The sequence below is a fragment of the Pholis gunnellus genome (genome assembly GCF_910591455.1).
Source record: "Pholis gunnellus genome assembly, chromosome: 7".
In the NCBI taxonomy this organism is placed as follows: Eukaryota; Metazoa; Chordata; class Actinopteri; order Perciformes; family Pholidae; genus Pholis; species Pholis gunnellus.
The window spans coordinates 20440138-20674792 of NC_136533.1; the positions used below are offsets into that span (position 1 = coordinate 20440138).

Here is a 234655-nt window from a genome sequence, read left to right on the forward strand (position 1 = left end):
CTGTATTAAAATGATCCTCACATACAAGTAACTAATATTCATTTAAAATCTCCTTTTCTGTTCTCAGTCTTGTGTTTGGTGCTTTCATCCAAAGCAAGCCGCTATCTGATATCTGCAAATAATGAACGTCCTCTAAATCATATCTTCTAAACATAATAACATTAAAGAGTTTCTCTACATTGTTCGACTTCAGAAAAGAACAAGATTTCATCATTCCCTCTCAGTAGTTTGATTTAATTACTGCTGTGATTGTAGTCTGACTCTCAGGAGAGCCCGTGGATTAAGCATCATAAATAAAACCCACAAAAACAGCTGCTGTGTCCACGAAGAATAGTTAGAGCCAAAGAGCAAAACTGCAGGGCTTAATTATGCAATATGTCTGTTTTTAGGTATTCTTGTAATTGATTTGCATACTGTGTTCCTGCAAAGAAACAACTCATTTCTATTCCGATATCGTCCAATTAAATTGAAATAGATACCTGTACACACTTCTCAGAGATAGTTGGTGCTTGTTGCGAGCCATTAGAGTAAACACAGATGAACACGCATACTTATATTATTCACACTGCCGGTATGTATAGCACTTTGGGGCCAGTGTAGCCACTTTAACAGATTTTTCAGAGCTAACTTTTGACAAAAATGTATTCTTCCAATAAGATGATATGACATATGCTGCACATTCCTCGTGCAAATGAATGCAGAGAGTAAAAGAAACATGTTGTCGTCTCTTTATGAGGCAAAGTGGTGCAAAACGCCTCAACCAAGGTACATGAGCCATGTGCTTTTAAGGAGAAAATAGTATAGTATATTATGTTTTAGCATTTGATTCAACTTGCCGGTGGCCGACCTAACTGATTTTCAGAAGCTGCAGGCTCAGTTTTAAAGGAAGGTACTGGTATCATATGAAGTGAATCGAAGGAATCCATCGGTACAAACGATGTAACTCAAGTTTGTTGTGAATTAGGCTAAATTTTGGCAAGGGAAAAACTGGCGTGACTGGAAATTCTTGTGGATCCAGGTTCCCCAATTCTCTTCATGTGTGATGATATTAATCCCAATATTAGCCATTTCATGATAGTGAGACCATTCAGTCTCAATCTTCAGGTTCCCAGCTTTTAGATGATGTATGGGTCTACGATAGAGAGGGGTAGAGAAGAAGAGCTCAAGGGAATCAAATTGACTTCAATATTTTACAGAATATACTATATAATATATATTCAATTTCACATTTCACAAAGAAACTGCTCAACATATAATAATTGCTTAATTTATTACTGTAACGCTAATGTAAAGATCTCTGTCGGCATGTGTTATACGCTTAACAGCACTTTGCAGGTATCTAAAAACCCAAATTGAAGTGCTATTGTATTGTTGCAGGGCACCAGGCACATTTTAACTTAATATGCAATCCTAGGAATATTTTTAATTGCTTTACTTGACTTTATTTTTTATTCCTTGGACTTTTAGAAAAATTCTCTCTCGCCTTGTGTTGAAACAAGTCCACCACAGATGGTCTCCTCTTCTCTGCACCTACCGACGCAACTTCAAGCAAAAGAACCATCAAAACAAGGCTCTGGTTATGGCACGAGCTTCAGCTAAATATAAAGCCTGCCGTGCAGAGCGTGAATATGAAAGAGGTGCTGCTCAGAGCGAGACTCCTTTCTGTTCCGCGACATTTTCCACCACAATGCTCTGGAGGAGGCCAAACTGCACTATCTCTCAATTAAATAGCCCGCAATCCAGGAGACCATGCTGCTGTCCGCCTGCTTCACTTTGATCATCACCCCGAGGGGCCGGATGGCCATGAAAACAGTGCAATCAGAGAACATGATTGCCATCATGCAACCACCTCTCTGGGTGGGACTGAGCGCCGTGTGGAGCTGGTACGTGATGACATTGTCCACAGTCATTATGGTGAAGAATACACTACATTTGAATGGAATGAAATTGCCATTTATTTTTGTATCATCATGTGATATTATTTTTCTAGATTTAACTGCTGTACTCTCCATTTAGACCGCTGTGGATTTTCTAAAAGAAACAAACCCACATTGTTATCAATTATAATCTTTATTATTTGTGAGGTTGGAAATGGAATGACATTTTTTATTCACACCTTGTTTTTATTTTTTCCTTTTTTCCCCTGCTGCCTCGTTTCTGCAAAACCTGCAGGCTCTCATCAGGATGTAGTGGACTGCTGTAGGTCCAAACTTCCTTTCTCAGCATACAGCAGCAGCACAGCAGGATAACAGCAATCAAACACATCATTTCAGGAGTGTTTTTCTCAGGAGGACTGTTTGATTGCTCAGTGAACCTGGAACTTTGTTTGGCTAAATTGGCAATGACTGAATTGACTGTTTTCTCTACCAAGTTCGACAAAACATCACAATTGTATTGATAAGACAAACACTAAACAAGTAGCATTTCTATGATTACTTATAGAGTACAACTTTGAGCACTTTCACTGCATGGCGTTGCAACAGCTGCAAGTATGTTTTTGTACTTGCCATGTGTGTTTTATTTTTTAACTGTTATATTGTTGAGGAAAATGGTAATTCTACTATAACGTAGGATATATCAATTCCTGCCATAAACACACAATACCACATGTAAACACATTCAAATTGTTAGACCATGCCAAAATTGCATACCAGAAAAAAATATCCCCTTACAGTGCCTGAATTTGTTTCGAGATTTTTGTGTGTCGATGCTTGCTAAACCATATTAGGCAGGGAAGAGGAGAAAAATGATTAAACCTCCAAAAGGTTGGGCCATGTATGTCTGTGACCACATTTGCTTCATTCCCTCTTTGACGCCATGTCGCCTGCGAAGAAATACATTTCGTCTTTTTTTCCTCTTATCTTCAACATAATTATTTTCTCTAATCAAAGCCAGCCTCTGTTAAATCCACTGCTGTAATAGACTTATTATATGGGCCCACCAAGGTGGGGAATACTATTTCAGGCTCTTCCTGTGAAATTCACATTCATTAATCAGGACCTTCTTTTGAGGCTTTAGAAATATAGGTGACTTTCACTGAAACAGCAGGCACGGAGGAGAACATGTGGCTCCTTTAATTGGATAAGCCGGGACACAGGAGATGTCACATAGACACAAGGATCACTTATAGCAACATGCAGTTTATAATTAGCTTAATGTGTGCTCACAAAAGGAAAAGGAATGTCCGTGACACAGGTGTGATAAATATTTGTACTCTCCATATTTACAAGTTAATGCATGTATTGCCTGGGAAGGTTACTGGTTGTTGTTCGGGACTTTTTGTCTCCATGTGTGACTCCTCTCGTTGCCCCAGTTGCTGACCTAGATCACTTTTTGTCTTTTATAACACAGCTTTTCTGGCAGCATGTCCAGTAGAATGTATGTCACTCATCGATGTGCAACAACGTCAGGTAAAATTGAAACTCTCAGTTGCAGAGTTGAGGACATTTCTCCAGTGATCCATGAGGCTCCTTGAGTTCTACTCGCTGGGTGAGAGGTTGCTGGCATTTAAACCTCTGGGGAAGTTGTTCACACCAGGAGTTCACATGATGACAGCCGCCTGTCACGTAGACGTGCATCAGGGTCAAGGTCGAGCTGTGAATTGGTGTGCAATAATCTGGAAAGCAGTGACAACAGAAATGTGTGTGTGTGTGTGTGTGGGGGGGGGGGGGTTCTTCTGGAAGTCCACTTCCTGGGTGATTGTCCTGTTGTACCAGGCTGGTTGAGGAAGAGCGGCGAGCCTGTAAAGAAAAAAAAAAAACCTTTTCAAATTGATTTTTATTTATAGATACTGTTTTTCCCAGTGTTATCTGTGGCAGCCTAAAGGTGTCAAGGAGCACTGGGATACGACTGCATCACTGTGCACAAGTTAATCAAGTATTAATTGCTGTATTTCCTTTGTACAGCACATAACGCCCCTTCATGTTGGTGTAATGTCAATTCTCTCATTCATTCACTATTAATATGGAGACATAAGTGTCGAATGTGCTTTTGCATATTGTGACTGTTACTCATTGGCAATAGGCACTGATCGCCCCTCCTGCCTGCTGATAGTTATCATAGGTCTGGTTTTGCCTTTCTCGTGTATATCTGCGTCAACGTGTGCTAAACAAAAAAAAAAAAGCTGAAACACTAGTCTGCTCGTCTTACATTCCACCATTAACGCGCAACATCGTGCCTCCTTTGTTAAGAGTCTGACTCCAGGAAGGCTGCGACTCCAGGAAGCAACGTTTGAGACTCGGCCCGGTGACCGAGGTTTGGGGCGTCGACTAAGCTTCACTCAGACCAATCGGAGTTCACGGTGAAACTTTGTAAACAACTCTCACGCTGTTTTAAAGCCCCTCTGCTGTATTTACTACGAAACGGCGTGACGGTGCTGCAGCCAAGTGAGCCCAAAGTGCCCGAAACAGGTGAGACGGAGTTGTGTTTGTCCGCTGTTGTTTATAAAATGTGTATTCATGTGCGCTGTGTGTGCGCGAGCGCGCGCGCGCCGAGCGTTTGCATGCGTGTCTTCGTGACTCGTAGTAGTAGTAACTGTAGCAGCAGCAGCAGCAGCAGCAGCAGCAGCGGTGCTGGTGCAAAACAGCTGTCATGTAGGCCGAGTGACACAAGTGAAGAAGAGCAGTGTCGGTTTGTTTTTGTTTGTTTGTATTTATAAAACCAAAAAGAATACGTAACGCCACATTTAACAATGTAGCCCACCGAATGACGTCGCCACTGTACATTACAGTGGAACGCTAAATTCCCGTCTACCACTTCATAAGTCTCTGTTCAGCATTACGGTCTGGTTTGCTTTTAGTTTGGCTGGTGAAAGATGCGTCACCCTGATTGGAAGGGTAGATAAGAATTGAATTAAATTCGAGATACTTCTAAGGGAGTTGTGAAGGGTATATATATATACTGTATACTATATATATATATATATATATATATATATATATATGTTGCTTTGATTGAACAGTTTTTATGTTTTCAAATATTCATATTGTATCCCCTTTTGTGTATGTTACCAGGAGACATGTGTTTGAGGTGGAATGTATAACTTTAAATGTAACAGCTGATTTTGTCACTGGGCCTGGTGTCAATGAGCAGGCTGAAGGTGGAGCGGAGCTCATTAGAAATCACTCAGCATTTGCTCCCTGACTGAGTGACAGACCTGTTGGTTGGCAGCTGCGCAGAGCCTCTGCATATATTAGACAGACACCTACCACTTGTCCCCACTTGTTAGGTATCAAGAAACACCCAAATGTGAGACAAGAAAATGTGACAATCTATCCACCCAGCAGGTAAAAAGCTGACAGGAAAAAGTGTTTATGTTGAAGTGTTGAATTACGTTCTAAACTATTACAAAATGTGTTAATGGCAGCTGTTGTCCCCCCCCTCCCCCCCCCCCCCTCTTCAGATGAATAAATGCATTTCCCAGGGATTTTCTCTCTCTCACCAACTCACTCACAGATGTGAAGTTTCTGTCTGGCCTAAATAAGCCGTTCCACTTCTTCTCTGTGAACTCCAGTGGTGCTGAAAGTGTACTGCACTGTAGATGTGCCGTGTTTGGCTGCCTGCTGTTTTACTGTTGGTCTGAACAGCCTGCTATAGGCCACAGAAGTCTTTATTATGAGCGGATGTGGGCACAACCTTCGTTGTGGAACGTCAACATCTGCATGCTCTGTGTTTCCTCAGCACGCCCACCTCAGCTGAAGGAGGGGTTGAGGAAGAAGGGAGGGGGGGGGGGGGGGTGAAGCTTCCTGTCAGATTGGCTGAGACACTGAAGCGGCTGAAGTCTTTGGCAGAGACTCAGGCCTGGTGGGGGGGAGTGACTGCACGCAATCATGAGTTTCTTTTGCTGGAACTTCTTTTGAAATGTGACGCATTTGTGGCTTTGGACAGTTTCATATGTTTACTTCATCTTGATTGTATTGTCCTCTTTGTTATTGGGTTTCGACTTTGGAGAATTGTGTCTCTTCTCCAGCAGTCGCTACTCTGTCACTGTTAGACAAACAGCTTTCAGTAAAAGTTTAAAGGGCGGTATGTTCTCCTCTCCAAAAGTCCCTGGAACACGAAACACTTAGTGGTATTTTTGGCATTTTGATATTGTTTTGGATGTAAACTGACACTGTGGCAAAGAGGTTAAAATGTAAAGTCTGAGCTTTAACTGGGAATTGGATAAATACATGTGTGTGTATATATATATATATATATATATACCTCAACAAGGTATTTTTTTAGATTAATCATTTATGAAACATAAATATCTCAAATCATTTTTGTCTGGATACTGAAGATCGTTGATGCGTGTAATTACTGTGTTCCAACTTTTAAATGCAGTGACCAGTTCCCACAAATTCTCTATAGATTCCTCCACTGCTGCTCTGTTGTGAAGTGCAAAATTGATACATTCATATCATGTCTAAGAAGGAAACTCTCTCCACCGTTCTCTTAGCTTTGCTGATTAAGGTCATTCAATATAGTAACACGTCATCGACCTAAAGCCCCCCCCCCCTGGTGACTGGTCCAACACACATCCGATAGATCTCAAATGAACCTCATTGGATGGTGAATTCTGTAACAACACATGCACTTGCAAGATGAAGTGTGCTAACTTGAACACAAACATATTCTTTTTATAGAATCACATTTTCACATCTGGTCTGATCATATTGATTTTCCTGTTGTATTGTTTTTGTATCGCAGTTGGAGTTCAGCTGGAATCAAAAAGCTGTAACCCTGCGTGTCAGTCATCTCACGTAGCGATGACACCTCGCAGGGAGACCAGATTTGTTTGTTTTCACGTTGAGCTGCTCTCACAGCCACCCGAGTTGCCGTCGTACATGAAACGCGCTGACGTCATCACTTCCTGTCACGCTTCCGAAACACAAACGAGGCGTATGTCAGCGTTGACAGACTCACCGCTGTGTGTGTTGGTGGTTTTGAGAGGATGCTGGAGTTTTCAATCTCTTTGGCTTAGTGCTGTTCATGTTACAGGAAATACAGAATAGAGACTAATACATGTGAGGAAAAGGTGGCTAAGCTTTGCTGAGGAAACACCTTGAGACATTACATTACATTACAGTCATTTAGCAGACGCTTTTATCCAAAGCGACTTACAATAAGTGTATTCAGCATAGGTATTCAAGAGAACTACTAGTCATCAGAAGTCATAAATACATCTCCTTTTTTAAACAAGCATCTAAGAGCATAACCCAGAGCCAAAGTACAGTGCAGAAACAAACTAAAACAATAAGTGCAACAAACTAATACGAATACAATAAGTGCTAAGTGGAAGGCTCAGGGTAGCACTTCTTGAAGAGGTGAGTTTTCAGCCTGCGCCGAAAGCTGTTCTGAGGTCAGTGGGGAGTTCATTCCATCATTATGGGGCCAGGACAGAGAAAAGCCGTGACCGGGTCGATCGGCCACAGGGACCTCTGAGCGACGGGGCAACCAATCGCCCCAAAGCAGCAGAGCGAAATGGTCGGGCGGGGGTGTATAGGGCTTGACCATGACCTGGAGATAGGAAGGAGCTGTTCCTTTCACTGCCCTGTAGGCTAGCACCAGAGTCTTAAACTGGATGCAAGCTCTTACTCGCCAGTGTAGGAAACGGAGAAGGGAAGTTGTGTGGGAGAACTTGGGGCGATTGAACACCAAGCGAGCTGCAGCTTTCTGGACAAGCTCCAGAGGTCTGATGGCCGACGCCGGGGCTCCGGCAAGTAGAGAGTTGCTGTAGTCTAGGCGGGAGATGACAAGAGCCTGGATGAGCACCTGCGCGTCTCGTCAGTGAGGAAGGGGCGAATCCTCCTGATGTTGTAGAGCAGGAATCTGCAGGAGCGTGTAACCGATGCAATGTTTGCGGAGAATGACAGTTGGTCATCCAGGGTCACACCCAGGTTCCTCACAGTCCGAGTTGGTGTCACCACGGTATCGTCAATGGTGATGGACAGGTCACGGTGCGGGCAACCCTTCCCCGGGACGAACAGTAGCTCGGTTTTGTCCAGGTTGAGCTTGAGGTGGTGTGTCGTCATCCCCTTTGAGATGTCAGCCAAGAACGCAGCCGATGCGTGCCTCCACTTGGGTGTCACTGGGGGGAAATAACAAGACCAGCTGGGTGTCCTCATCGGCATAACAATGGTAGGAGAAGTCATGCGAGCGAATAACAGAACCCAGAGATGTTGTGTAGAGCGAGAAGAGAAGGGGGCCTAGGACTGAACCTTGTGGAACCCCCGTAGTCAGCATGCGTGGTTCCGACACGGCCCCCCTCCATGTCACCTGGTAGGATCGACCTGTCAGGTAGGATGTAAACAGGGAGAGTGCAGAGCCTGAGACGCCCATCCCCTCGAGGGTGGAGAGGAGGATCTGGTGAGGAGGATCCGGACATGAGATGAAGGCATGTTCTATACCAGTGGTTCTCAACTGGTCTGGCTGCGGGACCCACCATCACCCCTTAATGACAAGCCGCAACCCAAATTTTCAACTTCTCAGATTTATTTAATGAAAAGATGGTGCAGTTTGAACCTGAGCAGAAAATGTCCTCTGCATTCGTAGTAGTAGGGAGCTCTGTTGTGCAGAGAAATTGTTCCTGTCAGTCCCCGTCCCATCACATCTTTCACGTAAACGAGTAAAACGGCTTCATGCTTTCTTGTGCCAGAACCTCGCAGCACAAAACACACTGAGGTTTTTGCCTTCTTTTGTCCTCAATATAAGAAAATCCATATCTCATGTAGTCGGTGTCGTAATTGCGTTTCGCTCAATTAGCATATGAAAACAAACGTTGTGGGTGTTCTTCTATACTGTGAAATGGCGGGTGTCTATTAGCATTACCAGGCATTAACGGCAATACTGTTAAGGAGTGTTTTTCAGGCAAAGGTCCGCGACCCACTGAAAACGGGTCCGTGACCCACTTTTGTGTCACTGTCACTGATACAGTCTTTGGTCTATAGAGGGGAAAAAAGCAGAACTGTATTTATTCATGCATTCAACCTCTTTTAGAGGAGGTGCACTTGTGTTTGTGACCAGGTGTTCACATTCAAAGTACAGAAGACAACAACATTGCGTTACTCACTACAAGAAACAACTTTAGTGATAATCATCAGTTGTTGCTTAACAACGTTACATTTTTTTCACTTTTTATTCTGTGGTTCCGCATTTCGTGATGAGAATCAGCCTTCTGGGTATAGAAACGCTTCTCATAGTATCGCATGCGGCCTGTGTGCACCTTTTTCAGTATTCAAAGTCGATATATTTCAGAAAGGGCTCATCGTCCATGTGAGGCAAGTAAGGGGGATTTATTTTTCCTCCAAAAATCTGTGTCTGAAAAACGTAACTCTGCAGCCAAACCAAACTAAAGCTGTAGTTTTTTTTTCTTGCTTGCTTCTCAGCGTCACTACGTGTGGGATGTTGTGCACTGAGCCTCCCTATGAGACACAAAGAATACCGACAATGGTGAATAAACCCGACAGTCTATTAGAAGAACTTTGAGACAAGGTTGAAAATGAAATGGAGGAAGAAGAGGACTGCCAGCATGTTCTTTTAGTGCAGCAGCAGGAGGAGGAGGAGCACTGACAGAATATATGTACGGATGTGTCTACTATAGAATTGGACCAGGATCAACTTTGAGATTTGCAGCTGCTCTGCACAACATCCTGGCTTGGCGGAGCGGATTATGCCAACATAAATACTGTAGGAATGCAGTTACATGCTACACATTAAATCAGCCGTGTCGAATGAACTGTCGGATGTTCATTTCCTGCTGTTTGTGTCCATATTAATCTTCAATACAGCAGTTAGGTGGTTGTCTTGACAGTCCGTGCATTAATTAAAGCACCAACATCTAAAAAAACAAACATTTTCATAAATGTATATGCATCAGCTCACTGTTGCAGAAGTATGTTACACTGTCACCCCACACATTTTCACAAAAAATAATTGAACGCTGTTTCCTCATAAATCTATGATGCACTGACCACAGCACAGCTTTTAACTGGTGCATATATTATAGTTTACTCTGATTCACAGCTTTGCATTATTAATAAAGTAGCACAATGTGTGCTTTTTGCCTGCTCGCTGAGGCTTGTCGTGTTTTGTGAAGTAGAAACTTAACATATTTTTTTTTTTTTTTTTTGCGGTCGTCCTTACTGACAAGCTGGCAGCTTTTGGTAGTCAGTACAGTGCGTCAGACATTTCAGATGTGTCTTGTTGTCTTGAGAGGTATATCAGCTGCCGGCACAGTTATGTTGTGGTAAAAAAATAAATTCCCCAGTGGCAAACTCATTTCCCAAACGTACACTTTTGTTGTGTCATGAAGTCTGCTGGATATTTAAAAAAAAAAAAAAAAAAATTTTTTTTAGGTGCCAGACATTGCCACTTCTCTTCGACAGATTTATTTTAAAATTGAAACGTATCTTGCAAATGATCTCAATGTTCTTTAGAAACACTACATGAGATGTGGATACACACAAGTACAATAACACTTAGCGCACACACAAGTTTGTTTAAAAAAAAACGCATTTTTAAGATTCAGTCTTAAAAAAGTACGTGGGAGATTTTTTTTCTGAAACTGTTTCTTGTGTCACACACTTTCTGTAAACAAGTACTATTTATAACATGATAGAATAAGAAGAATTTCCTTGGTAAAATGTTTAATTAGCTTTAATAAAAATAGGATATTAAGACGATAGTGACTAATATCTTTGCAGTAGGCAGTACATCATCACTTCATAAAACATCATAAACGGCTTTGGCTCCTCTGCCTTATTTGTTCCAGGCGTTCCTAAACCCAAGAAATTCTTAGTCGACTAAACCATTAGTTGATTTAATCGGCAGATCTATAAAACGTTATATTTTTCCACAAAGAAACTCGCACAAGCACCACTTTAAATCGTGTGTTTACCAGAGATGTGCTCATAAGTTCCCCTCGATTCTCATTCTTCTGCTTTCAGTTGTTTGTGGACTCCGTTGGAGGGAGTGTAATTATTGTGGCGATGGTTTCTGTCCACGGTGTAGTTCATATATGGTGAAACGCTGGCCTCTAGTGGGCAGGAAAGGTTGTGCAAGTTAAGCCATCCCGTCAACATCTACTGTAGTATGATTGAGCATCTATTGCATCATTAGAGAAGTATAACTTTATTAACCAAGCAGTGCTCCCTGTTGGTGAATCGCTAATGTATATTTAAGAACTCATAATAGACTCACATCTGTCTGGCTATCAACACAACAATGATGCAACAATATGCAAATGCTTACTGGCTTTCAAAAGTAGGTTGATTTATGATTCCACACACAACAGTTGTTTTTTTAAAGCGCTTCCGCTGAATTCAAATTACATAATGTAAAGTGACCCTGACAGATTTTGCATACAACTTTAATATGCTATCATATTACCAAATAACACTTATCATTATACTTGATCAGAAATGACATTTTATATAATATTAGTATGCATCTAGAGGACAGATATGTGTTTTTGGTTGAATGGCCTCTAAAGCATATATGAGGTGTATAAAGTACTGTTATGTATGGATCAGATATGATATCTAAATGTGAGTGCAAAAACACATCCCCTTTTATAACAATATATGGATTTAATATTAATGTATGACAAGTAGAGCCCTCTCTTTCATACTTTGATAGAAATGAATTCCTGAGGATTCTGGGAAAAAATCCAATTCAGATATTTGCATGTTGTCCTTTCAAATGTCGCAATCATATTTTCTGATGTAGTAGAATGCTCTGGCAGTGAAGGAAAAAAAAATTGAACAAAATGACAAACAATTATTCATCATAAGCACTTTCATGTGCACCGTCACTGCTGGAAAATATTGGCGTTGCCCTTTAATACAGATTAAAAAGTACAGCTGTTGTTCTCGTACATCACCACTAGATAGCAGAAAAGTCATGTTGATGAAATCAAAAGCTGAGGACTCAGTAAGAAACATGACCTCAACGTGACATGCCTGCATGTACATGTGATGAGAGTTTCAGCTTTAGCTATAGGACTAAACAAGAGTTTTTTACTTTATTTACTCTGCAACAAAATATTGCTTTTAGGGATGTGCATTGTTTAAAATGGTATAACTGATATCGGTAATTATATTCTTCTTAAACTTTAAGAAGAATGCACATATTTTGTTCTGCCAGGTACGTTTATTTTTTATTCATTAAACAAAAAAGTTCTTGAAATATTAGATATTAAATCCTGTCTAACATTAAATAAGTTTTTTTTAAATTTTTTTTAATAAATGCAGTCTAAAATTTGGAAAATTGAAATTCATCAAAGCATTAGTATACAAGATAATAAAGCTCATAAAGCGTTTGACGCCACATTTTGGTTGTCAAAAGCGTTGTGTATTGAAGGCTTGATACTCAAATTCGATATTCAGAGCATTAATATAGCAACAAACAACTATTTGCTATGTAAAGATATAGTGGAGCGACGTCTACCTGAGCAGAGAATGAAGTCACTCTCCCTCTGTGTTGTTTTTAGAGCCTCTCATTGCTGTGTTGACATAGCCGAGCTGCTGGCCTCACGTGCTTTTAGTGCATGTAGCTCATGGTCTCCTCACCGCACTGCTCTCATAATGTGGTTGAAGACGGTAACGCCGTCCCGCGAGCGTAGCACCGACCCTCCGGTTCCCCCCTCAGGTAAATACTGTGAGCTCTGTCGGCCGTGGTTTGCGCTGTTAGCTGCGAGACGCCGGCTCAGCCGTCGCCATGTTGAGAGCCGTCGAGAGGCAATATAAATGTTTGTATTAAGCACTTTTTAAAGAGCTTTGCCATGGAAAATGCCTCACACTATCAGAGCATACATTCAATTCCAAAGTTATTCAAACAACCAATCAAAGAAGATAGATGTGTGTTTTTTTAAATGATTATTTCATTGCATGATTTGCAACTCTAGTTTGTGCAGAAAAGACATTTTGAATGCTTCCGCCAGCCAACAGAGCCTTGACTGTCTTTAACAATAGGACACAGACGTGTAGGGGATGTGAGAACTAGCAGATAAAGCCCTAACAAGCTAGCTCCCCTGCTTACGCCTGTCTCTCTTTGAAGTCGAGCTGCATGGCCCTCCGTAGGCCCCTGTGACCCCAAAGTCTGACCTCAACTTGGAAGTTTACACTAGAAGCAAAACCAATCTAGTGTTCTCCACAGAGAGGATGGATGTGGATTAGATGGGAATGTAGCGGGCATGGCTATGTGTGCTCGTATGTGCATTCACATTGTGCACGCCATTGCGTGTGTGTTTGTAAGAGAGAGAGAGAGAGAGACACACACACAAACACTGATATAAAGGTAAAAGACGCCAATTAGAGACAGAGAGCCCTATTCAGAATGCTCGTGTACTGTAGGAAGGATGTAGTATTTTGAAACTCCAAATATTTCTCCGAGTGAAACCCCGCGGTGAAAAGAACTGAGCCATATTGTTGCCCGGTGTTATTCCTTCATCTCCCCGTGTAATGTGGTGGATGGCTCAGGATGCTTGGGAGTCACCTGAAGGTTAGTGGCTGTGTGTGTGTGTGTGTGTGTGTGTGTGTGTGTGTGTGTGTGTGTGTGTGTGTGTGTGTGTGTGTGTGTGTGTGTGTGTGTGTGTGTGTGTGTGTGTGTGTGTGTGTGTGTGTGTGTGTGTGTGTGTGTGTGTGTGTGTGTGCGCACGTTTTTGTGGCGTATTTTAATTGAAAGTAAACTTCCCTTGTCGAGGAGTTTCTAGTGGAAGGTGAGCTTTGTGTAGTTTCGGCGACATGGAGGAGAAACTCCAGACTGAATTGTATCATCACATAATGCTGGTGTGTGTGGGCAGGTAATGAACAAGAGAGGGAACCTTGTGTTTGAGGAGGATAGAAAGTTATGAATGACTATGGCTGCATGGGGAGTGTTGTGCTTGTATGCATCCTCGTATCGTCAGTAATGGTCCAGCTTCAGATCTGCAGCTCAGTAGCGCGCACACACACACCCACAAACTTGCAAACGATACGGTACACACACACACACACCCACGCCGCCTCTGAAGCACTCACACATAAGCACATACAGACTCTCATCACTCCACTGTATATTATGCACAGAGGTTCCAGTGTGTGGGATTACAGGAGGCGAAACAATCCCAGTAACCCCGCTAGCGGAGGTTTATCAGGACCGGCAGAGGAGGCCTCTCGCTGGGCTGCCTCAGTCCACGTCCGAGCCTCTGTTGATCTAGTCATTGTGGACTGTTTTCAACCCCGGGGGCCATGCGGTAGTTGATTGGATATATATCTTTTCCTCAAAACTGTGTGATCTGTATGGGTAGGAGGGCACACGTCAACATCAAAGTCAAAATCAGACTTCAGTTTGGTTTTTTTGCACATACACAAGTTTAATCTTGTTAATTGGTGTTGACACACTCAACACGCGAGAGTGCGAGGCTAATAGGCACAGGAACTCATTCACTGTACAGCGCAGTCAGTACTGTAGAAATGAAATGTATAATACCAGCAATGACATAGATCGTGGCAACACTGGAATATGAAACTTCGTGTATACATACCATGAAGTACATTCTCTTTTGAATGTGTGAGTGTAAATGTTAACCCTCTCTGACAGACTCTTCACCTCCTGGTATTTAAAAAAATTGCTCTTTTTCCTGGGGGATAATTGGCCTTTCCTCCTCCGACTTGTCACATCAAGATGAATGACTTAATTTGGGAAGGCATGTGGCCCTAACCCGCTTAATTAGAACAAATAAATCCACCAGATTGGGGAAAGGTCACCACAGAAGGTAGCCATTACTACAACTGGCATCTTGAGTCAATCCGATTGATTGACTGTGAAGCTGTGGTGTCCCTATTTTGCACCATTCTCAATACATCTGGTGGATCAGTAGAGGCTTCGGCCTATCTGTTTGCATGAGTTTATGTGTGGGTTGGGGTTTTATTAGTATCACAAAAAGACATATTGTAAAAATAGACTTCCAGATCTGGGTCTCTATATTTGTCTCTGGGTGTTAAACCGCAGACGAGGCTGTAATAATGTTTTCCGGTTTGAAAAGGATTCTCCACACAAATAACTTTTTCTTTCACAAACTTCAGTGCTCTTCTGTCCGCCTGTCTCCAAACACTCCCCATTTGACTTCCTGCCCTACTGTGGCAGATCCATCCGCTTCGAGCTGACCGCAGCAGTTTGACCCGGCTGAGCAACAGCAAATTCTTTGAATCAGTCGCTGCCGGACTACGAGAAGACACATCAGCTCTTACTCTTCCATCCATTCTCTAAACACATATCAGCCCCCCCCCCCCCCTCCCACCCCCCCCCACCCCCCCCCACTCTCTAATGCAACCCATAACTTGGCTCGATCCTGCACGATGCGATCAGTCCTGCGTAATGATGTCAAAACTGTGCCCCCACCGACACATGCACTTCATTCTGCACTGTGGCTGGCACTGGTCTCATACTTGCTGATTTACAGTAACTCCAAATCGCAACGCCATTTCCTGGAAAGTAGGGCAAAAGTCAGCAGAGCTTTATGTGTCTCTAGTGTGCATCCTTGAGTGTTTATTTGTGTCTGTCTGTATATATGTGAGGTCTGGGAGAGAGCGAGAGAGACGAAGAAGAAGAAGCGAGAGCATGTGTGAGACACAAATGGGAGCAGAGGGCCCAGCCGAGGGGTACCCCGATAGGCTCCAGAAATCCCCCGAGCAGCACCCAGCGTAGAGGAACAACTATGGCCTTTGTTGGTCACCCCGTGGATCTCACACACAGTTAATATAGACTTTTCCCACTGACTCTGCCAAGAGTCTGAAGTCATTTAATGAAGTGGCGGCTGAGTTTAGAAGGAGCCAGTGTGCTCGCTGCTTGCGCTGACAGAATGGAAAATGTCTGTGTTATGCAGAGAACAGCGAGTGACAAGAGGAGTGTGTTCTGATACTCACCTCTCTGGACACACACACACACACACACACACACACACACAGGCATACAGATACATATGACAAAGCGAGACGCTGCGATTATACCAGTGCACATGCATTTCTCCTGGATTGTTATGGCTCATTCTTTCAGGGATACTTCACTGATTCAGACAGGTTTGTAATCGGCTGTGATTAGGTCTAACACCATACCAATGTCCCCTTCTGAACTCCTCACAACTGAAATGTTTAAGTGACATTTGGTCTCTGTTTTGTCTCCGTGTGAATGTGAATGTGTTTGTATACATTAAAGTGCGACTCTATGGTAAATAAAATTTCTCAGGGCCTAAAAGTTGCTGAGCATGCTTGTGGCACTCTGACTTAAACCGAGAAAGACTAATTGTTTCACACATTCTTTGTAGTTATCTCTTTGTCTGGTTCATTTATCAGAGCAAAACCTCACCTTTCATGTCCATTTTCACGGCTGTCTATTTATCCACTTCTGCTATTAATGGACAGTATCTCTGTATGTATTTGGTCGCACTTCTATTCAAGTCCCTGTCTTTTCATCTATCTATGGGCAGATTGCAGTCTGTTTTGGTGTCCTATTGTGCAGCTGTCAGTTATTTTCAAAACACTCGAGTGTCATTTGCTTCAGATTCCATCCCTTTCAATTCACGCTTCTTTTCTATGGCTCCGCTAGCGTACATCTCATTGAGCGTGCATCAGCGGGCAGATTCATTCTTCTCTCATTCGAAAAGCACATTTCTTTTTTTTTTTTTCATAGCAGCCATAAGCCTCCTTTTTAAATCCACGGACAATGTGTTTTTGTCCATCGTCCTCCGTCCTTTACAGTGGAGAGTGCAGGGATTCTCTCTGACTCTCTCTCTCTCTCTCTCTCTCTCCCTCACTCGCTCTCTTTCTGAGGGGCATCTGGGGGGGGGGGGGGGGGGCGACCCCTGAGCGTGGTGCTTCTCTTGAAGCTCAATTGTCCATCTGTAATGAACCATGATGAAAGATAACAGAACGAAATGTAATAATTCATGCGAGCCTCGGCGAGGAGCACGTGGCTAGCGGTTGGCCCGGGCCGTGATAGCCTCCTGCTCGGCACCCAGGACAATGTGCCGGCCCTGCCAGCACCACTCACCCTGCTCCGGTCCAGCAATCTTGTTCCTCTGTCCTCTCGCTGTCCCCTCGCTGCTATTCAGAATCACTTAGCGCTGGGAGGCTGTCTGTGATCAGTGGCATGCCAGAGCATCTCTTCGGGAAACAAGGCAAACTGTCTCCTTGGACCCACTGTCTTCTTGGAATTCCTTCATTGGTTGCCCCTCGCCTCTTGTTTTATATGTTTGGGCTGTCTTGTCAGGCTTTTGACATGGAGTTGAGTTTGTCAGAAAAAAGGTGCACAATAAATACCTCCTGTCAACTTCTGTCACCGTATAATGTTCCTCCTCTTTTTTCGATTGTCCTAATTGTGTTTCTTTGCCTGGCAATGTCATGATGGTTCCAAGCACACAGGGATGTTTTATGCGCTTTGTTTATCCGGGAACAGTTGAAACAACACGCTCAACTCTTCACCGGCAACCACACACCTGTGGAGCTGTGCAGCCTTCTACTTTTGGGCACTGAGCTCCTTAACAGGGATATTTGTGGATTCGATGTCTTGCTCAAGGGCACATGGAGAAAAGTTTTGTCATTCACTTTCCCCCACCACATTTCTCCAGCTGCTCTAGGGATGTGAAATAACATTTCCCCTTTGGTCACAAGACCACTTCTCTAACTTCTGTCCTAGTTTCATGGCACTATGGCCCTGATTAATGCACTGCATCTATCTGGAAGCTACTGTTTGCTTGCAACATTGGCAATCAAGGCATTTCAGAAATGTTAAGAATTTACTTCTTTGACAAGAGTTTAAGACAGCCAGTGACCTTCCCACTCTGCCCCCTTATTCAGTAACTTTCCCAAGAGAAGACTGAGAATGGAAACCAGTGAGGCCCAGACTATTCAGTGTACTGTATTTTGTATAGGAGTGAGTACCTGATTTTAGTTTAAGTGCACTTTAAAGGCTACTTGTCTGGTTTTAGGTTGTGCTGCTCCATGACAAATTATGTGATGTGGATGTTGGTGGTTGACGATGGCAGTGGAGACTAGGAGGGTGAGGAGAACGAACAGAGACTCGATTGAGGCTCCGGACCAGCAGCTTGGGGTTTTGACGCAGAGTAGTTGTGTGTGTGTGTGTGTGTGTTTGATGGCCTTTCTTGAATATTCCTCTGCTAGTTCTCATGAGAAAAAGACAATAGTGCGATAGAAAACACATCTTTCCCATTAGATAATCCTCAATAACAAACCCCAGCTCCTCTCTCAGTTGTGCCAATTGTTTTTGCCATGGTACCACACATGTGCATCAGATACAAGGCTAAATCCATGTGAGTACAGTCTATGTGATGATTTAGGATGCTGAATGACACCTGGAAGTGGGATGTGTCCTTGTTGGTACGCTTCCTTCACTTCCTTAATATTTGCCACGTGCGACATGGCCCAATCACGTACGATACATTCGTCTGGTGTTGCAAGGGTGCCATTCATGGGTTAAATTGTAAACTAATGATCAAAACCTACTATTTAGATTAATATGTTGGGATTCTCATTAACCCCTTAGCATCAAGCATAAATCCAGTGGTAGGTTGACATAGACGTGATTCATTATAGATGTCACAAACTCGATAGAAATTGAGATTCAGAAAATGTCCGACCGGTTAAGCTCATGAACCTGAGGTCTAGATTATAAAGTCCAAGTTTAACATTCAACGAGGCAAAACGCTAGAACAACTTTCCCCAGGGTCCAATTTGAGTCCTATTACATAGTTTAAAGTCCCCAAAATCCTGGGCTTGGCTAATAACAACCTCAGGTTTGGTGGACATGGTGAAGACAATAACAACATTAAGGTGTAAGTCCAAACCAGCCCACAATACTATAAGTATTTTATTGTTCAATGTCTACTGTATGTCACAGAGGGAGAGCTGCCAATGTGGATGTTGCGGTTATTTATTTAGATAGTCTGATAACACACAGCAAGCTTTCACTGCAAGGCTAGCTGCCATGCAAGAGTTAGTAGCAGGGTCAATGCCAAGGGCATAGATCATTTTCACTGTGTGTGTGTGTGTGTGTGTGTGTGTGTGTGTGTGTGTGGTCTCAACTATACACGTAGCTCCATCTTAGCTTGAAAGTTGCGTTGACTAACGCAACACGACCTTGAACACAACACACCCTTTAGAGGGATGGACAGAGAATGAAGACAGGGTGAAAGAGAGTCTTACTGTAAGCGTGCTTCGAGTGTGCCAGTTCACCAGTTTGGTGGTCTTCCTCTGAAGGTTGTTAATTAGTGCAGAATGTAGACTACAGTTCTACTGCCAGCAATGATGAAAAGAGGAAAGGGAGAGAGCGAGAGGGAGAGAGGGAAAGCCGCATAGCTGCCAAGAAAGAGGAATTTGTGATAGGTCGAGAGTGGTTCCAAATGCTGGAGCGAAGCATGGAGACTCCCTGAGTTTCTGCCTCCTGACCCATGTGTTTGCTGCGGGCCCCTTAGCTGCAGAGTCCGACAGCAACTGTAGAAGTAGATGCAGTGAGAAATGGCGGCATTTAGACATGGTTTCATCTTAAGTCCGCACTTGAACCATGGTAATACCTGTGAGTAATCCTACAAACAACGGTGATGCGGCGCAATGTTTCCTCCGGTCCTTTTTGTGTTGTTGAAGAATAAAGACATGTAGGCAGATGTTCAAAAGGTCCTAAATCCCTCTAAAGTTATCGCTCAACAGGTGTTGCTTTGCACATGCGTTATGTGCTGTATGAATGGCTGTAGGTCAAATCAGGTGCCCGATTTAACGTGGCTTCATTCAAGCCGTTCACACGTGACAACATGTGCAGCTTTCACACAAGCTTGCCCGAATTGTTGCACTGCAATTCTTAATAGAAATAACCACACAGCCACACAAAAGGGAAACCAACATCCCAGACAGTCCAATCTGGACCTGTCTGTCTGTCACTTTGTGAGGCAGTAACTCCTCATCAAACAGAATATAAAGCAGGCTTGTGGATTGAATGAGCATTGCTAGGCTTCGCAAAGGTGGAGAACACACAAGTAAAGACTTGCCGACTTGTGTATTCTGTAAAATTAACAAAAAGGTCATTATCCAAATGTACCGGTGTGTCACTACAATTATTCAACCTCCCACGTACAAAGGCAACCACCACACCTTCAGCACTGTATAGATCCTGGGAGCGGAGAAGTTGGATGGAAAACAGCATTATGTCATCCCGGTTGCACCCACCGGGACTGGCCACACTGTGGTGCTTTGTGTGCAGCAGACACAGGAGCTGGTAGGATGGATAATGTGATGGATGCCTCACTGTAGGTCATGCAATAGATACTTTATATTATACAGAGATGTAGAGCTGCAACTAGCATGTTTCAAATATTGATAAAAAAATTAATTGAGCATTCATTTAATCCATATATTGTAAAAATATATATATATAAAGGAAAAATGCCAATCACAAGGCGATATTTACAAATTGCTTGTTTTGACCAACCGACCGATAAAATTGAAAATATAATCCTCACATTTGCAAAAACTGGAACTGGCAGCTGATTTGATATTTTTCTTGATTGAGTTATTCGTTTGATCAAAAATTGTTGCAATAAATGTTCTGTCTGTCAACTAATAGATTAATCGACTAACTGTAAATCAAATAGTCTCTGAAAGTTCAACGGTAGCATGTAAGTTGTGTTTATGGTCCAGAACCTTGTAATAATTTTCCATCTCTCTCTCTCTCTCTCTCTCTCTCTCTCTCTCTCTCTCTCTCTCTCTCTCTCTCTCTCTCTCTCTCTCTCTCTCTCGCTCTCGCTCTCGCTCTCTCCTAACATCTGCTCCTAGCCAGCCACCTGTCTGCTGTCAAACGCAATATTAATGTACGCCATACACTTGTTAATTATTTCCCCTGAATGTGGCCATGTCAAGCCGAATATGCATAACAGGATTGTAAAGAACCATTTTATTAGAGGTGATCACTCTCTTTCTCCCTCCTCTCTTTCTTTCTCTCTCCCTGTGTCCAAATGCCGTTTCTCAGGTCTTTCACTCCACTGAAGTGGTATGGTGTGTGTGTGTGTGTGTGTTTGTGTGTCTGTCTGAGCTCAGCGTGCCTTTATACACCAACTAGAGCTTGTTTCCCAGGAGACGCACAACTGCGTGTGCTAGGAGGGTGGCAGAGGGATGGTCGAGGGGGCGGGTGGAGGCGATGGGGTGATGGAGGGGTGGCATGTCGAACCGGGGATGGAAAGGGGGACTGTCGAGGGGTGAAGTAATGAGAGGTGTTGTGGGAGGGGAGCTGCGGAGGGGGTGGCAGCAAAGCGAGGCGAGGCCAGGCGGGTGGCATGGCAGTGGGGCCTCCTTGTGTCCTGGTCCCCCTTGTCCCTCCTGGTCGCTTTTGCGGACAGCATCTGCAGCCTGCTTTACATGCAAAACACACCCTGCAGAGAGGGCGTCTACACATGGGGCTAAGGGGGCCAGAAGAAAAGCATTCCTGAGGCAGTGCTGGGAGAAGAGGGAGGTGGGTCTCCTCAGCAGCCTCTCTCCACCAGTGTCTCTCCCAGATGAAGCCATGGGGGGATGCGGTAATGAGGGATGAGAGGATAAATACATTGCAGATTATTTTTTGCTTTGGGTCCGTCTTGAGCTCATTTCCATGCTATTGTTTTTTTTAATTCCTTCATTTAAACCAGACCTGACACTATCTTCACCAACTTCACACTGTTTTCCTGTTCAGTCTTAAAGCTGTTCTATCTGTATAGGTGGAACATGTGCAGACAGCAGAGAGGCAGTCAGACTTTTACAAACTGAAACAGCAGAAACTCAAGTATCAGCTGGCTATGATTCTAGTTTTTTCCGCCTCTTTGCTGGCAGTATGGTGTCCCATTGTTAATAGAGGAAAAAACATTAATGGAGAACCGAGGCCTAATATTGTAATCGTGTATTTTATGCCATGGCTTTCTCCTTTTCCCTTTTCCTTCCATTATGCGTAGTGTTAAGTCACCGTGCTGCCCCGAACAATGTATCCAACACTAACCAGATGTCACGGCATGTGAGTCATCTCATGCAGAGGACACTGAGTGTGTGTGTGTGTGTGTCCTCAAGGGAATGACACCTGCCAAGGAGAGCAGGCACATGTATACACTCCACGTCCACACACCTGATATTTTCTGATCGTATTTTGCCATATTTGCCTTTGCGCTGGTCCCACGTCAGTTCTTTCAAGTTAGGACAGAGTATGCCAGCTGACAGTGTGTATTAGTAGCATTAGAGAGAATACCACAGAGACAGTTTAAGGCTTATGTCTCGCAGGCATTGTAGTCAGCGCTGGATTGTCATTGTATGCCTTCATCTCTGGAGTCAGTTTGAGGTCACCAAATGTCTTGGCTTTATGTACTCTGCCAGTGACGGAGGTAAGGTATAATTGACTCATTGAAGGGATTTAGGAAACTTGAGTGACATTTGGTGGTGTTTCATCTGACGCAGGATCGGTTGTCTTTCTTTGTCGGCCCTGACGGGAAAATGGGAAGACATTTTAAAATGTGGTTGTGGTGCCACTTGTCTTTGTCAGTCAATCCGTCTACTGTGAGATGCCCTTTCATCTTCAGTCTTTTTAGACCGACTCACAGCAGATGTCTTCATTAGTGTGCAACTTTAACATACTGTCCTCTAGTCCGATAATTGTTGGATCTGTCATACTGCTAAAGGTTTGGCAGGAAAAGCGAGTTAATCGAAACAGATTTGGCCATATTTTGACTCTTTCCTTACATCCATCTTCCTTTGTGTCTAGCCTTACGTCTCCCCATATCTAGGCATATTAAATACGTGCTATGATGTGACTCTCAGGCCCGACAGGCTCAAAGTAGTCATAATTGTCTTTTCCGTTTATAAAATCCTTTCTTCTCCATTACTCTAACTTCTTTCATACTCTCTCCAACAAAGACTGCCGTATCCCATCAGAATTCTGAATCAAGTCCCCATGAACATGCAGCAACGAGCTACTATTGCAGCCCTGTCTTCCATTTTCAAATGGCCGACCGCGCTGCTTTGACTGTCGGTGCTTGTCCTCTCCATTCCCACAGAAGGAAGCTTCCTCTTTCTTTTTTCGATGCCTGCTGCAGAAGGGACTCGTGTGAGATTGCTCTCTTTGTGTAACTAGTGTGTGCAATAATAAGCTAAGGAAATGAGTGCTATTGCCTCACTTCATGTTAACATTATACATACATCAGGAGGTAGATTGCTGCCGGCTCAGGTTTCAGAGCGCAGGCCGTCACAAGCAGTAGTTTATGGGAGAGATGAATGAACTGTTTCCATGCCATCATGTCAATCAAACCACAGTTCGACCCCCGTCTAAATGAATACGTCTTTTCATCCACCGGAGTGGAAATTGTCTTGGGTGTTTTCCTTGACTGAACACATACAGAAAGTGTCTGCAAAGGGCATAGCAGGAATACACTGTAAGTCAATCAGCACGTTTGACCTGCTGGGAAATACAAGTTTAGCAGCCTGCAGCTCCGTCTCTCTTTTTATGGCAAGAAAGGATCCTCAGGCTTCCATTTCGGAACAGCAGTGCAAATTCCAAGAAAGTTGTCCTGCATGATGACCAGATACCACTGTGTTCCAAACCTCTGACGCACATCAGGACGCCCCACACAAAACCCCTTCTAAAGAAGAATTGCAGTGCTCAGTGTTGACATTTTTGTCCTGCATAGAATATGGTGTTGGTGTGAGTTAGGTCCCACGTCAAGCTTTATCTCCTTAAGAGGGATTTTGCGCCATGCTGCTTTCCAAGGAGACACTTTTTTTTTTTTTAAAGCTCACTGCAGATGCAGAGGTTGTGATTGGTGGATTTCTGTGAGACATTCAGGGCAGGTAAAACTCATTTACACAGTCGATAATCATGGCTTCATGAAATATGGTCGTACAGAATCAATTGTATACAGCCCTAAAGTTTCGATTGTGCTGCGGTGAAGTCTGCATATAGATAGATAGCTAGCTCATGCGGCCGCTTGCACATGCACTGCAGTCTCCAAGAAGCTGCTGAGAGTCCTCAACAGCACTAGTTGCTGCAGCTGGGGCTGTTGGGCTGACTGGCTGATTGAATAGCTGGCTTGCTGGTCCACTGCTGTGATCTGGGCCAAAAGAGGAACTCCAGGACTCATCTTTTGTGTCCTCATCCAGCACATACCTCACATGCTTGCACACTAGAAAGGAAAAGCCCGCATTTACCAGTCTTGGCGAATCTTCCCCAGTTTATTTCTGTGCCTCCTTTGTTCGCTCTTTCACTTTCTCTCTCTCCCCTGTTTCTCTGCGTCTAACTGTGGTAAAGAAAGCCTCTGTCATGCCCAATTCCAGATGTTGAAGTTACTCTGAAGGGAAGAGGCGAACCATTGTATAATTACAAATGTACACAATTAAGATCCGGTTTTAAGACCGGCTCTAATCTTAGTTGGATGCCTCTCTTGGCCGCCCAGAGAGTGAGCTTTATGTTGTTGTGCGGAGCGAGTGCACGGCCGCCTGCGTGGCGCCCTCAAACAGAAAGCCCTGTAAAATAATCCAGTCTTCTCTTTAAAGGGGGATGTTTTACTCTGCTGTTTTGGAATTTGTGCACTTCACAATCAATGAGGTCTCCAGTGCTCACACCCTCATTAGGAATGCTGTGTGTGAGCATTCTTGCTTATATTTCTATGTGCTCATGTGTGGTGGGGTTGCATCTTTATGCCTATATGTGTCAGAAAAAGCTCCAGCAAATTCATATGTATCTCATTATTGCAGACGACAACACCCCCAGAGCGTGGAAAAAAAAAACAAACAGCAATAAAAACAAGTACCAATACAATTACAGTGAAGTTCTTGAATGGTGCCATTTCTTAAATGAACAACAGAACCCGTTCATGGGACCCCAACGTCATTTGGTTACATTCATGTTGTGGTGGTTTACATTAAATGTTTGCTTTGAGTTTGTTCTTTGGATGGCGTTTTTCCATCGCAGCTATTAATTGTTGGTCTTCTATAACCGTGAGTGCAGATGTAGCTGAGTAAAGTCCCTTTCCATGGCCTGCATAGTGCCTGTTCTCTGCAATACCTGAGCCGTCTTTTCCAGCATCATGTGTGGTAGCCTGCAACTGGCTCGCACGAGCACCCGTACGTTCATCTATGTTCACGCTCCGGGAAATTGGAGGCTTGCTGATGCGCTGCCGAGTTAAGCTTCATTTTAACTTGATACCTTCCTTGAACTCTGCCGAAACCATATATGATATCCCTTTTCTCCTCTCTGTGTGCTGAGCTTCAACAGCTCAGAGCTTTCTCCCGTTTACAGTTGTCGAAAATAGTTTGTCTCCTTTCATCCGCCTCCCTTTTAAGTCACACTTCTCTGACACCAAAGACGAGATGGAAGCCACAAGTGTTCTCTCCCTGTAATTTTCCATGTCTCCCGAAGCACAGAGCATGAGCAGATGGAGATGCAGCTCTCTGTCCACATGTGTGCACGCACACGTAATTCTGTGTGTGTTGCAAAATAAATCCATCCAATAACTTTCTGAATCCCTACTCTCGATTTTCCTCAATTCCTTTTTGGTACCCTACGTGTCATAGTGCGATGTTGTAACATCTGTTCACTGAAATCTCAAAGCCTGAAATGAACTTGATCACTGACTGCAATTCCTCAACCTCACCCCTCTCCCATACACCCCCCCCCCCTCTGTCCCCACCCATCCCGTCCTCTCAAGCGTTGGTCAGGGGGACCTGGCAGGTGATCCCTTGTTACATCCCTCCTATACTTTGAGAGGACAAAAACATTTCCTGACCCCCTTCTATCCAGTCTCCCCTCCACACACATACCACCCCCCAGCCAGACATCCCTGTCTTGTCCCAGCTAGCTAGCGGCTGCAGAGCGAGGGAACAGGAGGCCCCACCACTGGGCCAGCTGTTCCAGACCCACTCGCCGCCCTGGGCCCCACATTCCCTCATTCAAGGGAGCTTTGTAGTTCTGACATCTTGGAACAGTTGAGCAGCTCAGCTTCTAATGCTGCTGTAATGGTGAGAGAGAGAGGGGGAGACAGAGAGAGAGAGAGAGAGAGGGGGGGAGGGAGGAAGGGGAGGAAAAAAGAATGAGGCAGGCTTTATGTGTGCTTGCTTGTTACGCTCAATCTCGCCACTCCTCCCTCCTTCTATCCCTACAGCCCCCTCATCTTGAATCCCTTTACTGTACTTTTACCAGGCAGCTACACTTGGGTGTTTTGGTTATATCCCATCTAGACTCCACTACAGAGCATTTGATGCTGTCCTGTGTCCATACCATATTGTCTTGACACTTACGCAGTGTAATAATCGTTCATTTTCCATGCAGTGTATCGTAATGTTCCATACAGTCTTGTATCTGTTAGCTGCAGTCTGTTCCTAACCCAGACAGTCTGAGCCACACTGTGGTGTACTGTGTTTGTACCAGGCACCTACTGTATTTGTAGGAGTCTGCTAGACTCCTGGTTAGATCATACTTGACTGCACTGTGCCGCACTGTACTTTGCTGTGTAGCTGGTGTATTGGCCAGCAGTGGCATCCTTACCCTGTGCAGTAAGCGTCTTGTGAACTGCGAGGATGTCAGCTTTTGGGACGTTAGCTAGGATGCACTGGTGTTGCGGCGGATCCCAAAACTCGGATTGTAGCACGCTTTTGAGTCACGGATCGGATTGGCAGAAAAAAGAAAAACGGGCGCAAATATAACTTATTTTTTGGCTGCCAATTCCAATTGCCTGTTGTCGATGAGCCATATACAGATCGTTGTTGTTGTTGTTGTTTTGTTATAGCTGCTGCTTTACAAGGCTCCAGCGTGTATATTTTTCACCGCCGTCTCAAAAACAATCTCAGTTGTCAGAAAAGTCATAAATTCTAAATGTTATTGTTAAACTTTTTTATATGATAATCTATATTGGTTATTTACACAAAAACACTTGCATCAAGTGATTAGGAACACAGATCAGCAGAAAGCGAGATCACAGTAATCAGTTAGATTTCATTGATGAGGAAAATATGGGTAGAAAGAAAGATCTGTTCTCTGCAGCTTGTTTCATGCCGCTGAGAAGTTTTCATCTCATGCAGCCCTATTGAGAGTGTTATCTGCAGCCTGAAGTCTGCTGCTGAATCAATGATGACTTTCTTCCTCATGTTTTAAGCCTTTGGATATGCATTAAGTTCGGTATCATGCGAGTGCCAATGCTTTAAGCCAGTCAAGAAAAGCGTGCGCTCATCTTTGTTTTGGCAGACGACGCCTGTCACCTGCCAACGGCGTGCTGCTGTTGTTTGCACTTAAATGGTTTCTGCTTGTTCGTTTGGTATGCCTTTTATTCCCAGAGCTATCTGATGTCACAACTTATAATATGGATGATTGGCATAGTTCCCATGGTGCTGAGTTTTAGCTCGCTGAACTCCAGGACTTTTGCCAGCCTTGCACTTTACATGGCCTCATTTCTCCTCAATGACATGCCATTCAGGAAAGGCCAGTTTTATGGGGTAATCTAGAAGGTTTATCTGAGGTTATGGAATTGTAGATCTCAAGACCAGACTAATTGCTCTCTCCACTCCCTTGTCACAGTGGAAGGGCTATTTGCTCAGGCCACTTATCCGCTGCAATCAGTTCAAGTCACTTTTGCTCCACAAAAACCTTCATGGGAAACTCTGTCTGATCAGGTGCCAAGAGAGGTTTAAACAACCCAACCCAAAACAGTGCGCTGCTCACATGCCTGTATTTGTGCATCTATGCATGAGTACATGTGTTTTCCTGTCTTTCATGGCGGCTAAAAGACGTGTGCCTCAAATAGGGCTACTCAAAGTTCAGAAAATCTTGATTTGCAACAAACAAACTGGGCTCATAGCTTGCAGGAACTCTCTGGTCAATGACATGCAGACCTTTTAAATTCCTCTGAGTGCAACTCCCTCAATAGTCGCACTGATGGAGCTTTCTTACGCAGTTGATGCATATTTTTGCTCTCTCATTCCAACGTCCTGCAGATGCATGACACACATACAATGAATATCCTCTTGTTTGAATTTTGTAAGCAGCAGAAAAAGATTGTCTGCGTGTGAGAGAAACAGAAGTATGAATAGAAAAGAAGGACCAAGCGTGTAAGATGTTTCCTTACATGTTGCAGTACCTTCTGGTGACCTTAAGATGGAACTGCTGCATTCATTTTAATGCTTTCCTTACTAAGAGTGGCCACATGCCATAGTGAGTATACTGGTTTATACAGTCGGTCAAGTAGTGTGAGGGTAAAATCCCCATATGTACATGCTTTACAATATGCTAAATGAATGAATAAATGGGATGACCTCAAGGCTTGAACAATGTGATCTAAAATGTGTCATATTATACCACCAACTGATTTAAACAACAGTGACAGCACAGTTGCACCATAACATGCTCAGGGGCTTGCAGGGAATCACATGTGTACAAAAGGCTTATAGTGACTTCATAAATAGAAAGAGACGTAATCAACTAAATCATGGTGACACAAATATTGCAGTATTCTTACTCCTGACAACAACTTGTTTCTATTTTTAAACCTAATATTAACTCCGATCCACACAATTAATGTCTTTTAGAAAGCTTATCATATTATCAGGAGACTTTTTTTTTAACAGGAAGCCCGCGTTACGGTGGAGTGTGGAGTTTGAAAGTTGTGAGCATTTAGGAGTCTAATGGCACGTGCTATCCAATTTTATTATGGGAAATGTAGGATTCCACACTTGAGACTAGAAGTCAGAAGAGCCTCTGCTACTTTGTATTTAAGAAAACTTTTTGTTTTATCTCAGCCCCCCAACTTTATGGAAGTGCAATACTAAATCATTGGACTGACCCTTAAATGACACATAAAAGCCAGTTGCATGCATTCTTTTAAAATTACAAGATACATTTCAATTGTACTTAGCGTTTTAAACATGTTACAATATATGAAATATGAGCAGTTAAATTATTTCACATGATTTCTGAATCATGAGCCAGCATAATAAATTACTGAGGATTTGAGCATTAGTTTAGATGAAACAATCAGCAAGAGTATCTGACGCATGTTGATAAAATGTATTTACATCTTTGATGACTATACGGTTCATCTCACACCGACTCAACCCGCCATTTCTCAGATGCTGTGATGCAGTTACCCTCATCATCTTTACCGTTTTACTAAGTGGAGTAAAACGCTGGCAACCTATTAGTGATGTACTCACTCCATTGAGACCAATTATCTCCACACGTTGTAGCAGGTGTAAAAGCACAAAGAGTGAGCTCATAAACGCTGGGGCAATTTAACTGTCCAAACATAATTGATTTTCTTTTAATATTCACCATGATCGGCTGAAGCCAAATACAATACATACATCTTAAATTCCACCATATGGCACAACAGCTCAACCACCTGTGCTGCTTCTGAGTCATCTTTTGATTGTGTTATTGCTGGTGGTGATTATAACGACACAAAGGATGAACATAGCGTCAGACTTATGTAGTGAATACAATGCACAGAATAGAGTGTTTACATTTGACATATGTATGTATTGAATTTTACAACAAAAGCTATGTTTCAGCAGTTGGGAGTTTTTTTTTTTTTTTTTTCCTGTATTGGTGCAAAAAGAAAACAGGGGAGAAGTACCCAAGAAAAGAATAAGAAAACAAATTGACGTACAGAGATACATGATAAGTAACAAATAAACAAACTCCAAAAAAGGGATGAAATAATAGTCACAATAATTCTAATAATATCATCTTGAATAATGAAAAAAGAACAATTAAATCATTATTATCAATAACTATTAGAAATTTGTATGAATATAATAAATACATATTTTAAATAACTAGGTGGTAATAATAAGGAAGGCATAATAGCATATAAATAAATAATGAGTGGTTAGATAAGCGTCAGTTATTGTAGGAAGGAGAGTCCTAACAGGGCTAGGGGAAGGTTGTTGGGGTGAGGATATGTCCATGTTTGTTTGTATGTAATGATTTTTTTTTTAACAGGAAGATGAGTAATATTCATAAATGTGGCCCGAAAATTGTGAAATCAATCTATTTGGTTGGTGAGAGGTTATTTCTGTCTTTGCAGCGAAGCAATATATAGATATTTGTTTCAAATGTTAAGGGGACTAGTATGGGTTGTTCATATTTCAGTGGTGGTTCAACTGAGGAAAGGAGCCCTAAAAGACATACAGAAGGGGAAGCTGGAATGACGCGACCTACAGTTGAGGATTTTGTATCTGTTTGTACAGAATGTTTGAATGATTGGGCAGAGCCAGGTGGCATGAAAATAGTCATCTGTAATGTGCAGTGTGTACAGATGTTGTTGTCCGTGAGTCCCATTTGATGTAGTTTATATTGTTTGAGGTGAACTATGTGTAGAATTTGTAATGACTAAGTTGCAGTTTGGAGATATGGGTCATTGAGAAGGTGTAATTGTTGACGCACATCCAGGAATTGCTATTGATGCTGACAGCAAGGTCTTTTCAAGAAGCTGTTACTACCAATGTCGTATCTCCGTATTAGTGTTTTGTATGGAATGACTGAACCTTGATCAAGTAAGTGTTACATATGTGTAATTCCTGCTCTTTTCCATGAATTGAATGCAAGTGGTTTATTTTGATCTCAAAGTCCAGGTTGTGCCAGATTGGGTTGAATTTATTTGTCGTTTTGGGATGTCCAGTTCGTAGGTTGAATTTCCACCAAGCTGTCAGAGCCACTGCTACTAATGGATTTTTGAAATAATGATGTTTTTAATTGACTGGGTACGATGATTTGCAAGGTGGTTGAATCAGAAATTTGGGACGACTAGAGCTCCGTGGTCTTTGGGTTTTTAAAGAATATTTTTGATAATGATAATTTGATTTGTGGTTTTGAATGTCTCTGGTATAATTTTGTTATGAGAGTCTAAAGTTTTGAACTAATGTGATGCAGTTTGGACAGAGTCATAGAAAACAATAAGGTTTATTTTGGGTAGCAGGCTAATTTTTACTGCTGCTATTCTTCCAATTCGTAAGATGTACAAGTTTTTTGCTTTTTCGTAATGGAGCGTTATTCAAAAGCTTGATAGAATTATTGATACCAAGGTATTTAATGTTACCTGTTGTTATTGTGAGAGGGAGTTTTGTAGACACAATATTACAGTTTTCCTCGCAGTGGTAGAATTTTAGATTTAGTTCATGGAATAGTCTGACATATTTTGAGAAAGTGGAAATGAGATTGAGGACTTCTGGAAAGGCTGTTGAGGAAAGGTATAGTAGGATGTCATCTGCATATAAACCAATTTTGTGGTGAAATATCCTGACGGTATACCTGTGATACGTTCAATGAATGTGGCAAACAGTAATGGAGAGGGTGGACATCCTTGTCTTGTGCCCTGCTTCATTGTGAAGCGTTGAGAGATGGGATTGTTGGTTAGGACTACAGCAGATGTTGAGTTGTAAAGAGTTCTAATACACTGAACGAATGACTCTAGTTCAATGCTACCAAAGAAGGTATAGATGTTGGAAATAGTTGATATATGATCTGAACGATAGAGTCGTTGAGTTCAATGAAAGATATCCACTCCCTGGAGAGGAAATTCCTAAAATCTTATCTGCTAGAAGAGAAGTGCCACCTACTTGAGAGGGATGGGGCTGTTTTGTACTAGATTGATGCCGACTGGGCTATGGTCTAAATCAGTGGTCGCCAAACTACGGCCCGCGGGCCGGATGCGGCCCGCCTCCACATTTGGTCCGGCCCCCTGAACAATACCAGAGACGCATTATGATTTTTTTTCAGTCTGCACAATTAACCGAATTTTAATTGCGATCACGATTTTGGCTGCCACGATTAAATGAGCATGATCGTCTGCGATATTAACGTTTAAAATACGTGCTCTGCTACATATCAAATCAAACGCTTCCTGAATCAGCCAACCACCAGGGGGCGAACGAGATGAGAGCTGTCATGCGCGCACCCTGTAGAAGTAGAAGAGTAGAAGAAGTAGAAGAGCCGAGAGCTTGAAGGATGAGTACTTGTGCTTAATTTATTTACACGCTGGCATGTCATGTCTGTCACTACATGGTCGCGCGTTTTCAATTCCCCTGCTCTCTGTATCGCGCACGGCGGTGTCCCGCCCCGATCCGCGCGCACGATGCAACAGTCGCTCCCCCCCCCCCCCCCCCCCCCCCCCCCCCATAATCGGGCCCTAGGTCAAACGATATGTTCAGTGATGTGGCCCTCACAGGAAAAAGTTTGGGGACCCCTGCTCTAAATGGTCTGAAATAGCCAATATGAGAGTAACTTTTATGAGGGTGTGAGTAATAGAAACATTATTTGTTTAAAGAATTCCTAGATCTTCCCTGAAGTTGGAGTTATGAATGAGGGGCTTGGCATAAAAAAGTTTTTTCAACCACAGAGATGACAGAGTCAACACATTTTGAATATTTTTTTTTTCTAGACAAGCCTAGACACGTCCTATGTTTTCATGGGTGTAAAACCTGATCTGGAGTCATGGATGGATCAGTTTCCAGCGCTCAGAAGCATAATGAATATGCATCCTGGAGCTCTGGAGGTTTTCAGGGGGCTGGGTATTTTCTTTGAGGCCCACAGGTGTGCAACCGTCTGGGGTCTAACCGTTAAACCAGTCTTCCTTGAAAGATAGTCTCCTCTCTGCCAGCCAAACCAACAATTTACTTTGATACTGTCACACCTTGCGGACTTAAGGCGTAGTCGTTTTGATGATCCCAGTCCTCCTGTAGCCAATATGAATTAACTGTGCGTATGTGTGTATTACCTAAGGATAATTGAGGATGAGTCATGTGAAAGTGTGTTTGCAATGTCTATGTTTACATTTTTGTTTGTACGGTCGTTGGTAGGCAGAAGTGAAAAAGAGCGTGGGTAGTTTCCTTGACTTAAACCACACATTTCACTAGAACACCACGTGGTCAATTGTTAACTTTGTTTTGTGTATCAAAGTATTTTTTTAGGTCACCTCAGTTGTGACAATTATCATCATCGCAGTCCTTAATTTTTGTTCTCATTTAAAGCTGAATGCTTTTCATAGATCACCTGCAGTGCAATACTTGACGGTGACGGTTTTCAAAGCATGCATAGATATAATACCTTGCAGTTATGCAGAATAATGAGATCTTATACCAGTAATTCTCGCCCTCATGGTTGTCATGGTACATATAACCTAAAAGTTTGAGCATGTTGTGTGTGTGAGAGGCACCAAAGTAACCGTTGTCAAGCTAACAAAAGGCAGAATGGAAACGTAGTGACGCAGTGAAGACTACATGCACGTCCTGTTCTTGGTATTCATTTTTTGGAGGATTTCTAGGAATGTAAGGGAAACTGGTGTTTTTGGTTGGTGTTTTCTATTTCCTGTTTGTTTTTTTGTATGGCATAACTCATAACCATACACAACTGTTGTTGCCGCTCCTATTATAACGGCAGTCATAGGTTTAGGTTTGGTGTTGAAGGTTGCTAGTTTAAAGGGACAGTTCAAAAGTACTTATTTTTCCTCTTGAGTGCTATTTATCTATCTCCATTGTTTTGGTGTGAGTTGCCTAGTTTTGGATATATTGGCTGTAGAAATGTCTGCCTTCTTTCCAAAACAATGGGACTTTATGACACTCGGCTTGTGGTGCCTAAAGGATCCCAAGAAATATTAAAGATAATGATAATAACAAAACTAATAAGTAATACAAAATATATATTTGATAATAATAAAAGATACATTTGAAAAACTCAATAGCAATGTCTCTTTCCATAAATCATGACCTGGTTACTCAAGATAATCCAGATCTTGTTGTGAGCAGTTTCATGTAGGGCCTATGCTTGAAAGAAAATAGTTCCTGTTTAATGTACACTATCTACAGCAGTTAACATGTTAGAATTGAGTCAATATGTGGTTGTATAGCGGTGAACCTTTTATCTTTGAAAACTGTCATAATATAAAGAACACACTGCATAAAATCTGCATAAAAGAACTTTTATTTATGCAATCAGGACAGTGGAATCTGCATTTGCAGTCATCACAGTCCCTGTAACATCCAACATCATAGCACTACTTTTTGTGCAATCAAAGCCACTGTCTGCCAGGATGGTTTCCATATAAATTATGAATTAAAAATCGATAGTGTTTTTGAGAATCAATGTCGCAAACCATAATATCACCATTTAAGTGTATCTATATTTCTTACACCCCTAATGTGTGTGTTGTGTTTCAATAAATGAAAAAATTGACTCACCACTTTGGGAGAAAAAGCTGACCAAAACTGAAACGCTCACAAATGATCTTGGACGCTTCACCAGCCGGCTGAAACCACAATGAACAGAATCTCCAAAACCTGGAAAATTGGACTCAAATTGGATCTGGACTTCAGTGTGGGTCGAGGGGTTTGGGGAAGACAAGTTATAAAGTTCTCCTTCTTGTATTTTATTTCTACTATATATTGGTCATGAGGTCAACACCTTCTATTAGCATTGAACGGGAGGCCTCCGCTTGAGTTTAGTGACTGAGGGTTTGAGGTTCGGGCACCATCACAAGTACTGAAGCGTGGCCACAGGATACGGGTAGCGATAAGAGTATTATCTCCTTGGCTCAGGCCTACCATTTTTCACATGTTCACAGCTATTTTTGTTTGTTTCGCAAAGCATTTGTCAGTCCAGTCTAGTTCTGAGACAATGTATTTAGTGTGACATTTTTATTCCTTGGTAAATGACATCATAGGCAGGTAAACAGGTGATTTTGATCACTATTGAAGGATACACTCTGTCTTTGCATGGCGTTATTAGGTGAGGTGGGTTTCAGGAGTCACTTTGCAGGCTGTTTGTAATGAGTCCTGACATCCACCATAACCGCTCAATACCAAATGACTGTGGGGGCTTTGGACAAATCAATGAGTCAGTTGTCTGCATATGAAACATGAATTGGTGGTTGTATCAGAATATGCTAATGTTTGGCAGTTGGATGAGTGCCGGGAAGGACATCAGTGAGATTATTTCATAAGAGTGTTTCATTAGATATATTGCTACATATCGAAACAACACACAAAACAAACTGAACAGAGGAAATGATTTGGAAATAGTGTGTTCAAGTTTCCTGTTGGACACAACATGTACGATAGCACTTCACTGATGATGGGTAAATATTAAGAGTAACACTTGTTGCTGACTAAACAAGAACAGATCCTAGAAATATTAAACTTACAGGAGATATCCCTGCAAGCCTAAGGTGCTTGGAATGAGATGCCATAATGGAGTATTCAGATATTTTACAGATATCAATACTACATTATATAAAATACTCAGTTACAAGTAAAATACTTTTATTCAAAATCATACTTGTAACTAACGAATACTTTTACTTTTTCGAATACTTTTACTTTTGTAAAAGTATTCGCATCAACATATACATGAAGTATCAAAAGTAAAAGTATTCATTATGCAGAATAACTAATTTCAGATTAATGTATAGTATACTACTGAGTTATAATAAGTGATGCATTTATGTGTACATCACTTTAATGTTGTAGTTGGTTAGAGTGGAGCACATTTGTAGTACTTTAAATATTACTGGGTAGGCCTGTCACAATAATTACTACATTGACTGATTGTATGATATATGGACATGACCTCAATCATTTTTGCAGACGTTAATATTGGCAGACAACATTTTAGACATTATGCCAGAATAAACAGCAGGATTTTCTCTACCATTATACGACTCAGAACTTGTGCAAGCATCGCACATTTTTGTTAGCAGAACCTGTTTTGGGTCTGTGGTTTTATTGTATTCATGTTTTATTAATTTAGGATATTTTTTCATATTCCAATTATTACATATTATAATAATATAAAATATTCAAGAATATCTTGAAGAATTAAAAGTATATTGCTCTTTCAAAGGGTTACATTACTATTATATTATACTAGCATTATATCAGACCATAAAATGGTGTTAAAATAACAATATTTGTTATCGCAATTATTTTCCAGACAATATGTCCTCCAACAAAAGTAGTTATCGTGACAGGCCAGCTGCTGGGTAGCTTAACATCATAGTTCCTCTGTTGATTTATATCTTGTATTAATAATCTAAATCCGCAAAGTAGCGAAAGTTATCGAATACATGTGGTTAGATTAAAAAAAGCGAAATAAATTGTTTTTATTATTTTCTGGCAATATTAAGTACCTCAAAACTGTACTTAGTTATAGTACTTGAGTATAGTTACATTCCACCATTTTTGTATATGTCTGTTTATCGAGACTTTGTGTCTGTGTTTGCACTTTTATAAATTCAAAATACTCACCAATCCACCTGGACAGAGACCACCTATTGTGTGTTCATTTCCACATGATTTGATTTCAGGATAGCATTCATCCAAGAATGTGACTCAGAAATAAGACACCTTGACGAGCCATTGTGTATGGTGTAATGACGGCGAGCAAGAGGACTCGGGTTGAGCTGGTGACTGAAGGTTTGAAGTGTGTAGACAGTAGACGTGGTGGGATAAGCCAAGGATTACAGAGGGGGAAAGGGGGTTTTCTTCCCTTGACAGCATCGTTGCTGTATTTGTAAAAGTGGACTCTGTAATGTTAATCACAAATAATAAAACTTGCAGAGTTCTTGCAAACTTACAAATAATAAAACTCGCAGAGTTTTATTATTTGAGCTTATTTTGAGCGTAAGGCTTGGGGGAAATACCCGTAATAAGTTCTGCGACCAAGACCAACTATGTACTCGCTGTGACTTTGAGCGAAGTTGGTCCGCCATGCAATATTGCCGACTGAACCTTTAATTATTTGAATCTTCAGTGAGTCTTGGAATGAGAGCAGACGCTCTGAGACTCCTTAATCCTACCTTGTCAGTCAATGGCCTGACCAAAGCAGTCATTAGCAGTATTTCACTCTCCACTGCAAGCAGGGCTCAGGGGGAAGTTGAAAAGACAATCCACTGAATCAGATGCTTCAAAAAGTCGAGAAATGATCTTGTCAGTTACAGTAAAGCCAGCGTAATTATTTGAATAACCAACATGGTAGACATAGCACATCCATCAGACACTAAGTAGCTACTGACAGTTTCAGTGTTGCCGTTCAGACGAGGCCGTAGTGAAGATTATTGGAAGCGAGGCTGGCTTAATATGAAGTGAATAACTGGCGTATGAGTGGAGAGAGATTGTGGGAAAGAGCGATGTGCTACACAAATAATTTGTTACCGTGGTGATATCAGAGTGATGCATCGTTTACGGCCGACTTGTGTTCTTGGCAGTGTGGTTTATGACATACGGGTGTTCACACTAGGCTGTATGTAGCTGGCTGGAAGTCTGAAAACATTTGTCACTGTGAAGCGAATATTATTACGACGATCCAAGGTTCTCAAGCTATGAAGAAGCTTCTGAACAATGTTTTTGTAGAATTGAACACATGGCTTCACAACTTTTGTTTCTTTTTTTTTTTTTTTAAAGTTTGACGGATATGAGTTTTTGAAATTAGTGAAAAGTTAAACGGAAGTAAATTGGTCCAAAGTGGTGTGTGGTCGTCCTGTGACAGTTGCCGTGTTACTTATGTATCAGTCTGCTGCCCTTGTGAAGGGGGCTGAGGCAGGACCTGGGTCTTCAGAGATTTCCCATCAGCCGGCTACTCAGATTTTAGAGCCATCTGGCACACCAAGGCTGCGGCTGTGCAGCTACCTTGTAACTGTGGTCGGGGACGTTTGACTTGTGCTTTCAAGGTCATGACCCCCAGCTCATTTCCTTCCAGGCGGCCATTCTGACAGCAGGGTTAAGTTTATATGATACCCCTGGATAAGTGCTACTTGAAAGTGCCAAGTTTCTGGAATCGGCCCTCTCAGCTTTGATACTCTGGTTTCTGTTGTGACCCCACTCCGTTCATATTGGCCCTCTGTCCATCTGGACAGGCCCCACACACATTATTGGTACCTGGCTTCCCACCCCAACAGGAAGTTATTTAGTCCCAGATTGCATATTGTTTTTTTCTTATCATCTAATCCTGCATATGGCCATAAATAATCACCTCATAGCCTATGGCAAGCTCAGACTAACCTCTGCAGGTACTCACGGTTGATACTTTTTGAACCTTTTAAATTACATTATATTATTAATCTTATAAAATGATTGCCGTAAACTTAAGTGTTAGATATTGAGATACTGTTGCTAATTAAAATAATATTGTAAAAAATAATATGTAACTATAAATATAACAAGCATTTCATCCAGGCGTGTACTTCAGTAGAAATGTTTGGTCCCTGATAAGCTCAGTGAGTCTATAATTACCATTCTCAAACATTTGGAGGGGTTTTTTTTGTTCCGTGTGGCTGTTCACAAAGTAACTGTCCCCTGAGAGCTGCCCTGGAATTTGTTGAATCCTTGAACCCTGTGCACAGCCGGCTGGTTTCACAGGCCTGAGGAATCTTTCAGTGGCCGTTGGTGCCAGGAGGAGGGCATCAGGTGTCGAGCCAGAGCCCCAGTCCTGCCTGCTCTGGCTGCCCCGGGGTTTTCGAGGAATGAAAAAGCCAGTGAGATTTTTTACAAGCGAAGAGTAACTAACTGATAAGAAAACCGACAGACAATGGAACAGAATATATAACATCCTTTATTTATATTAACGCAGATGTTGTATGTGAACGTATTTGTGTGTAGATGTATGTGTTTCAGTGATTTCTGCCTACATACTGTAGTAGATTGGTGGAGGAGGTTCGTTACTTTCTCTCAGTGGTATGCCAGAGTGCTGTTGTCCTTGATACACTTGTCCCTCTGATATAAGTCAGCTGGTCACCAGAACTGAGAGGAGGGCAAGGCCGACCGCAGCATCCCCCTCACTGTGCCTCCCATTCCTCACGAAGGACGGCGAGCACTGGTACGGCAGTACATTGAACGGTTTGTAAGGGCAGATAGATTTGTGTGCGTGAGGGAAGACAGAATTGTGAGCGCACAACAGATTATCTGAGCCAGCAATACAGATTCTCACCCTTATAATAATGTTCGCGCTCACTTTTGGCAGTCTGAATCCACTGAGCGCAAACTCAAACTGAGAGCAGAGCATCAATTGCCAAATTTTACGTGCAGGGTCATCCTGTTAGACCCTTCCTTCTATTCTATTTTTTATTTTAGGGTTGTTTTTTTACCGCCAGATAGAGACAAAAAGCAGCATGTTGTGTCTTTAACAAAGACTAAATGAATGAAATCATCATAAGTTTGTCGGCAAGTGATCTAGTCTTGAAGCCACTATGGCAGAGTCATTTTGGCAGTCAAATTAGTTAACCATCATAATGTCGTAATTTTGCTCTTTACAGATTAGCAATATATTTAAAAGGTAGATATATACACACTGGCTAGTGAAGCTGAAGGAAGTAGAGAGGCTTTTAGGACTTACTGACTGAATAGAAGTCATACAAGCACCTCATCCAGCTGCAGAAGCACTGCAGTTCTTTCTACATGACAGTCCTGCTGCTGCTGCAAACCTGTCAGCACACCGTCTCATTTTTATCTTTAGAATAAACATATTTACAGGAGAAGTTCCTGTTTATTCTTTTTCTACTCTAGTGGTAGACATATTTACCTTGCCAAAACCGAGACACACCTTGTTTTGTCAGCTTCTTCTCTCTTTTTTCATACTGTTCATACGTCTTATGTGGTATCACTCGGGCAGGCAGCAACTAAAAATGGAAAAGCCCCGTTTGGTTTTGATTTGAGATAAATACAAGATTTGTTTTTGTGTTTGATGATAGTTTGGGCTGTGGCCCAGCAACCGTTTCTTAGAATTTTACGATCACGCTTTAAACAAAGGCTAAACCTCTCTTACCTCAGATTACTTTTTTTCCCCCCCAACACATCTGTAGAATGTATGTGAAAGAGCCCCTTATTTAATTCATTTCCAAACCAAACACGAAGAAGTAGAGTCATTTTTTGTATAATTATGTTTCACAAATGACCCTGAGCAAGTGGTAAAGCTGTTTGTTGTTGCTACAATAATCAGAAACATACGTACATAAAAAGAATGTAAACAAACATGCAGTCTATGTCTCAAGTGCAGCTAATATATAAAATAAGTCAGTATTGCATACAAATTCAGTAAGAAATAATCATAATTCGTAATCTCATAGTATTGATGTTTATGAATACATGAATAAATTATAGTTGGTTAAGGATGTGAATGTTTGGACACAAAGCCTTGTGCAGTCAGAACGCTTTGGTCTTAAATCATTTATTAGATTCCCGATGATGCACCTTAAGATGATGAGCGATTGGCTAAAGTCTAAAGCATAATATAATATAATATATGAATAAAAATCCCCTGAATTTCTTGTTTCCACATTGGTGCTGAACAATTAATTCCATATTTCCATATTGAATATATGTCTGGGATTGCTCGATTAGCTAAGAATAAAGAACAAATTGATGTAACATGATTTTTCACGCACTGGTCAATTTTGGATTTTTTTGCATCCATAACATCTTCTTTCAGACTAGTGGAAAGAAAACTTCCAAAATACATATCTAGGTGTTTATTTTACTCTACTTTGTTTATTTGCATCTGTAGATTTATCCTAAATTCATCAAAGTTAGCATTATATAATGCCTCATTTCGATTTTTTATTTCTATTCATGATCATTTGTAATACAAAAGTAGTTGTCTTAATGTAAGTAATCAACTGGGGAAGTTTAATGTTGATTGATTCATGATTTTACAACATATCTTTTAAGGCAGTTTTTTTCTTGTAATCTGAGCCAGAAATCTCTAACTCAGTAGCATTTACGTACACCAAACTTTCCAGTATCATTCCTATCGTTTTGTTCACGTCGTTCATAGCCTGATTTATATCATATTTTATTCCTAAAAAAAAGATCAAAATCAGGTCAGGGAATTAGATCAAAATTCCAAACAAAAAAACCTGAACTCTAATATGTCAACAAAATTAATCAAGAATTGTTAACCTGGCTTTATGCAATGTTCAGATTTCTGTTCTGGAAATACATGCAAATTGGCATTTGATAGGAGAATGCCTCACTTGCATATTTAAACATATAATCTTAAAAATGAATATGTTTTTCCCCAACGTTATATTGTTTTTTTATGCTGTGGAAGTTATTGATGATAACTGTGTTTAAAGCGTTAGTAATACTCTTCTCCCTGTCTTTTTTTCCCCTTGTGTTTTGATGAGGCCATGTGCAAACTCAATTATTATCTGATGGGAAGGCTAAGGCAGGGATGGTATTCATGAATGGGCTTGAGTGTGAGAGACTTGCTGCCGAGTTACTGGGAGTGGTAGTCACCTTGAGCACAGTGTCAGGACTTAGGAATGCTATCGATGATAGCTATTTTTACATTAAAGCCTGGAGGCCAAGGAGGAGGAGTGGGACAAATGGCTGGGCACATGGTTTTACCTGTTCGAACTCAACATCTTTGATGGGGATGAATGGTGTTCAAACATGAACGCTAGGATTATAATTATATTGATGATATGGCAGTTAGCCAGGCATTTGCGAGGGCGATCTTAAATGTTTGATCTTCAAGTTCCATGAATGCTTCTGTGTCAACAATGCTCTCTTATTTGTACTGAACATAACCTTTCATTAGATACAGTGGGCTATGGTTTGGATAGTTTATTTAGTGCTATTGATATCAAATTGTCCTGATGGAAATTTGAGTTGAGTGAAGAACAACAGAGGTTGGAGGCATCACCCTGGAACACAGGCTTTGAATGTCAAGCCTGTCTGACTTGGTCAGAAGTTCAGCCATTCCGCATTCTTGACTAAAGGATAAAGCAGACCTAATCCCCTTTACCAGGTAGCTAGAGTTGGCAGTGGAGCCAGGAATTCCTGCGGCATACCGATTTGGGGAAGTTGCTAGGGTTTGGATGGACAATTCGAACAACAATAGAGTACTCTCATTCAAAGAAAAATAGGGTTTAAGTTTTGTGAGAAAGTCCGGCCACCACAGAGATAGGTACCATGTGGAATGTGACATATATGCTGTGCTGTTGATTCAGAGACATTGGCCACTATTTAAAAAAAGTGGGCTGGAGGATTTAGGGAATCCAGAAGCAGGGTGGAGAGGTGAGAAAGAGAGCCGGAAAGAGAGAAAGACAGAAACAAATAGGGAAGGCAGGTGGTTATGGAAGGTAGGGATGTCTGTTGTTGATCTCATGACAGGCAGGCCATAGTGCGAGCATCCAGCCAGGGCAGACTATAATAACAGCAGGCTCTACAGCAGCTTACCTGGCCATCAAACTGAGCCAATGACCTGCCAGCCTTCCTTCCAATAGTCCGATGTCAGGGATCAGGATCAGCCCGACAAGAGTGACTTCAGAGACACAGAAGGCAGCGTCTAGCTCCTTTATCTGCTTCCATAATGCTGCCAAAGACTCAGGCCTCCGCAGAGGTGGAGCAGCATTACTGACCTGTCCTGCTGCTCCTCTCAGGCTCCAGTGGATTAGCTGTGAAAAGGCCCCTAGAGAAAAACGGTGGGTGAAATGCACTGGCCTGTTATTGTCCCGTCTGTCTGCTGGGCTGTGGAGCACTGACTTTAGCCCTCTTGTCAACTACGCCCGGTGAAACCCCTCAACAAAAGCCATTCATCTGTTGCACTGTACATGCCAAATGGCTGGCATTCCTCTTCACAAGTTGTTTTGTAAGCCGCATCTGTCTGTCTGTCTCTGCAATTACAAGTCTGTTAAGAGAAGAATGGCTTCTGTGCAGCTGGGGTTTTCTACGTTTGCTGAGTAGATCTGATTAACCTTCTGTCTGCTCATTACTGACCATTGGCCAGACCTTGTTTTTTGGCGATTCAGTCATTGAGACTCAAGATTAGGTTTTTGCTTTTACAAGAGCAGCACTATGTAAAGTCGCATACTCCGTGTGCAGTTCTTTGTCAGAGTACTCTAATTGTGATTATTTGTATCCGGTTTGTCAGCTATGGTATTAGACTTCTCACATTATACTTGAATGGCATTATTACACAGTTGAACTGTGTTTATATGATCACTTTTGTATTAGTAGAGAAGATACTTAATTATATCTTAATAATAGATGTTGTAGCTTTTTACATCTATTATAGTTTCTCGTTATTTTCTGATAAATTTCATCTTTGTGTTCTTATGAAACACATCATGATCTACAGCAGTATCAGCTTCAAATGCATTGAGTAATGTGCTTGAGTAATTATAATTCCTTTGATCAGAAAGAATGTAAAGAATTTGTCACATGTGACTTTCAGGCTTTCAAATTGTGCACCAGAGAAGCTGACACAGAGATTTATTGTCAATGAGAACATATGGCAGTAGTGGTAGTACAATATTTTTGCTAAACCAGATATAGGAGATGACAACTATACAGTGCAATCTATAAGAATTTGGACAGTGTCATGTTGTCCATTGTGCTCTCTACTCATAGGCATTTATATGGAATGTATAACTTACTATGAGTTTAAAATGCTGACATTCTCCTTTAAATGAGAGGGTGTGCAGGCTGGTGGTAGCACTGTATGGTTCATAAATTGAGGGGACACAAACGTACTTAAATCTGAAAGTCTGCAATTTCCTCAGTTTGGATTGGAAGCCAAACCAACACAGACGTTTGTCTGCGTCAAAAAACAATATCACTGACTTATCACAGCTAACTAGCTAGGGTTTGTTTTGAGAACTGGTTCTGAACTAGAACTGGTTCCAAATTGTATAGGATCCATGGAGCCAATGTTTTTCGATAAAGCTAATCAATAAGAAGAATTCTTATTTCTACTTCCCCATTTCCAATTGTGTGAACACTTGCATTTACAATATGATGGACAGGAGTTAACTCTGAAAAGTGTGGCCAAGTTTCACAAAAAACAGTTGTGATTCAGCAAAATATGTGATAATTTGTGCAGATGTAAGCAATTTCTAACTACTCCATATAAGTATGCAGCATTTTTGATGTCCCCGATCTACATCAGCTCAACAATTAGGTTCATTGGATAATTCTGCAATGGTTCAGTGTTTCCTTTATGTACTCAGGTAAAAAGTGACCGTGCCTTACCACATGGTGCCACAGTGAGGACAACGATAAACTTGTGACAATATCGGTGTTACCGATTATATCAGACATTCTACAAGACAAGATGACGCTCTGTAGAGCACTTGAGCTTTAACGTTGGATGACATTGCTGCGTCCGCTGAGAGACAAAACGCTGAGTATTTTAAATACTACATTTGTTTTACTTGATGAACGTAGGCGCTGATACTTGCAAACAAACTAAATGGCTTTTTTTAATTTATTTTTTTATTGATGTTCAGGATATGTGTCAGACTTTCACACCACATATTGGAGTTTGAGACGTGCCTCACACCTGTCACAACTGTTTTCAAACTACGGATTTTATCATGACCATGATCTTCTCTTTTTCATTAAGTGGTCCGACTCCAATAGGTTTTGCCATGCACTGATACAAACGCGAGACCTTTTCATTATTCTTTTTGTTTCCGTGACGGTGCTATCACTGAGCTTCTGTGATGGCACACGCACCCTTGTGTCTTCACCAACCGTAATCGTGTGTGTATTTCATTGCAGTTGATACAACTCCGGACCTGTCACTTCCACAGAGAAAGGCCTGCCTCTGTGTGAAGGTCAGGTAAAACTGAGTCTAGACTGATGCCACAAGAGCCTGCAATTTGGCCTGGTGTCATTTCAAATGTGCCCTGTCGCTTTCACACTCTCCCACCTGCTGTGTCGCTGTGTGTGTGTGTGTGTGTGTGTTTCTGAAAAAGCATGTGTGTGTTTGTCACGTGTCACCCAGTCCCACACGGAGCGCTCGGTTCCCACACGGTTAAAGAAACGCTGCCCAGAGGTCGGTTGCCCATTCCCAACCGGCTCACCGTTTCAGCGGCTGGAAATCCCCCTGCGCACAAAGAGGCCAGATATGATACCACAGCACTGCAGGCGAGGGAGGGAGCTAGGGACAGTATTGATACGGCAAGCACTTTTGTCTGGGAAAATCCTTAAGGGAACGCAACCAATTGTTGTTAATTGTATGGGGCCGCATTCTATCCCAAGTGCTGCTGGTATGTGTTACTTGTTTTGAATTGGGGAGACAAGTATACGTGCTGATAATCAGTGCTTGGGTTTTGTTCTCATTTAGGTTTTGGGGATTGCTCATTTTGTTCAGTTGGGGTTGTATCAATCTTCTGAGGCTCCAATGCATCAACATCGCATGTCCATATTGCTCAGCGTTGGCCTATTTTATTGTGCACATACACGCGCATCTCTTTTTTAATTTTACCTGCAGGCTTTTGTGCAACCACAGACCTAAATGTGGTTTTGAAGGACAATATAGTGATACCATAGAAAATTGCCCCTTTCAGTAGCTGTACTGAACGTATACTGTGTCCTTTAGGATCATCGCAAATGTATTGCCTTTTGAAAGCATTGATAGCATAAGAGACATCTTTTTATTGATAGTCATAAAAGACAGAAAAGTCATTGTAGCCTGAAGTAAAATATCGTCTCCCAAGAGTTCCCACAGTAAACTAAAAGGGTGGCGGCAGGATGAGTTGGGGACATTTGCCGATGAGAGGACGCGTGCTGTTCAGTCCTGGTGGTCCTCTAGGGATAGACAAGGTGCATTCCCAGTTAGTCACTGCACTGCGTAATAGAAAGAGAGAATGAAACCAGAGAGGCAGAGTCCTCCGAGAGATCCACGATGCAGCCACAGAGATGATGTGTTCCCCTGGGCAGCATAATAAAGCTCTCAGTAGGACGACGTGGTTTGAATGCACTTCAGACGGAGAGGGGGAGAGATGTACGGACCCATATGCATCTACTCACCACATCATATTTCCACAGCTATGAATGAGGCCCTCACACAGACAGCCCCCACTGCTGTCAGACAGTCAGAGCCAAAACCTTTCACAACATGTCTTCCACACAATGAAGTGAAAAACTCTTTCTTGGGTTTGCACCGAGCAGAACCCTTAGGGAGGACAGGGTCTGTCTTCAGGCTGCAAGAGCATAGAGAGCTTCAGAGAGAGCTTTGGAGAAAGAAAGATGGGTAGCTTTTCTCCGAAATCTGGAGAGCAGTGTCATATTACCCTCAGTCCTTCATGTGGTCTCGAGCTCTTTTTCGAGCAAAAATTGTCTGCTGCAAAACTAGTTTTACTTTTGTTTTTTTGTCGCTTTGTTTAGATGAACAATTCAGAAACTGCTGTAGGTCTGATGGTGATGGAGGTTGGAGCGCTCATAAGATCGGTCTTGTTTAACTGGAACGATCGGCACCGATAGGGTCAGCATTATGTGAGCATGAGAGCTACCATACAGGCTTAACAAAATAAAGCAGCAAGAGAATGTAGCGCTGTGAACAGGAGGCCAAATAGGCCAGCCACCAGATGAAATGTGCCCCGTTTCTGATTGCAATTAGGTCCATGGCCGAAAGCCAAAGAACTCAAACATAAATGAGCACAAAACTCTGTTTCTTTAGACGATAACATGCCCAGACTTTGTAATTGCTGCAGTCCAACCTACTGTTTTGTTTACTATGTGTTGTTTGTTCTTCATTACAAATGAAAAGAAAGTGAAAGATTTTAAAACTTGATAGCTTACCTAGTTTTCTTGTATTAATGAAAATATTTTCATACTATTTAAATCGCTTTGAAATAAGTATTTTACCCTGAAAGCTGTACCTCTTGTTGGGCATGTTTAATACCAACTTAATTATTAATTAATACATTTTTGAAAATACAATGAACACAAAAAGAAGTTCTCAAAATGATTGATTGTCACTGTTTCTATTGTCTGTAAACGATGAAAACTAGAGACCATCTTCCAATCGGACCACACACACCTTTCACTTTAACCACCTTTCATTTTAACGACACACCTGTAGGGTTTCGTTACTGCATCTTACACTGTTGCATCGCTATCTCTGTGACAAACTCTGTCCACAGACATAAATATTAACACACTCATCGCTGCTGATAATGAACCACCAATTGGAGATTATTTTCAGATTTCCCCATATTGCACAGCAGTTTTATTACAATTATAAGACATTGAGTGATTACACATTAATTCAAAATAGGTATGCTTTTTTTTTTTATTTCACTCAGCACTTAACAGGCATTTAGAGGATGATACAAATTGTGTATGTTGATGACTCTTACAGTACTCTTTGTTTACCCTCCCCAGGCCAAACTTTTAGGGGAATTTTCAGTCACTAAGCCTATTTAAAGCTGTCATTTGTGTTTTCTGTGGGCAGGCACAGTCTGTTTTTGACAACATGTGCGTCCATTGTTGTTCCTGATACGTGAAGCACTGTTGTCTGTGGTCTAATTTGGTTAGAGTCGACTAATCTCAAAAGGGTTACATGCCAGCTGCAGGAGTTAGCAGTCCATGAGTCTGTAATGTGCTGCATGTGCATCACAACCGACTGCAAACTTAAGCGGAAGCGAGTGTCTACTCTACACTGTCCTCTAGTCTCCTCCCTGCTTCTTCACGCCTTCCCTTGACTGCAATGGGCGATATCTCTGTTTTAGTCCTCCCTCAGTCCTGAGCTTCATCATCTTCACAGCTGTACCGAACCTTTCTCCTTGTCTCTCTCCCATCTGCAGTTGTCCTCTCGCCTGTCTCCCCACTCCCACACTCCAGTTAGCAATCCAGTGGAATCCCCTTTTGATAAGGGGCAAGACATATTGCAAGGCCAGGACACAGGCAGGAAGCCTGGCTAAAACAAGGTACTATTTTGGTTGAGCAGTCCCATTGTCCATGGACTGGGGACGGCTCACTGCCTGGGGGAGAGGGTGGAGGCTGACAGAGAGGGGAGGAATGATGTACTGTGAGGACATCGCACTACTATGCACGCTCCCGCTCTCTATCCTCCTTCCATCAGCTCTGATCATTCAGAGGGTCCTCTGTCCCCCTTTTCAGTGGTGAACTCATGGCAGTCACACTCTGAAACATGTGAAAAGGAAGGGGGGGGGGGGGGCGCTCTGTTATGTAACAGTGCCTTCCCTAACAGGAGCTCCACTCTCTTAAAGATGTAGTGTGGCAGAGGTGTAACTGAATTTGGACATCAAAAAGCTATTCAAAGAATCGAGGAAGAGATGATGTCAGGCTTTGGTCCCCCTTTTTTATTGTTGTAGTGGACAATCCCTTTTGTTGTGTGGCTGTAATGATGCCACGTGCTAACAATAACTGCTTTTAGGAAAGGGTGTGATGACACGATGGGAGAAAGGGAATGTCGGCCTTGGACTTTTTATAAATCGAGATGTAAATATGGAAAGATTTATGTGGAAAGAGAAGAGCCTGTTTGGAAAGAGAGCCTTCGGAAAATAATGTGTTGTCATATCTTTACAGGCTTGTAGCGGAGTCCCAACCACCCCTTAACTGTAAACAGAGTTTTTAAATACTTGCAATGATAAGTTTCAAAGTAGCTTTCTGTTTCATCTTTAGAAGTTTATACAGTATGTTACAGCAATTTCCCAGGCAGACTAGTGAGTGTGTGAACTCTGTAACACCACAAGGCCACACAAAGAAACGGCACACACACACACACAGACACTAAAAATGGGAGGGGAACCGATGTATGTTACGGGAAACGTGTTCTTGTTTTAGTTTTACTGGTACGCAAGGTCTCATGGCTGCATCCTCCCAACTGTCAGAGGCTCTTTTTACTTTAGGTTTGAATCCCTCAGAGACCGCGAGAAGTATCAGCTCAAACAGGTTTTAATGTAAAGCATCCAAATACCCGAACTACAGGGGTTCAAATCCTGATGTTCACCTGACTGTGTGCTGTCTGCTCATGCTATCATCAGTCTGGAAAAAGAAAACTAATAACTGCCGTGAATCAACACAGACTGCCCGGTTACAACAAGACTGTAAAACTACAGATGATTTCTTTTTTTCTAGTCATATTTCCTGGCATTATTGACTTATCTCAGATGTTTGCAAATGGCTGTAACATTTAGACATTAAACGCTGGGTAATCGGGACTAAAACAACACAGCAACAAGTCTAAGCTTCTCAGCGTCCGCTCAGAAGGCTGTAAAAACAAACAAAATGAAGGTCGTAGTAAATGCTCTGGGCTAGTAGTACGTCATGTGTGGGCCACCGCGTTGAGGAGCATTAAAGGCCACACACACACACACACACACACACACGCTCGCTTGCGCATACACACGCAGATGTGGATACACGTACTGTACCTAGAAACAGCAAACGTGTACACTCGTGCACACACTCCTAACACTTGCCCTCTCAGACTTCAGGGGCCTCCTTTCAGCCTGCATGCACACCCACGCGTTCCTGTTGCTGCACTCGTCTTACTGACTGCTCTAGCTGAGCCACTGAGCCAGCTGGTGATAACAACACTTCCTCCTCGCTCCCCTCTAGCGCTTTGCTGTTTTGCTCGTACCATCTGCAGCAACTGGCTGGGGCCGAAGCGTCATGTTACCCACACAACTGGAGACCCAAAGATCCTGTGGACACACAAGCTGAGTCGAGATCCTGAAAACACACACACACACACACACACATCTCGTGGCAGTTACAGTTGTGGCGGCCATGAGATGTGGCGGCTATGAGAACAGAAAGATGTCCGGGCTGTTAAATGTGCATTTGGACAAAGGTATACAAGGCGGTACCAAATGGCAGAATGTTCCTGGATCTAAATACACAAAGAAAGGAATAACATTTCAAAACACTCAGTGTTTAAGTAAGATAGGTATCAGCCAGGAGGAGTTCAGGCAAAGAGAGGAGGGAGAGAAATAACTGTAGTCTTTTTCAGACAATCGATCCAAAGGTAGGGCACGGTCACGCAAGTGCCTAGCAGTGGAATTGCTGTGATCAGATGAAGGGGAGGGGAAGTACATTTGTGTTGCTTTCACAGAGTTCCACTTTGGTCAGTGTAGTAAATGTGCATGTCAATATTCACCAATTACCAATCGTCTTGACTTTGATGACTTTTGAGGGAGCAAAAACCCAAATTTTGCATAATAGTCGTAACAACATCCAGTTTCTGTCCAACCTTGCTCTGCCATAGGAAAAGCACTGCCAATAGTCCTCCTCTTTGCATCCATTTTGGGCAGTAGGAAGCAAACCATAAGCAACGGCAGCCACTACACGACCTCAGGCACCAAATAGAATCATCATGCAAATGGCAATAAAACGGGACTAGGATCAGCTCTGTGAGCCTGTACTTGGATATAGCTTTGCATTGGGCTAAATGCGTGAGTTAGCATGTTCAAAATGACAATGCTAAATCTTCAGCAGATGATGTTTACCATGTTCTCCATCTTATTTGGCATGCTAACATTTGTTAAGTAGGACAAAAATATAGCTGAAGCTGTGGGAACTTCAATGTTTTGTCATAAAGCATATTATTTGACATATTAAAAGAAATCCAAAACCTAATTTTAAGGCAATCCATTTCATAATTTTTAAGTAATTTTGCTCAATACACCAAATGTCAAACTCCAGTTGGTGCTAGCAGAAAAGTCAGGGGATCCCCAAAGTCATGTGGGACACATCATCTGTAAACCATAGACAACTATTAATGTCTTTACAAAATGTGCTAGCAATCCATCCAATCGTTGTTGAGATGTGTATTTCCGGACCACTGTGGCGGACAGATCGACAGACCAACATTGCCAACCAAAGAGTTATGCCGCTAGCATGGCCAAATATTTTTACTACTGCTCAGACATGAAAGTGCTTATTTTGAGGCTTTAAATATGCAGTGGGTGGCCTTTACTAGAATAGAATGATCCTCCAATCAGGGGCAAATTGTTAATGAAAATGATGTCCTGGTAAGCCACAGATGGTGGTGAGGAGGCAGTCGGGGGGAGAGGGAGCATAGGAGGAGAGTGGGAAGAGAGGAAAGTGTTCTGCCGAGAGGGAGGGCAGGAGTGGCATGTGGCTGGATGGTATCCTTGGGAAAGTTTGCAGCTCACTCTCCCACTCTCTGGATCTTAGCTGGGGACAAATACCACATGGAGCTGAGAGGAAGCCCGCTGGAGTGTGCAGGGCCACGAGCACACAGGAATGTTTCACTTCAAATGGAAAATGTTCACAGCTGTTAGTTAGGCTATCTCTCTCACTCTGTTTCTCCATCTATCTATCCATCTCCCTCTCTCTCTCTCACTGTGTCAGAAGCTTGCTGCTATGTTTAGCTTCACTCCTCGTGTGCTTGTGATAACTGGTATTTTTAGTTCTGCTGTGGGTCAATTTAGCTTTTTTGTTTGAATTGTGACTTCAATATCTATGCAACATACTTGCATGATCAGTTTGCCAGAACGGGAGTCTAAAGGGATTTTTTTCGTCTTGTCCTGAAACTCAGGCTCCTTAAAACATGTTGGTTATCTTGTCATTACCCAACAGCAAAAGGGCTTTCAGTCCGTTTTGTATCCAAACGCATAGTTTGAAAAATGACCCATTGACGATGTGTGGTACCGGAAGCCCTTGCCTGACTCAAAAACAAAAATGACAACAACAACACAGGGTTGCCGTCGCCACATCAAGCTGTCTGGAGTCTGATGAATCCGGTTTGGCTGCACATGAGTTGGATCTCCACAGTTTTGGGGCTATGTTGGCTGCAAATGAGCCCAGACTCAATGGTTCTGCTGGTTAGAGGCTCTTCCTGCCTGCCACACACATACATGCAAACTATTTGTGTGCGTGGAATTATGTACATCAAAACCATATTGTCTCTCAGAAAGCTAATCCAGGTGTCGGACAACTGATCGAGCCAACCAGCAGCTGTTTTCGTGCATTCTGACTGAATAGAAGCAACAGTGTTTTTTCTGTTCATTTACAACAAACAGCCATTGGACCAAAACTATAAATAAGTAATGTAACTATACTTCATCGCAGTAATGCTAAATATTACATTTGATTACTTTTCTAACAAATGTTTTAAATTGAGCTATAAAGCTGGAAAGTCCTAAAAACATAAACCAGAACCTCACAACAGGTCTCTGCATTGAATTGCATTGATTGTCAAACGTTTATTAAAAGTTCTTCAATATAAATTATGATTGGAACACAGCAACATAATGAATGTCATATTCTAGATTTACACTTTTCAACAACATTTTGATTAGCAACTAATTTAATTACATTGTTTTCCCCACCGTAACTGTAATTGATTACATGTATGTCATTTGGTTTCATTACATTGGTTTTATTTACATTTATTTACTTAACTTTGTTACATGTAACATAAACTAGACTCATACAGCTCGGGTCAATCTTTTTCTTAATTCTATAAAGACATTTTATTAAAAGTCTGTTAACTTCACAGTTGCGCCACCTCTAACATGTGCTTGGTATTCAGTCTAAACAAAGACTGAATATAGTGTTTGTATCTTTGTCACACACAAAAAGTAATTTTGCGCTCACAGTTAATAAGTGGGACGAATACTTGATGTGACTGATGGCTGATCTAAAGCAGTACACAGGATAACCACTGTAGAAGAAGAAAGCAGGCAAAGCCGGTACTACGTTTGGTCAAACGTTTTGCAGTGACTGTATGCCGTTGTAGTCCAGCCTGTGTTGTTTTCTATTTGTTCTTCTCATCTTCATGAATACATTGGTTATCCTTCTATCGGCCTGTTTTTGAAGGAGACAGAAAAGGAAGTGATTGGTCCCTTTTTGATCCAGTGGACGAATTGAGAATCAAGAAGCGTGTTCGACCTCAGTAACATAATTGCGGGTTCATGCATGCCGGAGGCTGGCGCAAGAATCATGCAGCTCTCTTTGTTTTGAGGTGTGTTTCTAACATTTTCTCCATCTCCATTTATGATGTAAAGTGCTGCTTGCTGCTTGTATGTTTGGGGTGTTGTGATAAACAAATCCAATACAACACCCCTAACTACAACCTCAACAATGACCATAGAGAATCTGTTTTATTGGACTGTCTTAAATTGTACAGGTGAACTTAATAAACCGGTCCAGTCCCTCAGTCTATGGGGAGGAGATGCTCTCATAGTTGTGGGCAATCCTTCAGGTTGTCATCAGCTCATTATTTTTGATTATTTATAATTAGTGCACATCTGCAGTTTACAGCGCATGTGTTTGGTTTCTTAATGCCTCATGGAAATCTTGTACCTTTTGTGCATACAGTATCAGGATGCAATCGAACCCCCAGCGCCTACCTACCCGCCCACTATGTACACACACACAAATACAGTATATATAGACTGTATATATACAACACCACCCACCAAACCACCCACAAACTTACCCAGAGGCTTAAACCAGTGTTTTCTTTTTTCTTCTAAAACCACTTCCCTGCCTTTTGCTTGCTCCTGGTGACGACACTCTCTTGGAATTTACTCCTTGTGCTGGCGGTGCTCTCATAGAGAGAGAAAGAGAGACTGCCTGTGTTGTTCAGATCTCTCTGTGCTCTGCAGCCACTAACCAGGACCATTTGGTGTCTCCTTTCTCCAAACTCTTTTCTTTACCCCTCCTGTTCTCTCTTTTGCATTCATTCTCTCAGGTTTTTTTTTTTTATTTCCTTTGCTAGTTCTCCTTCCTGTGCAGGGTTATGGCCATTTTATATTATTTGGTTTGAAATCATGCTCTCTGTGAGCATAGGGGCTCCACAGACTCTATTGGGGCTGTAAAAAGGGTTGCTAATTTGTGCTGTGGTGGGGTGTATTTGCTGAGGTCTGAGGTTTGAGAGTGTTGCTTATCTGTCATTTCATGCCTTTACTGTATGTGTGTCCTCCCATGTGCTTTGAACATGCATCAGTGGACGCTGTGCGTGACAACTCTGAGATGTGGCTGATCATGCACGTGTGTGTCCAGATGATGTGTGCGAGAGAGACATGGGGGTCATGCTGCTGGGTCCCCTGGAAGCCTGTGAAGGGACGGATTCCCCCTCCTCCCTCAACCCCGGCTGGCTCTAGATTGATGGGGGAGGTGTTGCCTCTGCTCACTCATCCATCACATACTTTATTTGGGTTTTAGACGAAAGGAAAAAGAGAAAAGACAGAATAAAGGAAAAAAAGAAAAAAAGACTTCCAGAAATATCAGAGTTGGGGGGCTGGAGTGTGGAGAGTTGTGGAGTTGAGTAAGGGGAGGCCCCTTGTCCTGCGTGGCTCTGCTCTCCTGCCCCCCCCCCCCCCCCCCCCCTATTTAAGCAGATGCTGGAAAAGAAGTCTTACCCTTGTGACCCCCTGCCATTCTCCAGTCCCAGCACTGATAACAAAAGACAGATAAAGCCAAATGGGGGGGCAGATTTAGTGAAGATTAGGGAGCAGGTTTGCGATTTCCACTGAGGTTTTTGTCATGTGTGAGTGTGCATGCGCGTGTTTATGTGCTCCTGGTAACTCTGTGGTGCCAAAAGCATATTGTGGGATAGGATGGTCCAAAAGTGGTTGGTGGTCTTTCTCTTGCATCCAGGCAGGGCAGGGTTTAACTGTGTGACAGGACAGTGAGGGCAGACGAGTTTGCTAAGGCTGACAGGGGAAACAAAGCCTGGACTGCCAGCCTTCGTCTCCTCCCACGAGATGATGAGATTTATGGAGCAACCAGAGGGGTGTAAACTCAGATCAGACTGCTTTTACCTAGCGCTAAAGTTAAGTCCAACATGTGCTTCTATATGATGGATAAAATAATCCTTATTCTTATTCATCAGAACTTATGTCATATGTTCAGCACTTATCACTGTAACACCTGATTTGATCAAAGCTTCCGAAAATCTGGCCTACATGTGCACAACAGAGGCCAAGAGGCAGTTCTAATGGGTATCTTGTTGACATGTTGCCTATGCTATGGGGAGTTTTGCGTCCCAAATCATAAACACATTATCATGAGGTAGAAATGGTTCCCATTTAGACCTGGACATCTGTTGCTGCACACAGTACATATACAATGACTTACAAGCTCTGCGCTCTGGCCTTTGTCTGAAGTGCCTATAGGAAAGTTGGACTACTCCGAAGGGACTATCGAATAAAGAAACCACTGTTTCCTATTAGTGCTGCTGTCGAGCTTGGAGTTGGCCTGTGTAGCTTATGCCAAACTAATACGAGCGGAAAAATCAATAAATAAATAAACAAATCAAGGAAGTTATTACCTTCTGAAATTACACATTGGCCTCTCTCTGTTTAATGCAGGTCCCTGACAAATGAGCTGTGTTGCTGTTTGTGAATCAAAACAAAGACTTTAACCTTTTTTTATATTGTCAGTGATTGAATTCCTTTCCAGCAAAGACACCAAGTCGTGTTTTATTTTCCCACCATGATTATTCACTTTGCCATATGGCCAAATGAATGAAATAATTCATTTTCCAAATGAAAGCTGCCTTGTCCTAAAGTCGACGTAAACCAGGCTAATTCCCACAGTTTTGTGATGTAAAAATGTGAAAATGTAGCAAAAAAAAAGGGGACCAGGTTGGCTTATCCATACAGGTTTGGGAGAGACTGTTTGTTTCCTCTGAGAAGCTTTACCAACTGCAGACCTCATGGTGGAGCCCCCAGAGGCCCTATTTGAATCACAAATGTCTTTCGTTTCTCAATCGTTCACAGGTTTTGGTCAGTTGAGGAATTTTGGGACCCATTAAAGCCCGTTGACAATGACTTTCACCCCCGGGGCCACCACAGGGGTCCGCCCCCCTACTGACCTCTCCATTGCTGCCCAGTCATAGCTGCAACGGTCCGGCTCCTGGGTTCTGATTGGTTCAACAAAGCACCCAAAAAACGCTCAGGGGTCAATGTCTCTTTTCTCTCTGTCGCTCTTTTCCTTCTTGCTGCCTTGTTCTGGTTCAAGTCGGGGCTTATCAAAGACCACTTCTGTCATGTGGCCAAATCATCTTGACACCCATTTAGCATGCTCATCAGAGGACAGTTATGAATATTCAAGATGGTGCCAGGGGCCAGTGAGAGGCAGAATCCAAGAGATGAGAGTGACAGATGATGGGGGGGGGGGGCTCCAACACAGGGGAGAAAGAGAAACAAAGAGGAAGATTAATTCAAGGATTCAAGGCTCGTTATTGTAGTTACGCAAAACACAAGGCTAAACAACAAAAATGCAGTTCTAGCCGACACGATAAGGACATGACAAAACGATAGGAGCGCATCCCTGTAGTGCATTTTTAGATTTGCATTAGGAGGAATGTAAACAGCAGCAACATAAACAATGGCCAGCATTTCAACATTAAAAACTTGACATCAGGGAAACGTTGTCCATCAACGTTGACTTACTTTGTTTGAGTACCAAGCATCTTTGTACGAGTAAGCATCCTATCGTCCCACTGGAGTCCTGCGCTCTGTCCTGCGGTCCGCCCGTCAAGTGCAGATTGATTCGGGATGCCGCGATGGAGCCAGGTCTCTGTGATGATGTGTGCACAACAGTTGCTTAGTTTTATTTCATCCATCTTATTTTCCTCGGATAGAACATCAGCCAGCAGCAGGCTGGGTAGTGGACTAGCCTTAGGTCCTAGCTGGGTCCCGGGGCGGTCGACTCCGCTTTAAGTGGTGTTGGTCTGGCAGGTCTGGCTGGGTGATCAGAAGATGCCGTGGACGGTGATAATCAAAATTGCATGGTCCGCTGCACTTTATGGATGTTGATGACTGTATCTCTGTCTTACGCCATACCTGCTCTAGTAATAAAGATGAAAAGACAACAAATTAAAACAAAAATTTAGCAAAATTCATGGGCGCTACCGGCCGCTGCATTCACCTCCAACTTTATTTGGGGTTGTACATGTGAGTGACTGAGCAGGAGGAAGTAGAAACCAATAGTAAACCAAATTGATTACAAGCAATATCATTTCAGACCAGAATTCCCTCAATCAAAGTTAGTAATAATCAATGATAAGAAAAAAAGGTATTCTGAAGCATGAATATCAAAGATGGTTTAGATAATGAGCATAGGGAGATATTGACTTGGCTAGCCTGAGATGGTCAGACGAGAGCTGACTGTGCATTTACGGGAGGTGTTTCTGGTGGAGTGAGATGCCGGCACGCTGTAAAGATATTCACTGTTCCAGAACAAGTGACACTTTGCTCTTTGAAGGTGCAACATCCGAAATTGGGAGCATTTTGATTGCAGCTCAAGGTCTCTCAACATTTTCACGGTGAGCCGGCAACTCTTAGCCAACAGTTCTAACAGCGCTAACAGTGCAGACTACAGAGAAAGTGCTGACAGAGCTCACAATGTTACCTGAGAGGGAACCAGAGAGTGGGTGCTACACTTCCGCGACGACGCTGTCGGTCCACTGGCTCCATCATGGCTTCCGGAGATGATCCTCTACCTTTCTAGCCAGTGTGTGTGTGTGTGTGCATGTGTGCGTGTGCGCGTGTGCGTGTGTGTGTGTGTGTGTGTGTGTGTCTCCAACAGGTCCGAGAGCCACTCGTGACCCTTGCTCTGCTTTCTTTACCAGCTGGGTCTATTTTTGTCTGACCAGCGTGCGTCTCTGAAGCTTGAAATTCACTTGTGAATGTATATAAATGTCTTCAATTATTAACATTTTAATTGTTACTGACTTTGTCTTAACACATGTAAAACAAAACTACTTTTAATTGTTGTCAATATGAAATAATGAGCAAGAGAAGAAAAACACACACACACACACACACACACACACACACACACACACACACACACACACACACACACACACACACACACACACACACACACACACACACATATTTTGACATTTAAAATGAGTGATCGCAGAGAAAGTTAGAGTACTATGGAAAACCCTTTGGCACTGCTTATGAATCACAAGCTTTTTATGTCCTTGTTGTTGTCCACTGTTTGGTTATGAATGTATTGGATATTGTGAGAACAAGAGAGCCGAGCCAGGAAGGAGTGAGTTTGTCTGAATGAGCCTGCCTGTCTCATTGACATGGATGTCAAAAACTTCTAGGATCACATCCAAGTTGAGACAAGTGATCATTTGGGCTCTGAGAATGCGGCACTCTTCCAAGCTTTGATGTTTTCCTCTTTTAAAGATTGTAGATGGAGACAGGAAGGGTTATCAAGGGTGTTGCATCTTCGCAGATTGTCGACATTTGTTGACCAGCATGATGTTTGTGTCGTCGTATTTTCAGCATATGTTCTGGTTGACATAGTGTGGTTGGAGTTGAATGAATTTGTCTCTTGTCTCAATTGTTAAATTGTTTTTGAAGTCTTAACGACTGAACAGATAGAAGGAGCTTCAGTGCGATCAGGAAGTGTGATATGGTGTGACGGGGGGATGTGAGGGTCTAGAGAATCCGCCAGGTGTAGATAGGGATTACTTTTTCTTTATGTCTGAAACAAAACTACAATGGGCCTCATCCACCAACCGTTCCTCAGAAGAACTTTCTTCTTAACACAGCAGTTTCCTCAAAGATTCTGACATTCACCAATATTTTCTTATTTGGAATTTATTCTTAGGTAAGAACAGAATACACCTTTGAGTGATGACATGTTTGTGCAAAATAATGGGTTATTGCATTTATTTTAATTCTACAGTTTTAAATATAGGATTTCAGTTACAATAATATTTTCAAAAATTATCGTGGAAACCACTAATTGTGATCACAGTTACAGTGATCTGCTGCTTATATGGGCCAGAGAAGCTTGAGACAGAATTATTCCAAATACAAAATAAACCTGGACAGACATGGTTACCACTGTATTTTACAAAGCATTATGGTTTCTTAACATAAAACGTAACGACTAATAGCATCTAATACGTATTTTTGTGTGTTATTTTATATCCACTGACACTGCTAAATATGACAGCTCATTTGGTGTTCACTTCCTGCAGAAGTACTTCCTCGTGCACACGGCCCTGCAGTCTCATGCCTTTAAATGACGATTGACGTTTACTTATGCTGATTAGGATCAACTGGCACATACCTTCTATTTACATGCACAATGGGATTCGTCATTATAAGAACACGGGTACGAACGATACTGTGGTTAAGAACATGTATGTCATTAATCTGACGTAGACTTTTGTTTGGACCTTTCTTAAGAACAAATTTAAGAAAAAAACATATTTATTGGTTCATAAGGCCCAGTGATTTTGCATAGCTGTTTCTTTGAGGAATTATGGGCACACATGTAGCCTCCTTTGCTGTTCTTGTCAACACATTTTCTTGTTTGTTGCTTTCCATCTGTACCAGAATTAACTTTCAACGTGGATGTATGCACAGATGAACGCGTGCATAGATAGGTGGTCAACAAACTCTTGCTACTCTGGTTAGCCTGTTTCTTGACCTCTGTATGTGTGTGCTGTGTGTTTCATGTTTGTGGGATGCGGCGCCTTTGAATGTCACTCCCCAACTTAGCTACTGTATGTCACTGAGATGAATAGGGGTCAGGGCTGGGCCACCCACTCCTCACCACTGTCCCGAACATCTAAAAAGACTACTTGGAAAAAAAGTTGGATTTATTCAGATGTTTATTTTTAACTTGGAAATAATTGTTCCCAGTTCAGGAGTCAAGAGCATTGGTCACTTCTTTAGTTATTAATAGTTTTGGCCAAAGTAGCAGTGGATGGAACTACAACAGCATGAAAAACAACAGAGAAGTTCCTTCATAAATAGCTTTTAAAAAATCAACTCCACTCATGACTGAGAGTATGACTTATTGTACACAGACGTCTGCATCACCACACCAAAACACCAGTATGCACCATCTGTAGGCTATAATGTAAGTCTTCTCCCTTTGATCCGTCAGTTCCAGGCATGTTTCCTTCAAGAGAGCGCTCTTCGACTCTGCAATTTCAGACTGGTGAGGTGGGTGTCTATCTAAAACAGTCCTGGCCCATCTGTGTCACAGGCCATATCTGTCATTATCTGCATTTTATTGTTCTCTCTATAGTATTGCCTACCGCCTTCTCCTGCCCTATCTTCAGCACCGCGTTCCCTCTGAGTCACAAAGGTCTTCAAAAAGCTGCTGGCTAGTCTTTGGGGACAGTGGTAGAGATGAGCGCTCTGTAAAGTCAGAGATGAGTCATTTTAAAGGAAGCACTTCTGTCCCTGCCACACCAAGATGTGTTGTTCACTTGTGGTTGAGTCATAAAGCTGTACATTAACATTGCCAGAGCTTGTGGAAATGAAAACGTCTGTAGTTAATTTCAGGAAGTAGCAAGTGAATCTCTGCAGGTTCGTCATCAGTAACTGGTGAGTCCCAGAGATTCTCTGCTTGCTGCCCAGGATGATCGTGGTGACTATGAGGCTGAACACCAGTCAGTAATGAGATGAGAGGTGGAGGAGACCACATTATCAGAAAATCCCAAGATGACTCACACCACAGCCCTTGTCAGTTAGAGTGGGGTTTCCTGCATACACACCTCTGCCACATTGTGTAAATGTCATTCTCTGTCTATAGGAGTGCTGTTTATTGACAGTTTTGTTTTCTGATTTCCACAAAATAAGTTATTGAAAGAACTATTTTCTAAACAAGCTTTAACCAGACTTGTGTAACCAGTGTTCCCAGACTAATTATTCAGACTTATAGATAGATAGATAGATAGATAGATAGATAGATAGATAGATAGATAGATAGATAGATAGATAGATAGATAAATAGATATAGGGTCTGATTTATCTAATATTGGGAAGAGGGGGATCAAGATGGACTCATTGACCCTAAACAGACAGACAGATACTGTATACTCCAGCCAAACAAATGTTGTCCATCCCGTCAGCTTGCTAGCAGGCGCAGTGAGGTAGATGATAATTGTCAGCTTGGCCGTGCCAGTGCCAATGCCAGGGTGGGCTAGGCATGGTGAGTCTGGCTAAGAAGGACTAGAACATGGTGGGCATTGCGAGTCAACAGGGCTGAGGGAAAGAGGAGCTTGTACACAGTCGCACTCACATCGCTGCAAGCATTTCTCAAAGAGAAAAGAAAAACACATGTCAGTGTCCATACAATCTTATTTCTGTATTCTAAAACTGCTCTCTGTAGTCTTTTATCACAGACAGCCACCCAGGTGTTCAAATTAAACTCCACTTGGAAAGCATTCATGAAGGCAAGAGTAATGATACGATACAAAGAAGCAAAGAAAAAGCAGCACCAGACAGCCTGTTGTGGGCCTAAATAAGACCTGCATGCTTAGGTCAGGCTCTTTATTGGCACACCTGAGTAACATCATAAACATGACCAGCGAAGATCTGAGTCTACCTGGTACCAGTCCAAGCTTTTCATGTAAGTCATATTTATCTTTTAACTTATCAAGTGTTGATTATATGGCTTGGAGATTGTAAACTGGCCCCCTTTCCTGCTGCCACAGATCTGGTCCTCTTCATGGTTGGTGAATGTTTAGTCCCTGTTAGTTACAAGAACTGCTAGGTGTGGACGTTGTACCTCCAATGGATCGTCTGAATTCATGTATGTGTGTGAGCATGGAAAATAGAACAAATCTGCGGTCAGACGCCACCTGAGCTCCATACCTGCTCTGGGTTTGTTTCTTGGGTTCAGCTTGGAAGGGGAAATTAGATTTTTCCGTCGGTCTGTGCTTAAGTACATTTATCACTCAGATCACTCAGAGTTGTGGAGAAGAGGAAAAGTGGTCTGGCATGAGATCTGTCACTAAGTCCTCCACATTTATGTCACCAAACTATTTAGTGGCCGCTGAAATTGGGACCTCCTGTTTAGACTGTGGGAACTGTTGGCAGTTGGTGTAAAATCAACCAATGTTTCAGCTGCTCATTGTGAAATAAACAACTTCTATGATGCTTTGCTTTGATCTCCAACTATAGCGTCACAATGTATGATTTACATTTTTTTATTTAATCATTTATCCGAACAGCATGGTACAGCAACTTGAGCGCAAAGAGAAGCTCTCCAAGATTGTCAGTATTGCAGGAAAGGTGATCGGCAAATCACAGAAACAACTTTGCAATATATTTGACATATTTGACATAGCTGTACACAGGAAGGCTAAACATAAAACTGCACTATTTTATTCCCTTTGCCACACAAGCATAGCCTCAGAATGACTGCATCAAGCTACACTTGTTATTTTACAAGATGTGCTCCCTTTTATTATTTTTTATAATCTGCTGCTAACTGCTTATTTGCTCTATTGTATATTATATATTGTGTATTTGTGAGTTGTACTTACGTGTTAGGTGTATTGTATGTACATGTGCTGTTCTTGGAGAAGCAAAAGACGAATTTCCACTAAGGTGGACAATAAAGTCAATCTGTCTATCTATGGAATTAAATAATTACATTGAAAAAGTCCAACTGACAATGGGGTGCAGCCAGGCGGCAATGAAAAGAGACGCCAATGCGGAAGTGCCTAATAACTTGCATTCTCTCTACTGGCCATCAGGGGGAGACTCCTCTGGTTGCAAAAAGAAGTCTGATTGTACATGAGTTTATGGTCTCAATTGCTAGTGTCAAGTCTTCCTTGAAACAGCATGATGTTCATTTAGTAAATTATGTTTCCATTTAAAGTAAAATAGACAATAAAGCAGGGTATGCTTTAGGGCGGGTCACCTTATGATTGACAGGTCTCTACCACGACGTCTCTACCACAGGAGTGACGCTGTACGTCATTTCCATTTACTGGTTGCAAAAAAAAAAGATGATGACAGCCAGAATCCAAGATGGCGACAGCCAAAATGCAGAACTCGATGCTTCAAACCTGTAGTCTACAAACCAATGGGTGACGTCACAGTTAAATAGTCTATGGGTGCCGCTTTACCAGTTTCTACACTGTAGAAGTAAGCTTTAGTCAGGTTTTAGTTTTGATGTTGTTGTACGTCTGAATATTTTATTCTAGATCATTCATCAGAACCAAAAACATCAATAACAAACAATATGTCCCTTTTGTAAACAAATAATGTTTACTACATCAGAAGACCAAGCATTTCTTTCACCGTTGCAATACATATTCACAGTTATGTGGGATGTTTTCATACTCTCAGTAATGGAACAATATGTCCAACAATAGCGTCCCTGACATCCTCATCAATCCGTTCCCGGTGTAGCTGTCGTAGCAGTAATATGTTCGAGAGAACAGAGGGTCAGCAGTAGTAATGAAATGCATTCAACTGGCCCCCACTGGACATGTGACATCTTGTGCAGGTATCCAAAGGAAGAGGTTCATTAACGGAAAACGCAAGCAGCGTACGTCAGGACTTTGACCCGGAAAACAAACCTGGGGACCCTGGTAGTTAGAGATAATGCTGTAATTGTGTTGGGCAGGAAACTAAAGGTATTAAGAGAATTTCAGAAGCCTGACAATACAGTAAATCTATTTTTTTCCCGCTTAGACCTCTATTTTTAATCCGTTAACCGATACTAATATGCATTTCTGAACTTTCAACGCCTCAATATTGAGTTTTCCTTCACCCTGATGTAATGTTGGTGAGTGAACAGCCTGTAGATGTAAATGGGTTTCTCCCTCGTCACAGTGGAGCTCACTTCCTGTCACTGGCCCTGGGTGGGAGCGCACAATGACGAACACCACCCACACTGGCTCCCTGGCAGGCAGTCATGCTGACGGGCAGGGTGACACAGGGGTTATTTGTTTCTGTCAGAAGCACAGAAATAGTCTCCCAACTTCTCCGGGAGTGGACAAAGCAGGCCCGCATTCATTGGCGTGCTACCGGGGCGGGATGTGCTCTTGTTGTGATTACCTACCTCTGTAGAGGAAGGGCTTTCTCTGTGGACCTATGGAAAAATGCAGCTGTTTGCCAAGTGCCATGATTAGCGCCCTGCTCGGTTCCTGGGTCAGCTCTGAGGGCAAAAGTGTCTCGACCAGCCAGGGGTTTTCCACAGGCTTTTGCCTGAGCTGTCATCATTATTGCTCACAGTAGAGCCCCAACATATTCCACTTTGAACGGCTGTACGACATTACTCCCTTCAGTGTGTGGTGGGAGTTGGATCAGACATTGGCTTTACATATGGTTTGAATATTGTATAGTTAATGGCCTCAATTTTTCATTGAGTCATGTTATTTGATGTAAGCGGATCAAGAGATTGGAGGGTGGGAACTGTTGTGGCGATAAGTATCTCATGTTGAATTAAAGTGTACCCTATACCACCTACTGTCAGGTTCTTCTAGCTGGGTAGAACTCTCGCAGTGCATTCTGAATTACAAACTCAGCGTTTGCCAGAAAAAGCACAACCGGTTAATGGTTCGGAACTTTGGCTTATCTTGGCCATCGACGCAACAAAAGCTATAATTATCTGCAAAATAAACTCACTTCCTTGATTGTTAGACAAATAATGCATTAAACAGTTCCAGATAAACTTTGTTTTCCACTGTGTTGCCAGCCCCTGTGGATAAGGAGAGGCATTCAGGCCACCAATGCTGGAAGACCATTTCATTGGGCTACTCAGGAAGTTGAGTGCTCCATGAAATATGAACGCTTTGTAGAACCAATTATTATATTAAAACTCATTCGCTCTCTATGAACAGAACAGAAAAAAATGCCCTTTCCGTTTCCCACCTGCCAATAGATTGAGTTTTGCTTGTGTATGTTAGCATTGTGTGTCTCCCAAGGCCATCTTTATATAGGCCCAGATATTATTTTTGGCATTTTTTTTTTATGACTTGTACCTCCCACTCCTCCCACTTTCTCTGGCCCACCTCCACGAGGGCCGAGGAAGCCTGGCACTCGCCTGAAGCTCTCAGCCAGTCCTGGGCAGCTGGGATCTGGGGGAGCTCCCTGCCGTTCTGCCGTGTGCTGGCAGCCCCCTTTCTCTTGCCCCCGCCACTCTTAATACTGCCTTTTTACTTCCAGCCAGCTTCAGAATACAATACAGAGGAGCCCTGTGCTGTGCTTTGCTGTGAACACAGACACACACCCGTGGGCGAACGCACACACATCCACACTTTTATAAGCCATTGAAAGAGACAAGACCAAAGGCGGAAAGAGGAGCAGACGCCTCTCAGATGCTGGGCTTGGCTTCATGTGCCTCTTGACACAGACGGCCGCACACAAGATAACTGTTGTTTTTTGTTTATGGAAGGATCCTCTGCCACACTCCACGCTCTCTTCATCTGGTCACTCCTAAAGGGCCACAGCCAAGAGCCACAGGGGAAAAGAAAAATGGAACTGTCGCTACTGTATGTGTGGATGTGTGTTTACATGAAAGAGAGAGTGCATGTAAGCCAGTGGGAATGCACACTTATTGTACAGTCTTGGACGCTACTATTCTACTGTAGCTTCCGCATCGAGTGTGTTGTTTGATCAGCTTGGTTCAGTGTGGAGGGGACGCGGAGGCCATCTTGTTCCACTGGGGTCTCAGTCACAATAAAGTCATTACAGCAGGTGATGTGTGTCCATCCGCTCGAACCTGATATACGATATACGACGGGGGGGGGGACTCACTGAGCCTGTTTGATATCTAAAAAGACAATGCCAGTTTAATTATATTCTTTACTCTCTTCTTTAGACATGAAATATCTAAAAACAACAGAGGAAGTGCACCCTTAACTGCTGGTAAGGAGCAGTGTCGAGCAATTTCAAAAGTTACTGAACCTACAAGAGAAAATCACACATTTGCAGATTTCATCAAGCTTCACTTGGGCACTTCATTTTTTTTTGTTTTTAGTCATTTTCACCAAAGAAAAATCAGATGAGCTGTGTAAGAGAAACCATGATGAAACCCAGAAGACATATCTAAACCCACCAATATATGTTCCCATAAACATGAATTCAAGTGTGTGTCCCACTCTAGATTAATCATCTCTGATATCATGAGCTTCCTTTTTTTTCAAAGATACATTAAATACAGTCACACAGTTTGCATACTGTAAAATATATGTCCAGGTTTAACCTTTGATGGGTGTTAAATAATTATTTTTCTGTCAGCAAATTAATCTCAATCAATGACACGCCTCATTGGTTGTACTGTGTTGCCTATTAAAAGGTATTACATGAATATATGTTTTATGATCACATTTTATGAGGCTATATATATATATATTTAGTATGTTTCCAGTATTTGTACTTCAGGTCTCAGCTCCTCCCTAATGCCCACAGCCATGTGCGGACAGAAACATGTTAGCCTGTACCAGGTTCTCAGCAGTTAAAACTAGTATAAAGAGAAATTCCTTCCTAATGGTGCATGAAAGTAATGTTTCACCACTGTATTATTGTTTGCACCCCTGGCAGATCTTTTCCACATTACCTCAACACTGTACCTAAAGAAAACCGTATTCGCTTTCATGCAGTGCTATACATTTTTATTTCTCTTGCACAAAGTTTGACTGCCCAAGTTTCATGTGTCTCCCTTGACCTCTCGCCAAAATGTGCAGTTGGTAGGAAAGAGGCTGCAGCTGGACCCTGATCAGGCCTGATGGCAATGGAGCATGAATAACAGGGTAGCCCTGGGCACTATGAAAAAGTCCCGCTGACGACTGTGCCGACAGGGTCACAGCCTATCCATGCTGCCCCGCAAAAGAGGAGTGGGAGTAAACAGGCGTGATGGGGAGCGACAAAAAGAGACTTGGACTGTGTTCTTGTAAATAATTGCATTCATTGTACTCTGCCACTGTTGGTTATGGTCACAAGCTGTTTGGTAGGCCCCTGTCTGTCTGGTCCTCCCCATGAGCCCGGTGTCAGCCCCTACGCCCCCAAGGGGAGCAAGTTGTGCCAGGGGTGAGGATGCCAGCTCCCTGACCCGGTGGCCCCGCATCTGACGTGCCCACGTCAGGAGCAAACGGTCCCTGGGCCAGCTCGGAGACTCGGGGCGTGCTGTGCGCATGCTGCTCCGCTGTTAAATAAAGCTGGTTCAAAGAGCACATTCCTGCCCCCAGCCCAGCAGTGAAGTAGCGGGTTCTCTTGCTTGTAGTGTCAAAGCACCAGATTGTTTCATTTTATTGCTTTGCCTTTATCTCGGCCGACTCTGGTGCAATCTGATTGGATGCAGCATGTTATTAGCCTCTGTTGTTGGCTGTGGGAACAGCAGATGGCCTATTTGGACCAGATTACCTGTACTGCTTATCTTAAGTGAAGAATTTGTTCCAAGTGCTCAGATGTTTCAAGAAAGCTGCTCGTTCACGTTATGAATGCGGTGCAGTACAGTAGAGCGTATCTAGAAGTTAACACCCACTTCCACTGTAAAGCTGTAATAGCCAGCTGTGTTCACGGTGCATATTTTATGTATCGTGCTCATAGCAGATGATGATAACTCTTAAGGGTTGGTCATTTAAGTCCGAACGTACAGAAGACATATGAGTGCCGCTTTGCGTCACGTCACAGCAGCAACATTTTGAAGTGAAAAGAAAATGTGAGCTGTCACCAAAGATTTCAAGTGTTCTGCAGGGGCCTCATGCACCAGCTCATTGCTTTCTGTTTGCCTTTGAAATTCCTTTGAGGACTGACGAGACTCTCAGACAGACGTTGCGAAATGGACTGTAACATGACAGGAATTTAAAAAAGAAATCAGAAACTTGTGTCTTGATTGTTCTCTCTGAATCTCCCCCTCTGGATTTCTCTTTTCTCCATCCTTTTATGCAAGTGTCAGCCGGAAGCCTCCGTTTGTTATTGCGTCCAATGTAAAATTTGCAAAAACAAGCGTGGGAACCAACCCGGCCCAACGCAGCTTCATCTGCAGCTTGTAATGCTAGAACCTCAATGACATCATGTGTGTTGGAGTGTGGGGCTCTGCTAAGGGTGCTGTGCATCTCCTCAAAATACCGGTGGCTAAGTGGAACACACAAGCTGAGCCCGGCAATGGAAGTCAGATGCTCTCGGGCCCTTTCGTGCCGGCTAAAGTCGCCCCTTTCCTTTCTTCGTCCCCTGATGGGTTTAGGAGACTCAGATTGAGGGGCCTCCTCCACGAGGGCTTCGTCTGACTTTCCTTTATGGTAAATGTCAGAAAATAAATGCAGGCCTCTGTAACAAAGTGGAATTGGATCTAATCTGCCTCAGGCCGCCGTGTTTGATCAGCACCACCGTCTGTACAGCTACCCACATCTTGACTAAGTAAAGAAAGTGCACAGCACATTCAGGATGTTATGGTATTTCGTTGGTTAATAATCTGACGTCACAGTGGAAGAAAACTGTTTTCATATGTTGTTAGGTCATGTATTCATACATTCATTCACATCTTATCTTTGTTACCGCTCTTTTATTTTTTTTTCTATTTTCTCTTTAATTTTTTTTATTTTTAGGAACTTCCCCTAAAACCGCTAACCAGGTTTGTAAAATAAATTATTTGGGTTTCATATTGTATACATTATCCTGCTGAGTACTTGCATCTGTGTTGCATTCCTGCAGTGCAAAGAGAATTTGCCATTTCTAACCCAGCAGCCGAAATCTGATACACTGCCTGGATTTAATGGAGCCTTTATATGACTCTTGAGATCATCCTGTTGTGAATAAATTGTTCTTCATGAGAATTGTAAGAATAATTGTAGGTGGGGAATGTTTAATCTGGTCCGACTGAGGGTAAATCATTCTGCCACAATTGTGATCAGATCAAAGACGGGAGAGAACAAAAACTCCTGGGCCCACAGGTAGTGGAGCAGTTAAACTGGAAGTATGAAACACACCCACCCACGCACATTCAGTTTCCCAGCTAGTGTGGGATGATCCCTAAAGATGTGAAACCATGTCGTGTGTTGGTTTTGATCATGTGTTTGACATCAGATAATGGATAAGTGGTGGAGTGCAGAGGAAAAATACCTGAACTAAAGTGTATTGTTGCTTAAAAAACAGTCGTCGCTTGAATGTATTAACAGCTGATAAATACATAAGACATATTTTCATTGTTGCACGCTATTAATTTTGTGCTTACGTCAGACATTCCAGAAAGTCACTGGAGTTTGACTGTGAGCTGTTAAGTGCTTGACTTCCTTTAAAAACCCAACATTGCTCTGCTGTGGCGATGGCATCAGAAAAAACAAAACAAAACAAAAACAGATGCAACTAGAAATTACTGTGAGAGAGAGCGTGCATACTGTAATCTCACAGAGACTGAACAATCGCTTAAATGTATTATGATAATAGATAGTTTTAATGCATTTGGATCTGGATCTGCATACGAGTACTGTATTTTCATCAAAGTACAGTAGTTCATGAGAAAAAAATCTCAAAAATGTCACGCAATGTTAAAACATTCCCTGAATCCAAATACTGATCCAAATCCAGACCAAAACACGACGGCTTACCTCTCTGTATGTTATTGAGATTTATCCACTTTTTCAACAAACACACAAACTAGCTGAAAACAAAAACCTCCTCAGAGGAGGCAACTAGTGTCTTCGCCAAAAAGAAGTCATTTGAGTTTTCGTTGCATGATTTATGAAAGAGAGACCGCTTGTATTGAGTTTGCATCTGCAATCTCTGTGTGTACGCTGGAGCAGGTGGAGGTGAAGACGACGTTGATATAGATGTTAAAGCTGACGTAATGCAGCCACACGTAAATGTCTTAAAGCGAAAACAAAAAAGGTTTTCTTGCAGTCTGCAGTGATTTTACAGTTAACGTTCAAGTTTGGTGAAAACAAACGCATTGTAACCAATGCAATGCAAGATAAGAATAAAATATACAGATAATTTAACATGTAACAACAGATGATTTTAGATCCATAAATTTAACCTCCTTACTTTGTTCCTAAATAGGCTCAGTGGTGTAAACACGGATCCTACTGGAATACCAGTATTGCAAGTAACTTCTGTCAGCATGATCATAGTCTGTTTCTGTAAAACTCAGCCAGCAAAACATAATAAACTAGATAGTCTGTTTTATGTAAAGCCAGAAAGACAAAGAAGGTAATCATGTAATTTCGCAAGTGCACCATAGGGAAAAAAACGCACGTCAAGACAGAGGAAGATAAGCAAACTGAGCCGCTGTTTCACATTATCACTACATAATCATTAAAAAAAAGTTAGGAGTTATTAGCAGTTTTAGTGTGCCAAATGTGATTAGTTGTTTCTTTTCTATTGGCGATGAATGCAGCAGACTCAGCCCCAGTTTTGCCGAACACTCTTTCTCTATGTCTAAGAGTTTGTGAATGCCTAGTTTTGTTACTCAAAATGTGAACCAAGACACACGTGCAGTATTCTTTGGGCTTTGTTCAGTATGCCGTTCTCGATAGAAGAAAAATCTCCATGCAGTTTGCAGCACATGGTCCAAATGCTACGCTTCTCTGTACTTCCTTCCTCATGATGCATACTCTTGTACCTCCCTTTCACATCCGTTTGCCCCCTTCCACTGGAACCAGAAAATCAATCTGCAGCATACACGTTGTCAAACAATGATGTAGACCCCGGTCTACCCCATCCATGGGGCCAGACGTGATTGAGTCAAGATCTGGTCTGGGCTGTTTGAAATACGGTCTCAATTACTCAGTGCAGGGCTCCCACAAAACCAGAGTTTTATACACACATACGAGCACACATGCATACACTCACATCCCCATTTTACCCGTTAAATTAAAGTGAGATTACTATCGGTGCATCCCAAATGCGCTTTTCGGTAAATACAGCTCCGTTTCCTGTTCACATCCCCCACTGCGTTGCGCTCTCCATGCTACGTAGTAATTGACCGAGCCCGTCGGAGGTGAGGTGAGGTGGATGGAGATGGAGATGGCGACGCATGGCAGTCATATGTGACTGAGGCCACTGGGAGAGTCTGATGTGGGAACCATTAGCGCACAGCGGCGGTAGAAGTATGGAGAAACACGCAGAGTGTGCAGCTTGAACAAATAAGATCCTCTGTGTTTTGCAGTGAATAACTCTACTGCCTTATAACCAGTTTGAAGTGTGGTTTGCTGGCGATGACATCAATGACAAACAGAGCGCTCTGGTTTCCTCTTCAGGGATGGAAACCGCTGCTTTGAACTTCAACAACTTCGCCATTCATCCCTTATGGATGTAGACTTTAGGAACTTAAGTCCTGCGTAAAAGTGTCACAGCCAAAATACTTCCATGCATGACGTTTTAAAATTCATCAAAATAATACAAATAAAAGTATTATTTGGTGTTTTAGGTCGTGTTGAAATAGAAATTAGTTTTGGAAAAGTGAAAAACAAAAGTGAACATGGATTTTTGATTTGTAACCGTTTCAGTCAAATTTAACCAAAATGATTCTGCTCAACCACATCACTGTCTTTGCAGCCAGTTTATTACAATTTTGGTGGAAATGTTGGAAGGAAGGGTGTCTTCTAGTGATTTAGTATTGCACATCTGTAAAATGGTTGGACTCACAAGAGACACGTAAAAAAAAAGTGGTCCAAACTGTAGCATCAGAGCCCAAGATATTCTCATCCGATGACATCACCAGGTTTAATTTGTTCAAACTTTGTATAGCTCCTCCAGAGTCACAGAAGACATTATACAACTGTTTTCACTGGCTGAGTAGTACTCCTCATGACGAGTACACTTAAAACCATATGTAAAAATGGGATTGGTGGGAATGGGGCATCCTGATGGGGACCAGTGTTGTATTTATGAGTTTGGTTTTACGTGCAACAATCATCTATGATTGCTCAGCGGAAACAGTACTACATTAATTCTGATGCATTCGTTTCTCTATTGTATTGTATGATCGCAAAGGAATGCGAATCATTTTAGAAGTCAAATCCAAATCCTGTTTTTCAGAGTCTGTTTCAGCCGATCTGTCAGCTTTGAGATTCCGACAGTTTTTAGATCCCATAGCTGGAAAGTTTCTTTTGAGTCATACAGTACTGGGTACAGTACTCAGTGTATGAATACAGTCCACTGGTACGCTGAGCCGTCTTATGCAACCTGCTCCAGTGTTCAAAGGCTGCTGAGTGCCCTCTCCTGCTTTGTCAGGCTCACACAAGGGTTTATCAAGTGTAGGGTGGGAAGGCATGACGCTGGAGGACTTTGGAAGTGTGTGCTTGTGTGTGTGTGTGTATGCAGCAGGTTTGCCTCTTTGTGCGCAGATTCATCTGTGAATGGGATTTGGAAGATGAGTCTGCACCCCGGATGCGCCTGCCTGTGTTTACACATGATTACATGTGTTCACTTGTGTCGCCGATGTGAGTGCACGCGTGTCTTTTCTTAGGACGGGGGTGAATGCTGAAAAAGTGGCGCAGGAGTGCGAAGCGCGTTGCTTTGAACCCCGCTCCAGTTGTTTGTGATTGCAGATCGAAAGAGTGACTGACAGATGGACTAACTGTCCTGCCGCCCACGCTGTTGACAAGGCAGGGCGCCTGGTGATGTTGTCATTCGGTAAAGTACAAACGGGAACGACACTGACCGACCCAAGGACTCTTTGAACTCCAGATGAATTGCGGGTCTATCAGCAGCTGTTCCAAATGACCTTACCCCACAAAAATCAATCAGCACAAACATACTGGGAGGGCGAGGTGTGTGTTGGTCTTTTGCGTGCGGGCTGGTCCAATGTGTTATGTACAATGATGATGCAGGGAAACGGGGATCTTTCCCAAAAGTCTTTTGATGTTTTCTCACATTGTCATGGTTCACTTTAGTCCTTCTGTCCCTTTCGAAGCTGCTTTTTTCCACTGACCCGAGTTCAACAGATTAGACTAGTGGACTCGACCCAATGGAAAACTCAAACAGCACAAACCAGCCAAAAACACACACACACACACACCAAGTGTCAACGTGCTCTTTTCAATGATTGAAAGGTGCCATTGCACTTGTTAACCTCTCACTTCACATGTATGGAGAAACCCAATACAGGATAGTAGAAGAGAAAGGCAGTGAGGTTTGAGAAGCATCAGACAGACCTCCGGACATACAGTACAGCACTTCACTTGTCTGCCAGGTTGCCACACCCATCTGGGCGCTGGGCAGGACACACTGGCTGGCTGGCTGGCTGGCTGGCATTAATACCTCTGTTGGCAAAGCCTCTCTAGATTTTTTTTCTCTTTTTTTCATGCCCGTCTCTCTTTCTGTCATATTGTGTCTATATGCCTGCCTGTTGCCCCGGTGCATGCAAATGTGGGCCGAGGCATGCGTCGGTTATCTCCTTCTGGAAAAGCAGTGCCCTTGTTGCTTCATATAGCCCGGCTCTAGTGACCGACCATTGATAAGGCTAATGTCTCCCGATAGCCACCAAGCTTTCCTTTCAAGTCCCGTCACAAAACAGCCGGCACCCTTTTATGTTGTTTTCCCAAGCCAAGGACAGACAGGCCTCTCTACAGGACCGAGCTGGCTAATCAGTAATCACTAACTTGCTGAGCCCAGCAGTCCCGTTCAGACGGGCTGCTTTTTCACCCCTTCCTCGTCATCTTCTTCCTTTGCTTCCTCCACTTCTACGTTTTCTTCTTCTACACTCTATTCTTTTTCCTTTTCTTCTTCGAAGACTGTAGCTTCCCTGGAGTCTAAAGCTTTTGATGATGATGCTTTTCTTCTGCATGGTGGGTAAAATGAACAGACCACCGTGTCTTTCTTTCTCTTTCTTTGTCTCTTTATGTCTTTCTTTCTTTCTTTCTCTACTCACTTCTCTATTCTACTCTTCCCATCCCTCCCCGTCTCCCTCCCTCGTTCTCTGTTGTGTCTTTGCTCATCTTCTCTCTCGTTAGAACAAATGCCGCCCCCTTAGCCCGCTAATGAATCAAGATACAGAAGGGGGGATCAGGAGGTCTGGGGCCGTAACTGTGCCACAGACACATGGCGTTATATTGAAACATTAGTACCACTGTATGACTTTATTTAGGACTTGCCAAAGAAAATTGATTAGGTGACAGAGATGGAACAAAGGAGGAATCATCCTCGGCCACCCTGACTGGGCTTCTTCTTTCAGAGCCAACAGCAGCAGATCCTCTCCAAACTTTTGCTGAGAAGCGATCTGGCCACGCTTGTTGAAAGACCCCCCCCCCCCCCCCCTTGTCCCTCGGTTCAGTCCTACAGTCTGTTGTCAAAACTCCACATTGTTATAGTAGTTCTCACCTGCGCCTACAGCGCACATGAATTTATTTATTAGCATTTGAATGTATGTCTTGTTCAAATTCGTATCTATGATCATCGAGCCGACTGGAACGGAATCATTGCATTGTATTTATATTCTCTCTCTCTGTCTCTGTCTCTGTCTCTGTCTCTGTCTCTCTCTCTCTCTCTCTCTCTCTGTCTCTGTCTCTCTCTGTCTCTGTCTCTGTCTCTGTCTCTGTCTCTGTCTCTGTCTCTGTCTCTGTCTCTGTCTCTCTCTCTCTGTCTCTGTCTCTCTGTCTCTGTCTCTCTGTCTCTCTCTGTGTCTCTGTCTCTGCCTGGCTCAGTCATGGGTTGCAGTGGTCCTAACTTTTAAAAAGGTGTTGTTGTTGAGTGTTGAAGCAACTGTTTGTAGTCGCTGGCTGTATTAGTTACAGCGAAGTAAACTGTAACTAAAAGATCCCCTCACGTTTTAAGACATACAATATAACAATGTAATAGCTTGTGCCTTATATGTTATTACCCCCAAAAGAGCAACTATTGTTCATTTTAAGTTTACCTGCTTTATACATGTTTGCTACTTCACTGAAAAGTCCATTCTCAGTGTATGTAGGTTGGAAGCGTCGAGTTTCCACGTCGTGCGAGTTGCATGTTGGACCACGATTGCCTTTCAACTAGTTTGGATGTCACAAACTCATCTCGTAGGTTCAACTAAGATCTAAGATTTCCCTCTTCAGCAGATCCATTTTACAACAGTCTTCTACTGTCAAACTCTACACGTGCAACTCTGCACAGTGAAGGGGAAAAATCCAAGTAACAAATTGTAAATCACATGTTTGAACACAGCATAGAAAGAGTCAACTTTACTGAGTGAGAAGTTCAAACCATGGACAAGATGCTAGAGCGTTCCACGCTGACGGATGTGCTTGGTATGTAATATATGCCGTATAGCATATTATGCTGTTCAACATAGAGCATGCACTGTATTATAATATGTAAATCTCTGAGATCCGTGATTTATAATTTCTATTCTTTTGCGCCTCTTTTGCTGAAAACAGTGGGGGGTTATTCACTGATGTCTAAGGAATTTTGTCTGGTTGTGTTGCGTGCTCTTTACAGAGTGAATCACACTTTCCTTGCCAAAAGAACATACAAATCAGTTCCTGTTTCTCCAATGTATCTGTTGTTCTGTAAAAGTTAATGTTCCATGACTGACAGCAGCCTCTTAATGATGGCAGTGGCAATTAGTAGTGACTTCAGCGGTAATATATGTTTTGCAGGGGTATGTGTTATGAAATTCTGCTCCAATACAATACATTTATAAACGGAATCTTACAGATTCATTTCCTGAGGTTATTGTGTTATCTGATGTAATTCTAACAGATTTTACAGTAAAATTGTGTTGGTGATTTGTGCCATTGACTCTATTATTACCCCACCCTATAATGAGATGTTGGCTCTTAACCCTTGCTGTCTGGTCCTTTCTTGTAAGTTGAAATAATGAGCGATTCATTTTCATGAGCTCAGTGTAATTTGACTTTTTTTTGTTGTTGCATCGTATAATCTACGAAACTTGAGAAACAAAAGTGCCACTTGCTATGACGGAGCTTTGATGTGTTCACGGCTATCTTTTCAGAAGTGAGGCAGGTTGACTGCAAACCCACAAACTAGTTCACCAGCTGGCCCAGATGCATTGTGGGTAAAGGAAATGACCTCAGTGATGAGGAACGTGTTATCGGTTCTGTCCAGGACATCCTTCATACAGTAATGTCACCCAGCAGCATGACTGGGAGATAAAGGTGGCGCAGTGGACACAGGACAGTGGACAGTGTGCAGGCATTGTAGCGTAGGAAAGCAGCGCCGCCGCTGCTGCTGCTGCTGCTGCCTGCTTTCTCTCTCTTTCACGTACAGACACACCATCTTTCTATGCAATAAAGAACAACCACTTTAAAAAGACCATCATTTCATCATTTTTTTTTTTTTTTTTTTAAAGTGATGGTAAAAATGGGTGGACTTCCAAATCTTTCAATTTAATTTTGATACCAGTCCCCTTCGAAACTAAAAGTAAACGTTGGCCTTTTGTCACGTCAGTCATTAGTCGTGTGAGTTGTTCAGTCAAGTTAAAGTCAACCATGCTCTTTTCCTGAATCAAACTAAATGGTTTTGTTGCCTGAAACCAACTTCCTGTGAAGAAGTTTCTTTTGAAAAGACACAGCCGCCGTCTCTGCCATGTCCACGACTGACGCCAGAGGGGTATCCAGAGCGCCGTAGTTTGAAGTTATTTAACGAGTTGGGAGGGAGAATGTGTTGACACATGATCTATAATCTGCTGTTGTGATAAACGTGCCTCTTGCGTGATATTTAGAAATCTAAAACATCCGTGAATGCAGCTTCTTGACCGTTTTGGGTCTGTATGTTCTGAAACACCCTGCCCTGGGGGGGTTTTTAGATTTTCAAGCTTCACTGCTATATTATAGAGCAAACACAGAGGAAACATTCATACGATAGTTGCATGGGGACTTCGTAATAATGTGACATCATCAGGCCCCTGAAGTATTTCAATTTGAAAATGTAGATCTTTGGTTGAACCGGCATCCGCATACTGACAGATGCAACCTGAGCTTTGTTTTAAGGGCTCAAACACGTTGGGAACCTTTTATGGTGTGATTCATCAAATTCCAAAATACCTCAGGACATGCAAATACCTGAGCCAACTGTTCACCCAACTAGTTTTGAAAAGGATGAGTAAGTTGAGGTGATAGCAACAACACATTCATTTTAGACGGACTAATCTGTAGTTTAAACTTCAGAAACACAAACATTAAGATCAGACATTGCTTGGGTGTTGCTGTGGGTGTGTTTCACATTGTATTAAGTCATGCGCACACATCCTTGTTCTTTATTAGGTTCTCGTGGCCCATTCTGCCCTGCCATCATCCTCTGCCCCCTCCTCCTCTACTGCCTCCGCCGCTCGGTAACCAGACCCAGATGGTACCTGGTACAGACACCAGCAGCTTGTTTTCAGCCTTTTGTCAGTCACACGCTGCAAGCCAGGAAGCCCAGAAGTGAGGTGTGGGCCTTCCCGAGGCCATGCTGGGGTGAACAGCGTCTTAGGAAAGGCAAGACAGGAGGGAGGGGCGGTGAGGGAGGGGCGGCTTGATGAAACAGTAGTTTACTTGGACTCTTTAAGTATAATTCACATCAATTCATCCTCCAAAATGGAATGCATGCTATTGATGAAAAAGGTTAATATGAGAAAGGGATTTTTTGTATGAGTATGAATTGTAACACACATTTGCCCCACTGTGTGTGTGTGTGTGTGTGTGTGTGTGTGTGTGTGTGTGTGTGTGTGTGTGTGTGTGTGTGTGTGTGTGTGTGTGTGTGTGTGTGTGTGTGTGTGTGTGTGTGTGTGTGTGTGTGTGTGTGTGTGGTGTACTAGAATTTAGCGATTCAATATCCGGCCTGGTCAGTGATACTGCTGGGGCTGTGTACTTTGGCCATTAGTGTTATTTTAGATGGTTCATATCAATGCCGTAGAGTCCCAGCTGAAAAATAGAGGGGATGACTGAGTGTTTTTGTCACTGTATGCATGCATGCGTGTGTGTGTGTGCAGGCATTTATGTATGTGTATGGATGACAAAAAAAAAAGGATGTGGTATTGTGCAGGTAGGTGGCAGACTGTGTGCATGAAGATAGATGAGAACACCGGGCTTTGGGAAGCAGGACTGTCAGACAGACAGACATTAAAGACATACGATATGAAACACCGCTGTGCTTCACCCTTCTCCCCACCTGCCCCCGTGACATTAACTGCGGCCCCGCCAGGACCCCACATTCCCAAGAGCTCTCGAGTAAAGAAACCCCAGGAACAGGCGCGTTATCCATAAAACGCAAACGCAAGTTGTTCTTGCTTTAAAAAAATTTCACACAGCTCTTTTATAGGCTTACGTGCATGAGGCTGGAAAGTTTCACAGATTCTTGATACAGACATGAATTACTCACAGGTGATGTCGTAAAAAGAAAAAAGAAGCGTTGATGACTTATATCTCGACTGGTGTGTTTGAATTACAGAAACCGTAGCCTATACCAGTGCTTGTGAGCAGATATGTTCTAGAAACGGGGGATTTTCCAATTTAACTTTTTTTTTTTACTCTACTATTTTCCACTTTAGTCACGATTCTTAGCACTTTATTCACACTGATAAGTGCCCACCTGTCATTGCCATAGTTGATGTGGAGTGGTCATGCCACTGCAAACACTGATGTGAAAGAGTGCCAACGGAAATAACACCAGCCGTCCCTCCTCTCTTCTTCTCTCTCCACCCCAGCTGATAAGATTATCCTACCGTGGGCCTGTATCAACTCTGGTCCTAATTGTTAAGCTCCCTTTTCGTGCTTTGGAAGACTAATTATTTTTAATTTTTAATTTTTAATAAGGATGGTTCATCGTCAACATAGGCATGACTGACGTTTGAGATGATTCATTTATTTTTAATATTGCTTGTCGGCCTTTAGACATGCTGATTTGAATATGTCAAAGGTTTGAAACAACTGCCAGAAACCACACCCTAAAGCTACGTTTCTGAAATGGTTGAATTGTCAACTTTTCAGTTTTGGTTTCTTAAGAGCCAAAATCTGATAAATTCCCTTCACACCATGTTCCGGCCCATTATGCATAAACAATTTTAAATGAATAAAAATCAGGTTTCATTTTGAGTAATTTCATACAGAATAAATCTGTAGTAAATGTCCCCACCTACTTTGCCTTAGCCCCCAACATTTCATTGGTAGGAGGAGCCATTGATACTTTCTTTTTATGAAAACTTTGCAGAATTAAGCATTGTGGAGCGCTTCGGCATAGCCAAATAGTTACTCCGCATGCCAACCAATTCTCCAACCACGGGATCTTTGTTGCATGTCTCTCTTTCCAGTCTGCCACTTCACTCTTCATCTGTCCAATAAAGACAAAAGAAATGCCCTAAAAAAGGCGGACTGCATTCAAGCTATGTAAACGGAAGATGGTGTCCTTTTATTTAAACAATAAAGGTTAGGGAGAATGAGGTTTTGCTCTTAAATGTCCAGAAAGTTAAAACACAAGGTGCAACCTGACAGAAACCAGGACATGAAAGTATGTACAGTAATTTAAAGTTAAAGTACAGACGGGAAGAAAGAGAAAGAAAGAAACCAAAGCTACAGTTCAAGTGACATGCTCGAGTTCTCTGAGTGTAGAGTAGCAGGAATTGTGCATAAAAAAGACAGAAGTGTTTTTCACATGATTTAATTGATTTTGATTCTCAATGTTCTGAAACGTCTCTCACTGGTATAAGCTGAGCTTTCTCTTAGCTTCTTTTTAGTTTAAAATGTGTATTTTTCACACTTTAACACCTCGACTTGGTCTAAACCACATATACCGCTGGTCTAAAGGAACACATCCTGGACTCTGCTTTGTGCTGTTGTTTTGTTGGCTGGTTGATCTGTGGTTAACTTGTTCACAGCTGGCACACACACACACACACACACAAAGCCAGAAAGACCTCACACAATTAATATGAGTGTGGGCAGTGTGAGCTGTTTGTGACATAAGCTTTTATTCAGATGAGGTGCAGCCTTGGACATTGGATTCACATTTTGCCCATGTGTATAGCTCAACAAACTCAAATTCAAATTCACTTATTGTTATCATTTAATAATGTTAAACACATTCTCAAGCCATTTAAAGAATGCTTCCAGAAACATAACTTACAGCATCCCGTGTCTGTGGCGTAAGTGTGATTGATAGCAGAGCAGCTGTTTCCTGGGGGCTGCACCGCTGTCTCTGCCATGAGTGCTCCCGCTTGCCATGCTGCACTTGTCCCTGTCCAGCTGCCTGCCCTGCTCTGCCGGTTTGCTGTTCTGCAGAAACATTTAGTGCCTGCCGCTCACAGAGGGCGCTAGTCAGACTGGCTGATCGCAGCTGCTGGAAGGCGCAGAGGAAAGCGCTATAGTGAAAGTCTGCTGCTGCTGAGAGCCGTAGATTCAAACAGGACATACAGTGAATTTACACACATGCACTCAGTTTAACTTGAACTAATGCAATCAAGTTCAGTCAGTCCTGCGATAAGTTATTCCGCCTACCCTCGCTGATATGAATAGGGTAGACAAAATGATAGAAACACCTGTCTGTATAATGCAATACTGTTCTGCACCTCAAACTACAGCGTCCAGAATGTCCAACACCTCTCAAACTTTCTATAAAACGGAAGATTTGAATCTTTGTGAAGCTATGAGTATATACTGTAAGCAGGGCAAGTAAGATGAGAGTTATGTCTCGGATGGATGACAGATCAACTGTCCTAACATTTTAAATTGCACTCTAAAATCTGCACTCTCTCAAAATGTTCCCTAATTATGAGTATATATTTATTGTTTGTTTCCCTGCTTGCTTATAAATGTGCTATTTCACATTGTTTTTTGGTACAACGGATCTTGAGACCATCCAGGAAGGAAGAAGATTATTTTATATATATCAAGAAAGGGCAATTGAGTTCCCAGGAAACTAAAAAGAGGAAACTTTCCCAACGTATTCACCTCTGCAATAATTTCATTAATAATTTCACATGAACCAGACTCCAAACTTTGTGAGAGTGTCATCCCCATGTCTTCCTAGTCCACACGAATGGTCTTGTAGCAACCAGTGGCTCAGCTCATGATGCAGCAGCAAAGCAGTGTATCAACATGCTGAGTCAACGTGAGATCTCTCAGCTGTTCCAAACCTGCAGCCTGCCGCTCGCAACTTCACCTTTTTGTTTCACATCCTTCGCCGGCAAACCCAAAGAAACATCCTGTTTGCTGCCGATCGGAGGTTATCAACGTGTCATTATGTCAGCTCACCTCCGTTTTGACACAGGCGGTTAGCTGCACAGCATATTCACAGTATCTCTGCTGGCCCACCCTTTTGATTATGAGTCACAGCAATAGCAGTTAACACAAGTCAAACTGTGACTAAATTGAAAGCAATGAAAAAGTTTTTTTTTTTTGATCTCTTAAAATGTTAAGGGTGCATATTTTGACTTTACTTGCACAATTGTCATCATTTCTTAGTAGAGCTAAATCTACCACTAAGGTGTGTATTTGTAAAGAGCGTTTGACCTACCTCTAGATCACTAGTTGATGTATTGTTACTGAACCAGGGTTCACCAGAGGTAGAGTTAGTCTTCCGACATATTGGCTTCTGTTAATCAGTGATAGCGGCTTTTTCCTTTCATGTACAGTAAATTGCAAGTGGCGACACAGATTTCAAAGAGTCTTTCCATCATTCCAAACATGGCAATTATCAACCAATCACATGGGACTCAGTCCCTCTCTTGTCATGTGGACTTATTTCGCACGACAACAGTTAAAGTTTAGTCAGATCCCTCCGGGAGAGAAGGAGCTCAATCACAGAACCCTTTTCAAGTGGCTAAATGAAGAGAAAAGCAGGCAAATACCTCGATCCAAAATAGAAAACGCCGGTGGAATGCTTTGGGGCACGGGGAGGTGATGTAGGAATTAGCTGTAATCAGTGAAAAACTTGGAGAATGCTGCTGCTTTGTGCCAGGGAGTTGATCACTGCTGGAGTAACACAAATGGAAAACTTCATGCAATGATTCTTCACAACCATAGTGTGAGATTCGATCGATCATTAAAGCTTTCTGACATGAAAATAGCAATAAATAAAGATGTCATACCTCAGCAGGCTGTGTCTGTGCACTTGTGTTGACATGCTCTGTTATCTCTTTGCCTTACGTTGGCTTTCGCAGTGTACACAGACTACCGGAGGCGGGCCGACGTGGAGCAGACATCACAACAGTGGCGAAGAGCATTAGGATTAAAATCTGTTCAAACGCAGTTAAACATTAATATAAATACAAATGTGGTTGGGTCGAGGTATTTTCTAATAATGAAAAAATCAACAATTGTATCAGAGAAGCTATGTTTCCTGAGAGTAGAGTAGAGAGTGGACTAAAAGTGGAGCAACCAAAAGCATCTATTTAGAACGAACTGACAATATTGCGCTGTAGAATAACAACAATATACGAAATTATCATCCCAAAAAAAAGCTGAAGAGAGACGTGCATATGTATATAAACCTGTAAGAACGAGCTGATTTGTTAGAATAACATCTGTTGTTTAATGTCGGCTCCTGCTGAGAAGACTTGTTTTTTAATGGACGCATTAAGACCAAGCTACGTTAACTTGCCAGTTATCAGGAGAAAGCCTGTATCAAGACAGGCATCAGCTGTTTATTTATTTGATCTGCTATTTGCAGCACACGACTATCTGAAAGGAAGTTGGTACCAAAAAAACACTGCCTATCTTTAGATTAATAGTTCCATACTGCTGCCACTCAGAACGCTTGTGTTGCTGTAGTCGAAAGTAACATTTCACTTGAACCAGTTCCTGCAGCATCAGCTGATTGTGGCCATTTTGGTTCATCTCTCCGAACTTCCCCTCTTTCAGTTGGCTTCGTCCAAACTTCCCTTCACGATCATGAATGAGTGGAATTTGAAAGTAGTGCAACAGTATGAACAAACCTCTGGTCCGTTCATCATTGTGACACTCGGTCTCACTCACTCAATGCAATAGATTTTTACTGGTGTGAAAATAACCCTATATGGATGGATGTTTTTGTTGAATATCCTGCATGTCCCATGACTCAATCACGCAGCGTCCAGGCGTGGTTACAAAGTAAACGTTTGTAACAACATAACGTCTCAAATGTTTTAACCTTAATTGAACCGAGGATGATATAATCTCTAAAGGATACTTGCCTCAGATTGTACATTATACCATCTGTCATCTGTATATGCATGCATAACTCTATGTTCATACATGTGTCCATTCATATCTCCCTGCCTTTTATGTCAGTGAGATCCTTTATGATTCTGTGGATTAAACTCTGAGCATGTTCCCTAAAGGGACCAAGTCCCAGGTGTTTCAGGCACCATAGTGCCCTCTCACTCTTATTTGCGTACAGATGTTCAAGCTTCCACCTTCTGTATACATACTGCAGTTCTGTAAAATCCCCCAAGTCTCCCTTTAAAGCATGCAAGCTACCATTTCCCCCAAGAGTGTTTGTGCATGCTGTTTTTTTTCTTTTTGACGGACGTGCACATTTGACTCTTTTCTTTTGCATGGTGCAGACTTCAGTCATTTTGTCGAGGGAGCAAATCTGGACACGCGCTTGTGTGTGTGTGTGTGTGTGTGTGTGTGTGTGTGTGTGTGTGTGTGTGTTTGCTTGGTGACCGGTGGAGGTTATGAATGAGCTACAGCTGCGTGGCCCACTGGTCAGTATGGACAGCTGATGAATGAAGTGGAAATTATTCAAATAAACTGCTGGGTGATGCAGCAGCATTCGTGCGTCTGGCCTCCATATCTCCACATCGATATCTTCCTCACACATCTGGCTTTGCAAAATTGCACACCCTGTTGATGCAGCGGGACACAAATATTTAAAACACAAAAAGGTCAAGTTTGTTCGTGCACTTGGCGGAAACTCCCACGAGATTATGAATTGATACAAATTTTGCAGGATTTTCAATGAAACAAGCTTTGCATGAGATGAGAACAGATACGTATGTGAGCAGTAGAGGGGAGTGGTGATAGCGACAGATGGACAGAGACGGGGAGGTGACAGAGTGAGAAAGACGGGTCCGGTGATGGATAGACAGACGGAGAGAGAGGGGAAGAAGAAGGGCAGCGATAAGGACAAAGACATCAGTCACGTTTAGGGTTTTTTCCCTCCTCCCCTTTGCGAGTGGACCTTGATCCAAGCCACACAGACTCTACTGTGTCATGGTGTGTGTCGCCCTGTGTCTGTGTGGGCCTGCGAGTGGTGACTGGACAAATCATGACTCAGCAGAAATAGAGCCACATAGAGTAGAATAGAGCAGAGCTTCATTGTTGAAGCAGGTTTCTTTGGCCTCACATTAGCCGCTTGTCATCGCACAAAACGTTCCCACCTTCGACCACAGGGGCCGCCAAAATCGACACAACATGGAAGTTCCTTGTCGTAACTTTAAATACATGATTGTCACTGCATCTTACAGAACCTTAAAGTGGATAAACAGCCCGAGTGCAGTTACAACACATATGCTAATATATGCTAAAACATATAGTGTAAGAGTGGCACAAGTATAGAGGGGTCCACAAGTCAACTAATTGTTTCAGTCAGTACTGAGTAATTACTATTATTATTATTGGTATTATCTCATGTTTGGTAACATTAGCCACCTAAAGCTATTGGTCATTCCAGACCAAGTAAAATATAGCGATAAAAGAGCATAGTTGAGCAATGATGAATTTTATAGCTTGATAATTCAGCTTTTCGTTCATAAGAGAAACAATGTGTCCCGTATTAAAGTTTTTGGAAACAACACAGTTTTGCATTTGATGTTTAATCGCAAAGGATTAAGTGAGAAAATTCCTCCAACTACAGTGGTCCAAATGGAAAGATGAAGCTCAGTTTGGTTGCAATGGCAATACTTTTGTTTGTTGATAATGAATCACTTCTTAAGACATGAATCTCGTCTTCTCTTGACAACTTAATGACCCATCTAACGGCTTTCCAAGTAAAAGGAAGTAGCAGCTGATTCCAACTAATGAATAAAGCGTTGGTGTACCTGTTCATTTCTGTTACAGACGGTTGACTTCCTGCAGAGCTGTAAGCGACCAGATGAGCTTTGAATTGTGGGGAAAGTAGCTCAGCGGAGGCCTTTAACAAAGTTGACTGTTTTGCATGTCATTTAACAGTGTTCTCCACACATACACACTGAAACATGCAATGTATGTGTGTGTAATTCACATGCATGTGTGTGCTTCCCTCTGTGTGTGTGTGTGTGTGTGTGTGTGTGTGTGTGTGTGTGTGTGTGTGTGTGTGTGTGTGTGTGTGTGTGTGTGTGTGTGTGTGTGTGTGTGTGTGTGTGTGTGTGTGTGTGTGTGTGTGTGTGTGTGTCAAACACTTGCACTTGCAGTTCCTGTTTGGGGAGGTCCACTGGTTCTGGCAAACAGTGTCTGGTCTTATCTCTTGTGTTTTATGTTCCTAGCGAGCCGGGGGCACAAGCAGCCCTTTGTGGCCAAGAGGTGGCTGGTCTCGCTCCAGACCGACCCATGCAGCTGTTCACCACTGTTGGACATATCCGTGTGTGTGTGTGTGTGTGTGTGTGTGTGGATACATGTGTATATATATGCATGTTTGTCTTTACTTACAAGTATTTCTGTATGCGATGATGTTTGTGTGTGTGTTCTTCATAGTATATTATTGCTAATATAGCCAACAAAGCCTCTTTCATATAATTCTAGAGATTTGGACTTCTGAAAGTCTATACTGTCACATGCTCAGTCATTTCCTCTGAGTGACGGTGAGTGGTCAGACTGCAGGATGGGAACAGGCAGACTTTAACCCACGGAGGAGCTGAGTATGAGTGTGTTCAATAGGCCTGCGTGTCTGAACTCAAGCCCAGTATGTCGTCAACCTATGGATCTCTTTGGCTCCTTCTTTCTGTCTCTCTCTCCTCCACCTGAAACCTGGTGACACCATCGATCCCCTCAGTGGAGCTCAATCGCTCGGTAACACAAAGTGTATTGTGCGTGTGACCCATTAAGAACTCCTAAAAGGAGCTATCGTCGAAGCTAGCACAAAGCCACGTGCTGTGTTGGCAGTCGAGTGCGGGAAGGGCAAGAATGTGGCCCCCAGACTCAGAGAGAGAGAGAGAGAGAGAGAGAAAATACCCTTTATCAGAACATGTAGTTTCTTAGCATTCCTCAGATTTTATGAGCTACTTGTTTACTTTAATTTCATTACATTTCAGCCGAATATTCAGCTGATGTTTTATGTAAAGTGCTTTCCAATCAAGAGATGTCCCTGATGCTATGATCTTTCTAAAAGGTGCTATATAAGAGTTTGGGAGCATTTTGTTTGTCTCAACGTAGCGACGGTTATGTCGGTGGTTTGCGGCTAACAGTGCTGACGGAACTAACGGTGTTTTCCTGAGGGGGAACAGGAGGGTGGGTGCTCCGCTTCCGTGACGACAAAGTCTACTGGACTTTCTCTGTGCCTACACAAGAAGGCGGAATAGGTACTGAGATTGAGTGTGATCACACACGTTTTGGCAGCGCTCAGAGCCCAACACACAATCACTGTGTACGCACGTAAAACTGAATGAAATACATTTCAATCTTTAAAATAATGTGAGCGACTTACATGGCCATGGTAGACAGCTGGTTTGCATCAAATAGAAGCACATGTTCTGTCAGACGCGTATAAGGTGGACGGAAAACGTGTTTGACGCCACCTGTGTAGACACCTCATAAGGCTCAGGCTCTGAGTGTGAGGAGTGTGGAGGTCAGGGGGGGTGTTTGGGCTTAAGCTTGACTCCACAGGTGGTCGCGGCGCTTGGTCGTGCACCTCAGAATTGTTCTGTAACATGGCATGCACGGTGCGCGCAATCACGTGACTGCCACAAATAGTTCCCTGACAAAAACACTATTTACTTGTTTGACAGTTTGACATGAGTGGAATTAATAACTTCAACACACAACTGGGACAAGTTTCACTCCTTTCGATTTTAACAGGCAGTACAGGTTTATTGAGCTCCATGTACATATAGTGGCATGTCAAAAATATTTTTCCCTGTAAAAGGCATGCTAATGAAAAGACATGGCAAAACAATGGGAGAACGAGACTTTCTTGTTTTCTCTGGGTAACCGTCTTTGGCTTGGCATCCTCTACTGTTTTGTTTACTCCCGTTAGTGCCTGTTGCCAAAAATATGACAGCCGGGGGCGGGCTGGTAAAGCAGACTTCCAAAAATACAAAAAAAAAAACAGTGATAGTTTCAGTTGAGACTGCAGAAGGTGAGACCAGTAGCCCAACCTAAGATTCACAGGGTCAAGACAAGTCCAACACAATAGAAAAAGCAGTTTGAGGCCAGGCAGTGTGAAGTCCTCCTCTTTGTCTGCTCTTTTCTTCTTCTCATTGCTCCCATCTTGGGTCTCTCCCTCAGCCTTGGGGAGAGACTGAACCGTAGCAACAAGACATATTTGTTGTACTTGATGGAAAAAAAAACTATTTGAGATTCTTTTACTAGTAAAAACATGCTGCTTCCACTGCAGCCGCCACCATCAATCTTGTTAGCCTCGCATTTGAAATGCATCATCTGTGTCGACCTTTCACCTCTGCTGCCGCGTCACTTCCTCTCTCCAGCCGTGTCCCACTCCAGGAGGAGGGGGTAGACGGGTCACAAAGGTTAGCAGGTTGAGCTGTCAGCGCAGGTTTCACGTCTTAAGTGGGACATGTGAGGGATTGTGGTGGGAAGCACAGAGACGGCAGGACACTGTGTGGGGTCACAGCATATCTGATTTATTACAATTACCACTGTGAACTCACCTTTTCACTACTTCTTCACTGTGTCTCCTTCGGCTTTCTCCCCATCCGTCTTCATGTGAGAGTAGTTGTTCTTGGTACCAACAGGCCTCTACATACGGCTAATCTGCCGGTCGTGTTATGCAGGGATCATAAGAACAACTATTTCTTCCTTATTAACCATTATCGGTATAATCAGTCTAATGTTGTTCCATTTAAAGCTGGAGTTGTCTTTTTGTCGATTGAAATTCCACCAACGGAGTGAAAATCTGTCCCCATAAACACAAAACATGTGCAGTTAATAAACAGCAAGCATGAATTAAAGCAATGTGGATTATTTGTCTGGTTTTCGTCAGACTGGTTCAGCAGCATCATTGATAAATATATACAGTATGTATATAATAAATATAAAGAATGTAGCTAATTTGGCCACTGCACCTAAAAGCATAATCCCCTATACTGCATCTCTATTCCATCCCATCATCAGTCATCATCCATCTTTAGTAGTTGTGAAAGAATGGTAGCACTAGTGTTATTAGTGTTCCTATAATTTTGAAGGCTTGTTTTCTTTGCAGACACATCAAACAACCAAAATGTCCTCTCCTAGCCCACATACAAACACGCACTAATCAAACCCATGTCCATCAATTCTCACCCATGCTCATTGTGATGTAATGTTTGTCTCATTGTTTTTTTCACATCTGTCTCTGTTAAGTTATGTGTTCTATCAAGCTTAACCAAAACAGTAATTCATTTTTTTATTTCTATAACAATAACAACAAAAAGAAACATTTGAGAGATGCCCACAAAGAACTTCAGAGCCATCTGTTTCTTAGTTTAGGTGTGAAATCAAAAGAAAGAGAAAAAGCCAGTGTCTCCCCTGTCTTTCAGAAGAAATGATACTAACCTGCTGAAACAGGACAGTAATTCACAGCTTTGTCCCATCAAATGCCTACAGCTCCAACCCCCCCCCCGCTCCTTTCTCTCGTTCTCGCTCTTATCTTTTCTTCCGGGTTATCTATTATTCCTTCTTTATCTTGCCTCTCTCTGTGATGATCTGACGCATCTCTGTCAACATTGTGTGAGTGTGTGTGTTTTCATGCATTCATAAGTCGGTGTGTGTGCTGACTTCTGTGAAGGAACATCTGCCTGATCATGCTATAGCAAAGGACAAACGGAGAGGGAGAATTCCTAACAGGCCTCAAATAAACCGCTTCACAAAGGGGAGCGGGGAGGACACGGAAATCTGCCAATCAACTGATTTTTTTCCTCCCCAGCTTCTACCTGGGGTAGAAAAGATAGGTGGACTTCCTTGAACAAACTCAGAGGAGACCAAAGAGTTGACTGAAAGTTTCTCGCAGTCTTTACTTGGGTGGTGTCGCGACAGGCTGTTTGCTGAGGCTTTGGACTGACTCACAAATCAAAGTGTGTGTCAGAATGGAGAGATTAGGGAGCCAGAATAGGACTGGGATTCTACCTGCACCCTTTTCTCTTTGTTATCACCCACCTGGATGAACTGTTAGCATTGCATAACATGTGCAAGAACACACACACAAGCAGATGGACACATAACAGAGAAACTTTCTAATACCCTGATAAAAGGCAGCTGTTCAACCTCTGCTTCAGAACTGAAGATGCCCAGTAAAGGCTGTTTGAAGCACTAATGAGTGTAGCATTGTTCATGGTAGATTCCCCTTTCCACTGAGGCATTCGGCTGCACTCAGTGTGGCCCGTCCCAGCAGCTGCTGTCACCTCAGGACATGACACAGACCTGAAAGCTGGTAGTACACTGTCAGCACATTCACGCATGGAGCTGAAGGGAGAGAGAGAGAGAGAGAGAGAGAGAGAGAAAGCGATGGAAATACGCACAAAACGACGAGTTCAGAGAGAAGGGGGAAGTTTTGTTGTTCGTCAAGTGTCATTGGACTGTTTTTGATACCGGTACGGCCGCTACAGGCAAGTCAGGTTCTAGCGGAGTACATTTCCTGCTGTGGTTGTCATACATTTGTTTATCAGGAAGCGAGTCAGTGATGTGCTCTGCCAGGAGCTCAGGTTTCAAAGACAAGGCTGGATAATGGAAGATGTTTAAAAAGCCATCTCAGACAATGCAGGATCTTAAGTCCTGGATGTCTTGCTCTCATTCATCTGATCCCATTTCCTGACTTCTGATGAGTGAGGGATCTAGTTCAAACCTCGCTGCTTTTCAGCTGCTTTGTATTCCCACTGTATTCCGTCTGTTTGAACAAAACCAAAAAAAAAGGAAATATGTGTTTTGAGAACTTCACATTTCACTGACTTTCATGCTACAGCTTCCCCGTCTCCCGTGCTCCATCACTGCTGCACTCATCTCCCACTCCTTGTGTTCCCTCCAGGTGAATTGAACCTTGTCTTACTGTTTTATGAAGCTCCGCAGGAACTGGGGAGAGAGGTGTGTGGGGCATTACCTTTCGGAAGTGAAGCTAGCTCTCTGACCCGCCGTTGTGAAAGGCCCTTAGGCTTCGCTGCATCACTCTCATAAGATGATCTCTATGGGGAAAGCAGGAGATTACACCTGATAGGAAGGAGACTTAGCATTAAGTCAATTGGCTCCTTTGTGGAATAATCCGCTCTTCTCATCCAAGTCATTGTGATGAGTGACAAGGCTGATGCGTATGAGAGGAGAAAAAAAAAAGAAATTGCAGAGTAATGTATTAATGAGAGTCTGTTCTCATGTTACATACAACCAATATTATGAGATTTAGTTCCATGTGATGAGGCACACTTTTGCAGTATTGTGATTTCATTGAGGAATTCAAAAAAAAAAGAATTGTTGTACAGCCCAGTGCTGGAAATGTCACATCCACTTAAACTGTTTAACAGGACACTGAAAAGTATGACACATCAAATATTTATTTTGTCAATAATCAGAATGTGTCAGAGCTTATTTTAAGAGACTGTCAGTAATAGGAATTTCCAATTTGTTATCAAATTGTATGACAACTTACTGTTCAAAAAACTAAGCCACAGCACTTTGGTGTGTCATCTTTAAAATGACCTTTTTCTTTTCTTTTTTTTTTAATCATTCATCATCATCACTCTGTTTGTCTTCATACTTGACTGCATATTGTGTCTTCTAGGAATGGGATGCTATCAGTGGGATGTGCTCAGGACTAGCCTCGGGAGGTGATCTCAGGTAAGATAACCTTTGCCTGTCTTTTTTCTTTTTTTCACTGAGCTTACGTGAGCTGCTGATTCACGTGAGTTTGAGCTCTCTGGATCTCAAGTCTAACTGGCCTGAATGATACATATTGTGAATGACTCACGCGCTCTGTATGAGCAGACACAAGATATGTCAAATGGCCCTCGGGTGTCTGTCAGAGAATGTATATGGCATGTCTTTAAAACATTACGCGGCTCTGTAGCAAAGATACGGATGCTACAATACAGTGGAAAGAATCAATTAGATGTTTTGGAAATGCCTCCAGAAGACAGTATAGATTGTGTTAGCTATCCCCAGATGCCATCTTTGTTAAGAACAGATTGTAGCGCTGCCGGGCTTGTAGTTTTTGTTTTTATTGAAACCAGTTCTCGCTGGCCTGTCTGTCTTGTGCAGGAGCCTGAATAGATTTATTCTGCCTGCTTATAGTCTTCTTCTGTTGTTTCTGAAAAAAGAAAAAAAAAAAAAAAAAACTTTATGAGTAAGTAGTGGAAAATGTTGCTCATTACACTCTTACTGATCTTACGTTAGAAATGAAACTTAATGTAGCTGGGATTAGCCTGTCTGCAGTTGTGCTGATGTTGACATTTGTTTCACAATCACATGTTTGAGTAGTTACTTGACGAATGTCATATTGGTCCGGGTTAACCAGTTCGTGGCTGGTGTTGTGCACCGTTGTCTATTCTCGGACTTGCTGCAGGTGTATACATCCCTGATAGTGGGAAATGGAAGAAGCTTTCAGAGAGGAAAAGGTCAGCAGAGAATCTATTATTGACCTTGTCATCTTCAGTATCACAATGATATGATACCACTACTGTGTCTTTCTCTGCCACCGAAACCCCACAAGCACGGATTCCTGTAAATGTTAGCTTTAGGTGGTTTCTCTGCTTCTATCATTTTGCACACAATGACTGAATTGCTTTTTAAATTGCTAATCAAACGTCTTTGGCTGTGAAAAGCAGCTAGAATATAGTGTTTTCACATGGTGTCAAAGGCATGTTTATAAGAGGTGAGGTTCATCACAATCAGAAATTCTTCATTGATCTCCGGGGGAAATTGGGCTACGTAGCAGTTATAAATATAAATCTATACAAACATAGAGAAGTTATAAGAAAAATTAGAAATAAGTGTGTAAAACTGTGTGCAGTATATTGCACAACGATAATAAATATGGAAATATAAAATATATGTAAAAATATGAATACTACAATATGTAACATTTGGGTAAATTATAATAATACTGAAAAAGGGGGTCTATTATTAAGTTCAAATCCATGTGATTGTATGTACTGTATTTGCCTGACTAACCCTCTCCTTTGGCAACACTTGGTTTTTACCTTCTGTGGATAAGAAGCACTCGTATAAAACAACATATGTACCGTATTTGATATCTTTAAAATCCATTTTCAAATTTAAATAGAGATAAAATGCGAAAATCCACAAAAACACACCTCCTTAAAAAATAGTTTATAATACAGCAAACATGTAAAACAGCCCAATGGTATTTCTAATTCCATTTTACAACCTCAAAGGGAAGGAGCAATAAACAGTGCAAACCAGTAACAAGCCATTAACCTCCCTCATGGAAGCAGCCGGTGGAGATGCCGTCACAAGTCAGGAGTGTTGCTGTTCTCCTCATAGAGATAGTCCGGGAGTGCGAGAGGCAATGCAAAGTCCAAAACATGCATCATAACGCAACCGCACGCTATGAGGAAGAGAAATGAGAACAATCAGAAAGAGAGACTTTTGGGTGTGTCATGATGTTAATGTCTGTTCCTCAAACATAACGCAGCCCCAGTATTTTCATATACATATTTTCATTTTTTTTTTTTTTTTAAATCTTAGGGCCGATACTGTAAATGTTTTAGTCCTGTGAGCTGTCATTTGATCCAGTGTAATGAAATACTTTGTTGGCACTATAATGATTTGCATACACTTTAGATTGGTTCGTGTTATTCCCTGTTAAGTTGCGCGTCCTTTCTCGACAGATGTTGTCACACGCATGGGTTGACAACCCAATCCTTTTCAAACACAAAAATGATTCGGTTGAGAAGTGACCATTAAGTGACCAGCTCACTTTTCACAAACCCTTTCTTAATTCTAATTGGCCGCTGTCTGTGGGAAAAACAGAAAATGCATGCAGTGTAGTCCAGTGTGATAGAGCATTCCTGGGTCAAGTGGCAGCTCTCAGGGTGACTCGACACTTTTGACATGTGGTTGGCTTTTCAGCAGCAGCAGCAGAACACTTGTGTTCACAACGTTTGCCTGTTAGGATTAGCGTTGTGCAGCTGCTCTGCTCCTCACAGCTTACCGAAACCGGGACGATTGGAGCTCACTGGACCTCTTTGCACCATCTTCCAGTCCTTCAGTCAGTCTCACGCGCATATGTATTTCAACAAAGTGTTGACTTATTGTCATCTGAGGTGTAACGCGAGCGGGTTTTGTGCAGATTATCTCTCGGCAGTGGTGGAATGTAACTAAGTACATTTAATCAAGTACTGTTCAATGCAAATGCAAGGTACTTGTAATTTACTTCAGTATAACCATCTCATGAAACGTTGTACTTTTACTCCACTACATCTCAGAGGCAAATATTCAGTTTTTTACTCTTTTTCTACCTGTTTCATCCCCTCCCTGTCCAGTGAAAAGCATGCATCGTTTGTGATAAACGGAAGGATGAAGTGTTCCTTTATGTGTTGAGAACCTTCTTATACTTCTTAAACTAAATCAATTATTTAAAAAGCCTCTTGGATCAGCTGGAAAATGCGTCGCCACAAAGCTGAAAACGGGGCTTTTTGTCCGAGCTCAAGCAAAGTTCCCTTTTTTTAAATACCTGGTTCTCACAGGACAGTGACGCTACAAACAAATGATCTTATAGATCTTGATCCAGTGCTGGAGAGTAAACTACCCTACAGTATATAAAGAAGTTCAGATCTGCTCAACCTTAAACATCTACAGCAGTAAAAAGCAACATACACATTAATGTAGCAGTAATATTAAAAGGGAACCATTTTTCTTACTTTTACTTTTCAGTACTTTAAGCAAATTTGGTTATGAAAACTGGCAAACTTTTACTTGAGTTTGCCTTGAGGACTTTTACCTCCAATGGAGAATGTTCACAGTGTGATATTAGTACTTATATAAGGATATGAATACTTTTTCCACCACTGATTGTGAGAGTGAGTGTATGCTACACGCAGATGACTTCACTCCTTCTCAACATGATTACTGAAAATGCAGATCATCGGCACACCGTTAACGTGATGCACAATCCAGTGAGTGAATATCATCCATCATTGCTGAACTTTGTCCTTTTGGACAATTGTTTGAACTCTGATAAGAAGATATTTGCTATCTAACTAAATGGAATCAAACCTTGTGTTGACTGTCAACATTATCTCCCTTGTTTGTTGGTCGCCGTTTTGACTCGGTTACGGAAGGTATGATCAGTGAGATCCTGTCTTCTGGGTTAGGCCCTTGTTTTTTGTCATGTTCATGTTCTGGAGCCAAACAGAGGAAACATCTGCTTTACTGCTGTTCTAACTGCTCCAGATCTACACACACAGGAGGGCCTAGTGGTTGGGTCTGCCAGAGGAAGAGTGTTACTCCACAAAGCACACATGCATTGATACTTATGCACACACACACACACACACACACACACACACACACACACAGATGCTGTCTGTCTTCCTCTCATCCTCATCCTGTCTCAACCACTGTGCAGTTTGTCTTCCACCATCTCTGCCACCAGGACCTGCTCTGACAGCTGCTCTGGCATCCAAATCTATCGGTCTGTCCTTATATTGGTCTGTCTGTTCTCTGTTTTTTCCTCTACTTCAACAAGCAAGCATGTCACTGATTGCTTCAACATTCGCCCCAAACAAGTACAAAATCCCAGAATATAATAATGAATTCATTCTACATTCAAATTCTTACAGCTGCTATGAAAATGAGTGTTAAACCTTTAGCACACTTCCTTCATGGCATTGCTCATTTTCAGCTATCTTAAGACTTTTATCTTGATTCCACAATGACCTCTGAAGGGGCTATATAGAGAGAGTTACACATAAAAAACCATAGCAATACAATAAGTGGGCAACATGTGTTGCACAATTATGGGCAAATACAAAACATAAAAAAAAAAATACACAAACGAGCAAAGTAGCACACTGGTTCAGGAAATAAACAGAAGTTACTGAAGCAGATACTATGGTGAAGGAACAAAAATGTAATTAAATCAAAATATTCCAGTGTTTGAAAGCGTTACATGAGTTGTGTAATGTGTGACTGTTTTGTTTTGTCTTTCTTTCTGAGCATGTATTGATATAGTGTATATAATGTAGGTCACTGATACAGTAGCTGTGCTTTAACTGTTTTGTACCTGGAGGGCTTCAACAAAGTCAACAAGTCCTCCAAACTAAAAGACATAATATGTTGGTGGCAAGTCCCTTCCAACAAAACCTATTCGAGCGTTTTCTGATCTGCCTCCACAGGTTCTGGTTTAGGCACAAAAACTACTGGGTTAATGGTAACAACAGATTTTGGTTTGGGTTAAAAAGAAGTGCCTTGTTAAGGTGAGGAAAAGATAGTAATCATGATTAAAAGAAACCAACGTCACCTTGTCTCTGCGGTCTTACAGTGTTATAACAATATACTACTTCCTCTTTTACACAGCCACTAGAGGTCCTTGTCAGGTAATCGCCGGTCGGTCGTTAGCATTTGAAGAAATGACCACTGCTGTTATTTACACAGTATTTAGACAGAAGATTAAAATGACCCTCTGAGATCAAGAAACAGTCCCGGCAACAACGGCTGCTTGTTATGCTACAGACGATCCGACTCTGACTCGCTAATGTCTCGCCATCACTGAGACACAAAAATAGCTCTTGTGTGGGCCCTTTCAAAATTGTAGAATAATAACCCTCGTCACCCAAAAGGGAAAAGGCAAGGTCTGTCCTTCCCAGACATTATGGTGGGAAGAATCGATGACTTCCTTCATCTTTCTCCCTCAGGGGACAGGGGGACAACATCTCACTGGTATTAATAGTCGTCCTCTGATAAGCCGGCCAGTAAGCTGTCTTGTGGTGTCACAGCCTTTCGTCTCGTTGTGAGAACCTCTTGTTATAGCATCAAAGAGCTCTTATAGAATGTACATTCCCTTGCCTTCCTGTTTTTGTTCAGCTCCCTGCGCTTCACTGTACATCACAACCTTTTTACGACACAATGGGGGACACTTGAGTGTCCCATCAGTGGATACTTGACACTGCGTCTTTGACAGTTCTCTCTTCAGCTCTGTTGGGGCTGCGATGCTGCCCGCTGCCCCAGAGCTGTGTTACTATTGGAGCCTTGTGTCGTAAAATACTGGGAGCAAAGGTGATATGCCTCTCTCATTGACACGGCCGTTATCCTGACTGGCAGGTTGTATGTTTGCCTCAGGGCCAGAAAAAGCCATTCACCCCGACACATTGGTCACAAAAGGAGCTGTAAATACAGCCGCTCAGCCTTTCGATTAGCTCATTGTTTCTGAAAGCACAGGAAACATCATGTAACACTTCAGTATGTAAGGAAAAGAGTTGTGCTGGGAGAGAGTTGTTTATAAAAACTGAGTTTTTAAAGACTGATACAAAGACATGTTTAGAAACAATGGCGTGGTTAAATTGAGAAGTGATTTGTGCCTATTGAATAGATTTTTTTTGTGTGCGTTTCGTGAATTCTCAAAGAGTTATTTTTTCATTCTCAGCTGGTCTGATAGCCTCAATGCCCCAAATAGGTTCTCTGAAAGGAGAGCATGGGAAAAATAGCTGCCGTTGTGGAAACTGCTGGGAAAAGGCTGAGTTCTCATTGGTTGCATTGTGGGATGTGAGTGAGCTGAGAAAAACTGTTCTGCTCCCTCTGAGAAGAAGAAAACATGGAAACGTGCACACAAAAAGCACAGAGATTAGTGCGGACCACGCAGAGCTAACTGACTGCAGTTCATGCTCCGTTGGCTTCGCTTCACTGAGAAGATGAGAGTTGGATGGTCAGTGATAGTGGCAGTGAGGTGGGCAGGGTGGCCACTCTTGTTTCACAGTCGTCTGCTCCAGCCAATTTAAAATCCCCTGATGTCGGCATGAGCAGTGGCGGCCTGCATACCGACATACCAGGCTGATAGCTGCCGACCCATTAGCGAGGCCCAAGTGGTGGAGCCCACCCAGGGCTGCCGACCCTCGCCTGCCCACCTTCTGCCTTTTTCTGCCTTTCCTGCCCTGCCCTGGCTCTGGATCAGAGGTAGGCCGCACGTCGGGGGACAAGGCAAATTATGGTAGTGACCATGCCGTCCCTTTCATGCCGCAACCCAAGAGTACAATTTGGGCTAATGCTATTTCCTGCAGATAAGACGCAAACAAGCTCCTTTTACTTCTTCTTCCTCATCAGAGAGTTGGGAGGGGAGGGTGAGCGGTGGCAAAATATGCAATTAGGTCCGTGCTTTGTTTCATCATCAGCTGTTTGGATTTTGCTCAGCTCTATAGCTGCCATGCCTGCTGTCACATTGCATTCATTTGAAATATCAGAGAAGTCATTAATGAAATGGAATCAGTGAAATGAAATAAAGATTGGCCACTTAATGTGCACAGAACCAGATCTAGTTGTCCATATCAAACCATTTTGCCCTCCATCAGTCCCTAAGTGGTTTAATCAAGACTTTGTTACGTAATTATTTTACTCACCCAAGACCTTCTAAATTGTTTCCAGCCAAAAGGGAGATTGTTGGAGATATTCATGCTATGTGGAAAGGGTCTCCTGTTTTGCCCCTCTATGGTCACATATTATCTTTCTTTAGGACACCAGATTAAAACATTCGCAGTAGAATATAGCTAAATAAATCAAAATTCGGACCCTTATCCCTTTATGTCCCCCAAAAGTTCTTGTGTTTTCTGCTAGAAAAATACACCAGGCTATGCAGCTGACAGTTACTACGGTCCTCTTCTAATGAGCCCAGCTCAGGATTTTAACATAAAAAAGAGTGTTTTGGCTTTGAAGGCATTTAAAAAAAAAAAACAGACATTATTGTTTTTTAAACCTTGTGGTTACATAGATAACTAGTCAACCTCAACCTGTCTTTCTATAAACTATAAAAATAACGATTATTCTGTTATCGATTATTCTGTCGATTATTACTTTGTTTAAAGCAGGGTTTTTTTAAGTGTTTTATTCAAAAAACAAAACTTATTCTTCATCATCTTGGACAATGCTTGCGAAATGTAACTCAGTTTTTTTTTACTAATTTTAAAGTTATTCTTATTCAGTTTTTTATTTCACGTATATATTTTAGCATCTACAGTATTTTTTATTGTCTTTTTTTATAATTGTATAGTCGGTTTGCAATTGTTTAAATGTGTTGCCTTTTGATTAAATGCTTTTTGTAAAGCACTTTGTATGAAAAGTGCTCTATGAATTTTATTTGATCACATATTGCTTAAGTTTCTGTTGTGAAAAATTAAAGGATTCAATTAAGATTATTTAGTCTCCGACTAATGGTATGAAAAAACTCCATAACGTTACGTTTTACTTTAACCTAATTTCAGCTAATTAGTGTTAGCTAAATCTGCCGTCTCTGGTAACGTTGTGTTGGTTTTGACGGACGACCGCACGTTTTCAGGTTAATACAAAAAAAACAAATGTAACTGACAGAAAAACCTTCCGTCTGTTTTCTCTCCATTTTGTGATGGATCAATGTACCCGGGCGTGAGCTGTAACAAGCGTCAGCTGAAAAATGTCAGGAGCAACATCATCATCATCATCATTGATCCATCACAAAACAGGCTGAGTGTTTTGTTTGATTTTAAATTAGAACCTGCAGATATTGCACGTGCCCCTGGACTTTTCTCCGATGTATCTTTGCATAAGTTTATTTCAGAAGCAAAGGAGACGGCGTCATATCCTGTTATTCATCACATGAGATTGGCATTGGCTGGCTCTCTGCCCACCTTAGGAGATGTTGCCTCAGCGTGTGCTGTGCATCATGACATAAACACGACGAATTAATGATGAAATTCATTGCTCTTTTTAGAATCGATTTTTGCAGCCTCACTATAAATGTCAAAACAGATCTGTCGTGTAAGCGATATTACCAGAGCAGCTACGACTCAGAAGTTGTGTGATGCCACAGTGCCAAGCTGCGTCTTCCAGTGATACACTGCATTGGCCAATCAAATGCATGGAAGTGTACAATTCCCACGCATCATGTAGCATTTTGTTCATTTTACCTCACAGGAATTACAGCTGGCATAATGACTTGAGAAATATGAGTGGCATGTTTGATCTGAGCCACAACCCCTTGCGTTGTTTTGCTGTAGTGTTGTCTGTCAATGCTGTGTACATGTGTGAAGAGAGAGAGAAAAAGCCCTATATCTACAAAGTATGTGCTTCCTGCTTCAAGAATGTACGTCAAAAGCCAGCTGACTACAGTGATTGTGATTGTGGATCCTCTTGGCATTTGGTATCAGCCCTCTGCCTGTCTCCGTCTCGCTCTCTCTGTTTGAGGACAACGGTGTCGTCAGAGGGGAAGCGTGATGGCAGGCAGGGTCTGAGCAGTGTGCACACATCCGTCCACGTGCCCCTCTGATCCCAATCATTCATAAATTCAGCCAAAGAGATTTGTATCCACCATCCGCCCTGCAGTGTCTGTTATATTTCTGTCCCCCCACCTCCCTTTGGCTATTAGGAAGGAATGAGATGTCACAGCACATATGCACACAAACACACTCACATGTCTGATGCTCTCCTCTGCTCCTCTTTCTCTGGCATCTACTTACTTTTTCTTTTACTTTTGTACGTCCAACATTTGTTTTGTTTCTACTTGGTTTTTAAATCAGATGTTCTCTCAATACTTTCTCGTATCTTTAGTCTTTGGCTTCAGTTTGTCTTATTCAGTTCTCTGTGTTCTCTCCATCCCCACTTTCTCATCGTTTCTCCCTCGCCAACAAAAAAAAGCAGTGAAATTCCCCCTCAGTCATTTAGCCCAGATTCAACACTGCAGGCAGGCAGGCGGGCAGTGTAGAGGCCGTAACTTAACAGAATGTAAATAGAGCAGTGATTTTCACATTACTTCACCGCTTATTTTTAGTAGCTGAACAAGAGCAGGCGAGGGTGTGCCTCTTCAAGCCCCGACTAAGTCTTATCAGCTGAATACACAGAAAAAAAGTAAGAGAAATCATAAATCAAACAAAACAATGATGACACAATACAGGAAGTGATGTGTTGATTTATGGTTTAACGTTAAACCGTAACCGGCAGACAATTGTTACGACGTTAATGGGACAACCAAAGAATTCAAACGAGACGGTAGAAGTGAAAAGGGATTTGTTGCCCATCTCGATACTTGCAAACATAACAAAGGTTCTCAAAATGTGAGGGAAACTTATTTCTCCTGGATCTGATTTTGACATATCACAAATAAGTTTTTAATCATAGTCCACGGTAGTCCTCGTAGGGAGGAGGCCACGGTGGATGGGTGGGTCAAACAAACACCGAACTTTCACCCAGGAAACCGCTGTTTGTGTCCTGTGTGAGACCAAATGTCAACATTGACTTATTTTAATTTATGTCCGTAATGTAACAAACGTACTTATTTAATCCTTGATGTTTTACTAAACATAACCAAGTATTTTTGTTGCAGTTTTGTTTAGTTTCAATTCACAATGTTGACCACGTATTTTAAACTGCGACCTTAATCCGAGAGGAAATAAGTTTCGCGGGAAACCTAATTGAAAATGAGAGTTTAGTTGTATGGGAACGATTTTTTTTTTGAAGGAGACGGGGTTGGCAGAGATCAAAGAGGGAGTTAACTGTTAAGGCGTGCTCCTCTTATTGAGAGCCCTGAATGAGGATAGACCAGCTTGAAGACCAATGAGCAGCATAACAGGGCTGCACAGGTGGAAGCCAATCATGTTGTTAGCACCTGGAGAGAAAAGCGGGGAGGGGAAGAGAAAGAAAAACAGGATGGAAGCAAAACACACACACAACAGGAACTTTGCCCTCACCTGGCACGTAACACAATACTGGGGCAGCTTTTTTTACACATAGGGAAAGAATGTTGTCTCGCTGTCTCTGCTTTTCTCTTTCTCTCTGATGGTCTGCTCACGCACTCAAGGTGTATATTCATTTTAGCTTGGACGTTATGTATATTGCTGCAATATTTATGCAGTCTTAAGTTGTTAGCTTCTATCACCTGGATTTTCCCTCCCAGCAACACATTTTAAAAGGCAGGTACTTAGAGTAGGTTTCTATATCATGTACTCCAGCCAACAGATGCACATCCATAGCAGGGTCAAAGCACAAGCTGAGCCACAAGTCCGTTCACTCAAAGGCTTTTCGGCAGCGTTCTTCAGTCCGAGCTGCCAGCCATTCCTCGATTACTGGTGCTCACACCTTCCCTTTACTTCCAGGGATCAAACACAGGTCCGTTCAAGCAGAGTCTGCACCTGCAGCAGTGGGGAAGCTAATTGGTGGACAGTGACTGTGTCTCACTGCCTGGCAGTCTTCCTCCCTGCCGCCCCTCTGCTCACACCAGGAAATGTCTTTTTCCGACTCGTTCTCCAGAGCGGAAGAGCCAAAAGCACTGACGCTAGCTCTCCTCCAGCAGTCACTGTCTACCGCCACCACTTTTACACATTGATAGACTGCACAGCAAAATCTGCAAGGTGATGCTCTAGCCCGTTCTCACGCTGCACAGATGAGGTGTTGTTTTCTCAACTGATCAGAGGTCACGTTTCCCACACAGAAATGGATGAAAGCGGTCTAGGTTGCAGTATTTGTGTGTGTGTGTGTGTGTGTGTTGTGAGGAAAAGAAGTGCTAAACCCTCCATGTTCAGCAGAGTCACTGAACATGATGACTCAGTTGAATTTCCACTGAGGTAAGCTGTCACTCTCTGTTGAACAGTGAACTCACAGAGGCATTGAGTTACACACACACAAACACACACACACACATACACACACACACCATGTAATGTCCCCAACTACCTTACGGGCCAGCTAGAATTATATGCTGAATATTTGCAATTAAGCCATCAATAAATACAACAGAACACAAATCTCTCCCTCTCTGTGATGATCTTGGTGCACAGCCATAGACACACACACACACACACACACACCTACACACACACACACACACACACACACACTCTTGTGCTTGGCCCTGTCCCTGTCCAAACAGCCCTTCTATAGTGAGAGGCTCCATTGGAGTGGATCAGCTCCAGCTAAGACACCCTTTCACACTTCCTCCCTCCCTTTCTCCAAACCCTCCCTTCTGTGTGACTGCAGGGCTTTCCTTCCTTCCTTCCTTCCTTCCTCCTGACACAGAGGCCTGGGGGAGTCGCAGGGGAGTCAGGATGGCCGGATGTGCACCGATCACACAGACAGACGGACTGACAAGGAGCATACATGCAGACAGGAGGATGCTGCTCCTACTGCGGACTTTGGGCTTGATTTTCTTCCCATCCGGAGCTATAAGGAGAATGACATCATTCCTGTTTTGATAGGACAACAGGAAGGTGGAGGGAGACAGAGAGCAGCGGTGGGGTGTGGGTGAGAGCATGAAGGAGAATGAGGATACAGAAGGAAAAGTGTTGATCAGAGAAGAGGCAGCGTTACGATTATGACAGTGGTGGTATATTTGATTTCAGGTCGGCAGGAGGCTTCGATGTACCTCATGGACATTTCTATCCAGAAACATACATTTTTTTTAACCCCTTCTGTATTTAATCAAGCAATAAAATCAATAAAGTGAGTTAAGAAAGCTGGATTTGCCTCGAACGAGTTAATTTGTCCATCAGTCTCAAATACGGGCCGTAGAGTTTGCAGGCGCAGGGCCTGCATCTCACACAGGAAGAGCCCCGGCTGCACAAAGCAACCTCTCATCTTAGTGTACAGCTCTTTACCTGCACGTCTGTACAGCAAGACAGATATGACACCTTTGTAGTTTCAGAGCACTTCTTCTCAATGCTGGACAGTCATTTCCTTCACCATTCTCTGGGGGAAGAGGAGAAGAGAAATGACAGTGGCTGGAAGAGCAGAAGAGAGAGGGGAAAGAAACACGGAATGAAAGAAGGAGGGAGGATCACCATAATAGCAATCTCTCTTCTCTCCTCTCCTCTTGTTATTTTTTTTTCTCAGAAGAGGATACAGTGAGTGCCAGCTGTGCTCTGCTGCTGCTGTACAGTGCACACTACTTCAGAGAAGTCAACCTCACTGCACTCCATCCACCCCATTGAACTGCCAGCTCTGGCAATCAATTCTGAGCCTTGTGCTGTCACTGCTGGCCTCTGGACACAGCAGCTGGCTGCAGGAAGACAAGCGCTCTTCCACAGAGTCTGTCCACCGATCAGCTGCACCCAGCTGTCTAGCAGCAGCGCCGCTATTCAGAGCACTGCTGCTGCCGCTGGTGAGGGAGGCCTCTTTCACTGCTGTCACCGACGCTGCTGAGTCCTCTCCACCGTACTTTCTTTTTCACTTCTTCCTTCCTAAGTTTCCAACCGTACAGACACATCCGCCCTTGAGCCTTGCAGCAGGCCTCATATGTCTGTCTGGGCTGTCTTTCTGTCTCTTTCTTCCCAAGTCAAATTGTCCATCTGTCTCTGCTTTTACCAACTTTTACTCCATTATTTCCATCTTGCTTTCTCTCTCCCAGCCATTCTCCCCCTGTCTTCCATGCTGGGTCTTTAGATAAACCTTCCTTCTTTTTTTGCTGTTTTAGCCTTTTCTTTTCTATTGCCTCCATCCATGTCCTTTCTGCCTCTCTGTTTTGTGGTACCCATTCCTCTTTTCCTTCTTTGTTGGTTGCCATGTCTCAGTTTCTCCACTCCTTTCTCTGCAGTCCTGTCCCCTTTCTTTCTTTGCCACTCGCTCTTATTTCCGCACAATTTCCATCTCATTCTTTGTCGCTCTGCCGCAATCTAAACTATGCCCTCTTTTTTTCCAAATGTCACAATACTGTATCTTTTCTTCCCCCTTTTCTTTGGAGTAACTTCTTTTTCTGTCCCCCTTTTTCTTATTTTTTTTTTTTTTACAGGTGTCTGTAAGGCGGGGATTTACATTTTCTCAGGACAGGCAGCCTGTGGAGAGAGGCCTGCTGGCAGATCAAAGGCTCCGGCTGTAAAACGATCTGAAAGAGTCCGGCATTAGCATCCATCAGGGTACCTTGAAAGCTCCCTGGTCAGCCGAGAGGGAAGCTGAGGGCCCCCCAAAGTGAAAGCCCAGTCTGGAGAGGGGGGATGGAGGGGTGGAGGGCGAGTAGGATGGGGGTGGAGAGAGAGACAGAGAAAGGTGGAGGGATGAATAACAGGCTTCTCGACTAAAGACATGAAGGAAATATTGCCATGAGGGGGGAAAATTCCCATAACAAGCAGCGTGTTTTTATTTCTCTTTTGGATTCAGCCCCCTCCTCTCTTCCTTTAGCTCGTCCTCTCTCTCTTTCTCCTCTATCTTTCTAACTTATTTTTACAGAGTTGAGGCTGTAAGGGGAGAACATCTCCATCTGTGCACCATCTCCACTCAGCTCACCAAACCCAGACTTTTACTACTTCGCCCTGCATTCTACACATAGGGTCATGTCTGGACGGGGATGGGAGGGAGGGAGGGAGGGAGGGGAGTGTGGGTGGAAGAGAAACCTGGATTGGCTTCATATATTGTATCTCTTTACATGAGAATTGAAAGTGGGAGAGAAGTTGGGATGGCAGGAGTATGGGGGCTGTGTGTGTTCCTCCCGCTATGCAATAAGCATGATTCACAGTCTTGAAATGGATAGGTACCGAACATGTGTGATAGGGATTAAGATTAGACCTGCATTCCTAGTGTGTTCCAGTGCCTGCACATTTGTTTCTTTTTCAATAACAAAAGTAAGGCCACATTCGTCACATAAATCTAAAACAAAAAAAAACGGTATCTTTGGATAGAATTCCCTCAAGAACTGAGATTTATAGACACTGAGACCTGTGAACACTGAGCACCTTTTCCCCTATATTGACTTTCGGCTATGTTATGTAGTGATATTTTCAAATATCAGTAGAGTCACAACAACTGCTGACTATGTTGGGAGTGAAGGAGTGCAAATTTTAGGGAGGTCGTGGTTCAGTCTGTGCTTCCCACAGCTCTACAGACTGCGTCCATCACAGTGAACATACAGCCTTTACAGGTGTTTACAGATTGCTTGAATAATAAAATTGATGAGAAATTGCTGTCGCTCTTATAAGTGTAACCATTTAAACACTTAATATATACATACATTAGTAATACAAGATATGATCCCCATTCAGTGAATGTAAATGATTTGCACAGATCACTGGATCCTAGAGGAGTATTGCTCTGAAGCAGTGGCGGGCTGTGTATTTTATACCTGGGCCTTCAGTGCCTTCAACCTCTCAAATATTTATATGACAACAAAGCAGGTAGAATAACATAAAACCCAAATAACACGATTCAACAGACCTCTGCACATTCCAGCAAAACTAAACTAAAACACGCATACCGCCACACACTCAATGGCACGGGGCATTCAAATATTGTTCACATCAGAGGGAACAATATTAACCATATCATAAAAACGACACAATAAAAAAACCAAAGAGTTCAATACCACGGTTGTACAGTACATCCATGCGTTTCAGTTCCAGCAAGAGGTCCTTCTCGATTCATGGACGCCTCGACACATCGAGCCTCCCCAGCTGTATTTCTTGAATACGTTTTAATGCTTTACAGCGCTGAAAGTGTCCGCTCGACAGAGATATTGGGATTGTCACCGCCAAACATGCCAAAATGCAAAATATTTACAAACTTCTTACATATCTTTAAACTTTAACTCTTACTACTACAAAGTTCTGCTAGCTAGTTTCACAACAGTCACGCTAGCCCACTGACCAATCAAGCCGCACGTTAATGCTGACGTACTTGTAGGCCAGCTAGCAGCTCTGGCACGTCAAAGAATACGCTCAACATGTCAAACTAAAAATCTGATTGGTTGAAGACTATGACAATCAACAATATCGTCCCCATTTACTTAAATTGCAAAGGGATTCAAATCTGAAGTCCTCCGGGCAGATTTTTTTTACTTAGAGACAGCATAGGGGCGAAATCTGATTGGATGAAAGCTCTACTTAAAACAAGCTGTGCTGGAAGCAACGCAACTTAGGAAAACAGTAGCTGTGCAATGAGATAATAAGCTAATGGCAAAAATATTTAGAAAGCATGTAGTGTATTTATGAAAAATAATGATATTTTAAAATAGCTATAACTTTGTAATTCTGTCGGCCCAGCACTGCTCTGAAGATAAAGTCATTTCATGAAAAAGCATAAGTGAGGATTTTAGCCCCCTCAGGGAATAATGTTGGTGCTCATCCACAGAGTTACACATATGAGTGTATATGCAGAAGCATTCTCGCAAAGATCCACACACACATACTACTCATGGACTCAAAGTACTTCCCACATGGATCACCTAAACGCACACACACAGACACACACTCTGGCTGTGTGTCCCTCGATGTGCAGCTTGCTGACATGTGTGGAGACTCCTGCGTGCCGGGCCAGGGCTGCATGCCACTGTCTCAGCTCGGTAATAGATGTCCCGCACACGCACACACAGACCGACAGGCAGACAGACAGTGGCGGAGCTCAGCTCGGCCGTCCTGTCCACCAGAGGATGAGTTCCTCCTCTGTTTAGGAAAGAGGATGTGATCTCACTGGTTAAAAATCCAACCTATGTCGCTTGCCACTCATGACTTAATCCAGGCTTCTCCTTTGTGCAGAGCGCCCTCCCCTTCCCCTTTTCTTTTCTTACTTTCTCTGTCACTTCCTATCTCCCTCCTCTATCTATTTATCTTTTGCTGCTTTTACAATGTCATGGTTAATTAAGAGTGCAGATTCACTGTAGTTAATAAATGTGTTGCTTGGTGTCACCTCAATTGTACAAACGCATGCATACTGGACTTGCATTATGTGTGAGAATAACAAATGAGTCCCCCCCCAAAAAGTCATAAAATACATATATTTACTATCAGTAACACATGCAGAAACATGTATGTGCAAACAATGCACCCTCAAAAAGATACTAGACAAGTCAAACTCTAAACTCAATTTGGGTACCATATCATGGTGGTGGGGCATTTTGCTCAAGATACAGTAAAAGTGGGGAAATTATTTTCTTTTTCATTTCGTCAATATTTCCAGTGTTTGTGTGTGTAATGATGTCGACACATGCTTTCTTTGTGTCGGTTTAAGTTCTCCTACAAGGAAAGTGATGAATACCAACCTTGTGACGGTGCTACTTTGGGCAATCCACACAGTTGAGATTTTACCACTGCACAATTTTAAATGATTTGAAATTGAACTCTTGACCGACATTTTAAGTGAGTCCAATCAGACTGCAGGTAACAATGAATCTTAAAAACGAAGAGACACACCCATCCAAACTGTGTTTTTGGCTTTTCTTCAGGATGACATTTATCAATTCTTTATAAACTATATTGTGATAAAACAGCATCTGCACCAAACACTGCAGGGAGTGCACCTGAGACTGCAGACAACCTTAAGCCCTCTGCATGGTTCTTGTGCTCCACGAGAGAGTAGCCTTTGCAATTATGCAAACTAAAGCACCCAGTTCGTGCTTCTCGAAATTTAAAACATTGCGCCTACTGCACACGGCTCCCTGTTAATGATTGGCTCGTTGGTCTGCGGTACCGCAAGCCGATCACTTCCTCTTCCGCCTCCTCCATAAACACCACAACCAGATAGCCCCGGTATTTTTTTATTATTATTTTTAAAGCAAGTAGAATACAACAACACCAGCGCTGGACAATGGCTACATGCAGCCACTGTGAGAGAGCCGTCTTCTGCTATTGCGACTTCAAGCTTTTCACTTTGTCTGCAGCGGCCACAACAGTGTTGGCGAGCAACAGGAACGTGCTTAGCCCTTTATTCATGTTACAGTGTGTGCCTGGCATTTGCCATATGTGTGTTGAACTACACGCTCACATATACTGAAAACTGTAATCTCCCACTAACTTTAACTAACAGATTGTGCATCTGTTACTGTTTTTAAGACACTTTATAGTCCACAGATGTACATGCACTAAAGCCATCCTCCGTATTGTCATGACGCTTCTCATTAAGCTGCGTTATACAGGGGGGTCTATCAGAATGACATTGGTAACAAGAACTGAACATATGGACTCTTCCTGACAACCAAATACAATGGGCTGTTGACAAGCAAAGTTATACAGTGGCCTCTAATCTGTGTCTTTCATGGTCAAACTGTACAGAAGTAGAGAACGAGCAAACAGCTTGTTGAGGTTTTCAGTCTTTTTTTCTGTCCAGACCCACTTTGTGTGTGTGTGTGTGTGTGTGTGTGTGTGTGTGTGTGTGTGTGTGTGTGTGTGTGTGTGTGTGTGTGTGTGTGTGTGTGTGTGTGTGTGTGTGCGTGTGCGTGCGTGTGTGTGTGTGCATGTACATATACAGTATCTTTGTGGGGTTTTTTCACTGTTCCGTGTATGTTTAACGTATTTGTATGTGTTATTCATACTGAGCCCCTGTCGTCATCCTGGCCAGTGATCCCCATCTCCTTCTAGCAGGTCCTGCAGCCCTCACTTCATACACTGTCTTACTTACCACAGTTTGCCAGGGCAGCTGTCTGCATGCAGCAAGTGAATGTGGCACCTCATAACTCAAGCCATGGTGAGAGAATGAGAGTGCAACATGATATACGTCATGCCAACAGAGCCTGTAGAACTGAATTGGCTGAGAGATAATTTTTTTGATCAAACCATTTTTAATTTTCAAACATGTTCCTGTTAATTTGCAGTTTGTTTCTCTTTCATTTTCTAAACCTGCTTAATAGCTATTGCGGTTGAGGCAGGCTGGGGTCTATCCCAGCATGCACTGGGCAGAAAGCATTAAGACACCGTGGATGACTCCTCAGTCCGCTTTGGGGATTCACTGCAACATATGCACACACACTCTGTGGGTACATCCCAAGTCTCTTAATTGTCATTTCCTCGCTCCTCGCTTGAATCGGAAGTTGTTGCTCTGCCATATCGACGGCCGTCCCAAAGCTCTTATTTCTGCTGGGTGGAGCGAGGAGCAAGGAGGGATCTCCAAGGAGCCATGAGCGAGGACGCACGAGAACAGCCTTCCAGGAAGTGTTATTACGGCCGACACGCCCCCTCATTGTTCATCAGTTATGTGATTGGACGCTGCAGCCGATCGGACTGATAAGATATTTCAAAATATCACTGAGTTTCATACCAGATCACAGATTAAACTCTAGTTTTATATTTGATTAGTTTTCATTGTAGGTCTGAACAACAAAAGGACCACAAACAACTTTCTTCATTTATTAGAAATATTTGTCTTTTCATGATCTGATATTTCCCTCAATAACTTTTATTGTGGATACAATTAAAGTCGGAGAGACGCAACACTTTTTACATCATTTCATTCAGTCACGTGAGGCTGATCATTCCTGAGTGTCGGGTTTGATGAGTTATATCATTTAAGTTTAACCTGAAACATGGAGCCTAATGAATTAATTCCAGTATTCAAGAGAAACCATAATCATATTCTGGGTTAATTAATTAATAATGACATCACAATTTCAAAACATACAGAAGCAAATAATTCATAAATAAGACAAACACATTCTGTCGGTAGAAATCAATCCTGCGCTTATAAACAGAACACAGAACACAGTTTGTTAAAGAGGTGACAGGCTACAGAGAGAAAACACCTCTACAGTCATGATTACTGTGTCTTTATTAGTATTATTAGTTACTATTATTAAATACAGTGATCATGTGAACAGACACAAACTTCTCAAAAGTCTCTCCAGCTGTTAAAGCCGACTGACAGCTGATCCAGCTGTGATCAGCTGATCCTCAGTCATCAGAAACAGACGTCGCTTCACGTGACACAACTGAAGAAACGACGTCTCATATCTGTTAAAACATATTTCCTTGTTTCCTCTCTCCTCGCATGGTTTCCTTGCGCCTCTCCATGCATCCCTGGTGGGAGGGACTAAGACGCAAGGAAAGGACGAAAGTGAGGGAAACAGGGATGCAATTAAGAGACTTGGCATGTACCCACAATGTCCAACCAAGCTCCTTCCCTTTCTTCTTCCTGTGATGTGAGCTATGAGTGTAGAGTGTGCTCATGCACAGTGCCTCCTGTGGGGACAGAGACAGAAAGAAAATGTTCGTCAAGGTTGCTTGTCCAGGAGAGCAGGAAGTAAAGAAGGAAAAGAAATACGAAGAAGAGAAGTAGTCTCCTCATCTGTTTTTCCAGACATCTCACTTTTCTCACCCACATCCTTCTTTATACCAGTTACACTAATCACAGTATGGTGTCATTCAAGGCAGCCAAAACATGGTCTCCTCTTATTTATCCAATGTGACATTTCATTACAGTAGGCCAAGCGGTACAGACGCAATAAAGGCTGTAGGGAGTCAAGGGAGCCTACAGGATCAAAGAAAGAGAGATATGGAAATAAAGAAGCCGTCTCTGTCCTCACAAGGGGCTGCTGAAACGCGAAGCTCTCACACTTAACTCATTTATTACCCTCTGCATTTGCATTACCTGAGGATATACTGCTTCCAAATTGCATGCAAAAAGCCCAGGGAAACAAACTGTCAGGAAGTTCACTGAGAGGTTTTAACCACGCCAAATTGACCCGAGAAACTGGAACAACCAGATGTCTGCTGTTGGAAACTAGAGTAGCACAAGGATGTCTGGAGTCGTCTTTCTAGTTCCAACGCCCCTCTGGGTGATCATATATTTCAACAGTTGCAGCATAATTTTTATTTGACGTATAGTTAAAGCACTGTTCTGACAGGATTACCTGTCGTGTCATATGAAATACTAAAAGAAAATAGTTATAAACTTTATTTTAATCGTCATTTACATAAAATGTTGGTGTCTGATTTTAACCCATCCCAAACATGTAGGAGCAGTGGGCTGCTGAAAAATTAAATCTAACATGAATGCATACAAGCGTTCTGTCATTATTGGTGTAACTTTTTTTGGGAATACCAGTGGGATGAAAAAAAAGAAAATCTGGTGGATTACATCACTTTATTAATTACTCATCAGCAGAATAATTGAATACTTGTTACGTAACCAGTGTTTCACACTGTAACATGCATGTTTATGTTCATGCTGAACCCATGTCCTCATCCTGGCCAGTGATTAGCATCTCTTTACAGCAGGCCCTTTTAATTTAACTAGCAGCTGTCCTATAGAGGTATTTACTGACCCGGTGAATGCAGACGGGACTCCCGGGGTCTCGTCCTCACACTAAAGCAACAGGGTTCACACCAACCAACTGTGAGCTAAATTCAGGGGATTCCTTGAATGTAGGCCAAACAGTAGCAAGCCAGCTAACCAATAAGTAAGGTTATAGTCAAACCATCTGTCGTTATCCTACGAGGCTAGAACGTTTCTGCATTGAAGATATCTTTGTTGTCACATACCTGTGTGACATTTTGCTCTAAACTCTCTGGGGACTTGGATTTTTGATATCAGTTGTGTGAACAGTGTTGACCACACAGCGTGCCCTCATCGGCACACATCCATTCAGCTGAGGAATGTCTCTCACAATCAACCTTATCAGGTGTTTTGTCTGTTTTGACTGAGGGGCATCCGAAGAGGGCTTGGCGTTACGACTGATAGGCTTTTTGGAATACACACCTCTCTCCTCTTTCCTTACACATCCCCCTCTCATCTTTCCCTCTTGCGCGCTCGCTTCTTCTTTCCCACATCTCTCATTTGTTCACATTTTTCATTACTTCACCTAATGTTAAAGTAAATTATTTCCCTTCTCGAGGTTAATTGGAGGAGTAATACTCAAAGTACCTCCTTAGTTTTTTTTTTCATGCATCGCCTTTCAAGAGTTCAGGTATAGCATTAAAAGATGTTGATGACTCTTTGATTGGAACAAGGCCTTTTTTCTTTCAAAAACACCCCATAGTCAAGCCCTCCTCCATGCAGGAAGAAAGTCACCTTGTTCCCAGGCCTACCTCCTGCAGCACCCACACCCCTGACCCGTAACATCCATTTGATTTATCCCTGATTGTTAGGAGGCCTCTGGAGCTGCATCTCGATTGGCTCCATATGAGAACAGTGCCGGGAGGTCATCTATAATAGTCATTTTCAGTGGCTCATTATTCTAAGGCCAAACAACCCAAAGACCCAATTTCCTACCGCACTGTTCATAAAAGTGACAGATGGCCAAAACCTGGAAAAGCTTTCCTATAATCATTAGTCCACTGAAGTGCTACATACAATGCTCTTTAGTATAGTGGAGGTTGGACTCTGTTCCCTCTCTCTCTCTCTCACCCACTCCTTCCACCTTCTCTATCCTGTTCATTTTTTCCAAGGTGAAGAATGTGAAGGAGGAGAACGCAGTGTGTTTAATAGCTTTAGGCCATATTCCACCCAGTTCAGCTTTCCTCCTCTTCATATGGCTCACAATGTGGATTCAGCACACAAATATTTGCCAGGTAGTTTGTCTCTCTCTAAAGGCTCTCTCTACCTTAACGTGGAACTTCACTTAAAGTCACATGGACAGACAGAGGCCAAGACAAGTCCTCCTTTCATCCCACAGACCTGCCACTCTCTGGTATTCAGGGTCATCTAGTCACTTGAGCAAGTCTGCACCCCTCCATGAGCTGCCTGTGAGGGTTTTTTCTTGCCGGGGGAAGTGCCTGTGTGATAAATGTGTGGCTTGGAACAACAGCTGAGACTAAGACTTGGCTCAGCCTTCCCACTGCCTGTTGCAGACACAAGTGTGGTTTCCTCATATCTTGGCTCTTTGTCATGAATGACCTCTTTCATTTTTCCCCACCTCCAATAATAACCAAAGTCCTCGACTCAGCATTTAAGAAAAAGAAATCCTTCCATTTTTCTCTGAGTACTTTTTTTTTTTCTTCTCATATTTGTTTCCACTCCTGTCTTCTTGGCAGAGTGAAATGCTAGGTCATTGCAGTAACTGTATCCACTGTGTGGTGGCTTGCAGGACTGTGTGGGGTGGTGGGTGGGCAAACGGGTGGTTTCAAAGATGTTCAAAACATACGTACATGCTCTTGCCAGCGACGTTTTTCATTCACCATAGCACTATATATTTCTTACTCCCACTCTCTCTTTTTTTGGATTGTCTTCTAATGTCTTTTTCTCCTGCAGAGACAGCTTACCCACTGAGATTTTAAAAATATAATGTCATAAAACTGTGATATACATGTTACATAACTGTCCCTTCCTACATATTTGTGCAATTTCCGAATCTGTTATGTTCATTAAATCACCCAACTAAATCCAGTATGCTCACTTGAGCCACTTCCAGATTTTACCTTCAATCAACATGGTGTCACTTCAACCAACAATTCATCTTATAAAAATAGGGGGCCCAACCCCCATCTCCCTCAACCATCTTTCATCCTGGGTTTGTGGCCCTTCCACATGTGCCTCTAATCTCTCCCTTGTGTCTCTGAAATGTCAGTGCGGAGGAGCGAGCATGTACTTGCTCGCTATGGATTTCCCATGGAATGTGCCATTTTCGGTTTTCCCTGTTGCCTGTTTTGATAGGCAGTGATTATGGAGTATTTATTTTCCTACTGGGTGTGGGAACCCAACCTGTTGGTACACTACCATTATGCGGCGGGTTTTCCGTTTCCTCAGAAGCTGTGACTCACACATTTTGATGCACCAAAACACCCTCTGTCAATTAGATTAGATAAGATTAGATCTGATCACATCTGTAATTAACACTCAGGCCCGCACCAAAAGCCACGAAGGTGTTTTGTGGACAATGGAAGGATAAAAAAAATGAACTAGACCATCGAAAAACCTGTCTCTAGCTGGAGAGGGGTGGGTGTCAAACTGGATGCAGAACAAATACTTAAAATGTGTTGCATCTGCCAGCGACTTTAAAAAAAAGTTTTGAATTGTTATGGTTTATCTTGAATTTGAAGTTGCTAACTTGTCTGATTAGCAAGCTCTATTTGCATGCACACATGCAATAGTGTACGTGAGGTAGTCGGGGTATGCATGCCTTTTCCTGTTTGTTTGTGTTTGAGAGAAGAGAGCCCTAGCAAGTCACAGAGGTTAAGCCCCAACTATCTGACTCACTGGTGAATGGTGGAGGTCTGGGATAGGGGCTTAGTGGAGGAGGGGTCAAAAAGACTGAGAGGGTGAATGATGGAGGGGGGGAGAGAGGGAGGCCCATGCAAGACAATTCCCCTGACGTTGGGCCATTCACAGACACAGGAAATGCTTGACCTCACACCCTGAGAAATGTCCACAGCGGACCACTTGTGTTAAAGGTGTAATTGAGCATAATTAGGAGCTGGCAGTGAGCGAAATGTAGACGGACTTGCGTGCCCCACATGCCTTCCTTCCCCATGCCTGCCTCCGTCTGGCAGCCTGCGACACACCGGAGCCAAGCTCTCACTGCACAGATTTACAGCAAATACCATCTCTAAACAAGCATGGGGAACTTCACAACAACAAGGATCCTTTCAGCTCAGCTGCTTATTTTCAGGCAATAGCAGGAAAGGTCTCACTCACAGACCTTTTTCTGACATCTTTTCTCTCTGCGTTGTGTAATCGAGAGGGTCAACTGCACAGGTCTTAATCCGTTTGCCACGCTGTAAACAAGGAATGAAATCGTCCACGAGAAGCTTTGACACCGACACGGGAAACATGTTTGGGAAAAAGAAGTCTGGACCATCACAGCAGATATTAGCTCTGTGTTCTGACCTTTCACCTTGACATCAGCTTCAATTCCTCCTTTGTCCCAGGCCTGCAGTTCACAGGAGGAGCAACTTCAGGTGGTGTGGCGGCATTTCCACAGCAATTCTCTGCACATAGTCCTCCTGGGCCCCATTTCCTGTTGTTGAAGCTCTTCTTGTTCGTGTATATCTTCGTCCTTCTCTTCTCTATACTCACTGCGTAATCTCATTCTCCTGTGTAGAACGTGGATATAAAACACCAAACGTCTGACATGAACTCACCAAACAGCCAGCTGCTTCCTCTCAGAGCTGAGACAGGAATGCACTTTCGTTTGGACCCTTCATTCATAAGAAAACCATCGACCCGCATGCAGGGGTTTTAGTGAGAGTAAGGGATGTGAGCCATTGATGTGATAGGGGGGTTGGGTTGTGGATGGTTGGTGGGTGTGTGGGTGGGATAAAGCTTGGGAAAAGGAGCACAATGTATGGAGCGCGGTGCAGACCTGTCTGTAGAAACATCAGCCTCATGAGAAAAGTCAGAACTGATCAAATGAGATTTGGCCTTTTAGTGGCACACTCTCAAAGGGCAACGTGGGGTTTGTCTTGTCAAAGGTAAAATGACAGTGGGCGTGGAAATATAAAGAGATTTAGGATAGAGGAAGAACTGGTGATTTGGGAGTCACTGAGGAGAAAGAGAAAAACCAAGAGGAATCAAGGGAAGGAGGGTGAAGACCTGGAAATTTAAAAGAGCTGGCGGGGAGCAGAAATGGGAGTTCAGGGAAGGGGTTAGCAGAGAAGTCAGTGATCACTCTGGAGGTCTGGAACTCTGACCTCCGACCCCACAGTGGAGCGGATGCCACCATGGTGAAAATGTGAGCGGTGAGGTATGTGAGCCCCCGGAGCCCTGGCGGAAACCATTCCCCCCCCATGATGAATGGGATGTTAGCATTGACACAAATTGGCCCATAATAATGACACAAGGCCGCTAAGCACACAGACACAGAGTGGGAATTACAGAGTGAAAGAGCAGGCGGACAGAAAGACAGGGAAAAGAAGAAGAGAAGGAGTGAGAGAGAGAGAGAGAGAGAGACAAGGTGAAAAAGTCTTGAAAGAAAGAATTACCTTACCCAGTGGGACCGGCAGAGAGGGGGGAGAGGTAGATTTATGGCTGAGGGTATCTTTGGTGTTTTCTCTCCACTCTCCTGAACGATGGGATTGCAGAAAGGCCTGGAGTTCAGAGGGCCCCTGACACACACACACACACACACACACACACACATACACACACAGGCAGTCGGAGAGGCTGATAGACACACACACTTGGTCCGTGGGATTGTTATTCTTGCTGCATGCATCTTCCGCTGTAGCCTCCTTTCTCTCCCCCAACTTTGCTCCCATCGTCGCCAATCCAGATCCAACAGTGTTTACATCACTTCCAAGCGCCACATACGTCCTGCTAAAAATAGCTGCTGACCTCCAAGACTGAATCCGACGAAAACTGCTGCATCCCTTTGTATTGCTTCGGCATGACACAGCATGTTGATGGTTGCTCAAAACAAGGCATCCCTCTGTCTTTTAGGAAACATATGTATTAGATTAGGCACGTTGGGAGGCAAGGGTCACACTCCTGTAGGTAATTGAAATGTGATTATGTATGAGCTAACATGATTACAGGCGTGAGGGGTCGGGGCGGGGGTGAATTGAAAGGTGAATTCCAGCCTGTGATGTGCGCCTGCTCCCTTGTTCCCCAGTAGACATTCCTGAGGTAATGAAACATGAATGAGTCCAGCTCCTTAATACCAATGGGGAATCACATAAAGTTGAGTTTACTATCTGTGTATTCCTCCCAGTTCTTCCTCCCAGTTCCCAAGGCAGCAATCAGATACTGATAAATTACATTACTGAGCTTAGTCCCTAGAAATAGAGGTCTACACCAGTCCCAGTGACCGGTGACCCTAACCCGACCTGGGACCTGAGTTTCCAACCATTCAGTCTAGGACTAATGGGCTGGGGAGGGTCCTGTTGAATCGTTGCGGGTCTTGTCTGCCTGATACCTGTATGGACCTGTTGTCAGCTCTGATCACATGTCTTAAAGAGGAAAATGTGCTTCTCTTTTTTTCTTCAGCCGGTGTTGGTGATCTCTATCGCTGCGGGGCCGCCTCTTTCGGCTTTATACCAAAAGTCTACAGACTGCTTGATTAACGTTATCGGGTTCCTTATTAGCTCTGGGTTTAAATACAAAATATTGCCATAAAGCGGTTTTGCTTTTTTTGCTTTTCGCTTTGAAACCAAATCCTCCACTATCGTCTGTGATAAATGGGTTAAATGTAACTCCTCCTACTCTGTGCTGCATCCTGTGAGGCAGACACTTTCACTTTCACTTTGTCCAGCTAGTATTAATAACAGGCTTATTACACGCTTTATTGGATTAACAAATAATACATGATACATGAAAATTAATAAGTGGGTGCTATTATATGAAAAATAACTAAATAGGTTTTATTTCTATGTAAAAAAAAGCTTGTTAACGCTGACCAACAGGTAGGGGAAATTGAATATCTAATATTAATCCCTGGTTGACAGGAAAGACCATGAACGTAGCTCAGTAAGTAACAGGATAAAAGTTTTTACTTGAACTTCCACTAAAATCATGATTGTTATTTACCACTTATAACCTGTATAGAGCAATATCTTTGATTGCTAATGGTGCTGTAGAACCATTCTTTTGATGAGTGAGTTTCTGCATTGTATGTATCGCACACCCTACCAGCGTGCATATGCATGTCATTAGTACGGGATACAAATTTCTGTCGACTGCAGAGTGTTTCCTAAATAGCAGTGGCAGCAATGCATCCAAAAAGAGAACATGGGGTATAAAAGAGGAGAAATAGTAGACAGCATGCGATTTGAACAGTGCAGATTCCAAAACATGCATGGATGCACACAATGCATTTTGGGTGGAAAGAAATGAATGTAAAGAAAGCAGTGCTTGTTTACAATGGAAAAACACTAGCACACCTTTAACTTCAGTCACAGAGAGCTTGGAAAAAGAAAAAAAACATGAAGTAGTCAGTGGACCTATCAAAATAAGGTCTAATTACTGGTAAAAACACGTCTGTGTTTCTGTTAGTTAAAAGAAGGAGAGCGAGGTTTGGGGAAATCCAGATGCTCAGAGATCACCAGATGAAAGAGAACAATCACCTTATTGACAGGGTTCTTTGAAGCCGAAGTGAATTTTAGAAAGGTCTTGACTAAATCTAACTCAATTCCCTGGAATACAAACACTATATATGTTGTTTTTGTAAGCATGTTTTTTAGTTTCGCTTATTTAGCCAAAGAAAAATCTTTTGATGATTCTTACACCTGACGAATTTCAATAACATGGTGTAAAACTTGAACTAGAGGATTGCTTGTCTCAGTGTTTGTGTGCGACAGGAAGGGAGTCTGTGCCTTTTTACATATAGACCTGTTCATGTGTTTGCACGTACAACAGCAGTCAAAAAGCTATTCGACTGTGCCTTTCAGTTGTGCAGCATAAGCATTTTGCACCTGATTAACCTGGTGGCACACTCCCCATCAGCTTGCAGGTTACATTGCTCTAGATGTGGCACAAAGTGCACTGTTGCTCATATCCGGCGCTGTCAGAATCGGTACCTCCAGCAGACGGTTTCTCTAATTGGGAACAAAAAAATTGTCAGACTTCCAAACGCAGAGAGAGCACGACTGCTGAGGCACTGCAGATATTCTGATAAGAATAAACTCATCGCAAGCCGCCACACAACAAACAGGTGCAACCAAGAAACACAGGAACTGCTTCAGTGAAACCCGTTCACCTCCTTCAGTCTTTAGATAAGTGAATGCCACTGTGTTGACTTCTAGTTAATCACCTATGCTCTGTCAGTTTCCCATAAATTACTTTTAAATACTTCTAATAGTTTTACAAACTGTGTACCCATACTAATAAGTATCTATTTATTCATCTATTTCTCTATCGATCACCCGACAGGGTGGTTTCCTTCATCTTATCATAACCTCACTTAATCTTTGAACTAAAGCATTTTGTCCAATAACTCCAGACTGCGATGAAGATACGCACTGAATTTGACTCACAGTTACTTCTCAAATGCATCTATTTTAATAGTGGGGATTTCCTTTATTAATCATTAAGGCACAATGGGGTTTTTTTACCACTAAATAAAAACAAATGAGTTATTTTTCTTCAATTCGTGCCTAAGAAGTCATCCTGGAGTCATCCTGGCTTGTGTCTACCATGTCAGAAAGCATGCGATTAGCTTTATTTGGATAGAAGCCATAAAGACAGTGACTGAAATGCAGTGAAGCAAGCGGGGGTGTTTGGGTCCTCTGCCGACACAAAAATTGTCCATTTGTTGTGTCTGAGATAGAAAAACAACAATCACACTGACCTCCCTCTACATTCACATGAATGTATTCAGACCTGCGATGGCCTTTATTTCTCAAAGAAACCCAAACAGTGTCACAAGACAGGAATTCCTTACAGTCAATTTCATTGTTTGTTTGCGTTTTATTGGCTTGTGTTGGTGTCCAAGACAAAAGGTTTTGTCTGAAGAAGAGCTAGATGGTCGAAATGTAACCAGTGGTAATCTATTAAATATTCATGGGCGCAATTATTGTGCGAAGTAAATTTCTTTTCCGTCTTTTACGTGTGGAGGATAAAAAGGCGTCACAACTTCAAATAAATGAATAAATCTACAAATGAACAAAGAAGTAATTAAATATCTGCGTAAATAATATTTTGATTTACCCATCGCTAAATAACCTGAAAAATGAACATTGTTGAATAAAGATGAGTAGAACTAAATATTTAAATTAAATAAACTAAAATACATTTTCATCTATTTTCTGACCCATTCTGTGTGTCATTCACAGATTTCTGTTTTCCCCGCTATATATAAGTCTATTTCTTAAGTTGTTTTATCTCAATAGAGCAAGTGTGTGAAACAAAAGCCACATGCTGTAATTAATAGCCTCGTCATCAAAGTCCATAGAAACTTTTCAGCACATATGTTTTGAATACATTGCATCTTCACACATTTATTATTCTTCGTGATTAATCAATATAAGCCTCACTGTAAGGGCAGCATTATGGGATAGAGGCCAAAAATAAAGAACCAAATTGACAAACTAAATTACTACATATAGTTATGTCATTGAAGCTGCTGCTCTTTATCTGGACGGCCTGTTCTCAGCTCAGTTTGAATTGAGGCGTTTTATTGTTTGTCTGTATTGATCCCACAGTTGCATTTACATCCCTGATCCCTTGTCGGACAGCCTGAGGCCACACTGAGAGTCCCACCTGATGGTGATGTCATTAAAGCCCTTAACCTCTCTTGGTTCATCTCTATTTATTGATAGCAGAAAATGCAGAACTAACAAAATTGTCCTGTAACTGAGTATAAACAAAACAAAATGAAGCGCTTAATTGTGTGATGGTTGCAAGATTGTGTGATTTTAACTAACCAATAATTAGATTTTTATAGTCAAATATGTTGCATGCAGCCATGAGTGATATTATTGATTAAAATAAGACACATCCAATGCACAGGATTTCAATTGGGAATGATAAAAGTGAGTTCTTGTATAAAAGATTTGCCTGTCACTGAAAGAAATAAAATAAAATAATTCTGCTGCAGCATTTAAACATTTCATAGAATCAGAAATGTGTTCTTCGGTGAAGGAGAAAGAAATATATATATTTAGAAAAATCAGTAAATAAAGTAGAAAGTAAGAGTCATTCTTGCACAACAAGGCTCAGGTTTGTGAAGCGAAACGTATTCAAAGCGTCTATTTACTGTAGATGATTTACCATCACATTTTGGCCCGCATGCCTTTACCAGGGCATCAAAGCATGGCTCTTTGGCCAAGGCAAGTAGGTCAACAAACATCTTAATCCATCTAAATAAACTCTTTTAAATGCTTTCCCATCACAGAGCCCTGCCTTGCTTGTTTGCACAATGTTTTTGTGTTTTTAATACTTTTAATAAAAGTGCCGCTTCACCAACACGCTTTTATTCCAGACCGACCAAGATATCGCGTAAATGCTGCTGAATGAAACAAACTCATTGAAAATGAATTGTCAACAAAACCAGAATCAATTCTCAGCATTGTCGTCTCATTTTTCCACCATATGTTGTCAACATCATACAGCCCTACAGCTGCTCCTCCTAGAACCCCCAAAAGGGCCTCTGTGTGTGAAATCTGACTTAATCAAGTCAGTGGTACCCCACCTACCAGTTGTCCAGCGTTATCATGGGATGTACATTAGATATAGATACTCTGACCCCGACCACTGACTGTGGACTGGAGATTACTGGAGGTGGGCCTCTTTCCTGCTCCCATTTATCTTTCTTTCTTTCTTTCACCTCCCTATACACCCCCCACCTCCCTTCTCTCTCTCCCTCTCCCTCTGTAATGTCTCAGCTGTTCCCTGCAGGCAGGGCTCTCTGACTGAGTGCCTGCTCTGTTATGGGTTCATTGGGCTGGTATGTGGCAGGAATCTTTGGATCAAGGTAATTTCACACTGTTCAACTTTTTCCCAGGCTGTTAAGCTTCCTTTTACCTTTGTGCCACTCAGAGAGCGAGATAGGGAGCGACACATGTAGCCGTTAAACACACACAGTGGCTCAGCGGCTGACGCCACCAGCGGAGCCGAGGGAAAGACTTGAAAGATACGGCCTATAAATTACAGTCCAACACCTCGGTTTCCCAAAAGGATCAGATTATTGCAGGCTGATCCAGAGTGTTTGGGAGGATGGATGCACATTCATGTGCAGTGCAGTAATGAAGCTGCACGTCTGCCAGGGGAGCCACCGTGGTGGGCCCCCCTCATTTGTCTCTATCACTGATCACTAAGAAGATCAGATAGTGTGTGCGTGTGTGTGGGGGGGGGGGGGGGGGGGGGGGGTGCTTTCTTTGCTTGTATATTTGAATGCGTCATTTTTGTGTGTGTGTATTTCTCATCAGGTGTTTCTGCATCTGTATCTCGTTTCTTTATTAGGCTTTTCTCAGTGTTTATTATTAGCCTCCGCAGATCAGTGAGCACCTGATGCCGTTGCAACAGCAGGAAAACCCTCAATAATTGTTGAAATCTTGTTGTCTTCCATGTACCATCTGTTACCATCTGCAGGAGCGATAAGGAAACAAGGGCAACAGTAGCACCGCTAACTGCGTGCATGTGTGCTTGTGAGGGCTGGTATATGCTCAGGTGTTCTCTATATTCGGTGTTTGGGTTTATTTTTGGTGACCTGAGTTATTTTGGAAAGTATATGGTTAACTTTAATGTTGGTGTTACCTCTCTGTGTGTTTGACACACTCAATGTAAACAGGCAGCTTTCCCTTTGTTCGTTATTGGGAGCGGTATGTGAATCATAGATTAAACAGGATTTGCATGAACGGCTTGACTTGACTTGGGTTATTCTGCAGCTCAATCACTCTGCATGCAGTTCACTGTGCAGCTACGTTCCCCGCGTCATTCAGCATCCCTTTGCGTATCGCTGTAATAACAGTTTTTAATAAATTATGTGTGACGATTTTCTGATTGGTGCTGTTATTCAAGTGCCGGTAAGCTTTTTTTGATAAGCCCATGGCGTGAGATCTCTTTGACCTCAAGTTCAGCGTGTTTTAGTCTGAGCTTGTTGTGATTCCAGGTGGAAGTCCTCAGGATGTTGATCCTCCCAAAGCACCAACAGACACAATTTTCAAACAATCTGGAGGAAAAAATTTGTTGCAAAAATGTAGTTATTGTCCCTACCTCTCCCTAGAAGTCCTTGCATTCTGCACCAAGGACTCCGCTGGATTAACAATGCCTTTGTTGTTGGCGTGCATAGTGAAAGAAGGGAGAGCAATAGGCTGGAACTGTGGTGTGGTATCAGCAAGCAGCTGTTGCATGAGTGACAAAGTCAAGGGCTAGTGATATGAACATGGGAAAATCCTGGAGGAGCAGGAGGGGAAGAGACAGCAGCAGCAGCTGAGCCGCTCTGCGCCGCTCTGTGTGGAGCGAGGCAGCCTTCACTGTTGCTGCTATGTGGGGAGAAAAAGTGTGAGAAAGCAGTTTATCCTCTCTTAGAGCAAGGAAATATTGACATTATTTAGCAGCCGGTGCTCCAAACCCACCTCTCATATCGGGCTCATTTGGCCCCAGATTTGATGACTGCATGAAAGGTTGTTGGTGGAGTTCAAAAGACAGGGTCAAGCATGCGAAAGAGGGGAGGGATGGATGCAGGGAGGAAGGCAGGGATGAAGGAATGGGGTGGAAGGGTAGAAGAAAGGTAAATGAATACCAAAGGGTTCGCTCTTGTGTTAACCGAAGGTTGTTATTATTATTGTCCCAGAACTAGCACTCGGTACCTTTTATTAGTACAGTACCAACATGAAGTTTTTTAATAGAAATCTGCAAACTACAATTTAGTGTTTTATGTTTTTCTTTTTGTCTTTTAAAGGGAAGAAGATCCCACACAAACTTAAACTTATCAGAAAGTCCTTTGAACAGAGAAGGACACAGCTCTGACCATGAGCTTCTGCTTTGTGTTTAAAACAGTTTTGCATAACTTCAACTTAATTCCTTACTAATTTCTTTATGTCCCGTGGCATGACCTTTCCTCTCTTGGATCTTTAAAGACACGTGTGATGGGTGTCCGTCGCAAAATGTGGAGATGACGCGGCCATGCACTGAAATGCATTCAGTTTTGGCAATGTGCACCCAAAACTTCTCACGGCGTATCAAGCATAAACAATGCATTGCTGGTCTTCTGTCAATGAAATGCTCTCTAAATTAATATGGGTTAATAGACGTATACCACACACATATTAACAATGTAGTTTTGAATCCTTCCTGCCATTAAAGGCGGTTCAATGTCTGTTAACACTGCTCCACCATGTAGCGGTTGCATTTTGAGCTGAGGCTCTGAAAGGTGTTTACCTGAGTGAGATGTCTTGTTCCTTTCATCCCTCCCCTGCATCATGCAGTCAACATCTTGTCCCAAAGACGTCAACAATTAGGACTTTGTTCTTTACGTGTTTTTCTCCCCCTTGTTTCGCTTCCAGTTAATGAGATAAGGGCACGTCTCAAAGAATTTGGGAGGACGTGTTTGCATAAAGAATTTCTGAAGGAGTCTGAGGGACGTCTGCAGGGCGAGCCCTCAGTGCCAAAGCTGCATTGTTGTAACATCAGTCATGGAGGGGGAATCGGAGAAATCCCACAGGTGGTTAGTGGAGATGTCAGGGACAAGCTTCACACCACTGCTGGAAACACTCACATCATGCAGTGTGCTAAGCTCCCAACAGTGCAGGACGCAAAAACTAAAGAGCGTTTCTTCTTTATTTTGAGATGGTGCCATTTATCATATCAGCTGATTGCTGACCAGATATTTGTCTTAGATTTTTAGAATCACATAAAAATGCTTAACTTTTGTGTTTGTTTAATTGGGACAAACGGACTCGTGTCCATCCTGTGTTGTACATCCAGTGTTTGATTGATCTTCATGGTGCCGAGTCTAAACAGCATTACAGCCAGAATGTTGAGTGTTTCAGTTGATTCTGCACGTGATTGGGTTTAGATTCATCCAGGATGCGTGATCATTTTGATTCTGATTACAGTAAAAAACACAGTTTTGAACCGTTTAAAATGATATGAAGAAACGGCCAACACGTACTGGTTTTGTGTTTGACGACTCAAACACTTTGTATTTCATGGATCAGTGGGATGCAGCTGTCTACATTTTATTTATAAGTTTGTGATGTTTCACACTATTCGGTTGGAGAATAGTTGAGGTTTTGCATTAAGTCTGGTGTTTGTTTTTATCATGGGTGATTGAGTTTTCTCTGTATTGTTGTTGTTTGGCGCACACATCTGCAGTTACTCAACCACAGAAAAATACGTAAAAAATGGGGAAATGTGGGCACGATGAACAAATTCTCTGTACGTGATCGTGATGTTTTCACGTGAATCACATTGTGAGTGTAATAGCCATCATGCAGTGCTGCTCAACATCCGTTTAGAAGCACGAAGAGCATCTGAAAACTATTTTCTCGTTTAAAATTTTGATTACATGGTATAGCGCTCGAGCTGCCCAAATAAACCATTGGCGCATGTTGCAGTTGTTGGTTGTTGCTCTCTGAAATGTCTCCATGTTCCTCTGTGACCCGGAGGTGACCTGAGAAGTTCAGTTGGCAGATGAATCCCCCCCAAAAAATGTTAGTTGAAGCAGAAAGAGAGAGGCGGCTGCTGGGTGTTTATCTGAGGTTTATTTGTTGTGGACGTCTCACCTGCTGCTTGGTTGTTGAACGGACTGCTTTCTTGTTAAACTGCTGCATTGTGTTTCAGTGTGATCACCTCTGTTGTGTATATATAAAGACATATTTTTAAAGTAAAAATAATACACATAATTTGTTTTTTTCCTTCTCTGATTTTAGCCTTTGTAAACATTACTCCCTGTGTTTAGTTCAATATAGATGTTGTATGTTCATAGAATCTAAATTAAATTGAAATTAAGCAGATTTGTTGTCCAGAAAATACAAAAATGAGCACACTTGAATTGTAAGCATGAAATGTTTCATTTTATTCCTGTGGTTTTCTCACAAATAATTAAATCTCTGAATTATTTTCAGTAAATAAGTCAGTTCTCCAACCGTTCAAAAATAATCTATTATAGTTGGATTGTTAATACCTTTATCAAAAATCTTCCAAAACTTAACCTTAAAATGAATCATGACAAAAATAGGGATAATATATATAAACAGTTTAAACAAAGATATATAAAGAATTATTACAGAATTCAAAATGAAGGAGACTTTGGTGGAATTTCACATAAATCCACCAAAGTTTCTTTATTACATCAGATTTATTTCATATTTTTGTTCCTTTGAAATCTTAAAAGAAACGTGGTAATTAGTTAGATCATGTCAGATTATCATAACATACTAGTAATCTCTTAATTTAATTTCATGAAGAGTTGTATTTCCTGCATGGCAGTTGCTGACCTGCTGGTGCAGGTGTGTTGTTTTCAGAATGGGTTTGAGGTATTTTCTTTACACATAACTGAAGAGATATTATCTATTTGCTGCAGTTTGTGAAGGCTTTGTTTGATGAGATTATCTTCATAGTTTATTCTTGTTCATTTTAGTTTCACTTTTACAATGATGGACATGTAGCCTTATTGTAAAACATGAGAAACTGCCCTATATAATGATTGTTCTTTTAATATTTAAAGTTGAACATATAGTGTGTCTAAATATGCTACATAAAATGCACTGTCTGTGCATTCTTTTTTTTTAAATAAAAACTATGTGAAATGAATGCCCTCTCTGTTCCACATTGCTCTGAGAGTAAAAGGTGCCTGACTAATTCATAGGAAATAGACCTTTTCATACACTTGTTTGAAAAGGCAGTGCTGTTTAATTTGTCACTTTGTTTGTTTTGCTTCCAAACAAACACACTCAGACCTGCTGCTGTCATTTCACAACTCTTTCTGCTGCGATAGCAGCCTGCCAAATTCCCCTCCGACACTTATTTTGTCTCATGGGACATTTTTCTCAGCGTCATAGTTCCCATTTTGATGTCGGTTCAAATAATAAGAAAAGAAAAATAATACGGAGCAATCGCTCATCATCGGCAGACACCCCGGGGTGTTGTCTGCTTGTCGCTGGTCGCTGTAACGGATTTAAACAGAGACATGTGCGGTGGTGATGAGTCACATGGGCGAACATCACTGCAAAAAGTGACCCTCACTCTTTCATTCACTTCTTTAACTCTTATTTTCTATCAAAATAACGCAGACAAAATCCACAAGTAGGGGTTAATAATTCTGCATGTATAAATAAAATATAATTTCGGAGAATTTCTGGAATCATCTGCCACTAAAACAAAGCATGAAGGCAGATTCTTTCAGGGTTTCCAGGAAATAGCAGCGTTTGATAAAGCTGCCAGGAACAGGGCTTGACTCCCCTCCTCTCTGATTGATTCGATTCAACTTTTATTAGAGAAAGTACCGTTTCAAAGCCCCAAACTGTATGAAATGATTTCACCCAAATGATATTTCTTGCAGTGTGCATTAACTTTTTCAAACTTCAGTTTGTATTGACTGCTCCCCTCCTGGTGTATAAATGAATGTGATGTGGCATAACGTGTACTGTTTCTAAACTGTTGCGTGTGTTCCGATTTTATTCTGATATGGTAATTGAATGCTTCCGGGGACAAAATGCGCTGCTGCTGCCTGAGATCTCCCTCAGAGGAGCCGCTGGCGTCACTGTTCTGCTGCAGGAGCTGCCGAAAAAAAACAAAAAACGTTTTGACAAGTATGTTAATACACGTGTCTCCATGAGTTATTTGATTAAAATACTTCATAAATGGGAATGAGCGTTGTTTAATATTCTTTTAGAAAAGTTCTTTGGTTATATTATCAGCCTTATTTCAATATTTCACTGGATGGAAAAACACATTCAAACTGTGAATTTACTGTTTAAACTAAGCTGGCATTTAACTCATCTCTACCTTTTCAGAAGGAAGCAATATTTTAGGATTGAGAAGATCCAGGTGGACATGTTTTAGTGCCATGCTGCCGATGGTGATGTTAAATGGACCTGCTGTATATTATCAGTGATTTTCTTTTTGAACATTAAATTACTGGCTTGCTTGCGTCAAAGCAAACGTGACCATTCCTGACATCAGCCTGTGGTGAAATGCTGGAAATGATGACTCTGAGATGCATAATTGCGCAGTTTGGTCAGCTGGAGCAAGGCAGCTGCTGGTGCTGGATGTGGAGGAGGATTGGGAGCACCTGCCTCTCCACCTCAGCACCCTGTTAAGCTTCTTGGAACTCTGAAGCAGTCGGTTTCACCAGAAATAAAAACCTCAGTTTCGATTAATTCTAAATTATTTTTTTATCTCATCTTCTGCATCAAATTAGAAACATTTAAAGTGTGTACTCGTCAAGAGAGGATTTCAAGTTGTGGTGCTTGGATGAACTGGATAAACTGCCAATTATGACAAATGAATTTAATCAGTCGCACAGTGTACAAATACCTTTTTCCACGAAAATTCTCTGCCATTAAAGATGCAATCACTTTTATTTGTATTTTCCTGCGTAATTCGAGTTTTTATTAATTTTCTTGAATTGTTAGACATTTTGTGAAGTGATTGCGTTCTTCATTGTTTCAAAATGCAGACTATTTTTTCTGGATCTGTCATAAACTACCCAGGATGCACTGCAGAGGAGATGTGTCACTCCAGTAACGAAGTTTATTTTTTCGCCTGGGATGTTAAAACGCTATAACTAATAATATGAAGACGAAGTCGCAGCCTCTTTTCCTGTGGTACCGCTCAAGACACTGGTGCGCGTGCTTCAGCAGCAGCAACATCCTTTATTTGGGTGAGACTGATAACTGACCACAGCAGTCGAGAGAGAGAGAGAGAGAGAGAGAGAGAGAGCGCGCGCGAGAGAGAGAGAGAGAGAAAGCGAGAGAGAGCGAGAGAGAAGGGTAAAGAAGAAGTCTGCCCAGTAACAATCACACAGCCTCGGTCGAGCGCTGAGGAACTATTGGCTATGCAAATAGACACACAGGGAGGAGGAAACAACTTAGACTGGAAAAAAACTTTAAAGAGACATTTCCCCCACTTTTCTCACAAGCATTGCTATATAGCCAACAAGCTTCGGATGGAAATTAACAACTCTAAAGCTCTGAGGACTTACAGTCCCCAGTCGTGTCCTGATGCACTGAAGTCTCGTTTCATTCAAGGCTCGGTCTTTGAAGTTGACTAAGAATAGGAGGGGGATTAACATATTTACCCATGCAGATTCCCTTTGTGACTGTATGCGAGGCTAAATCATTTGGCAGTCATTTTTTAATTATCCGCTCAATGACTTACACTCTCAGCTTCGATTCCACCTGCTTGTTTTTCCATAAATTATTGAGGAAGTCTGAATAAGAAAAAAAAAGTGATTTATAGCAGGAATTGTTAAGTTGGTTGATAATATTTGGGTTGAGCAAAGTCAAGGGTCTTTGGTCCGTGCAGGGACAAAGGTCTTTGTGTTATCTTTAGCAGAACACTATGAACAAAAAAAAAAAAAGAACTCTGCATCACATTTCCTAGAAAGCCATCTCATGAACCACAAGCAGTTTGTGGCTGCAATGAATTAAATAGTTCATAACACCATGTGTGTGTGAGAGTGTGAGTGTGTGTGTACGTGTGTGTGTACGTGTGTGTGTGTGTGTGTGTGTGTGCGCGTGTTAAAGTGAGTGGGCGGGTAGTTCTATCCTGTGCGCGTGTCCGTGCGCGAGCACACGCCGCTGTAAGTTAACATGCTGTGTTTGTGGCCACATAGATACATACATGCTCCACGCTGAGGTTCACTGAGTCCATTTGAAAAAGCTGCCTGACACGTTCAGAAGATAGCAACATTACTAAGTCACTTTTCTGAGTTTTTTCTTTCTTTCTGATCTAAACTGTTATGCTAATGGAGTCCTTAAAGACGTAGCCTATGGAGTTGGTTTCTTGAAGGCTTTCCTATCCTGAAAATGTGGGTAATAATAATGCAACAGTTGGAATAGCATTACCTCGTGTCTCATGTTAAGTGACACCTCCGTTATTGTAGTTGTCATCACAAGAAAATCAAGCACCAACATAAAGAAATGCATCCATTAAAACGCAGAAAAGCATGTATTTTACCTGAACGCGCCCATGTTCTAATGAAACACCCATCAGTCACACACTTTAATGTATCCACAGAATGAATAGAATTAGTTTATATCTCAGCCTAAAACAGTCGGTAAATGTGAAGAAATCTGGATAAAGTCGAGTTTAGTAGAAGTATGTATTCTGCACCGTTCACTGTACAGTGTTGGGGATCTACTTTTGGGAAAATGTCAACTTTTATAAACATGTTTAAATGAAACACGTTAGCTGAAAGATGTCGTGCCTGCCAGATAAGAAGAAAGAGGGACAGGGGTGTGCAGCATGTTGCTTCTGGTCTATGCAGAGGTAATGAAGTGAATTGCGTCAGTGGCGCATGCAGCGTAGGCTATGAAATGCGCCTGATCTGGCCAGGCGGATGAAAGTAGAGGCGCACTGTGGGGAGAGAGGAAAAAGTTCTCAACAAGGAGAGGCAGGACTACTCTTACGGAGCCCCTGCAGTCTCACTTTTTTATGCCTCTAAAAGACGTTCCCTGCTATCCTTTTGCATTTTTGCTCTGCAACGCCGCTTATACGCTTCCGTGAGAGAAATACTACTTTTTTTTTTTTTTCCGACTTAAGTGAAAGCACCAGCACCATGGAGCTGCTCTGCCTCGAAATGGACACCGTCCGAGCTCGTCCCGATCCGAACCTCCTGTGCGATGACAGAGTCCTGCAGAGCTTGTTGACCCTAGAGGAGAGGTTTCTACCCCAATATTCCTATTTCAAAGGCGTCCAGAAAGATATTCAGCCGTTTATGAGGAGGATGGTCGCTACTTGGATGTTGGAGGTATACCGAAGCACCGAGTGCCGACAAGTCTTATTTCCGTGCTCGACTTTAAAGCCTCCTGATTTGTTTTGTTACTGTTCTATGCAATTGTCGGACAGTAGATACGACTTATAGCTCTCGTTCCCGACTGCTTATTCCTCGTATTAACCAAATGTGTCGCTTTCTGTCATTATTTTCTTACCGTTTTTTTTAAAGTACGGTCGCGAAGACGTTGCTCGTGAAACTTCGAGCTGTGCTATCTGTGACACCAGAGGATTTCTTTGATGTGTCTCACGTGTTGTCTGTACGAGCTGCCCGTTGATTCTTTAATGTTATTATTTTAGATAGCCGGATTATTTCCATGCACACGTATGCACTCCCCAATGCAGTGCTGCCCTGATATGTTCTATCGCCATGTTGGTTTTTTTACAGGAGCGCTCGTGCTTTTAAGAGGACTTTACAGTGTCATAAACGCAATAACAGCGACTCAAACCCGTCGGCAATGACAGAGGATGGTCTTTTGTGTGCACTGAATGTAGAAGTGATCTCAAAAAGCGTTGTAAACATTTTATGCATCTATTCGAAATGTCGGAAGGGGCGAGGGCCTTATCTGTCCTTTGGGTCTTCCCCCCGACGCATTGCCTCACTCTGGAATTATGTTCGATTTTTGACACTATGTCTAATATATTTGGTCAACATCCATCTATAAACAATCTTGAGCCTTTGGGCTTTATTTTCATGTAAATATTGTCAGGGTCCGGCGCACTGAAGATTTTTAATTAATTTTTGAAATAAATATATCGGGTAGCCGGTGACGCACATCAGACCAACCGCTTGCTCCTTGTCTTTTATTTTATCGTTTTATTCGAATTTATCGCGCATGGATTTCGAAATATATTGTCGGGTATGATACAGAAGACCCGTCTGAACATTATGATGTGAAGGAAATCGGTCTGGACAATTTATCTATATTTTTAATTATTTTATGAAAATATGACGAATGAAAAAAAGAAAGTGGGTTTCCGTGTGCTGCGCTGTCGGGGTGTTTTTTTTTGCCTCAACTGATTGTGACTTGAATTCATTTCTTAGTGAACTACAGGAATGCGACTCTATTGCCAGAATGTGTCTGAGACTTATTTCCTTTTTTTTGTAAAATAATCTATTCCGAATTAATTTATGATGTCGCAACCGATTAGGGCTGGGCGCAAATTCTTGGCCGGGCCCCAACTATGTGTGTCATTGAATTTATATGTGCTCTTTATGTGATTAGACTTTTGTTTCGTTTTCTCATAAAAGTTTTATATACATTTTAAAGTGCTGGAAAATGAAGTCTGGTCTCTGCAGGGTGGGTTACTGATTCCAAACGCTCAACATTGCTGCATTGTCTGCTGTCTCGTTCTTCAGGTTTGTGAGGAGGAGAAGTGCGAGGAAGAAGTTTTTCCCTTGGCCATGAACTACTTAGACAGATTTTTAGCAGTGGTACCCACCAAAAAGTGCAACCTGCAGCTGCTGGGAGCAGTGTGCATGTTTCTTGCATCCAAATTGAAAGAGACTCGTCCATTAACCGCAGAGAAGCTTTGCATCTACACAGATAACTCCATCAGACCACAAGAGCTGCTGGTAAGCAACAGTTGGTTCAACACTTTTCACAAAATTCACTGTCGCACCTCACCTGTCATCATCATCAGCTGAGCCAGATTTGATAATATATGTTTTCTGAGTTTGTTTCTGAAAAGGGGGGGTTATTAATGTGTTTTAAGGCATTCATTCACTCAAAATGTATTGGTTTTATTCATTTAGCTTAAAACATCACATACTAAACTGCAGGGGTGTTCGCATTCCACTGATTCTGTTGTCCAGCGCCATCATCAGAAGGTGCACGAAAAGCGAAAGCCTCACAGTGAGTTGTTCCACAATGACTCTCTTCACCGTAGAGACCCTCTGGGCTTTACAGTATCCGTCGTGTCCGTGCAGTGGTCTCCATCGCCATCTAGTGGCAGATATTTGCACAGAGCAACGAGGTCAGCTTGAACTTCAGCCAAAGTTCTGACTCTGTTCCTGTCAGCCAGAGAGGGAGAGACACAAGAGAAATACAAGTTTGCCTTTTGCAGTTCAGCTTTCGTCCAAAAATAACCGTTGATGCAAGCATTTCTGATGTTATGTCATGCTGCACTATTTTCGACTCTCACAGTCGCAGTGATGCGTTTTAAGCGGTGATGCAGGTGTGCCGTTCCTCTGCGTGATATATTTGATGAGGCGTCTTTGGCCTGATGGTACCATGAGCTGCCCTCACCAATTAATTGACTCGGTTTCACATCAGATAAGTGTTTCCCCACCGCACTGTGGTGTTACATAAACATTCCTCGGTAAACAACAGCCAATCCCACCCATGTTGTGAAAGAGGCCGCATATCACGATCCAGACGTGGCTGGTGGTTGTAGGCCTGCCTCGCTGCCTGGCTGGCGGCTCTTCACGCCGAGCCGATTGCTGCAGTATATACTCAAGTTCCTGACGAGCTGCTGGTGGTTTTGTCGGTTTCTAATCATTTTGTGGAATGTATTTCTGCCTGGGAATATTGTGTCTGACTTATTTTACGTATTGTAGTTGTAGGGGGGGGGGGACAAGTAAACCGAATGTGTATTAGAGCGAGAAAGTGCTGCGCCGATAGACGGGGTGGACTTATGTAAAACAGTTATGTCGTGCTGCACTTTACAAGAAAACATCTTACCTTCATGTTCAGTCTGAAGACCCAAGCCCTCAGTCCCTGAACTGGTTTGCTGGGGCCTCTTCTCAGTGTTTCTGTATAAGGCAGGATTTTGGCTGACACGCAGATACAGGAAACAGAGATCAGCTGCTCGGGGCATGTGATCGTTTTTTTTAGGGTTTTTTTATGTCCTTGTCTTTGGTAACAATTTCTTGTAAAGAGAACCGCAACGTTACAAAGATGGTGTGACCAGAGGAAGGCAGTAGCAGAAGGAAGTGGGTGCCTGCATGCCTGCCACTCCTGTCAGTGTAGAGCTTGTGTTGCAAGGCTCGTCATAGCCCTCGCTGTAGGCCTGAAGCTCGCTTGCTGGCACTGATGGAAAAAAGGCTTTTGAGAGCAGGAGGCAGCCATGTTGCAAACATTAGAGCCGAAGCAATCAACAGACCACTGTTGGGCTATGATTTTCATATGATCAAATAATTGAATCTTTGAGATAGTGGTTACACACCTCCAAGCAAGCACAGGAAGATACCTTTAACCTTTTAAGTCCGTGGTGCTTTTAAATGCTCACTTCCTCCCACATGAGTAACTGTGGGTATAAACAAAAATCTCTGTTGTTGTTGATGCTTTTTTAAAACCCGTTCCTCCCCTCTATCCATGTCCATGGCATCACGGAGCTCAGGAAACGTGACACGGCTGAAAAATGTCACTTTGATTAGAAAGTTGCAGCCGGTAGCATGCAGGGTCGGTGGCCAGCCATGTTGAGTTGTCTCATGACTGAGTCCATGTGCTCACTGAAAGGGAAAATGAAGAGCATCCGAGGTCCCCGGTCACAAGGCTGCAGTCCAGAACCAAACCACAACATTTTTTCCCAAATTAGTCACCACCTCTTCCGTTAATCACCTCCTCCTCAAGGAAGTGAAAGTAGCGATTCACCCTGAGAGAAGAGAACACCACGCCTTTTGTCCCTCCACATTTTGCCAAGAGTGCTAAGTTAAAAAGAGCTTGTGAAGTACAGAGAAGTTGATTCTCTTGAGTCTGATGACACAGAAAAGGTGTTGAGTAATGTGTGATTCAAAGCTGTTCACTTCAAATGCTGTCCACGGTTTATGTTTCCTGTGAAGTCTTTAACGATACGTGGCACTTAGCATTGTTTATGTGAAGAATAGTGTACGCTGAAAGGGTGAATTTATTAATAAGTACCAAAGGGCTCCAACAGAATTGGCAGAAAAATGCAATAATGAAAAATAATTGCATTTCCTGTGGATGCAATGTATGTTTTTATAGTTTAAATGATGAATGGAATGGTGTAAGATTAAATAATGAAACACTGGTTCACTTTATAACATAACACAGATTTATTGCTGGTGCTGCTTAACAAGTACAGCCTTCCTATCCATTTTTACTCTGCAATCACACACACGTATATACACACACACACACACACACACACACACACACACACACACACACACACACACACACACACAGTAGAACCTCTGGTGGGCCTCTTTAGGAAAGTCCCCAGATGCCAGACAGACAGACGGGGAGGGAGACAGTGTTGTGAGGTCACCTGAGTTGGTGGCGCTGCTGGTGTTTCTCTGTCCCAGCAGAGACTAACGTAATAACAATAATGCTTAACCTCCACACATGCTAACGTATGGGGCCTTCAGAGGCACAGCCGCTCACTTTAGGCAGCAGTGTAGTGGCTGTGACTGCAGTAACGTGCAGTATAAACTGTTTCAGTATATTCAATATGTTGTTGTACACTGTGTCACTTAATCTTTCTCATTTTCGGTTATCCCTCCTTGCTCTCTATTCCCTCCATCTCTCTCTCTCTCTTTCTCTCTCTCCAGGAATGGGAACTGGTGGTGTTGGGAAAATTGAAGTGGAACTTGGCAGCAGTGACACCTAACGACTTCATTGAGCACATTGTGAGGAGGCTGCCACTGCCCGAGGATAAGCTGGCACTTATACGCAAACATGTCCAAACCTTCATCGCCCTCTGTGCCACAGGTAGGACACAACAGGAGCTCACACGTTCACTGTCCTGTGTTATTAACAGATGTTTGTCCAAACCAACTGTGCTGTTTTATAGCACAAAAAAAACGATCCAAAAGATGAGCGCGCAGAGTGCGACATCATCTCGATAGCACATCTTTTTCTTATTTCTTTTTTGGTGTTGCAAGTGCCACTGATCATGGATAAGCTGCCCAGACAAAACCAAGCAGTAATGACTCGCATCAACATACTTTCTCGTGTTGTCGTATCAAAGCCATCTTCTCTCGATAACATGCGGCAACAGCTCTGTTCAGAGGTGTGCCGCGGGCCAGTCCCGGCCCGCCGTGACTTAAGTGAGATGCATTACCTCCGATGGGAAAATATTCTGCCTCAAGAAAAGCATGTGTCATAGAAGCCATTTCAGCGTTCGACTCTTAGGTCTGACGTCCATCATTTGTCTTCTCCCAGGCTGGTATGTGGTCATGTTTTAGAAGCGTATCAGTGGCTTCCAGAGCATCCAGTAACACTTCAAAGCAGATTAAGCCCGGTTGAGGGGCATTCCCATGTCGCACAGGGTCGAGAAGAGGAATGGACAGGCAGGCAGGCCATTGTCTTTCTGCTCTTGAGGTGAATTGTTCTCTCCAGATCAAACATCCAGCGAGTCGTGGGAGGGACAGGGAGCCTTTAACATGATCTGAAGAGACGGAGAAGATGCAGGAGGGAGCAGGGGAGTTAGGGAAAGCCAGAGGAGTGTATTGTTTTCGCATAGCCAATTCTAAGGCATGTCATGTTTTCATATCTCTTTCCCCTGCCACCTTCCTTCCCTGTTTCTCTCCCCCCCTAACTTCTCACGGCTCCCCGCCCTACAGCTGGAGGACATGATAGCTTTCCCATGTTGAGATTCACTAAAGGGCAGGTTTCTCCTGTTTGCGTCACCATCTAACTCAACATGCAAAGCTGCAAACAAGGCACGACTAGAAATAGGAAACTGGCACGTTTACTTGTCTTCAACAAGGATTTATGTCTTACATTAATGTGGAAAATTGCAAAATACACTCACAATAAGGCTGTTTGGCTCTCCTTTGTTATTCGCTTTCTGGGTGACCCCCACCACCAGCAGCAGCTTCCTTTTCTGCAGGCCTCATACAGGAATGCTAACTACACCCCCTCATGGGAAACTGCTCCTTGTGCTGACATCATTCAGAGGAGTGTGTGTCTAGTTCGATGAATATACAAGGGAGGTGACAGGTATTTGCAACATATAAAGTGGTGGAATCCCCTGCACTGATGTGTATTGGTTCACGATAGGGTAAGAAAGAGTTTGCAACAAACGTTTTGTAGAAGAAATGCCTGTTTCCTCTCGCGTCTCCCTTTCCTTCACTCTTTCCGACTAGCTCTTCCTCTCCCGGTCTCACCCCACGTCTCTCACCCCTTTTCTTTGTGCCAGCGGATTGACTGGAATGACAGCGCGTCGGTGATCGGACCTATTCCCAAAGCAACATTGTGAAAGGCTCAGCGTGCACTTTGTCCTTAATTGCTTCAATGAGGCAGTGGAAATAAATTTACGAGCCTCGTGGAGTCGTCCTCCTGACATTGTGTTTTAGGAGAGAGACTTTCTGGAGATAGCTCCAGATTAGCAACAGGCCGTTTATCTGTGCATGCTCTGTTCAGACTTGTATCCAGGCCAACACAGAGTAAGGGCAAGACAGAGAAAGAGAAGAGCGCAAGTGAGTCCATTTTCTGGTGGATCTGAAGATCTCTGGGAATTCAAAAGCCCATTTGTGAAACGTTCCCCGCTGTAAATCTTTGAGTTATCGGGTGAGAATCCTCCTTGGAGACATCGTCTGAGCGTAGCTGGGAAGGTGAAGACACGGCAGAAGGAGGAGATCTCTCAGGAGGATTTACATTTGCAAGACAGTTGACAACGGGTCACCTGTGGCCTTCCCATTTCATACAGTCTCAATCGACCCACCACCCACCACTACTCCCACCACTGCTGCCCCGATACTGAAAAAGAAAACATGCATAAAACCGCCGCTCTCTGTTTTCAAGGGAACAAGAGGGAGAAGAGGAGGAGTGAAGAATAAGGCCTCTCATTCCTAATGGCTCCTCTCTTTTGATGAAACAGTTCCGTTCGGGCCACTCGGTGGGATTTTGTCAGGTGGCGCAGGCTGGCTCTGTATTAATTAATAACATTGGCTGGTCCATTCAGGACTATGCAAATGGCTCAGGAGCTCAGCTAGAGGCTGGGAGAAAGGAGACAAAAGGCCTGGTCCTTACATTTCATATGCAGAGCCATGCGAGGGTCAGCGCTGCGGGGCCACTTGATAGGAAACACCAGCGTTTCCCTCAGGCAGGCCGCCGGATAATAGCCCAGAAACAAGCTCATTAAGGGAGATTATGAACCTCCATTCCTACACACAGACACCAAGCACTCCGAGCTTCCTCTTCTATTCTTATTCAATTGAGGTAAAGTGGGAGAATGGACGGGGTGCATGGGGCAGACAGATGCACCCCAACCTGTCTGCTGCGGTTATTGAGCTCCGTCTTCTCGCCATATTGGCAGGGATTATGGTCTATGTTTTTTTTCATGCCCGACTCCAATAGCCCTCTCTGTAATGCAATGCATGGAATGGTGACAATAGTTATAGAAGTTGATCAAAAGAAAATTCTGGATCAGGGCCAACACTGCTGTCCAAGAGAGAGTCAATTGTCCTGGAGGACACAATGAAGATTTTGCTACAAGTTGGGATGTAAATAACAAGCGATTTAAGTGAGCAAGTACTCGCTCTTTTATCTCAGAATAGTATTTGATTACTTCTTGGTTGTTGGTTTTTGTTTGTGGAAGTGTCTTTGGACTGTATGGAGTAACTTTATAATTATTAACTGGTTAGTTTCCCTGAGACAAATAATGATAATAGTTCGCTGGCAAAGAAACTGCAAATGTCAACTAATGGAGTGTGCAGAGTATATAAACCCTGCACTTAACATACATTTTACCAACAAAGTTGTGCCTAGATTCATATAGTCTGCACACTGTTTGCTGAACAGCGTCTAACCCTGAAGAAAATTGGACGACATGCTTGCATACACCTCCTGCACTGTATGTCATTTTTATTTGAAAAATAATGACGACATGTTCAGAGGATCAGTCAAAAATATCCAAAGCTGTCACCAGAGGCCTGACAGAGCTTTAGATCTGTCTGTATCCTACACGGGCCGCCAAGCTGCGTGCTTCAAACTCTGGAGGCTTTTTGTCTGAACAGGAAGAGGTGAACATTTTTATGCAACAGTGACGAGTCTAATATTCTAAGATGATTCATAAGTCCTCTTTTCATTTTAGCTGTTAGGACTCGCGTGTCCAGAGGCTGCATGCTTCCTGTAGCTGCCTCTCTCTCCGAGTGACTGCCACACGCAGAATCCCCTCTCGGACTCAGCTCCGCATTCTAGAGGGGAGTGATTCATCTCAGATGTGGTCAATGAAATGGTCTTTACTGGTGTTTGTTTACATACAGCCTCCTTCATGTTTGATGACTCAGAACCCTAACAAATTAGCCACGTCCTCCAACAAATTAACATCTCTCTGCACGCTCCACTGATGTGAGGAATTGTGTCCGGTCTGGTCGCATCGTCATCACATGGAGCAGGAAGAAGCTTCCGGACAGTATGCTCCCAAAAAATGTGACCCACAGAGTGAATCATCGAGTGGCATGTCCTGCCCCCCCCCCCCCCCCCCCCCCACCCACCCACTGGTGTAATCAGCACCACACTGTAAATACTGTGGCGAGCTGAGTCACACCAGAAACACAAAGAAAGAGATGTTTGCTTCGGAGGCTGCAATTATCCCAGCAATAAGGTTTAGAAATCAAAATGTTTTTGAGCTTACATGTTTTCCTTGGAGGTCACGGTAACCACAAAGACTAATATTTGTGATCTGAAGTAAAGTAAATGTTAGTGGCAGCTGGTTTGACCTGAACACTTATGTCATGACATCAGAGTCTTTCTCTGCTTTCTCCTCCAACTTTTTCTTTTTTTGATAAGAGGGTTTTTTCCAAATCATATCAGCTACAGAGAGCGAGCGAGAGAGAGAGTGAGAGAGAGAGAGAGAGAGAAAGTTTTTGAATATTTCACCTTTTGATCTGATCCGTATCTGTATGCTCCTCGTCGCTGACGCTACCAACGCCTCAAGGCTGCAGCTGTGACAGTGGAGATGATGGTGCAAGGCTGACGAAAGCTGTCACGGGGTGCAACAATTAAGGAGGAATTCGGTTTTCTGGCAAATGAATGGAAATCACAGTTTGACTCAGACTCTCCCAAGTTTAGTTTTCTGTTTGACTCCTTCTGAGTGACAGTCTGGAACAAGAGCTAATGGAATATGACCGCTAGTTGAATCGATTTGTATTGTTTCTTGATCAGAGATTTTTCTCCGATAGTTACACGTGGAAGAACTCCTCAAGCCCAGTTGTGAAGTTGTTTCTGTTTTTGTGTGTCTCCAAGAGCTCCACTGTAGTTGTCCCGTCCGAGAAGCTCTCTACAGACCTTGTTTTGAATACCAGGCTGTGTTGCATTAGCGGTGAAACACACCGTCATGCCAATCCCAAACTGATGTTTGTTTTTGGCCTTAATCAGTCAACAGGCTCAGGGTCCTCGTAATGCTACTCCTTTAATAAACAAGGTCAATGAGCGCTACATGTATAGAATACAAGACCCTGATTTATAGCCATGGAAAGAGAGGAGAGGGTTTTTCTTCTTTCTTCTTTTGGCTGGTGTTCAACTTTCCAACTTTAATTAATTTACAAGTTTAATGTGCATACTGCGCATTGCAGCCACCCAAGAGGAGTGGGCCATGTAGGGCAGCAGACTGTGTGACCAGAAGCCTGTGGATGAAGTTTCAGGGGGGGTAGGAACATAGAGGAATGGAGATGAGGGGGCACATGGAGGAGAAAGGGCCATTGAGGGGGTGAGAGGCGTGCAGGCCAGGCCAGCCAGCCGCTGCTCACAGGGAGCTTTCCATCGCAGGCGTCCCCACTCAGCTACATACACTGTTTATCCTCAACATGAATATCAATGAGGGCCTCCTAAAATACGGCCATTCTTCCCCCCACATGCAGCAGCCACCAGGCCGGAGTGTCAGCCTGCATCGGCTGCACGCGCTCGTCCTTGTTCTGCTACAGACCTGTCTTGTCTTGAGTGCGAAAAATCAGCTTGCTGCCCACTGTCCGCCACTCAGCTCTGCCACAAACCAACGTCTGTGCTGTGTGTGTGTGTGTGTGTGTGTGTGTGTGTGTGTGTGTGTGTGTGTGTGTGTGTGTGTGTGTGTGTGTGTGTGTGTGTGTGTGTGTGTGTGTGTGTGTGTGTGTGTGTGTGTGTGTGTTTGTGTCTGCATCTGCATCTTAAAGCATGCAGGCATCAGTGCATTGTTTCTTGTCTGTGTCTCTTAGGTGTCTGCCTCCTCGCCTGTCAGTCCGCTCTCACTACACACGTACAGTAAATCCGTGTATGCCTTTGTCCCCTTACCCCTCTATAGAAAGTTGTGCTCTTACAGCAGTGATGTAATGCTGAGGGGCTTTGTGTGCTCTTTCCTCTTGGCTCGAGGTAGCCTTTAATAAATCGCCCCTTGGCAGAGGCCCAGCGGCTAACACAGGGGTGTATAATAAGTTCATTTATTTGTCAACACTGAGCCCACAAGATGAGAAAGCGCCTGGCTGTGCATGTTAAAAAGGCAGCGAGGGGCTGCCTTTACAGCTATCAAAGGGCCTAACTCTTTGATTCCAGATTTAAAAAAAAAAAAAAAAAAAAAAAAGAAGAAGGAAGAAAAATCTCCTTCATGGCCATTGCACACAGTTTGCTTTGCAATTGAATATGGCAATATGTTAATGTGCAGGCTGTTTCTATGCCCCCACTGCCCACTCCTCTAGCCCATAGGTGGCCAAGGAACAGAGGAATACTTGTGGGGGGGGTTGATGGGAGGCAGGAGGTGAGGGTCGCTGGAGGGCGACTCTTTTCTTCTTCCAAAACCTCACAAGAGTCTGGACACAGACTTAAGAGTGATGTGCATCGGAGTCGTCTCCCCCCCCCCCCTCCTCTCCCACCGAGCCCACCACCTTCCCTTCTTTTCTCCTTGTTGCCTTGTCGCCATTCCGTCCATCCCACCTCCTTCATCTTCCTTCCCCCCCATCGACCCCCTGTCCCCCGTGTCTCTCAATTGGGTGAAATGAGGTGATGACTCTGGACAATGGAGTCACACTCTTCTGCCTTCCCTCTCGCAGGCCCGCCACTCTATTAATATGCTAAGAGATAGGAGGGCCGCCAATGCAAACCGCTGCCTGTTGTAGCAACAAAGACTGAGGCATGTGTGCCATTCACTGGCCCCCGTCTAAGCAGGCCATGTGTTGTCCAAAAAGAAAGGTAGAAGTTGAGCAAGACATAAAGAGAGAATAGAGAGAGGAGCGAGTGTGTGTGTGTGTGTGTGTGTGTGTGTGTGTGTGTGTGTGTGTGTGTGTGTGTGTGCGCGCGTCTCTGTTTGTGAAGAGAAAAACTTTCTCTCTCACTGTCTGTCTGTCTCCCTTGCTCCCTCTCCCTGTATGCCAGTTGCCTTGCCTTTTCGGGCTTCTGGCCCGTTCACAAGCTGTCTCATTTGCATTATGAATGACAGTGAGGGGAGCTAACAAGGTTATTGGTCTTTGAGACGCACGCCTGTGACCACACGTGGAAAAAGGACCTACAGCAGTGAGCATTGGCAGAGGCACTGAGCCTCTTTATTCCTCCCTTTCCAAGCGCTATGGGGCTTTTTTTCAGCGAGCACACGATTTACTCAGGAGATGGAAGAAAGGGGGCCGGGCTGGGGAAAGGGGGACTGGGGCGGGGAGCGGGTGAGGGTGGTTGCTTTTCAGCTCCTTTACAAGCCAAGTGAACCCTCATTATCCAGGCCCCCTGGTCATTAGTGAGCGCTGCGTTCAGACCCGCTGCAATAGAAGGATTATTTATTAGCTGACTGCTAGATTACCAAATCATATTGTCTCTTGGAGGGACGTATGTGTACCCTCTTTGTGGAGCAAATTAATTGAAAAGTGAAATTTACAAACTGCACCAGGTGAATAAAGAATCCAGTGTAAATTAACCGTTTTTTTGTCATTTGCTGATCTGAAGATTTTAGCTCCTCGCTTAATGTAGCAATAAATACGTCTTTGTATCGTGAACAAACTAATAGCGCTGGAGATACATTTAACTCAATTGGCATTTCTTCCGTTAACAGATTTCGGATTCGCCATGTATCCTCCCTCCATGATTGCCACAGGAAGTGTGGGGGCAGCGATCTGCGGCCTACAGCTGGATTCAGCTGACCAGTCACAGTGGGGCGACAGTCTGACAGACCTGCTGGCCAAAATCACAAACACAGAAGTGGTGAGTTTGTTTTGTACTTCTCTGTCACATCCAGAACACTCATTTCAGCTGAACTAACTCTAACCTAACTCTATGATTCAAAGCTGAATTCACATTAACTCCTCTTATTTCCGCGAAAACACACCGTTTTACAATATGTTACTGTTAGCAAGCAAATTCTGTTTTATTCTACCAGACTTGCAATTCCTCTGAGGGAAAATATCTATGTTATTTATGTCAAAGGTTAGGAAATGCCACATGTCTGTCTGAAGTTGTGTGTTTGCAACAGACAGAAGTTGGAATGGCTTCTTCACTGGGATTTAGCTTTCCACAAACCCATTTGGGGCTTTTTCTGTGCCAATATTTGTCATGAGAAGTGAAAAATGAGCATCAAAGTAAGACCAACAATGTCTTCATTCAAAGAAATCTTGAACTGCATCAGTTTATATTATGCAGTCTTTTCTGGCATACACTTGACTGGACTTACAGGTAGCATGTGGCAGATTTCTTTTCCTCTCCATCAGTCCGGTCAGGCTCCTCAGGCCCCCCTCATATAAAGAATCCTCTAAATCAAGCCAGGTTGAGAGCATATACAGTATGCTCTGTCGCTGACAGGAATGCTGGCCAGGCCGTTGTGTGGCTGTCTGGGTACAGTGAATGTGTTGCGGTGGTGGGTGAGTTGAGTCCAAACACAGGCAGGGCCTCCACTGACTCTGAGATGCCTGGCTTTCATCACACAGATGGGAGAGGACGTCAGCTTGCTATAGCTTACTGTAAGGGTGAGTAGGTGGGCAAGTCTACAGAGGGAAAGATGAGTGAGACTGGGAGGTGGTGTGTTAAGTTATTCTTTATTAGTCTGTTTGGGGAAATAAGTCTTCTCTCTATTCAGGAGCAGTGGGCAGCCATAGCACAGTGCCTGGAGACCAGCACCAGGTCTGAGCCCACTGCCGTGGCAGGAGCACTCCTAATACCAACCATTATGAAAAGGGCTTTTAGTTAGTTATTATTTAAACATGGACATTTTGAGACCATGTGTGCTCACTGCACAGGGAGCAGATCAAAGGGCAGTGACACTGAACCCCAAGCCTCAGCCCTGTTACGTTTAATTCTCTCCCAAAAGGAGGAAAGGTTGGAGGAGGAGGAGGTGGAAGAAAGCTGTTGAAGTGTGAAAAGGACACTGGGGGTGGAAAAGGAGAGGGGGGGGGGCTCCCTCACGCCTCCCTCGCGACAATCGGCCCTCTCTCGCCTCTTCCTATGGTCCGTAATGCAGCACTGCTGGATAGCATGGCTCCCTCTGGTGCGAGTTGTGTGAAGTCTCGCTCAGCAGCTGAGGGAAAAACAAATAGCTGACCTCAGCAGCACAGGGCCTCAGTGTGTTTAGGCTGCAAGGTCTCAGACTTGAGGGAATTAAGTCGCTCTGTGTCTCTATGATCAACTCCTCACATTCCTGGATTCAGACAAGCCATGGCTCGCAGTAAACACAGAAGGCAAAGCAAAGGGCACCCTTCCTAATTCAACTCGTATGAGAGGCTTTAGTATAAGCTGCTAAGAAGCCAGCCAACAATTAACACGTAGAGTGTACTTCGGTTTGTGAAGTTGCTGAAGAACTTACATCAGACATGTGCACCACTTGATATGTAACGTAAAAAAACTAAACTGGATGACGGATGCCCTAGTTGTCAGCATTAATAAGTGGCGTCAGTGCTATTTACACTGTCCCTGATTGGACAGTTATGCATTCACACACAAAAAGAGAGGAAATGGAGAGCATTGACTGTGTCCTTTTAACATTTAACTTACCCTACCTTCTTTTCCTCAACCACTATATTCGTCAATTCAATACCCAAGGGTCACCTCAACCTCAGTTTCGACTGCGGTCATCGGGGAGGTGGTTTGAACCTGAGTCTAAATGTGTACACTTAACATACTGTATTTGGTTTTGGCAGGCAGTGTAGAGGGTAGAACAGAGTGTCATAACCAGCCGGCCGAAGGGCCAGGCAAAATATGAAGGCAAAAGCAAGTTTCGCCAACCTCTGCAGCTGCCGCTGCCAACAGCATCACGGCCATCGCCACTCCCCTGGCACCCCGCTGGCATCTGTGGTATCCAGAAGCTGTGGTTTTCCAGTGGAAATGTGATAGGGCCAAGTCACCATCTTAGGCGGCTGGAAGAATGTGTGTAGCCTCACAAACACCTGGTGTGGCCAAGAGGGGCTCCCTGTCAGGGACAGCAGATGGGGGGGGGGGGGCTGTGTGAGCCAAGTCATAATGTCCTGAGAAAACAAATGTGAAATTTGTGAGAACGTGGTGAGTTTCCAGTGGGAGGCTGATCAGTTGTGACTCCCCTAAACTGCACAGGTCAGCGGTAGTGTCAGTGAGAAATACACGCTACAACACAACATTTTGACAAATAGTTAGTACGCAAAGGCCAAGTGTGTAGAGCTTCTCTTTATTACTGAATGATAAAGCAGGAAATAGAGGTTAAAGAAGTGCAAGGGTTCAAGACCACTTCCTAGATTTTGCTGTTTTGGGTCAATTTCTCTCAGTGTCTCATTCATCTTTTTCTCTTCAGTGAGAGTCGCACACAAAGACACCAGAAACACATTTTCCCATTCCTCCGTCCCTTCTGCTTTCATTCCTTTTTTTTTTTAAATGACTCCGGTCTCCATCGTGGCCTAAATATCACTGAGATGGTCTCGCACAAGTTGGGTGATGGATGGATGTGAAATTGAAATGTGATTTTTTTTTTTTTTGGGGGGGAGGAATTTAACAGCAGTGTGATGGAGCCAGAATGCTTGCAACAAAGATGCATTTATTAAGAAGGATTATCTCTATAAACGCAGCCCGTGGCGTCACCGCTTGTGGCTTTTTCGGCATGCAAGCTGAAGAAAGAGAAAGGTCACATTTTCCTATTAGTAACTTGTGGAAATTCAAGTCATGCGGTGACTCCTCACTTCCGGTGTCAGCCTCCGGATATTTTGTTTTAGGATTCCCAAAGATTCAAAGCGTCTGCCTGTGTGTTTGTTTCAGCTGTCTGACCACCAAGTCCTCCCAGAGGAGCTAACACTGTCTTGTGCGGTACAGTCAGCAGTTAAAACACATTCCACGGCTTCACACATTTCTTCCTTTTGGTTTTGTCTGTCTGCACGACTTCCCCTCTACCGCCAGTGTCACAAAGGCCGCCCAGGGATAAAGCACGTGCCTTGATTTGTCAGGAAGACGGATTGTTGCAGTTTAATGTATGTTTGAGGTGGGGCAGATGGAGGCCGTAACGACAAGGGAGGATCTGAGGTTGGTTATGTTTTTTTTTCCGGGTTGAGGCTGCAAAATAAGACGCTTCAGTATAGCGCTGCCACCCATGGCCAACTTATTCGGTGCTGTTGGCCCCCACAGTATCCAAATACCCAGAGCTTCACTGAAAACAGAATTGGTGTTTTCAGTAGTCACACATTGAAGTCATTAGAGTTTTTCGAATGAAGCCCATGGGGCTTGGCATGGGATCCGAACGAAACTGTGGAGAATGTCTTTTAAGAAGTGAAGGCGTGCATTCTTGTGGTAAGACACAGGCAGTTCCTTTATATGTTCGTTCGCTTTACTTAATTTACTCGGAGGAATTGAGATTTTATGAGCCACTGGGCACATGTTGGTGGGAAGATGTTGCGTGTGCTCGTGTGCACGCGCCCATGTTAGCAGCCGACCTCTGGAGGAGATTAAGGGACAGACGCCGGTCGGGTTTCCTCCACGTCAGACCCACTGCTACCCGGCACCAGATCAGTCCAACCTCCTCAACATCAAATCATTCTTCATGGTCCCATAAAACTCTCTCAAGCTAATCATCTGTAGTGTCTGGAGAACTCAAAATAAAAGAGTCGTCAAAGACAGGAATCACCTCACGCAAACTTCAGCAGAACCCCTCTAGTGCTCAGAGCCATTATATCAATGATTGTGTGATTGTATAGATTTCAAAGTCTTCTTTTTAAAGACACCAGTCTTGAAAGTTGGGTTAGACATAAAAAAAAGTCATGTAGTTTCCCTCCGACAACACGGTGCATGCCTCGCACCGTTATGTGTCATGCTGTTCGACCTTTGACACTGTGACCCTTTGCCACTCACCCGTGTGCAGCTCCCAAAGAGCAATTCAGATGTGAGTGAGGCCTCTGTTCTCATTTCATCAAGGCCCAGCAGCACCAGAAGCTGTAACACGGGCTCAAACTGTGGCCCATCAGGTTTTAATTAGCTCTAAATGTCTGAAGAATGTTTCCTCGCTCCACAAGCGGTACACTTTCACCCATCCCTCCGGCCATGGGGGCGGCTCTCAGTCATGTTTCGCACAGACGCCTGGTGCTTTAAAGGCGGGGGGGGGGGGGGGGGGGGGGGGGGGGGGGGGGGGGGGGGGGTTTATCCATGAGTAGAGCTGAAAAGCAGGCAACTCAGCTTCAGCTGTGTTCTGGTATTTTGCCACCAGGGAGCGGTGTTAAGTCGGACGGGAACTTTCGTATCCGTTTGCTCTGTTGCAGCCGCCTGCTCTTACAGAATATATTTTTGTCATCGCAGTTCCTCCCTCAAAAGCACTTTGACCTTTCTCTGACGCTCGAGCTAACAACTCATTTAGCACCCCTCTCCCCTTTACCCTCCCCCTCCCCAGTCTCCCCCTCCCCCAGTGAGTTACTCTCTCTCTTCATGCGCTGCGCTGTCCCCTCTGTCAACCCTCCATCAGGGAAGGATATGAGGGCTCAGTGCTGTTGAGAGGCTCCTCTCCCAGGTGGATTCTCAGATTGCTGCCGCAGCCTTTGATGGTGAAAGGCGAGCCGGCCAGGTCTCAGATGGATCCCCTGCAGGCAGGCAGGCACACAGACTGGCTCTCGTTAAAAAAGCACCACCTTTGTGTTCCCACAGGAGGTGGATGTAATTAACATAGCTTTAGTACTACCTATGTTTCCAGCTGCCGTTGTCAAGGCTACTCCTGTTTGGGGGGTTTTGCGTGTGTTTTTGGGAAGGGCGGGAGGTGGTGGGAGAGGTGGGTGGTTGGATGGGAGAGGCAGTGGTGTGTGCGTGCGTGCTAGTGCACATGTGTGTCCGTGCACGAGTGCACACAACCCTGGTGGGCTGATGTAATGCTTGAGTCTGGTGCTCAACCTTGGCAGTAGCTGGAGCAGCTATAAAGTCGATAGCCGCCACGCCGGGGGGTCCCTGTTGTCATGCACTGACTTACGTTTTCCGATTTCTCCTGTTACTAGTGATGATATAGTGAGCAACCGTGGTACTATATCTGTTGATTCAGGCTGAACTGCTTGATAAGAGGCAAACTGAACAACCTTCCAGTTGCATTAAATAGTCCTCTACTATGTTGAAAATGCCACTTGAACGTTCAAGAAAGTGAAATTGACTTGATTTGGACATGAGAGAAACTTTCTGACGCCCTGCTAGCAGTTTAAAATGTATAAATATATATATATATATTTACAGCTTGTCCTCCCTCCCTCTCTTTTTGCATTGCAGGACGTTCTCAAAGAGTGCCAGGAGCAGATTGAGCGTGTGTTGGTGAGCAGCCTGCGTGAGGGGCGGCAGCAGCAGCAACAGCAGCAGCAGCAGACGCAGAGAGGCCCCAGCGGGAAAGGCCTGGACGAGCTGGATCAGTCCTCCACCCCAACAGACGTCCGTGATGTCAACTTGTGAACCACCAGAGGGCGATATTGCACAGGATTTACAAAAAAAAAAAAGCATCATGAAAAAAACCCTCAATTTTCTTAAATGCAGAAAAAAAGAACAAAAGAACAAAAATGTTAAAAACACAAGCCCTTTAAAAGAAAAAGAACAATGCTTGCTAGTTTTTTTTGTTTTGTTTTGTTTTGTGTAGATTTTTCTGTTCTTCAAGTCAAAAAACACCTGCCCACGAAATAGATTTTCTATGATGTTCTAGTCCAAAAGCAACAAATTTGATACAAGATGAAGCTCTGTGGTGCCTTGGATATACAGAAGGGAAGCCAATCATATTTGCATTCTGCCTTTGATTGTATAGTATGATCTTTAAGTTATATTTTAACCATGGTAGAAGTTGTGGAAACCATTTAAAAAAAATTACCTGGGATCACGGTGGGGCTTACTTTTTTTTTTTCTCTTGTTTTGTTTTACATGAGTATTATCACTATAACATTCGTGGCTGGTGTAAGAGAGGACAGGAGCGCCTCGATCATCAGAAGGTCCGCATGAGAGAGACAGAAGAAGCCGTGAGAACGTTATGCTAAATGTCCGTGGGTCCCAATTCCATGGAAGAGACGGGATTATAATAATTATTAGTAGTATTAGTAATTATTATTATTGATAATATTATTGGATATATTTTGGAACTGCGTAGTAGAGAACAATAAGCTCGTCTTGTCAGGCTGCTTGTGTGTCAGTTTGTGGGTGCAGTTTGCAAGCATGTGCGTGTGTGTTTATATGCGAGTATGCCAGATTTCATGCATGCATGCGTGCGTGTATGTGTGGTGTGAATGCTACATGTGAACCTGTATCTCTATTAGCAGTGTGCAGTCTATGGCGTGAGGCCCTTGAGCAAAGTCAATGTCATAGACTTACAGTACTAAGTCAAAAGACTATGGAGCAAGAGGAGGCTACACATACGTTGTCCATCAGTATAACAGGGCATCTATGCTAATATCACTGCCTTCATGCATTAACAATGTGTCATGGTTCATCGTTGGCCAACGATGAACTCATGTGCATGCGCGATGAGTGAGACAGATTACGATTTAGCGAAGGAGGATATGGGCGAAGGGACTTTCACTTAGAGCCCCTTATCTTTCTGAGAGCATTTTTCCTGAGGCGTTACACCTCAGACTCAGAGGTCATGCGAGGTGTTTGTTTATTACTGCCATTCTGTTAATGATACAGATCCTTCTTTCTTTTCACGTTGTTACGATATGGTGTTTCCTTAGTTGTGAAAGGCTGCTTTGAGTCTGGACAGAGTTTGTAATGACCTCCCACGAGTGCAGCGTGTGTGTGTGTGTGTATCGCACATGTGAAAAAGCAGGAGAGGACGATGTCTTGGAAAAAAAAGTAATGCGATGCTTTTGAAAGTCTGGAGAACATTGGACTCCTCTGTATTTATTAGCAGGGAGGGAACCGGGTGTGGCGTGGAAAGAATTAGAAAGAGTTTGCAACTAAGAAGTCCCTGTTGAACTGTGGGAGGCACATGGTTGCACAGCACAGGGTGGTAGGACAGAGAGGATTTTGGTGGTGCAAGAGCAATGCTGCGGTGTGCAGGATTTACAGCCAGTGGCCGGAAGATGATAATGAACAAAAGATGCCCAAAGGCCGCACGATAGAACTTTGATACCTGCCTATTTGGCTGGAATCAACATTCATTTCTCACAGTGGATGTCTACAATGACACAGCTAAGTGAACGAAAACGTTCTGGGTTTGGAAATGAATAAATGAGGAACGAAGATGCTGCCAGATCATGTGTGGATGAACTTTCATGGAGGGGGAGGGAGGGAGGCGGGCGGGTGGGCGGGTGGGGGGTGGGGGGGATTAGAGGAGTACAGGATGATGATTTACTGTCAATGCATCTGGAGTCCCACATAGGGTTGTTTAAGCTCCCCTATATGATTTCAATGGCAAAGCACTTTGAGAACATGCTCCCCCAGGAGATAAGTAACTGAGATGTGTCGGGTCGTGATTGGAGGTGAATGGATATTTCTCTTTTTTTTTTTCCTTGTTAGCCTTTTCTTTGGTTTACTTTGTAGGGCTGGTTTCCCAATTGTCAGACATACCCTTGTCAAGCAAGAGTCCAAAATTAAAAAGGCTTTCCGCAACTTGCGACGAGAGGACATTCCGATCGAGAAAACAAACAAACAAAAACATTCCTATTGAAGCAAAGTGCGAGTCGGTGGGGAGTCTGATCGTTCCGAGAATTTCAACAAATCGAAAACGGCAACATGATTTGGAAAATGCCTACACGCAGACTTCACTGATCCACGGGTTCTGTTTGATTTTATTTTACTTTGTCAAGAAATTAAATATTTGTTTCTACTTGAATTTTTCTTCATATTTATCTGCATCACAGCCACAGATAGTCACACAGGGCAGCAATGAGCTACAAGAGAAGGTGGTTGTAACATCTAATATTTGCACATGTTCTTCAGAGGGCCATGAGGTTTGCATTTTTAAAGACAGCAGAGCCTTTGTTCGAAACCACCTTAACTGCTGTGTGTTTCAGTGGTTGGTCAGTTTTCTATGGTGCTGGCTTGTGTATTTCAGGCCGATTGTCTGTCAGTGAACACATCTGTCCCCTGTGAGCTTTGCTGCTTCAAATCATTGGCAAGGGGGTTCATCAGCCAAACAGACACCAGCACAAAACAAGACACCGATTTTTTTGCTTTGTTTTGTTTTAATGGGACACGAGGCTTTGCCACAGAAAGGTGTCTTTGACTTAATGCTTGAGTTTTTTCTTGACGGTATGTGACTTTGCGGAGTGTATGTCCGTCAAACTGAAGATAAATGTGGGGATCACGTGTTTTAAGTGATGTTTTTCAGTAAAACTGGGCAATTGAATGACATATTTGCCAAAACATCCCCGTTTGAATATTTGATACAACCTCTTCATTTTGCCTCTGTTTGCCTGATGTTAGCTCTCTCCCGAACGTAATAGTTGTGATTTTTCTTTCCTGCAAATTATTGTTGCATGTGTTGTATATTGAGACCATCTTTTCAATTTGTGTTCGATATATTTTATGGGGTGACCAGACCCACAAAAGGGGTTTTCTAAGATTTAGAGATACTGTATTCCAAAGTGAAGAGAGGACAGAGGAGGAGGTGTGAAGACATCAAGAAAAAAGTGTCAATATTTTTATTGAGTTATTGTTGTCTTTTTGCGCTGCTAAAAGCTATGAATTTGTGTCATTTATACAAAAAAAATAACATTACCTAGTTGTGATGTGTCACTTGAGTGTGCTGCTATTTTATAAACGTGTATTATAATATAATTATTTTACTGCTTAAGAGATACATTCAGAAAAAAAGAAGTAGATGGTGATAGAAGAACATGAAATGACTATTCGACTGGAAATGTTCTTTGTACAGTTTGCTTAGATAGCATGTGTCCTTTCCCCCTTCTTTTATCTATTTTGCTCTCCTTCTTCAGTCACATTCTGCATCAGTGGTATTTCCTATACCTCAGGATTACTGGACAAAATAAAACACAAACAAATCCTTTTACCTATACCTCTGCAGTCAGGTAGCCTGGAACGGAGGAGAAAAAGTACAATGGGGGCGGGGAGGTGGCGAGCAACCACAAATTAGCATTTTTGTGGATGATTCCCACCGCTTTAGTGGAGAAACTACTTGCTCAGTGAGACGGGAAACAGGAAATATCCAACGTTTCCACTTGGACTTCACCTATTGGGAGGGGGAGGGGGGGGCGGGCGCAGCAACATTTCTTGGGGGATGTGTCTTTCGTAGATAGTTCAAGCATGTTCATTTCAGTTCATCTTGGTGCTACATCTGACTTGTTGTGTGCGAGATAGGGGAAAACAGCATTCCTATGATGGCCAAAGTACAGTTCTTGCTTTATACAACCACAATCACTCTGAATGTCAGTAAACATGGATTCTGTATGTAAGAAAGATACGTTTTGGTCTGAAATATATGTGTGCGCACCATTGTAACTGCCACATATTTATGGTTTGAGCTACACCTGTTATGTGTAACCATAAATACTTGATATCTGGAAGTTTCAATGGTGCAGATTTCCCTTCTAGCTGCCCCGCCTCCACTATAACTCATATCATGTACCTCAAATGTCTGTTGCACAACCTCTGTTCAATAAACTTCTGCTTTAAAGGGTGTGACACCACATCAGCTCACTATTTCCCACGCCTGTGCTCCTTTTAACCAGTGTGTCTAATTGTTTCATGATCAATAGCTTGTGTGTGAGTCAGCAGCGATACAGCAGAGCAAAGTTCAGCTGCTCTTAATCATTTGAAAGCTGCACAAAGCAGTGATGACGAGGCATGGGACAATGTGTTCCCTGGCAAGAGTATAAGGAAGACCAGTTATAAACACTCCCTGCAAATGTGTACACACAGGAATAATGGGATGTATTGATATTTCAGCTCAGTCCAATAAATGTGCCTGCCACCAAAAGTTAAGGAAATGTACTGGTAAGAAAAAAGGTCTCTCCACCTCTGACTACAGCTGTCTACCGTCCCTTTAGTGAGAAATGGAGATGTGAAGGGAGTTTATGGACAACTTAATTTATAGAGAACTTCAAAGTAGACTCAGTGCAAAAAACAAGGCAGGCTGTTGCACCCCTCATTCATTGGGGCACATTATAGCTGAATGCATGGTTTTGGTATTATGGTGTTGCATGTATTACTGTGCGTAGCAGTGAGATTGAAGGATGGTTTAGAACGTAGGTGCCCAAGTAGGCCTGGCTTGACCAGATAGTAAAATGTGTGGCGAAATGTCACAAATAAAGCTGGATGACTTGTGTGACAAGGGCAAGTGTGTTATTGATGCCCTCTAGTGGTGGCATGTATTAATGTATTCGATTCACAGACATTACCACAAGCAACAGACTTGCTGCAAAAGAAAGATTGTTTAATGTGTTTAATATATTGAAATGAATGTGGGCTCAATTAATTTACTTCTGACAGGCAAGACATTTAAGACTGAATATGTATTTGTTGTAAAACTAGAGCCTATGATTTTTAAATATAAAGTTGTCATAGGTGGACATTTCACACAGATACCTTTATAATAGAAAGTTACTTTTACTTACGGTTATATATGATGGTATGTTGGCTCAATTCATATATATCATCATCATAATTAAGAAACTTTTGGAGATATGTCCAAAATGTTTAACTCGTAAACCCTATGGGGCTCAATGTTTCAAAATGTATCTCCTATTACAATGTTTAGACACTCCAATCTCCACTAAAATAGATTCTGTTATCTAAAAATGATATACGGACTATTTAAATTCTTTGAAATGACAAATAAGAGACTTGGAATGTACCCATATAGTATGTCGAAGGAAGTTTTAAAAAGTCATAGTATTGTATGTCCAAAAAGGTCATATTGATGTATGTTGAAAAAAGTCACAGTATATTAAGTCAAAGAAAATTGTTCGGAATAGTATAACTACAGTATATTGAAAAAAAGTCTTAATAAAGTCAGAGTAGTATTTCAAAAGATTTGATAGAAAAAGTCTCAGATTATAAAGATTATAGTATGTTCTATAAGCTAAGAATAGGTCATATAAATAGTGTAGTATGTCCAGAAGAAGCCATAAAAAAGTCCTAGTATAGTATGTCGGGAAAAGTAATACAAAAGTCAGAGTATAGTATGTTGAAATAGTCATGAAAAAGTCATAGTATAGTATATTGAAAACGCCATAAAAAAGTATTTGTATAGCATATCGAAAATCATAGTATAATAGATCAAATTCATACAAATTTAGCTAATAAATGTCGAAAACAAATTATGGTATGGTATGTCAAAAGAAGTTATACAAACGTCATAATATAGTATGTCAAAAGAAGTTATAAAAAAGTCATAGTATTGCATGTTGAAAAAATTCATAGTAAAACATGTCTAAAAAACTCCTATACACGTCATAATAAAGCATGTTGAAAAGAGTCATAATAAAGAGAGGATTGTATAGTGAAAAAATAGTATAGTATGGCATACTATACTATGATATTTATATGGCATTTTTGATGACATACTATTGTATGACTTTTTATCACTACCACAACTGCTACTGCTACAATACTAATACTATTACAACTACGACTACAAAAATTACAACAACTACTATTGCAACAACTTCTACTACTAGTTGATTTAATAGTTACCTAATGTCTGTTCCATGGGCTGTGGTTCTCCTCTCTTCCAGGCTCTTCAAGTCCCTTTGTTCATTCAGTCTGCACAGAAAACCGTCATTTACACCAACATTTACAAAACATCGGAACATAGAAACACCGAAAAAAGGATGTGGGGATGTCCACCGCATATCTAAATAACAGTTCATTCTATGTACTTTGGTGCCATTTGGACATCTTGACACGTTCAGTGTTAGCACACTTTGTGCTGCAGTCCATCACATTGTCCACAGCGGGGTCACTTACATTCACTGCACTTCCTTTTGCTCCTGCATGCTGGACAAAGCCTGCTAATGTCACATGGGTGCTGGATAAGAGTTTACAACCAGACTCTTCTTTACTTTCTTGAGCAGTACTGCGTTTTTTTTCCGGAGGACGGGAACACACACAAAAAAACATAACAGACACAAAATCATTCAAATAAAAAAATGGTCTTATCTGACTAATGCAGTTTCCAGCTGTTTACAGACAGAAGGGTTTTTCAGGGCCACCTCTCCTCACCTTGATGTCCTCGTCTCCATCGAGTCTGCTGCGCCTCCCCCAACACCTTGAGTCTTTTCTCTGAGAACCAGCAAAGAAGACAAATGAGCTCCTTAAATGCGCTGTAGTGAGATCAGACACCATGACATTCTCAGGAAGATTAAATCACACTGAATGATGTCTGAATATCCTTGTCTATAGCAGGCCATTTGTTAAAATGTCGTGAATTTTTAAGAAGTTCGTAAAGAATAAAGAGGCCATTGAATAAAAAATATGTTGCTTTCAATATTCAACATTAAACACAACGCAGCTGGTGATGATAAAATGTATCCTACCTCCGAGCTTCAGCACAGAGAAAACGTTCTCTCGGTCTGTATAACGTTCCTTTTCTTCCCAGATGTCATCCATTGAGGCCGCATAGCTACAGGTGTGTGACAAATAAAAGCATCTGCCTTTACATGCAACACAACTGACAGTTTAACAACGTCCTAGAACAATAACACACCTTTATACATTTGGTTATATCTAGTATTGTTTGTATTACAGACTAATGTAAAATAGATCCTCTTCTCCATTACGGTAGGTGGCAGTTTGCACCTAAAAGTTGGCAATGGAATCGACCAAAGAATGCAAAGAAGAATATGAGAGTGGAGAATGTTCATGATTTAATGAATGGACAAAGATACGCAGGATTTGGACAAACCTGAAGACTCTTCAATGGTTCACACTGACTGAGTAAACACAAATCAGCCTGCAACTATATGTCTATAAAATGAAACAAAATAAATGAAATCATCAGAATTTTGAGTTAATTTATTTCATTCAAAGTTAAACTTTGTTGCACACCATCAACACAACTTTGGTGAATGAATGAAAAAGTGTATATTCGCACTGGCAAAACTTTCATTTTATTTCAATTTATTTTGTCATCGATCAATAATTGTATTAAAATCAAGCAAATATAAAAGTGTGTTCATAGAAAACAGTAAAGCAAGGGCGTAGGTTTGCATATGGTCCATAGGGACTAGTCACGACCAAAGTTTGGGAAAGAATTGTCCCCACCAATATTTTGTTAATTTGAATTGCCTGTTAGAAAAAAAATATTTTGCACAATATATTTGCAAACTCATTCGTATTATTATTAGTGCTGGGCAAGTCAACGCGTTATTATCGCGTCAACGCATTCATTAATTAACGCCGACAATTATTTATAGCGCGTTTCTTTTTATTTTGAAAGTCCGTTGCTCGCTGGCAGCGGTGGAGGAATGGAGACTACTGGACATCGCTGCGGTAAAGTCAGCAGACACTCAGATCTCCGTGCTCAACTCAGCAGACACTTGTCGTTGTTAGTGCACCAATATGCTGAAATTCACGGTAAACGCATTCAAACGGCACAGATCGGGAGCGAGCGAAGGACTTTGAAAGTTAGCGGAAAGATTAACGTGAGACAACATCCGGTTTCTTCAGACTAACATCCGGTTTTCAGAATAAGATGCCAACAAAGTATGAATTATATTCACATTAAGTATAAAACATGCTACCTGCATCTCGGGAGTTAAAGGGAAAATACACCTAAATTGTGCGTAAAGTGTCTTTATTCTTTGATCGCTGGGTAACCATCATCACCTCGGAGTTACAGAATTATATTGATCAACAGTAGAGCTGCATTCACATGCTCTTACATTGAAACATTTGAATCCTGTTGCACAGCAGTGGAACACGTTTCACATACAGTCAGCACACTGAGCACAGACAGTGCAAGAAATATAACTGCTACTGTGTAAAGGGAATACTGCTGTTAAAAAGCACCTTATTTGTTTAAAGTGTGCAAACCAAATGTTATTGTTCATATAGCAGTACTTTTCAAATAGAAGTGCGCAATATACTACTTTTGAATTCATTATTGATTTTTGCCAAAACAATGCGATTAATCGCAAAACATCCATGCGATTAATCGAGATTACAAATATTAATCGTTGCCCAGCACTACTACTAATTGCATAAATAAAGGAAGAAAACACTTTATTTATAGCCTATTAAGTGCTGCAGAATAGATTTTTTTTTTTTGTCTTTTTTGGCTGCACAACTGGGAAACGTTTTTTATATATATTTTGGATATCGAATATACTGTTACTGTATATTGGCATTTTAGCAGAACGTTTTTTATTCATTTATTTAATTATTTATTATTATTATTATTTATTTGGTGCAGAATACTGTTTTGTATACTGGTTTTATTACTGTTATTATGTTTAAATCAGTTCCAAGTTTCACAAATGTTAATATATTTTAATAAAAGCCTGTTCAACATAATATCAACTCAGTTTTTTTTATACGGCCGGGGGGGGGGGGGGGGGGGGGGCTGGCAGTGTCCCTACCAATGCTGAGGCCAAACTACGCCCTTGGATTTACTGCTGTTATGGCAAATGACAAGTGAGATAAGCACAATTATTATTTATTTATGTGTTTATTTATTTATTATTGAATCAGTTATTAGATGTTCTCTACCGTCACGGTAGAAGTTATTAGATTATTAGAACATCTGATAACTTCTACTATCACAGTAGCAGCACCAGATTCCTGGGGGTGGACATCAGTGAGGACCTCTCGTGGACAGCCAACACAACATCACTGGCAAAGAAAGCCCAGAGGCGCCTCTACTTCCTCCGCTAACTGAAGAAAGCAAGAACCCCCCCACATGTGCACTTTTTACCGAGGCACCATCGAGAGCATCCTGACAAACTGCATCACTGTGTGGGGTGGAAACTGCACTGCTTACAACAGGACAGCTATTGTTATCCTGTTTTCTTTATTGTTGAAGCATTCCAACTATAGTTATCCTGTTTTCTTTATTCCACTATTTCTTCCGTACGTTTTTTGCAACTCTTCTCCATTTTTTAAGCTACAGAAACCGTTCGAATATCAAAATGTTCAGCTCTTTCAGCAGAGGGGTGCTATGACTTTTCATATTTCAAATATTTAAACTTTTTGAATTATTAAGCTTTTTGCACATTTTGTTTTTTAAAAGGTTTCTATGGAGAATATTTTCAAATCCTCTTAAAGTTCTTCAACAGTAGAAGTTATATATGTTGTCTACTATCACAGTAGAAGTTATATAATGTATGTTGTCTACTATCACAATAGAAGTTATATATGTTGTCTACTATCACAGTAGAAGTTATATAATGTATGTTGTCTACTATCACAGTAGAAGTTATCAGATATCATCTACTATCACAGTAGAAGTTATCAGATATCATCTACTATCACAGTAGAAGTTATCAGATATCATCTACTATCACAGTAGAAGTTATATATGTTGTCTACTATCACAGTAGAAGTTATATAATGTATGTTGTCTACTATCACAGTAGAAGTTATCAGATATCTACTATCACAGTAGAAGTTATTAGAAGTTGTCTACTATCACAATAGAAGTCATCAGATATCATCTACTATCACAGTAGAAGTTATCAGATATCATCTACTATCACAATAGAAGTTATCAGATATTATCTACTATCACAGTAGAAGTTATCAGATATTATCTACTATCACAGTAGAAGTTATCAGATATCATCTACTATCACAGTAGAAGTTATCAGATATCATCTACTATCACAGTATTAGTTATTAGAAGTTGTCTACTATCACAGTAGAAGTTATAGATGTTGTCTATCACAGCGATAAAGGAGAGGGCAGAGTTGACAGCTGAAACCTCTTTATGGATCAAGTCTTCCTCAACCTCTGAAAAGCTGTGTGTCGTCCAGACTGGACTTCACCTGGTTCTCATTTCTTTGTCGTCGTCGTCATCGTCGTCGGTGTCGTCGGCGGCGGCGCCGTTGTCGTTGTCGGCGGTGGCGGCGTCGTCGTCGTCGTATGTTTGACACCCCTGCTGTAACCTCTTTATGGATCAAGTCTTCCTCAACCTCTGAAAAGCTCTGTGTGTCGTCCAGACTGGACTTCACCTGGTTCTCATTTCTTCCCCTGAGAGGGCTGACAGCACATCTGTCCATCAGCATCTCATCTGTCCACGATGTTTCTGGTCTATCCATGGAGATTGTTTCCCGAGTTGGACTTCTGTGAGGGGGAGTGATGCTCGGATTAATTACAGGCTCTTCACTTGGAACGATAAAGGAGAGGACAGAGTTGACACATGAGGCTGTAACCTCTTTATGGATCAAGTCTTCCTCAACCTCTGAAAAGCTCTGTGTGTCGTCCGGACTGGACTTCACCTGGTTCTCATTTCTTCCGCTGAGAGGGCTGACAGCACATCTGTCCATCAGCATCCCCTCTGTCCGTGATGTTTCTGGTTTATCCATGGAGATTGTTTCCTGAACCTCCGATCCACATATGAAGATGTTGGAGATGCCTTTGCCCACACACGAGAAGAACCTGCAGATTTTGCTACGCTTTTTGGGTCGTGTCAGGTGATATTCGACTTGGGAGGCAATGCAGTTCCCAAGTTCTCGTTCCTCTAATCTCATGGACGACTGCACCTTTTCTGAACCGCCCCAGTTCTCACACAGGAACATGAAAACAGCCTCGTCAAGTTGTTTTAATGTTTTGGGTTTAAAAGTGACATCCTGGACTTCGATCCACGTTCTTTCAAACAGACGCATAGTGATGGCCTTGGGGTCTGCAGTGCTCCATGTCAGATTTGGTTTCTCGAATATCCGCGACACCAGCGCCTCCACGAATACCTGAACTGCCCTTTTCTTTAGTTCTTCCTGTGCTGTTGCACCTGGCGCAGGTTCATCATGTGAGTCCTTGTATACTGAGCCAGTTGTTGAACGTTCATTATTGAACCAGAAGTACGGATGATACTTAGGGTATATTTTGTGTGAGACGATCTTAACGTCCATCTCTTTCATGAAAGACCACATTTGGTTTAGTAGCACAGCGTACATGTTAGCGCGTGACTGACTGCAAGATGTTCTGTTTCTGATCGTTTCTGGGGTTGTCTCGGGCATCATCCCATTTGTTAATGGACTGGAGAGGTAATCCTCAACTTCCTCTGTGATTAGACATTGGGAAATCTTTGGGCAATAATCACGTATGTTTCGATCTATGTATGACAAGATTTCAACAAATTCGCGATCTTCGAATTTCATTCCACTTGGATAAATCTTCTTATATCTCTTCTGGTCTTTAAGAATCAGCCAAAGAAAGATTTTTGCAAAAGCTTCAACCTCCTCAGAGATTTCCTTTTTTGCCAGATCACGCTCAACGCCTGTCACTTCCTCAATGATCTTGATCATTAAATCCTTGATTTCCTCAAGGATAATGTCAATTTTTTCAACCTCCCACACCATGGGTGGTGAGGCCAAATTTGAATGGAAAAGATGTCCAACGTCTATATCTCTCGTGCCGTTGAATCCATCTGGCAGCCGATTCATTTGCAGCCAGTGCATCATCATGTACCAGAAAATATGACATTTGTGTTTTAAAGCAGAATACATTTGAATTTCTGGGAAATTAGGCAACTGCTTTATTCTCTTCTGTTTGCAGTAGAGTGGGTAACTGCGACGTGGAGATCTGGTTAACTTAGTCTTTGTTGTTTCGTCCCATGTAGTCCTTTTTTCAAAGTTTCTATAGGTCTCGAAACGTTTCAAATCATACTCAAACTTTGGCACTTTACGCTTGAGAGATTGAAAGTGCTCACTCAGCATTTCAAGCTGTAATGTTTCTAGTCTATCCATGTTGTTGTTGGTGTTTTATTCTAATCTTCAATGCAGTCTGCTTTTAAAACTCCTCGGTAAAGATGTCACGTATAGCTCTGTGAGTACAACTCAGGGCGAAGGATATCCTACAATAACGAGTCAATTTCCTTCAGACTGAGACTATAAAGGCGATCAAGTCACGTCACAAAGGCTTTAAAGTTTAGAGCCTTTGTGACGTCACTTGACACAACATCCGGTTTCTTCAGACGAACATCCGGTTTTCAGAATAAGATGCCAACAAAGTATGAATTATATAAGTGTCTTTATTCTTTGATCGCTGGGTAACCATCATCACCTCTGAGTTACAGCATTATATTGATGAACAGTAGAGCTGCATTGACATGACATGCTCTGACTGTCATGAAGACAGAAGACAGACATTTTGATGAAACGTGCTGAAACATTTTATTCATGTTGCACAGCAGTGGAACGTTTCACATAAAGTCAGCACACTGAGCACAGATAGTGCAAGAAATATAACTGCTGTGTAAAGAGAATACTGCTGTTAAAAAGCACCTTATTTGTTTAAAGTGTTTGCAAACCAAATGTTATTGCACTTTTGTTCATATAGCAGTACTTTAAAATAAAAGTGCGTAATACACTACTTTTGAATCCATTATTGAACTTTGCCATAACAATGCGATTAATCGCAAAAAATCCATGCAATTAATCGAGATTAAAAATGTTAATCGTTGCCCAGCACTACTAATAATTGCATAAAGGAGGAAAGCACTTCATTTATAACCTATTAAGTGCTGCAGAATAGATTTATTTTTTTTGTCTTTTTTGCCTGCACAACTGAAACAATCTGAATATCCTTGTCTATAGCAGGCCATTTGTTAAAATGTCGTGAATTTTTAAGAAGTTCGTAAAGAATAAAGAGGCCATTGAATAAAAAATATTTTGCTTTCAATATTCAACATTAAACACAACGCAGCTGGTGATGATAAAAATGTATCCTACCTCCGAGCTTCAGCACAGAGAAAACGTTCTCTCAGTTGGTCTGTATAACGTTCCTTTTCTTCCCAGATGTCATCCATTGAGGCCGCATAGCTACAGGTGTGTGACAAATAAAAGCATCTGCCTTTACATGCAACACAACTGACAGTTTAACAACGTCCTAGAACAATAACACACCTTTATACATTTGGTTATATCTAGTATTGTTTGTATTACAGACTAATGTAAAATAGATCCTCTTCTCCATTACGGTAGGTGGCAGTTTGCACCTAAAAGTTGGCAATGGAATCGACCAAAGAATGCAAAGAAGAATATGAGAGTGGAGAATGTTCATGATTTAATGAATGGACAAAGATACGCAGGATTTGGACAAACCTGAAGACTCTTCAATGGTTCACACTGACTGAGTAAACACAAATCAGCCTGCAACTATATGTCTATAAAATGAAACAAAATAAATGAAATCATCAGAATTTTGAGTTAATTTATTTCATTCAAAGTTAAACTTTGTTGCACACCATCAACACAACTTTGGTGAATGAATGAAAAAGTGTATATTCGCACTGGCAAAACTTTCATTTTATTTCAATTTATTTTATCATCGATCAATAATTGTATTAAAATCAAGCAAATATAAAAGTGTGTTTATAGAAAACAGTAAAGGTCCTATTATATTATATCTGTGACAGTGGGGTCTGACGTCTTCATCCAATTATAGGACTAATAGTCAGACTTTTATCACCTTAAAAAGAAGAAGAATTTTTAACATCAACAGATGGTTATAATAGTTAAGACGGTCACGCACACACCACTTGTTTCCAATTATGTTCATTCCAGATGGTGGAATAATTAAATCAATAAGGCATTATTCTAAAGAAACAATCACGTTTATTTTCATGTCCCTTGATTATATATAATCGTATTGGAGAGTAGTGGGTGTGACTTTGTTCTAATAGTTTTTTGTTTTACGTAAATTAGGTGCGTGTCTAGTGTTACCTTTATGTGCCAGAATATCTCTCCAGGCGCGAGACAAGTACGCTGCTGTAGTCGTCCTCGAGGCAGTTTTTTTTAAACTACCTCACAGTCAATAGGATATTATACGGCTTTAGTCTACAGCATGAAGGCGCTAACATTTGGACTGAGCCTTATTCGACAGTAAGTGCAGTTGACATTCATATTCAGTGTTTATGATAAATGCCACACGTTTGGCTCCGAGTGGTGCTGCCTGTTGCTCCTATTTATAGACCGCGTACGTCTGTAGTCGCTCCTTCGACCTATTAACCTTAGCCAAGTTATTTTTGATAAAGTGATAGGTCTATGTATTCATTCATATGTGTAAAATGTACATATATGTATGTTATATGTGTGGGGAATTGTAGCTAACATGTGCCTCTTCGCGTAGCCTAGCAAGTCAGTACATAGCGTTAAAACGTTAACTAAGTTGCACGACTTCAGTCCTCAGTCTGCATCATTTAGCATAACGTTGGCTGTTTACATGCTAACCCTATAGCATGTGTCAATGACCCTGATGACACATGGCATTAACGGGTTACGAGGGGACGGCGCTTAATATACAACGGTAAACCACCAACAAGACGCATTGTGGTCCTAACACGTCCCGAGTCTGGAACTGAGACACGTTTTAACAAATATATTTTGTATAAACGAGAAATCTTCCCGACAAAGAAGAACTGGAAATGAAAAGTCTTAATTTTACTCTAGTTGGTTCTCAAGTAGCGTAAGCTGCTGTTGCCGATGGTTATGAGTTGCAACACTTTTGTATCACTCTCACCCTGTAGTAACAACTGCAGTGGTGGCGCTTTTCCGTTCTTACCTTTCACAATAAAAGCCTTGGACATATACTGCATGCATCACTGCTTACCAGAGGAAACCTAAATTCATTTAGAGTTTGACGCCAAGAGGAAACTCAACCCTAGAATATATGGTTTAGAAATCTGGTTTAATATGACAACATTTTGAATATACTAATACCACTACTACCAATAATAATATTAGTGATAATATTAGTAATAATAATTAAACAACTGAAATCAACTTTTTCCTATCATAGATTTATTTCCGGCTTACAGGTAGAACCGTTCATACTAAATGAAACATTTCTATCAAATGGGTGTGCATTAGTGTCAAAAGAAATGATGCCAATTAAACCAGAATCCATAAAACATGTGAAAATTTGTTTTGATTCAGTCGGCTTTTAGGGGACACGCCGGAAAGCTTGAGCCTGAATTAACAGGAGCCATGTTTGATCATCTGCCCCACTTAAAGGGGCTTAAGCAGAACATTATGCAGGAGAAATATATCCATGTGTATATATGGTGAAAAAGCATGAAATCAAATGTATGACAGTTGAACAGTAGCTTCTATGAGCTTCTTTAACTAATCTGTACATGATATTAGCTTCTGTACTTTGGCATTGATAAGTCATTTATTCTCTGCAGTGGGGAAACGCAGTACAATAAAGAAGGCCTGCTGCAAGGTATAGTACGACTGAAGACATACTATCCCGTGTTCTCTCTGGGTCTTACTCTCATCATGCCGTCTTCCTCCATACAGGCCAGGCCATAGATTCAGCCTTGTCTGACGTCGGGCTGCAGCAGGCTGAGGCAGCAGGCTGTTACCTTAAAGACGTCGAGTTCAGCAACGTGTTCGTCAGCGATATGCTTCGGGCCCGGCAGGTGCGACGCTTTAGGAACCTAGCTATGAATCTTGATTTGACAAATGAATCAAAACACTGCAGGATGTATTCATTTTACTGTTTGATTAGATGTAATAGAAGTACTCTACACTATTATACTGCATTAAACCACACCGTTCTGCTTTTATTTTCACGTCATCTCACTGTGGGACATGTGTTCCTGTGAGCAATATTCACCTGAGCGTCTGCTCTTCTTCTGTATAGAGAGATAATGTCAGTATGTCACAGCATGTTAGTGTGTGATGGGATGATGTTGATGATGTGCATTATGTCTTCCAGACTGCTGAAACAATAATGAAACACAACCGTAGTTGTTCCGGTGTACAAATGGTGTGTGACCCTTTACTTAAAGAGAAAGTGAGTGCCATTTCTTTTAGTGGGACAAAAAGTGTTGGTTTTCTTTTCACAAAAACATTTTCTTTGGATATATTTACTTATTAATAGATGAATCTGAGTCATCCAGTCAGTGACTTGCTCTTTTTCAGAGCTTTGGGACAGCAGAGGGGCAGCGGGTGCAGGACGTGAGAGAGATGGCCAAGGCAGCCGGTCAGTCGTTTCCAGACTTCACCCCTCCAGAGGGGGAGACTCAGGAGCAGGTGAGGCCGTGGCGTTGTGGCTGTTTCTCTTGTTTATTTCATCATCTATACAGCTGTTATTTATTCCTCTCTCTCTGTCAGTTTGAAAATGGAAACGTACTGCTCGATAGCAGTCGTTCATTATGTATCGACTCCTCACACATCGGGTAACGTTTGTGTCCTGATACTAAATGATGTCCCTTTCAGTAAGTTATACTGGCATACAGTGCATAAAAAAATGATTCACCCCCTTTTGACATTTTCATATTTTATCTTCTTCCAACATTGAATCAAGTAAAAAACTGAAATTAAACAGAAAACAGATTTAATGTGTTTTCTTTGACACATACAATCCTCTGGTTTGACAAGAACCACGGACGATTAGGTTCGCTTTATTTTTCCGATGTGATTTATTCAATGCTTGTAAATATATATATATATATATATGCATATATACAGTATATCTATATATACTAGCAGATAATAAAATTAAGTTGTTATCCATATACTGCAGACATGGATCCAGCCTGAATGCCCTGATACAATGTACACTCACAACCACTAGCTGGCAGGAAACACTCATCCCCTCAGTTTATTCTCTGCATGGATGTAACATGTAATCAGGGCCTCTTTGCATCCACATGATTGTGTATCTTTTCTATCTGCCAGAGCACCAGTGTGTGTGTGTGTGTGTGTGTGTGTGTGTGAGTCAGGAGGATCAAAGTACATGCCCTTCCACTGTCAAACAACTGCAGAGTGTTCGTCACTGCTCCTGATTAAAAAGTCACCACTTAGCGTTGTGTTATTTGTGTTAGAGGCCGTGTGGGAGGAAAGTGTGTGAGGGGGCGTCGGAAGGAGGGATGTTCTATTTCAAAAATACCTCATGCAGGCTTCATCCGTTAGATCTTGGCTTGGACGTTAACTCTGGTCCATCCCAGTTACGTGCCCAGCACATCATGATGATGATGCGGATATACAAAGATGGATTTGACGTAAGCAGCAAGCGCCCCAATCAGTGTCGGCTACGTGCCTCCCTCCCAGCTTCTCCCCGACCAGTTACAGGTTGTTGAATCAGGACGAAACTGAAAAGCTGGCTTGTGTGTTGTTGTTTTTTTTGATGGGAAAGGTTGTAAACTATCTTGTCTTTGACTACAAACAAACCTTCAACTTTCATCCCTCACAACTGTGAGGGATGAAAGTTGAAGTTGAAAGTTGACGCGAGAGAAGCACGGCTCATAACTGATGTGTTGTGCTCTGTTCAGGTGAAAGAGCGGGTCAAAGAGTTTTTGGAGAAGATTCTCCAGCAAATCGGGGCCGAACACTGGCACGACGGAGGGGAGGACGAGAGTTCCTTCTCCGCTCCATCAGGAACATCCCCCGTGGAGGGACAGGCGGACGATGGGGTCAGGGGCGTCCCGGTCCACGCTTTGGTCGTCACCCATGGCGCCTACATGTGCGTGGCGGTGCGTTTCTTTGTGGAAGAGCTGCATTGCTCCTTGGCTCTGGGCTCCGACAAAGCACATATGTTCGCTTTAAGTCCCAACACAGGTCTGTGTCGGTTTTTACTGACCATGAGAAAAGAGGACGAGCGGTTCAAATTGTCAGGGATCCGCTGTGTGTTCGTCCACAGGGGGGGGCATGTTAAAAAGTAGGAGCTAAATGACGTTAAGAGACAACACTGAAAGTTTACAATTTGTTACAAATGTAATTAAGAATAAATCTAAGGTCCAGTATTCAGGTGCTGTTGATTGTTTGTGTAGTTTACCAGAGGCAGTATCTTAAAAACACATTATAGTATTCTTAAATGAATGGAATTCAGACCTCTAGTTTAAAGTCACCAATATTTGATGCCGTGGCCTAAAACAAAATGGGATTTGTTTTATTTTCAGGGTATATAATGCTGTTTCATGAGTTGAGCACCTTTATTTCAACTCATAGACGGTTTGTGCTGCAGGGCCATATCATCACTTGTCTGGCTGTTCATTACTGTAAACGTGGGCAGCTTTGTGCTCTAATGAGTCCATGTTTCTATATTTATTCTCCGGAAGTTCATCGATCCTACGTAGGGACTGCAACAGTGTTGACTTTTGGGAAATCAGTGACTTTTTCATTGTTGGGAATGAACACTCGGGTCAACAAGGGCAGATGCATGCTAGAAGCAGTGCATGCATGCTGTGCGTTGTACTGTAGCATGTGGTTTCTCCACTTTTCCTTCCACTCTCAGCTGTTGTCTCTGTGATCCTGTAATTGAAAACACTATGAACGCTGTCAGACTTGAGCAGGTTAGAATATTTCTTAAAGAAGGAAGTGTAGCCGTTACTTGTTTCTGTGTCATAGTGAGGTATCTGTGGAAACTTGCCAACAGCGATGAAAGATCTTTCCCCAATAAAACTGCCTTTAAAGCATTCAGTCTACTCTGGCTCTCATTTGTTCATCTTTGCATCGTATAAATCTTTGATTTGACATTTTCATTTATAAACATGTCCTAGCCGAGAACATTTCCAACAAGTAAGCGTGCTCCTTCATTTGCATACATTTATTTGATGTGCGTTACTTCTTTTGGACACTTATTTGTCCAGGTCTAATATTTGCCAGTTACATAACCAATTGGCTGTGTGCATAATAACCATGTGATTGTGTTGGTTGGTGGGAAAAAGAGTGTGTGCAGCAATGCATTAGTTGTTCTAGTAGGTTTCGTGCAGGTGTCATGAACATTTTAAATGTTCAAGTAAGTCCTAAGTGTTACTGTCATCGCCATAACCAACAACAGAAATGTTGACAGGAAACGTTGGTGAGGCACTTCCTGGTATTTAGTTGTAATGGAGCCCAATGAAAACGTGAACCCAAGAGGAGAGTTGATAACACAAGACCCACATTCATTCCCAGTTCCTGATTTTCCTTCAATATGCAAGGATTTGCTATAGAAAGTAAGAGTATAGACAAAGCAGACCAGACAATCCACAGAGTAGTTACCATTTATTTATTTCTCATAAGAAATAACACAACATGAAATGTATAAATAATAAAACAGTAGACTAAGAAGAAAGTCATTTAACACATTTCAATAAATAAATACCTTTTCATCGCTGTGATTATTGGTGTCCGGCACCTGAATTTGATTGTGTTTATGACTGTATTATCTCAGGAAAAGGCCGATTTGTTTTGTCAGCATGCGCTGGTCTATTTTTGTGTAGTTTGTAAACTCCTTGTATGAAGCTTTACTGTATCAACAAATGTATGTATAAATATTCCTAATTACTTACAGATTACACATTTTTACATATGCAAAACAAACATTGCCACATCCGACCCAAGGTTTAAAATGTAACTGACGGAAGAGGTCAGCAGGACGCTGGACCAGACTTGCTGCATGTTGCCAAACTTTTCCTTCATCTGCTATTCAAACACAAGATCTATACAAGCTGCTGTGATGTAACATGGCACATTACCAAGGACCATTAAAACAATTCCTGAAGATTCAATGATTTTATGAAATATCTGTTTTTCAGAAGTTGTAAATATGTAATGTTTAAGAAACCCCGCTCCAGTGCCAGTTTGACTCTACCAGCCCTTTGCAAGTCATTCTGTGACTCCCACTGATACCGCAATCCAGTAGAGCATCTACTCCCACTATGCAGTCAAACATAAAGTGACTTCGGAACAAACAAGAAGACTTGCGGCTTGACTTTTCACTTATTAAACTCATGTTCGGTATCTCATTCCTGTTCTGCTCGGTCTGCAATATTAGTCTTGACAGGACTGACGGGCCCGTTGGGCTGTAGGACCCGCAGGGGGTCATCACAGGAGGTGATGGTCTCTTTGGACACAGCACCGGCCTGGTCCTGATCGGGCTGCCGGTGATCTGCGTCCGTGTGATCCTTGGCAGAAGGAGAGGGATTTGAGTGTGATCTTAATGGATCAGAGGGGTTCACCGTCTCACTCCTCCTCTGTCTCTGTACCGAGGGACCCAGGAACCTCTCCACCAGGGCGGAGGAGGGTTCAGGTGGCTCCTGGTGAGCAACTCGCAGCTCAGCTCCTCTCAGTTTGAGCAGCCGGCCCCTTTTTATAGAGTAAAACACGTCACGGTGGTTCGCCACGTCTAACCAAATGCGCTGGAAGAGACAATCTTCTGTGTCCCTTTGCCTCTGTTGGGTAGAAAAAAGCAGACAAATACAAAATGTTACTGTTTTCCTTGCAGTCACTTCCTGACTTGACTCAAATGAAGCGCATCTAAAAAATACTCACAGAGTTGAACAGCTCTCCCTTTGAGTCCATACAGAGGAACCATTTTCTTCTTAAATCAAATATTGACACGGAGTTGCTTGTAGCTGTTCTTACTGGCAAAATCACTGTAAGAAAACAGGTTTAAACACGCCATCATTAGTTGTAAATGGCAAAAAATAAATTCTTATATACTATAAGAAGAATATTTTGAACATTTCTGGCTTTAGATGACACGCAAAATATGCGTTGTACATCTACATTACAACAGATATTTGTACATGCATCCACTACCCGTGTATTTCCAAACTATTTTCATGTATAAATACATTTTTGTTCATTGTTTTTTACATTTAGAACACACATGTATATATATATATATATATATAAAGCATGCTATTGCCCTCTGAGAAATGAAATGGAGTATAAGTTCGACAAATTGTTGCATTTAGTGTTCAAAAGGCATTTACTTTCTAGAATTAAGGTAATAATCTTAATGAAACACATTGTGTTTATTATGGATGTATAGGCAGACTTACCAAAACCGTTTCTGTAAATGACTTTTCTCATTGATCCACTCAGCTCCAAGTAGAGAGGACTGGTACCAGCTGCTGTATCTGCATGTGCTGCTGTCTTGAAGCTGCTCTGCTGATGTGGTAAAAGGTGCTCTGGGTCCCGGAGCATCGGTGTACAATCCACCGGTACGGACACATGTACGGCAATCAGGATGAGTGAGAAGAAAGCCGGTTGCATGATCGATGGGGATGCCGTGCTCTCTTTGCTCTTAACGGCACAAATGCTCAGGTTGGTGTGTGAGCAGCTACTGGAGGAGGAGAAAGTCCAACAGGTCTATTTAAACAGAGGGTCGATGAACTGGCTAACTCATTTACCAAAAGTGACCCAAAGCCTACCTTTTCCGTGGATAGGAGTCGTCTAGAATTCCAGCAGGCTTCAAGCTGGAGAATACTATTGTATCTGTGTTAGAGAACATTAGTTTCTCACTATAAATGGAAACAATCTCTGTGGGAATATTCTGTGCTATAGATGGAATCATATCATTTATTCTTTATTCAGACCGTTAAAAAAAAATCTAACATAAAGATTAAACTTGTTGTTCCAGAGGCAGAGAAGAGAGGATGAAGATGTGAAAGGATGATGGAGACGGTTGTTCAACTTAACTCGTGTCTCTGATCAACAAAAAGACGGTAAGAAATACACGCTTCCCAATACTCATTTAGTCCTTTTTGTTTGACTTGAAGTTTGTTTCATTCAGACTTTAAAAATTCTCAACAACATCTCTTCTGGTCTGAGTAACATTACAAGTAGAGTTGGGGTTCTGGCACAGCAACTCCTGAAAGACCAACGCTGATAATGACCACAGGCCCAAACCAGTGAATTATACCTTTACAACTTAAGTGTAAACTACTGATGCACCTCCTAATGACTCGTTCATTCTGTTACCTTGCTCATCGTTAAAAGTACACTTCCGCTGCCTCTAACTTCCTTTCACCAGAGTGTGTATTTCTGAAAGCTTTGTAGCCTCATTTACAGTGTTTTTAATATATTTTTACCTCATCAGAGAATGATTTGAAAATTCTTGACTCTTGACCTCACGATTGCTTCCTTCAGTCGGTTGTGATCGACGGATATTCTTCAGGCTCTTTTTGCTCCAGAAATGTTGACATTTTAAAAATGTATTTACAATCTGACGTCAGGTATATTCAGAGGAACTGATCAGCGGCATGACTACACACTTTAGGATCCCTGGGAGAATATTTCACCACAGAGAAAGGTTCAAGCTGCTCAGGAGGGCAGGAGGTTTTTTTTTTTATTAAGGTTTGTTATTTTGTAAATCGTGTCTTGATACTTTCCTGGAAGGAACTATGTAACTGAGTACTAATAATAGGTGAAATAGAGATGAAGGTCTGAGATATTTTTAGTTTGCTATGTTGAGTTGCAAAAGCAGTTGTTAACTTTCAGAGAAACTTCCTTGAAAGAACTGCTCCATTTAAACCCAAGTCAATATTAATTAACGATTTATTTATTATCGGAAACTTTATTTCCTCGTAGACACTTTTTTAATGTTTGTACATTCAGCTGACCTGCTGAGCACTCACTAAAATACTTTATGTTAGCTCAGCATTTCATTCAAATCAACATATTGGAAGTGTACCAATTGAACACATAACTGTGTCCTGGGAACTCAGGAAATTACACCATTAGATAAAGTGCACTCATTTCTTTTTCAGTTTCATTTCATTTCCATACATTTAACATCCCTCTAAGTGTGGCCCTTCACCAGAAGAGGGCGCCCACATACTGACTCATGGTAATTCATTGAACATGACTTTGGTTTGAGGTTTAACATTGTCACAGGCATTCACAGCTTCCTCCCCAGTTCCTCTAATCATCTCTGTTTCAAGCCTCAAGAAGCACGACGACGAAGCAACCACGCAACTTTAGTGCACCGAATCACGACAGCTTTTACAAAACGTCTTTTATTATCATCTCAGGAATACAGTTGACTGCTGTGCACAGCACATACGTACAAAAATAAAAGGAAAACCATTTGTAATATAGTATTTACTCATCATCATATTTTTTCAGAAACAAATGATTGGAGAAGTCTGTTGTCTCAAACTAATTTACAATCATTTCAATAATCGGAACTAAGGCAGAAGGTGAGGTATATGTTAAAAAAGAGGAGGGGGGACTCAGAGGAAGCACTCTCCCCTCAGTGCAGGAATAGAAAACTGAGAGAGAAACACAAAGGCTGCCGGCACACAGGGACACACGCACACACTCAGACACACACACACACACACACACACACACACACACATACACACAAGTCTGATCCCAGATCCTCCCACAGACCACCACTTCCCTGTGAACCAACACATTTTAAAACCAGCTGAACAGGTATGAGAAGCACAATGGCAAAATCCAGACACTGGATCCTTAATCAAAGGGTGGAACACATACCTGGTCCATTCTCTACATGCATATTGCAGAATTAAGGATGTGTTAATGTTGAAAGATGGTATACCAGTAACACACCTTCTCTCAGTTTCTTCTAAATCGTACGACCTTTTCTGCCTCTCGAAACGACATCATGCAAAAGTTGCAGGACTTGTAACAGAGTAATGTTTCTCAAGCTTTGAAAATCTGACACCAAGCTAAGTTGCTTTTGGTGCACACAACTTATCAGGTGTCCCTGACTACTTGAGGAGCCATTGTGACTTTACAATTCCCATTCAACTCATCGCTTGTTGTGCTGACAGTGTCCTCTGAAACATACCAAAATAAATCAGAAATGACATCCGGTAATAATCACAATGCTGTCATCAAAAACAAGTGTTTGTGACCTTGCATGTGTGCTTGTTTTGATGACAGCTTAGCAAGGGAAAACAACATCCACCCCTGCTCAGTAAATATTACTCCATAAAAATTAAAATGAACTTTTTTTATATATATATATTTTGACCAATTAGCCAAAATACTTCTCCAACCAAATCCTCACCGCCACAAAATCAGTGCATAAAAAAAAAGGTTTATCATAGTGATGTAATAAATAAAGACTTATTAGTCAGAATGAGTAATAAGATGCTCAAAGGAAAAATCCCCCAAACGCAGTTATAAAAGGTGTCGATACTCAAAAAACATTAAACGTGACATCCTGGGACTCTACGCTTGTTCTCTCGGATCACAGTATATACCGGACAACTTGTTCAACTCAAGTGTCCCTTTCCTGGAAGCGTTTGATTCTTTTTAAGTGGCCTTTTGCTACATAACTACCGGCTCAAACCACAGTCAGTGCTCGCTCTTGGCACACATCCCTCTCGCCTTACTCCTCTCCTGTGAGGAGAGTACAGTACATCAGCTTGCACAGTCAGACAATGCCCTGTTATTCCTGACTCAAGGTAAATCGATCTGATACCACCTCTACTGTCGCTTTGGCAGAAACAAAACATGACAGGAGTGCACTCAGATGGACACATGCATACATGCACACACACACACACACACACGCACACACACAAACACATGCTTACAAACACCAGATACTGCACATTCGTCTCTGCTACTAGACATAAGCTGGAGCTTAAAGAGCACGTAAACCATAGCTCACAGACATTTTGTCAATGCGTAGAAAGGGCATGAGGTAAAATATGATTAACTATATATCTATAATAGCCTTGTTACTTTGCTTTCATCATATGTCACCAAACTGGCCTGACTGGTGGTTTGCTACTTACAGAATATTGCAGGTCAAGTACCAAAATAGAAGAACGGAATCCAAAATCATTAAAAATCTCAAGCTCAATCGCACCACATTTCAACATTAAATAGACTCTGTCTCAGGAGTACGAGAAAGGATGCAGAATCACTCATATCTTCATTGCACATTACAAGACAACCATTCATGTCTTGAAGAAGAAATAACAGGTGCAGAGCTCTGTAAGACAACAAAAGTCGCTGAGAGGGGCCAGAAAACACGCCTCCATCAGTAACACAAAGGGCAGAAAGCCCGCATCTTCGACCTTGGTACAAAAATGGCTCAGATGAATGGGACAACAATTCCAGGGCCCTGTGCTGACCGTCCAGTCTGACATCAACCGACAAGGGGCCCGCTAGTCTGATGCTCAGGTATTTTACCCCACATTATTCACATCCTTGCCAAGTTAAACAAACAACCAGTGCCACATGCCGAGTGCCAGATCTAAGTCATCTGTACATCATTGCTATCTTCAACTTTGCTTGCTCTTTGTCCTCCTCACCCCCTTCGTTTCCACAATGGAAAGAGGAGCGCGAGCAGTTGTTGAATTCAAGTATGGTATGCTGCACACAAAGCCTGGATGAACATCGCTATTATAACCTTTTGGTTCACTGCTTTTTGCGACATTGCTCGTCTTTCTTTTTTTTCTTTGTTTTTTTACAAGAAGCCATCCCGTGACTCAGCGGCCATTCTGAATAATGCATAAGTAGCTGAAGAATCTGGGACCAATGAGCGCAATCCACATCATATAAATGTCAGACGGACTGAGTTCCCTGAAGTATTGTTCACATATCCCAGGATCATGAACTCTGAAGCAGTTCCAGTTCCCTCTAAACCCAACTAGAGTATCTATGATGGCAGCAGACCATCATATTTACAGTGAATTGCCTCATTGACACCCACTGTCACAAACACCGCACTCTATGTGCCAAATATCATCAAACCTGTGTGAAAGTCAAACAGCCCCCCCATCTTCACTTTTGCTATAAAGTCAACATTTCCAAAACAAATTTTCAAAACTGAAATCGAATAAACTAGCAAGGCTACAGGCCAGATGCAACAGATTCTGATGATGAAACACAGAACTCGATTTCAACTGGAGGGCGATATACAGCAGACATAAATGGGAGGACATTTCCCTTCATAGCTTCAGGTCTGTGATATTCTGTTACACAGACGCCCCCGTGACCTCCAACAATGAGGGAAAAAAAAGCCTTTCAAATTGAGAATCTCTCAAACTGAGCAAGTCCACATATATACTTGAAAGAAATGCATGCCCACATATTTACTACACAGTCACACACTCAATCTGGCCTGATGATCCGGCTACAAAATGTGTGAAAGTAAAACCTGGGATTGTCAAAGCTCCCTTGGACATGATAGGGGGCGGATGAGTGCTGACTCTAAATCTAGCTTTCCATATTAGCAAGAGGCTCCACTGGGTGCCTGTGCGGCATCGAGTCTCAATGACTTAATTTATCTAATTATGGAAAGAAAATAAAGTGGAGAAACGTCTGGCCTTCTAGGAATCGGGCTAAAGCCTCCCGGTGGTGTCTGGGGGAGTGATGACTTGCGTTTCATTCCTATTTCTGACTTGAGCACCGTGTTTCTTGCATGCAAGGGCAAGGGGGCCGCAAGTAGGAATTCAAGGCACCGCCACCTCATGACGAAGCAACAAAAAAAAAAACACCAAAACGTTGCCGTGACAGTGACAGAGACAATTGAACATAGAGAATGGGAAGCGCTCAAATCCTTGATGGATGACAACAAAAAAAACATTTTTCAGTAAACAGGCATTCTTCTCTGTAGAAATTTCATGCACACATTTCTTCTTCTTCTTCTTCTTCTTCTTCTTCTTCTTCTTCTTCCCCTTCAGGAAATGGTGCTTTGAGGTAATAACGTATCCATTTCATTTTCAAAAGTGTCATCCACTGACAGGGCAAGGACTCAACCACTTCCAGCAAGCACCCATATAAACTGAGAGGATAAATGACACCTCTCCATCCCCGTCATATCACAAAAATGATGAAAATCATAAAAGCAGCAAAGAATGGCATTTCCATAATTTCTAATACAAAGGAAGCTACCCAAATATACATATAAAGTTTGAATAAATACTATCAGATATAGTGGTATTTCTTTCTTTTAAAGTCCAAGTTGTCTTTTGTGTTTGTACGTACGTATACAGTATTTATGTTACCTGGGAAATAATCCACATGTGCAAATAAGTTTGTTATTGCCAGTTTTTGCTCATCATATTCGGGGTAGGAAGTGCGTTACAGTCATGGCAGTGGTGGCCTTGTTGCCTCTCTTCACGCGGCCATGCTTGCTGAGTGCTATGTAGGAGCCTCTGTAAACCAGAGACTCGTAGGCGTTGTAGTTGTTGGCGAGCAAGCTCTCCTTGAACTTGCACTCGTCATGGAAGACTGTCTGGAGGGGACGAAGAGACACACAGCGTACATTTTAATGAACTGCTCAAGAAAGTGGCAGTTTGTAGTTTGAAGGGCTGGGGGAACATTAAAAAACCTCTTTAAAAAGATTCTGTGCAATGCACAAATTAATAAAGCTAAAGATTAGATTACACACAGCAATGTTAAGAGTTATCTTCCTGCAATCTCCCAGCAGAGTTTTCTCCTTTAGTGAGCCACATCTACTACTAAATGTGTTAATATTCAACACACAAAAAAGAAACTCTTTGGAGGGATGGTGTATTCACAGGACAAAAAAACTGCACTTAAATTTGACTGAACTGCAGAACTTAAAGAAATAGGTTTACATTTTGAGAGGTTTGCAAAGAGTTAGAAGATAAAATTGATACCACTCTCCTGTCTGTACGGTAAATATGAAGCTGCAACCAGGAGACGCTTAACTTAGCTTAGCTTAAAGACTTGACGCAGGGGGAGACAGGTAGCCTGGCTGTATCCAAAGGTAACAAAATAGGCCTACCGGCACAAGCTCACTATATCAAGACATAACACCTTAGATCTTGCGTGTTTAATCAGTCGCCTGGCAATTAAATCTTTCTTTCGCAAGAAAGAAAATAAACCCATTTTCCAAAATGTCAAACTATTCCTGTACAATTAAAACACAAGGAAATATTCATGAACTTTTATATCAATTATAAAATAAATGATATGAGGACGATTTTAGGTACAAGAGTACTGATCACTATTCTACACATAAAGTTCCGCTATATAAGATAATCTCTAAATACACACATCGGTCACTTAAGAACAATGCGACTGCCCTGCTACAGTGCTGACAGTGTGCGACTTGTACAGTGTGCAGCAGCAGCAGAGCAAATACATCAGAAGTCATGTGGCCTAATTCAATCTCTTATCAGATCATCAGCCGACTCACAAGCTAACGCTTCATCACTCATTGACCAGATAACCGACTCACATCGTGTCTGTCAAATATGTTGGCCACAGCGTGCAAACCAGTGGCCATGTGTCAGCAGGCTAAACACAAAGTTTCCTCCCCGAGCACCAGCAACAATTATATATTAATAGCTGTCAATGCTCCAAGAAGCAAACAAACAGACATTTTAAAAATAAATCTTATTCTGGGTTATGAGGATTACAAAATTCAAGTTGAATTACATTTCAATTTCTAACATGGAGGTAAAACATTGTTTCTTTGTTTGCAAAATAAAAATAAAACCTGCTTAATTAATTAAAATATCTGCGGTTGACTTCAATAGTGCAGATGTGCTTAGATAATGTAAACTGCCAGCAGCATTTCATATTTCAAAACATCCACCACAATCAGCAGCAGGATCACATTATAGGGCCTTTGGAAAGTTATATTCACAGACAGTATGATCTGAATTTGCAGGCACACTTCATTTTAGCTTTAATTATATGATTTCTGTATGTACCTCAGCCATTTAAAACCCAAAGAAAAGGGTCAGGTCAGTAACAATGCTGAGAAATATGTTAAATCCTCTCTGCTCTTATACCTATAAAACCCTTTATCCGTCACAGACACATCATTATTAAGCTATAGTGCTATAACCAGGATCAGACCAGGGTTACCATGTTTCAAATCCAGGTGTTTTTTGAGGTTGCATCAAAGATATATGAAAAATGTTAACGCTGTTGTGCATACATGCATATTTACACTCAGTAATAAGTATTCCAGTATTGGGTGCTTCTCAGAAACAAGCACAACTGCATTTTGGTAAGCGCGCGTTCAACGTGAACTTTCAGATCGTGAGTGGGGCTTGATGGCCAGGGTCCCTAGAAGCATCCCATTGGTTGGTTTTAATGGTGCAAGGATGTGCATGTCTTGCTAGCTAGCTAAAGAGCGACTGATATTGTACTTACGTTAACGTTACAACAGTAGTGATGGCTCGTATTATTTAACTAGTACGATTTAGAACTTTGCCCCTAGACCAAAAATTGGAAATAAAACGTTTGGGACCACATCGACCAGATGACTTAATCATATCTCAAGACGGAAAGGATAAAAAAAGATAATTCAACCACGAGTGGTTCATACGGCAAACTTGGTTAACTGCTAGCATATATATATATATATATATATATATATATATATATATACAGTTTATATATAAAGCCCTGTTTTGCTTTCTATGTCTTCTTTTCGTAGTGGAAACTGTCTGGACAGCAATCGCATGTGGATAATGCCATCGAGTTAGGCCTACTGGGAACAACGTACGCGGCCTCTCAGCTTGGCGGTGCGTACAGAGGGGGCGTTGAAGAATACAACCGTCAGACAACCGTCAGACGTCAGTGGAAAGTGCGAAATTCTGCCGGCTCGTTAAACCCTGGCACTTTAAAACGCATATTTGAGACTATGTGGGAGGGAGACTCCAGACTAAGGAACCACTACGATACTCCACCCTATTTTAAGGGCACTTCAGCCATTATTAAAAATGAACTTTCAGATTGCATGTACAATGTTTACAAGGATGAGGTTGCTCTAAAGATGACAAATGCACCTTTCGTTGCTGAGTATTTGATGTTGAGAGATCTTTAACGTTGTCCTTTGGTGGTCATACATGTTGGTATGGTAAAATATGTCGTCAGACCTTCATTGGGTGATTTTAGATGCCATTATTCGGCTGGAATTGTTTCATCCCTGTTGGTGATACGTTGGTCACAGCAATCGCAGTGTCCTCCCCTCTCTGACTTGCACCCAGTTTATTGGTTGTGAGAGTATGGACTGATGTGATGTATCTATATGTTTGGATTGCGTCATCACATTTTCTTGTATGAACATTGTGTGGCCCCACCAACATTTTTCATACCAAAATCGCCACTGATATGAACTAGAAATTGAAATGCCTGTTTCAGATTAATTTTTTTAATGTTGGAGGTGGGAGGAGCTGCTGTTAGGTGAGCTGGGCCTTTGCCTCCCAGGATGTGTGTGATGTGTACTGCCCTGCAAAATAAACGCTTTGCTGTTAAAATCGATTTCTAGCTCTGCTGACAGGTTTCATTGCGTCAGGGGGTTTTCCCTCCTCCTCCTCACACACAAGACCACATTACAAGCGCGTGGACTGAACCCTGCATCTGTTAACCTCATCATTATTTACCCATAGGGCACCAGGCCCAGCACACTTGCTTTAAATAGAGCTTCATAAATTCCTGATGAAATTAAAATATAGGGATTTCGCAACATATAATGAGCAGCCCCCCCCCCCCCCCCCCCCCCCCTGCTGACAGATAGGGCGACATCCCAAAATATGACTGGCAAAAAAAAAAAAAGGTGGATTGAGCTGCAAGTGCGTCCTAATTCCAGGATCCCATTAACCAACATTGCTGGACAATAAATGAAATAGTGTGCATACCTACCGTTCCGTATAACCTTCCACGGCTGTTCATTGCGACAAACAACTCACTCCTCACCCCATATAGGCTCACCACTCCTCTGTCCACCGTAGAGATCTCTATTAGACCTGATACAAGACAAAGAATTATTGCATTAGAGTGAAAATAAAAAAATGAAATACCAACTGATCATCCTGGCTGATTCACTGTTTAATGTAGCATTGTGCTCTCTCTCTTTCTCTCTCTCTCTCTCTCTCTCTCTGCGTCTATGGGTGTAACCTTGCAGATTGCTGCGCAGCATGCCGAGCCTTTGTTCTGCATCCTTCACCCCATCTTACATTTGCACCCAGGCGCGTGCCAATTAAGCGCATTCTTCTTATTGCAATAATTGCAGTAATTGCATTGACGTGCACGGCTATTGGGTCTCCAGACCGCCCTCACGGGGCTGCGTAAAAATAAGTTGTGTCTAAAAGCGTCCATACATTCATGTCATGGCTGAGCTTGGGGAGGAGGGGGAGGAAGGGAGGGTGCTCAGCACTGATGGATACTTCTTTTTTAATAGATTTGTATTTGCCGTAGAAGAAATTCTGCTAGCCCTCAAGAGGCGGATGACATATGATCATGCAAATGAAAAGAGGGGATAGACTAGCCTGCTCATCACAGATCCATGCGTATTGACTCTGCCGCTCTTTTACGTATATTGCATTACATTGGTGGAGGTATAACTCACTGTACTGGTTTTCATTATGTACACCGTTTATCCTTCCGTCGGGGAGGACCTGAAGGTGAAACCCGATGCCCACGTTGCAGTAGAGCCTCCGCACTCTTTTGATGCCCAGCAGATAGTCATTCTCCCAGTTCAGCTCCGGTTTCTCCCCAGAGATCCCCAATACAGAGCGGGAGAAGAGGGTCTCCCATCGTTTCTCCAGTAAAGTTGCATTTGTCCTGCTGCTCGGTAAAGGGTACGCTGACACGATCCCCAGCAGAAAGCCCAGGAGAACCACCGCAGTCAGCGTCCAGTGCGGCGTGCCGGCCTCGCAGGACATACTGACGAGGAGCCTTTGCGCAACGGCCATCCGGTTTACCTTCGGGCCACGTGGTCGAAATTAATGACCCTAAAAATACCGCTCTTCTTGTTTTGCTTCCTTCGGCATGCTGGCTGAGGGTTATTTTGGGAGCGCAGATCAGGGCTTTGGGCATGAAACGCAAGCCCGGGTGCAGATGAGGAGAGGAGACGGGAGAGTGCGCGGCAGAGCTGGAGGTGATGGTGATGGTGATGGTGAGGTTGGTGGTGGTGATTACCATGTTTTGCAGCTCCTCTGCGCCTCTCTCTCTCGCTCTCTCTCTCACACACACATACACACTCACTCTTTCTTTCTCTCTCTCTCTTCCCCCCTATGTCTCCCTCTCAGTAATAGTTCAGAATAAATCCTCCACCACTCACCAAAAACCCAGTTTCAACCTTGTCAGGGCGATCGTCGCATCCCTAGATGACATCATGCTGACTTCGCCGCTGGGACAATACAAGGGTAGAGAGGGTGCTGACAGCAGGAAAAATATCAGTCTGTTGAGAGTTGGGGGGTGTGTGTGTGTGGGGGGGGGGGAGCCCACTGTCACTGCTGGACTCGAAGCGGCGAAAGCTCATTGGTGGCGTTCAGCGGCCGTGGGACGCGATGGGGCACACGGGCTGCTCCCAAATTGGGTCGATGGTCATATGCCTGTCAGGCCGTTTCCTTATTTAGAAGGAAGGTGTAAAAACAGGCCCACTTGTCACCGGAGAGCAATGACAGGGCTCTTGTGATCCCACTTCTTCTGCTGCGCCGTTCAAGACCCCCCACCCCGTAAATCTGTGTTTCTCTGGCTACACAATGCTGGACCAGAGAGCCAGCAGGGTGCCCACCAACCCTCGGCCGCCGAGATCAGGGTTCAAGACCTCCGTGACGGCCAGCATCAACCCTACTGACGTGTCCTTGAGCAAGACACACACTCTCCCGCAGCTCTAAACAGCGGTTGGGTAACGGAGGCCCAGACTGGCATTTTTTATAAAGTATCATATATATATTTTTACAGTACATCATAAACCGTGCATTTCGCACGCATATTACTATACTGGACCTCACTATTCGCATAGTTGCACTCGTGAGAACTATGAGGCGCAAACTGGAGAGGCGCGTCACGAAATGGCACACATTGTCAGCATGCCATTCCCTGCAACATGAAAGCCTATCGTCTTTTCCATGTAATAGATAATGCCACCAGCAGCATGCCCATGCGTCAGTGACGCCAGTGCAGTTGCGCAGCAGCGGTCTCTCTTGCACACATCAGTTCCCCAAGATTTCCAAAGGATGGCACCATTTCCAAGGTCATTTTAACCGCTCAGCGCTTAGTTGTCAGGAGACCAAACTCCAAAGAGATCTTTGGACATTTTATGATACAAAACACTTACAATGATGTGTAGCCTATGTGTGATAAGTGATGCACTTCAGATTCAATTAAACAAAATTGTTAAACAAAGTGAACAGCTCCCTTCATATTTTAAGTTGAAATATTCAATAATGACCAATAATGCATCTGTTTTTTAATGTAAAAGGAGGAGAATGCGTTTCATAAATGTACTCACAGACATAACAATGCAGCTCTTTTATTTCGTATAAAACCTACTTGGTAAACTGCATATTAATACACAATCTGATGGATGTATAATGAAAATGAAAATACACCTTTTTAAATATGGCTGACTGCATTTATAACACAGGTGACAAAAACTGATTTGAAAAAACCTGATCAATCACACCAAAACACAATGACTTCTGGTCTTAACATAGTCGGACCATTGGCACTTCTTTTGTCTGAAATTAAACAAGACATTTGGTTGAGAGCAATAGGGACTGAAAACACACCCGTCCAGTTAATTATGTCTGTCGTGTTTCTATGTTAAGTTTAACACAAACACGGCTCTCCGATGAGAGGAAATACATGGTTATATATATGACCAAGATAAGGCAGTATTGACAAAATGATGAACAGGAATAAAGTTTTCAGCTGATACAGGCTGTAGGACCACAGGAATAACTTTCAGTTTTCTAATCTGCAATACGCTCTGAGATGTTAAAGTTACAGGATAAAGCAGGTAATGATAAAATAAATTATAGTTTGATGATGCTTCTATACCACATCTATACAAATAATTTACCTTTTTCACAGAAACAGCCTTCGCCCTTGCACCAACGAAAGAGACGAGGCCAATAGTTTAATACGCGCTACTTTGTAATAAAAGCATTATAAATAAATACATATGTACAAAAAAAAAAATTGTTTGAAAAATGTACAGGCACTTGTAAAACAACTTTTTTTTCAGACACTTCAGCTACTGCTAGACACAATGTTTCCTGTGGATGTCCAGGTGAAAAGGATAATGCAGTTGAGTTTTATTTACTGCAGTGGTGACGACATGACAAACAAATCCTCTGCCGTTTGTACTTCCCTCCTGCTGAGCGCACCTCAGGCAGTAAGATCCTTCAGGACTATTTGTATCTGCGGAGACTAATGGAGTCAATACAATGTAACATACAGCATCACATGGGCCAGGCTAAAGCCATTACAGCTTATAATGGCTGGTGTGAAAAAAAACCTTCACACACTTGAGTCATATCACTTTTAAAATCTCTGTCCTCCATGTTATGTACCACCCCCCCCCCCCCCCCACACACACACACACACACACACAAAAGACAGACAAGCGCGAGCACACACACCTCAGATCTACTCCCATCAATATACAGTGCCTACTCTCGCATCATTTTTCAGTAACTAAATATTTCCATTTAATGCATGACTTTTTTTTGGTCTTTCAGGAGTGGGTGCCATGAAGTGAGCTTCGCTCTGACATCCCCCCCTACATGTTTACATACAGCATTATGTAACAAGCCCATCTGGATGTCCTAGATTGTCATTTCAGAATACAGTAGAACATGCAGATGGGAAAGTGTGTTTGTTTTTTTTAATCAGTGGCTTAAAAAGGACAGGATGGGACACTAAAACAATGTACTAACCTGAGACGACTGTCCTGATCAGGAGCATAGTTGGACACGATGAGAAGTCAACTAGACTAGATTATTCTTGGTTCGATGCAACACTTCCAGTTCTAGTGAGCAGCTTCATTCTTAACCCACCATAGTCGATAACCCCACCTCAACAGGTTGCATAACAAAACTCCCATAGGGATATACTGTAAGTTTGTATACAAAATATTTACAGTTAAACTGTTCATTAATAGATGGCACTAGATGGGCTAAACGCAGAAAATGGGGCCCAAAATCAGAGTGCAGCTGAATTTTTTAAAGGGGTATACATCACTCCGCACTACTCCACATGTGAAGACTGTTGTATGATGTCCTCTGCGGCTCTGGAGGAGCTTTGTTAAGTCTGGGAAAACAACCCTGATGTGTGATGTCATCAGGATTATCTTAAATTGTTTCATTTAGGTGAAAGAAAAACTGCATTTCAAACTGAGGGCAGAGGGTTTAAAAGATGACGACCCTTAGGGGGTCGTGTGTAGGATTTGGCGGAATCTAGCGGTGTGGCTGCAGGCTGCCACCAACTGAACAGCCCTCCGCTCTCCCCTCCCTTTTTCCAAGTCTGCGGTAACGTGAGCCGCCCCGTCGTTACCACAATAACACTACTTTCGGAGCGACGGAAGTCAAACGGCATTGCGCTCAGCAGAAATTGTTACCGCAGTTTCTCAAGCATGTTGGAGAACGATAGGGGGCCCTTCAGGTAAACGCGAAAGGCCACTGTTTAGCTTGACAACTGTCCATCTGAGAAGCGGTCACTGGAAACTGTTTGTAAAAAGGGCATGCACTTTCAAAAGGTATTTGGCAGGGGATTGGATGAGCCATTTGTCAATCAAACTCTAAACATAATACCAGGGGGTAGAAGGGGGAGGTAAACATCTTTTCCATCTTCAGGAGCCGCCATTGTTGTTTCGAACGAACAGTTGTCTCTCACCTAAGCCACTCCTGTAGCTCCTCACAGGACACCGATCGGCCCCATGAACTGGCTTGCCGGACACAAACGCATTACGTGAAGCCTGACGAGATAACATTTCGCGTGATCTTGAGACATCACTAGAATCCAGTGGAAGGTAACCGAAATGCTGCACACTGGCCCTTTAAACAGAGAGGGAAGGTCTGATGAAAGATGATATAGAGTTGTATTATGAGAAATCTAGGCAATACTAAATCACCGGACTGCCCCTTTAAGTGTGTTTTTCATCTTGTATGGACAAGTCCAATGGTCCCACTTGTAATTCTATTTTCTGAACAGGTAGAAACCATGCATAAACCCATTCTTTCATTAAAAAAATAAATAAAGACAGGCCTGTCTAAATAAAACGATGACTAGTCTCCAGACTGGCTAAGTGATGCTGCAGATGAGTTTGTACAAACCAACACCGTGTTGAATATGTTGTTTTGAGTAATAAAAAAAAAAAGACTACTATTAAAAATTGCAGATAGCTTGGGATAAAATCATTAAAAAACCCATTAAAAGCTAAGAAGGTGTGTATATGAGGTTGAGTTCTACAGTAAATCCGTTTGTGGTACCTGAGGAAAGACACGATGGATAGAAAAGATGTCGCAACAAAAACGTTTTAGAGAGATTTCTATAGAATTCAATTGCATTCAGGAGAGTGCCACACTACCTGTGGCGTACCTTCGGGTGACGATACCTGCCCCTTCACGGCAACTGCTTTCTCTCATAACCTGACAAGCACTTCCCCAACGCAGTCCTTTCATAAGTGCAAACACACGGAACTAGAGCAAGGCATTCTGGAAACAGTAGTGCATCGTTGAGTTTCGCCTGTGGAACCTGAATGATTGAGCGATTCCATCGCCTTCAGATCTTTTGCATCCAAGTCTCAGTTTTTAAAGGTCCTTTTGGTCAAAGATGATTCGACTGCCCAAGTAGATGGCGACGGCACCGAAGATGACGGAGCAGGCGATGTAGGCAGTGACAGACTGGGCGAACTGAACGATCATGCCCATGAAGAGTGTGGGGAAAACCTGAGAGAGGAGGAAGGTGCTGTCTAAGATGGCAAAGTCCAAACCCACGCCGCGTTTCTCAAACCCCGACTCGATCTCCTCCTGCTCGGTGCCACCGGAGCTGTGAGATGAGCCATTCTGGCTGAAGAAGGCATGACCGTAGGGAGGCCCCGGGTTGTGGTTCTGTCTGCCCTCCTCTTCCGCAGGAGTCAAATACACAGAGTCCCACTTGGTTGTAATACCATTTTTATGCACGCTTTGGGCTTTCCTTTTTGGCATATAGACCTGGAATGAGACAAGAAAAGAGTCAACTCATCAATCATACTGATTACTATCATTGTGTAAGAGTTATTAACGGTTATCTTACCTCTTTCTCCTTGTGGTACATACAGGTGAGTGTGTAGGGCAGAGTCTGCAGCGTGGCGTACGCATAGCCAGTGAGGGACGCCATTATAGTGACCAAGACCACACTTTTGGACAGGCAGATGACCAACGCAGAGACCGTGAAGCTCACCATACTGCTGATGTAGACCCACCGCGAGCCAAAATGGCGAACCAAACGGCTCATGACTAGGGAGAAGAAGGTTGAGGTAGCACATTGCAAGAACAGGCCCATACTGCCCATACGGATACCTGGAAGACAGACAAAAAACAAAATGGCATTTGTACCCATTAAACTCATAGCCTCTCTCAGACATCCTCTGTAGGTGACATCGCTGTAACGACGATTGAACCATCGTCTCATCTTGTTGTCAGTACAGAAACTAGCTGACATCTGCATTTGTCATCATTTCCTTTTATGGCCCCATCTAGCTGCACAGCATGCATAGCCAACCTTATGTCAACTTTAAACTGTGATGCATTTACAGCTATTTGGATGAGCTAAAACTTTACTGTTTAACCCATAAACACAAAGACGACCCGTCTTGGGAGACATTCATGGCACTCTGCGGCACAGACACACCGTTTGTGTGATGACTGACTTGGACAGTGGCGGACGGCATTAACCATTAATAAATCCTTAAAAAAAAAAAGATCGGAGAGGAAGACACCCACACAGGTCGGTACTTGTTTACTGAGGCAATGTGCACCGTGGCCTGAGTCTGGCCCAATCAGCCAGCCAAACAACAAGCATTTGGATGAGGTCTCACCACCTGACCGAGGCAGAATTTTAAGTTCAAACTGAGAAAGAGTTGCAGACATAGATTAGGCAAAATAAGATTCATTTAAGTTGCCTGCTGCATGGCGTCAAAATATCTTACATTTTGAAATGAACACATTAACAGCCAGCTACCGTCTTAACGAACATTCATCAGTGACAATGTTGTGAGCCACCACAGCCGGAGGGTGGGCTCTACAGTTCTGTGACAAACACCGTCGGTTGAGACAGCATTATCAGCTGTATGCGCCATATGAGCGCAGGGCAGAGCGCAGCCATTAGCTAGCCAGTGGGGCACACTCTCATGCACTAAAAGGCACGAGCAGCCTACGAGAACAAAGCACTGAGAAGCTCAGATTACAACAGACACAGAAGGAGGGCGACTTCTCACTGCTCAGGTAGACATTACTCCACTATATCTCTACATTGCAAATAGTTAATGCTCTGAATATCGAATTAACCGTGAAGAAAAACCATTATGTGAAACAGTAACTACCACTAGAGGTAAAGATAATGTTCTTTAAATGATTAAAAGAAATAAACTAAATGTGTGTGTGGTTCTTCAGTACATTACTGCTAACTCTCATTGAACTAACTAATAAACAAAAAAATTGAATTTCCAACAGTTTCCATTAATGACATTTTTTTAAACATTTTAGTCAACCATGGTTGTTTTTTTTCAGCTGCGGGAAAATTGTTCCATTTTTAACAATGTTCCCAGTTAAACCACAATTATTTCACCCTTTAATTAAAGTTTTCATCCCTGAAAGCTGGAGTGACGACATGTGTTGACTGTTTTTTTTTAATTTCTGCCTGCTATCAACCTGATCTCTCAGCTTGCTCCCCGTGAACAGCGTGGGTCAAAAGTTTAACAGCAGAGCAGAGAATCACTTATGTGAACAGAGTAAGTGGATCATATTACTCTTGGAAAGCCCACTTTACAAACACTACAGAAGCTAATAAAGGACCGAAATTCAAGCCCTCCGAGATATAGGACGGAGCCAGAATGCTACTGAACCTGTGCACACAGGAGAACTGCTGCAGTATGCGGAAATGGATGCTTCTGTAGTACGAGCTTCACAGCCAACTACTTTGCATTGCAACCATTCCCAGTAGGTGAGATGATCACTAAAAGAAAAGCAGTTACTGTTAACACAGTGTAGTAAAAAGAAAGTGAATGCAACTACAGACAAAGCAGATTACCTTGATGCAGATAAACATCTGCAGGCTGAGCGATGTGGTTTAATTACATCCGCTGAGTTTCACATTAAACAAATGCAGCTCAGACAGACCTCAGAATTGTGGGCTTTGTCCGTCTACAGGACTTAAATGAACACGTTCTTTGCGTGCCGATTTCCTTGACATTAATTCTTTGTGAGTGTGACATTCCTCGTGGTCCAGCAAGCACAGGGAGGAGAGACGGAGGAAAAGTCAAAATGTAAAACAAAGTGGGCGGGGAGATTGAGTTGGAGAAGGAGGGAGGAGAAAAGAATGTGGATGGAGGGATAAAAATGTCAGAAGAAGGCGAGAGAGAATGGTGTGAGAGCAGAGAGGTTGAGTACGAGGATTAGGGGGATGAGAAAACAGGTGGACAGTAGGAGGAAAAGACTGATAAAATGAAAAGGGAAGCAGAAAACTACATAGCTCAGCAAAAAGAAGGAAGAGACATGTGGTGGAAGATGATCAGTCTGGCTCGACAGTAAACAACAAGAGACTTAAAACACTTAACTCTGACACGACCCCACTATATGAATACATCTGCAACTTCTCAACCTGGACAAGATGTTCTGTCTCACATCAGTTTACCTGAGTGGCATTCTTTCTCTTTACTGTTCTTTCTCAAGGATTGTCTGGTAAAATATACCAAAGACAGAAGTCTCCCTCTTACACCACTGACACTAGAGATTTAGTCCGGTCTATCTAAGAGGTTATATTTAGGTAGAACCACACAGCTAAGCATTGGCAGAGCAATAAAATATAGCCATACAACTGTCCACGGGATTAGTGTCAACTCTGTGATTTACAGAGCAGGAACAGGAGAGGATGAATACTCTGCATTTGTTTGCCATTTCTAAAGCGCAGGGGTGGGAAGAAATACCTGACATTCTTTGGATTGGCTCGACATTGGCACACTTACCCAAAGGATTTGTTACTTGTTCAGTGGCATAACGTCACAAAATGGTAACCATCTCGTGTAAAGTCTTGCATCAGAGTCTATGTTAGTCTTTATTGTAAGCGTCCTATATTTTGGACAGGAGACCAAAACGAGGGTAGCTTGTAGGCATGCAGGAACACAGGCTCCGTCTCTGTCCTCCACCTGTGCCCGAGGAATGCGAGTGCATCCCGGCCAGCTGTGACAGAGCAGACAGCGGGGCCAGGATGGAGCCTAAGCCAGTTTACGTGGACAGGAGGTGGAGCGAACGCCTTTATGACAAAAGGTAGGACACGACTCGAGTCTCACTAGCGAAACGGAAAGTTTGTTTCCTACTATGCTATCGGTAATTCATTGTTTTCTTGGTGATGATAACTAAATGACGAGATTAATGGAGGCACAATCTCACAATATCTAGTGTGTAGCTCAATAAGCTAATTTGTTTTTGAAGACAAGGGAAATGAGTTCACATAACACATGATGTTATTATATTGTATAAAGAGGAAATCTGACCTTCTGTGTATCTTTGCTTGGACACACTTCCTGGTAATGCACTGGGCACGCCCTCGTACAGGCCTTCCCCCACAAAGTCTGTGTAGAAAAGCATAAAAGACATGACAGCTATCCAGCTGCATAGCTGAGCCACGCACAGCTGTCTCATCACCCGCGGGACATGGCAGTAGCTCCTGTAGATGGCCGGGGTCATGGACCAGCATGTTCTCAGCAGGCACAGCAAGGGTCCAGACTTCAGCAACCTCAGGTTGCACTTCAGCAGGTAGCAGCATGAGCGCGGCACGCCGCACCGGCCGGCCTCTATCGTACCGGCTCCCGGCTCCAGTAGAGATCCGGACCCCGCCAAGCCACTGCTGGCGCACGAGGGTTCCTCAGACACCTTCATGGTGATGAGCACACTGGAGATGAAGATGAGGGTGAGAAGGGAGAAGAGGCACTCGGCCTGGCCTCCTAGGTAAGCAGAGAGCAGGCCACGGCTCCAGTCCAGCGCTGGGAGCAGATAGCCCACACAGCCTCCCAAGCTGACCATGCAGGAGAACATGGCAAAGGCTTGGTTGTAGTCCTCCTCGTCCCGATACAGGTCCGACAAAAGAGCCTCCAGTGGTGTGAAGCACACTTGTCCACAAAAATCAAGGAGCCCCACCCCAAGGATAAGGAAGCCCACCTGTAGCAAATGGTAGAACACACTTTAATTTCTTGTCTTGCTTTGTAGGTAGAATTCACCAAAAACGATGACAATAACAAACCATAAACAGGTATCCTACCTGGAAGGTGCGGCCTCCCCAGGCAAGGCGTGCAGCCAGTATGTCGGCATGTGGAATGATGAAAAGTGCCAGAAGGACCCCGAAAGACAGCAGCCAGATGAAAGGCCGTCGTCTGCCATAACTGCTGTGGCAGTGGTCACTGGCAGAGCCAATCAAAGGGATGAATAGGAGACCGAGCACTGGACCAATACCTGTGGACAAGAGCAGGAACACACGAAGCAGTCAGAGACAACACCAACAAAGAATAGAATATGTAGAGGACAAACAGGAAAGACTCTGGGAATGTGGACAAAGTAAAAAGAAATTCAGACGTTTGAAACAAACTGCATAAGAGGAACAAGGTATTTTCCTTCTGGAAAACTATCAAATTGGTATGAAATCCTTAAATCACAGATTGCATTTGCACTTATACTTTCCAAGCAGATTTTTCACAACATCTCAAAGGCATGAACTCAGGTGTCGATCAAGTCTCTGTTCAGCTTTAGTGGCTTACGACGGCTTCTATGACTGGTTGACAGGTGTTTGGGTGTTTTTCAGCCTGCCTTCTACCGGTCCTGTCAAGTCCTGCTTGCTGCTGCCCTACCAGGGAGTGAACAGCATGTGCCTCCCTGCCATCATTGTTAGAGTGCTAGTGAGGTTCCTACAGATGGCCTGTTGCCTGAGGGTTAACCCAACCTCAGCTCATCCTCCACACGTGGTCGGGTCTGGCTAATTAGAACACACCATGGTACATGTGGTGTTCACATACACACACGTGGAATATCGAAAACGACCCGATCGCTGGGAGTTTGACATTTAAAAAGCTACCCTGTGGAGTTTCCATTATAGACATGCACAACTTTGTCTATATTCACAATTTGTGCACAGACATTTTGCAAATTCATGTCTAACACATGGTTGTAAATCAGAAAAAACAAACAATACGAGCACCTCTTCATGAAAACATGACTGGAATATACACAACTTAACCGCTTTCTACAGTTTGACAAGCGATAACATTTGTGTAACAGACGCCCACAGACAAAGACACCAGCAGGCAATTAGAGTAAGACGGACAAGTCGAATGCAGCCAGGCAAGCACCTCCACCACATTTCTTCTTGCTTCAGCTTTGGAGGCCCATCACTGCAATCCTCAACATCTACAGCTGTAAGGCTTACATTTTCACACACACACTATTTCCACTCAGTAGCTGGTCCCTACTTGTTGAAATATACTTAACATCACGCACACACATACATACACCAAAGCATGCGATTGAGGCTGTATGCAGCGAGCAGCCAGATGATGCACATTAGATACGGAATTACAGCATGGTTTGGCAACTTAACAGTGCACCTGAAAAGCAGGCCTGCCAGCATGCACTAAACAGCATTAGTGGTAATATGTTAGAATAACTATGAGCCCATACAGAGCCTGCACGAGCAGAATGAAACGAGCAACAACTAGAAGTACCGCCTCGTGGTTGTTTGCCTCCGCCAGCCAGTGATGCAGATTACATCCACGTCTGTCCAAAATGTCACTTTGTCCTTTTAGACATTTGTGTGAAATTCTCATAATTAGCATATAAATGATTGAGTTATGGCCAAATATGTGTTGTGTGAGGTCACAGTGGTTAGTTACACAGAACTATCTGAGAAGCCGTCATTGGAAAAGGCTGGCACTTTATAGGTGGCAGGTGATTGGGACGAACGATCACTCAAAACGTTCCTGAGATATAGCGTTCATGAGAATGGGACAGGCGTGAGGTGACAGTGACATTTGACCACCAAAATCCTACCAGTTCATCCTCGAGTCCAGGTGGATGTTTGTGCCAGATTTGAGGATATTCCCTGTTGGCGTTCCTGAGATATCGCGCTCACAAAATGAAGCATACGGACAACCCGAAGACATAAGGCCTCCGGCCAGAGGCGCATATAAGTCATTGCAGACTCTCAACATTCACTCTTCTCTGAATCGGCCCACTGCCATCAGGAAGAAGACCCGACATGTGCCAAAGTGCAAATCAAACCACCTGAAGCTAGTTTTTGTTCCCGTCTCCATCGAGCTGCTGAACTCCCAATTCTAAATCTTAGTGCAATAGAGCAATGTGCAATAACTACACAAACATTTTAGCACTTGGCATTTTAATACAACAAGTTCTTTTTTTTTTAAGCTGCCATGTTATCAATGTCAAAAGATGTTTTCATGCTGTTATTGTGATGTGTTTTATGTAAAGTAATGGACTCCCCATAGAGTTTAATCTACACTCAATGCTTTCCAGCCTCTGAAAACAACGCATGCTGCTTTCCCGCTCTAGTTACGCGCACACAAATCAGTGTGGTGTCTAACCTAACACAGGCACACACACACATATGATCCCACCTAATATCAAATGTGTCACAATCCTCATTGTGCTTAATTACTTGAATACTAAATATGCTTAAAATAGCAAGAGTAATGGACACCTTGGTGTTAAAACGCATAGAGTGTCTTCTCCGCTAACAGAGAGGAAACTAGAGAAAGGAAGTAACAACTGGAGGATGAAGCAGCCAACAAATGGCTATTAGATAAAGTAGAGAGCAGCCATCTGTGAACCTGACACTACTGCTCGGGGAAATTAGCTTTAACCCTCCCAAGACACAATATCTATCTTCATTCAAATAACACTCAGGCACTCCATTATAATACAGGGAGATGAGAATTAGGTTGAGTGCCATTTCCAGACTGGCTTACAGTGCAGGCTGTTTGGGAGGACCTCTACAATGAACTCATTTTTCTCCATATCACCAGCAGCTGTTACAGAAACGGGAGGAGGAGAAGTGTAATTGTTCTCTATACTTGAATAGTCACTTCTGTCATCCACACGGAGCCTTTTGGTTTTAGTGGAATTGTATTCATCATCTGCGTAGTCACAAGGCAATATCTCAAAGAGGCCCCTTCAGTGAAGACCATTTGGGCCAGGATAATGCAACTATTCACATTACACACAGGCAAACTCAGTTACAGTGTGCAAATGTATACCATATGGGTGATGCCAACTGTGTCTTTAGACACACATGCTACTAATTTGGGAGCACTGAGATGACGGACCTATTTCAAGAAACAAACCTGTCTGAACGTTTTCATTGGTGAGAGTTCTGTAAAGGTATAAGAAAGGGAAGACCGAAAGGGTTAATGCACCTAAAGCCACAAATACACAACCAGTAACTGAATTCAAAGATAGCCATTGTGGTGTGTGTGTGTGTAGCCGCTGTTGCACAAGGCCACAGAGCAAAACTAGCTACTTTTCATGGCTCTTCATTAAATTGTGTCACTCTCTCAACAGGTGGCCTTTAAAACTAGCGAGTGACCTCACGGTTTAAAACGTTTCCCTAAAGACGAGCATTCGGGATTCAAACACAGGCCTCCTTCTTGATACATTTATTTCAAACTTTTTTTTTGTTTTTGCAATTGAATCATTGTTTACACTCCAGCTGGATTGTCCTCATCTCAGAGATATTTTTCAGCTGGCAGCTGATTGTTCCCTTTGCTTTTCAGTGGCACGCATGTGCAACCCTAGTTTAAGTGTAATGCCAGAGGAGCACAGACTTAGTGGCATTTAACCTCCTGCATTTTTTTTTTTTAACAACAGGGTTACAATGCCTGTGCTACAGTGAAAACTGCTTTTGAGTTTGAGTATTTGTCTCTCCATATCCTGTCCCAAAGACTAGTCTCGCATAGCCAGATCTAGCTCCACAGCGCTGTCTTAAAACTTGCATTCTTTCTGGCCAGCAGGGGGCGACCCTTCCAGTTGCAAAAAGAAGCCTGGTTGTATAGAAGTCTATGAGAAAATGACTACTTCTTACTTGATTTATTACCTCAGTTAACATGAGTTTATGGTCTCAATCTCTAGTTTCAAGTCTTCTTCAATACATCATGGTGTTCATTTAGTAAATGATGGTCCATTTAGAGTCACATAGACCATAAAGCGGAGTGTGCTTTAGGGCGGGTTTACTGTGATTGACAGGTCACTGCTGCTAGCAGAGCCGTATACGACGTCTCCAAGTCCCTCCTCCGAAGATCATGACAATGATTTTGTGATCTAACTAAAAGAAAAGCAGATAAGATACATTTAGTGAAATCATAGATGCTCCTTGTTTTACAATGTTCACTGTGAAGTGGAATTCCATGAATTGAAATAAGCAACACATGTCTCAGTCTGTCTGGAAACCGTGGCTCTTCCTCCGGCACTTTGCTCTCCTGCTGCCTTTCAATTAGCGCCGATTACCACCTCAACACCCACCACCACCACACAAAGTTCACCACCGCTGGACAAGTTTACGTCTTGGTTTTCTCATAGCGTTAACAGAAACTCATCAAATCGTTTTCCATCTGTGTTGCAATGGCTTTAATGTAACCACAGCCCACAAAGCATTCAGACTGATTAAAATACAATCTAATGTCTTTCCAGCCTCATGACAAGACACAAAGTATGGCAAAGTGAATACGTGGCACTTAAGGGCTATGGAAATCTATTAATTGGACAAGAAAACACTCAAGTGGTCAATAAACAAGCCACAGAGTAGATGATCAAACCCTGGCAGTTCAGCAGTGTGTGTGTGTGTGTGTGTGTGTGTGTGTGTGTGTGTGTGTGTGTGTGTGTGTGTGTGTGTGTGTGTGTAGATGTGAACAAGAACAAGTCATGTTTAATAATAATAATAATAATAATAATAATAATAATAATAATAACAGCAATAAATACCCTGTCAGAATAAGGACAGAGAGAGAGAAATTATGAGAGCCTGTGCATGTGTGTGAGAAAGAAGGAAGCAGAAGCAAAACACACGTGCACACATGCACTATGAGGAAGCAAACAGGCCTGGTAACCAGATCCCGAGCCCTTACCTAGCACCATGGTCATGTAGCGCTCCTCCACTCCGGCCTCCAGCAGCAAGGGGGGCACGTATGTGATCCCAGCTGCCAGACAGATCTCCAGGCCACAGGCCAGGGAGTTCAGCAGGACGAGACGCCACTGAGACCTCCATCCAGGCATATTTACTGGGGCGGGCTCGCCTTTCCTCCCCTCTGGGATGGCCTACTACTGGGGGCAGGGGAGGGGGGAGGGGGAGCGCGGGGAGGCAGATGGTCTGTCCCCGGTGGGACAAGAGGGCTGTCGGGGAGGGACAGCAGCAAAGACACGTGGATGTCTCAGATGACCTGGAGGACTCATCCTCTTCTCAGCATTCTGGATCTGAAGAGCAGGGGGAAGACGAAAAGGAGAGCTGTGAGAAACGGAAGGAATCTTTTAGAAACTTTTGATCGGCTGGGAACAAATGTGAGCGAGGGCTAAAGGCTGGCCACGTCATACAGGTCATTCCCAGGTTGCTACACCTGGAGGTCAGTGGCCTCAGGTTGCATGGGGGATGTCTCTCACGACAGCATCCAATCAATGCAAATTCCAATACCAACTTTGTAATGGGAGTGGAAGCCACAGTCTGAAGTATATGATGTATATGCGTTCTCAGAGCTCCTCTCCAACAGCTTCAGGACAGCAGTAACAACAACAGGCGGGCCGAGGAGATGAGTCAACTGGAGCGACGTGGCGAACACACGGAAACCATTTGCCAAGAAAATTTGTTTTCCCCTCTGCAGCATTGCTTGCCTTTATTCAAGTCTCAAAACACGCATTGGTGGAGGTTTGAAAGATCCACGTCCTACTTTCCCCATCTCTCTCCTTTATACAGCTCCCTTCCCTTTCTCCATAATAACGCGAGTATTAGAGGGAGCCTTTCCTGGGCTGACCCTGTCATTATCTGTATTATTAAGCTCTGCAGTCCTCCCTCCACATTTCCTTTTTGCAGAATACTACCATTGTTCAGCTGAATGTGCATGAAAAAAAGTCTTTATCACCTGAAAAGTCTTGTCACTAGAGAGAGAGAGAGAGACACAGGAGGTAGAAGAGAACATCTGAGAGGGATGATATTTCACAGCATGTTTCACCAGAAAACTATGTTGTGATTCTAGAAAAGTGATTGTGTTGTAAAGATCATGTGTTTCAGTCAAAGACTGAGCTGCATGCGACTCGAAGCTTTGTGTACGAAGACAATCAGAACACCAACGTGAACCACATCGAACTGTGTCCTTGTTATGTGCCACATTGACAGAGGAGTCGACCACACATTGAAAGATTGTTGTAGCTGATATTCCCTCACAGGCCTCATTGTTAAGATGCCATATGTTCAACCTATCCCTGTTCCTAATCAGTCCTGCATTTCTGAAGAGATTACAGTCTTACATTTGACTGGTATTCATCTGAAGGATGGAGGTGTTACTTTCATTCCAAAGACAAAGAAAACACATCGGGGCTGCCTGCAATCTGTGTGCGTATAGATACCTGCACATGAAAAAGACTTGAGATTACCATTATCGTCATCATCCACCAATGAGGTGTGCTTTCTTTTAAAGCAGAGGGAAAGAGCAAGAACAGTCAGAGCTGCCGCAAACACAGAAACAACAAGGTGCTATATTTGCATTTGGTGTGACATTTTTTCTGCCAAAGCGGCCCATCTGTTCTCTCCCAGCAAAAAAAAAAAAAAAAAATGGATGTCATCCTCTCGAACAAGATGTGGTTAATCACAGAAACATGCAGCGATCAGTAAGTGATTTAATGAGATTCATACAGTATATAGAATATGCATCTTGCGGGGTTTTCTCAAGGAACTAGAGTGGTTTGTTACAAAGTTTGAAAGTAGTTTCCAGTAGTTATCAACTCAAGTGTCCACTTGCACATATCACTGTCATCAGCCATCCCAGCAACGCCCATCTAAATCCTTCCAGTGCCTTTCACAACGTTCAAATCTAAAATGTTAACCGAATGTCATCAATGATGCCATCAAGAGTTCCTAAAGCACTCATACATTCCCAGCTCAGCCATTATGAGTCCTTTGATATATGGGCTCTTTGAGAATCTGAAGGACAAAGCGACAGTGTTAGCCGGCTGGACCCTAGCAGGGGCCTGGGTCACTGAGAGAGAGAGAGGACCATTTCACACCCGCCAGATCCCATTCCCACCCAGCCTGGGCACGCTGAAAGACACCCATCAGGGGACCAGCCTTTGCCCCAGCGGCCTGTCTGGTCACAACAACCCCCTACCAACATGTGTGTGTGTGTGTGTGTGTGTGTGTGTGTGTGTGTGTGTGTGTGTGTGTGTGTGTGTGTGTGTGTGTGTGTGTCTCCTCTGCATTTCGTCCTTATCCTTCCTCAACCCCTGAGATCAGCTTCGTCTCTGACCTGCATTCTAACAGCACCCTTTTTGACATATCCGCCCACGACTGGTTATGCCTTATGGTTCTGAATCTCAGTGTGAAACGCTTTCAATTGCAGCCCCAGCTGACTCTCTTGTCAGACGTTCTCACTGAACACAGAAGGTGGCAAGAATAGAGGAATCTGATTTGTCTACCCAAGCGTCTGCGGCTTGTCTGGAGGCCTGCCCCAAATGCAAGTCAGATTCCAGGCTATTTCAAATTGAATGGTTGCTTATGTCCTGACCCGAGTCAGAGTTGGGACAGGGGTGAGGGAGGAGGATGGATAGAAGAAACAGTAGTCGTGTCGGGAAGCATTTAACAGTCCATTTATCCACCTCAAGAGTCAAACATGAAAATAAAATCCATTCGTTTGTTTTAAATATGGTGCTCTTAAGCCAATTTCAATGTTTGTGGCATTGGCACGAAGCAGAACAGAGCTCTCAAGCGCACGTTCTAGGGAGGGAAGAGAGACACACACACACACACACACACACACACACACACACACACACACACACACACACACACACACACACACACACACACACACACACACACACACACACACACACCACCACTCACTTAATGACACCTCTGACTCCACAATGTATTCCAGTCATGCTCTTCATCGTCCTCTTATAGCCTTGGAAACACAAACAGCTCTACCGTAGGGCTGCACAATCTAACTTAAAAAAAAAAAAATTCATTGTGAGGTCAACTAGCGCAATTAAAACATTGTGAAATACTGCGATATTGCACAATGTTTGATATGTTTAGTTTTTTTTTTAAATCGCAAGTAATATTTTTATTGCGACATTCAAAGTGTTTGCACACATTGCATATTTTACTCATATCGTGCAGCCCTACTCTCCTCGTCACCTTATGTGTTTAAACAATTCAATCTGAGCCAGGCTGGTGAGGAGGAGGAGGGGTGGGGGGGGGCAGCTTTTGTCAGCTCTGCCACTGCTCTATTACCAAGCCCTATTCAGCCATAGCCCCCCCCCCCCAAAAAAAAACCCCGGTCCTAATGACTCTGAACGGTATTCTTACAATACAAAACAGCCTTTGTATACATTGTGCCAGCGAGAGTAATTTGATATAGTGAGCTATCGAGTCCACTTCCAAATCTTTTATTAACGCAGTGTTCATATAGATGGTAGGATATAGAAAGAGTGTGTGCATGTCTGTGTGTGTGTGTGTGAGTGGGAGTGAGGAGTTGGGTGGGCAAGGATGGGGGTCTCAGCGGGGTTTGGAAGAGAAGAGGGGAAGGAATTGCTCTGAGATGACATCAGAGCCACAGGCACATGGAGGCTGTGGCTGCAGAAACCTCAGGGAGGAGGGTCTGGTTGGGAGTTTGGCTCAAGCTGAATGGCTGCAGCACTGTGGCCTGTTTTCCTCCCTTGGAGTTCCTGCACATCACTGTGCACTGTGTTCAGTTCCTCTCGGCACCTCAGATGCTCGCGCTGCGTCCTTTGCACAAAAGTTCTCTCCAAACGTCGTTCTGTGTTTTTTCTCTTCCGTCTCATGCGTACGTTGATGAAGCAATTTCAGAAATCCTCTGACAGGTCTTTGGCCAGATTTGCATCTAATCTTTGTATCTAAGATGTGTATGTATCACACAGTAGTGGTTCAAATGACTCATTAGCTAATTGTAATGCTTGTATTTCATTTCACATTTCTACCTGGTTTGGACAGGTGTTCTGAATCTTTCATTTCTTTAACTTTTAATGACTCAGGGAAGTTTCACCCAGATGTGTCGGGGGAACGCACCGACAACCTCCCGGTCGCACTTCTCCGGCCTTTAGACCACCACAGCGCCTTGCACCGACACCATATCAAACCCCCATTTTCCCCCCAAACACACCAGTTACTCACAACTGGATAATAACATGAAACTTGTTTAACTTGCTTCGGTAACAAAAAAAAAAGAGTAGAGCGTTTGATTTGTGTTGTGCCTCTGCTCACTTGAAAGGCAGCCCTGACCGTGCTGACCCTACGCCCTAGCCTGTAATCTTAAGCCCACATCCGTCACTGTGACCCCTGACCCCGCCTTTCACCGCAAATCATGTGACCAACGCAACAGTTCAAAGACCGCGCCAGCAGGCGGACGGCTGTCTGCCGCTAATACTCTCCTCCTGTAATGGGCTGCCTACTTAAATGATAAGTCAACCTGTCGCCAGTTATTTTGAAGTAGTGCTTCTGGGAGAAGATACGATGAAAGGACATACATCTTATGATGGAGCAGGAAACTTAACCACGTCTTACTTCTGGGAGGGTCTAGTGACACTGGAGCGGTGCCAAAATGGGGAGTGCTCTTTCCATATCTGCACCTAATTAGGCCAACGACTCGAAATAAGTCCCTTTAGTTTAAAAGACTAAAAAGATGACAAGAAACTAATCGTCCGTGGCTCCTGAGAGAGCAATGCTATCAGCGGCTTCAAAACATATCTTAGGAGGAGGATGTCATTTATGGTAAAGGGGGAAAAAGCTATTATCAAAGCAATCATTCAAATTCAGTAATTAATTCACAACACAGGAATTCCCCAATAGAGTTTTAAATGGCATCTCTACACCAACGGACTCCTACATTGGAAAACAGTCAGTGCTTATCTGAAGGAGACCGCAGCGGATCCACACAGAAAGACTTAAAACACACGCACACAAACGCAAATGAAACTTATCAGGTGAACATGTGAGGAATGCATGCTAGGATGGGCTGCTCTGGTGTGGGATAATCAGTGTGTGTGTGTGTGTGTGTGTGTGTGTGTGTGTGTGTGTGTGTGTGTGTGTCAGAGGGCGAACTGAGGGAAGCTCTGTCCACAAGAGAGAACGAAGGCAGCTACGGCTCAGGGAGGTGACCGTTATCATACTGGCCCATGCAAATAGCACAACAATGGAGTGCAGCAGAGTTGGGCTGCGTAGCCTCTTGTGAGTCAATGTGGCTGATAACACGCCTCCCCACGGGCTGTGGCTTTCCAGTCACTGCAAACCTATTGTGTTAAGGCGAAAGGACTAATAGGAGGGAATGCAGACGCTAATGAGCTTTCATTCAACCATGATCAGGTGTGTTTACATTTAGTTAATAGAGCAGTCACAGTCTTAATTAGGTTTATTCAACAACCAGTTAATTGCTGTAAGACGGTATTTGTGATCAACACTATGTTGTGACGTGCAAGAATGAGATTTATTGAAGACGCAGGCTAAAGTGTGCGGTATTCACGTAAAATCATTAATATAGCCATGTTGGTAAGAATGCTAAGAAGGTCAGTTCTTTTTTAACGAAGCTTAAATTAGACTCTCTACAAGAAAGGAGGATGAAACTGGACTACACTAACATTAGCAGTCACAATACAGGAGGTACGGTTTCATTTCATCACATGCTCGTCACATTCAGAGGGAATTCATCTTGCTTGGCTGAATGACAGCAGATAAGACTCCCCAAAATGCATGACTAAACATGTGCATCTTTGCCATTACAAAGACATCTATTCAGTCCGTTTATTCTAAGTTGTACAGATATTTGCACATTGAGGGAAGACAATGTAAGAGAAAGTGTGATGAAAGCACAACACCATGATGAGCCCCAGAGGAGCGGACTTATTTGGCAAAATGATACTCACCAGCCAAAGAAGCGAAGCTCAAAAGGTCCATCGACAGACACGCACTGCTGGGAATTGAGCATTTAATCTATTTTAAAGGCTGCTCACACTTTTTATCCAATCAACACACAACACACTCGCAGAGCGTATCCGCACTGACTCTTTTGACCACCTACTTCAACCCTATGCTCCGAGAGTCTGACTCTTTTTTTTTTTTATCCTGCTTCTTTTTGTGTCCCCTGTTCCCTCCTCTCTCATTTAGTCCACCTCCTATTATCCTCCCTCCCTCCCCCCCTCCCTTCTGTGCCTCAGCCTGTAAGGTGGGAACTGGGAAAATCCCAAGGCACTTGAGGAATCCTGTCACTTTCTGTCCGTCAGTATGGGTCTCAGAAAATGTGTTACAAAATCCGGACCAAAGCTAAAACCTTGACCTGGAATATTGTACAGAGACACACACTTAGCTGTGTTGTCTAGCAGGAACACAACAGGCGGTTAGGAAACAAAGAATGAATAGATATCTTCCACCACTCACCCATCCCTTCTTTCTCACTATCTATATCAACTCCCTAAAGGTTCTGTATTGTACCCCCTGACCCAGTATCATGTTCAGCTGTCTCAGGCCAGGGGCAGCTCTCCCACCCTCTCTCATTACCTCCCCTCCAGCAGCACAGTCTTAGTTAAGCTCACACTACTGCATGACTGCTTGTCCATAGACCGCTTTAACCCTTTTCCTGGTTCACCAGCTCAGCTAGCAGTAAGCCTATTTGAGTAGACACGTACATGCACACATGCACGATTACTCGCAAGCACAAACACACACACACGCACACACAATCACTCAAACCCCGGCTGGCTGCCATTTCTGTACCCCACGCCTGGAGGCCAAGACCAACCCTCTATAGAAAAGCTTTTAATTAGATAACAGTGAGAGGTAGAAAAAAAAAAAAAAGTGGAGCGAAGGGAGCTCTAAAATGGGAAGGGTGGTGGGTGGGGGTGGGGGTTGGGTGGTGGGCGGTGTGTTGAGTAATGTCATTAGACTATGGCTGGCTTTAAGGAATCCCCATTTCTGGAGCCCAGAGGCAGATCAATATGAAGACAGAGAGCGGAGAATGGCTGCTGGCAGCACTTCCCCTCTGCAACAGGAGTGGCTTGCCTGGAATTAAGAGAATTCTGAAAATCCCATTTTGGAGAAAGTCGGGGCCTCACTTCACTCTGCTTGGACTTCTGTGTCCTCACTTACCGAATACGTCGGACTCTCTGACAAAACCTTCTGTTGGGATAAATCTGGACAAGCTCACACAAAACAAATATTGTCCTTCCTTTAAAAACAGTCAGCAAATTTTTATTATCTCAATGGTGTGCAATTACCCACCCCAAGTACAAATATGCTTATCTCCAACAAACACCCTCCTTGTTGCCTAATAATTAAACAGGAATGGAAAACGTAAAAAACCTCTCTTTCCATACCAGACACTTACTTTCCCCAACCGCCTGACAGCTCTTTCTACAGATTGCTCCATGAAATGATACTGCACCAAAACCGTACACATCTGTTGCCAGGTTTCTATTGTTAACACGGTGCATGTGCTCGACTGCAGCTTTGGCTAAAGACTCATGAGCACACTGGGCAGGCAGAGGAGCTTTTAATTCCATGGTAGCCTGTTTCCACAAACCCGGCTTCTCCAGGGCTGGCCAAACCCGATGTGCCCATAATAAGCTACAACGCACTGCTCTCTGTTTTCATAAACCAGGGAAACCAAAACAGTGTGTCAGAAATAGAATGGAAGGGCCACTACTCTTGACATGGCAGCAGGGACCCAATCGAGCCTAAATGTCAGCCACATTATACATAGCACGGAGGATGGGATGGGAAAGATCAATCACTCGTTGTGTGCTTCCATTGCAAATTAACCTTTAAGTAAATACGTGACGCTGATGCTTAAACACATTAAACACAGAGCTTCCATACATACCCGATGGCTTTAAACATGTAGCGCCTTCAGGATTAGCACTATTCCAATGAGAGCACCAGACGGCTAACATTCTCCAGGAGTTATCTGTACCAGCACAGAACATAGACGGTTCAAGACTCTTCTACATAGTCCCTGAAGGCTGAAGTGTTTCTTACACAGGGCCATCTGTTGCACACTGCCACAGAACTGTCACAGCATGCCTCGTAACATAGGTAATGAAAATGAAATGATGGAATATTGATTTCATCCGTAAAGCTGCGAGGCCCACATGATGTTACGTCCCCTTTAGGGTCAGTCAAAGTTTGCAAAAGACTGCTTTGCGTTTGTACCTGCCCCTGAGAAGAGACGATGAACTCAAAGCAACAAAGTTAACTTGAGTTCGTGTGGGTTTTCCACTCTACTGAAGTTCAGGACCAACACCTTTTTTAAACTCCTTAATGAAAATTTGACACGTGTCGGCGAGAAATGCAGGGTTTTTCCCCAGAGAATGCAGTTTCCATTGTGATATTGGTGCACCGCTATCTTGTATCCTCGCATGCTTTGTTAATATTGGATTAAAGGAAAACAACAGAGGTGTCAAAAACATCTGCTCTGTCAAATAATTACTGAAACAATTCCTCCTCTAATTTACTGTATTCACCAAATGTCTCAACAGCATGCGACCAATTGTTCTTTTCCCAGAACAAACATAATATTCCTCCTTCACTGCTCTTGTAGTTTTGTGTTTCAACACACAACTGAGATGAAGAACCACCAGATTTGGACCAAATAAAACCATACAAATAAAAAGGTAACACTAAATGTTCCTCTTTTCTCAGTGAGCATTAGAATGATCAGAAGAATAAATTCCTGCGCGAACAATCACTGAAGCAATCATCTCGCATTACTTCCATATCAGCTAGACTAGTAGCAGACACTTTATTCATAAACCCTTTATTATCCATATTGGACAACTCTCCACCACCTACTGCAGGGACAGCGGAGCACTTTCTCCAACAGACACATCCAGCTCCGCTGTCACAAGGACGGATACAGGAACATCCCTGCCCTCTGCAATAAGACTTTAGAATAAAGCATCTATCTATCTTAAAAAGCACTGCTTCCACGTTCCCTGAAAACAAAAAGGGAGCATTACTTGCTGGTACGATGTCTTCCTGAAAAGGAGCCTCACAGCAGGACATGTGTTATTGTCCTGACAGAAGAAATGTCCTAACAGACTATTAAACAAGGCTATTAAAGAACAAACAGAAAAACACACACGGAGTTCAGACAGATGTAAAGTCCACTGAGGAACACAATCTTCTTTAGGAGGAACGCTCATACTGTTGTTCTTCCAGCTGCTAACAGGAAGAAGAAAGGGGCCGATGGGTAACTTTACAGTTATTTAAGACATGATTATGATGATGGGACCACCTCAAAAACCCATCAGTGAAATATCTTCTTTATTATCCCTAAATTACCGTGGCAACTACAGTGAGTGATAATGAATGTTTAAAAGGAACAGTGGTATTAGACGTTTTTGCTTTTAATTTGTAAATCTCAATATTGAGACAATGCATCACTTAGATTAGCCTAAACAACGAGTTTTAGAGAAATCGGTGCAGTTTCCCATTAACTCAACATTAAACTTAATGCAGACCTGACTTACACTTCATATATATATTAATAATATATGACTATCCCTGTAAATGAGCCAGTGTTAAACTAATGGCTAATTTGTCATAATGTTACGTTATGCGATGGTAACCCAAGGAAAACACATCCGTGAGGTTATCAGATGGATAATCTTTAATAATAAACCCTAATTGGTAGAAAACAAGGAGCAATACCATGTTCTAAAAAAGATCTAGAATACATTTGTCCTATTGGATGACATGTTATCATGGCTTGCATTGACTAGCGGTACTGAGATGAAGTGTCAGTTTGTTGTGTAGCCTAGTGTTGTACCCCAGTATTTATCAAACGGACTAGACTGGGTTATTTTCATGGCCAATCTCAAAGACAAACGATTTTTCGTGTAGTCATGATGATGATAATTAGCCTTATTACATGGTATGAATTGCAAAGTGACCATCGAATACACACAATTGAAACAATAGATTATTTAGCCCATGAGGCCACGCAAACAGGTCTGATGTACACTGGGAGGTTCGTTCTTGGGAGGCAGGGAAGAAGACATCAATAGAGGCATTATAGGGAAATTCCCCATCTTCTATGTGGAATCCGTGTTAATGGGTAATGTAGTCGCTTGAAGAGATAAATTCCTCAGTGTGTGCTGTATTGACCCAGAAAGCTGAGTTTCAACATTTAAGATCATAAGAAATAAACCTCAACCATGAATTTTAATCATGACTTCATTAAATTACTAGAGCATTAATCTAAAGGAAATGAGACATTTCATTCAAATGACTGCAAATGCTACCTTTTTACAAGTGTAGAGATACAGGATTACTCCACAAATGTCCAACATAACCACGTGAACATCAACTCTCGTGAACACATCCACTTTTTGAGAGTTTCCACAAGACGCATCCTGCCCGGCCAGAACCCCGGCTCAGCATAGGGACGTGGCAAGCAGGAATTAGCCTTTACAGTGTTGCAGTTCCTCTAAATAAAAGGCAAGTCAGCAAACTTAAAATACTTGGAGAAAAAAACCAAGTAGTATAGCGGTACCGGGTGACTTATAGGAAGTTGAGGGCTGAGACACGTTGCGGATAGAGGAAATAGAGCTATGGAGGCCCTTCCAGCTGTTTTCAAGAAACTAGAAAAACCAAGGCCATGAGCCCTCCAGCTGCAGGGATACAGTTAACACAGCAGTGCGTAGAGGACTGACAGAAATAAGGACAGACGGACATCAACAGGTCCATCGCCTTTTTCCAGCTGTTGTCAAAGCAGTAGTGGCCCTAAAGGCACAATGATTAACGCCTCAGTCAAATGCTACACAAACCAGATGGGAAAGATGGAAGAGAAGGGCAAAGTCCTCTCTCTCCCTCTCCAACCAGTAGCATACACACACACACACACACACACACACACACTTTAGTAAACATCCTGCCCGCAGTCAAGAAGTGCTCTGCAGTGGCATTGTAATTTAATGTAGCCTTTCCTTTAAAAACATTAAAAACAGCGGCATAACAACACAATTACACAATAGGAAGCCTTTTACAACGACACCGTCTTCGTGTACCCAAACCACAAGTGCAGACTGAAAGGCGGAAGGCTACCCTGGGTGTGTTTGGAAAATAAGAAATGTCAATCATCAGCTCTACAAGACGAAAAGCCGGAAAACAAAAGAAACATGTAATCAAGACAAATCTTTACTTCCTTCATCTCAATCAGGTCCTCTAAACCTCGGACAGGACACTCGACATCAAACAAGTTCCCAAACGGGACAGCGTTTACCGTCAATAGGGTGGAACAACAATTCCATTAGATGTGGCTGTGTGCATCTGTGTGTGTTATTGTACACATGTGTGCACGAGCAGCAGGCCCCTCTTCACACATATGTGAGCTGTATAGAGACCATCATGGCTGATCCCCCAAGCCATGCTGTACGAAACGTTTCTGACAAAAACACTGAACTGGCAGAAGCAGGCATCAAAGCAGTCGCACTCATATGGACTCAAATCATAAGCTTGATCCTTTCACGAGGCACGGAGCATCTCAAATATCAAAGGTCTCCCTCAAACACTCAATAGCATCCCTTTCAGCTCGCGACATGAAAGAGAACACTGTGGTGTCTTAGAATATGCCGTTTCCCCCCATTCACAGAGGCCGACTTCAAAGAGCGCTAATTCGAGTTGGAAACCTTTCTCCGCTCCCTTGGCTCGGCGTTTCGGTAAGAAATCATCGGGAGGTGGCAGGGTCATTCATAATTTGGCACTCTGAACGCCTTACCAGATCTGCCACATTACACACTCTCTAGGGCTTCTCTTGAGTCGAGGAGAGAGAGAGAGAGTGTGAATATGTATTGCAAACATCTGGCCAAGTCCTTATCACCATGGGAAAATGTCTGAGGACCAGCCCGGGTTATCCCCGCTCCAGGGCTCGTCTCATCTGGACTTGCGGTGTAGCAGCCATGTAGTGCTTCTCGTTATTGGGGAATTACGCAATATAGGCTCGTTCGCCGTCTGTCCCCCCCCCCCCCACCTATCGTGAGAGCCGGAGACCTGAGGCTGTTTTGCCTCCAATGCCACGCAGTCCCCTCCACACTTAAAACGTGTGGGCAGAACTAAGTAAAGTCAGCAAATTCAATTAGGCCAGCAGAGGGGCTGTGAGTGGAACAACGCAAAGAGAGGCAGACTGTTGGGTCTGTAGGTTTCTCTCGAGCGCTGCCTTGTTAGCTGCTAGTAACTTGTTGAATGTCAGCCCAGATCCTCCTTTATCAACTCTACTTTCAAAAAAACAAACACGCAACTTCAAGAACCAGAGGCAGGGTCCTGATGTGAAGATTACATCTTCATTCAGTACCATTCTTACTCTGAACCTATTTGACTAGAGGAAGTACACACATTCTGCTCCACAGATTTAGCATTGCATAACATTATTGGACTCACATTGCACCGCTTTTACAAAAATAAAAACGATGCAGAAGAACCACATTTTTTTTTTTAGTTCAAGCATTCTTTTTCCTTGTCAAAACTTGGCACCAACGTTAAGGAACTCAACCGCCAATAGTCTGGTTCAGCAATTTAGGTGCGTGTTACGTTGGTAGCTACTAAGCTAAAATATGCAGCCATCCTGAGGCTTTTTTGACGATTTATGAATGTACGGAATGGAGAGGAAGAAGGAGACAAGCGCAACTAAACAGAAAGAGCTGCAGTTCCTGGTGAGTTCTTAGATCAGTCAAAAAGAAAAGAAAAACAGACTACAAAAACACTCCAGTGGTCAGAAATCGCGTGGATAAAACGAGACAAACATTTGTTCCAGAGTCTGTCTGGAAATACCTTCAGACTTCTAAACCATAATGACAGAGCTTCGGTCACCGATTGCTACAGGACAGTTGCAGTGATCAGTGGAATGCCTCACAAAAAAAAAACACAGTGTCCTTGCGTATTCATTCTTGTGTTGCACAGACAGGACAAAGATAAACATCAGCAGACAGTTACTTTTGCCAGCCGTACCAAATGAATACCACTTATATGTTCCCATGACTCACTAAGTGATTCTGTTTGTAGAAACTGGCATATTTCACCCATTGTGTTACACTGCATTCAAGTTGTAATGGCAAAAATACACAACAAATTAGGGCTAAAGAGAAAAGCAGTTGGCCAAGCAAGCCACTAGAGAACTGAACCGGTGCCAACGCACCCACACACTTTGGCACGGAGCGATTTCATGCAAAACCAAAGAGAAGATAGGAAAATAGTCCTACTCTTTAATCAGACCAGATATTAAAAGAACAGATAACCTAGATGCCTGAATTGAATATGGCTCCCTTCACCCTCTCGCACCAATTAAAGTCAGCCATGTTCCCAAGGAGACGCTGACAGATGTTCAGACCATCAACATCATACCGTCAGGACGTAAACATGTTCTATTGAAATTATATTCAAAAACAACTTAACTGAAATTTTAGAATCATATTCTATATTATTTGGACAACATGAAAGGAAACTGGCTGGTAGAATTCCCAGCAACAACAGTGAGAAAGGAGCCGTAAGTCAAAAAATATTTAAAACAGAATGATAACAATGTCACCAGAGGTGACATTTCTGGGCGGTAGGGTAGCTGTCATCTTTTCTTTTGGCTTGGGCCCATTAGGGAGCCTATCAGCAGTCTCTCTCTCTCTCTCTCTCACAGGGAAACTGTTTGACTTTGACCCCGCAGCCTGCAGAGAGCTGGGAACAACTTTTGCGCTCCTCTGCCTCCCGTCAAACGAGAGAGCCAGGAACCAGACGGGCTGCTTAATATTCAGCCCTTTCCCCTGCTGTCAGTGAGTTATGGAGGTCTAATAATGTGCATTTCCCTCCGTCTGTGAGCAGGTGTGTTGCTTTTGATTGGTGGTTGGTGTCTAACACCCCCCCCCCCCCCCTGCCCATCAACTCTCTTTTACCATTACATTTCTCTCCCTCCTGCTGTTTCAACAAATGAGCTCACTGTTTTTACAATGATTAGCGCTTGAGGGACACATTCAGGGCCCCGAGTGGTTTGAACGTTTGCGTAAAGATAACAACCAAATACGCCGCGCAGATCTGAAAAATTAACCAAATCGGAGTTCACACAGAGACAAAGAAAACAGGAGTCAGCCAGCACGGCTTCTGTCAATGTAAAGCAAACAGCTCAACAGTAAAAAAACAGAAAGCAATTGGTCTGACTTTAGTGCAGACATGGTTTCATTGAGCCGACAGAAAATCAAAAAAAAGTACCATAAAACATAGAATTGAGGCACAGCAACAACCGCATGTGACACACATAATAAAAGCCACAGAGCAACACCATTTAGGCATTTTTTTTGGCCACTGAAGCACCACAACTTGACTAATCTGACTAAACTAGGACATGGGCGTTAAAACCTGAAAGCAACTTGGAGAACCCGGCTCGTCGTCATGAGAGCCACGAAACAGCGCTTTCCCACTGAAGTGAGCGTCTCCTGCACTTCTTTGACATGAGAGACAACCATTGTGCCGATTGCATACCTGTGATCGTTCGTGGCTAAACGTGACACCAGAGCACACAAAGCTTTGAAGAGGACACAGAGCTTAAGAGAAAGAAAAAAAAAAAACACCAAAAACCCTTCCAGCAAAAGCTCTTCAGGCCTCTCTGCATTAAGAAGAGGTAGCAAAATAATCACACCCACCACAATAATCCACCACCTGTCTTCAAATAAAACATGCAGGGGCTGAGTGTAATTCATGGAGAATCCAGGTACGCACGGAAAGCACAGAGAGCACTCCAAGCTGGAGATAAACAGCCTACGACTGATTAAAACGGCAAAGCCTTCAGTCGGCCTTAAGTAGCTCGGTGTCGTCGACGGTGGGTGACTATCCTGCGCTTGGCTTGGGAGGGGGGTATGATAGACTGTCAGAAAGCAGTCAGAGAACCGCCAGCTCGTCTAGCCACAGCATCCCAGGTTTTCTATCATCGTGGACCAGATGAGCGGCGCAAACTCCTCCCGGGGCCACACATAGGAAGTAGTGAGCGCTTAAGAATGCGGCTGCTCTTCTGAGATCATCCTTTCTGATCATAATGGCTTCTAGTCACTGATCATTAGTAGTCATATTGTTGGGAGGATTTTAATGCGGTACACCCTCAGGATCTCACATGGAGACAAGTTTCACACATAGTAGCTGAAGACACAATTAGACTTTGTATCAGTTTTTTTTTTAAAAAGGAAAAAAGGAGGCTGAAGACAGTTTGTTGTGAGTAAAGTAAATGAAGTCAAGAGAAGAAGAAAAAGAGCTGCCGGGGCCAACGGGGCTAAAGAGAAGTCTATTTTGCTGGGTAGAATGAATAACACACTTGAGTGGTCCGTGGAGAGGGGAAAGAGGTCTTTGTGTGACGGCGGGAGTCACGGTCATGGTGACAATAAAAGTCCCCCTGTCATGGGTTAGAGCTGTTTAACCTTTTGATCCTCTTCTCCCCCTTAATGTGGTCTTTCAGTGTTGAAGGGTGTAGTACAAGCCGAAGAAGCAGATTCATAAAGAAAACACGCACACATGGAAACTTTTAGCTCTTAACTGCAGCCTGCTAGAGAGGGAGTTTAGGCTACTTGAAAATGTAGTTCACATTCCTGACCTTGTATTCTTTAAATAAAGAAATAAAAAGTAGAAAGAGGCTTTAGAAAGTGAGAGAAAAGTAAGCAAAATGATCTTTAGTGCATAAAAGAATGTCTACGTTTGTCCACAACAACCTTGAAAACAAGGGAACAGAAATAATGCAGAGTCACCCGTATGAGACTTTCATTCTTTTCTTTTACAATAATGAGATATAACGCAGCTGTAATAAACTGATTTATAGGCAGTAACACACAATAAGTGGACTATTTCAATCAAGGATTCATCAAAAAATGTGCCTGTGACCCTACTGCCACCAAACAGCTGGTAAAGAATAGATTTCTGGTTTTTAGTGAGGATTACAACAACGAGAGAAGAGTAAGTGAGTAATCACTGCTACAAGGAAGTTAAAGTTTCTTACAAGGATCTACTTCTTGGAAACTACGCAGAACCAGTCACTGATTCATCCATCATCTTCAACAACTGAGTGCTGTTGACACATAATGTTCTAGTGCGAGTTGAACTTCCAAACCCAACTGAAGAAATGTGAAGGCTAACAAAAAATGTTTTCTTAAATCCAGTACAATCATTTTGTTTCTGTGTGCGTGTGTGTGTGCGCGCGCCATGGTTTGTGTTCCCAGCTGCATCAGCATATCTGAGCTTAGCTGGCTCTCAGACTACTGAACTAAATACTTGACCAGTGTATGCAAACAACAAGACAGAGGAAGAGTTTGGGAGCAACTTTCCAAACAGGGTCCCCTGAAACGCCCCCCCCCCCCCCAAATATCCATGTGTCACAACAGCGGGGTTTGCGTCATCACAGCGCCAAACAGCAAATTAGACGACGGCTCTCGCGTGGACAGAGACGGTTTTAGCGGTGGGTAAGCCTGTAAAGTTGTTGCCACCATGGCACTTGGCACCACACCAGTGTGCGCATGGAGGCTGGCGGTAGGGCTGCAGTCAACGACGCAGAGTGGAAAAAACTTCCAGAAAAGCACCACGCTGCTGGACCCTGGCTAACCGTAGGCTACACCTTTCAGACCCGGGGCTCGGACCAAAATCAACACAACCCAGCACGCTTCCATTTTCAGCTCAACCGAAATCACCGTTTCTGGCGTCGTATGAATCAATGCACACCATCCGGCGATACACGCGCAGACGCTTGGGTCTTAATTTAAACACGTTCGTTGTATCGACGCGGTCAACGGGACAGCCGCACATACAATGAATAAGTTTCAACCCACGCAGCGACCGTTCAGTTACAAAGTACCGCGTCAGATTTGTGTCTAATAAACAATGCTAAATATAGGTATAGCATCAGTCAAATTAACACCGGTGTATTACTTCATTGACGGACTCTCTTAAATGCAACTTCACCTCAAGTTAAGTGCAGCTCCGGGAGATCCGTGCAGCAACTTGCTCGCTCTCGACGTACCGTTGCTGCTCAACTTGCAGCGAGCCAGATACCCAGCTGTGACAAACGCTGTCAAGCTCGCGACAACTACAAATACAATTTCCGGTCTTTGTTTTCGAAAATAAAAGAACCGAGGGCACTCGCAACTGGCCCTTTTTGCTGAATAACATCTTAATAACGCCATATCAAACAAAAAACAAACAAAACGAATAAAGACGTTAAAGATGCGTGCGCACTCAACTCAACTAAGAGACGCACTTTAATGTTTATAATGTTCTTTTCAAAGTGCCTCATAATGGTCACACAAGGTTTTATTTTCTTGCTAGTTCCGGTAGCATTACCTGTGACGTAGTTATATGAGAGGAAAACAGCCGTAAACAAACAGTTTATTCAATGAGGATATTGATGTGTTTTTATTTAGTTATGCTTTAAAACGCTTCTGCTATTATTTCTTATTGACCACCATTCAAATAAACGTATTGTTCTACCTTGTCCTTCCTAATATGCACCCCCTGTACACATACATCTTATCTGTCACCTCACTTCTCACATCTCACAGCAAGCACACCTTCTAACATTAGTTTAGTTTAGTCCAATATGTATGCTACCGATGAGGCTCTTATCTTTAAACATGGTTATTGAATGTGTATAGCTACAATTTGTTAAGCAGGCTGTTGAAACCTAAACCTGTGGATAAAAAAAAGCATATAATATAGATTCATGTTGTTTTAAGCACACTGTGACTGTAATCATCTATTACCAAGTAAAAACAAACAAACACATAAATCATGTTTCTTCTTCTCTTTCAACTATGCCATTCCTCAGACTTGTAACTGAATAATTCTGCTCTGTGAGGGTAAAACCTGCACTGACACAGAAAACGTTATTGCTTCCCAGGGAAGGACAACGTTTTGAATCAATCAGATAAATGTAAACTAATGTTTCCGGTTCAGCACTAATAATGACGACTGTTCCCCGGTCATGTTTCTGTGAGTGACTTGACATCATCAACCGACGAGTACTTCAGCCTGAGGAGAGCCTGAGGTTTTACTACTGACAAAACGGCTTTTAACAGGTGCCTGGTGATACTCGTTTCCCACTTGTAACTTAGTGTGCTGTAGTTCTTTAAGGAAAAACCTTTCATATCCAGTTTGTGAATGTTGCTCTGATTTTTTTTATTCAATCATTTGTACAGAACTGAGAGAGGAGGAAAAGTTGGAGCTGCATTCTCTTCCCAAGGAAACCAAACACTCCACACCACTGAGACCAATCCCAAGAATGCCAAACACTCAGCAATACGTATTCTCACAATTTTGTGGGTTCTCAGCATGGCAGCGTGACATAAACAGTTGCAGGTTTCAAAATGAAGCTATTCAATATCATATCTCAGGGCCACTGGCCTCGTTTATCTGGAAAGGAGAGAAGGCAACTTTCTTTGATTGCTACACTCTCGACTCTTTTCATCTTCCTAATACCGCTGCCGAGCGTGGCTGTGGCAAACTTTCTGTCAAGCTGAATTGATTTCAGTCCGTCTGAAATGACTTATAGGCCACCATTAGATGTAGGAGGAATGTAATTCCAATGAATGACATGGATTATTAACTTCAGAGAGATTATGTGCCTGTGGATAACCCATCAACACGGAATAAAACGCTGAACCAAACGCCACTAGAAGTGCATCACTGTTGGCAGCGGGGGGGAGAAAAAAAAAAAAGTCTGTCATGAGCTTATGACGGCTTTCATGAAGAATTTACATCAAATCAGTGTGGTGAGCGATTCATTCTTTTTTTTTATTCAAACATAAAAATGTAAACATATACAGTGAATATACACATTACTCATTTTATTATGTTCAACACAATTCACGAACATCTACCACTGAAGACACAAGACCACTGAGGCTGAGCTTTTCAGAGAGGTCCCTCCTGGCTCATCAGGACCAACATGGAAGTCAACGAGCGCTCTTTTAAACTTTCTCTCTTTTACTAAGTGTGTAAGTGCCTGTGTGGTCACATCTTTGTCTTTAGGAACAGTGCCATCTACTGTTACAGAGGTAGAAGGGAGGAACCCCCCCCCCCCCCCAACACACACACACACAAACAAACAAAGAGTGATCCGCACTACAACTCACTGCAATGCAGCATTAAAAAAAAAACACCTGCGCGTTGCTCATCTCAGCAGCAACGACATTTGCCTTTGGGACTAGAGGAGCAAAGTTCTTGTCACTTCTCTCTGGAGAAATCATCTCCCAAATACCAGCCCCTTACCCATTGGTTTAGACTGTGAAATCTCATATGATGGCTAAACTGTGTGATCATACATCAGGACTTCCTGAACATTCAACAGATGCAATGTGACAGGGACCTCATATTGTCTATCAAAACTTAAAAAACAAAAAATGGATTTAAAGAAGTCTTCTTTGTATTCAGTCATTACATCCATCTGTATAGTAATGTGTGGTTAAAACACAACAAAAGTCACATTTAGCGTGGTTGCTTATACAGTTATATCACACCTGTCCAATTGCCACCATTATCCAGCTTCATCACTTTAGTAAACGCTTTCTTTTTTCTGCTCTGTTGATGGAATTTTCCCGCCGTACCAGCGAGTTAAAACAACTTCACCGACACACCGTCCTCCATCATGCAGCAGCTCGAATGTGCTGAAAGCTACAGATCGCAGCTTTCAAGGAAAACTGGTACACTTGCAGCTGATGTCATGTCATAAAACTGTCACCAGAACTGCACCCCGGGGTCCTGAAATGATAACTGCAGCAGCAGCTGCTTTGGTGATGAGCCACAGAATCCAGAAAGAAGTATTTACAGCGTGTGTAGCTTTGGATGGTGCAAAAATAACCAGATGCACACAAACGTCTCTTGTCACATTTAAAATCTTTTTTTTTTTGCACATCTTCTGTAAGTGCTTTAATGCCACCATGTTATGTTGGCCCCCATTTCAATGAATGGGGGCCAATGTGCTACTTTGCCACAAAATCTTCACTCATTTTGTCAACAGTTCCTGACAACAAAAAAAAAAGAATATAACAATTGTTAAAATAAAATCAGTCTGTGTTAGTCGGAATGCCTCGAGGGGGCAACGTGGTGCACCCCCCTCTCCATCAGTGCTTTGAGGTGAGAGTTAGGGTGGAGGAGACGCGGAAGATCTGAGGCAGCATGTTGCTCAACTGGTAGAACATCTCCTCTGAGATACTCTGTCAACACACAAACACACAGCCAGGATTAGTGAGCAGTAAAGGGACTGGGATTTGTGCAGCAGCAATGTGACAAACAACACCTCTCGTACACATTTTCAGCTTTTTCAGAATTGTGCCTGTGACAACAAAAATACATCACAAATGTTTGTCTATACAGCCAACTGTTAACAGCCCCTGCGGTGGCCTTTGAGTTCAACATCACAGGGTCTTTTTTTTTTTTTTTTTTTCTGAGGCAAGTCAAGCTGCTGAAATGACGTGAGCTCCGGCAGCTGTGACTTTAACAGGGGCGCATACCGTGTTAGCATCGCCACCCGTCAAATAAGAATGTTAAGTATTAATCTTTGAGCGTTTGCGCATCATTCATCCACACGCAAACACAGAGCGTATATATATTTAGCCGCCGCGTCTCTTTGAGGCACAGAAAACAATGTTGTTTCAGAGCTGCTATTTTGAATGGTGTCTGAGCATGTAGCTGACAGGAAGCCAATGCAGCCGGGGAGTCCTTTGATGCCGCTGGTGTTATCATCTTAATCCGTCAACGTGAGATTGTGCTATAAGCGCTGCTGCCTTCCTGACAAACGTATAGGTATACAACATCCAGATGAGCCCAAAATAAAGTAACAGTTCGGCTTCGTCCAGCAATGAAGTCACAACTACCTGAACAGAATGATGGCGAAGCTGAACCTGGATGTTTTTGTCCTTTTACTTCTACATAAGGTTAAGACCTGGATACCTGCGAGTTCAAGATTACGCCTCAGTGTTTGGAAAAGTACACGTTAATCCCGTCATTATATGGATGATCTCTCTCAGCGTTCTTTTATCACAGTAGTGCAAACACTGGTCAAGAGAACATAAAGCTCTATAATCTGTGATTCACTCTTCAAACAGTCTCTCTTCTAAGCCGGGCCAGGTGTGCCTTTTGTGACGTTGTGTACACGCCAGTCCTCGAGTACACATTTCTGTTGAATTAACAGAGATTTTGCTGGCAAGCAATTACTCCAAAGAGGATGACTGTGCGTCGCCTCAGCTAAGAGTTGTGAGGCCTAAAAAAAAGGTAGTACAGTCTCACCTTTGGCACTAGAAACTGGACTGTGCGTGATATTCCTCCATCCCACGAGGCCATCTCCATCATGAAGCCTACAAGTGAAAACAGATTGACAGTAATTCACAGATCAAATATCTTATTTGTCATGTTTGGTGTAGTCCAGGCTCTGTTTTCGTATGCAGTTTTGTAATTACATGATTTTGTTCAGCTCAAAAAAAGAACTTCTCTCTTTGAGGGGAGACAAGAGCTCTTGTTTTAAAAAGCTGTAGACTTGGACTTGACAGATCTCTGCTCTATTGCTTCACCAACACACAGCAGAGTGGGGACCAATACAAGGTGCAATGTAACTTGTTTTTAACAGTGCCGAGGTGTGCGGTAGCAGAAAAGCTCAAGAAAACAATTCATGAACTGAAAATGTTACATTGTCATCCTACCTTTGACACATTTGAATACCAGCTCTGCTCTCTTTAGACACCACGGTATGGTCATCTCCTGCAGAGAGACGGGAGGAGAAATGAGAAGGGAAATAGCCTTCAAAATAATAATTAAAAAAAAGGCAGACACCCATTCTACACCCAAACTGAATCCATGAAGTGGAAGCTACAAAGTCGTCGAGGCCCATGTTTAGACCCGTGTGAACGGCGTCGCCCACTAAACGGTTTGCCCTCGAGATAAACGGCACAGGCAGGAGCGACGGGTATCTGACACGTCAACAATAGGACAGTACACCGACGCTGTGTCAGTGATGAGCTGGCTGTTGACGTTTGCAGGAGCTTTTAAAAAAAAAAAAAGGCAGGTGTGGTCTTTGCCAAGCAATTGAGGCAAGTAAATACATTTCTAAACAACCATAACACTGAATATAACCGTTGTCAAATTGTCACTGTCTGGAAACTGGCACTCCAAATTGGTTGACAAGAGTTTTCAATTCTCCTCTCTGCAAACATTTAAACGTGTATGATAGTGTAACTAAGCAATAGCTTCAATTTTCCTTTTTCCTCAAAGTCTTAAATTAAAAAAATGTAAATTAAAATAAGTACAAGAGGCACAGCCGTGTTCTATATTTGCAGTCTACAGTTCTTCTAGACAAACTATGGTGTTTTCAAACACAAGAACAGGCTTGTACAAACAGGCAAGACGTCTCCTCTAAATGGCAAACAAGACTGAAAGGAAGATGACAGACGGAGCGTTTTGAGGTGGAACCAGAAGCTATTAATTAAAGTTCATCTGGTTCCCGGGGCTCTAAAAGTTAGAAGCCTTTGGTTATGTAAACAAAGACTCTTGATGAGAAGGAAAGAAACTGAATGTTGTGGCGTGAGTGCAATCCAGTATTTATTGTACTTCAATCTTTATTCAGTTGAGGAACGAGGAAGGATATGCTCTTCCATGTATTTCCAGGAGATTTTCCCGGTAAAGATTTTCCAAACTCCAGATTCAAAAGAAAAATCCACCTCATTGTGATGGGATCTTTGGCTAAACTCGGCATGATTTCACAGCGTCATCAGTCACTGAAAGCTTTCTCTGTTCCTCTCCCCTGCAGTGTGAGAGCACAGAGTGCTGTTGTACATACTGTACACTCTGAGCTACTAAATAAACAGAAGAGTTCACGACTCTCTTCTTTGCCCTCCTGGCTTTGAACCTGGGAAAATGTTAAGTCGTAGGCTGAATTCACAGGCCAGTGCCCGACCACAGCTGAGGATGCAGTGCAGAGGCCGAATGCAAAGGGAAGAAAATGGAACTGTGCCATCAGTTAGGGCCACGGAAACCTGTGTAGCCAGCAAGGTTTTCTACCACAAACAGTCCCGCACTACTTTGGATTAACACAGAAGTACAAGAACAAAGCAGATAAAAGGTTGCACTGACTGGGTTAACGGTGAAAGTCTACCCAGCCGAGGAGTCATTGAGCAACAATGGATCCACATCAGGGCCCGAACCTGACCCCTGACCTCTTGGGAGATCACCACCCTAAGCATAGAATCGTCAAGGTTTGCATTCAGACGACGACCACTTGGAGTGGCAAAAGTTTCGTCAGTTATCCGTTACCTTTAAACCAACTATTTGAATTGCTCATACATTTATTTTAGCTTCCGATTTCAACCGTTCTACCCGTTATTTTCTTCTAAATGTTTTAACTTCTCTGCTTGCTCGTTAGCTACCATTTACAAATGCGTATTGTTTAGGTGTAACAATGTTTGAAATAAAAAACACACCGGGGTAAACACAGGTTTAATTATTCTTTGGGGTATCACATTACGACATTATTATAATCCTTATGAAGCGCGTGTGTGTGTGGAGAAAGAACATCCTCCATACAAACCAGCGCTCACCGTGCTCTCAGCCACTCTTACCTCCGACATGTCGTGGACCAGCAGCAGCGGGACCGTGATGGTGGTGACGTCGTGTGTGCAGCAGACCTTCAGGATGTTTCTCAAGCCCATAATGGCCGGGTCCCGGGCCGTGATGTTCCCTGAACGCACGTTATCGTCCACACACAGGTGGAAGACCACGTGGACCTCCGACAGGTTGGAGTGCCGCGAGATGTAGAACTCACCTTGAGGGAGACGCAGCAGGTACAGTGTGTGATATGCAGCACGTGTGGGTGTGGATTAAAGCAACGAAAGCAGTGATTCTCTGCTCTCTCAATCTGAACGAAATGCCCATTACCTGGTAAGATGTTGGATGGATTTCTTTCAACATTTTTGCTCTTATCGTCACCTCCGTTCCTTGGAATCTCTGTCAGGATAAACGTTGAAAAATACAACGAAAATCAGTACATTGAAAAAAATAAAATCGGTCAAATTATCTCATTAGGACACTTGATGGGAACGGCGACTGGACTTTCCTTGCGAACGAATGTTTCTATATACAGCTCTATGCTGTGATAAGGATCTGGACACGGCTTTCTGTAGAGTGTCGTCTACTTCCTGACTATTTAATCCCCCACTCATACTGCCGGCATGTCGCCGACATGCTCCAACTCTGTGAAACTGTTTGCAGAGTCAAGTCCTGTAGTGCAAGACTGTTCCAGGCATTTATATCGATACACTCCCCTTCCGGTCACTCTTTTAGAGACAGCTTGAACTCTAGAGATGAAGGTGCTCTTTCGTGTCTTGCTAAACATCAAACCAGGTAATCTAGAGGTTAACTTCAACTTCAGTATATTCCGCATGTTGAGAGGAATTTAGCCAAAACAAACAGCTGTTAAGATGGTACAACCACTTGCATCTTTGTGTCTCTTTGGCCCTGCTAAACAAGGCCATGATCAACAATATTAGTTAAGCCTTGTGTAATGCATAGCTGGCTGAAGAAAGAATTATCAATCAACTTCACCGGTCTGGCATTACTCTTTCTAATCCTCTGTTCTGTCTGTATCATAGATGTTGTGGAGCAACCAAAAAGAAATCGAACCCGGCTGCTCTTTCTGCTTGCTGCTCCGCTGGGCTCTGGCATAGAGCAACACCTGCTGCACCTCGTCCAGCTGCGCCTCCAGAAAGGGAAAGTGGAAGTCCGTACACTCCTTGGCGACAGTTGCAAAGTCTGAGGGTCAACACAGAACGGGCCAGGGATGAAATGATGCATGGAATTAAAGTTACTTAGCCAGAGCTTATCGCTGTTATTATGCCTATGTGCTGTACTCTAGCTCTAAAAACTAATTAATTCAAATGTAAAGGTGAATGGAGTGCCTGGTCTTTAAGAACACTAATTTAAAGATGACTTTCACTCTTCTTTAAACACTTTTAAGTGTTATTTACTGTAAAAAAAAAGTGAGAAAAAAAACCCCTGACCTCTCTTGATGCCACTGTAGGAGTTGACCCTGTTGTCGACCAACAACACCAGACCGCAGAGTGAGGAGGAGTAGAGCGAGAGGGCCGTCTGCAGCCGCCTCAGCTTTGCTCCGCCACTGCTGTGCCGCCGGTGCTTGCAGAAGTCCAGCACATCTGACCGGACCAGCCGCAGGTTGTGCATCGTCTTCAGTTGTGCTCCTGATCAGAAGAAGATTACGCATTATACTGTAGCTCACATCAAGACTGCTGCCGCAGAAAAACGTGTACAAAGATTTGGAGAGCATGTTAGAAGTGAAGCACCTAAATGTATAGTAAAACTCTCCTCCAGCTGAGGCTGCTCCTCAAACATCCTGGCTCCAGAATCTGCCAGCTCCTCCAGCTGGCTGGGCTGCACCTTGATCTCCTCACTGGAAATAAAAGGGTACAAAGAAGTCAATCAATTAAGATAGCCATCAAAAAAATAAATACAGTATTCAAAAGAAAAGGAAATTTTCACATTTATTTTTAAAAGAAAAACCCACCCATTCAGAGGCAGTTTCCTGTGGCTATTTAAAAGCAAGAAATAATGTAAACAATTTGCTTATGCAAGTCTCAGTTCTAAGGCTTTAATTTTTCATCTACAAACATTAGAAAACAATATCGAGGGAATCACAACTGCAACCTGAATTTCTTTACGGGCCGTAGCTCTAAAAATGCATATTTACAAAGTGTTCGAAGTGCTGATGTAGAAGTTTTAAGTTCCACCAACACATAACAAGATAATGATATTCATCATTAAGAAAAAAAAATCTGATGCAGGGTCAGCACATTGTCTGAGCAGCTCTTAGCATACAGCTCCTGGTGGTATCTGCAGACAGTGCATCCGGAACGTATTCACAGCGCTTCACTGTTTGCACATTTTGTTATGTTACAGCCTCTTTCCAAAATGGCTTAAATTAATTTTTTTCCTCAAACATTCTACACACAATACCCCATAATGACAGAGTGAAAAAAGTTTGTTTAAAATGTTTGAAAATCTAGAATTTTGAGGGAAAAAATGAATTTAATCCATTTTGGAATAAGGCTGTAACATAACAAAATGTGGAAAAGGTGAAGCGCTGTGAATACTTTCCGGATGCAGTGTATATTTGATATTCCATCAAAACACAGGCGGAGTGTAGGACCTGAATTTAAACCACCGCTCACTCTGCGGGACTACATTACTGTTAACCACTATGAGATGGTTTTTTTCCACTTCTCCTCTCACGATGCAAGTCAGACTGATGCTTTAAAGCTCAGCATCAGTCAAACTTAGATGAGTTTTTGACCTCTTGTAATCACTTCAATTTCTATGTAAATGGAGTCTGTACTTCAAAAGGGCCAGCAGACATGTCATGTTTTGGATTATACAGTGCAGCAGTTAAGATCCTGTTAGTTAAGTGTCAGTTTGACTTCTAGTCAGGATTTAGTGAGACGTTTACAGTAGCACAATCCACACAGGGGATATTCAAACCATTTTATTTTGTCAGTTTAATGTAGTTTTAACAAGTTCCTATGATCCTTTAGTTCCCTCTTTTAATCTAAATCACCGTATTTTATCAATGTAAGTTTTAAGGGTTGATATTGACTCTACTTCCATGCTAAATCACCATAAACTTAAACTGAACTTAAACCCAGCGATCAGTGAACAAAGACCATGAAGTGCCGTTCTGTCGCTGCCTTTTGACAATGCTACTCCCAGATGCCACATCTGCACATTGCAGACATCCGTCAGCACTGCAAGCTTTTCTTTTTCGAACAAGAGGAAGGAACTCCGGTGTTCATCGTCTTAGATCAACTATTGCTTTTACCCAAAGATTTGAAGAAGCACGATCAGAACCGCAAGAGCCCGTTAAGCTGCATACGAGCGTAAAGTAAGCCTACCAATATCAGCTGTCCGCACACACAGAACAAGCTTCAGTTTTCATGCAAATCCAACATGTTCACAGAGTCACACACACACACACATAAACTCACTTAATTTGGCTGCTGTTGTTGGATTTCTGCAGGTCCTGGTGCAGACTGATGACCCACTGCTGATACTCGTGCTTTTGAATGCCGGTAACTTGCTTCAGCTCACTGGCCCACTTGTTCTCCAACACCTGCTCAAAGAAGTCAAACACTTAGGAACTTCGATATGACAACAACATGTTTTGACTGAACAGGCTAGAGCAGATCTGAATTTATAAATGGGAGAATTCCCAAACTGAATCCCCTGAAATGTCTGTGGTAAAACGATAACTTGGGATCAAGGTGCACCTGCTTTTAACACTGCTGCAGAGCACCCCCCGACTTCTTTTTTACCTGCTGTGCATCAAAGTGTTGAGAGGCAACTGCATTTACATCATGGTCACTCAAAGTATTTCCCAGCTCATGCATCACTTTGTCCATTTCAGCGGCTTGCCTGTCAGACAGAAAAAAAATAGACTAATAGGGAAATACATCCTGATCTACAGAGCCTTGCAAAGGTATTCACCCCCTTGGTGTTATCCCTATTTTGCTGCATTACAACCTTGAATTTAAATGGATTTTTATTGGGATTTTACGTAATGGACCTACACAAAATGGTTAAAATTGGAACATGAACATGAACCAGACAACCGAACTAGTGAGAACGCTAAGAATACAGAAGGTGAGTGGAGCTTTAGAAAAACACCAACCTCTCTTGTAGCTTCTTAATCTCCATGTCTCTCTCACTGATCAGCTCGGAGATGCTCACAAAGTAGTTGTGCTCCAGGTTGAGAAGGGTGTCCGAGGCCGGCGAGTGGATCAGCTCATGGTAAACATCGGCAAAGTCCTCGTCCCAGCTGGGCTCTTCGGGCCGAGCATGCTCCAGCGTAGTCTGAAACCGTGAGAGGAGAAAGAAAATGACCATTCAAAAAACACAAAAACAAAATCTGTCATTGTGGGGTGATGATCTGCTGCACAAGAGGAGAATTAAGAGTGGCCAGTGAGAGGCTGATATTCAGTAGAAAGTGTTAAAAACGACATTTTCTGTGGACACAGGAAGACAAAAGAGGAAGCGCGGGTGAAATGTCAACACATTTTGAATGAATGTTTTGCTCAGCTCTACAAAAAAAAGGCAGTTACATGCCCCACTAATCCATAATTAGTAAAGCAACAGAGCAGTATTAGAATCTCAAAGTCCCCTATTTATACAGGCTCAGACCACAAACATGACGGACACTGGAAAACCTCCATGTGTATTTCTGTGTGACTGCAGAAAAATGTAAACGGATAGCCAGTCCTAAATGTCTGACTGCAGCAGGCCAGAGGGGCTTCACAACACGCGCTGAGGCAGCCCCTCGTCTTTTTATAAATGCCTGAGACTTAAGAAATAAGAGACTTTCACTATCTAAGAAATGTGTAGGCGAGAAGACCATTCTTAATCTATTTACAAAAGCACAAAGTCCACTTCTGTGTGTCACCGGACTGTTTAGTATTGATTAATAGTATGAAGTCAAATATTTACAACCCGCCGCTACAGAATCATCTCTGGGAAGACAGAGTGTAACCGAGTGCAATGGAGAGACATTAAACGCAGCACGCAGGCTTATGTAATGACATTTTTTTCCTCTCAGGAACTCATGAATAATCAATCTGCAGATGCACTGCACTACTACTTCTGTTTAAATTACTTTTAATAATGCGTGACTGACCCGAAGTCAGCGGGAGCATTCGAGGACACTTCCGTAGACCCTGCTGTGCTACTACAGAAACATGAAGTAGTGGATATACGACCAGGCTGTGCTGAGCAGCCAGTGCCTGAAATAAACAGCTGACCAGAATAAAACACGCTGTTCACATTCTTAATAGACATTCTTTCACAGAAATATCTTCCGAAAAGGTTTTTTAGCAGTTTGTGTATTGAATCCAATATAATCGCGACGTAAACAGCATTCATCATGAGTCATCCCACAAACTGCGATGAGGCTGAAATGATCATCCAGGAGAAGTATAGAGACGTTTAGGTGCCATGGGGAGTTTCCTCATAACAGCGGTAAGCATGTATGGTGCTTTTGTAATAGACAGTAATTCTAAACGGGATATTTGAAAGTGACATGTTGAGGTCATTGATTGGTCACAGGGGCTCCAAACAATCAGGTTAACTCTATAAAGATGATCTATATCACTCAGTCAAGTGATGACAGTGAATCTGTCAACAGACGCAGTACAGTAGATACTGATGTCAGAGCTTGTGGTGTAAGATACGAATGTATTTTAGGCACAATAACATACTGTAATGTGTAATCACCTCCACATAAGACCTGGTCCATGCGTTGGTGAGCTGGTTCACGTCCACATCTCCCAACGTGAGTCTTTGAAGGGCCAGCTCGGCCTCTCTGTCGTAATCCAGGATGGTCTCGCTCTCAACGAAGTTGGAAAGGGAGGTTTTTAGCTCTGCAGGAAGAGGTGAAAACACAGCAAAAAAACAATCATTTGAATGTTTTAATTTCTGTGCAAGCCAAGTGTTACATCGCAAAATCAGTGGGCTAGCTCCATTCCATTAATTTAGGTTTCAAACTGACAGCATGCATTCTGACACTGACAATACCACTTTATTAATGGACATTAATGGAATAGATTCATCTCAAATAAACAGAATATGAGGTTTCTTGTAGATTTGGTTGACAGAGTTTAAATCAACATGTTTGAAATACCATTTTAGCAGTCACTAGTCAATTTTGTGTCCGTTCTCTTCAGTGCTCGTGTGTTTTGAGTATATTGTGACAAATGTCACCTGGAAATAAGAATACAGAGATGATTTAATGACTTATTGATTTCCTTTAAAAGACAATTTTTTATTGTCTTTTTGAATTTGCTTGTCGTCAGCGCCTGGCTGTAGAGCTTCCTGCAAGACCACAACGTTTTCATGTTAAAATGCGTGTGTTTAGTCAATATTATACGACTAATGTCAGGGTTTGGGCGACAGTTGCAGTTATGGTCTGGAAACCCTGGTTAGGAAAGTGATTCAGGGATTGCCTCAGAAATGCAAAAGGTAAAGAAACATTAGAATTTCACTTCACGAAGTGGACTCCGCCTGTCTCACCATTCTCTATGTAGCAGGGTATTTTATGCAGCAGCATCAGGCGTCCATGGAGGTCACAGATGTTCTCTTGAGCAGGAAACTGCAGAGGCACCTTCAGGACACAGTTGTGTTTCCCTGCCCTGAACTCAAACACAAACTCCTTCTCAGCAGCGCTGTTCACTTTGCTTTTGTTCTTCTTCATGGTTGCGTCTGAAAAAAAAATATATATATATAGAAGGCGACAGTTAAATGTATGAAGGTACTATGCTTTAAGTCTGAGAGTCACGTGGGCTATTAATAAGCAAAGACACAGAAACAGAAGTCCATCATCAGCACGGATCGTCATTCTCACTGACATATTGTCCAACGTGTGAAATAAGCAACGTTAACCACCTTCCACAGCAAAAAAAGCGTTCCTATACAGCACAAGCAACACGCTGAGTTCAGGACTTCTTCATGAATACATTGTTAAACTGTAACTAGCAAAGGATGTGTGTTTCTCGGTTTCTCATTATGTGTAAATAGCGCATCACTGTTAAAAGTCAGCTGACGTTCCCATGTTATTGTTGCTCCATGCTAGCTAGCAGTGTAGCTAAAGCTAAAAACAATACATAAATAAAAAGAGGCAGCCTGTCGTGGACATGTCTAAAAGAGCATCGCTGCTTGCTTTACTTTGGTGAACGTTTACATATCGTAAGCGGCGGATTTACCTGAGAATGAATGAATACGGTGTTTCCTGCTGCAGAGACGGCGGGGGCGCTCCTGTCCGGTGCAGTCAGCTGACCGCTCCAGAGTGAGTCGTTAGCGGTGTTACAGCAGAAGCACTTTCGCGACAGTCTTGTTTATAGATTTGTTTTTTCAGTTGTTCATCAGAACTGCTATGGGATGTGTCTGAAAGACTAATCGTTTGGCTAATTGTATACATTTTATTCTGGGTTGTTCTCTTTCCCGTACAAAGCAGATTTACAGAGCCACGAATCTAATGAATGACCCCGAAACTTAATTTACGAGAGCGTTTTTCCCTTGGCGCTACCGCCCCCTGCTGGCCAACGATGATGCAACCAGTATTGTATGGTCTTGTTGGTCAAAGAGGAATCAAATTGGAAAATGTAGAAAAATATACTGTTAAAACAATCCATTTTTGTAATAACTTAGGGTGGAACTCTATGAAAATCATTGTGGAGGTGGGACCAGTGGCCCTTGTTTCAGTAATAACAAATAATACCCGGCAATGAATAATTATGATAGATAATACTGCGAATTAATATGAAATCACTCATATATTGTTACCTCGTAATAATGAGGTTTCATAACTTTACTCCATATTCTCGGTTGGTTTCCGATCACCACTTCTATTATGCAGCCCACTTAAACAGAATAAACGATTGTAAAACATTTCATTCGAAGAAAAGCCACTAGATCCAAGTTTGCCAAATCACTTCCTCTACCCGCCATTTATTTAAAAATGTAACTTGTTAAGGTTGGTACTCACTTATTTTAAGTAGATCAAATGTTTGTATAACTTGATATTGTATAGAATATAATAACTCTACAAGCAACAACTAAGCTACTGGAGTAAGTTAACACGTGGCTGTGCACTTGATACTTGACCGTTTTAGTAATAAGTCAAAGATCCTAACAGACCACAACACAATCCAATACAATGTCTACATGCAAACTGAGAGAAAAAAGGGACGCTAATAAAATGGTATCGTATACGTAGTCTATAGCCTAGTACACATGTTTTAAAAGTGACATATGAATTCAGTCAAAATGATGTGCAAGCATATACAGTCTAGTATAGCAAAGACTTCAAACTCAAAGGGTTTTTCAACAATTTTGTATTGGATATGTCTGGAGTGTGGTGTTGACCGTATGTGTGTACGTATAGTGTGTTTGAAGCGTGCGTGTGTAATGTGCGTGTATGCATGCATGCCAAGACACGCGTGCATGTGTTTTCTTCAAGTTTGAGTAAGTAAGGGACCGTATAAAAGTATCATTCCATACACAACCGAATATTCCTTCTCTTTACCATTTTGATAAAAATGCCACCTAATCCTTGCGGATTATCAAATTCAAATAGTATAATATCAAAAAATAAAATATATTGGTGAATTATGAAATATTTCTTGACTTCAAAAGTTTTCATTAACACACTGTTATTTGTAATACGCTTTTTAAACGATGCGAGTACTTGCAGACGCTCCCTGCGACGACTGAACCGTCCCGTCATACCTCGCGTGGCCAACGGCTCTCTCCACCGAATGCTTGCTCGTTGAATCACCGTACTCAGCCTGTTCAGCTCAATTTAGTGAGATAATTTGGAGCGAACCAGGTCGGACTATCTCATTTATCGCCCGCTATCAGACACACACACTTCCCCGGCCTTCTGTTTGTCTGACTGCGGCGGTGGAGCGTGCTTTCCTGGGCTCGCTGGCTGGGTTTGCTCGGGGAGGCAGAGTGGGAAGTAACGTTACGGAGCTGGTCCCGAGTGATGATGGAGCTAGAGTCGGCCAGTAATAGAGGCGAACTGGGAGCTGTGGGGGACTCGCTGCAGCCACAGACTCCCAGCAGGCACGAGAAGAGCCTGGGACTGCTCACGACCAAGTTTGTGACTTTACTACAGGAGGCGAAGGACGGAGTGCTGGATCTGAAAGCGGTGAGCATGCAGCCGAGTCTTTGTTGTTAGCTATAGCACATGTCATGTTGAGCCTGCCCGCTGTCGTTGGGTTACATGCACTTTCGCTAGCCTGCCTGTTAGCATAGCCTAGCTGTGTGACAGGCTAATTTGAATGGGTGATACTTCTCTGCTTATGGCATTGTGGTTTTTATACATCTCGGATACGTGTGTCATGGTATTTGGCGTTCGCAAAGTAGGGCTACAAACTGAACTTTGAGGACACGGGTCAACTTCTCCGTCTGTGCCCCCTGCAGATTCAAAGTTTAAAAAGTGGGTCAGCTTTTGTCGTTCCCTTCAAAGCTAACGCTACTGCATCTTAACACATGAGCAATCCTTTTCTGATTGACGTCTTTGTCAGTTGTCGATATGCATTCACTCAATTAGTTTCCAATTTAAGTCGTTTTAGCGACAATACAGTAGCTTCTAAACTACACGTAATATGACATAAACTAACGTTAGCTGTGTTCTCCACCACAGTCAAAGCCACCATAGATAGATGTTACATTAAATGTGCCCAGTAAACCTTCAGAGTAGTGACTCGAATAACTAGTTGGGTTTTGGTGTAAACACCCAATAGATGTTAAGAACAAATGGATTCTGGTGGTCACTGTTTAGAAAGTGCCACTAAAATCAATAAGCCTTGAACTCAAATGCCCTAAAGTTGTGGTTACTCTGAAGCCCAGACTTAGCAAAACATGTTCATAATACTCTCAAATTGGAATATAAATAGAAACATTAAAAAATACTGCCAGCCATGTTTTTTTTTTCTCTCTCAACCAAAATCAGTGAACCAGATGGCAGCTTGACCAGCCAAGCATCACTTTGTATTGTCTTCTCACTTAACCTTCAATGATTTGCTGGGCAGGGAGAGTTGTGACAGTAATGCATGCTTTGTCTTTCACTCTTTCTCCTTCCTTCTCATCTGTCAATTACATTATTTAGTATATAATGAAACCAACTGACTTTGAGCAATCACTTGACTCACACTCTCCTCAGTGAAGTCTATCTATATGTTAAACGTAACGTGTGACATTCATCGTGTCAACCCCACTCACATTGAACTGGAAATCTTGACATTTATTATGCATGAGTGAAAAGGGAAATTATTGCTGTTAAACTTAAAAGCCTTTAAAGATTTATTAGCTGTCATTCAGCAGGTCTTGTGACCACAGTGCCCCCCCCACACACACACACACAGCCTTAACTTATCAGCACCAGCCATGTGGTTATCTGAGTTTGTTAAGCAACAAGAGGTTGGGCCGGGGAGGAAGTTGAAACGCTGCTGTCATACCCTGATGGGTGGTTGCAGGGTATTGAACCCGTTGGCACAGACACACAGCGGTCTCTTTGTCTGTGTTTTTAAGTTCTGAACCTACTGAAGGAGATGTCTGCTGGTAATCTTGACTGTGTTTGATTGCGTTTGTCCTGACGTTCAGGCTGCAGACACCTTGGCAGTGCGGCAGAAACGACGAATCTATGATATCACCAATGTGTTGGAGGGAATCGGGCTGATCGAGAAGAAGTCCAAGAACAGCATCCAGTGGAAGTAAGCACACAGTTCATTTTTTATTCTCGAAAGGTGGTAAGACTCACCCTTCACTTTGAGGGGAAAAAACGGAATAAATACCAAAGTCAAAATGTTAATTTTAATCGTAATCTTTAAAAAAACCTTCACAATTTGCGTGTCAAAAGCTAATTAGATCAGTATTTAAGAGTGTTGTCCTGACCTGACCTTCATCACAGCAAAGTGATTGTTTAGGTAATGAGAGAGCTGAACTATTTCAAACCATAACCACTGAACATGTTTCTTTCAAGCACTTGCACCAATCCCCGTACCACCACCTCTTTTTCATGTTACACATTCTAGCTACAGAGAAACGTATTCATCTGAGGATCACGGCACTAAGTGTTGATCAGTCACGTCATCCTTGTATGCGCTCATGTTGGCTAGCGTGTCATTCTGTGTGACAAACAACCTCATGACTCAGTGACTCTACATCTCTCACCTGTAATGCTGGTTGTGCAGCTGTGAGTGTGAAGCCACATGACGCTTATTAGGATCTCAGTTGGCATGAAACTTTATAGAACTGACCACAGACTGTGTTTAATTTGTCCCTTTCCTATACTAATGGGACACTCCTGCCACAGTGTAATCATTTTATAACAATGCTATTACAAAATGATCACAACAATAGGAAAACGCATGACTCCAACCTGGAAATGTATGACTTTGGACAGGTATTGTTGTGGAACTTGTTCAACCACTTTATTAATTAATGACAGAAAACAAAAACATTATTTTAAGCTGTGTGGTAATTACAACATCTATCATAAATAATGTTCTCTGTCAATGCAGCTGTAGTCCTGATTCATTGTTGTGTCCATGCGCTAACACACGGCAGATTGGTCAGTAGTTAGGAGAAACGTGAATCTGCAGAGCTGCATCACTAATACATCAGGCGGTTAATGAAAAACAGTACTGTAGATGACCATGTACTGTATTTGTCTTTGTGTTTCAGGGGTGTAGGTCCAGGATGTAACACCAGAGAGATCGCCGATAAGCTCATTGATCTGAAGGCCGAGCTCGATGACCTCGCTCTCAGGGAAAACGAGCTGGACCAGCAGAGAGTCTGGGTCCAACAGAGCATCAAGAATGTGACAGACGACTCTAACAACAGCCCATATCCTTCACTGCGCAGCGTGTTTGTGTGTGTTACAGCTGGAAATAGTTTTTCAGCGATGCACCAGTCAGTGGTGATTCAACGGGACAGTTTCATTCACCATGATGTCATTCGGTTGCATTCCTAAGTTTGTGGAGTTCCCTCCTAACAGATCTTAAGTATTCAATAAACATCACGTCCTTCGTTAACCAATCATCCTGAAGATGAAATGGCTTTTAAAGACTCTGCAGCCAATCAGTGATGTTTAATGGCAGTGTGCAAAGGTGCACTGTTAGGATCATTGTGGAATTGAACCCTTAACACATTCATACTATGGCATATATAAAGCATGAAGACCTCTGTGGAGCTTTCAAAGGTAATGGTTTCAGATGCTGAATGGTTCTCAACATTCTTCTGAGAGTCTCAAACACAGTTTCCATCACTTGCCTGTCCTTCTTCCTCAGGTGACACTCTCCTAGCAATCCGTGCTCCCATTGGCACACAACTAGAGGTCCCCATACCTGAATCTGTAAGTCATGCGTGTCCTTTGTGCGTATTTCTAAGCTCCTCATGTCCTGCTACTGTTTAGGTCCAGCTACTGTTCCATCTCATGTCTCAGGCTGGGTTTATGTGCTCTTATCCAGATCCTCAACGGACAGAGGAAATACCAGATCCGTCTCAAGAGTTCATCTGGTCCCATTGAGGTTTTGCTGGTCAATAAGGACCCCTCCAGTGCCTCTCCTGTGGTTTTGCCCGTCCCTCCTCCAGATGACATCCTTCAAAACCTCCCAGCACCGACACCTACCTCTCAGCCGCCCACTGCCGCCACACAGGTCCACACAGACGTCAGCTTTCTGCATGCAATCAGCTGTTTTTATGTGTTCATCAGTTTACTGTAAGACTGGATGTTCAGACGTCTTTCTTCATTGAAACGGTGATGAGGATTAGAAAAAGACATCGGTCCCAAGACCAATATTTATCACAGTTTTCCTCATTTTGTTAGAAATATTGTTCATAAATGCTCAATCACCATGAAAAAACGACTGAAACTTCTTTTCTTTTCTTTTTTTCAACGTACACATTTTATTTTCTTCATCATGCAAAAATAAGATTTTCCTTTCTTGCTTCTTTCCTTCATCTTTCCACCATCCAGGTCTCCAAAGCAGCTCCAGCAATGATTGCAAAAGCTGGTCCTGCCACAACAGCTGTAGCAGCCAACTTGACCGCCTCAGTGACAGGTACCAGTGTGTTGCACTGTGTGCTGAAATATGGCCGTTTTCTTTTAGTCTTCAAGACTTCCCTACGTTGTCAAAAATATTTACATTTCAGCTTTTTTATTGTTGTATTTGACACTGAACCATTTGTGACGCTTGCTCAGCGCTATCGTATTCACTCTCGTTTTATTTCAGAAGTGACGAGCACCACGCAGCTCACCCCGACGACAGAAACGCATGCTGCTGTTACTCAGCAACTGCAGTCTTCTGCCTCGTTAGATGGATCTGCGTCCTCCTCTGCCTCGGCAGTATTTGAACCAATTAAGTCTGATCCGTCTGAATGTGAGTTTTTGCATGTTGCTGAACTCTTTTGAACTTCTCTCTCTCACTCCACTCACTCACTAAAATGCAGGTTTGGAAAGGTTAGAGGGATGATGATGATAATATTTTACTTTTACATTGATAATCTCTTTGACATATTGGTTATAAACCTTTTTTTATAAGCTTCTTTCAATGCAGGACAGCGCCATACTAAAAGGACATTAGCCAAAATACAGATGCTCGGACCCTTAAGGACAAAAATGTCCTCATTGAAATCCATTAAAACCACAATTTGTATCCCAAAGCATCACAGTATATCCTTCATACATTCTATTATATTCTAATATATCAGGCTTTCAGTTTAGCACCCTGGCTTCAATATTGTGGTGTTTTTCTTTTCTCCTTCAGATTGAACCATTTTCTCATTTTTACATTTGACATGCTATCATCCTGGTTTCCACCAGAGCTATTGCTGCTGTATTATGTGTTTGAAGCAATGCATTAAAGTCAATGTTATTGCTAATCATTGACATATCCCAGACATTGAAAAAGTGTCCCCCGAGCATTCAGTATACAGCAAATATTCAATGTTTGTGTATTTTTCATTAAAAAAAACAACAGTGGCGTTATGTTAACAAATTGACCTTTTTAAAGGGTTAGAATTCTGAAAAACAAATGAATATTTTGAAGTTATGATTAGGACTGATGTTAAAGAAATATACCCAATAAAAGTGGAAAATAATATTAATATATCATTTGTGACGCTGCCATTTCTGTCCTCTCGGGACATCAGATCAACTTTCTGACAGTGAAACTCAAGAGTTTAGTGTTTCGTAGTGACTGACTGTACTGCTGGTTTTCTTCTAGTGCTGGACTTTCCCAAAGAGCTCTCTGAAATGTTTGATCCAACAAAAGGTAAACTCCTCCCGAGTATTACATGAATGACATATTCTTCCTCCTTTGATTCTGCCGTAGTGTGTTCCACTTTGTCAGTGTCCTGCAGACTGATGGTTCTTTCCTCTCTCTCTCTGACAGAGATCATCAGTGGAGACCTGTTGGAGGACTTGATGTCTTCAGAAGGTACGTTTTGTATGTAGAGTATGATGTATATAACAAAGAGATTCTCTCATACATGTCAGCACTCATGGCCTCCTTTCATGCATCCTGGATGTCTCATCTCTTTGTCCGTCTCCTCTCCAGTGTTCTCGCCTCTCCTCCGTCTGTCCCCCCCGCCCAGCGACCACGACTACATCTACAACCTGGACGAGACAGAGGGCCTCTGTGACCTCTTCGACGTGCCCATTCTCAATCTCTGACCCCTGCGATGGATGTCAAGAGTGGGAAACGGTTCCCCAAACATGCTAATTGATTTTCTCCCACGGGTTCCCCCCCCCCCTCACTGACGGTGAAGGTGAGTGGAGGTGCAGGGAAGCCAATATGATCTGACGAGCGTCTAAGGACACCTCTGCACTGACGCTGAGCTCAGTCAGACAGTTGCTCCGTTGTACAGCCCGGCGAGAACAAAACGTTTTACTTAATGCTTTTCCAAGGAAACAAAATGACAAATAATTCTATTTTTTAGATTGCTATGTATGATAAAGCGTTATGTTTGTGTATCAGCTTTCCCGTGTGCTTGTGAGTGAACGTCAGTATGCGTGTGTGTGTGTGTGTGCGCGCGCTTGAGTTTTGTATTGACCGCTCTCTTAACTTGAGTCGGATGTCTCCAGGAGGGGGGGGGGTCGTCAAGAAACCCTTTTTCTATCAGGTAGAGAGTCATTAGCAGACTAACGGAGCACAGCTTTTGTCACCTGGCAGCTGCTCCATGCATGGCTGGAATGAGTCCAAACAGCTGGTTAAATATATGCACTGTCCTCATGTACATAGAGAATATATATTTTGTATTACCAGCACACAAGGCTATTGTGTAATATTGAACTACATTTGTATCAATAGTTGGCAAATAAACAAAGGTTCCAGACTCAGATATTCATACTGTATGTGTGAAGTGCTTTGTTTTGAGTCGTGGGCTTTTGTCTCAATCAAACCCTTCAGTGTTAGAAGTGTTTTTGTGAACCACGATCCTAATGTTGAGATATTAAAGCCAATAAACGTTGTGACACAAAGAGCCATGGACCAAAACAAGGGGTTGGTTGGGGGGTGAGGGGGGATTTTAGAATTCTACCTTTTTACATGAACACTATTTAGGTCAACACGGTGCTCATTAAAATGAAACCATGTGTCTCTGGCTCGTCGACACTGAGAGGTTTGATTAGAGAATATAAGCCGGCTTTCAGTTTCATTTTGCCTCTGGACTTTTGAACCTTGCATATTTTTATTGGCTCTGATTATTTCATAACTTAACTGGAGTACATGAGAGGAATAGCTCCCACCCCTCCCAAAAATGGCTCCTGCGGCTTTTGTCTTTTAATGATGTATGTATATGATTACCATTGTACTCAGTTCATGTTCATGGAAAGGGACTTTTATGTATTTTTACTGAGTGAATATAGTCGCGATGTCCTGGACAACGCTCCTGTTTTTGCTTGTTTGTATATTTGGTAAAGATCCCCAATCAGTAGTTTTATTCCAATTTCTTTCTGTTTCTCGTAAATGAAATACTGCCTCTCTGACTCTAAATTCAATGTGTCCACTCTAATCATTCTCCCTCTGCAGGGGACAGGTGAGTAGCAGTTCAGGATGAGTTGTCACGAGTCAAACTGTGAAAGTACGATATCACCATTCATATTTCTGCGATGCTTCTTCATTTTGTGTGATAATGTCCCGTTTTGCCCTGGATTAAGTGTATGTATGTAAAGTATGTACTGTTTATATCCGTCTCTACCGCTTGTATAGGATAGCATTTATTTTTTATACCTGATAGATAGATAGATATATTACTACTGCTACCTATTTGGGGCGACACTTAACTGTGTTTGCAATTCATCCACAAAACCTTCTGCTTTGTCAAAGCACCCCGTCTCATTGTTGCACTTTACATCTCTGTGGTCTGATTGGTTGTTACTCATCCGCTCCCAGTCAGTAAGAAGTCATCGTGTTTCAACAGTGTTATGAGTTTCTTCAATAGAGTGCAGCCGGGCAGCACTGGTTTGAATGAATCATGTCTGTGCGTGTGATGGCATGAGAGACTCAATCCTACAGACTGTTTTTTTTATTGCTAAGCTATAGCTGCATCAAATGAAACAAAATAAAAACTTTGGTATTCTTAATGTATTGTCTGGTTATCAATTTAAGTAGCGTGCCTCATTGTTTGCGTGTGTCATCGTAGCATGTATGCAGACCGTAAGTTCAGTTTGAGAATTGTGAGATGACACTCAGATATGTTGTTGATGTAAGCTAGGGGGTCGTTATTAAAAAAAGACAACTAGATCTAATCAGTAGATAAAGTTTCATTTTAATTAAAAGATGCAAATGTAACAAAATATAACAAAAAGTTGTGATGGCAGGTAAGCTGTTCCACTGGAGCCCTTTAATTTATTTTTCATGGACGGTATATTAGGCTGCTGTAAGACTACATTCATCACAATAGTGACAGTTGAGTCATTGAAGGGGCAGATACTTTGCTTAGAGAACCGTAGAGTTCATGGGTGTTTGCAGCTGATAAAGGATCGTTTTCTTTTGTGCTACGGCCTAACCTGCAACTATCAAGTAAACTCTCATAGCTAGCTTTGTGAGCTCATAATAACAGATCTGTTGTGAAGGAATCTGGGATTAGGATGTATGATCCCTTTCACTCCATTGGCTGACATTTAGCTAAAGCATGGAGTGTGGCGTTATGCGCCTTTAAAGCCTCATCTGTTTATGATGCGAGAGGATGCATTAATTACATGCACAATTTGAT

General features: G+C 42.7%; 7 protein-coding genes and 1 long non-coding RNA gene across 8 annotated transcripts; 4 read left to right on the top strand and 4 right to left on the bottom strand.

Annotated features, from left to right (window-relative positions):
- The first annotated feature begins 4349 nt into the window (after positions 1–4349).
- LOC306698460 lies at positions 4350–102002 on the top strand. The gene is made up of 3 exons (XR_013767144.1): positions 4350–4409; positions 90206–90261; positions 101596–102002. It is a non-coding gene; the product is annotated as an uncharacterized lncRNA (long non-coding RNA).
- A 27148-nt stretch (positions 102003–129150) lies between these two features.
- ccnd2a (cyclin D2, a) lies at positions 129151–147351 on the top strand. Its single transcript, XM_079162491.1, has 5 exons — positions 129151–129535; positions 130919–131134; positions 134075–134234; positions 141475–141623; positions 147099–147351. Exons 1-5 carry the CDS (start codon positions 129344–129346, stop codon positions 147273–147275), a joined length of 894 nt encoding a protein of 297 aa, XP_079018617.1. The 5' UTR covers positions 129151–129343; the 3' UTR covers positions 147276–147351.
- Positions 147352–161677: 14326 nt separating this feature from the next.
- On the top strand, positions 161678–166322 carry tigara (TP53 induced glycolysis regulatory phosphatase a). Its single transcript, XM_079162531.1, has 6 exons — positions 161678–161806; positions 163111–163148; positions 163226–163347; positions 163647–163724; positions 163853–163963; positions 165205–166322. The coding sequence occupies exons 1-6, from the start codon at positions 161769–161771 to the stop codon at positions 165592–165594; spliced, it is 777 nt and encodes a 258-aa protein (XP_079018657.1). The 5' UTR covers positions 161678–161768; the 3' UTR covers positions 165595–166322.
- A 1336-nt stretch (positions 166323–167658) lies between these two features.
- On the bottom strand, positions 167659–168916 carry LOC306699049 (fibroblast growth factor 23-like; the record flags this gene model as incomplete). The annotated part of the gene is made up of 3 exons (XM_079163549.1): positions 167659–168087; positions 168188–168291; positions 168769–168916. The coding sequence occupies 3 exons, from the start codon at positions 168914–168916 to the stop codon at positions 167659–167661; spliced, it is 681 nt and encodes a 226-aa protein (XP_079019675.1).
- A 5684-nt stretch (positions 168917–174600) lies between these two features.
- Positions 174601–179316, bottom strand: LOC306698560 (fibroblast growth factor 6-like; the record flags this gene model as incomplete). Its single annotated transcript, XM_079162920.1, has 3 exons — positions 174601–174872; positions 178265–178368; positions 178971–179316. The coding sequence occupies 3 exons, from the start codon at positions 179314–179316 to the stop codon at positions 174696–174698; spliced, it is 627 nt and encodes a 208-aa protein (XP_079019046.1). The 3' UTR covers positions 174601–174695.
- A 2660-nt stretch (positions 179317–181976) lies between these two features.
- LOC306699220 (solute carrier family 45 member 3) lies at positions 181977–210869 on the bottom strand. The gene is made up of 6 exons (XM_079163763.1): positions 210797–210869; positions 193734–194079; positions 188870–189060; positions 188106–188769; positions 184649–184914; positions 181977–184566 (listed from the first exon to the last, which is right to left on the bottom strand). The coding sequence occupies exons 2-6, from the start codon at positions 193879–193881 to the stop codon at positions 184165–184167; spliced, it is 1671 nt and encodes a 556-aa protein (XP_079019889.1). The 5' UTR covers positions 193882–194079; positions 210797–210869; the 3' UTR covers positions 181977–184164.
- Positions 210870–212609: 1740 nt separating this feature from the next.
- Positions 212610–224716, bottom strand: ferry3 (FERRY endosomal RAB5 effector complex subunit 3). Its single transcript, XM_079163764.1, has 14 exons — positions 224632–224716; positions 223943–224131; positions 223148–223293; positions 221553–221734; positions 221197–221296; positions 220870–220994; positions 219175–219281; positions 218875–219072; positions 218498–218626; positions 217754–217822; positions 217438–217640; positions 215527–215584; positions 215117–215184; positions 212610–214044 (listed from the first exon to the last, which is right to left on the bottom strand). The coding sequence occupies exons 2-14, from the start codon at positions 224121–224123 to the stop codon at positions 213952–213954; spliced, it is 1659 nt and encodes a 552-aa protein (XP_079019890.1). The 5' UTR covers positions 224124–224131; positions 224632–224716; the 3' UTR covers positions 212610–213951.
- A 1477-nt stretch (positions 224717–226193) lies between these two features.
- e2f4 (E2F transcription factor 4) lies at positions 226194–234017 on the top strand. The gene is made up of 11 exons (XM_079163378.1): positions 226194–226580; positions 228038–228147; positions 229121–229281; positions 229593–229637; positions 229726–229790; positions 229906–230094; positions 230415–230499; positions 230671–230817; positions 231664–231711; positions 231832–231876; positions 231997–234017. The coding sequence occupies exons 1-11, from the start codon at positions 226416–226418 to the stop codon at positions 232110–232112; spliced, it is 1176 nt and encodes a 391-aa protein (XP_079019504.1). The 5' UTR covers positions 226194–226415; the 3' UTR covers positions 232113–234017.
- Positions 234018–234655: the final 638 nt, after the last annotated feature.

Coding starts and splice junctions, on each gene's coding strand:
- ccnd2a (XM_079162491.1), top strand. CDS start 129,344: ATGGAGCTGCTCTGCCTCGAAATGGACACCGTCCGAGCTCGTCCCGAT. Junction 134,235..141,474: donor CATCGCCCTCTGTGCCACAG/GTAGGACACAAC, acceptor TTCCGTTAACAG/ATTTCGGATTCGCCATGTAT. Junction 141,624..147,098: donor AAATCACAAACACAGAAGTG/GTGAGTTTGTTT, acceptor TTTGCATTGCAG/GACGTTCTCAAAGAGTGCCA.
- tigara (XM_079162531.1), top strand. CDS start 161,769: ATGAAGGCGCTAACATTTGGACTGAGCCTTATTCGACA. Junction 161,807..163,110: donor GGACTGAGCCTTATTCGACA/GTAAGTGCAGTT, acceptor TATTCTCTGCAG/TGGGGAAACGCAGTACAATA. Junction 163,149..163,225: donor TAAAGAAGGCCTGCTGCAAG/GTATAGTACGAC, acceptor TCCTCCATACAG/GCCAGGCCATAGATTCAGCC.
- LOC306699220 (XM_079163763.1), bottom strand. CDS start 193,881: ATGCCTGGATGGAGGTCTCAGTGGCGTCTCGTCCTGCTGAACTCCCTG. Junction 189,061..193,733: donor CTACATGACCATGGTGCTAG/GTAAGGGCTCGG, acceptor TCTTGTCCACAG/GTATTGGTCCAGTGCTCGGT. Junction 188,770..188,869: donor GGGGAGGCCGCACCTTCCAG/GTAGGATACCTG, acceptor CATTTGCTACAG/GTGGGCTTCCTTATCCTTGG.
- ferry3 (XM_079163764.1), bottom strand. CDS start 224,123: ATGAAGAAGAACAAAAGCAAAGTGAACAGCGCTGCTGAGAAGGAGTTT. Junction 217,641..217,753: donor TCCATCCAACATCTTACCAG/GTAATGGGCATT, acceptor GTCTCCCTCAAG/GTGAGTTCTACATCTCGCGG. Junction 215,585..217,437: donor TGGTCCACGACATGTCGGAG/GTAAGAGTGGCT, acceptor GTCTCTCTGCAG/GAGATGACCATACCGTGGTG.
- e2f4 (XM_079163378.1), top strand. CDS start 226,416: ATGATGGAGCTAGAGTCGGCCAGTAATAGAGGCGAACTGGGAGCTGTG. Junction 230,500..230,670: donor CTTGACCGCCTCAGTGACAG/GTACCAGTGTGT, acceptor GTTTTATTTCAG/AAGTGACGAGCACCACGCAG. Junction 231,712..231,831: donor AATGTTTGATCCAACAAAAG/GTAAACTCCTCC, acceptor TCTCTCTGACAG/AGATCATCAGTGGAGACCTG.